Source organism: Schistocerca cancellata, chromosome 2 (assembly GCF_023864275.1).
Source record: "Schistocerca cancellata isolate TAMUIC-IGC-003103 chromosome 2, iqSchCanc2.1, whole genome shotgun sequence".
NCBI classification, from domain to species: domain Eukaryota; kingdom Metazoa; phylum Arthropoda; class Insecta; order Orthoptera; family Acrididae; genus Schistocerca; species Schistocerca cancellata.
Window position 1 is genome coordinate 862,913,274 of NC_064627.1, and position 243,793 is coordinate 863,157,066.

At 43.0% G+C, this 243,793-nt stretch overlaps 1 protein-coding gene across 1 annotated transcript; it reads left to right on the plus strand.

The window, feature by feature from the left end:
* The first annotated feature begins 47,332 nt into the window (after positions 1–47,332).
* On the plus strand, positions 47,333–243,558 carry LOC126159423 (uncharacterized). Its single transcript, XM_049916524.1, has 5 exons — positions 47,333–47,397; positions 161,660–161,789; positions 197,214–197,371; positions 242,587–242,741; positions 243,530–243,558. Exons 2-5 carry the CDS (start codon positions 161,661–161,663, stop codon positions 243,556–243,558), a joined length of 471 nt encoding a protein of 156 aa, XP_049772481.1. The 5' UTR covers positions 47,333–47,397; position 161,660.
* Positions 243,559–243,793: the final 235 nt, after the last annotated feature.

The following is a 243,793-nucleotide window of genomic DNA, read 5'->3' on the forward strand; positions in this document are numbered from 1 at the left end:
TTGCGAGTTGGGGGCGGCGGCGGCGCCTGCAGAGAGCCGGCGCAGGCGGTCCCTGACCCCCGGCAGCCCACATTCCTGGCCGTGGTGCGCGCTGAGGCGGCAGCAGCCGCGGCGTCTGTGATCAGCTGCCGTTAGCCGCTGTCAGTATGCACCGAAGGGTCGCAGCAGTGGAAGCACCTGTCGCTTCCGCGTGACCGGGTCGCACAGTAGCACGGTCAGCTGATGTCCGACACATTCCTGTTCCTGCCCGCCTCGACCGCTGCCCGACGCGTTCTACGTTAAGTGAGTACACGAGCTCCACCGTTGCATAAAGGCTCCTTCTACTTTATTATTTTACAGCAGTATATCGACGTGCTTTTTTGGGGATGTTTCCTCGAGATGTAAAGCATATTACAGAGTCTCTCATTTGTTTAGACCATCCGCAATAACTTTTTATCCGCAAACAAAATAAAAAAATGTATCATGCAAATACATGACGGGACATCAACCGGTATGACTGCCTTTCTTGTGTCTTTACTCGTTACGAAGATGTGAACAGCAGTACGTTTTCTTTTTTTAAATAACGTCCTGTTTTTTATATGGTAATGTGCCTCTTATTCTCCTGTTCGAAAATATATAATTGCTCCATTCACCTAAACAAGACATCGTTGTTGTTATTGTGGTCTGAAGACCGGTTTGATGCAACTCTCCACGCTACTCCATCTTGTGCAAGCCTCTTCATCTCCGAGTAACTACTGCAACCAACATCCTCCTGAATCTATTTACTATACTCGTCTCTTGGTCTCCCTCTACAATTTTTACGTCATGCATTTTCCTCCAGTACTAAATTAGTGATCTGTGACGGTACGTCACATAAATGGACATTTGGAGAAAGGGAAAGGAAGTTTTTGTTCTGAGACGTGTGAATTATAAATTATTTCAAGACTGTGTACGTGTGCGCGATGTATAACAAATAGTAAAGAACGTAAGTTATTATTATCAAAACACAAATGTCGATGTAATTAACAAAACACAGTTGTTTTGGTAGCATCTCTGTGTAACATAGGCCATGAGGATCACAGACAGTGCTTTGATTGAACTAGCTCTCCTGTTTTGTTTCGTCTAGCGGTATGCCGCCATTGTAGTGCTGTCTGATAATTAACGTAAGTTTTATCTGTATTTTGAAAAATATAATAGAAATTGTTATTAGAAAGTGTGTATTATTGACTTAGTTGTCACCTCTCATGATCGCAACCAGTAATTACAATTAACAAAGTTTTTACAGAAATTCGTAGTGCAGGGAGCTCATCTCCCCTAGCACGATTTAGTAGGCCATTACGCTGACTGTATTATTTAATTAAAATATCATGTTATAATATTAAATGTAAATGCGAGAGACTTCTCAGTTTTGATCTTTCATTTACTTCAAAGTTAAAAAGAGTCAAAATAGATTTCGTTCATTAATATTTAGAATACTGAGTGAGTTCAGAATGTTTCATTTTGGCCGCCTAACGGCAGACGAGATTATCTCCAGTTTTGCCTTGCAAATAAATGAACAAAAATATTGAAAAGCATTGCATTCCGCAATATCTCAGTCAATCTTTATGTAATTGGGTACATGAATAACCAGTAGCCCCTGAGACCCATATTAATAATTACAGTTTGCGTAAGAATATGCATATTTTCTTTTCTAAATAGCAGCGCTCACGCAAACTATTTATTAGAAGGCGGTGAGTCGCGCGCTGTGTTTAAAAAATATTATATCGTGCGTACTTCGGGGCAACCGATGTCCGTACGAGTGTTATCACGGTATAAGTTAATTAAAGGTCTCATGCTAGCCCACAATATGTAAATCCACCCTAACCAAAATCATAAAATATATAATAATAAAAATAAAAAATATTCACTTATAATGTGATAGATCCCTTAATGTCTCCCATTCATGTCCCCCATCAACCGATTCCTTCCTTCACTCGAGACATGTCACAAATTTCTTTTCTCTCCAATCCTATTCAGTACCTCCTCATTCGTCATGCAGTCTACCCAACCTAATGTTCAGCATGCTTCTGGAGCACCATATTTCAAAAGTTCCTGTTCTCTTCTTATGTGAATTGCTTATCGTCCATGTTTCACTTCCATATAAGGCAACACTCCATACAAATACCTTCAGAAGAGACTTCCTAACCCTTGAATCTATATTCGATGTTAACTTCTCTTCTTCAGAAACGCTTGTCTTGCCATTGCCAGTCTACGTTTCATATCTTAAAATTAAAATTTTAAACAGCCTTGATCGCAATTTTTTTTTATTTATTGAAGTGAGTGACCGGTTTCGACTCTTTCAGAGACTCTGTAAAGATATATTGCCAAAGTAGTGTAGACGTTATAACAAGCATATAAAAGGTATATAAAAATAAGATAAATAGCATCCCAGAGCGGTGGATGGACACTGCCAGACGAGTTTCGTCGACTCTCGACGCTCGTGTAACTGCCGACTGCATAGAGAGAACATGTATTAATTTCAAAAATTATACGTTTCATATCCTCTCTGCTTCGGCCATCATCAGGTATTTTACATCCCAAATAGCAAAACTCATTTACTACTTTTAGTGTCTCGTTTCTTAATCTAATTCCCTTAGCATCACCTGATTCAGTTCTACTACATTCCATTACCTCTGTTTTGCTTTTATTGATGTACATCTTATATCCTTCTTTCAAGACACTGTCCATTCCGTTCAACTGCTCTTCCAGTTCCTTTGCTATTTCTTATTGAATTGCAGTGTCATCGCCAAACCTCAAATTTTTCTTTCTTATTCCTGAACTTTAATTCCTTCTCCAAATGGTTCTTTGGTTTTCTTTACTGCCTGCAGTGGTATTCTACAACCTAGTCTCACTCCCTTCTTAGTCACTACTTCCGTTTCACATCCTTCGACCCTTATAACTGTCGTCTCGTTTCTGTACAAGTTGTATATCACCTTTCTCTCCTTGTATTTTACCCTCTTCGCCTTCAGGATTCTAAAGAGTGTATTTTAGTCAACATTGTCAAAAGCTTCCTCGAGATCTACAAATGCTACAAACGCTGGACTGACTTTCCTTAATCTATCCTCCATAGCAAGTCGTAGAGTCAGTATTGCGTTTCTCCTAAGCTCAGATTGATCTTCCCTGAGGTTGGCGTCTACGACTGTTACAGATATTCTGTAAATAATTGCAGCCATGACTTATAAACTGATAGGGCTGTAATATTCAGACTTGTTAGTACCGGATTTTTTTGGAACTGAAATTATTACATTCTTCTTGAAGTCTCTCGATATTTCCCCTTATGTTGCACGGTAAGTGGAACAGTTTTTTCATGGGCGGGTCTCCCAAGGATATCAGCAGTTCTGAGTTAAACTCGCTTACTCCAGGGGACTTTTTCGACTTAGGCAGATTCTTCTTGCAGTATCGTGTCTCCAGTTTCATCTTCATCTGCTTCCTCTTCCGTTTCTATAATACTGCCTTCAAATTCATATCCGTTGAACAGTTTCTCTATATATTCCTTCCACTTTTCAGCTTTCCCTGCTTTTCTTAGTACTGGTCTTCCATCCGAGCTATTAATATTATTACAGCTACTTCTCTTTTCTCCAAAGACCTCCATAATTTTCGTACAGGCAGTACTTGTCTTTCCTATAGTTATAAGTGCTTCTGTAAATCTACATTTGTCCTCTAGCCAATCCTGCTTAGCAACTTTGCACTTTCGGTCAGTCTAAAATTTTAGGTAATTTTAATAGCGAAATATAAAATTAATTTTGACTCTTGTTGTCTTTCCTATAGTTATAAGTGCTTCTATAAATCTACATTTGTCCTCTAGCCAATCCTGCTTAGCAACTTTGCACTTTCTGTCAGTCTAAAATTTTAGGTAATTTTAATAGCGAAATATAAAATTAATTTTGACTCTTATATTAGCACACAGTGTAGGTAACTCGTCCACATTCTGGAGTAGACAAACAATGGAGACACAAGGAAAATGCACGCACGCCGTTCTGTCAGCCACAATTATAGAAAAGTAGCGATGATGCAGTTTTTAATCAAGGTGTTCCTTTATTGTACACAACATATGGTTTAAAAGCGCTATAGTACTGTATTAAATGTAGCCGTATTTTAAACAGGAAACATTATTGTAATTACTGTTATGCTAACTTACATTTTACCAGTGATCTTGCGCAGTGGTAACACAAATTTCCGATAGATCATCGAAGTTAAGCGCTCTGTATGGTCATCTTTTCAGAAATGGTTGCAGGACTTAGCTGTCCGCTACAGGATGTCAAATCAAACACCTTTCAGCCGTATAATTTCCAAACCGTTATTTTATTTGGCTACCAGTTTCGGCGATTTACTACGCCACCTTCAGGCCCTGACCGACGTGTAGGAAGATTCCAACCTCGATTCCGGTCTAGTAGACAGATGGTGGTTGAAGTGATCGCTGTATCAAGCAGAAATCTACAGGTACCAATATTTGAATGCTATCACGTATTTTGACCGGAGCCAACGTTGGAATCTTTCTACACGTCGTTCAGGGGCCTGAAGATGGCGTAGTAAATCGCCGAAACTGATAACCAAATAAAATAATAGTTTGGAAATTAGACAAATGAAAGGTGCTTGATTTGACATCCTTAAGTTAAGCGCTGTCGAGCTTGGCTGGCACTTGGATGGGTGACCGTTCGGGCTGCTGAGCGCTGTTGGCAAACGGGGTGCACTCAGCCCTTGTGAGATCAATTGAGGAATTGCTTGACTAGAAGTAGAACTCTGGTTCTGAAACCTGACAACGGCCGGCAAAGCGGTGTGCTAACCATTTGCCTCCCCCGCCGCCATTTCCGCATCCACTGACGCCTGTCGCCTGAGGATAACACGGCGGTCGGTTGGTACTGTTGAGTTCCAAGGCCTTTTCGTATGGAGTTTTTAGTTCTTCCTTTTATGCATTTTATGAAAGTATTAGTAAATACAAGATATTGAACATAATTTTGGTTTATTTTGCAGTATAAGTAACGTACAAACTGAAGACAAAAAAGTTCCCCTAAGTGGACTAGGCCCGGCAAACCTCGGATTGCCGTTCTGTACTCCCTCCGGTGCGCTGACCGCTGTCTGGAAGCTACTGCAACATGAATGACTCATATTGATGCTCTTCACGGGGTTGCAGCCGTACTTCATCGTCCTGAAGACACGATATTTCAACGGTCCAACTGGCCTGGCTTCAGGTGAGATTGCAGGTACATGAGGAAAATACACGCCGGCAGTCCTGTCAACCACAATTAGAAAAAAGCCGTTCCATCCCCACAGCTGAGTGCTCAGCCTGTCTGCCATCTAGAGGGCCCGGGTTCGTTTCGCGGCCGGGTCGGAAATTTCCTCCACTCATGGACTGGGTATTCTGTTATCATCATCATCATCAACAACAACACGCAAGTCGTCCAGTGTTGTGTTAACTGAAAAGACTTGCACATCGGCGGAAGACTTGCACAGGTGGGGACTACCGGCCGTAAATGACATACGATCATTTCATTTCACTTTCAGAGAAAAGTAATGACGATGCAGTTTTTAATCAAGGACTGCCTTTATTGTACACAACATACAGTTTAAAAGCAGTACAGTACTGTGCTAAATGTAGCCGTAATTTAAATAGGAAAAATTATTGTAATTACTGTTCTGCTAAACTGCATTCTCCATAGAAGAGTATCATATCTACCTTGTCTCCGTATGTACATTGTACTCACACAAACCTGCAACTGAAGACCGTTGACTGTGTGCATTTTCCTTGCGTTTCCATCTTCTTTGCTAACAACTCCAACACGTGGACGAGTTGCGGTAACCAAGCTACCTGCAGTGTGTACTAGTAATAGAGAGTCAAAGTCAACTTTGTGTTACGTTTTAATTACATGTTTACATGAATGGTACAATGTGATACGTTTTTAAACAGGCCTTGAAGAGAGGCACTGGATTACGAAATGAAAAAAATATAGCGTCCTACTTAAAAATGACTTACAGCTGTTCACATCTTCGTAAAGAACAAAGTTACAGGAAAGGCACTCAAGGTGATTAATGTCCCACTGGTAGCGAATGAACATTTGCTAAATACATTTGTTTATTTTACTTGAAGACAGAAGATTATTTGGCGTGGTTGAGGTAAATTGGATATCCTGTTTATTATCAACATCCGAAACACAAACAGCGGTCAAGGAGACTACTCTAATACCGAGATTTCAGGTGGTTATCTCCTTGTACATCTACATCTGTAGACATACTCAACAAGTCACCTTATGGTGTGTGGGTCATTTCCTTTCGTGTTCCACTCGAAAACAGAGCGAGGGAAAAACGACTATCTATATGCCCCTGTACGAACCCTAATTGCTCTAATTGTCATGGCCATTACAGTATATGTACGTTGGCGGCGGTAGAATCGTTCTGCAGTCACCTCAGTGCTCCTTGAAAAAAACGTCGTCTTCCGTTCAGTGATCCCCATTTGAGTTTCCGAAGCATTTACTTAATACTAGCGTGTTGTTCGAACCTACTAGTAACAAAACAAGCAGTCCGCCTCTAAACTGCATCGGTGTCTTTCTTTAACCCAACCTAGTGTGGATTCCAAACAGTCGAAAACTAATCACCAGTGAATCGCACAAGTGTCCTGTGTTCTGTTTCCTTTACAGATGAACCACACTTTCGTAAAACTCTCCCAATAAACCGAAGTCGACCATTCGCCTTCGCTACTTATATGCTCATTGTACCTATCTACAATCAGCTAAATCTAATTCAGTACTGTCACCTGAAACAGTGCTCTTACACCTACGTAGGCCCTTCAGCATTTAAGTACCACGTCTCGTCCCTCGCTAAGATAATTGTGAAACAAAAGTGACGCGTTACCAGAAGAGAGTACTCCCAGTTTCGTACAGGCAGTTCTGCTGCGGTATGAATAGCAGTTGCGTCACAGTGTGGGAGTGAAATGGCACAGCAACTGGAAACGTAGTCCGAAGTCGCAGTATGCAGGACAGTACGTGTCTTGTGGACAAAACGTCTAACAAGGGAAGGAATCACCGATTTACGTCAAAGTTTGTACACCTTTACTAGGCCATTAAAAGAGCATAATATGCAGGCAGTAAGGCGCATTACTCTGGCAGTTCCGTGAAAATCGCAATAAAGTTTTACGGTTCTATTATGCAGCGGATGTATCTGTGCATAGGTGCTAGATGTTAGAGTTCATGGTCGTCAAGAGACGCCGGCACGGTAGCTCGGCGTGTTCGGTCGGTGGTTTAGCTGCCCTCTGCAATAAAAATAAAACTGAATGAATGGACGAACGATACATATGAACGTATGTCATGGGACTTCCGCCCCGAACAAATGCAGCGAACAATAACGAACAAAATGAGATTTTAAAAAAATAAAAAATAAGTGGTTAGTATTGGAGCTTCGTAAGACGAACACGTACGAGGTGACGGTTCAACTGCCGCTCAAACTTAATTTTTTAATCTATATTTTTTTCATCACTGTTCATATTGTTTAATTTATACGACACTTGAAGGGTAATACAATTTTAAAAAACATATGTATTTGCATGAGTTTTAGTTAACTTCACGTTATTTGACTACTTAATATTTTAACTAAATTTGATTATTAGAACAAACATGTTTATAACTATCGACAGGTAAATGACGAAACGCATAAAGTTTTCCTGAAAATGTATGCGTGCCGTGATTTGCGAAATCCCTGTTGCCGTGTGGTTAGGGCCTCCTGTCAGGTAGACCGATCGCCTAGTGCAAGTTTTTCGATTTGACACCACTTCGGCGACTTACTTGTCGATGGGGATGAAATGATGGTGATATGGACAACACAAGACCCAGTCCCTGAGCGGAAAAAATCTCCGACACAGCCGGGAATCGAACCCGGGCCGTTAGGTATGACATTCCATCGCGCTGAGCACATTTTTTTTAAAATCTCATTTAGTTCGTCTTCGTTCTTTGTATCTGCTCGGGCCGGACGTCGCAAGACACCCGCTTCAGTTCGTCGTTGATCCATTAACTCAGTTTTTTTTATTTTTTATTTTTTTATTTTTATTACAAAGGGCAGCTAACCCTCTGACCGAACACGATGAGTTACCGTGCGGGCTACCACTCAACTACCAGGGGTGGACGTGAAATGCCTTCTACATGCAGTCTGGTAAGGCAACCGGAATTACTTTGCACCTCGACGCTTCGAGCTGCAGACACAGAGGCAGGTCCCATTTGGTAATTCACCTGTGAATGATAGTGTATGTGCAATTTTTTTTTAATACCACAAAATTTACACTTGTACTACAAAAATGACGGGAGCCGAACCGTCGCTTCATATACGTTCGTCTTACGAAGCTCGAACGCAAACGGGTGGCGGCAAAGTTAGCAGGGGTCGCAACCCGAGGCCTGGCCACCATGTCCCGTTCCCACCCTCCAGGAACCAAGGAATGCGAAGAGAACGTGGAGTAGAGGTACAATGAACATCATTTATTTATTTATTTATTTTTCTTTTTGTTCTTTTTTATTTTTATTTATTTATTTTGTCATTAATACCACCTAGAATATCAGAAAACTGCCGTCAGTCGAGGAGGAGGGCGCAGCAATACGTCAGACTAATTGAGGCTATCAGCGTAAAGTTTTTCCGAGAAGAACATTCCGATTACCAGTGAATATATCGGTTCTAAGTGGGGACGAGGCGGGGATCAGCTCTTCATGACAGGAATATCCTAGCTCTGGGGTGGGTTAAGGAAGACACTGCAGAGGAAATTGGAGAAAAATTGAATTTTGGACTGCGGACAACTGCACAATGGCATTCATCAAGGAACTGCCAAAAGTCAAGGATACTTTTCTCGCCATCAGCAAACAAGTACTGTGCTGCGTGTCTACAAATCCACCTCACAGAGTTCGTTTTCACTTGTGGGAAGTATCCCAGGAGCAGTTGGGTAGATATCTGATGGGGAGTCGTACGGGTAATTAGGGAGAACATCTGTCGCACCAAGAAACAGACACCTCTCGCCGATCTGCATACCACGCGGTACTCGTGTGAGTCCATAACACCACAGTCGACACACAACAGGGTGTCTGCGCGGTGAATCGTGTGAAGGCGTGACCGGCATACTTACTTCCCATACCACTTGACAGCCATGAACCTCAACATCCAGCACCTACGCACAGATACATCGGTTACATAACAGACTCGTAAAACCCCTCTTGCGATTTTCTCGTAATTGCCAGACTAGTGCACCTTACTACTTGCATAGTTTATCGTTTTAACGTCCTATTAAAGGCGTACAAAGTTTAAAATAAATCCGTGATCCCAACATCGTGGCCTCCTCTTGTAAGGTGCACACATTCACCGTGAAATTCTTGTGGAATAAATGCAATGTCATGTCCAATCGTAGTGAAATGGTGCAAACAATCTGGACAAGGCCACACAGACGTGAGTGGTGTTGATGGAGAAGTCTAGATATTGCACCATGAGATTTCCATTCTTTCGACAAGCTGCAAAATATCTGTGAGGAAAGGGATTTTCAAACGATGTGGACGTTCACATTGACTGGATTTCTATAATCGAGGAACTGAACGACTGATAGAACGTCTCAGCCATTCCTTACAGAGATTTGGTGATTATGCTGACGAATGGTGTCAAGTATGTGCGTCATTTTGATGTGTAATGCAGCATTCAAGAAAAGTTACTTGGCAAGCCCTAGTAATGTGTAGCTTAATCCTACAAATATACCAGGAAAGCCACTGTATCTGAGATGTACAGAGATATCCTTCAGTATTCTTACTAGAAAGCAACACTCATCCAACGAAAAGCTAATATTGTGACCTAGAAGAAGGTGTAATTAGATGAATGACGAACACTAACTTCACTTGATGAAGGTCTATTCAGCACTTGCATATACAAGAGGGCGGAGCAAACTGCCTCCTGCCAGAGCACATACGGTATACATACAGTTACAGAACATTCCAGCACAATGATTCTTGATATTTGTGGATACTTCTAGAATGTCATGGAACCAAATATAGAAATTAAAATTTTAGAGTTCAGATGAGTTTTGAACTCACGACCCTCCATGCACCAGGCTACTATCAGAACCGCTGCACCACAGTGACGGTGCTACTCAGCTGCTTCTGCAACACTGCTCCCTCCTTAAGAGAACAGCGTCTCGGTGTGACGTCCTCCTAGTCCGGGAACGAGTCATCGGTCCTGAATACTACGATTGCCGATGACTGATGTTCGCCCTGGCGGTAATCTTCTTAGAACTTCCTTTTCCGCTACGCTCTTCTTCACCTTTCCGCTTGTTTCCTGTCGCTGGAGCTTCGAATTTACCCTGGGTTGCAGGATATTTATAGGGCTTCATTCGAAGGACGTGGACCGTATCTCTGATCTTTCGTCGTCTTGTGTCGGGGTCGAAATCTTCATCTTCGTAAGTAACATCGGACAATTGTCTTACAAACTTATAAGGACCAATGTAGCGCCTGAGGAGCTAATCAGAGAGACCAACCTTCCGAACAGGAGTGAAGATCCAGACGAGGTCACCAGAATAGTAGACAACAGGGCGGTGGCTCGCGTCATACCTTCGGCGATCGTTTTCATGAGCCTGCAGCGTGCGGAGTCGAGCTAACTGCCCGGCTTCCTCAACTTTGGTTAACACCTGGACGATGCAGTCGTCCTTCACGTCATCAGGATGTAACGGAAACACAGTGTCCATCGTCGCAGTCGCCTCACGCCCATGCACCAGGAAAAATGGCGTAAATCCTGTGGAGTTTTGTTTCGCGGTGTTGTAGGCAAACGTCACGAAAGGTAGCACCTCATCCCAGTTGCTGTGCTCAACATTGACGAACATTGATAGCATGTCGGCCAAGGTCTTATTAAGGCGTTCAGTAAGCCCGTTAGTTTGTGAATGGTAGGCAGTCGTCATGTGATATGTAATGTTCCACAGATGGTTTATGTTTGTCACAAGATTCGATTGAAAAACTTTCCCTCGATCCGAAATTAATGACCTTGGGGCACCGATGATGTACTTTATACAATATTTTTATTTATTCAGATACTATTTATGTCTGGTGCTTGTTCTTTCGGATATGTGCGCATGAACAGGCACTATTTTGATCCAGCAGCCACAATGAATTAAGACGCAAAGGAAATACAGATACTGGTTGCTAGAGACCATTGATTTCAATCAACGGGAAAAGCTGAAAATTTTTGCCAGGCCAGGACTCTAACACGGGTCGCAGGCTTATCAGACAGATGCACTGACTACTGCGTCATCCGGTCACACAACAACAACAACAACAACAACAACAACAACATCCGGTCATCACAACTGCACGGACTACCCAACACCCCTCCCAACAGACCCAAATTCTCAACCTATCCTGACACTGCTGATATATTGCCCCTTCCCCATTATCCTCATTAATCACGACATTTTCGCCGATTCCTGTAAGAGTTCGAGCTTGTTGTGCATTTGCACTGGAAAGATAATTGGCCGTCTCGCCTTAATTGTATATACAGGGTGTTTCAAAAATGACCGGTATATTTGAAACGGCAATAAAAACTAAACGAGCAGCGATAGAAATACACCGTTTGTTGCAATATGCTTGGGACAACAGTACATTTTCAGGCAGACAAACTTTCGAAATTACAGTAGTTACAATTTTCAACAACAGATGGCGCTGCGGTCTGGGAAACTGTATAGTACGATATTTTCCACATATCCACCATGCGTAGCAATAATATGGCGTAGTCTCTGAATGAAATTACCCGAAACCTTTGACAACGTGTCTGGCGGAATGGCTTCACATGCAGATGAGATGTACTGCTTCAGCTGTTCAATTGTTTCTGGATTCTGGCGGTACACCTGGTCTTTCAAATGTCCCCACAGAAAGAAGTCACAGGGGTTCATGTCTGGCGAATAGGGAGGCCAATCCACGCCGCCTCCTGTATGTTTCGGATAGCCCAAAGCAATCACACGATCATCGAAATATTCATTCAGGAAATTAAAGACGTCGGCCGTGCGATGTGGCCGGGCACCATCTTGCATAAACCACGAGGTGTTCGCAGTGTCGTCTAAGGCAGTTTGTACCGCCACAAATTCACGAAGAATGTCCAGATAGCGTGATGCAGTAATCGTTTCGGATCTGAAAAATGGGCCAATGATTCCTTTGGAAGAAATGGCGGCCCAGACCAGTACTTTTTGAGGATGCAGGGACGATGGGACTGCAACATGGAGCTTTTCGGTTCCCCATATGCGCCAGTTCTGTTTATTGACGAAGCCGTCCAGGTAAAAATAAGCTTCGTCAGTAAACCAAATGCTGCCCACATGCATATCGCCGTCATCAATCCTGTGCACTATATCGTTAGCGAATGTCTCTCGTGCAGCAGTGGTAGCGGCGCTGAGGGGTTGCCGCGTTTGAATTTTGTATGGATAGAGGTGTAAACTCTGGCGCATGAGACGATACGTGGACGTTGGCGTCATTTGGACCGCAGCTGCAACACGGCAACGGAAACCCGAGGCCGCTGTTGGATCACCTGCTGTACTAGCTGCGCGTTGCGCTCTGTGGTTGCCGTACGCGGTCGCCCTACCTTTCCAGCACGTTCATCCGTCACGTTCCCAGTCCGTTGAAATTTTTCAAACAGATCCTTTATTGTATCGCTTTTCGGTCCTTTGGTTACATTAGACCTCCGTTGAAAACTTCGTCTTGTTGCAACAACACCGTGTTCTAGGCGGTGGAATTCCAACACCAGAAAAATCCTCTGTTCTAAGGAATAAACCATGTTGTCTACAGCACACTTGCACGTTGTGAACAGCACACGCTTACAGCAGAAAGACGACGTACAGAATGGCGCACCCACAGACTGTGTTGTCTTCTATATCTTTCACATCACTTGCAGCGCCATCTGTTGTTGAAAATTGTAACTACTGTAATTTCGAAAGTTTGTCCGCCTGAAAATGTACTGTTGTCCCAAGCATATTGCAACAAACGGTGTATTTCTATTGCTGCTCGTTTAGTTTTTATTGCCGTTTCAAATATACCGGTCATTTTTGAAACACGCTGTATACGTATACACATGGTGAATCACTAAAAAATTTCCCCGCAGATACTGTGGAAATGGAAAGTGTTATTAATGTGTGGTTTTCACAGTATGGATTGGTAGTTCAAAATGGTTCAAATGGCTCCGGGCACTTTAGGACTTAACATCTGAGGCCATCAGTCCCCTAGAACATAGAACTACTTAAACCTAACTAACCTAAGGATTTCACACACATCCATGCCCGAGGCAGAATTCGAACCTGCGACCGTAGAGGTCGCGCGGTTCCAGACTGAAGTGCCTAGTATCGTTCGGCCACACCGGCCGGCGATTGGTAGTCAGGGGTTCATATAGTTAGCCAGTCAGCAGATTATAATAATAGGAAGTGTATGTTTTGTGCAAACATACACTTTTTTGAATGGAACAACGCCTATTGACATTAACAAACTAAAAGTAAGGTAAATTAGGGTGGTGTTTGTTGCCGGATTGTAGTGCGAATCGTTTACGAGATATCGTATTTTGAAAAGTTCCTACACCGACATGTGTACAATACCTGTGATAGTACACGGTAAAGAACAAAGCAAGTGAATACACTAGTTGTGTGGATTCTGACCAGTAACGAGCAACTGACCATCATAGATTCTCTTTACAATGACCACCGTCAGCGCCAATACACTCTTCTATTCTGGTATGGAACGAATGCTGTACACGTGCTAGCATTTCAGCGGAGATGTCCAAGCAGGCTGCATTGATACGTCGTTGTATATCATCGAGTGTAGTCGGTATGTCATCATAGACAGCGTCTTTCAGCTTTCCCCACAGAAAAACTCTACAGGCGTCAAATCTGGGAAATGGAACGCCTAAGGTACAGGCTGTCTCTGTCCAGACCAGCGATTTGGAAACATTTCATAGCTGTAGTACTTAGTGCACTATGGACTGCAGATCCATCCTGTTGGTACCACGCTTTCCTCCTAGTGTGCAAAGGAACGTCTTCTAACATCCGTGGAAGATGGTCTGTCAGCGGACTGCGATACCTGTGCGCGTTCAGCGATTCGTCCATGGAAAACGGGTCTATGAGCTAATGAATCACTATCCCTAACCACACGTTTACACTCCATGGACGCTGACATTCCATCTGAGAAGCAAGTGGGGATTGCTAGCGGAAGATTAGTCACGTTCCGGCGATTTATCTGACCATGGTTGATAAATGTAGCTTTATCACTAAAAAAGATACATGATACATCTAGAGTACCTGCCCTAACGCCCATATAAGGAACTTAACAAGATTCTCACAATGGTTTTCATGCAGCTTTTGGTAGGGAGATATGTTATAGGGAAGGAACTTATATGAATGGAAAATGTGTAGGACACTTGACTGACTCATGCTATTTCCCCCTGCGATTGCGCGGTAGCTAACGCAAGAATCAACGGCAACAGCAGCAAGATCATTAATTTACTCCCTCCTCTGTCGTCACTTGTTTACTTCTGTTACGTTGTTTCGGTGTTGTACTATAACTTTCAATTAACCGGTTGAAGAGATTGATAAGTACACTACTGGCCATTAAAATTGCTACACCAACAAGAAATACAGACGATAAACAGTTATTCATTGGACAAACATATTATACCAGAACTGACGTGTGATTACATTTTCAAGCAATTTGGGTGCATAGATCCTGAGAAATCAGTACCCGGAACAACCATCTCTGGCCGTAACAACGGCCTTGATACGCCTGGGCATTGAGTTAAACACAGCTCGGATGGCGTCTACAGGTACAGCTGACCATGCAGCTTCAACACGATACCACAGTTCATCAAGAGTAGTGACTGGCGTATTGTGACGAGCCAGTTGCTCGGCCACCATTGACCAGACGTTTTCAATTGGTGTGAGATCTGGAGAATGTGATGGCCAGGGCAGCAGTCGAACATTATCTGTATCCAGAAAGGCCCCTACAGGACCTGCAACATGCGGTCGTGCATTATCCCGCTGAAATGTATGGTTTCGCGGGGATCGAATGAAGGGTAGAGCCACGGGTCGTAACACATTTGAAATGGAAGTCCACTGTTCAAAGTGCCGTCAAGGTGACCGAGGCGTGTAACCAATGGCACCCCATACCATCACGCCAGGTGATACGCCAGTATGGCGAAGACGTATACACGCTTCCAATGTGCGTTCACCGCGATGTCGCCAAACACGGATGCGATCATCATGATGTTGTAAACAGAACCTGATTCATCCGAAAAAATGACGTTTTGCCATTTGTGCACCCAGGTTCATCGTTGAGTACACCATCATAGGCACTCCTTCTGTGATGCAGCGTCAAGGGTAACCGCAGCCATGGTCTCCGAGCTGATAGTCCATGCTGCTGCAAACGTCAAATGGTTCAAATGGCTCTGAGCACTATGCGACTTAATTTCTGAGGTCATCAGTCGCCTAGAACTTAGAACTAATTAAACCTAACTAACCTAATGACATCACACACATCCATGCCCGAGGCAGGATTCGAACCTGCGACCGTAGCGGTCGTTCGGCTCCAGACTGTAGCGCCTAGAACCGCACGGCCACTCCTGCTGGCGCCGTAAACGTCGTCCAACTGTTCGTGCTGATGGTTGTTGTCTTGCAAACGTCCCCATCTGTCGACTCAGGGATCGAGACGTGGCTGCACGATCCGTTAAGGCCGGCTCCCACTAGGGCTGCCGCGCGTCAAAACCGCGCGTCAGCGGCGTGGTTGCCATGGAAACGGCGTCAGCGGCAAGGCGCGGCGGGCTCTGCGTCGCGGTTTGACATGTCGAACCGCTTCCGCTGCTGCGTGACGCGCCCCAGGTGCGCGCCGCCAATCACAGACCGCGCTGAGCGTGACATCAGGTACGCAACCCCGGGCCACAAGAACTTTCGCCGAACCGCTGGCGCGGACGCGGCGGCAGCTATGAAATACTTATCATCCGATTCCAAGGAAACTATTCGGTAGAAAAATTTGATTCTTGGGCATGTTACAGCCTGATATCTTCTCTCGATAAAGGGCCGAATTTCTTTCCGATATTCGTCGTGGTTACTTGCTGTATCGCATTTACGTAAACCTTTACACGAAATTTTAATGAGTGTGCAGAGGTAAAAACGCATTGCGTGGACTTTGCGTACAGTTCATTTTAGGTAATACATTATTGCGTATGAAATTTAGTCAACATATCGAAATTGTTTTTAAAGCTGAGAGCAGATCGATAGCTATCACCGTTCTCGAGATATTGAATGGTATGTCGGCGGACGGGCCGTGCGGTGACCGCGCGTGGGTCTCTCGCGACGCGACCGATACTTCGTCCTGCTCGTTGTAAACCATGTGGTTGTATCAACTGCAAATTTCGTAAACGGTTCAAGAAATCTAAAAGCGTTTTTTGCAAACGATAACTTGTAAAAAGTCATATATTTCGTCGTATGATAAATATCCAAAATCTGTTTATCTACCGAGATATGAAAGAAACTACAGTTTTTCAGAAGGGATAGATGATTTATTTTAAACAGCATTTAATAGCGTGTGGAATGAGAAGTTAAACAGAAACTAATTTGCTGGTATGTCATAAGATGTAATTTGCTAAGTATCTACAGCTATTGATTATTTCCTTTGGTAAGTAACAAACGTTTTTTTTCTTTATCGAGTGTACTTTATTGGTTCAAGACGCGTTTCGCCTTTTACTTTAAGGCATTTTCGGTGGAATCTAGAATGATTCAGTTTTGTTTTAAATGCATAACTGATTACTTACAGTGAATCGAGTTTTTGGCGGACATATACGTTTCCCCTCACCTCGTCACATGCTGGAGGTTGAACTAAAACTTATATTATGGAACATAAGCACATTTTCATGTTCGCTCTTTTTTCTTCTGTCACTAGCTGTAGACATTTTACCGAAAACACTGATTTGAAGTCGTAACTACAGTGTGTTCACCTCATGCCCCTTCCTGTTTGGTTTGTTTATGTACATGTTGCCAACCTAAAGAATTATATGCTGAAATTGTTTGTTTATTTCTGTTCTCCTTATATCTGTATATGTGTGGGGCTAGCCTGTGATAGTTATAGAAAGTTGAAAGTGAATGCAGTAGTTGTCAGACAGTGGTTAAAAGGTTTGGTGTTCAGCTGATTTCAGTTTTGGTTTAAATGTTTTGTGGAGGAGTGTATGGAAGACTAAATTCACTGCTTACATTAACAGATAAAATAGTAGAATAGCGTTTGAACAAATGATTATTTTCAGAATACTATCACCCAATCCCTTTGTCCTCACTTTGACGCCTCATAATATGACCTGTCAACTTACCCCTCTTGTAGTCAAAGTTGTGCCGTAATTTCCTCTTCCTACTCTATTTAATTCCGTGCTTCTTCTTTAGTTACACGATCCTCATATCTAATCCTCAGCATTCTTATTGATCACCACGTTTCGAAAGCGTCCATTGTCTTCTCGACAGAACTGTTCATCGCCCACGTTTCACTTACAAGGCTGCACTCCACACAAATACCTTTGGAAAATAGTACCCAACCATTAGAATTTATATTCGATGTCAACAAATTTTCTTTTTCAGAACGCTTTTCTTGTTATTCACAGTCTTCATTTTATATCCTCTCTACTTCTGCCTTCTCAATTACTGCTTCCCTTTCAAGTCATTGAAGTCTTAGAAATGCAGTTTGGTTTCTGTACAAGTTGTAGATAATCTTGTGTCCCTGTGTTTTATCGATGACATCTCCAGAGCTTCAAAGAATGTTTTAATTAAGATTGTCAAAACCTTTCTCTAAACATGCAAATGCTATAAACACAGTTTCGCTGTTCTTCAGTGTGTCTACTTAGTTAAGTGGTAGGATCAGAATTGCCTTGCGTGTTCAGACATCTCACAGGAATCTAACATTGTACTTATGTTAGTTTGTACAACCCCTCCCCCTCTCCTGTCTACATATTACTTCCACTATGTAGCCTTCTCTTATTTGCTTAGTTCTGGCTTGCCAAATGAGTTCTTGACAGTTGCTTCTCCTTTGAGCAAAGTTTTCTTTGTTCTTTCTCATTTTCATTCCCTTATGTTTTCCAAGTGCAAAATCACGTTGCAATTTTGGACTTTCTGTCAACGTCATGTTTAGACATTTCTATTTCCAATGGCCTACTTTATTTGCTGCATTTTTATATTTTTCCCTCTTGTCAGATTTAATATTCCACGTTTTATCTAACGATTTCTACTGTACCTTCTTCCCGTTCTCATACTCTGCTGCATTCACCACTTCTTCTCTCAAAGATATCCATTCGTATTCTAGCGGATTCCTTCCTCTGTTTCAGTCAGTCGTTGCATTACGCTAACTTTAAGATTATCGAAAAACTGTGGGTATTGACTTATTCAAGTTCCATTTCCTTAATTTGCTACCGTTTACTGTCTCTTTAGTTGTAAACTGCAGCTCGTAACTAATAAAGTACTGTAGGTTTGCGTCTGCACCGGGAAATGTCTTATAATTTCAAATCTGGTTTCGAAAACTTTGTTTCAAATATGTATTATTCTTTCATGATTCTTAAGCAATATGCTAGATAGGAACAATGATGAACGGTAGTCATGAAATCTGTTTATGGTGAAATGAGAAAACATGCATAATGGAATATGTGAAAGAGTACATTGTACAGAAAATGAAAAATTGGTATGTCTTCACCCAACTAGATATAGTTTTTCAAACGCACCGCGCGTTTCAGTGGGTCCTGCCCCGTACCTCAGTGGCTGTCCGTCATTGGCTACCGCTAACGTCTGCCGCTTCCAGATGGGAACGCCAATTCCGCGAGCCGCCGCGTCAACGCGGAATACGCTTGCCGCTGCCGTTTCCGCACGCCGCGCTGCCGCGCTCTAGTGGGAACCGGCCTTTACAGCCATGCGGATAAGATGCCGGTCATCTCGACTGCTACTGATACGAGAGCGTCGGGATCCAGCACCGCGTTCCGTATTACCCTCCTGAAGCCACCGATTCCATATTGGTCTCGACCAACGTGAGCAGCAATGTCGCCGTACGATAAACCACAATCGCGATAGGCTACAATCCGACCTTTATCAAAGTCGGAAACGTGATGGTACGCATTTCTCCTCCTTACACGAGGCATCACAACAACGTTTCACCAGGCAACGCCGGTCAACTGCTGTTTGTGTATGAGAAATCGGTTGGAAACTTTCCTCATGTCAGCACGTTGTGGGTGTCGCCACCGGCGCCAACCTCGTGTGAATGCTCTGAAAAGCTAATCATTTGCATATCACAGCATCTTCTTGCGTCTGTAGCACGTCATCTTCGTGGTGTAGCAATTTTAATGGCCAGTAGTGTAATTACGTAGGTGGCTGACGTCTATTCGGATATATTGCCGCACACACCGTGCAAAAACGAACTGCATTTTCTGACACTCTTTATATATCATGAGCATGTCGGCTTTTTCTGCATTGGAAAAGCCCTTCGTTCAGTCACGACCTACCGCTTGCACTGACACATACCAACTGAGTAGCAAGGCGCAATGCACTCAAGGAACACACAAGCACAATGCAAGCAAACGTAACAACATCGTTCTTAGACCACCCAGGTTGAATGGCGTAAACAGGTGTCGATGCGGAAACTTTTCAAAATACGTTATCCCGTAGACTACTCGCATTAGAATCGTGCAATAAACACCACTGACATTCAAATCTATCCTACTTTTAGTTTGTTAACGTCAATAGGCATTGTTCCATTTAAAAAAGTGTATGTTGGAACAAAAAATACACTTTCTAAGTATTATTACAATCTGTTGACGGACTAAAAATTCGTGCCCCTGACTACCAATGCTTTCTGTGAAAACCGCACATAAACCTGACTTTCCACTAAATATTCTGGTGCGACTTTTAGGTAATCCACCCTGTAATGTGGTGTCTGTTCTTTCTGACATGTCCGAAAGAACAGATACCATATTGATCCAACAGCCACTATAAATTCAGAGAAAAGGGAGCTATAGACATTGGCAGAGAGCAGCCATTGATTTGAATGAAAGGGGAGAGTTGAGAATTTGTGCCACACTGGGATTCGAATTCGGGTCTCCCGTTTGCTAAACACATGCGTCGACCACTGTGCCATCCGGACACAGTGGTCTGTGCAACTGTACGGACTACCCCAGCGTGCCTCCCACCAGACCCGAGTTCTGAACTTACCCACACATTACTAACGCAGTGCCCTTTGCCCATTATTCTCATTATTCGTGGCATTTTCGCCGAGTCCCTTAAGGGGAGGTATACTATCTTTAGTCCGAAAAAAGCATGTTCTTTGAGAATGTTTTTCTCGCGATGTGTTATAGATATCAATGTCAAATTTGGTCAAAATGTTTATTGATATTTCCTCTACAAACTGGAATTTTTTTGGTTGGAAATGTCGAAGAGCAAGGCGGAAGTGCCTTCGGAACGAAACAAAATTTCGATGTAGACCTCCACGCGCGGTATGTCACAGGTCAGCCGGATCGTCTGAAATTAAAATTGAGTTGACGTTAGCGAAGTATATAAGATTCTTTAGGAGTTGTACCACGCTTTAGTTATTTGGACCATAGGAAACAAAATGGCTGCTATTTGAATAAAATAGGGGTTTTTTCATCGATTTTTCGACTTCGTCGGCCAAGTAAAAATATTTATAGTTGATGGATCGGAATAAAAGTGGTACAACTCCTAAACTATTTAGTTAGCTTCGTCGGAAACAAAGAATCGTGCCAATCGGTTCAATAGATTTGAAGTTACCAAACCGCGCGATAAAAAAAAGTCATTGTGAGAAAAACGTGTTCGATGTTTTGACTACATATAAATGCAATATTATGCAACGTACGTTCAATCTGGTATCCTGGCTCCATAAACTAATCCTTCCTCTTCCTCATGGAGGGCGTTCTGCTCGATCTGGGCCATCCTGCGCTGCTCCAGAGCCGCTCGTACGGCCGGTGAGAAGCGATTTTCGGCCGCTTGAGTCAGGTGGTCATCCGAATGCTTGGCGAACTGCGTCGAATAGAGTCCCAGGGTGACGTCCATCGTTGTCATGGTCTTCAGAATTGCTGAATACCCTTCGTTGAAGCTGCTCACTGCCAGGAAAGTCGCAATCTCCAAAGTCTTAGCACCAGAATGCAAATGCTTGGGGGCTAACTTCCAAACACACGTGTTTAAACTTTCATTTGAATTTTGTGTGTTTCCTCCCAAGCACCGGTACAATAACTCGTCCTCCGAAAGAAAAAACTGGTGCGTGAAAAAGACCGATTTCAGGCAGGTGCATTTTTTTGTTCAACCGCGAATAACAAACATTTCCGTTCCGTATTCGGGAAAACCGTTTCAGGGGTGGATTCTAAACACTTTTATGGATCCAAAAATGCAATTTAAAAAAATCGATTTTTGAACAAAAGATAGTAAACCTCCTCTTAAGAGTTGGAGCCTGCACTGAAGAGATCAGTGGCCGTCTCATCTCAGTTACGTGTCTGTTCTTTCGGAAATGTCCGAATGCGAAACGGTCAACGATCTCTTCAGTGCAGATGCATCCAAGGCTCGAACTCTTACGGGACTCGGCGAGAATACCTCGAGTAATGAGGATAATGGGCAAGGGGCACTACATCAGTAGTGTGTGGATAAGTTGAGAATTTGGGTCTGAGGGAAGGCGTGCTCTGATAGTCTCTGCAGTTGCGCTAACCACTGTGTCCGGATGGCGCTGAGGTCAGCGAATTTGCCTCGTAAACAGGAGACCTAGATTCGAATCCCGTTCAGGCACAAATTTTCAACTTTCCCCACTGATTTAAATGAATTCTTTCTCGCAGCTGATGTCTGTAATGCCTTTGTGTCTCAACAGTACATTCGTCTTGCAGAGCGTGACTATCCTATTACTGTCGCGAGGAAGTTTTACATCTTTTTAAATACTGTCCATCAGAAATTTGTGCATGTTCGGAGGTATCTGTACATAAGAGATGTTACATGGGGGCTTAAATAAAAAGAAAGGACTAATATTAATGAATAAATGCAAAACTCTTACTAGCTGTGTGACCGGTTACGAAGTCTCGTAACCGGTTGGCCGTGACTATTATTAGCACGCAATCTGACTGCATAAAATAAAAATAAAGAATGACAAGGAATTTCCATTAACACAATTGATTAATTAAGTCCCCTGCAACTCTAAAAGTTAGGAAATAACAAAGCACAAGTGTAACTGTTGTGTGTGTGGTAGTGTGACTCAACGTACATGTATCTGGCTCGGTTCTTTCTCAATACGACAAAATATTTTAAACACCATTTACAATGAACTAACTGAAAAACCAGAAATACTATAATTGCACGTAGAAACCAGAATTACAAGTCTAATAAATGGACACGAGCCAGATGCTTTGTTGACTGTAACTGTGAGCAAGAGGGATTGTTATTAAAGAAAACTGTAATACCTTTTTACCTCATTATATATTGACGAAAATATTCCATTACACCAGCATCATAAATCAAAAGCCCATCACCTTTCTCAAATATATTCCGACAATTGCATCTTCTTCCATCTATACATTACACCAACCGAACAGTACAACATTTCAGTCAACACTCAGATCGTCTTCTCTCTCGCCCAACAGAAAAACGACTGCTCTCGACATCCTCTGAACTACTACTGCCCCAGTGGAGGCGGCGGAATAATACTATTTGGCGCAATCTCTGGCGCTGTGACTCAGTGTAGCCATTTTTCAATGTTTAAGTTAAAGTACAAAATAATAAGCGAAAGGAATAGTTACTCAGACAGCTAAACGAAAGAAACGTTACTCTGTCGAGTTATGAACGTAGTTTACTTACTTACTAGCAGAGAAACCCGACGTTGCCCAGGTATTTATTTATAGCTGTGCGTCCACGCCGTTAACAAGCAGCATCTGGTCTTGCGCTTTATGTTTATGACGTCATATCTCCTGAACTAGGCGTCGTGCAGTGATATAATTTTGCAGTTACATTCAGCGCTACATGTGCGTACTGTCTGCAAAATGTATCACGAATGCAGTTAGTAGTAAATAAGTAATAAATTATAACGTCATGCCTCACGCGATACCTCTACTGCAAGAATAGCAAGTAGTAAGCGATAAACATTTTTCCTTCCATAATTTTGTTGGGATTGTGGGCGAGAAAAAATTCGTAAAGTTGTGGAAAAGTACGTAATGTTTGTTACAAGTTGCTAAGTGTTCAAATACTTGGTGACTTAAGTCTGGGAATTAGCGCGCCCCGGGCTACGCTTCATTCTCACCCCCACCCCTTTGATAGGTAGATGGTTCTCACCCCACAGCGGGTGTTACCTGACAGGAAGGTATGTGTGTACCAAGATTGGTTGAAAACAGTCCATTGATTTAGGAGGAGATGCGGCATATACATACAGGCATCAGTTTTTATAATACGTATGAGTTCTCCACGGCAACAAATTATCTTTTTTAAATCCAACAATGTCGATCGTATAACCGATATATGTAAACCAACATATCAATTCAAACAAAATTTCTGTCAATTTTATTTAGTGAACTAGAAACGTTCAAAGTTTAGGGGTGGATGCAACATGCCTGATTATATTCAGATGAATGTTTTGATGGCGGAAATTTCGTTTAAGTGAGATATACAAACGAGTGTCCATTACCCTGAATGTACAGTTCACTGTGCCTTCTAAACAGATTGCGGACAGGATATAAAGATGCTGGATTACGGAGCGGCCAGCTATTTCGTTACTAGGTTTGAGTCTTCTGGGGTTGTTGGTTCGGTGACAAACACAAACAACATTAGTTTGTGCCTTCCGACCTGCCTTGTATACGTAGGTGTAAGGGTACACTCATCACTGTAACCGAACATGACTTCAGAAAGCGCATCGAGGAAGCTTGTCGCCCCGTACTGCAGCAACTTTACATCTCGTTCGCGGGTCGTTTGGAGGACGCGTGCATTCAGGAAAATGTTGGGTTTTAACGTCTCGTTGACATAGAGGTCGTTAGAGACGGGGCAAGGGCTCGGATTATGTTAAGGATGGGGAAGAAAATCGGCCGTGCCCTATCGAAGGGCCGACATTTGCCTAGAGTGACGTACAGAAACCACAGAAAACGTAAATCTGGATGCCTGGACGCGGGTTTGAACCGCTGACCTCCCGAATGCGAGTTCATTGCTAATCACTGCGCGATCTCGCTCGGTATGAACAATCCATCACCGAACATCCGTGTGAATACAGACAGTTAGATTCAGCGTCTTGCATCCTCCACTACAACTTTGAACATTTCTAGCTGCCTAACTAAAATTTACAGGAAGACGATTAAAATTGATTTGTGCAAAGTTGGTTTAAATACTTCACCTACATGGTAGAAAAAAATTGTAAATGCCAGAAATACAGAGTTCCATTTAAGAAATTATTACTGTTTGCTGTAACTCTCTGGAAAACAATTAAATAAACTACAAATAAAAAGCACAGTATTATGTGTGTTCTACAGGATTAATTTATTTAGTTAACCGATTTTCACCTTGCAAGTCCACTATCAGGCTTTAAGTCACTACTAAGAGTTTCTTTCAAGACTGATTTAAGTTAAGAGGCCCTTACCTTGTTGGATTAACACATAACAAACAACAACTGAAAGAAGAGCTTTGCGATTCGTCACGATTTTGTTACTTTTAACGAGCTCCAATCGGTGGCGTTGTACATTGCAGGAACAACTGCTCGTAAATATTCTGAGAGCCAACATTCCAAAAGAGCCGAGAAATATACCACTTCCTGCGACATACATTTCGCGTAATGACCACAACTCTAAAATCAGAGACATTAGTTTGCTCTGAGCATTATGGGACTTAACATCTGAGGTCATCAGTCCCCTAGAACACAGAACTACTTAAATCTAACTAACCTACGGACATCACACGCATCAATGCCCGAGGCAGGATTCGAACCTGCGACCGCAGCGCGAAACATTACTTATATGGCAGAGTAATATCATCCGTCTTTTTTTCCTGCATACAGTCTGCCACTGAAACAGGAAGGGAGAGAGGGAATAATACAGGTAGAACCCAGAAGTGGCTGTGTCGCTCAGGAGGGGCTCAATCACACATCAGGCCAAGTATTTTGGCTGATATTTACCACCTCTTGCTCCTCAAGAAGTGATTTACACGTGTATAAACTGTAATGCTGCATCGCAGGTCGGAGTCCACGTTAAAAACGGTAAGATTATTCCAGTTTTTGGGTTCACATATTGACAAAAATTTTAACTGGAAGAAATCTGTTATTGAACTGCTCAGTCGATTGATTTCAGCTACTCTCGTACTTCGTGTAAGTGTTAGTCATCGAAATAAATGATTTAACCTCCTAGCATATTTTGCATACTTCCACACAATAATACCTCATGAAATAATGTTCTGGGGTGACTTACCACATTCACTGAGTGGACAGACCCGAGAAATAAGAATGACGTGTAGTGTTCACTCGCAGTCATCTTATAGATACCTCTTCAATTAGGCATTTTAACGGCAACGCCATTGATGAAATTCGTCGTAAATAATCCATCACGATTTGGGAAGAATGGCAATGTCGATACCCACCATATTAGAATATAGAATTATTCTATTTCTGTTCTACAGAGGAATTTTTACTTAAAAAGCGGTAAACTCCAAAACAATTTTTAAAGGTTAACTACACTCATGCTCACAAATTAAGGATAATGCTGATACATGGTGAAACAACGCTCTGATGGGCGGTTTGTGGGTTTAAATCACCTCGGGTTATGACCATGCGGTGCATTTGACCTGCGGTCGTCGTACGGGGACGCTGGCAGTAGTCCACATACGCAGAGGTGTGTTGGTGCATGTCAGAGTACGGTGCAGCGAATAAGTGTGCAGACGTTTTCAGACGTGCTAATGGTGACTGTGTGTTGAAAATGGCTCAAAGAACACATATTGATGACGTTATGAGGGGTAGAATACTAGGGCAACTGGAGGCTGATCAAACACAGCAGGTCGTAGCACGGGCCCTCCGTGTGCCACAAAGTGTGATCTCAAGATCATGGCAACGATTCCAGCAGACATGAAACGTGTCCAGACGCTACAGTACGGGACGTCCACAGTGAACAACACCACAAGAAGACCGATATCTCACCATCAGTGCCCACAGACGGCCACGGAGTACTGCAGGTAGCCTTGCTCGGGACCTTACTGCAGCCACTGGAACAGTTGTCTCCAGACACATAGTCTACAGACGACTGAACAGACATGGTGTATTCACCCGGAGACCTGCAAGGTGCATTCCACTGACCCCTGAGCACAGGAGAGCCCGTAAAGCTAGGTGTCAAGAACGCAGTACATGGTCATTGGAACAGTGGTCCCAGGTTATGTTCACGGACGAGTCCAGGTATAGTCTGAACAATGATTCCCGCCGGGTTTTCATCTGGCGTGAACCAGGAACCAGATATCAACCCATTAATGTCCTTGAAAGGGACCTGTGTGGAGGTCGTGGTTTGATGGTGTGGGGTGGGATTCTGATTGGTGCTCATACACCCCTGCGTGTCTTTGACACAGGAACTGCAACAGGGCAGGTGTATCGGGATGCCATTTTGCACCAGTATGTCCGCCTTTTCCGGGGTGCATTGGGTCCCAACTTCCTCCTGATGGATGATAACGCACGGCCCCACCGAGCTGCCATCGTGGAGGAGTGCCTTGAAGCAGAAGATATCAGGCGAATGGAGTGGCCTGCCTGTTCTCCAGACCTAACCCCATCGAGCACGTCTGCGATGCTTTCGCTCGACGTATCGCTGCACGTTTTCAAACCCCTAAGACACTTCCGGAGCTCCAACAGACTTTGGTGCAAGAATGGGAGGCTATACCCAAGCAGCTGCTCGACCACCTGATCCAGAGTATGCCAACCCGTTGTGCGGCCTGTGTACGTGTGTATGGTGATCATATACCATAGTGATGTCGGGGTACATGCGCAGGAAACAGTGGCATTTTGTAGCACATGTGTTTCGGGACTGTTTTCTCAAATTATCACTGATACCGTGGACTTACAGGTCTGTGTCGTGTGTGTTCCTTAAGTGCCTATGCTATTAGCGCCAGGTTTGTGTAGTGCCACGTTGTGTGACACCACGTTCTGCAATTATCCTTAATGTATGAGTATGAGTGTATTTTTAGGTATATGAATAGCGCAGAGAAAATATGTTCATTATTCTTAAAATTTAGGGCAGTGGGCCTTTTAGAAACTTACAAACGGCGAGAATGTACCCATCGACTGAAACAGCTCTGAGGTGACAGAAGTCATGGGATACTGCTTAACATCGTGTCGAACCTCCTTTGGCCCGGCGTAGTGCAGTCACTCTACGTGGAATGAACTTAGCAAGTCGTTGGAAGTCCCTTGCAGAAAAACTAGGCCTTGTTGTCAAAGTGTTGCCGATGTAGAATGTTGAGCACGAATTGACTTCTCGATTATGTCCCATAAACGTTCGATGGAAACCATGTCGGACGATTTGGGTGGCCATTTCATTCGCTCTAATTTTACATAGTCTTCTTCAAACCAGACGCGAACAATTGTGGCCCGTTTATGTGACATCATTGTTTGGGAGTATGAAGTCAATGAATAGCTGCAAATGATTTCCAAGTAGATGAACATGCAAGAATGGGAGGCTATACCCAAGCAGCTGCTCGACCACCTGATCCAGAGTATGCCAACCCGTTGTGCGGCCTATGTACGCGTGTATGGTGATCATATACCATATTGATGTCGGGGTACATGCGCAGGAAACAGTGGCATTTTGTAGCACATGTGTTTCGGGACATCATTGTTTGGAGTATGAAGTCAATGAATAGCTGCAAATGGTTTCCAAGTAGACGAACATAACCAATTCCATTCAATGAACGTTCAGTTGGACCAGAGGACCCAGTCCATTCCACGTAAACACAGCCCGCATCATTATTGAGCCTCCACCGGCTTACATTGTACCTTGTTCACAACTTGGGCCCATGGCTTAGAGGGGTCTGCGCCACACTCGATCCTACATCAGCTCTTACCAACAGATATCTGGACTCGTCTGACCAGCCCACGGTTTTCCAATTGTGTAGGGTCCAACCGATACGGTGGCGAGCCGAGGAAAGTCGCAACAGGCGATGTCGTGCTGACAGGAAACGCTCTCGCGTCGGTCGTCTGCTGCCGTAGCCCATTAATGCCATATTTCGCTGCACTGCCCAAACGGATACGTTCCTCCTACGTTCCAATTGATTTCAGCGGTTTTTCAGGCAGTGTTGCTTGTCTGTTACTACTGACAACTCTGCGCAAACGCCGCTGCTCTCGGTCAAGTGGTGAGAGGTAACGCCTGAAACGGGGTATTCCCTTCTTCAAATTGTTACGTTGTATGGTTTATTGAAATAACTGGAAATTATTGGATGCCCAGCCGGCATTTCCCCAACCATTGCTATGTTTACCACACTCCCTATATTGCTGTGAGATTCTGGATATCTTAAAGTAATCCAATTATTTCCAATTTTTAACCTTTACGCTCCAGCCGCTGTCTTCATTGTAACCCAAAGGTGTCATGGGGACGTCTACAGCACCGTCCCTGCCCCTGTGGTGTCTGTGTTGCTAACCGCTCCTGTTATGGCTAAGCAGGCCAATCTCTGCACGTTGTCATATTCCTCAGCCATCACCCCCTGTTCTACTTTATATCACCATAATGTATCCCCATAAATTATCATAGGTCTTATTGCAGTGGTTCAGATTCTTGACACTGTGGAGCTCGGAATACTGAATTCCCTAACGATTTCCGTAATGGAATGTCCCATGCGTCTAGCTCTAACTACCATTCCTGGTTTAAAGTCTGTTAACTCCCGTCGTGAGACCATAATCAAGTTGGAAACCTTCCCAAGTGAATCACATGAGTACAAGTGACAACTCCGCCAACGCACTGCCGTATTATACCTTGCGTACGTGATACTACAGCCATCTATATACAGGGTGTTTCAAAAATGACCGGTATATTTGAAACGGCAATAAAAACTAAACGAGCAGCGATAGAAATACACCGTTTGTTGAAATATGCTTGGGACAACAGTACATTTTCAGGCGGACAAACTTTCGAAATTACAGTAGTTACAATTTTCAACAACAGATGGCGCTGCAAGTGATGTGAAAGATATAGAAGACAACACAGTCTGTGGGTGCGCCATTCTGTACGTCGTCTTTCTGCTGTAAGCGTGTGCTGTTCACAACGTGCAAGTGTGCTGTAGACAACATGGTTTATTCCTTAGAACAGAGGATTTTTCTGGTGTTGGAATTCCACCGCCTAGAACACGGTGTTGTTGCAACAAGACGAAGTTTTCAACGGAGGTCTAATGTAACCAAAGGACCGAAAAGCGATACAATAAAGGATCTGTTTGAAAAATTTCAACGGACTGGGAACGTGACGGATGAACGTGCTGGAAAGGTAGGGCGACCGCGTACGGCAACCACAGAGGGCAACGCGCAGCTAGTGCAGCAGGTGATCCAACAGCGGCCTCGGGTTTCCGTTCGCCGTGTTGCAGCTGCGGTCCAAATGACGCCAACGTCCACGTATCGTCTCATGCGCCAGAGTTTACACCTCTATCCATACAAAATTCAAACGCGGCAACCCCTCAGCGCCGCTACCATTGCTGCACGAGAGACATTCGCTAACGATATAGTGCACAGGATTGATGACGGCGATATGCATGTGGGCAGCATTTGGTTTACTGACGAAGCTTATTTTTACCTGGACGGCTTCGTCAATAAACAGAACTGGCGCATATGGGGAACCGAAAAGCCCCATGTTGCAGTCACATCGTCCCTGCATCCTCAAAAAGTACTGGTCTGGGCCGCCATTTCTTCCAAAGGAATCATTGGCCCATTTTTCAGATCCGAAACGATTACTGCATCACGCTATCTGGACATTCTTCGTGAATTTGTGGCGGTACAAACTGCCTTAGACGACACTGCGAACACCTCGTGGTTTATGCAAGATGGTGCCCGGCCACATCGCACGGCCGACGTCTTTAATTTCCTGAGTGAATATTTCGATGATCGTGTGATTGCTTTGGGCTATCCGAAACATACAGGAGGCGGCGTGGATTGGCCTCCCTATTCGCCGGACATGAACCCCTGTGACTTCTTTCTGTGGGGACACTTGAAAGACCAGGTGTACCGCCAGAATCCAGAAACAATTGAACAGCTGAAGCAGTACATCTCATCTGCATGTGAAGCCATTCCGCCAGACACGTTATCAAAGGTTTCGGGTAATTTCATTCAGAGACTACGCCATATTATTGCTACGCATGGTGGATATGTGGAAAATATCGTACTATAGAGTTTCCCAGACCGCAGCGCCATCTGTTGTTGACAATTGTAACTACTGTAATTTCGAAAGTTTGTCTGCCTGAAAATGTACTGTTGTCCCAAGCATATTGCAACAAACGGTGTATTTCTATCGCTGCTCGTTTAGTTTTTATTGCCGTTTCAAATATACCGGTCATTTTTGAAACACCCTGTATGTGCGTATCGCTAACCCACGACATTTGTCGCCTCAGCATAATCCTATACACATACCCTGTAAAATGAGTCACTCCGCATCATTTTGAAAAAAAAAGTCGTTCAAATGATCTATGTAACATGTAAATAACTGTATGTGACTCTATAACTGGTTGGCGGTCATTTCAAAGGTCGTAAAAGGCAAAGCACCACGTCCAGTAAATTGCTAAGTGTTCAAATTAAAGTTTAGATTGAGGACGGCTTTAGTTTACGTAGATACGACTTAATGAAACTGCTGGAAATTTAAATCTAGATGATCGAACTGGAATTTGAGCGTTGGTCCTCTAGTACAAGAGACCTGTTTTTCAAGCTTCGCCACCTTGCTTGATTCTCTTGAAGTTCCTTACTGACGTCTCTGTCGCTTACTGTTGCCTCGCGACAACGGAGATGTCCTAAGCGGTCGTGAAGGACAACTAAGGAAGCAGGTAGGAGAAGCATACGATGGTAATTGTCCTATTATTCCCCGCACGCAACAGGAAGCCTGAACGGTAATTGCCTCGATAAAAAACGGAAAGGCGGTACTAAAACTGCCGAAATACCACAGGAGGCTGCATTAGAAGCCGTACTATTTTTTTCGTAGTCTTTAATGAGCTACAACTGACACGAAGGATCGTCTCCCTCTTAAAAATAGAGATACTGACGCGACACAGCTACTCAAGTATCGCGAGTAGAATGCAGCATCTTCATCTAAATCTGCAGTCTGAAAGCCACTTAAAAGCGACTATAGCTCAATCACCGCGTGAGCGCGAATCCTTCTGATTTTAGCTTTATGGTTCTTGTGAGACATACCTGAGGGTAGGCAATATATTGATCGACTCTTCTAGAAACATACGCCCGGGCAATTTTAACTTTAAAGCACACCGTGACTCACAATGCCTCTCTTGTAACGTCTGTCACTGCACCTCTGCGACGATCCCGCACTTTTTTAAGCGAGCCCGTGACGCAAGACGCATCTTCTCTATTTCCTCTATCGATCCTACCTAATCATAATCCCAAACTCAGAAGTAAAAGTGTCAGTCGAACGAGGGTTTTATAACCTACCTCCTTAATGGGTCGATTACACTTCCTGGAGATTATTCCATTGAATTTCAGTCTGCAATCTGCCATTCCAGCGATTAGAATTACCTAGTCGTTCCACTTTAAATAACAACGTACGCAAACTCTAAGATCTTTAATGAATGTGGAGCAATCAGTTGTCTGTACGAGGTAGTTAGTGACTGGCGTATTGTGACGTGCCAGTTGCTCGGCCACCATGGACCAGACGTTTTCAATTGGTGAGAGATCTGGAGAATGTGATGGCCAGGGCAGCAGTCGAACATTTTCTGTATCCAGAAAGGTCCGCACAGGAGCTGCAACATGAGGTCGTGAATTACCCTGCTGAAATGTAGGGTTTCGCAGGGATCGAATTAAGGGTAGAGCCACGGGTCGTAACACATCTGAAATGTAACGTCCACTATTTTAAAGTGCCGTCAATGCGAACAAATGGTGACCGACACGTGTAACCAATGGCACCCCATGTCGCGATGTCGCCAAACACGGATGCGACCATCATGTTACTGTAAACAGAACCTGGATTCATCCGAAAAAACGACGTTTTGCATTCGTGCACCCAGGTTCGTCGTTGAGTACACCATCGCAAGTGTACATCTGTGATGCAGCGTCAAGGGTAACCGCATCCATGTTCTCCGAGCTGATAGTCCATGCTGCTGCAAACGTCGTCGAAATATTCGTGCAGATGGTTGTTGTCTTGCAAACGTCCCCCTCTGTTGACTCAGGGATCGAGACGTGGCTGCACGATCCGTTACAGCCATGCGTATAAGATGCCTGCCATCTCGACTGCTAGTGATACGAGGCCGTTGGGATCCAGCACGGCGTTCCATATTACCCTCCCGAACCCACCGATTCCATATTCTGATAACAGTCATTGAATCTCGACCAACGCGAGCAGCAAAGGCGCGATACGATAAACCGCAATCGCGATAGGCTACAATTCGACCTTTATCAAAGTCAGAAACGAGGCATCACAATAACGTTTCACAAGGCAACGCCGGTCAACTGTTGTTTGTGTATGAGAAATCGGTTGGAAACTCTTCTCATGTCATGTCAGCCGGCCGAAGTGGCCGTGCGGTTAAAGGCGCTGCAGTCTGGAACCGCTAGACCGCTACGTTCGCAGGTTCGAATCCTGCCTCGGGCATGGATGTTTGTGATGTCCTTAGGTTAGTTAGGTTTAACTAGTTCTAAGTTCTAGGGGACTAATGACCTCAGAAGTTGAGTCCCATAGTGCTCAGAGCCATTTGAACCATTTTTTCTCCTGTCAGCACGTTGTAGGTGCCTCGACCGGCACCAACCTTGTGTGAATGCTATGAAAAGCTAATTATTTCCATATCACAGCATCTTGTTCCTGTCGGTTAAATTTCGCGTCTGTTACACGTCATCTTCGTGGTGTAGCAATTTTAATGGCCAGTAGTGTACATTTACAAATCAATAGTGCAAGCGATCTGAAGCACCAGGTATCGACCCACGCTAAAACGCCAGTATTAGTACGTGGTGTACCCCCCATCGGCGGCAGTGCGGGCTCTGAATCTGTCATCCAGTCGATCGTACAGATGGCGCATACTGTCCTGGGATACGTTATGCCACGCCTGCTCGAGCTGTTCAAGAGTTGTTGGTTGACGAGTCCCACGAGTCACTTCTCGTCCCATCATATCCCACACGTACTCGAATGGAGACAAGTCCGGGGATCGTCCTGGCCAGCGAAGTTGCCGCACGTCTTGCAGATCACGTTCTTTCACGGGTAGTGAGTGGGCGAGCGTTATCCTGTTGGAACATCACATCACTTTCTGTTGCGAGAACGCAAAAGAAAGAGGTTAACAACAGTACAACAAAACACTACACAAACAGGCACAAACATTGACAGAACAATAACGACACAAAGAATACAGGAAAACAAGAAAGAAGATTCAAGATGGTACACAATGACATACAAGCACAAACTCACACATAAAATAACAAACATTTTCAAAAGACAAGGGATAAACATAGCGCCGGCCGCGGTGGCCGTACGGTTCTAGGCGCTGCAGTCCGGAACCGCGGGACTGCTACGGTCGCAGGTTCGAATCCTGCTTCGGGCATGGATGTGTGTTGTTCTTAGGTTAGTTAGGTTTAAGTAGTTCTAAGTTCTAAGGGACTGATGACCTAAGATGTTAAGTCCCATAGTGCTCAGAGCCATTTGAACCAATTTTTTTTTATAAACATACCATTCAAAACAGACAATTCAATTCAAAGGCACATTCCAAAAAAACAAAAAACACAGATATCTGCCAAAACGCAGAAATATACCAACTACAGTGCAACACATGTGATGGAAGGTATATAGGACAAACCAGCAAAACATTTGACTCCCGGTACAAAGAACATGTTACAGCATGGAAATATAGAACGAGCCACTCAACTTTTGCAGAATATTTGAGAGAAAATATCCACAAACCTACTACAAGAGAAAATGATATGAAAATAATTAGAATAAATAATGAAAGACATCTCGTAACATTACAGGAAAATTATCATATATACAAAACAAAGACTGAAAAGAAACAACTACTAAATGTCCAAGTAAATATAACCAACAACTCACTGTTTACCCTGACTGATTATGTAATAGACAGAAATCCCAACAAATGGTTTTACATCTGATTCCTCTCATAAGTATAGACAGAAAAATATAATAATAATAATAATAATAATTATTATTATTATTGTCATAATTTATAAGAATAAAAAATAGTACACACACATAGTATGTATGTATGTATGTATGTATGTATGTGTGGATTTATGTGTGTGTACTATTTTTTTATTCTTATATATTCACAAAACAGTTGAATGCAGAAACCTGAGAATGTTGGTAACACTTAGAAAATCAATCAAATGAAACTCTGTATTAAAAAGATGGCAGTTACAGCGATGTGTAACGTAAACAGTGAACTGAAAGTTAACTGTAGGATGTCCATCTGGTTGCCAGATGAGAAAAATCTGTTTGCTTAGATGCAATGAATTAGAAGTTACCTGTAATTACCTTTCCATTTCATAAAAAAAGCTAAGGAACTATTTTTAAATCTATAACCTCCTGGCGGGGACTACTCAAGAGGACGTCGTTATCAGGAGAAAGAAAACTGGCGTTCTACGGATCGGACCGTGGAATGTCAGATCCCTTAATCAGGCAGGTAGATTAGAAAATTTAAAAAGGGAAATGGATAGGTTAAAGTTAGATATAGTGGGAATTAGTGAAGTTCGGTGGCAGGAGGAAAAAGACTTTTGGTCAGGTGATTACAGGGTTATAAATACAAAATCAAATAGGGGTAATGCAGGAGTAGGTTTAATAACGAATAAAAAAATAGGAATGCGGGTAAGCTACTACAAACAGCATAGTGAACGCATTATTGTGACCGAGATAGACACGAAGCCCACGCCTACTACAGTAGTACAAGTTTATATGCCAACTAACTCTGCAGATGATGAAGAAATTGATGAAATGTATGATGAGATAAAAGAAATTATTCAGGTAGTGAAGGGAGACGAAAATTTAATAGTCATGGGTGACTGGAATTCGGTAGTAGGAAAATGGAGAGAAGGAAACGTAGTAGGTGAATATGGATTGGGGCTAAGAAATGAAAGAGGAAGCCGCCTGGTAGAATTTTGCACAGATCACAACTTAATCATAGCTAACACTTGGTTTAAGAATCATAAAAGAAGGTTGTATACATGGAAGAATCCTGGAGATACTGACAGATTTCAGATAGATTATATAATAGTGAGACAGAGATTTAGGAACCAGGTTTTAAACTGTAAGACATTTCCAAGGGCAGATGTGGACTCTGACAACAATCTATTGGTTATGAACTGAAGATTAAAATTGAAGAAACTGCAAAAAGGTGGGAATTTAAGGAGATGGGACCTGGATAAACTGACTAAACCAGAGGTTGTGCAGAGCTTCAGGGAGAGCATAAGGGAACACTCGACAGGAATTGGGGAAATAAATACAGTAGAAGAAAAATGGGTAGCTTTGAGGGATGAAGTAGTGAAGGCAGCAGATGATCAAGTAGGTAAAAAGACGAGGGCTAGTAGAAATCCTTGAGTAACAGAAGAAATATTGAATTTATTTGATGAAAGGAGAAAATATAAAAATGCAGTAAATGAAGCAGGCAAAAAGGAATACAAACGTCTCAAAAATGAGATCAACAGGAAGTGCAAAATGGCTAAGCAGGGATGGCTAGAGGACAAATGTAAGGATGTAGAGGCTTATCTCACTAGGGGTAAGATAGATACTGCCTACAGGAAAATTAAAGAGACCTTTTGGAGAAAAGAGAACTACTTGTATGAACATCAAGAGCTCAGATGGAAACCCAGTTCTAAGCAAAGAAGGGAAAGCAGAAAGGTTGAAAGGAGTATATAGAGGGTCTATACAAGGGCGATGTACTTGAGGACAATATTATAGAAATGGAAGAGGATGTAGATGAAATGAAATGGGAGTTATGATACTGCGTGAAGAGTTTGACAGAGCACTGAAAGACCTGAGTCGAAACAAGGCCCCGGGAGTAGACAACATTCCATTAGAACTACTGACGGCGTTGGGAGAGCCAGTCCTGACAAAACTCTACCATCTGGTGAGCAAGATGTATGATACAGGCGAAATACCCTCAGACTTCTAGAAGAATATAATAATTCCAGTCCCAAAGAAAGCAGGTGTTGACAGATGTGAAAATTACCGAACTATCAGTTTAATAAGTCACGATTGCAAAATACTAAGGCTAATTCTTTACAGACGAATGGAAAAACTAGTAGAAACCGATCTCAGGGAAGATCAGTTTGGATTCCGTAGAAATATTGGAACACGTGAGGCAATACTGTCCCTACGACTTATCTTAGAAGCTAGGTTAAGAAAAGGTAAACCTACGTTTCTAGCATTTGTAGACTTAGAGAAAGCTTTTGACAACGCTGACTGGAATACTCTCTTTCAAATTCTGAAGGTGGCAGGGGTAAAATACAGGGAGCGGAAGGCTATTTACAATTTGTACAGAAACCAGATGGCAGTTATAAGAGTCGAGGGGCATGAAAGGGAAGCAGTGGTTGGGAAGGGAGTGAGACAGGGTTGTAGCCTCTCACTGATGTTATTCAATCTGTATATTGAGCAAGAAGTAAGGGAAACAAAAGAAAAATTGGGAATAGGTCTTAAAATCCATGGAGAAGAAATAAAAACTTTGAGGTTCGCCGATGACATCGTAATTCTGTCAGAGACAGCAAAGGACTTGGAAGAGCAGTTGAATGGAATGGATAGAGTCTTGAAAGAAGGATATAAGATGAACATCAACAAAAGCAAAACGAGGATAATGGAATGTAGTCGAATTAAGTCGGGTGATGCTGAGGGTATTGGATTAGAAAATGAGACACTTAAAGTAGTAAAGGAGTTTTGCTATTTGGGGAGCAAAATAACTGATGATGGTCGAAGTAGAGAGGATATATAATGCAGATTGGCAATGGGAAGGAAAGCGTTTCTGAAGAAGAGAAATTTGTTAACATCGAGTATAGATTTAAGTGCCAGGAAGTCGTTTCTGAAAGTATTTGTATGGAGTGTAGCCATGTATGGAAGTGAAACATGGACGATAAATAGTTTAGACAAGAAGAGAATAGAAGCTTTCGAAATGTGGTGCTATAGAAGAATGCTCAAGATTAGATGGGTAGATCACATAACTAATGAGGTGTTGAAAAGGATTGGGGAGAAGAGAAGTTTGTGGCACAACTTGACTAGAAGAAGGGATCGGTTGGTAGGACATGTTCTGAGGCATCAAGGGATCACCAATTTAGTATTGGAGGGCAGCGTGGATGGTAAAAGTCGTAGAGGGAGACCAAGAGATGAATACACCAAGCAGATTCGGAAGGATGTAGGTTGCAGTAGGTACTGGGAGATGAAGAAGCTTGCACAGGATAGAGTAGCATGGAGAGCTGCATCAAACCAGTCTCAGGACTGAAGACCACAACAACAACAAGATGTGAAACCATGACCTATGGGTAAAACTGGACAAATCATGTAATATTTCAGGAGACCCACTGAATATGCCCTGTAAAATAGGCGAAACGCGTCTGGGTGCATAAATAAAAATAAAAATTTCGATGTGCAGCATGTAAAAAAGGCATTTTCTTTGTAACAACTGCAATTTATATACAGCTGCTGCGAAAATGGCCACTACAACAAACGAGTCTAACAACATTCTGCACCTACCGCGTGCTGGTCAGCATCCCCTTCAGAAACACCAGAGGTGAACGAGAGTTATAGCTTATCACACCCCACACGATGTGTCTTGGATGAATGCACTCTACGAGACAGCACTCACCAGGTCTATGTAGTACGGGCAAACGACGATCGCTTGCGAGCAGGCAAAATCTGCTTTCATCACTGAAGACCACGGCGAACCATTCCGTCTTTCAAGTAATCCTCTGACGACTCCAGTGGCGCTACATCGATGCCTTGGCTTCAGTGGAAGACGGCATAGAGATGTGAGTGCCCGCAGTCCCACTCCTAATAAACGGTTCGTGTTGACACATCTGGCTTCACAAACCCTCTCATCTGTCCTGTGGTAGCTGTGCCACCTGGCACTGCTGCCCTTACAATACGACTATCCTTGCAGACATCCGCGCTGCGTAGACGTCCAGAACCTCGTCTTTTGGTGTGAGAACGTTCACCTAACCGTTGATACTATCACTGCTGCACAACTGACGCAGCACGTCCAACTTGTTTGGCAGTTCTCCGCAAGGACCATGTCACCACTCGGAAGGCCACAATATGACTACTTTCGTTCAGTAGCTGTAGGAAGGACGAGTGCGTCTCCGTGGCAGGATTGCCCACTTGTTTTACACGTTTACATCACACTGAGTCTTCTGGCTGTGTGCATTCCCTATTAAAGGGTAGACGCAGAAGGCTCTCTAATAGCTGTACCACTACGGTATCTGTTGGTGGACTACGTTGAAACCATTATCAGTACATCTACTATCCCACAGGTGGTATATGCAGTCACTGGATCAAAATCGATGTCCTCTTTCCGGGTGTACTAATTTTTTTCCGGAAGTGTATATGTAAATGATCTTCCACCTATCATTCAACTAGCAAAATTGGAGTTTTTGCAGGCAATACTAATGTTCTAATAAATCCCATAAGACAGAAAGCAAACAGAAGAGTTGGTAAATGATGTTTCCCGAAGAATTATTAAGTGGTTCTCTCAAAATAGACTCTCCCTAAATTTTGAAAAAACACACTATATTCATTTCTTTACAACAAATATTGTCATGCCAACAATTGATGTAGCACATGGGCATGGGTCACCAAAAGGGGTAGAACGGTCTAAATTTTTTAGGTGTGCATATTATTGAAAACATGAATTGGAAGAAGCCTATTACTGAGCTTTACAAAACTATTACGTTCAGCTACTGTTTCTCTTCGTATAATTGCTAATCTTTGCAACGAACGTATCAATCTCCTGACGTATTTTGCATACTTTCACCTCAATAATGTATTACCGAGTAATTTTCTGGGGAATGCCATCACTTAGAAACAGATAAGTGATTGCACAAAAGAGAGCAGTAAGAGTAATGTGGTGTTCACCCACTGACGTCGTGTAGGTACCTCTTCAAGGAGCTAGGCATTTTAACTGCACCGTGGCAATACATATATCCGCTGGTGAAATTCGTCATAAATAATCCATCACATTTTGAGAAGAGCAGTGATGTCCATGCTTACAACACTAGAGGGAAAAATGACCCTTGTTACCCATTGTTAAAGCTGTCAGTGTCACAGAACGGAGTTCATAATGCACCAACAAAAATGTTTGGTCATTTGCCCAATAACAAGCAAGTTTTAAATCTAAGTTAGAATCATTTCTCCAGGACAATACCATCTATTCGACTGACAAATTTCTGCTTAAAAACACAATAGCAAGTAAATAAAATAAATAACTAAATAAATAAAATTAAATGTAGTTGCGTGAGTAGGATTGAAAATAATAATGTGTTCATTAACGTTAACGCCAATCGTGGATACATATCCTGTAAACTGACTCGTTCCACATCATTTCTAAAAAGAGTCTTTTAAATCATCTATGAAACATCAAAATAACTAAAGTAACGAACTAACTAACTCTCAAGAACTTCTTTCTGCTTTTGTCTTCATGCTAACTGCATGAACCCCATTTAGTCTCGATTCATTCTTAGCCCAACCTTCCGTGCATACTTGTCCATTTACTGTTACATTTCCTTCAACTCACAGTTTGATTCACTTAGTAGTTCTGTATCGTCTGCATATCGAGGCAACTGAAATTACGGTGTATCTTTACGTCAATCCAGTCCTGTTACGTACATTCTTTTATCACTTTCCGTAAGATGACATTGAACAGAACACACGAGAGAGCCTATGACGTGTCTCTATATCGAACGTTTCTGACGTGAGTCTTCAGGAATGCACTGCTGCCCTTGACCCATCCGTTCAAGATTCTCGCTAGCTTCTCAGACATAGGCCGGCCGAAGTGGCCGTGCGGTTAAAGGCGCTGCAGTCTGGAACCGCAAGACCGCTACGGTCGCAGGTTCGAATCCTGCCTCGGGCATGGATGTTTGTGATGTCCTTAGGTTAGTTAGGTTTAACTAGTTCTAAGTTCTAGGGGACTAATGACCTCAGCAGTTGAATCCCATAGTGCTCAGAGCCATTTTTTTTCTCAGACATTCTGAAGTGACGCATTACGTGTTATAGGTTATTTTTGTGGATGTTGTCGTATGCACGATGGCCGGCCAGGGTGGCCGAGCGGTTCTAGGCGCTACAGTGTGGGACCGCGCGACCGCTACGGTCGCAGGTTCGAATCCTGCCTCGGGCATGGGTGTGTGTGATGTCCTTAGGTTAGTTGGGTTTAAGTAGTTCTACGTTCTAGGGGACTGATGACCTCAGAAGTTAAGTCCCATAGTGCTCAGAGCCATTTGAACCATTTTATGCACGATGAAAACAGTGAAAGTGTGAACTACAGCCATCGTAAACGTAGGCTTCCGCGGCCATTGTCACAGTCAATAAAATTTTTCTGGGTTTGTGATCGCATTATCAATATTTAAAACTACCGACGTTTCGGTCACTGTTGCAAGTGATCGTGTTCAGGGTGTTTCTGTTTACAATGCGGTCACAAACCTATAAAAAAATTATTGACTATTGTCCATCGGTTTGGTCAAAAGCCAGTTTGGTCTTTCTGTATTTTATTCTCTACGAAGGGTTGTTATTTTTGGAGGATAATGATAAACAGTGCCCAGTAGGTCAAATTCACCATAATGATACTTCTGTAGTTACCACATTCCAATTTGGGTTCCTTCTCTTTCAAATTCTAAAGGTGGCAGGGGTAAAATACAGGGAGCGAAGGGCTGTTTACAGTTTGTATAGAAACCAGATGGCGGTTATAAGAGTCGAGGGACATGAAAGAGAAGCAGTGGTTGGGAAGGGAGTAAGACAGGGTTGTAGCCTCTCCCCGATGCTATTCAATCTGTATATTGAGCAAGCAGTAAAGGAAACAAAAGAAAAATTCGGAGTAGGTATTAAAATCCATGGAGAAGAAATAAAAACGTTGAGGTTCGCCGATGACATTGTAATTCTGTCAGAGACAGCAAAGGACTTGGAAGAGCAGTTGAACGGAATGGATAGTGTCTTGAAGGGAGGATATAAGATGAACATCAACAAAAGCAAAACGAGGATAATGGAATGTAGTCGAATTAAGTCGGGTGATGTTGAGGGTATTAGATTAGGAAATGAGACACTTAAAGTAGTAAAGGAGTTTTGCTATTTGGGGAGCAAAATAACTGATGATGGTCGAAGTAGAGAGGATATAAAATGTAGACTGGCAATGGCAAGGAAAGCGTTTCTGAAGAAGAGAAATTTGTTAACATCGAGTATAGATTTAAGTGTCAGGAAGTCATTTCTGAAAGTATTTGTATGGAGTGTAGCCATGTATGGAAGCGAAACATGGACGGTAAATAGTTTGGACAAGAAGAGAATAGAAGCTTTCGAAATGTGGTGCTACAGAAGAATGCTGAAGATTAGATGGGTAGATCACATAACTAATGAGGAAGTATTGAATAGGATTGGGGAGAAGAGAAGTTTGTGGCACAACTTGACCAGAAGAAGGGATCGGTTGGTAGGACATGTTCTGAGGCATGAAGGGATCACCAATTTAGTATTGGAGGGCAGCGTGGAGGGTAAAAATCGTAGGGGGAGACCAAGAGATGAATACACTAAGCAGATTCAGAAAGATGTAGGTTGCAGTACGTACTGGGAGATGAAGAAGCTTTCACAGGATAGAGTAGCATGGAGAGCTGCATCAAACCAGTCTCAGGACTGAAGACCACAACAACAACAACAACTTGCATATTGGGCTTATTATGGTCAATTTCCATTATTCAGGCAAAGTCTGATTTGTTCTCTATGAATGGTTGTGATTCTGTGAGGATAATGATAGACAGTATGTTGCAGGTTAAACTGAGTGAACTCCAGTGATCACATTCTATTTTGCTTCCCTTCTTGTATATCGGGAATATTGTGGCCAATTTCCATTCTTCTGGTAATGTCTCATTCTTCCATATCAACTGGATCAGTTTGTACATCACTCACCTCCCTGTTTGATTGATTCTCCTGTTATTCTGTCCTCCCAGGGCTTTCTTTTTCTGATTCTTTTCATCACAATCTTCACATCTTATTCAGCCACTTCCCATTCTTATTAATCTTTCTGTTCCTGCGTGGGTCCTGCAGCTAATGTCTCATCTGGATCTAGGCGATTCAAGAGTTGTCAAACGTATTCTTTTCATGTTAGTACGATTCTCTCCTTGTCATTTATCAACTGGCCTTTCTTATCTCTAATGATAAAACCTGGGCTCTGAAATCCATGTTTCTGATTATAAGATGAATATCGTTGAAGCATGAAGAAGAGAAAAAGGACTTCAAAAAAAATGGTTGATATGGCTCTGAGCACTATGGGACTTAACATCTATGGTCATCAGTCCCCTAGAACTTAGAACTACTTAAACCTAACTAACCTAAGGACATCACACAACACCCACTCATCACGAGGCAGAGAAAATCCATGACCCCGCCGGCAATCGAACCCGGGAACCCGTGAGCGGGAAGCGAGAACGCTACCGCACGACCACGAGCCGCGGACAGAAAAAGGATTTAACGTTATTCATATACACTACTGGCCATTAAAATTGCTACACCAAGAAGAAATGCAGATGATAAACGGATATTAATTGGACACACATATTATACTAGAACTGACAGGTGATTACATTTTCACGCAATTTGGGTGCATAGATCCTGAGAAATAAGTACCCAGAACAACCACCTCTGGCCGTAATAATGGCCTTGATACGCCTGGGCATTGAGTCAAACAGAGCTAGGATGACGTGTACAGGTAGAGCTGCCCATGCAGCTTCAACACGATACCACAGTTCAACAAGACTGGTGAATTGTGACGAACCAGTTGCTCGGTCACCATTGACCAGACGTTTTCAGTTGGTGTGAGATCTGGAGAGTGTGCTGGCCAGGGCAGCAGTCGAACATTTTCTGTATCCAGAAAGGCCCGTACAGGACCTAAAACATGCGGCCGTGCATTATCCTGCTGAAATGTAGGGTTTCGCAGGGATCGAATTAAGGGTAGAGCCATGGGTAGTAACACATCTGAAAAGTAACGTCCACTGTTCAAAGTGCCGTCAATGCGAACAAGAGGTGACCGAGACGTGTAACCAATGGCACTCCATACCATCACGCCGGGTGATACGCCAGTATGGCGATGACGAATACACGCTTCCAATGTGCGTTCACCGCGATGTCGCCAAACACGGATGCGACCATCATGATGCTGTAAACAGAACCTGGATTCACCCGAAAGAATGACGTTTTGTCATTCGTGCACCCAGGTTCGTCGTTGAGTACACCATCGCAGGCGCTCCTGTCTGTGATGCAGCGGCAAGGGTAACCGCAGCCATAGTCTCCGAGCTGATAGTCCATGCTGCTGCAAACGTCGTCGAACTGTTCGTGCAGATGGTTGTCTTGCAAACGTCTCCATCTGTTCACTCAGGGATCGAAACGTGGCTGCACGATCCGTTACAGCCATGCGGATAAGATGCCTGTCATCTCGGCTGCTAGTGATACGAGGCCGTTGGGATCCAGCACGGCGTTCCGTGTTACCCTCCTGAACTCACCGATTCCGTATTCTGCTAACAGTCATTGGATCTCGACCAACGCGAGCAGCAATGTCGCGATACGATAAACCGCAATCGCGATAGGCTACAATCCGACTTTTATCAAAGTTGGAAACGCGATGGTACGCATTTCTCCTCCTCACACGATGCATCACAACAACGTTTCACCAGGAAAGGTCGGTCAACTGCTGTTTATGTATGAGAAATCGGTTGGATACTTTCCTCATGTAAGCACGTCATAGGTGTCGCCACCCTTGCCAACCTTGTGTGAATGCTCTGATAAGCTAATCATTTGCATATCACAACATCTTCTTCCTGTCGGTTAAATGTCGCGTCTGTAGCACTTCATCTTCGTGGTGTAGCAATTTTAATGGCCAGTAGTGTACTTTTTACAAGACACTATACATTCCGTTCAGCTGCCATCTCTGACAAGTAGCAATTTCAGGGGCAACTCTTGAAGTTTTATTTCTTCACTAGGAGTTTAAATTCATTTTGAGAGCTCTTGTTAGTTTTCTTTACTGCTTACTGATTGTACGGATTGAATAACATTAGAAATCAGCTACAACAGTGTACCGCTGATACAGATTAAGGGCAACAGAGGGCCTATAACATTTCTTTCTGGAACCGTAGATATCATTTGGGTTTCGTTTGGTGGGTTACCGAAAGTTACTTCAAACTGTGAGCCTTCTGATAGGAAAAGTGTCTACGGTCTAAGTACGCAGGTGTAAGGTGTCAGGCAAATCCAACACCTTCCTTGAAAACCCTGACATGATAGCAAATCCTGCAGTATGTCACATAGCTCCGAATAAATCCTGACATTAAATTAACCAAAGTAATACTATCAACGAGTGAGCAAATGGAATACCACAGACTAACACAAGAACGCCTAAATGCATGTAATACCTTCCCACCGTGAAACAGACGCAGTTCCGAGGGGAGAAACGAGAACAGAAGCCGAGAGCAGAGTGATGTAGGTTAGGAGGCCCTATGATAAGGCACGGACACCCACGTCACCGGCCGACCGCCAAGACCACCCCCCAGCCCATGTTAAAAGATAGAGCCGTCCAGAAGAACAGTATAGATGTTACGATAACACTAAAAGGACCACAAGAGCTCCAAGTTTTAGCGTGAGACTATACCCGTCTCCGTTACGTAGCAAACATTAAAAACATTGCCCCACCACGAAAAGTATAGAGTTTCTCATTGGATAGACAGAATTTTTGTAGGCGGAGCTTAAGGTTAACATTGAGACCCTGAGTGGTCAGTTGAAAACACAGCCAGATACCTTTTTTTTAAAGCAACTTCGGTAAATTGTAGTAAGGAGAAGTTAGGAGGGAGTTGCTTCCGAGACGGCGAGCTGTATGGAGCTGCGTCGCCCGCCGCCCCCTGACGCTGCCTAACCAACGACAAGGTAATGAACGCACGCGATGCCGCATAACGGCGCATAATGCTCCACTCAGAACTGCAGAAGTCTCATCTGTTACATCCCCTTTCTACGTAATACTAGTGTCGATCGTCAATTTAAAGCTAATGGTATTCACTTTTGATACTTGAAGTTAAAATCTGAAACGCAATGATTTTTCTGTTATATAATTATTGCGAAGCCGCATCAGCCACTGTAACTTACGACAAGTTAAATAAGTAATTAAAGATAATTGAGGGTCACTGTAGACCATTTGGATAGTTTTCTCTTTTATGAAACTTAACTTAAACCTAGATTATAGATGTGATATGGCATAGGTCATCCTTTGATCCATTGTAGAGCTTGGAAACCCATTCAGGGAATATTCGTTCACATTTTTGTTGAACGCAGTTGGTTTTTATCATCCTGTATTAAAACATTTCCTTTTATCAATAGTGCAATTTATAAACAATGTTTTGTGAGTAGAATAAAATTTCCAATGGTAAACTTAACTGCTTTTTCGACGTTATTTTACCAGCTAACTAAAAATAGGAAAGCCTTGAACCCCTTGCACTAAATTTAGTTAGTATTAAGATTCTTTTACAGGGAGTGCAGTGGAGCTGACGCTGAAATCATTAAGTATTTGATTATATCATCACTAGTCTCACTGAACTCTTCTGAACTCTACATGTCATGTGTGGTCTGGCGTCTCCTTACCAGCAATAGGTCCCAGGTTCAAATTAGTCAATTCCCTAAAAAAACACGCTCAGATCGTCGCTGCGCGGAAGTGGTAGGGAGACACGACTTACAAGGGAACCTCCCCATCGCACCCCCCTCAGATTTAGTTGTAAGTGGGCACAGTGGATAGGCCTTGAAAAACTGAACACAGATCAATCAAGAAAACAGGAAGAATTTGTGTGGAACTGTGACAAAATAAGTAAAATATACAAATTGAGTAGTCCATATGAAAGATAAGCAACATCAAGGACAATGTGAACTCAGGAGCGCTGTGATCCCGTGGTTAGCGTGAGCAGCTGCGGAACGAGAGGTCCTTGGTTCAAGTCCTCCCTCCAGTGAAAAGTTTAATTTTTTATTTTCAGTTTATGTGACAAACTCTTATGCTTCCATCACTTTTTTGGGAGTAATTATCACATCCACAAGAAAACCTAAATCGGGCAAGGTAGAAGAATCTTTTTACCCATTCGCCAGGTGTACAAGTTAGGTGGGTCGACAAAATATTCCTGTCATGTGACGCACATGCCGTCACCAGTGTCGTATGGAATATATCAGACTTGCTTTCCTGTGGAGAAATCGGTTGACCTATGACCTTGCGATCAAATGTTTTCGGTTCCCATTGGAGAGGCACATCCTTTCGTCTACTAATCGCACGGTTTTGCGGTGCGGTCGCAAAACACAGACACTAAACTTATTACAGTGAACAGAGACGTCAATGAACGAACTGACAGATCATAACTTTGCGAAAATAAGAAATTAAACTTTTAACTCGAGGGCAGACTTGAACCATAGACCTCTCGTTCCACTGCTGCCAACGCTAACCACAGGACTACGGCGCTCTTGACCTGACACTCTCCTCGATGTTGCCTATGTTGCGCACGGACTACTCAGTTTGTATATTTTTCTTATTTCTTTTCATAGTTCCACACAACTTCTTCCTGTTTTCTCGATTGATCTGTGTTCAGTTTTTCAAGGCCTATCCACTGTGCCAACTTATAACTAAATCTGAGGGGGGTGCGATGGGGAGGTTCCCTTGTTAGAACAAACAGACACCACGCAGAATTTTAGACAGGTTACAAGAAAAAGACAGTTCTAGTGTACAGGAGCCACTCAGTTATCATTCTCGTGCACGCAGTCGATGTTTTACACGCGAAATGCAGCAGAGAACAGCAGTTGCGCCCCGTGTCACTGGTCAGGACTCGGCTGAGAATGCGGCGCCCGGCCGGGTCAGCCTCTTTGCCGTGGTGGCATTGCCCCTGGAGGACCTTGGAGCTGGTGTCGGGATGTTAGCAGCAGGCCGGCCCACCCAATAAACACGCGCCAGCAGGTTCGCCCGACCGGGTCCCTCAGTCAGTCCAGAGGCGCGCGGCCCGGCGTCGGGAAGGCTGCCGTAGCGCCCACCTTACACCGCCAGCGCGCCACGCTCAGGTAAGCGGCCGTACTCACTACCTCTGCGCCACAGTAACCGGCTTTGGACCCGTCTGGTCAGAATCGTGGTGGGTCCGCGTCGCATGCCTACGTAACTATGTTGTTGTTGTTGTTGTTGTGGTCTTCAGTCCTGAGACTGGTTTGATGCAGCTCTCCATGCTACTCTATCCTGTGCAAGTTTCTTCATCCCCAGTACCTATTGCAACCTACATCCTTCTGAATCTGCTTAGTGTATTCATCTCTTGGTCTCCTCCTACGACTTTTACCCTCCACGCTGCCCTCCAATACTAAATTGGTGGTCCCTTGATGCCTCAGAACATGTCCTACCAACCGATCCCTTCTTCTGGTCAAGTTGTGCCACAAACTTCTCTTCTCCCCAATCCTGTTCAATACTTCCTCATTAGTTATGTGATCTACCCATCTAATCTTCAGCATTCTTCTGTAGCACCACACTTTGAAAGCTTCTATTCTCTTCTTGTCCAAACTATTTACCGTCCATGTTTCACTTCCATACATGGCTACACTCCATACAAATACTTTCAGAAATGACTTCCTGACACTTAAATCTATACTCGATGTTAACAAATTTCTCTTCTTCAGAAACGCTTTCCTTTCCATTGCCAGTCTACATTTTATATCCTCTCTACTTCGACCATCATCAGTTATTTTGCTCTCCAAATAGCAAAACTCATTTACTACTTTAAGTGTCTCATTTCCTTATCTAATACCCTCAGCATCACCCGATTTAATTCGACTACATTCCATTATCCTCGTTTTCCTTTTGTTGATGTTCATCTTATATCCTCCCTTCAAAACACCATCCATTCCGTTCAACTGCTCTTCCAAGTCCTTTGCTGTCTCTGACAGAATTACAATGTCATCGGCGAACCTCAAAGTTTTTATTTCTTCTCCATGGATTTTAATACCTACCCCGAATTTTTCTTTTGTTTCCTTTACTGCTTGCTCAATATACAGATTGAATAACATCGGGGAGAGGCTACAACCCTGTCTTACTCCCTTCCCAACAACTGCTTCCCTTTCATGTCCCTCGACTCTTATAACTGCCATCTGATTTCTGTACAAATTGTAAAGCTACAAATGAAGATCGAAACAAACGTAGATCAGTATGAGAAGATGCTTTGCCCCATTGCAAGCTTCGGAAATTTTACAATCAAGTAGCTATATTTACTTGATCCATTTTGTTATCGAAACTTACAACTTACCCCAACCCCCTTACAATTAACTCGTTTCTTTTATTTATTTATTTTCGTTTGACACGCCGGCCGAAGTGGTCGTGCGGTTTAAGGCGCTGCAGTCTGGAACCGCAAGATCGCTACGGTCGCAGGTTCGAATCCTGCCTCGGGCATGGATGTTTGTGATGTCCTTAGGTTAGTTAGGTTTAACTAGTTCTAAGTTCTAGGGGACTAATGACCTCAGCAGTTGAGTCCCATAGTGCTCAGAGCCATTTGAACCATTTTCGTTTGACATCGTCACTGGAAATGTGAACTGATTTTACATGTGTAAATGTCCAACTGTTGCCAGTCATTAGATTACAGTCGTTTTCAACGAAAGGAATTCTAAACAGGAAACAAAATAGCTTCATACATCGAAAATACTGCTGAGCTTAAACTTTTTTAAACATGCACATTAGAAAAGATAAATATTCCCCTCTTGCAACTGCAAGAAGAAACTTTATAAGATAAAAAAATTTTATTTGATAAAACAAGTATCTCTCTTTTGCCTCTTCTTCTGTCCCCCAACCCCTCCCCCAATGTGTAGAATCGCAAGATATTTCATTAACATTCAGTGCTCCTCACCCCATAGTCAACCAAGATACCTAAAGAAGAACACCAATATGTTCACAGTTTCTTGTAAAAGCAACCCAGTACAAACGTAACTTCCTCAGATTTACAAATAAGGTAAAGAAGCACAAATTCTGTTGCTGCTGGATCATGAAGTTGTTTTTGTATGTCAATCCTTAAAACAGGTGGAAATTTAAGTTCAGGAGTACACTATTTGTTAAGAAGTGTAATGAATTGCACAATTAATTTATTGCAGAAATCTCTCAGAACAATGTGTGTTGGTCAACTACCGCCAATAGTTTCACATTTTCCTGTGTCAGAGAGGGAGACACCACCATTATGAGTATGCGTGCAACAGACTTGGCGTTCGCCGTGCCTAGCTGACGTGACGTCACGAACAAGCGCCGAGGCCTTCCTTTGAGTCGGTGTTGCTAGAGCGCGCCCCACTAAGCACAACAGCGCAGGCGCAGCGCTCGTCCGTCTCCGCACTACGAGAAGGCCCTGCCTTAAGGCCTGGCCAGACAGAATCCGGCCTGGCCATCCGGCCTGTGGCCTGAACCACAGCCGGCAGGCCGCACTGTTGAATCGCTCGTTACTGTATGGCGGCGGTCACACTGAGTGCGGCTTTGACGCACTGGCATACGGCCTGCCGCACCGGCCGCCGCCAGGTTGTCACAGATTACAGATTCGCCGCAAGCAGGAGCGGCTGCTTGCCTCTGTTGGCGCACTCAACCGCTCTGCTGTCACACTGGAAGCAGCGGCGTGAGGCGGTTTTTGTCTTGCTGCTCATAGTGCATGCATCATGGACACAGAAAGGCTTCCAGAGGAGGTGAGAGAATACAACTTCTTGTCTGATACACGCGATTTGGAGGTAGAATACTTTTGCCCTCGATATACTCTTGATAGAAAGCTGAATTCTCAGAAATAGTGTTGTCACTGTGACGTCCATAACTTCCAATATCAACTAGTGTAAACTCCGTAGTATGGATCAACGATTGCCAGGAGAACTAGCTAAAAGAACTGTTCGTAACAGAAGAACTGGGATCCACTATCCTGCGTGCATTTTAACCTGATAGGCTTTCCGTCTATGCTTCCAAGGCAGTTCGGAAAACCCCGAAGTTCTACAAATCCTCCTTCAGATTTCTTCCACATCTCTGTTGTAGGAGTATGTAAATACTTGGGCTGTGGAACAGTCCATATTGCCTGGCACACTTATTTCACAATATCTGAGACTGTTGAACGTCCTAACCGAAAAGAAAAAGCTATGGTCTGGTGACTTGTCGCCTGTAGTCAAGTATATGGAAAAGATTAAAATCTGTTACGCCGATAGAACGAATGGATAAGTTAACGACCAAAGATATGTTTAAATTCAATGACAGTAGTATGAATACAATGAAAGAAAACAATCTATTATGTAGATAGTTCTCTCTAGCGGGACATACGGAACTAGATGTTACTATCGTTTGCTGTATTCGTAAACACTGCAAATAAATTTATCACTCCACTCGTAACTACGTTGTGGGATAGCACTTTCTTCCGCTGAACCTTTCATATGATATAGAAAAACTGAAATGGAATAATTTATATGACTTCTGTTTGAAGCACAAAGAGGCCACAAACGGTAAAACTTACCGCAAACAAATGGTTAGCCTGTGCCTTGTATCAATTGGCTTTCTCCAGTTCGTTGTGCACTTCTCGGTGCTACCTTTTTATCAGGCGATGCATTTCCTCGAAACATTCTCGCTACATACGAAAATATTTGAAGAACCTATCTTCGTCAGACTTTTAGATCAATACACAGACGATGGTATTCTCCTAAGCTTTCTCTCTTGCTATTAATGTCGTGCACCCAACATCTCCTCTTCGTGGTGACATTTCGTATCGCTAGTGCGAGCTACTCATTTCTGCAATAAATAATAATAATAATAAACTCGCACAAAGATAACGCGTCCCGTGTGAGGATTCCAAATCGTCTAACGCCAAGACAATCGCGCTACGCATGCAAGCTTAATAATGGGGTTCGGCCCCTTCCACAGTGTAACACAGCTGAAGAATCAAGAGTCGCTGCGGCCGGCCGGCCGGCCGTTGCCTGTGTGGCTTCCCTGGCCGCTGACAGGTCCGGCCCACCGCTGCGCCGTCCGTTGCAGCGGCAGGCCAGCCTTAAAGGCCTGGCCAGACAGAATGCGGCCTAGCCGTCCGGCCTGTGGCCTTGAACCGCAGCCGGCAGGCCGCACTGTTGAATCGCTCGTTACTGTATGGCGGCGGTCACACTCAGTGCGGCTTTGACGCACCGGCATGCGGCCTGCCGCACCGGCCGCCGCCAGGTTGTCACAGATTACAGATTCGCCGCAAGCCGGAGCGGCTGCTTGCCACTGTTGGCACACTCAACTGCTCTGTAGTCACACTGGAAGCAGCGGCGTGAGGCGGTTTTTGTCTTGCAGCTCGTAGTGCAAGCATCATGGACACAGAAAGACTTATAGAGGAGGTGAGACAATACAACTTTTTGTACGATACACGCGATCCTGATTTGGAGGTAGAATACTTTTGCCCTCGATATACTCTTGATAGAAAGCTGAATTCTCAGAAATAGTGTTGTCACTGTGACGTCCATAACTTCCAACGTCCATAATTTCCAATATCAACTATTGTAAACTCATAGTATGGATCAACGGTCGCCAGGAGAAGCAGCGAAAAGAATTGTTTGTAACAGAAGAACTGGGATCCACTATCCTTCGGCCATTTTAACCATCTTTTCCATCTATGCTTCCAAGGCAGTTTGGAAATCCCCAAAGTTCTACAAATCCTCCTTCAGATTTCTTCCACATATCCATTGTAGGAGTAGCTAAATACTTGGGCTGTAGAACAGTCCATATTGCCTGGCACACTTGTTCACAATATCTGAGACTGTTGAACGTTCTAACCGAAAAGAAAAAGCAGTGGTCTGGTGACTGTCGCCTGTAGTCAAGTATCTGGAAAAGATTAAAATCAATTATGCCGATAGAACGAATAGATAAGTTAACGACCAAAGATATGTTTGTTTAAATTCAATGACAATGTTATGAATACAATGAAACAAAACAATCTATTAAGTAGAAAGTGCTTTCTAGCGGGACATACAGAACTAGATGTTACTATCGTTTGCTGTATTCGTAAACACTGCAGATAAATTTATCACTCCAATCGTAACTACGTTGTGGGATAGCACTTTCTTCCGCCGAACCTTTCATATGATACAACAAAACTGAAATGGAATAATTTATATGACTTCTATTTCAAGCACAAAGAGGCCACAAACGGTAAAACTTACCTCAAACAAACGGCTTGTCTGTGCCTTTATCAATTGGCTTTCTCCAGTTCGTTGTGCACTTCTCGGTGCTACCTTTCTATCAGGCGATGCATTTCCTCGAAACATTCTCGCTACATACGAAAATATTTGAAGAACCTATCTTTGTCAGACTCTAGATCAATACACAGACGATAGTATTCTCCTAAGCTTTCTCTCTTGCTATCAATGTCGTGCACCCAACATCTCCTCTTCTTGGTGCCATTTCGTATCGCTAGAGCAAGCTACTCATTTCTGCAATAAAAAAAAAAGAAAGAAAAAAAAACTCGCACAAAGATAACGTGTCCCGCGTGAAGATTCCAAATCGTCTAACGCAAGACTATCGCACTACGCATGCAAGCTCAATAATGGATTTCGGCCCCTTCCACAGTGTAACAGCTGACGCATCAAGAGTCGCTGCGGCCGGCCGTTGCCTGTGTGGCGTCCCTGGCCCCTGACAGGTCCGGCCCACCGCTGCGCCGTATGTCGCAGCGGCAGGCCGGATTCTGTCTGGCCAGGCCTTTAGAGACGGACCAAATTCTGCTTCCGCCGATCCGCGTATTAATATGTAACGCAGCCAATGAGATCGCTGCTAACGTAGAACCTTTTCTCCTCGCGGATCACACTCGCGCAGTGATACCTGAACGCGCGAGGTATTATAATGAGTGTACAGACCTCCGATTAGTCAGTCTGCATTTGTCTGCACCAGTCTGTACCAGTCTGCATTAGTCTCCACCAGTCTATAGTCAAGTTTCAGTCTGCGCCTAATAATATTACCATATTCCTGTACATAGCCATGAAGATAAATGAACAGACACTTTGTCAAGTATTAGAGATATGTGAGAATAAGATTAACGTACCAAGACCAAAGGAATTTCAGATTTTCAATTGTAAACAGCATCCAGAACCAAGTTACGTAATGTCTACGCTTTTTATTATTTTAATAAATGTGTGTGAAAATTAATCAAATTCTGTTTAAAGTTGGTCACCGTCAATCTGCTACTCTAAGCGTGCAAGTGGCATTTCTATCGTCTGACCTAAGGGAAGAAGATAAACACGGCACGATAAGACCACGACACATACTGCTGACACTCGCCTACTTCGTTAGAGCGACAAGTCAAATAATCTGATGGTGTGTGTACCGAAGGTCTTACAGTACGCACACCACAGCCTGACAGAGGGTTCATCGAACCACCTTCACAATAATTCTCAATTATTCCAGTCCCGAACACCCCACGGCAAAAACGAACACTTATACCTTTCCGTGCGAGTTTTGATTTCCCTTATTTTCTTACGATGATCGTTTCTCCCTATGTAGGTCGGCGTCAACTACGTATTTTCGCATTCGGGGGAGAAAGCTGGTGATTGAAATTCCGTGAGAAGATTCCACCGCTACGAAAAACGCCTTTGTTTTAATTGTGTCCATACCAGATCCTGTATCATGCCAGTGACTCTCTCTTCTCCATTTCAGGATAATACTAAACGTGCTCCTCTTCTTTGAAGTTTCTCGATGTACTCTGCTGATCCTATCTGGTAAGGATCCCAGACCGCGTAGCAGTACTGTAAAAGAGGAAGAACAAACGTAGAGTAGGCAGCCTCTTCAGTAGATCTATTACATTTTCTAAGTGTACTGCCAGTACATCGCAGTCTTTCGTTTGCCTTCCCCACAACATTCTCTATGTGTTCTTTCCAATTTAAATTATTCGTAATTGTAATTCCTAGGCATGTAATGGAATTTACGGCCTTTAGATTAGACAGATACATCGTGTAATCTAAGTTTAACGGATGACTTTTAGCACTCATGTAGATGACCTCACACTTTTCATTATTTTGAGTCAATAAACAAGTTTCGAACCATTCATGTATCTTTTCTAAATCGCTTTGCAATTTGTTTTGATTTTCTGATGAGTTTACTCGACGATAAACGAGAACATCAGCTGCAAACAACCTAAGACGGCTGCTCAAATCGTCTCCTAAATCGTTTTTATAGATAACTAACGGCATAAGGCTTATAACACTACCTTTGGGAACGCCAGAAATCACTTCTGTTTACTCGATGACTTTCCGTCAGTTACTACGAACTGTGACCACTCTGACAGCAAGCCACGAATCCAATCACATAACTGAGACGATATTCCACAAGGAAGCAATTTCACTAGAAGCCGCTTGTGTGGTTCAGTGTCAAAAGCCTTCTGGAAATATAGAAATACGGAATCAATTTGAAATCCCTTGTTAATAGCACTCAACACTTCATGCGAATAAAGAGCTAGTTGTGTTTCAGAAGAACGATGTTTTCTAAATCCGTGTTGATTGTCTGTCAGTAGACCTTTCTCTTCGAGGTAATTCATAATGTTCGAACATAATATATGTTCCAAAATCCTGCTGCATATCGATGTTCATGACATGCGTCTTTAATTTAGTGGATTACTCCCGCTACCTTTTTGAATATTGGCGCAACCTGTGAAACACAACTTGCTCTTCGTGTATACCAAACAATTAACGCTGTCCTGAAAGACTCTTAAATTTATTGCATATTTCTAGAATCCGAAAAGGCTTTTGACAGCATTACTCGCAAGTGGCTTCCATTCAAATCGCATGCCTGTGGTATATCGTCTCAGTTTTGTCGCTGGGTTCGTCAGAAAGGCAGCAGCACATCTCGCGACCTCTTCTCTGGCCAAAGATAACGATTGCGAGAGCGTGACGCGAGGAATCGAACTGAGTGCGGCTCAGAGAGCTCGGGGAGTTCGAGGTGAGCTGCATGTTAATAAAGGTGCGGATATGTTCGGATGCCAAAATTTTTGGGACGGTTGTTAAAGGTGCTGAGGGAGGTAGAACGAAGCAGCTGTACCCCACTTTTCAGTCTTTTAAATCATCAGGATCATTTCGCATTTTTTGTGTTGCGATAGGAGCATTTTTCGGCTGATATATAATTGTTTTATAAATATTCATTTTATTTGACGAATATAATTACTGCTATGTATTTTATCGCAGATTACTGTACAATTAAATTTGAACATGACGCACCAGTGACTTTCTACCATTATTATTAAACGTTAAACGTGAAGTAATTAACAGATGTAAGCGAAGAATTTGTCGTTTCCCTTTGTCGCAGAAAGCTGTAAGCGCTACTGAATAGGCTGATGGAGTGTTCACTAACAAATAATCGCGTTGCTCTGCAAACCTTAAGGACGACATAGATAAAGTAACATAACGTGTTAACTGCTCCAGCCGAAATGAATGAAACCGCCAGATGTCTCATAGTCGCACACAGAGAGTTGCACGTCACGTAGCGTGAGATGAGCGTGGCTGTTGGGCCGAATGGGACTGACTTCGAAATACAAGACAATTGAAGCGACGGGAAAAAACATTGCCCCTCAGTCAGTGAGCAGTTAGATGCATTGTGGTGCTGGTCTTCATTATAGCAAGTCCTTGAGATAACAAAAGAAAACAAATTTAAAAAATAAATAATAAATATGGTTCAAATGGCTCTGAGCACTATGGAACTTAACATCTGAGGTCGTCAGTCCCCTAAAACTTAGAACTACTTAAACCTAACTAACCTAAGGACATCACACACATCAAAGCCCGAGGCAGGATTCGAACCTGCGACCGTTGCGTCGCGCGGTTCCAGACTGAAGCGCCTAGAACCGCTCGGCCACTTCGGCCGGCCCTTGAGATAACATCTGGATGCCTTCACAAGGGACAGAAGCAGCAGGAAACTGGAAGAAGAACAACGTGTGACGACTGTATCTGAGGTCCTGGTATTGCTCACAACGTTGTTTTACATGCATGGGGAGCGTTCCGAACCACAGGTACTGCTGTCCGAAGGCGAGGAGGTGGTCGACCACGGTCAACTACAGCAGCAGATGACCGCAGCATCGTGCTAAAGGGAAGAATGGACTCATGTCAAATACTGGGTTCAGTTGCAACTACATTAAACAGAACTGCAATGAACGCAATCTCACCTTCCATAGTGGCGCTGCGACTGCATGTGGGTGGTCACTTTGCCCGACGACCAGCACTCTGCGTTCCGTTGGCGACCGCACTGTGTACGACAGTGCAAACGGCATAGGGACTGGATTAATGAGGAGTACGGCCACGCGCTCTTCTTGGACAAGTCTTCTGTTCCACACGGTATACCAATTAGGTTCCTTTCGGAGTATGCTGATGTGTTAGCTCCATACTTAATAATCATATACAACCGTCCGCTCGACAAAAGGTCCGTACCCAAAGACTGGAAAGTTGCACTTGTCACACCAATATTCAAGAAAGATAGTAGGAGTGATGCACTAAATTACAGGCCCATATCGTTAACGTCGATATGCAGCAGGATTTTAGAACATATATTGTGTTCGGACATTATGAATTACCTCGAAGTAAACGGTCTATTGCCGGCCGGAGTGGCCGAGCGGTTCTAGGCGCTACAGCCTGGAACCGCGCGACCGCTACGGTCGCAGGTTCGAATCCTGCCTCGGGAATGGGTGTGTGTGATGTCCTTAGGTTAGTTAGGTTTAAGTAGTTCTAAGTTCCAGGCGACTGATGACCTTAGAAGTTAAGTCCCATAGTGCTCAGAGCCATTTTGAAACGGTCTATTGACACACAGTCAACATCGATGTAGAAAAGATCGTTCCTGTGAAACACAACTAGCTCTTTATTCACACGAAGTGTTGAGTGCTATTGACAAGGGATTTCAGATCGATTCCGTATTTCGGGATTTCCGGAAGGCTTTAGACATTGTAGCATACAACTCGCTCGTAGTGAAATTGCGTGCTTATGGAATATCGTCTCAGTTACGTGACTGGATTTGTGATTTCCTATCAGAGCCCTTTGCTGTTCCTTATCTGTTGTTGTTCTTGTTCTTGTTGTGGTCTTCAGTCCTGAGACTGGTTTGATGCAGCTCTCCATGCTACTCTATCCTCTGCAAGCTGCTTCATCTCCCAGTACGTACTGCAACCTACATCCTTCTGAATCTGCTTAGTATATTCATCTCTTGGTCTCCCTCTACGATTTTTACCCTCCACGCTGCCCTCCAATACTAAATTGGTGATCCCTTGATGCCTCAGAACATGTCCTACCAACCGATCCCTTCTTCTAGTCAAGTTGTGCCACAAACTCCGCTTCTCCCCAATTCTATTAAATACCTCCTCATTTGTTATGTGATGTACCCATCTAATCTTCAGCATTCTCCTGTAGCACCACATTTCGAAAGCTTATATTCTCTTCTTGTCCGAACTATTTATCGTCCATGTTTCACATCCATACATGGCTACACTCCATACAAATACTCTCAGAAACGACTTCCTGACACTTAAGTCTATACTCGATGTTAACAAATTTCTCTTCTTCAGAAACGCTTTCCTTGCCATTGCCAGTCTACATTTTATATCCTCTCTACTTCGATCATCATCAGTTATTTTGCTCCTTTGTCCCTTATCTATATAAACGATTTTGGAGACAATCTGAGCAGCAGTTTTCAGTTGTTTGCAGATGACGCAGTCGTTTATCGAGTAACAAAGTCATCAGAAGATCAAAACAAACTGCTAAACGATTTAGAAAAGTTATCTGAATGGTGCGAAAAGTGGCAGTTGACCCTAAATTACGAAAAGTGTGAGGTCATCCACATTAGTGCTAAAAGGAACTCGTTAAACATCGGTTACACGATAAAACAGTCTAATCTAAAAGCCGTAAATTCAACTAAATACCAAGGTATTACAATTACGAACAACTTCAATTGGAAGGAACACACAGAAAATGTTGCGGGGAAGGATTACCAAAGACTGCGTTTTATAGGCAGGACACTACTGCGCGGTGTGGTTACCTTACCAGGTAGGACTGACGGAGTACATCGAAAAATTTCAAAGAAAGGCAGCACGTTTTGTATTATCGCGAAATTGGGAAAGAGTGTCACAGAAATGATACAGGATTTGGGCTGGTCATCATTAAAAGAAAGGCGTTTTTCGTTACGACGGAATCTTCTCACGAAATTCCAATCACCAACTTTCTCCTCCGAATGCGAAAACATTTTGTTGACTCCGACCTACAGAGGGAGGAACGATCACCACGATAAAATAAGGGAAATCAGAGCTCGTACAGAAAGATATAGATGTTCATTCTGTCCGCGCGATATACGAGATTGGAATAATGGAGAATTGTGAAGGTGGTTCCATGAACCCTCTGCCAGGCACTTACATGTGAGTTGCAGACTATCCATGTAGATGTAGATGTAGATGTAGAAGAGCAGTCTGGTTAGTGATTCCGAACGTACCCTCATACGGCGAGAGGTGGGAGCAAGTACTGCTCTCATCAACATTGTCGAACATGATCGTTTTGATGGTCCAGATGTTATTGTGCGGAGGCATAATGTTACAAGGGTGTACTTAGCACCAAATATTTCATAACCCACCAGTCAACGTCATTGTGATACTGTACTACTTCCTCATGTGCGTCTTTTCACGGATGCCTTCGACTCTGAGTTCATTTTTATGGATGCCAATGGGCGACCACATCAAACAGCGCAGGTGAAGGATCTTCTGGAACGAGAGCATAGTCTGGCCTGCCCGTTCTCCCGACTTAAATCACATCGACGACGTTTGGGATGCGTTGGGGAGACGTATTCCTGCATCCTCATGCGCAAATGACCATCCAGCAGCTGTGAACCACACTGGTGCGTTGCCGTCCGTGGTGATCACACAACCTACTAAGAACCATATCCCACCTTTTGTAGTGTCCAGGTGACAGCCACAAATCGAGGCGACTTCAGTGCAATTTTTGTCTTTGTGTAAATCATTTCTGTTCTTCTCATTCCGCATTTCTCTCAGTTACCTTCTATAGTATACTGTAGCAGTTCTCTCTATGTGTAATGCAACTTTCATCAAGCTATGTTGCCTGGCGGTGGCACGTCATGCCGAAGTTACACTACTGGCCATTAAAATTGCTACACCACGAAGATGACGTGCTACAGACACGAAATTTAACCGACAGGAAGTAGATACTGCGATATGCAAATGATTAGCTTTTCCGAGCATTCACACAAGGGTGGCGCCGGTGACGACACCTACAACGTGCTGACATGAGCAAGTTTCCAACCGATTTCTCATACACAAACAGCAGTTGACCAGCGTTGCCTGGTAAACGTTGTTGTAATGCCTCGTGTAAGGAGGAGAAATTCGTACCATCACGTCTCCGGCTTTGATAAAGGTCGGATTGTAGCCTATCGCGATTGCGGTTTATCGTATCGCGACACTGCTGCTCGCGTTGGTCGAGATCCAATGACTGTTAGCAGAATATGGAATCGGTGGGTTCAGGAGGGTAATACGGAACGCCGTGCTGGATCCCAACGGCCTCGTATCACAAACAGTCGAGATGACAGGCATCTTATCCGCATGACTGTAACGGATCGTGCAGCCAAGTCTCGATCCCTGAGTCAACAGATGGGGACGTTTTCAAGACAACAACGATCTGCAGGAACAGTTCGACGACGTTTGCGGCAGCATGGACTATCAGCTCAGAGGCCACGGCTGCGGTTACCCTTGACGCTGCATCACAGACAGGAGCGCCTGCGAAGGTGTACTCAACGACGAACCTGGGTGCACGAATGGCAAAACGTCATTTTTTCGGGTGAATCCAGGTTCTGTTTACAGCATCGCGATGGTCGCATCCGTGTTTGGCGACATCACGGTGGACGCACATTGGAAGCGCGTATTCGTCATCGCCATACTTGCGTATCACCCGACGTGATGGTATGGGGTGCCACTGGTTACAAGTTCCGGTCACCTCTTGTTCGCATTGACGGCACTTTGAACAGTGGACGTTACATTTCAGATGTGTTACGATCCGTGGCTCTACCCTTCATTCGATCCCTGCGAAACCCTACATTTCAGCAGGATAATGCACGACCGAATGTTGCAGGTCCTGTACGGGCCTCTCTGGATACAGAAAATGTTCGACTGTTGCCCTGGCCAGCACATTCTCCAGATCTCTCACCAACTGAAAACGTCTGGTCAATGGTGGCCGAGCAACTGGCTCGTCACAATACGCCAGTCACTACTCTTGATTAACTGTGGTATTGTATTGAAGCTGCATAGGCAGCTGTACCTGTACACGCCATCCCAGCTGTGTTTGACTCAATGCCCAGGCGTATGAAGGCCGTTATTACAGCAGAGGTGGTTGTTCTGGGAACTGATTTCTCAGGATCTATGCACCCAAATTGCGTGAAAATGTAATCACATGTCAGTTCTAGTATAATATATTTGTCCAATGTATACCCGTTCATCATCTGCATTTCTTCTTGGTGTAGCAATTTTAATGTCCAGTATTGTACTTTCGTCCTTAAGTTTTGCACAGCAGCGTAATCACGAGGTCTAACGTTGTAGAGGGCCGCATGTGGCTCGCGCGCTGCGGTCTGTGTAAATGGGCAGCACTGAACAAGTGCACTGATTCCATGTCACTTCGACAGGCTGTAATCATGATCCATGGAATACGCAAATATCTCAAACACAATTGTCTGGTTACTGAAGGAGCTAGTGTCCGACAATCGGTCCAATAGTGATCGATGTCATTCGATTTCATTCGATTCTGTGGTCCCCATCGATCACCTCACCGGGAGGCTTGTTACACTGTGACTATATTCAGTGGCGAAGCGTGGCCGTTTTTGTAGCGTAAGGTAAGAATTACTAATTTCGAAAAAATAAAAAGAATCGCGAAACAAATCTTGTAAAATGGAAACACCACAAAAGTAAATTAGTTACATATTTCTACTAAGATTGAAACTACTACAGAAATTGTTATAAATAAATTCATATAAATAACAAACAGCTACACCTTAATAAAAATACAACACATAATAACACACCGTTACACCTTTTTATAAATTAGTTCTATCCTCCTGTCCGTTTTCTGGGCGTGTGGGCGTGAACTTCGATAACACGAGATATGAACTCCTCCAGTTTGGTCGAAGGTTTCACAGCTCCCTTCTCTAAAGCCAAAATGGCAAAGTCTGACAGTCTGTCATTTGTCATTGTGTTGCGAAGGTAGATTTTAACGCACTTTAATGTACTCGTGCTTCTTTCGAAAGACACGGTGGTTGCCGGGATTGCAAGAACCAACGACACTAATTTCAGACATTCAAAGAACATGTTTTTTAATCCATTCTTTATAATGGACATAAGTAGGCCCTGAGGCTGAAGACATTTATCCTCACTGCTGTAAATAAACGTAAGTTCTCCTTTCAGTTTTTCACTGTCAAAGAAAGAATGTATTTTAAATAGTTTTTTAACTGCACGTAACGGGAAATTGTTTGGTCTACTACAACCTCAGAACTTTTCTCACTTACAAGTTCCGTGAAATCTGTTTCATGAAAGTCCTGTAATCTAGTTTCCATGTTCTCCACTATTTTATCAATTATTTCGAACCCTAGCCTTCTCAGTTTCTGAATACTGTCTTATGGTTCTTTAAAATTAATTTCAGATGCTTGTGTTGAATTTATAAGGCTCTTTGCTTCCACTATGAGCTTCATAATTTCCTCACATCTTAGGCTTTCAACAGGCTTGATGCATTTTCAGTTTAGAGCTTACAGCATGTTATGTCCACAGCTTTAATTTGCAAGATGTCAAACAAAATACACTACTGGCCATTAAAATTGCTACACCAAGAAGAAATGCAGATGATAAACGGGTATTCATTGGACAAATATATTATACTAGAACTGACGTGTGATTACATTTTCACGCAATTTGGGTGCATAGATCCTGAGAAATCAGTACCCAGAACAACCACCTCTGGCCGTAATAACGGCTTGGATACGCCTGGGCATTGAGTCAAACAGAGCTTGGATGGCGTGTACAGGTACAGCTGCCCATGCAGCTTCAATGCAATACCACAGTTCAACAAGAGTAGTGACTGGCGTATTGTGACGAGCCAGCTGCTCGGCCACCATTGACCAGACGTTTTCAATTGGTGAGAGATCTGGAGAATGTGCTGGCCAGGGCAGCAGCCGAACATTTTCTGTTTCCAGAAAGGCCCGTACAGGACGTCCAACATGCGGTCGAGCATTATCCTGCTGAAATGTAGGGTTGCGTAGGGATCGAATGAAGGGTAGAGCCACGGGTCGTAACACATCTGAAATGTAACGTCCGCTGTTCAAAGTGCTGTCAATGCGAAAAGGGGTGAACGAGACGTGTAACCAATGGCACCCCATACCATCAAGCCGGGCGATGACGAATACACGCTTCCGATGTGCGTCACCGCGATGTCGCCAAACACGGATGCGACCATCATGATGCTGTAAACAGAACCTGGATTCATCCGAAAAAGTGGCGTTTTGCCATTCGTGCACCCATGTCCGTCGTCGAGTACACCATCGCAGGCGCTCCTGTCTGTGATGCAGCGTCAAGGGTAACCGCAGCCGTGGTCTCCGAGCTGATAGTCCATGCTGCCGCAAACGTCGTCGAACTGTTCGTGCAGATCGTTGTTGTCTTGAAAACGTCCCCATCTGTTGACTCAGGGATTGAGACGTGGCTGCACGATCCGTTACAGCCATGCGGATAAGATGCCTGTCATCTCGACTGCTAGTGATACGAGGCCGTTGGGATCCAGCACGGCGTTCCGTGTTACCCTCCTGAACTCACCGATTCCATATTCTGCTAACAGTCATTGAATCTCGACCAACGCAAGCAGCAGTGTCGCGATACGATAAACAGCAGTCGCGATAGGCTATAATCCGACCTTTATCAAAGTCGGATAAGCGATGGTACGAATTTCTCCTCCTTACACGAGGCATCACAACAACGTTTCACCAGGCAACGCTGGTCAACTGCTGTTTGTGTATGAGAAATCGGTTGGAAACTTTCCTCATGTCGGCATGTTGTAGGTCTCGCCATCGGCGCCAACCTTGTGTGAATGCTCTGAAAAGCTAATCATTTGCATATCACAGCATCTTCTTCCTGTCGGTTAAATTTCGCGTCTGTAGCACGTCATCTTCGTGGTGTAGCAATTTTAATGGCCGGTAGTGTAGTTGCATGCTGGAAGTTAGACTTGTACAGCTTAAGTAGAGAAAGAAAACTTTTATCATCCAGTATATTGTTTAGCCCAGTTGCTTGATATAGAGAATTACAATGACTTGGTAGTGTAAAACCTCTTTCCGTCAGAAGTTCACTTCTGCTACTGGAACAGATAAAAAATGCGTCAAATCCTGGTAGAATTGCCACAAGAATTTTACTTGAGTAACATTTTTACCAGCGCAGGGAAGGACTAGGTCAAACACATGTGCGTACCGGTGGATAAAGTGTGCCCGAGGATATGCTTGTTTCACAAAAAATGGACACCTAATTTTTCCCTGCTATTGCACTGCAGCCGTCATATGTTTGCAATACTAATTTGTTTTTATCAATACTTCAACTGTTTGGCACTTGCAACAAAACAGTGTCTATGCCTTGGGCACTCTGGTCTTCGGCTACGTCATAGAAACCCACGTATCTCTCTTCCGTTTCTCCTGGTTCGTTATGTGTAATACTAAGATTTACACTCATTTGACTTCTACTTGAGACATCCGTTGTTTCGTCGGCTTGTGCTGACATAAAAGAATTATTTTTAACTTCACTTGAAATTTGTTCTTTAACAACATCCGTAATACAAGCCACTAATTAATTCTGTGTGACAGAGGAAGTGCTTTTAAATACTCCATTGGTTGCTAAATGATCTTGCATTTGTGATTCTTCTTCTGCCAAGAAATCCAAAAGTTTTAAATAATTTCCTTTATTTACTGACACCTCAGATGCGTCATGACCTCGAAGAGCTAACTTTTGCCGTGCTAAAAAACGGATAGTCGAAATTAGTTCTTCATTATACTTCTGTTTCGATCAAGCTTCTCACTATATTTCAAAGCTTCCAGGCGTGTTGCTTCTGAAAGGGTATGGTCAATTCTTACCTATCCTATCTGATTGGTTTTAGCAGCTGCTGTGATACGTGAAATGGGACGGTCACGCTTTTTAGCTTTCGAAAGGAAATCTTGTAGACTCTCTTCGCCCTCCCCACTTACGCCATTCAACACCGTCGTTATCCATTCCAAACAGTACACAGTAAAAGCAGAAAACTTTGTTCCTTGCAACGCTGCCACTTAACAACGGGTTGGAATTGTACGAAGCCGAGAGAAGAGTGCAGAGTTTTCAGTTAAAAAATTCAATGGATCTTGTGATGAAATCAACACGTGCATGGTAGTCTGAGATAGTCAACAATACCATGCGTTACAAGATAATGATATCAGACAACTTACAGTTTTCCATTCGGCAACACAATGACAAGACAAACTGACGATGACACTTCACACGTGTCAAGTTACATCGAAATATACTTCACTGATCAGTTAATCACTACCACTTCTTACTAAATTTTAGCTACAAAAGTGATGTTCGACGTTTCTCCTTAAGCACGTCTAGCACAGTTGATATCAAAATCTACACACACGCTACGAACTACCAACGTCTGAAAGAAATAAGGCAACTAAATTTTAATCTGAGGAACAAAGAAAATAAATAGGCTATTTCCTATCATCTTGCAACAACCCAATAATGCATTCCCTTTTATTTTCAATGAATTATGAATGTGTTTTTGTTCTTTATATTTTAAATAAACACTCGAATTAAGAGTTAATGGTTTCTCATTCTGTCAGGCTTGTTGCTAGCGCAGTAGACGATGTGAAGAAGCGCTCTCAGCTGCATGACTTGTCATTCCACTTAGGCGTGTATCTACTTGCAGGCGAGAAGTAGAAACAAATCAAACGCCAGCTTTTAAAAACCTTATCCACGTTATAGAAACTGTGGTGTCACCGCCAGACACCACACTTGCTAGGTGGTAGCCTTTAAATCGGCCGCGGTCCGTTAGTATACGTCGGACCCGCATGTCGCCACTATCAGTGATTGCAGACCGAGCGCCGCCACACGGCAGGTCTAGAGAGACTTCCTAGCACTCGCCCCAGTTGTTCAACCGACTTTGCTAGCGATGGTTCACTGACAAAATACGCTCTCATTTGCCGAGACGATAGTTAGCATAGCCTTCAGCTACGTCATTTGCTACGACCTAGCAAGGCGCCATTACCAGTTACTATTGATGCTGTAAAACATGTACCGTCAAGAGCGACGTTCACCATTTATGGATTAAAGTTAAGTATTCCACCAGCTACGTCAGCTTTTTCTAATTTCCTTGTCCTGTTCCAGACCTCACGCCAGCCTGCGTGAGCTAAAACGCATGCCTTTCGGCTTCCCCTCATACCGGGTTGGCTCTCTTGCCAATCCACAACAGAAACCTGTCCGCCACCTGAAAGAAACGGGCTTACTGCGCATGCTCGTACCAAGCACGGAATTCCGAGGTGCGAAGCTAGAGTGGTGCGTTATACTGGTGGGTGCATACACGAAGCTCAAACGTAAAATGTTTGAAAACATTTACGAGCGTATGTGATCAGATCGGATTAAATTCAGTTTGGACGAATTATTTTGGAATTTTTTAGGTTGGCTCAGCCTTCGATCCTTAATGGATGCTTCGCCACTGTGTATATTGGTTTTTTGAAACTCAGGTCTAGTACGAAGGGAAGGATCCACTGAAACGTTGTCGGCCTGAGTGTTCGTCAGTGGAAGGCGTGTCCCTTGGGAAGCGGCCTCACCGCATTCCAAGGTCCCGCTGCTGGACCCTGGGAACTAACTGCTCGTGCCTGCCTGCCCACAACATCAGGTGCAGCGGTAATCTGTACTCAGCGTTTGACGTGGCGTCAACTGCCAGGTTTTCGCGTTGGATTGTCTCTACACCTTCATCTATTTCCACATTCCGCAAGTCACTTTACAGTATACGTCGAATGGTACTTCGTGCACCATTAACATTACTCTAGAGATGGGCAAACTCGTTCATCCTTGGGAACTAGTTCACTGCTGATCGTTCTTTTTGGGAACCGTTCATTTTTACTCGTCCACCGTTCATTTGTGCTTGGTATATGGTTCTTATGAAAAACTGAAAACTAGTAGTGTTGGTGACTGAAGGATGGAGGGCACCAAGAGGGGGCACTTGCCTCCCCCCTGGAGTATAGAGTTTTTATTCATTACAGAATTCTTACACACTTTTAGAAGTAATTTCTGTGATTCTGCAGAACCTGTCCTTTAGCCAACCGTAGTCTTGTGTGGCTGATCGCAGGGAAATAATATAGGGTGGCGCATGGAAAACCGGCCCCGAGTACAGACTGCTCGCCAATTACGGAGGATGTGTTGCCCGTTACGAGCAGATACAACAAACAGACAAACATGTAATAATTAGGCAGTGAAGAAATAACAAGCTAATGCAAGCAACAATTGTGAAACAATCGATGTCGATGTGTAGAGAGCTGGAGAAGGGAACATGAAAATCTCACGTGACGTGCATGGGCTGTAGCACATGTAGTCTTGTAAACCTGTTGGTGGCTGTTTCCCACCTTAATAGACCACAAGTGTCTTGTATAAAATTCTTCGTTTCGACTTCCACTACATACCTATGCTACGTTGTAAACAATAATCGTTTACACCCTATATATACTTCACGTAGTCTCTTGAGTTCGTAGGCGAAGTAGAGACTTTAATGGAAGCATAAAATAAAATGTGGTTTTCTCATACTTGCGTCACTTAGTAAAAATTAGGTTTTTATGTTGCATTATTAAGGTTAATGCAATAATAATAATAATAATAATTAAGTTCGCAGCAGTAAAGTTTTTGGTTTGAAAGCTCCTTCTGAACAAATGTTTTTGAGATAATAAGTAAATATGATTTTATGGCAATCTATGTCTTTTCAAGTGGAGAGGCACCGCTTTTCCTACTGAGCCAAAATGACCCACAACCCACTTTTTCCTTTCTTTTCTTTTTTCAAAGAAACCAAACCAGCAGGTAATGCAAATTGGAAACAACCAAACTTAAAGATAATTAGAGCCTTCCTAAATGTAACGTTTTGTATATGAAAGATACACGAAAATCGTTTTATATGAATTTTCTTACACTAAAAATAAGCAAATTATTGAAAGTTAGCTGCTAAATGAAGTCGATGAAACCAAAAAATATATGAATAACAAAAAAAAACTTGCCTTGTTATAAGTATGTCTTCTGCTGTTCATCGATGTAATGAAATGAGCTGATATACCCTTTTGTTACCTAAAAAGACGTATCTATTACATACAACATAATTTTTATGTAATTTGCGTAACTATAAAATACTTTTTGATTACCGTTCGTGGACGCTGAATAGCCAGAACCAAGAGCAAGAACAGTTTGGAACACATGTGAAATAGGTGAGCGCAGTGAACGAAACGAACGACTGGATACTGAACTAACTAGCAGCAATCGGCAGTGGAACTGAGACAGGTGGTCATGCGAAGAACGACGAGTGCGGCCGAGGGAGGGGGGGAGATTAGTGTTTAACGTCCCGTCGACAGCGGACGAGGGAGATCGAGACTGAGACGAGCACGCGACCGAGGCTGGAGCGAGAACCGCCGAAGTGACCGCCGCGACCGAAGTGAACTAGTGAACTATAAACCGATCGTTCCTCGTTCCCGGGTACTATAAGTAGACCGCCGCGATCGAAGTGAACTATGAACCGATCGTTCCTTGGAATTCGTTCCTCGGTCCTTTCGTTCATCTTGGTGAACCGTGCTTTCCACCCGTTCGTTCGCGAACTACCCATCTCTACATCACTCTCCTTTATTTTCCTGTCGCGAATGGTGCTCGTCGAGATCGAGCATTTCTTTTCTTTTATCAGTCTACCGATTTGTTAGATGCGTTCGACCACCAGTTCCTATATTGTGCCTGGCACTTGCACGCTTCTCAATTATTTGTTGGATTATTCCATTCTCTGGCTCCCCTACACTTTCTACCTTCTATAACTCCCTCTAACATGGTTCAAATGGCTCTGAGCACTATGGGACTTAACATCTGAGGTCATCAGTCCCCTAGACTTAGAACTACTTAAACCTAACTAGCCTAAGGACATCACACACATCCATGCCCGAGGCAGGATTCGAACCTGCGACCGTAGCAGCAGCGCGGTTCCAGACTGTAGTGCCTAGAACCGCACGGCCACAACGGCCGGCTCCCTCTAATATCGTAGGTGTTATTTCCTGATGTCTTAACAGGTGTCCTATCAACCTGTCTATTCTTCTCGTCAGTGTTCTGCATAAATTCCTTATTTCACCGATTCTGCGAAGAAGCTACTCATTCCTTACCTCATCGATCCACCTAATTTTCAACATTCTCCTACAGCACCACATTTCAAATGCTTAGATTCTTTTCTTCTCCGGTTTTCCCACAGTCCGTGTATCGCACCATACAATACTTTGCTCCAAACTTACATTCTCAGGAATTTCTTCTTCAAACTAAGGCGGTCGTTTTATACTGTTAGACGTCTCTTGGCCAACAGTGACCTGTTTGGTGCGCTATTTCGTTTTTTATGTGCGCCTCGCTTTGTTCGTCATGTGTTATTTTGTTTCCAAGACAGCAGCATTCCTTAACTTCTCTTCTTTGCGTTCACTAATTTTAATGTTAAGTTTCTCGCTAATCTCATGTCTGCTTCTAGAAGGCAGGGAAGAACATTGGGTTTAGCGTCCCGTCGACATCGAGGAAATTAGAGAGGCAGCACAAGCTCGGATATTGTCAAGGATGGGAAAGGAAACCGGTTTTGCCTTTTCAAAGGAACCATTCCGGCCTTTTCTTGGGGTGATTTAGGGAAATCACGAAAACTTAAATCTGGATGACCGAACACGGGTATTAACAATCGTTTCCCGGATGCGAGTCCAATGTGCTAACCATGGCGCTACCTCTCATTACTGTTATCTTTCTTCGGATTACTTTCAGTTCACATTCTGGTCTCAGTTAATCGTTCATTCCAGTTGGTATTTCCCTTAATTCTTCCTTGTTTTGACTGAGGACATCTATGTCATCATCGAAATTCATTATGGGTATTTTTTCATCCTCAATTTTACTTCAAATCCTGTATCCATCTTGTATTTTTATCATTGCTTCTTCGAAGTGTACGAACAGCAAGGGCGAAATGCTGAATCCCTGACCTTCCATCCTCTTTAATTCGAATACTTAGTTCTTTGTCTTCCATTTTTATTGTTTCCTCTTGGTCCTTTACGTATTGTACATTATCTGTCTTTCCCTACAGCATATTCCTATTTTTCTCAGAACTTTGAATATCATTCATCATTTTCCATTATTGTCATTTTTCGACGTCGACAAATCCTATGAGGATGTCTCAGCTTTTCGTATGTCTTGCTTCCTATTTCAGTGGCAACGCTGTAACTGCCTCCCTGGAACTTTACCTTTCCGATACCCAAACAGACCGATCTAATATGCCATCAGCTTTCTTTTTCATTCTACTGTGTATTACTTTTGTCAGTAACAGTCATGCATGAGTTGATAAGCTGACTGCGCGATAGTTCTCGCAAGTCTCTACAGTTGCTGTCTCCAGCACTGGTTTGATGATATTCTTGCGAAAGTGTGATGGTACATCTCCAGTCCAAAGATTCCTCACACCAACTTGAGTAGTCAGGAAAAAAATGATCGCGTTTTTCATTTCAGTCAAGTTGCGGCAGGCGTCCACTTGACGTTGTTCTTGTTCGGGAGTCACGGTGTGCGGGACAATCTTCGTACACACTTTTCTCTTCTTCAAAACGTTCTGGAAATTTCTTGAAAACTTGATTTAGAGATGTTGCTCCACTGTGATTTGTGCCACAATACCGTTGATACACTACGGTAGCACGACCAGTAGTTAACACTGCCGGCTCACAGTTGACTGTTCGAATGCACGTTTGTTATTTACAGTTGTTAGTTCAAGTTGCCACCGCAGCTACTGCGCTAATGTCGCTTACACACCAGGAATAAAACCAGTCTCGGACCTCTTCGGATGGACGGTACAGATGTTTGTAAGTTAGCGGGGAAGAAACTGTCGTTATTAATCACTACTTCTGAAACTTGTTTTTTATCCTTAGTGGTATTAAATTAAAATAAAATAAGTCTGATAACATAAATAGCTATTGAATGCTGCAGTTCCTTCCTCAGTAATATACGACTCAGTCACAGTGTTCCTTTATTAACCATGGAAAGTACCACAAGTGTTGGTTTAGCTATAATTTTTCTTTGTTACTGGATTTACAATTACATTTAAACACTTTTCCTGTAGGATGATTTTCGATGTTTCGAATGCGGTGTGTGTGCGTGTGTTAAGTGAACTGCGCGTGCTACGACGTCGCCAGCAGACTGCATTCCGACAGGTAGTCAAGTTAGCTTTCATTAGCTGCGTTCCCGTTAGCTTCCGCTGTCAGACTGATGATTCCCCCGAGGTGATATTCTCGTGCTGGTAACTTTGTCACGTGTGCTGTATTTAACCACAGCTTGAATATCGTGACAGGAATGTGACTGAACGCTATTTTCGTTAGCAAAGTACGTAAATAAACCGTTTAACGAAAGACAGATTCGTCCACTGTCTCGTCGATGTCGAAGCCAGCTGGAATAGGATGATGTAACTTGCAGAGGGCAGTCAGTATAAAATGAACACCTGGAAAAACAGGTAAAGTTATTTATTAGTGAGCACACTTTGTATCCAAGCAATAGAAGACAACTACTACAGTCAGAAAGATATGTAGCCAGTGCTGAAAAATGTCTCTAATTTCGTAAGCGTCTTTGAGAGAGGAAACCAGCTATGCAAATACTTCCACAAAATCCCCCATGAAAATTCAATTATACAGCCTGAGGCAACTATGAAAGGACATAGAAGAAGTACCCATACCAAGTAAATATATTGACAGAAACGGAAAGTGTTACACTATAAACTACCACGATATTTATCCACTTTTAAGAAATGTTCATTACATAACGCATATTAAATGATCGAACTACTACAGTCGGAACTGAAGTCCGTCCATAAGGGTGAAGTGTGCCCCCCCCCCCCCCCTCTCCTCCCCGGGCACGAGTGTACTCTTGTATTTATTTATGCAATAATTTTTATTGTTTCATTTTTTTAATAATATGTATTAACTATTTCTACAGCGCGCCGCCATCATCAGATGCATTACGATCTGAAGTGATGAGGATCTTTGCTGTGTGTGCCAGTGAGGTTATTTACAGAAATTTAACCCTGTACAGAAACATTCATTTGTCTTAGTGTATAAGTTTCCATCAAAAAATGTAGGTAAATACATTAATGAAATTATTTAAACATACAGTTCACGTAAGGTATACACTGAAATAACTGAATCTTTCAGTACAGGGTTAAATTTTTGTACATAACCTCACTGGCACGCCCAGCAAATAATTCTCATCAGACTTCAGATTAATCTACATGTAACTGTAATGAACATGATGATAACAGCACCCTTACAAAATGTGTCGTGCTAATAAATGTCAGAAAAAACTGATGAAGCAGTAAAAATTGTTTCATAAATTTATAACAGAGTTGCAGACATCAATCAGTTCCCTGCAACATAGATAAATCTAAGTTTTATTCTTATATTCGTTTCAATATGAAAGCCAACAGCCTCCAAATGACATCTTGGCGAATTTCTTGCCATGCCTCAAACAAATGCTGCATCAGTTCGTGAAGGCTGGAGATTAGTGTCAAGGTATACATCTTCGCCGTCACTTCCCAGACACATTCTATGGGTGACAAATCCGGGGACGCGTAGGACAGTCTAGGATCCATACATTCGACAGCACGTGTATGGTGTGGACTGCTAGATGAGGTCTTGCACTTTCCTGCTGGAATATGCAATTTGGTACTCTCGTCATGAAAGGTAAGACAACAGAGTTTATCATTCTTGCAAGATACAGGAGAGTATTCAGCCTCTCTTCAACAATTAAATAAGCAGTTCTGTTGTCATATCCAACGGCACCCCAGATCATGAGTCCAGTAGTTGGAGAAATATGGGTCTCGAGAATCGCTGCTTCCTGCGACTCTTCACCAGGTGATCTGCAGCTACGCTGGAGTCAATCTGACCACCACAAACACAAGCGAAACTCATCGCTGAACACCACAGAATGCCACTAAATACTGATTATGCTTCTACACCAAGCAAGTCCCTGTGGCTTGGTGTCAGCGGTAAACAACTTACAGCAACTCCAGCTTAACTCAGGTTCCAATAATTTATTCCCGACATAACTATTGTTCTTTGGTTCCCGAAGTGCAAAATATGTCCTCTAATGACATGATTATATTAGCCAGCTACAGTGCTCTGTAAATGGCTTTTATTTTATAAATCACTCACGATAAGTCCATTTCGGCATAATACCATCATCAGACGCTCTGTAAATACGTAAGTAACTAATGGTCTTAATATAATGGTCTGTAACTAAGATGAGAAAAGTTATAATATAATCGTTTGGTGTTTTTGCCTTACACCTAATATCGTTGTGCCATGTACTCTTTTTTCGTTGGAGACGCGTATTTGACTTAAGTCAATTTTTGTGTATGCTATTTTTCTCTTGACAGCTTGGATGACAGTGGATCAGCGATATTACATGTTTACGTAGTTACCATTATAAATAACTGATGTGTGGAAATTCGGTTGTTTTTTGTTCAAATGGTTCAGATGGCTCTGAGCACTATGGGACTTAACATCTGAGGTCATCAGTCCCCTAGAACTACTTTAACCTAACCAACCTATAGACATCAAACACATCCATGCCCGAGGCAGGATTCGAACCTGCGACCGTAGCAGTCGCGCGGTTCCAGACTGAAGCGCCTAGAACCTCTCGGCCACCGCGGCCCGCTTACGGTTGTTTTTACCGCTGTTACTATGGATATGTATTACTTAGTATTTCTACTTTATTACTTTACCCGTTTTCTTGCTTTATACTGTCAATAAAGTATTACTTCTTGTGCTTTAGGTCACTTTTATTCATTCAGTAAATTTGTGGGGTTGCTGTATGCATGTGAATATACCACTATTTCTTCAAGGGTGTTCATGATTGCTCCCTTTTGCTTAATATGGAGGATTTCTAGTGCTTCGTTTATGGATTTTACGTCGTGTTTTTCTGTTTGTAGATGTTAAAAAAATGTAGATGGAGTGTTTTCACTTTCTCTGATGTGCTCTTTACATCTGATTTCGGTGTTTATATAATTTCCACACATCACTTACTTATAATGGTAACTACGTAAACATGTAATATCGGTGATTCAGTCATCCAAGCTGCCAAGAGAAAAATAGTATACGTAAAAACCGATTTAAGTCAAATGTACGTCGCCAGCGTACATCTAAGGAGAAACTAATAATTCCAAAAAAAGGACATGGCAGCAACGATATTAAATGTAAGGTAAAAGCACCAAACGAATGCATTATAACCTTTTTGATCATAGTTACAGACTCATATTAAGACCATCATTTTCTTATGTATTTACAGAGCACCTGATGATGGCATTATGCGGGTCATCGTGAGAGATTTATAAAATAAAAACCATTTAAAAAGCAGTGTAGCTGGCTGATGTTTATAATAATTTACTCCGGACGGTTCGTGGGATACTCTGCCTGTAACCCCTTGACCTGATCTCAGCTGTTATCACCCGTCTAATCGTCTGAGCTAATCGAACAATTGCAGCGTCTCCTTCCTGTGTAGTCCTTCTGGAAGGACTCGTGTCCCCTTTTCTTGTCCTGATTCGTCGCACTGCAACCGACGTCCAAGCGGCTGTCTGTGTATGTACTCATGTCCCTCACGCCAACGATACGACCGTTCTCAAGGTCCGATACAAGGCGTTAAACTGCACCTGCATCGACTCTGGCCGTGTTGTGATGCGGTCTCCACTTGAAAAGTTCCAATACCGTTGGACACAACCAACAGCCATTGCGTACTCGCACCGTTATGCCTCAGTAGGAATGGCATTTTTCTCCAAAAGGAATACTGCATAACTAATTAAATAAAAATCAGTTTTTAGTAGAACACATTTTTAAATCGGTCTGAAAAGTATAAAATAATTTCTTATAGCTCCATGCAGATTCCTGACAATGTAAAGAAAGTCCTAAAAATTTGTGCTTATGAATTTTTGATAGCTTTGACAATTCTCATACGATTTATAACGAAAAACGTAGGGTGTATGCAATACATAATTGATGTTGTACACTGAAGCGTCAAAGAAACTGGTGTAGACATGCGTATTCAAATTCGGAGATATGTAAACAGGCAGAATACGGCGCTGCGATCGGCAACGCCTATATAACACAATTGTAGATCGGTTACTGTTGCTACAATGGCAGGTTATCAAGATTTAAGTGAATTTGCACGTCGTGTCATAGTCGGCGAGCGAGCCATGGGACACAGCACCTCCGAGGTAGGGATGAAGTGGGGATTTTGCCGTGCGACCATTTCACGAGTGTACCTGAATATCAGGAAACTAGTAAAACATCAATTCTCCCACAACGCTGCGGCCGGAAAAAGATCCTGCAAGAAGGGGACCAACGACGACTGAAGAGAATCGTTCAACGTGACAAAAGTGCAGCCCTCCCGCAAATTGACGCAGATTTCAATGCTGGGCCAGCAACAAGTTTCATCGTGCGAACCATTCGACGAAACATCATCGATATGGGCTTTCGGAGCCCACTCGTGTAGCCTTGATGACAGCACGACACAAAGCTTTATGCATCGCTGGGCCCGTCAGCACCGACATTGGACTGTTGATGACTGGAAACACGTTGCCCGGTCGTACGAGTCTCGTTTGAAATTGTACCGAGCGAATGAACGTGTATGGAGACAACCTCTTGAATCCATGGACCCTGCATGTCAGCAGGGAACTGTTCAAGCTGGTGGAGGCTCTGTAATGATTTGGGGCGTGTGCAGTTGGAGTGATATGGGACCCCTGATAGGTCTAGATATGACTCTGACAGGTGACGCGTAAGGAAGCATCCTGTCTGATCACCTGCATCCATTCATGTCCATTGTTCATTCCGACGGATTTGGGCAATTCCAGCAGGACAATGCGACACCCCGCACATCCAGCGTTGCTACTGAGTGACTCTTCGGAGTTTAAACACTTCCGCTGGCCATCAAACTCCCCAGACATGAACATTATTGAACATATCATCGATGCCTTGCAACGTGCTGTTCAACCCCTCGTACTCTTACGGATTTATGGACCGGCCTGCAGGATTCATGGTGTCAGTCTCCTCCAGCACTACTTCGGACAGTAGTGGAGTCCTTGCCAACCGCAAGAAACTTTTTTCTTAGGTTACTGGTTTCGGTCTGTTTTAGACCATCATCAGGCATCATACGATGATGGTGGTGAACAGAGCAGGCATTGCGACTCCACATTTGTGGAGTCGTGAGTTGTAATGCCCGCTCAGTTCACTGCCACCGCCTACCACCATCGTATGGCGTCTTATGATTGTCTAAAACAAACCGAAACCAGTAACCTAAGAAAAAAGTTCCTTGCGGTTGAGACTGTTTATATTCATTTTACAGTAATAAAAAAACCGCTGTTCTCCAAGATAAATGTTCTCAAAAATTATTAGTTGTCTATTAGCTTTTTACCTACAGCTTCACCCACATATGCCTATGTCACATACATTGCGCACATCACCTCCTACCGTTCGCTGTTCATATCCTCTTCGCCCCTCTCTGCGCTCAGCCATGTCTGTTCACTTGCACATCGCCTGGAACGCCTTCAGATACTACCCACACAACACACTGATCCTGCAGGGCTGATGAGACGTTAGGCGTTAACAATCTTTTTCATCCCCGCCCTTACCCCTACCGAACAGCAAGAAAGCTCGCTTAAGGATGAAATTTTAATCAATAAAATCCATAGTCGTGGAAATACTAGAGTATCTTTGTTTAGTAGCATTCAGTCAAGCTGTTCATATTGTAACACGATTCATTTCCGTCAGTGAATACAGGGATGCCGTTTTCGTAAAGTTATGGCACATAATTTGGTGAATTTTCTGATGCATATATGTAATTTATAATATTTATAGCTGACTAATTATGACACCGATATTGTTATTTTAATGGAACTATATACTTATTCTTTGTGCCAGTAGAAATAAACTTCGAAGAGATCTTCAACGACTTAACGTGTGTGAAACTTGATCAAATAGTAACAAAATCTACTCAGCCGTAGTGAGGGATATTTCAAGTTCATCAGTCTGTGCCCTGATGTTGGGAAGATCAGACAACTTGTTCATGAAGCCACTATGTGTTCAACGGTTAAAAATATTGATATGCCTTCCAATCTCACCGAATGTCATCAGACTAGTGCGCAACACTGCGATTATATGCTGAAAGGTATCCCGATTGTGAAACGTCCCCTTTGAACAATTTATATACGACTGTGCTTAAACTGACACACAATATTTTTTTAGCGCAACGCAATCTGACTTTCAAAAATCCCTACAAAAGAATGGCCCTTACTAACATTAACCTATAACCAATATGCTGAGAGGAAGGCATGATAAAAATCTCCTTCACTGTGACAATCGTGAATGACCGATCGCATTCTTACAGCTGGTTCATTCTCCAAGTAGCCACACATAAATTCTAACCTGTGCTCCAATGACCAGTTGGGAGGAAAACAATGAGAGAATTGATGGAGCCACGCTTGTGGATGAATGTCGTTGTCAGAATTCTTAAACGTTTTGAATTTACGTGTAGTAATGAACAGCTTATAGTCAAAATCATCATGTCGGTGAGTCGCATGTCGGTCATTGTTACGTCGTGTCGGCGGTTCCATCTCAAAATTCGGTGCACATTGCCAATTTCTTTCATAACTTCCGAAGTGCCCTGAGTTATTATTTTGTGGTTGTTCCGTATTTCTATGTCCCTCTTCCCGTACTGGAGCGCGAGTGTCCTCTGAAATATGTAAGTCTTGTATTAGCTGCGTCAACTGATCTTTTACTTCCCGGATTTCTCTTTTGTACTGTGTATTGATTTGATTTTGATTTTGTTTGAATTTTCTAATTTGTTCATACTCTTCTGTGTCAGTGAAGGCTACGGGTCTTGTGTCATTCAGATCATCATTTACCTTTGTAGATAAGTTAGTGACCTGATCCGAAAGTTCGGCTACTTTCTCCGATAGTGAACACATTTCCTCAGTGTGTTTTTCTGAACCAAGTTTCAGAGTGTCCATTTGTATTGAAATCGAATCTACTGTGTCCTTTAAGTTTTCCTGAGTTTTTGCAAGTTGCGTAACCGAATCGGTAGATGCAACTGAGTCAATTTTAGCCCACAAGGTCTCATGATTTTCATGAACAATGGTTTGCAGTTCTTTTATGGCTGCTTCGTGATTCTGTAATGCATTTTCATGCCGCGAAAAAATAGTTTGAAAATGCTCACAAATTTGTGTTTTTACGTCATTACAGACTTTTTGACATTTCGATTCAATGTTATGTAACTCAGTAGTTAAATCTTCACGTGTTTGTTCAAGCGTAATGTGAAGATTTTGTTCCATTGCGTCTAACTGTTGCTGTGTTTGTCTCTGGTGTTGTTCCATTGTGTCTAACTTTTGAAGCCTTTGTCCCATTTGTCTCTGATTTTGTTCCATTTGTTGCATTAATTGCAATAATAATGTATTAGTGTCTGGAATCTGTTTCTCTATGCTTTTTGGCAGTGCATTTTCACCGGCAACATTCACATTTTGACAAGCAGAAAATGTGTCTTGACTCATTTGATAAAAAGGTGAGGACGCAAAACCTGAATCTACAGTATTTGCAAAATTGTGTCCTATCATTTCGGATTCCTGAGGCGAGCTATTGCCGAGCGATCGATCGATAATGCTTCCCTGTTCACTAATTGTTTCACTGCCTACGCCATTGTTTGCCGCCCGCTCCATTTCCCTATGCACAGTTACCAAATTACTATGTTGAACATTAGTTAATTCATTACATGGTGGCGCTAACACACTACTTTCGTCTTCACTGTCATTTCTCAGTTTACTTTGGAGCCTAGTATTACGTTTTTCACACGCCATTATTGTCACAATATTTCACACAACAACACAGAAAAACACAATTTGAAGAGCAAAAATAAGAGAACACATTAACATAGCACTGAAAATAATATCTAGTTAATTGCAAGCGCAGCTGCGAAATACTTGGTGCAAATCTAAATGCATGCCACAACTGTGTACAACAATGAAAAACTACAACTACAAAGGAAATTCTCTCTATAATTACGCGCTAGCAATAAACAAAAGCTACACTAATTACACAAACTACAAGGAAAAAATCAGAAGATTCCAGTGAGGTATCCTCGGCTAAGGGTCGACATATGAAACGTCCCCTTTGAACAATTTATATACGACTGTGCTTAAACTGACACACAATATTTTTTTAGCGCAACGCAATCTGACTTTCAAAAATCCCTACAAAAGAATGGCCCTTACTAACATTAACCTATACCTTTCACAAATCACTTACCTCACCAAAAATCTCCCACACTCGAACTACTGCAATACAGCGAGCGCCACTACTGCCAGCTAAATAAAAGATTCAAACTACGGAAGGCACTAACTACTGATAGGGATAGTTAGCAAATGAAAGATTTTAATGGAGAACAAACAATGTATTTACCTTAATATCATCACAAGTCATAATATATGTAATTTCAAAACTCCGCAATCTCTCTCCTCACATCCACCACTGCTGGCGGCTCACCTCTAACTGCCCAATGCTATGCGCTGTTAACATCCAGCTGCCGCTGCGCAACACTTCAATGGCAGACAACAATGCAAACTAGCCACAGACTGCACACAGCACAGCCAGTGATTTTCATACAGAGTGCTATGTGGCGTTACCATTAAAAAACCTATACAGTCTACTTACAATTGTGCCACGTTCCCTCTTCGCAAAAAATATTTTTTAAAAATCAGGAAACTGGAAGCATGAAAATAAAATATGTCAACTAAGGAGAAAATGAGAGAAATGCAACTAACATTTTATCAGTACTAACACACAATTCACATGTCACTAAGAGGCAGCTTGAATGTACGAATGAGACCAGCAAAACCATTGTACGGCGAATACTAGAGTCTAGAGCATTTAATCCTTTCCAAATTTCACTCCATCTTAAGAGTCATGGCAATGATTCAAAATCAGTTTCAGTTCTCTGAATGGTGTCTACCAAACTACAAAGTGATGTGGCGCTTCTACGCAATAGGATGAAGCATCGTTTACAAATCATGGACAAGTGCATCTTCACAGCAAGCCTTATTAGCCATTTTAAAACCCACGCTGTTTGAGGGAAGTCGGAAAACAACATCCATGGCCTTACAACGTGCTATGAGACATTTTCAAGAATCGCAATACGTGTTTTTGGTAAGACTATAAATAGTCACAAGAATCTATAGTTTCTAACGGATATGTTGCTGCAGTTATTGGAGGCTTCCCACTGGATGCCCCGCCCGCTTCTTTCAGATAATTGTAGACCTTCGAGAGATTTTAGAGATTGTTGGATCGTCTAGCTCCGGAAACACAAAATGGCCTCTACGCTCCTCAGACGTAACACCTACACTGGGTGGACGAAAATCTGGAAACACCAACAACACAACACCTTACCATGTCTAATAAACTGCAGGAAAATCATTTGCATTCGAAGCAGCTTCCAGTCGTCTCGGACTGGATGAATACAGATCCTGTACGGTTTTCAACGGAATCTTAGACCACTCTTGTGCAAAATAGTGGCAACGCTGATGAAGGCAGATAGTGATCACACATCCTTCTCTTCGAAGTTAATCACAAAAGCTCAATTAATATTGAGATTTTGCGAGTGTTGTGGCCAGGGAAGTTGCGATAATTCGTCCTCCTACTCGCAAAGTCAGTACTAATGATGCGAGCTATATGAAGAGCCCTGTCATTTTGGATAACAGCATCACCACTGGGGAAGACCATTGTATCATGGGCTGGACCTGATCAGCCACAATGGTCATGGAATGCCTGGTAGTAATGAGACATTACAGAGTAACCTTGGGGCCAATGCGAGGACACAATATGGCTGCCCGAATCATCAACGAAACCCCGCCAAATTTCACTTTTTGGGTCTAAAATCGACCAGAAATAGAAAACAGTGTGAAACAAGACTCATCCGACCAAACGACTTTCTTCCATTACTACACTACTGGCTATTAAAATTGCTACACCAAGAAGAAATGCAGATGATAAACGGGTATTCATTGGACAAATATATTATACTGGAACTGACATGTGATTACATTTTCACGCAATTTGGGTGCATAGATCCTGAGAAATCAGTACCCAGAACAAACCACCTCTGGCCGTAATACCGGCCTTCATACGCCTGGGCATTGAGTCAAACAGAGCTTGAATGGCGTGTACCGGTACAGCTGCCCATGCAGCTTCAACACGATACCACAGTTCTTCAAGAGCAGTGACTGGCGTATTATGACGAGCCAGTTGCTCGGCCACCATTCACCAGACCTTTTCAATTGGTGAGAGATCTGGAGAATGTGCTGGCCAGGTCAGCAGTCGAACAGGACAGGACCTGCAACATGCGGTCTGCATTATCCTGCTGAAATGTAGGGTTTCGCAGGGATCAAATGAAGGGTAGAGCCACGGGTCGTAACACTTCTGAAATGTAACGTCCACTGTTCAAAGTGCCGTCAATGCGAACAAGAGGTGACCCAGACGTGTAACCAATGGCACCCCATACCATCACGCCGGGTGATACGCCAATATGGCGATGACGAATACACGCTTCCAATGTGCGTTCACGGCGATGTCTCAAACACGGATGCGACCATCATGATGCTGTAAACAGAACCTGGATTCATCCGAAAAAATGACGTTTTGCCATTCGTGCACCCAGGTTCGTCGTTGAGTACACCATCGCAGGCACTCCTGTCCGTGATGGAATGTCAAGGGTAACCCCAGCCATGGTATCCGAGCTGATAGTCCATGCTGCTACAAACGTCGTCGAACTATTCGTGCAGATGGTTGTTGTCTTGCAAACGTCCCCATCTGTTGACTCAGGGATCGAGACTTGGCTGCACGATCCGTTACAGCCATGCGGATAAGATGCCTGTCATCTCGACTGCTAGTGATATGAGGCCGGTGGGGTCCAGCACGGCGTTCCGTATTACCCTCCTGAACCCACCGATTCCATATTCTGCTAACAGTCATTGTATCTCGACCAACGCGAGCAGCAATGTCGCGATACGATAAACCGCAATCGGGACTGGCTACAATCCGATCTTTATCAAAGTTGGAAACGTGATGGTACGCATTTCTCCTCCTTACACGAGGCATCACAACAACGTTTCACCAGGCAACGGCGGTCAACTGCTGTTTGTGTACGAGAAATCGGTTGGAAACTTTCCTCATGTCACCACGTTGTAGGTGTCGCCACCGGCGCCAACCTTGCGTGAATGCTCTGAAAAGCTAATCATTTGCATATCACAGCATCTTCTTCCTGTCGGTTAAATTTCGCGTCTGTAGCAGTTCAACTTCGTGGTGTAGCCATTTTAATGGCCAGTAGTGTATATAACCTAGATTTTGTGGCTTCGGCACTACATTTTTTTGTTATGGGCATTTCCATCACTGATGAGTGGATTTGGAATTCCCTGTCGCCCTGCAGTTCTCTGCTTATGGTGCTCTCTTCTCTTCTGACGGGATTCGCGATTGGGCATTCAGTTGTGCAGTGACTTTCGCAGCTGACATCCTCCTATTTTTCGTCCCAATATTCTTCAATTACTGTCCGTCACGATCACTCAAAGCACGCCCTCGTTCGCGTTGTGACTCAGCACGTGCTGTTTTCCCGCTTTTCCTGTAGGCGATATACATTTTTGATGCGATGCCTCTTGAAACACCAAACACCTCAACTACCACGGTTACTGAAGCACCCATCATACGAGCACAACTTGTCTACGTCCGTCTTCACTTAGCTCTGACAGCTACACAGAACATTTTTCTGATAACGACTGACGATTGCAACGTATAGAAGACATTGTACAGGTGTCGTTCGTGGTCAAATACAACAGCGCAATCTACAACCTTGGCTAGGATCTGCATTTATGTTCAAGCATGCATTCCTCACCGTATTTCCATATTTTAGTCCAACCCCTGTATGTACTTTTATCCGTGGGTAAAACTGAAGCAAGGAAACGCCAAGGACTCCCGAAGACACGAAATGCCACACAACATGGGCCTGTGTTACGGTAAGTCCAGATGAAATTCTATGTGCAGTAATGCCTGTGTGTGATTGTTTTATACCGTGTGTCAATTCTCAAGGTCGACATTTTGAGAAGCTAATATGACTGTCAAAATTCGATCAATTTGCACTCATGTTATGTGGTTGGAAACCTTTTTAAATTCTCTGATCAACTTCACATAAGGGTTTTTTTTTACTTGAGTCCGAAGACTGGTTTGATACAGCTACTCAGTGCAAAAATGTCCCCCCACGGTAGCTGAGTGGTGCCGGCACGGTAGCTCAGCGTGTTCGGCCAGAGGGTGAGCTACCCTCTGTAATAAAAAAGGGAGTGAACGGATCAACAAAGAACCTAAACGGGTGTCATCGCACGTCCGCTCCGAACAAATTCCACGAATAATATTGAACAAAATGAGATCACCAGAAAAGAAACAGAAAAGAAAAAAGCGTGGTGAGCGCGACAAGATGTCAATCCTAAGGGCCCGGGCTCGATTCCTGGCTGTGTCGGAGATTTTCTCCCCTCAGGGACTGGGTGTTGTGTTGTCCTAATCATCATCATTATTTCATCCCCATCGACGTGCAAGTCACCGCAGTGGCGTCAAATCGAAAGACTTGCATCCGGCGAACGATCTACCCGACGGGAGGCCCTAGTCACACGACATTTACATTTTATTGCAAATATCTTAATTTCTATTTTTTTTTCATCAGTGTTCTGACCAGTTTGATGCGATCAGCCATGAATTTCTCTTCTGCTCCAACTTCTTCATCTCGGAGTAGCGAGGTGGCGCAGTCCCTAACATATAGGACTCGCATTCTGAAGGACAACGGTTCAAACCCGCGTCCGGTCATCCAGATTTACATTTTCTTCATTTTGCCAAACCGTTACAGGCAAATTCTGCGACAGTTCCTTTGAAATGACTTGGCCAATTTCCTTCCTCAACCTTGAAACATTCCGAGTTTATGCTCCGTCGCTATCGAGAGACGTTAAACCTTAATATTCCAAACTTATCATTTGTTGGATATATTGCAGTCTCTGTCTTCCCCCACGGCTTTTTCCATCTACAGCTCCTTCAGTGCCATGGAAATTATTCTTTGATGTCTTAGGTCATATCCTGTGATTGTATTATGTAAGTTGAAATTGGAGGGGGCAGAAAGAAAAGGAAAGGGAAAGAACTAATCAGCTGCGTAGGGACTTTATGCAGAATCAATGGCGACGAGTAAAAATGTGTGCCGGACCCGGGGTCTCCGGTTTACTTCACTTATTTTACTTTTTATTTTTATTTTTTAGGCAGTTGCGTTAACCACTGCGCCATCCGGACGCAGTGTTTACTGCAAATGCGTGGACGACCTTGGTATGCGTATATGAAGATGGTATCTGTTCTTTCGCACATGTCCGAAAGAACAGATACCATCTTCATATAGTTAAGGCTAACCGACCATTGACCTTTTTCTGTGCGGATGCACACGCATTGCCCGAACCCTTACGGGACTCGGTAAGATTGTCTGCCGCGAGTAATGAGTGTAATGGGCAGGGGCACTACGGATGTTGGGAATGTGAGTCTCACGGGGAGCGAGCAAGGGATAAATCCCTGCAGCCGCGCTATTTTCTGTGCCATCGGTGGCTCAGATGTATGGAGCGTCTGCCATGTAAGCAGGAGTCCCGGGTTCGAGTCTCGGTCGGGGCACATCTTTTCAACTGTCCCCGTTTATGTATATCAACGCCTGTCGGCAGCTTAGCGTCTTGATTTAATTATCATTTCTCCTCGGTATGCTTCCCAGGCCACTCGCATTCCCACCGAGCGCCACCTACCCACAATCCCCGTCCATGTCATGCTCGCTCATTTTAGTCTTCCACTGGAAGTCGAATGTAAACGAGCACTGTAGGTGGTGGATTCATTGCCCATCAGACTAAACAGTTATGTGAATGGGTGGTGTCTCTCACAATTTTGTGATACGAAATCTCTCCTGTAACGGCTTACACTGCAGTTTGCTGAGCATTTGAGCTCTGACACACTCAGGTTGACAAAACAAACACAAAAAGAAAGAGTAGCTTTTGTTGGCATCTTTTCTCTCTCCTATGTTAACTGAACTTGGTATGAGCTAACAAATTTGTTTGTGTGGCCATCCTCCGCAGCAAGTATATAAATACTTGTTTTGTAAATAAAACTGCCTTTTCCTGCTGCTAGTTACTTTATTTATCCCATACGCGTTTCGCCTTCTCTTGTTCTAAGGCATCATCAGTGGGATCTATAACGATACAGTTTTGTTAATTATAGATTATCAAACAGTTCATTTCGCGATTTTTTGTAAAAAAGAAATTGCTTACGATTTTTTGATCTGCGTTTCCTCACATCTGGTCTTGATGTCGCACCACCAGACCAGATGTGAGGAAACGCAGATCAGCAAATCGTAAGTAATTACTTTTTTACAAAAAATCGCGAAGTGAACTGTTTGATAATCTATAACTAACAAAACTGTATCGTTATAGATCCCATTGATGATGCCTTAGAACAAGAGAAGGCGAAAGGCGTATGGGATAAATAAAGTAACTAGCAGCAGGAAAAGGCAGTTTTATTTACAAAACAGGTATTGGTGTGAGCTCTATGTCCTCGAAAGGTACTCATGAAATGGCCGAAGTACAAATTACATTTTATTAGAAGTCATCCAATAAATCTGGGTCTTGCAGAGACTTTCCGCACGACTACATTTATGTGGTCGATTCGTCAGCGGACAGAAACCTTTAGATACTTAACAAACTTAACGATTGTGACTGATCCCAGTGACTGACCGCTGTTCGTTTGCACCGAAGAGCCAAAGAAAATTGTATACCTGCCTAATGTCATTTAGGGTCTCCGCGAGCATGCAGAAGTTCTGCAACACGATGTGGCATGGACTCGACAAATGTCTGAAGTAGTGCTGGAAGGAATTGACATCATAAATCCTGCAGGACTGTCTATAAATCGGTAAGAGATCGGTTGGAGATCTCTTCTGAACAGCACGTTGCAAGGCATCCCAGATATGCTCAGTAATGTTCATGTCTGGGGAATTTGGTGGCCATTGGAAGTGTTTAAACACAGAATAGTGTTCCTGGAGCCACTCTGTAGCAATTCTGGACGTGTGGGGTGTCGCATAGTCCTGCTGGAATTGCCCAAGGCCGTGGGAATGCACAATGGACATAAATGGATGCAGGTGATAAGACAGGTCGCTCATGCATGTGTCACCTGCCACAGCAGTATCTAGACGTATCAGGGGTCCCATATTACAACTGCAGACACCCCTCACCATTACAGAGCCTCCACCAGCTTGAACAATCCCTGCTGACATGCAGGGTCCATGGATTCATGAGGTTGTCTCCATACCTGTACACGTCCATCCGCTTGATACAATTTGAAACGAGACTCGTCCGATCGGGCAACATGTTTCCAGTCAGCAACAGTCCAATGTCGGTGTTGACGGACCCAGGCGAGGTATAAAGCTTTTTGTCGTACAGTCATCAAGGCTACACGAGTGGGCCTTCGGCTCCGAAAGCCCATATCGATGATGTTTCTTTGAATGGTTCGCACGCTGACACTTGTTGCTGGCCCAGCATTCGAATCTGCAGCAATTTGAGGAAGGGTCGCACTTCTGTCACATTGAACGATTCTCTTCAGTCGTCGTTGGTCTCGTTCTTACAGGATCTTTTTGCGGCCGCAGCGATGTCGGAGATTTGATGTTTTACCAGATGACTGATATTCACGGTACACTCGTGAAATGGTCGCACGTGAAAATCCCCACTTCATCGCTACCTGGAAGATGCTGTGTCCCATCACTCGTGCGCCTAATATAACACTACGTTCAAACTCACTTAAATCTTGATAAAGTGCCATTGTCGTAGCAGTAACCGATCTAACAACTAAACCAGACCGGAGCGCCGTATTCTGCCTGTTTATATGTATCTGTATTTGAATACGTATGCCTACAGCAGTTTCTTTGGTGTTTCAGTGTATTTAGGCGCATTACATTTTATTTCGTCAGTTTTCAGTGATTGTTCTGCAATCGCATAATCACACAATATACATCTACGTGATAACTCTGCAAGGGATCGTCGAATCAACTATTTCTCTAACGTTTCACTCTTGAAACATCGCCCGGGAAATATGAACACTTAAATCTGTCGGAGCTAGCTCTTATTTCTATTTCATTATAGTGAACATTTCTGCCTATATTTTCGTATTCGGAGGCGAAAGTTAGTGATTGAAATTTCGTGAAAAAATCTCATCGCTACGAAAAATGCCCTTTTTTTAATGACCGCTTCTCCAACTCACAAGTTATGTCCATCAGACTCTTTCCCCTATTTCTCCACAATACAAAACGAGCTGGGTGAGCTTTTCCGATGTGCTCCATCAATTCCCTCTGCTAATGATCCCATACCGCACAGCAATACTCTATCAGAGGACGGACAAGCCTTGTGTAAGTAATCTCTTTAGTAGGCCAGTTGCATCTTCAAAGAGTTCTGCCAATAAAATGCAGTCTTTGGCTCGCCTTCCCCACAGCACTTTCTATGCGATCGTCTCAATTTAAGTTGTTTGTAATTGTAATCGCTAGGTATTTAGTTGAATTGCCAGTCTTTAGGTTTGTACGATTTATCGTGTAACCGAATTTCTACGGATTTCTTTTTGTACTCTCGTGGATGACCTCATAGTTTTCATTATTTAGGATCAAGTGACACTTTTGGCGCCATACAGTTAAATCATTTTTTTTTTATAAATCATTTTGCAACTGATTTTGGTTTTCTGATCACTGTACTAGATGGTAAACGACGCATCATGTGCAAACAATCCAAGATGAAACTTCCTGGCAGATTAAAACTGTGTGAGCTACCCAAGCACGACTTACGCCAAGTCCTCACAGCGCTACTTCTGCCAGTATCTCGCCTCCTACCTACCAAACTTCACAGAAGCTCTCCTGAGAACCTTGCAGAACTAGCACTCCTGGAAGAAAGGATATTGCGGCGACATGGCTTAGCCACAACCTGGGGGATGTTTCCAGAATGAGATTTTCACTCTGCAGCGTAGTGAGCGCTGATATGAAACTTCCTGGCAGATTAAAACTGTGTGCTGGACCGAGACTCGAACTCGAGACATTTGCCTTTCGCGGGCAAGTGCTCTACCAACTGAGCTACCCAAGCACGACTTACGACCCGTCCTCACAGCTTTAATTCCACCAGTACCTGTGAGGACGGGTCGTAAGTCGTGCTTGGGTAGCTCAGGTGGTAGAGCTCTTGCCCGCGAAAGGCAAAGGTCTCGAGTTCGAGTCTCGGTCCGACACACAGTTTTAATCTGCCAGGAAGTTTCATGCTGCAATCTGTCTGTTCGCAAGTGCCCACTGGAGTCACACAGCTACTCATGTTCCGTGAATTCGTATTTTCTTCATTAGGTGGCAGTTTTGAACTGTATCGGACGCCTTCTGGAAGTCGAGGAGTCGTCACTGAATGGATCGTGAAAGGCTAGTATTCATTGTAGTACCAGAAGTATCCTCCTCCACACACGGTCAGGTACGCAACTTCTACGCAGATTTATGAAGCAGTGAGTAAGAAGAAGAGACGTAACGGGACCAGCTGGCATTCGCGGTGAAATGACAGGTAGCGGGCGGCATCGCTCAACTCGGGCGCAGTGTGTCATCCTAGGGCGCAGATAAGGGCTCTCGCGTCCTTGCCGCAGGTCCTAAAGGCAGCGATAACAGTCGAGGCAGCGGCCGCACGGGCAGCCAGTGTAGCAACCGGTCGCCCACTGGAAGGGTCTCCACACCTCTGCTGGCCATGCGAGATACGGCTGACGGCTGCTCCCAGCGCACTGCAAAGTGAGTTTCCAGCGAGACCAACCTACCTACATTTTCGTCTATACACTGCCTGCCATCTTTCAGTGTGTGCCGAAGGGTACTTCTCGAACAGCTGTAGTTATCCCCCTGCCCGTTCGCGAATGTTTCGTGAGGAGAGTGACTTTGGAAAATCTTTAGTGTTCTCGATATAGGGTACCCCAGGAGGAATGGTTAATATTCAGAAACATGACAAGAACACTCATCTGGAGGAAAAAACTTCATATGAACATACGTTCTATTTCGAATGATTTCCGAGACAGAAAACATTTGGAGTGCTTAGAAATATAAGGGCCTAAAAGACATAGCCAGCGATGTTGAGATTGTAGCATGTATGCATGCTCCCGACGTCTACTGATCTTACGCTGAACCAGTTTCACCTATATCTGTAACCCCATCTTCATATGTGAACAGTCACGAGAAGTTGTATCACCAGTTGCCGGCCGTTGTGACCGAGCGGCTCTAGGTGCTTCAGTCCGGAGCCGCGCTGCTGCTACGGTCGCGGGTTCGAATCCTGCCTCGGGCATGGATGTGTGTGATGTCCTTAGGTTAGTTAGGTTTAAGTAGTTCTAAGTCTAGGGGACTAATGACATCAGATGTTAAGTCCCATAGTGCTTAGAGCCAATTGAACCATTTTTTGTATCATCAGTTCCTCAGAGCACTAATTTTTGAGACCATTTCTCGAAGAGAAATGGCATTCTGGCTAAAACTACCTTATAAACGGATTAAAAACAGTCTCGACAGCAATAAAACCTTTACTTTCAATGGTTACCGGTTTTCGGTCAAAATGAGACCATCTTCAGAACAAAATGATAGGCGGTGGCGGTGAACGGAGCTAGTGTTACGGTTGCAAATAAATATTTTATTGCGGTCGAGACTGTTATTAATCGATTTTTAAATTTGGCTCTGAGCACTATGGGACTCGACTGCTGTGGTCATAAGTCCCCTAGAACTTAGAACTACTTAAACCTAACTAACCTAAGGACATCACACACATCCATGCCCGAGGTAGGATTCGAACCTGCGACCGTAGCGGTCGTGCGGTTCCAGACTGTAGCGCCTTTAACCGCTCGGCCACTCCGACCGGCCGATTTTTAAATTTCTCGGATATTCATTTCCTTCAGGGCCCAAAGTACAAAGCATAATTTTGTTGCTCAGGGCTGTTTCATTGTTATAATTTAGTGTCATGTACTTAGTAGTAATACTTTATAATCGGACGTGTATCGACAGTTTTAACTGAACTTCAAGCTTACAGATGTGCTTAATGAAAATGATGGTAACGAGGAGTTGGAATAGGCCATAATTGTGTGTGTGATGAATTTAGTACCTGTCCTTTATGTTGCTAATTTACTTTCACATTAATTCCACACTTTAAATCTGTCAGAAGACATTATTGTCGTTAGCCTACATATGGAAATTTTGTGAATTAAAATAAACAACAAATGTAATCTGATATATTAATTAATATTTCATAACATAAAGTGGGTACATTATTTTTTTGTGAGAAGTATAGGAAGTTGAGACTTCGTTAAAGAAGCAGTTCAGACCTAAGTGACTGGTGGTTTGTCTACAAATTTGATTTTCAGAAACGTCTGTTTTTCTCATAACCCTGTTTTCGTGCTTTGGACCCTTATGGTTCTCAGTGTCTCTTTGAATGTACTTTTTTCCTTGGCTAGTGCCGCGCACGTACGTGTCTGATCCGCCCAACCTGTTTGACGTTTTACTCTAGCCCGTCCTATTTCGTTGCTTCCAATGTCTTTGCTCGGGATGTCTCTCTGCGATTAAACTAGCCCGTTGAACGCGCAAACATCCGTGGTGATTTGTGAGTGAGATATGTGCGAGGTACTGAGGGTGCCTCACTGAAATCATTGGTTAACTGTGTTTGTACACTCTCTGGCTAAAATGACACACATCTACACTAACGAAGAATATGCACATATGGTGTAAGCCTACGTCTTCTACGATAGTAGTGCTCCTGTCGCTGTTGGCAAACCGACGCGTCCCGACACGTCGAATTCCTGATCGTAGAGTGTTTAGCAGAGTTTTCAGCACACTGTATTAAAAAGGTATTCTTCCAAGTTCCCATTTTTCTTCTGAACGTGTAGTTCAAAAATCTGTGCAGGAACAGCAGCACGTTGTTGAAATGAAATGATATTTAAATCAAGACCCTACGCTGTCGACAGGCGTTGATATACAGCAACGCGGAGAGTTGAAAATGTGTGCCCCGACCAAGACTCGAACTCGGGATCTCCTGATTACATAGCAGACGCTCTATCCATCTGAGCCACCGAGGGCACAGAGGAAAATGCGATTGCAGGGAATTATCCCTTTCACGCTCCCCGTAAGACCCACATTCCCAACTTAATGTCCACACGCTACATTCGTAGTGTCCCTGCCCACTATACTCATTACTCGCGGTAGACAATCTGACCGAGTCCCATAAGAGTTCAGGCAATGCGCACAGAAGAAAAAGGTCATGGCCGGTTAGCCTGATCTATATGTGGGGATGGTATTTGTTCTTTCGGACATGTCCGAAAGAACAAATACCATCTCCATATATTGTTGAAATGATGTAGTGTAGCCCTGCTAACAGGCCTCGGCGACGTTCTGTTCGTATCACTGTCCCACGAACACCTGTATGACGAACATCACTTGCGATAAACTTGTGTCCGTTTCACATACAACGTGTCCACAATCTTCACACTGGCGGCAATGCCACACTCCATGAAATTTCTCACTGGTTGAATGAAAGTCGTCATTTGCTTCCATGAATACTGTTCACTGGTGATGTCATGTTTACACGGAATGGAATCAACAACACATGTAATAATCATTGATGGTCGCAGGAAAATCCACACGATACAATGGAACCGAATTTACAACTTCGATCTCCGATCAGTGTTTGCTGCTTTGCTGCGGCATGATTTGTAACGTGCTAATAGGTCCAGTAATTTGAGAAGAGCAAATGATGAAACAGAATTACAGCTTTTTTCTTTTTTTGTGGAAAATTCATTTGTTGACGTTCCTTTGGCCACGTGGACTGCATTGTACTTCCAGCACTATGGGACCTCTCCATGTTTTACCAGACGCATGTGGGGCATCCCTGTCGCGCTTACCCTAAGGCCAGTATTACATTATCAAATTTCTTACCCTAAGGCCAGTATTACATTATCAAATTTCTTTGTCCAATATCTCTGTCAAATATCTTTGTCAAAGAAATTTGATGGTGTAATAGGGAACTTTGTCAAATATCGTCAAATATTTGATCAAATGTAGGTCATCGCTGTAGATTTGAACAAAGAAGTCACTTATCTTCTATTCGTTGCAATGTGACATGTTACCACATATAGCGCTAGCATCGCTGCAGCGTTCTGTCATCTGTAGTGTTTTTATAAACATTGCCGGTAAATACAATTGGTGTGTACCAACAACTACAAAATTAATAGAGATGTATGTAACTGATGAGGCGCTTTACAACGTGACGCACCGTGAATACAAAAATAGATTAAGAAGATTGGAGACCTAACCTAACCTAACCTATCCCTCTTCTGTAGCAAGGAATCGGAGTGTTACAGTGAGCCTGTCTTCTGCAGATATAGCAGTTCTTAAGTGAGTATTGTGCTTTGTGATATGAGGATACACTTCACTGAGCACATACAGGAATGTATGGTCATCCATTCTTAAGTAATTGATGTACGACCTGACGCGCTCCTCTACAAGCTCACCCAACAAGTTTTGGTGATTGCTTTTATCGTGTCGTCGTAAAACCCACGGCTTCACCCAGGTACGTTTCCTTTTTTTCTCCCGCTTCTCTTCCGCATGTGCACACAGAACAATTGTGGTACATGCAACTGCTGTTGACAACAAGTTGTTGTCAGTCACCTTGAATTTTGACGAAAAATTTGATGGCAGTGTAATACCCTTTTTAGCGCCACGTCAAAGAGTTTTGTCAAATATATTTGACAAAAATTTGATCACATCTTTGATCAAATCTCTGACAAAGAAATTTGATGTGTAATACCGGCCTGATCGCTGGCTTGGTCACTGTAGTACAACTAACTGGCCACCAAGATCTCCAGACCTTATGCCATTAGATTTTTGTTTATTGGATTAGATGAAGTCAGAGGTGTACAAACCAAAAGTGAATACGTGAAATGAAGTCCCTGATCGCGTCACGGACGCTGTCTCCTTCGTTACGCAACTTGCAGAGGCAAGACAACACAACAAGTCCTCTCACGAGTGCAGAAACGCACGGAAGTTGACGGTGGGAAATTAAAACGTTCATTGCGAACTGTGCAATAGCTGTAGTGGAACCTGTATGATAATCCTCAGAGATGAACGTGTTAAAAATACGTATTTTTCACTTGATACTTGCGTAAAACTCATGTTGTAATGTAATTCTCAGGCCTTCCCGGCAAGGCGTTGTGATATTGAACTATCGGGTTTCTGCCGGTTATTTGCGTCTTTGCCGGCCGTTGTGGCCGAGCGGTTCTAGGCACTTCAGTCTGGAACCGCGCGACCACTACGGTCGCAGGTTCGAATCCTGCCTCGGGCATTTACGTGTGTGATGTCCTTAGGTTAGTTAGGTTTAAGTAGTTCTAAGTTCTAGGGGACTGATGACCTCAGATGTTAAGTCCCATAGTGCTGAGAGCCATTTTTCGTGTCTTTCTTGCACGATATTTTAACTGCGTGACTGGCAATCTTCTCCAGGTGTCGTCTGATACTGATTACAGTGCGGAGCGAGTCCAATATTTATGCCTATGTTGTGCTAGGCGCTCCGTCTGAGGTCGACGCCGCGTCCAGGCGTATCAAGGCCGTTATTACGGCCAGAGGTCGTTGTTCTGGGTACTGATTTCTCAGGATCTATGCACCCAAATTGCGTTTAAATGTAATTACATGTCAGTTCTAGTATAATATATTTGTCCAATGAATACCCGTTTATCATCTGAATTTCTTCTTGGTGCAGCAATTTTAATGGCCAGTAGTGTATGCAACCTTCTTCGTTTCTTCTTACACCTCTTCAGGAACCTCTGGGGGGGAAACAGGGTGCAGTGCCTTCTGAACATCTCGAGAAGAGTATCCAGTTTTGTAAAACACAAATTATAGGTTTTCTATATCCGTCACCAAATTGTCGGGATCTAACACAGTTTCTACCTGATACACCATTTTTCTGTGCCGGATGGTGACAACTGCTGTCTTGCAGGTACAAGCCTTTGTGAGTTGGTTTGCGGCACAGACTTTCACTCAAGGTACCATGTGCTTTCCTCTTGACTAGTACATCCAGGAATGGGATTATTCCATCCTTCTACAGTTCCATTGTGAATTTAACGTGAGGGTGGTGTGACTTTAAGTGATCCAAGAAAACATCGAGCTTTTCCCTTCCCTGAGGCCATATAACAAAGGTGTCTTCCACGTATGTGAAAAAGCATTTAGAAATGTGTTTTGCATGTTGTAATGTTTACTAACTGTTGTACAAGTGTACATGCGTAAATTTGTCTGTGTAATGAGTAATATAAAACATAAATGACAATGTAAATTAATTGTGTTCTATCTCGGAAACCATTCGGAACAGCGCATATCTTCATGTAAAGTCTTTTGCTTCAAATGATCGTTCCTATCATACCCCGGATATTGAATGTTCCTTCTGGGACGCGCTGAGTACATAATCAGTTTTTCAGACACCATCGCAACAGTATAAGGCTTCTCGTTGAAGATGCTGTTGTGTATAGTAATGTATCGTAGTTGGACGATCGCAAGCAATTGCAGACAGACTTGGGCCAAATATCCATTTAGTACAATGAGCAGCAGCTCTCTTTAAACGTGAGTAAATCTTCTCTATATATAAAAGGAAATGTCCTGACTGACTGTCTCGCTATCGCCTAGCCCAAACCGCCAAGGATAGAAAATTGAAATTTCGAGAGGATGTTGATTGTTGGCATCGTAAAGAAGGGATTTATCGAAATTCTACTCCTAGCGTGGTGAAATAGGGAATGAAAGGTTTTTTGAAAACATGTCGCTATTAAGGCAATTTTGAAGCGCAACTGCAAAAATTGGTATTTGGTTTTTCCGTCAGAAATAACGAACTACGTGCTCAAGCATTTTTGGAAATTCAACCACTAAAGAGGTAAAATTGTAGATGAAAGCTTTAAAAAAATCATCCTTAAAGTATAAAGGGACATTTTTAAAGCTGCATCTATGAAAACTGGTATTTTACTTCTCGCTTAAATTAGAAATAAAAAGATATGTGTTTGTTTTTTGGAAATCAACCGCTATGGTAATGAAATTAGGGATGAACATGATTATGTAAAATGTTTCGTATACTACAACGTCTTTAAAGCTAAATCTACAAAAAATTGTATTTGACTTCTAAAGAAATATGTTTTAGGGGAAGACAGTTTCTATGGAATTACAATTACAAGTACTCAAAAGGCAGGATTAACAAAAGCGTTCCACTCCAACTACCTGAATCGTTCTTTGATCAGAAGTACATTCGGAAAAGACAAGCTTTTACGGCCTTAATTAGCGCGAAGAGTTTAAATGTTGCTATTTGTGAACAACACAAAAATTCGAGTAAAGAAAAACCAAAGAATTCTGTGCAGACCATACATTCAACGCGAGCGAAGCAACAGGCGCCAAGCTACGTAGTCGGTGTCTGATTACATCAGCACGTCAATCGTATTAGTATTTAGGGGTGATACTAATAATCGGTATGAAATGGGATGATGGTGATGTTGGTTTATGGGATGAAATAGGATGATTACGTAAAAACAGTAGTATAGAAAACGGGTAGAAGCGGAAAGGTTCGGGAGAAGTGAAAGGCATCAAAATAGACGCTAGTGTGGCCAGTTGTAGATTATTGTTCGATTTTTTGGGAGTCTTTATCAAGTAGATGTGACAAAAGGAATCAAAAAACTCGAAGACGCGGTTTTAGCATCGTAACAGATCGCTAGTCTAGACGAAAGTGTTCCAAAAATACTCGGAAAATTAAATGGGAATTCTTAAAAGAACGTCGACGTACTTCCCGCAAAAGTACGTTCGGTATATTTCAAGAAACTGTATTCGAAGAAGACTGAGCAGCCACAGTCGAACACAGACAGTCGCGTCACTCACTGCTGTAAAAGTTGTTATCCTCTGACACTCGCGCCCCTACTAGCGAGAAAGTCAGTCATAAGATCAATGTTTGTTTTTAATACTACTTCTACTTAACTGAAGAAATAGTTCTTATATTCTTGCATTTGGAGCATCAATAGACGTTACTGAACGTAAAATAAATGGAAAAAATAGCTCACTCTCGCTGATACTCCACTAAAAGCAAGATAAACACAGCTTTTCATGCGTGGGAAGCATACGAGTATATCTCTGTTGCTCTTTTCTTATTACGATAGACACTGTTCTTGACACGTAAAAATTTTGTTTGGAGTCTAATGATACGTGCAATCCTCCGCTTCACTCGATCAATACACGAATATTTTTTAAATGTACTTACTTTTTCTTCAAACGACGGCCGTGTTGAAGGTTCTTGAGCGTCGTGCCTCAGAGGTAGCAATAATTGCAGAATTTGTTTCTTTTGTGTTGGAAAAGAGTTTTATTGCTTTTGACTTATCATTGTCACGTCTGTGTGGTTTTCTCTTCAGCTACAGATGTGGTGGCCTATTTGGTATGTTGAATAATGTAAGTATTGCATTTCGTACATGATTCTTATGTTCCACATCACCTGATCTGGGTGGAAGCATACCGAAAAAATTTCGTTTTGTTGGACATATATAAACGACTTTCTGCAAAAGGTTATGTCTTCTGCTGTTTACTAGCGTCTTTTATTTTCTTAGAGGAAAGCTACATTCTTCATTAAATATTTGTGGGTTACAAGAGAAACGTAAATAAACTGTCCTGTAATGTACCGTTACATACCTACCATGGTTCTTAGGTAACTAAAGAAGGACATATGCGATGTAATTTTTTTATTATTGTCGATTTTTGTACCAATACATACGCTCCCTTTTGTAAAGAAAAAAATTTAAAGAAAAGACACAAACCAATATAGGCTACTCGTAAACGATACTGTTCGCACCCCTCTGATATCATGTTAAACAGTGTAGCTTACTGGCCGCTTGTAGCGCAGCTATTGTAGTGTATAAGAAAAATGAGTTGGAGTGTCGTAGCTGCATGTGTTAGACTGTCCTGCAATCATTGTATTGTCTCCACCATATATCTCGCATAAAGATTAGATTAGATTAGATGTACTTTCCGTTCCAATTGATACATGCTGAAGGAGTCTTCCAAGATGTAGAACATATCAGAAAAACAAGAATACGTAATAAATATTCACAGTGAAAAACAAATATGCCAATATACCTTCCACAATCCCAGGTGAAATGATCATCATGGATGTGAAAATGAGTCAAAAATATTTTAAACATACAGGGTGTTCATAAATGAATATTTATATTTAACGCTTTATAATATTTATTATATTATATATTATATAAAGTTGTAAATTATATGCCAAATCAAGGAGCAACTCAAACAGTTTTACCAAGAACCTTATAAATGTTCAATGTGAGCACCATTTGTCATACGGCACACATCAAGTCTATAGCCGAGTTCTTCCCAAACGTTGATAAGTGTGTCTTCAGTGATTGTAGCAACAGCTGCTTCAATCCGGTTTCTTAATTCAGGGAGGTCTGCTGGTAGCGGAGGCACGTAAACACGATCCTTGATGAAGCCCCAAAGGAAAAAAACCGCATGGCGTTAGGTCGGGTGAACGTGGAGACCATTCAAAGCAAGCCCTGTCATTGGGCCCCTTGAGCCCTATCCAGCGCTTGGGTACAGTCAAGTTCAAGACTTGTATGCCGTGTGACAAATGGTGCTGACACTGAACATTTATAAGGTTCGAGTTGCTCTTTGATGTGACATATCATTTATAACTGTTAGTTTAATGTAATAAATATTATAAAGCGTTAAAAACCCGATATTCATTTATAAACACCCTGTATTTTCATTTAAAACGTACTAAATACTAAATAGAAAAATCATTTTACAGAACTTTTTTCATAATGATCGCGTTACTGCAGTGAATTTGGGCAGAGGTCAATTGATGTTTTGGTTTTTGTTGGGCGTTCAACTACGCGGTCATCAGCGCCCATACAAAGTCCCAATTTTTCACACAGCTCAGTTTCTTTACTCAGTCCAATTCAGCCACTGTCACTGATGACGATGCTGATGATGATGAAATGATGAGGACAACACAAACACCCAGTCCCCGGGCAGAGAAAATCCCCAACCCAGCCGGGAATCGAACCCTGGACTCCGTGATCCAGAGGCAGCAACGCTAGCCACTAGACCACGAGCTACGGACAAGGGCAGAGGTCAACTGTACTAATACTCGCATTATTTGATAATAGTAGTAACATACACGCATCAGTTGGTTCTACTAGTAAATTCATCAGAAGTTCAAATGGTTCAGATGGCTCGTAGCACTAAGGGACTTAACATCAGAGGTCATCAGTCCCCCCAGACTTAGAACTACTTAAACCGAACTAACCTGAAGACATCACACACATCCATATCCGCGGCAGGATTCGAACCTGCGACGGTGCAGCAGTGCGGTTCCGGACTGAAGCGCCTAGAACCGCTCGGCCACAGCATCCGGCGTTCAATCAGAAGTGTAGAAGGAATTGGCCAACAATAAGTTCTCTAGGTTCCTCTTTAACTGAACTTTATTGGTAGTTAAAATTTCTGTGGTTGCTGGTAAGTTGTTGAAAAAGTGTGTACCTTAATAGTGGAGACCTTTGTGGACAAAGCTAAGAGACTTTAAATCCTTGTGAAGATCATTCCTATTTCTACACTGTGCAACGCAATTAAAGGATCACTCTTTCGAAACCGTGTAATCGTCTCTCATTGCGACGCGTAAGTTTGAAATTTGCCTCAAAGGTGCCTAATATCTTCCTTGCAATGGTGTAAAACTGTGGCACCCTGCGACGTCACATTCGAGCTCGGCGGCACTTCAAACAGAAAGGTGTCGAAACTTGTAGAATAAGGCCAGAGCTCGGAAGTTCATGTGAGATGTAAGGTGGGTTACTGTTGTCACATTGCCACCTAATTTCATCAAAATTCTGCCCAACGCCACCGTGCACGCGTCACACGATGGAAAGGTCGTCACACCACCTCTTACCCACATTTCATCCTGTCTTTTGACGCCTCTGCGATGGAGGTCAGAACCTCGACGTCCATCTAAGTCACGAAGTTTTCTTATGGGTGGCCGAGGAAAACATTCCAGACACACTGCCTCTCAGTATCACATCGAAAATGCCTCAGAAAGTGGCATAAAGGGCACCAATGAAATCACCCATTCCCTTGGAGCGTAGATTCCTGTACATTTCGCCGTTGAAAATGACTGTTCGCTATGTTATGTGCAACAGGACGACGTTCTTGACAGCGTTAGAAACTGCTGACACCCTCCCCCCTCCTCCCCCTTCCACCACCTCCCTGAACGATTGATCACTTTTCTAAGGACATCGTGGGGCTGCATCTATACTGTAAGTGATCTGACCCTTTTATAGTGTAGCGCATTCGCAGTTTTTGCTCTGGTGTGCAGTGTGGAATCGACAGGGGGCGTTCAAAACCATTCGACGAAGATCGAACGTAATCCTAAGTAGCAAGGGATGTTATGCTTTTCCAGAACTCCATTTTTGTGCCATTCAGTTGCGTGATCATGGGAGGGTGCAACATTGACAAGTGCGTGAACAAAACAGCAAAATGTCCATCTTAGTACCTCTCAGTTCGGTAACGCCATCGTTGCAACCCACATACATTTGCTGAGCACTTTAAAAATATATCTGTACAGAGACTTCGACAGCCATACACCCTAAGTGGCGCTCCACTGCGACTCCAGCGCCTGAGGCCAATCAATTTCTTCGACATTCCTTCTACTGCGTATGCCAGCAACCAGGCGCTAGAGTGGCAGCGGAGCGTCACTTAGCTGAATGGCTGTAGAACTCTAAAATGGTTCAAATGGCACTAAGCACTAGGGGACTTAACACCCGAGGTCATCAGTCCCCGAGACTTAGAACTACTTAAACCTAACTAACCTGCCGAGGCAGGATTCGAACCTGCGACCGTAACAGCATTGCGGATCCGGACTGAAGCACCTACAACCGGTCGGCCACAGCAGCCGGCTTGTCGAACACTCTGCACACATGCCGGCCGTGGTGGCCGAGTGGTTCTAGGCGCTTCAGTCTGGAACAGAGCGACCGCTACGGTCGCAGGTTCGAATCCTGCCTCGGGCATGGATGTGTGTGATGTCCTTAGGTTAGTTAGGTTTAAGTAGCTTTACGTTCTAGGGGACTGATGACCTCAGAAGTTAAGTCCCATAGTGCTCAGAGCCATTTGAACCATTTTTTTCTGCACACGTAATGTGGCACAGGTTGCGAGGAGAGGGTTGCTGAACTAGGGCTTAAGAAACATAAACACCCTTGCTGTTTCAGATTACGTTCGAATTTGGTCGAATGATTTTTAACAGTCCCTAGTGATTCCCTCATGTACACCAGTGCAGTGCTGAGTGCTTTACTCCAAAGGGGTCAGATTACGTTCGGCAGGGTTTCAGCCACACGAGGTCCATAGAGAAGGCTTCAACCGTCCGAGTGGTGTCAGCAGTATTGAGCGTCGCACGAACGTCGTACAGTTGTTCATCACACCGTGAAATGGTGGGAATCAACGCCCCAAAGGAAAGGGTGGTTTCATTGACGCCCGTTGTGGCACCTCCGGAAAGCACTTCGCGTGGCTTCTGAGCGGCAGTGTGTCTGCAGTATTTTCCTCTGCCACCCGTAAGAAAGCCGCGTGATTTTAAACGATGGGTATGACTGTTCTGACCTCCATCACAGAGGTGTCAAAAGATGGGGTGAAATGTGGGTAAGAGGGGGTGCGACGACCTATCCATCGTGTGACACATCCGCAATGGCAGTGGGCAGAATTTTGGTGAAATTAGGTGCCAATGTGACAAAATTAACTAACCTTACATCTCACAGCAACTTCCGAGCTCTGACCATTTTTTCGCATGTATCGACACCTTGCTGTTTGGAGCGTCACCAAGCTCGGGGGATGACTGGGCAAGGTCATGCTTTTGCACCATTACAGAGGAAAATTTTAGGCACATTCGAGCTAAAATTCAAACTTATGCGTCGCAATGGGAGACAATTAGCGGTTTCAAAATAGTTCAAATGGCTCTGAGCACTATGGGACTAAACATCAGAGGTCATCAGTCCCCTAGAACTTAGAACTACTTAAACCTAACTAACCTAAGGACATCACGCACATCCATGACCGAGGCAGGATTCAAAAAAAATGGTTCAAATGGCTCTGAGCACTATGGGACTTAACTTCTGTGGTCATCAGTCCCCTAGAACTTAGAACTACTTAAACCTAACTAACCTAAGGACATCACACACATCCATGCCCGAGGCAGGATTCCAACCTGCTACCGTAGCAGCAGTTCGGTTCCGGACTGAAGCGCCTAGAACAGCTCGGCCACAGAGGCTTGCAATTAGCGGTTTCGAAAAAGTGATCCGTCAGTTGTTTTCTGGAATGTAGGATTGATTTCACGAACTGAGCAGCTAGTTTTAATCATGAGAATGGTATGGATCATGAGAGTAACTTAGGAGAGATTAGGGCACGTGCAGTAGCAAAAAAAAACGTAAGAAGTCCTTTTTCTCTGGCTTGACACACAAATTACGTAGGAAAAAAAAACTGGTAATATTGATATGGTGTACCGTCCGCCATACGCAGTACAATAGCTTGTGCAGTACACATGTTATTATAGACATGGCCTATAACTTTTCTGATTTACTCGTCTTGGTCATTTAGCGAGATGTATCAGGAAGTAATGTGTTGCCCAAGTATACTTGGAACGTACAATCTAGGGGTTTCAACAGTAAACCTGTGCGTGACAGGAAACGTCTCTTTTGTAACGCCTGTCACTGGAGTTTGTTAGACGTCTCTTGTTAAACGATTCCGTGAAGAAACGTGCAGCTCTTCGTTTGATCTTCGCCAACTCTGCTACACTATTGGCCATTAAAATTGCTACACCACGAAGATGATGTGCTACAGACGAGAAATTTAACCGACAGGAAGAAGATGCTGCGATATGCAAATGATTAGCTTTTCAGACCATTCACACAAGGTTGGCGCCGGTGGCGACACCTACAACGTGCTGACATGAGGAAAGTTTCCAGCCGATTTCTCATACACAAACAGCAGTTGACCGGCGTTGCCTGGTGAAACGTTGTTGTGATGCCTCGTGTAAGGAGGACAAATGCGTACCATCACGTTTCCGACTTTGATAAAGTTCGGATTGTAGCCTATCGCGATTGCGGTTTATCGTATCGCGACATTGCTGCTCGCGTTGGTCGAGATCCAGTGACTGTTAGCAGAATATGGAATCGGTGGGTTCAGGAGGGTAATACGGAACGCCGTGCTGGATCCAAACTGCTTCGTATCACTAGCAGTCGAGACGACAGGCATCTTATCCGCATGGCTGTAACGGATCGTGCAGCCACTTCTCGATCCCTGAGTCAACAGATGTGGACGTTTGCAAGACAACAACCATCTGCACGAGCAGTTCGAAGACGTTTGCAGCAGCACGGACTATCAGCTCGGAGCCCATGGCTGCGGTTACCCTTGACGCTGCATCACAGACAGGAGCGCCTGCGATGATGTACTCAACAACTAACCTGGGTGCACGAATGGCAAAACGTCATTTTTTCGCATGAATCCAGGTTCTGTTTACAGCATCATGATGGTCGCATCCGTGTTTCGCGACATCGCGGTGAACGCACATTGGAAGCGTGTATTCGTCATAGCCATACTGGCGTATCATCCGGCTTGATGGTATGGGGTGCCATTGGTTACACGTCTCGGTCACCTCTTGTTCGCATTGACGGCACTTTGAACAGTGGACGTTACATTTCAGATGTGTTACGACCCGTGGCTCTACCCTTCATTCGATCACTGCGAAACCCTATATTTCAGTAGGATACTGCACGACCGCATGTTGCCGATCCTGTACGGGCCTTTCTGGATACAGAAAATGTTCGACTTCTGCCCTGGCCAGCACATTCTCCAGATCTCACACCAATTGAAAACGTTTGGTCAATGGTGGCCGAGTAACTGGCTCGTCTCAATACGCCAGTCACTACTCTTGATGAACTGTGGTATCGTGTTGAAGCTTCATGGGCAGCTGTACCTGTACACGCCATCCAAGCTATGTTTGACTCAATTCCCAGGCGTATCAAGGCTGTTATTACGGCCAGAGGTGGTTGTTCTGGGTGCTGATTTCTCAGGATCTATGCACCCAAATTGCGTGAAAATGTAATCACATGTCAGTTCTAGTATAATATATTTGTCCAGTGAATACCCGTTTATCATCTGCATTTCTTCTTGGTGTAGCAATTTTAAAGGCCAGTAGTGCATTAATCCAACCTGATATGGGATCCAGAATGATTATCAAAATTCACGAATAAAACCTTACAAGAGTTCTGTGAAAAATGCATTTCTGCGATGACTGTACTGCATAGGATTCAGAAGCGAACTACCGCCTCGTATCACAGTTCCATGATTACGCTAGCCCTCCCCCCTCAAACTCTGTTTAAAAAAGCTGTGTATGCTGTAATATACGCAGAATGATAAAAAATGGAAAAATATATTCGTTTATCTCATAAGTATTAGTTTCACACTCCCTTAAAGTAAAATGCCTTCGGTTAAATATGGACTTAATGAGCAAAAGTCATGGTAAGGCAACATGGCAGCGAGTCGATCACCGGCTAATGAAGCCTATGCTGTTCATTTGTCTCCTTTTTGGAAAGAACTACGTTTCAGCAGTTCTGGAGACGTAAGCGATTATTGCAATGTTTCCTAAATGTAGTTTAATTTCCTGGACAATTACACATAATTTTCTCCATTACTAGTTGTCTTCTTATGACAATTATATCCACTGGCAACATGGTTTTCTCAGTGGCTGAGGGTGAACTATTGCTTTCTTATAAAGGCTATCCCATAGTGAACGCAACTTTCGGATGTCCACCATTTCTGATCTAGCAAGATGGCAACTCTGAGCGTTAGCCGTTTTCTTCTGGTTTCTTTGTGGTTAGCGTTTCACGTCGGAACAGCGTGTGGTCGTAATGGAAACTTACTACGAGAATATTTTATTCAAATGAATAGTTGTAGCTTGCACATAAGTTGCTTTGAGACGTATCTGTTATTGTTTCTTAATGGTGACTAGTTTCGGACACCTGTGTCGATTTGCAAACCATCCGTACTGTGAGTGTGACAAATACAGGCGATAGCCCATGTACAAAATCTGCCCACAGCAGTGATCACTGCAGGGACAGATGTTGTACATGTACTAACGACTGTATATGTCACACTTCCAATACTGATGGTTTGCAAATGGACATAGGTGTCCGAAACTAGTTAACATCAAGCAATAAAAGAAAAGATACTTCTCAGTTCAACTTACGACTGAGCTAGAACCATTGAATTCAGTTATAAGACAAGTTGTAGAAAAAGTTTTCTCCTGCAGCTTGCAACAAGTTCGTAAATATGTTTTATGTTGTACAGAGACTGTTCGTAAATTATGTGGGGTGTTTGGTCGACGTAATGCACTGAATAAGTCAACCACGATGAGATTAATTACTAAATTCGAGAAAACTGATTCGGTTGTGGACATTGAGCCCTAGAGGCGTCCTCGTGCTAATCATTCTGTGGAAAAAAAGCATTTATTTGTTTAACCTGATGGCCCTCTCTTACATCAGACCAGTATCTATTACATCATAGTGACCTACGAAAAATAAGGTTTTAATATGACAACTAGTATAAAAATGGTTTGAGTATCTTAAGTGGTAGTATGAGTAAATTATGATGACCATTAACTAATGAAGTTAAATCTGGCAGTATTTGGACTATTGCAGCCACTAATAATGATGATGATTATAATAATAACAACGATAAAAATAATTATTGTTATTACTCATAACAATAATGATAGGTGTAGAAAATAGATTTTTTCTGGTATTGCGAGTTTTGAGGAAAGAACACTGGGAAATGAGTAAGAGCAAGCTGGAAAGAGGGTTGAAGAGGTGTAACGAGCGCGTGTAGGGCAATGGAAATCCTTATAGCTGTTGTAGTCGACAAGTCAACTAGGGAGTTTGTTCCAGAGTCGGATTTCTGCCACGGAGATGGAGAAGGTGGCTGAACGATGGAGTAGGACAGATAGGATCTTACTCTGACGAGAACGGCTATTAATACCGAATTGTTCAGACAAGAGCGTTAAGGTCGAGGAGAGAGAGATATGAGGGAGATATGAGGGAGAGTGTTCATTGATAAGGTAGTAGAGAAGACCGAGGGTATGAAAATCTCTGCGCTTGTAGGCATGCGGCCAGGATAGCTGTGCATATCACGATGAAATGTGATCAAATAGTCTGACATCACAGACATAAAGAAAACATGCGTTAGGTGATAACGAGTTCCAGGATTCGTGCGCTTTCTTCAGAAACTCCATGGAGGATAACATCGCTGTAATCAATAACTGGAGGTATAAATGCTTGTACAAGTTTCTTTTTCAGGTCAAAAGGGAAAAACCTTTTATATTTTTGTAGGGCACGGAGAGATGCTGATGCCTCCTTGCAAATTACTGTTGCGTGCTCAGTCCAATGTAGATTTTCATTTTTCATATGTTATTACTCCTAGACTCTTTGCTGAAGGAGAGAAGTTGATATTTGTTCCATTTCGAGTTAAACATGGTAGCGATTCCCGATATTTCGGGAAAAGGAGTCTAGAATGATCAGCCAGTACCGCCTGGGTTTTGGATGGATTGAGCTTTAACCCTGTATCTTGCACCCATTTTGATAATGCACACACGTCGGTATTGAGGCGCTCGTTAGCTGTCTTCACGCTTATTGGTTTTGCACAACTGGAGGCCATCAGCGTACATGTGGTATTTGCAGCTGTACAGAACTGTTGACAATCATTTACGTACAATGAAAAGAGTACAGGACCCAGTACTGAACCCTGGGGACGCCTCATGCTACTTACCGCCATTGTGGCAGTATGGTGCTGGACGTGACACACCGCTGGCGAGATGTCAGGCATGAGCGCAGCCATTGTACTGCACTTAGCGAGAAATTTAGGCTGCTACGTTTGGCAAGTCAAAAGTTATAATAAACAGTGTCAAAGGCTTTGCTGAAGTCCAAGAAGCATATGATAGTCGCTTCTTGTGCATCCATGGCAAGCTTCAGCTCATATATTATCTTTATTAAGGCAGAAGTTGTGCTGTGGTATATACGGAACGCTGCTTCGTACTACTCTAGCAGGTTTTTTGTAGATAAGTGCGTTGTTAACTTGTCGTAGACTATCCAGGGTGTTTCAGAAGTGATGGTCAATTTTCATTAGGAGAGTTGTGTTTCAAAGTAACAAAGATGAACAAGTACTCATAGCTCTTAAGGTATGCATTTTAGAGCACATGTTTACTCGGCCTTTTTTTCTTGTTTTGGTCCATACTAACACCTCCCAAAATATGGAAAGCATAGAGCTTTTAGTAGAAACAATTTGTTTCACAATATCGAAGATCAAGAATTGCTCATAGCTTTTAAGGTATGCATTTTAGTGCCCACGTTTACTTAACTTTTTTGTTTCGAATGATAATTTCTGTCATATCCGTGAATATTGACCATCACTTCTGAAACACCATGTATATTCTAAGGCGGACAGTGCAGTAAGAGGGCAATTAGGTCGGTAATCAGAGGATGCTGTGGCAAGGTCCTTTTTAGATAATAGGTTAATTAGTCACTGTTTCCACGCCTCAGGGAAAACCTTCATGATAATTTGGAAATTTGTGGAAGTGCTATGGGACCAAACTGCTGGGGTCATTGGTCCCTAGGCTTACACACTGAAACGTCCCCTTAGAAAAATTATACATGACTGTGCTTAAACTGACACACAGTACTTTTAGTGCAACGCAATCTGACTTTCAATAATCCCTACAAAAGAATGGCCCTGACTAACAATAACCTATACCTTTCATGAATCACTTACCTCAGAAAAATCTTCGTTACTCAAAGTACTGCAATACAGCGAGCGCCACTACTGCCAGCTAAATAAAGGATTCTCTACTGAAGTCACTAACTACTGATAGGCATAGTTAGCAAATGAAACATTTTGATAAAGAACAAACAATGTATTTACCTTAATAGTGTTCAAAAGTCATAATATATATATATATATATATATCAGTTCATGACATCCAGTCTTACAAATTTACTGTCTCTGATGGACACACGTCCAGATCGTCCGCTCTCAAAATTCCGCCATCTCTCTCCCCACAGGGGGTCAGGGATTTTCTCTGCCTCGTGATGACTGGGTGTTGTGTGCTGTCCTTAGGTTAGTTAGGTTTAAGTAGTTCTAAGTTCTAGGGGACTGATGATCATAGATGTTAAGTCCCATAGTGCTCAGAGCCATTTGAACCATTTTTTTCTCTCCCCACATCCACCACTGCTGGCGGCTCACCTCCAACTGCGCAATGCTACGCGCTGTTAACATCCAGCTGCCCAACACTACAATAGCAAACAACAATGCAAACCAGCCACAAACTGAACACAGTACAGCCAGTGATTTTCATACAGAGCGCTACGTGGCGTTACCAATATAAAAGCCTAAACAGCCTACTTACAACACTACTTAATCTAACTTAAATTAACTTACGCTAAGGACAAAATACACACCCATGCCTAAGGGAGGACTCGAACCTCAACAGTGAATGAGGGAGGGGGGACGGCCATGAGCTGTGATATGGCGCCTCAGACCACACGGAGAATATCTGTTATACTGGGCAGCAGTGGGTCAGTAATAAACTTTATCGTTTGGACTGTGATGCCATCGAGTCCAGTAGATGCTGATCTGATACGCATCATGGAATTTTTGACGGTGTTGGAAGTAACGTACTTTACACGGGATTAAGTAATGCACGACTCTCTGTTTCGTTTGTTTCTCGGTTGTCCTTGAGGGGAATGTGAAGTAATGGTTCACCGGCTGGCAGAATAGGATCAGTTGCAGGTTTTACTTTGCCTGTACCAAGACCACGCAGGTTTTTGTCTGTTGTCAGTTAACGTATGGGCATGCGTAAGTTTTGCATTTCTCACTGCTTGACTGATTCTTTTCCGAATCGGCTTCTAAACAACATGATTTTCAGGCGTGAGGCGCTGTATGTATGCCCGCCCTGCAACGTCGCTGAGATTCAAGAGACAAAGTAAGTGATAATGTTGCTGTAAGTACGGTAAATCTATTCGCCGACGTTCACAAGAATTGAATATCCCCAGAACCATCATGCAACGAATTGTGACATACGATCAGCATCTTTGGGCTTGTAAAATTCAACCGGGGTAAGAAGTCAAGCCAAACCAGCAGAAAAAGCGCCCATTGAGTACTTGCGAAACAAAGAGCGGAAAACAGTTTCATCAAGCAAATAATGCTCACCGATGAGACGCGCTTTCAATATCTACATCTACATTTACACCTCCATAGATACTCCACAAGCTACCGAATGGTTCATGGCGGAGCACACCCTGTACCACTACTTGTAATTTCCTTTCCCGTTCCACTCGCAAATAGAGCCAGGGAAAAACGACTGTCTGAATGCCTCAGTATGAGCCCTGATTTCTCGTATCGTATCTTCATGTTCCTTACGCGCAATGTATGTTGACGGCAGTAGAATCGTTCGGCAGCCACCTTCAAATGGAGGTTCTCTAAATTTTCTCAATAGTGTTTCTTGAAAAGAACGTCGTCTTCCCTCCAGGGATTCTCATTTGAATTCCTGAAGCATCTCCGTAACACTTACGTGTTGTTCGAACCTACAGGTAACAAGTGTAGCAGCCCGCCTCTTCCTGCAATCTGACCTGGTACGGCTCCCAAACACTCGAGCAGTACTGAAGAACAGGTCACACCTGCGTCCTTTACAAGCGAACCACTCTTTCCTAAAGTTCTCCCAACAAATCGAAGTCGACCATTTGTCTTCCCTAACACAGTTCTCATATGCTCGTTCCACCTCATATCGCTTTGCAACGCTATGCCCAGATATGTAAACGACTTGACTGTGTTAAGCAAGACACTAGCAATACTGTATCCGAACATAACAGGTTTGATCCTCCTACCCACACGCATTACCTTACATTTTTACACATTTTGGGCTAGCTACCATTCATCACACCAACTGAAAATTTTGTCTAAGTCGTCTTATATCTTTCTACAGTCACTCAACTTCGACACCTTACCGCACACCACGGCATTATCTGCAAACAACCGCAGATTGCTGACCACCGTGTCCGCCAAATCATTTATGTACTCAGGGTGTTACAAAAAGGTACGGCCAAACTTCCAGGAAACATTCCTCACACACAAATAAAGAAAAGATGTTATGTGGACATGTGTCCGGAAACGCTTAATCTCCATGTTAGAGCTCATTTTAGTTTCGTCAGTATGTACTGTACTTCCTCGATTCACCATCAGTTGGCCTAATTGAAGGAAGGTAATGTTGACTTCGGTGCTTTGTTGACGTGCGACTCATTGCTCTACAGTACTAGCATCAAGCACATCAGTTCGTACCATCAACAGGTTAGTGTTCATCACGAACGTGGATTTGCAGTCAGTGCAATGTTTACAAATGCGGAGTTGGCAGATGCACATTTGATGTATGGATTAGCACGGGGCAATAGCCGTGGCGCGGTACGTTTGTATCAAGACAGATTTCCAGAACGAAAGTGTCCCGACAGGAAGACGTTCACGCAATTGATCGGCGTCTCAAGGAGCACGGAACATTCCAGCCTATGACTCGCGACTGGGGAAGACCTAGAACGACGAGGACACCTGCAATGGACGAGGCAATTCTTCGTGCAGTTGACGATAACCCTAATGTCAGCGTCAGAGAAGTTGCTGCTGTACAAGGTAACGTTGACCACGTCACTGTATGGAGAGTGCTACGGCAGAACCAGTTGTTTCCGTACCATGTACAGCGTGTGCAGGCACTATCAGCATCTGATTGGCCTCCACGGGTACACTTCTGCGAATGGTTCATCCAACAATGTGTCAATCCTCATTTCAGTGCAAATGTTCTCTTTACGGATGAGGCTTCATTCCAACGTGATCGAATTGTAAACTTTCACAGTCAATATGTGTGGGCTGACGAGAATCCGCACGCAATTGTGCAATCACGTCATCAACACAGATTTTCTGTCAACGTTTGGGCAGGCATTGTTGGTGATGTCTTGATTGGGCCCCATGTTCTTCCACCTACGCTCAATGGAGCACGTTATCATGATTTCATACGGGATACTCTACCTATGCTGCTAGAACATGTGCCTTTACAAGTACGACACAACATGTGGTTCATGCACGATGGAGCTCCTGCACATTTCAGTCGAAATGTTCGTACGCTTCTCAACAACAAATTCGGTGACCGATGGATTGGTAGAGGCGGACCAATTCCATGGCCTCCACGCTCTCCTGACCTCAACCCTCTTGACTTTCATTTATGGGGGCATTTGAAATCTCTTGTCTACGCAACCCCGGTACCAAATGTAGAGACTCTTCGTGCTCGTATTGTGGACGGCTGTGATACAATACGCCATTCTCCAGAGCTGCATCAGCGTATCAGGGATTCCATGCAACGGAGGGTGGATGCATGTATCCTCGCTAACTGAGGACATTTTGAACATTTCCTGTAACAAAGTGTTTGAAGTCACGCTGGTACGTTCTGTTGCTAAGTGTTTCCATTCCATGATTAATGTGATTTGAGGAGAAGTAATAAAATGAGCTCTAACATGGAAAGTAAGCGTTTCCAGATACATGTCCACATAACATATTTTCTTTCTTTGTGTGTGAGGAATGTTTCCTGAAAGTTTGGCCGCACCTTTTTGTAACACCCTGTATAGAGAACAACAGTGGTCCCACCACACTTCTCTGGGGCACTCCTGACGGTTCCCTGTCCATGATGAACACTCGCCGTCGAGGACGACATACTAAGTTCTGTTATATAAGAAGTCTTAGAGCCACTCACATATTTGTGAATTTATTCCATACACTCACTGCTTTCTGTCGAATGTCTCTGTAAACAAACAAAACTGCAAAATTTTGTCTCAGGAAACTTTCGAGTAATTATGGAGAAGTTATTACATCCACAACGAGTAACTGTTGTGTGGCATTTGGGCTGAGGGCGTAATAACATTAGACCTTACTCCTTCGAAGATGACGCTCGAAGCGCATTAACAGTGAAGGCGAAAGCTACACCAGTATGTTAAGAGAGTTTTCTGATCTGAACTGCATCTTGCGAATGCTGGTTTCAGCAAGATGGCGCAACCTGTCAGACATCGACTGCAGCAATGGATTTGTTACTAGAGTATTTCTCTGGTCGGATGATGTCTTGGCATGTCTTGATCACAAATCTTTTTCATTTCACAAAGAATACATCATTCAACACTGGAATGTCATTCAGTAACGGAAAGTCGGGGTTATCAACAATCTTCCGATATTCACGAAGTAGTGCACTGTATCAGGAGGCCGAAAGTGGATCAAAGTGTGTATGTGGAGTAGATCGTTTTGACTCAATGACGACGCACATGGATTCGATAAGTAGTACATCTATATTTTTCGCATATGGTCTGTTAATGCAAACAGATGCACAGTGCTACAGAGCTTATGAAGAACGTTATTTGTGCTTTTAAGCTTAGCAGGTGCTCGCCTCAAGTGCTCCAATCATGATGTTAAAAAACACTCACTTCGAGTCAAATATCTCCAGCCGTGCTCCAGACACAAAACTTGCTGTTGATGGAGCCATCACTAATTCGAAGCTCTGTGGACGTGCCAATCGCCATCTCGTGTGCCAATGTGTTAACATGATTCCACAGCACAAAATCGAACGGTCAAGTGGCATAATTTATAGAGAAACAGATGACCGTCTCACTGGTCAGTCTCAGGTTGTCCAACCGTTCCCATATCTGTCGCTAAGGAGCTGGAGAACTATCAGACTCGTTTGCGCAGCGAGTCTGTCATGTTAGTACTCCATAAGTTGCCGTGTGTCAACATCGGTATCATCAAATAGGACGGACAGCACATATTGATAAAGACGGACATTCAAGCGGAGCGGCAAATTGTACAGTCCAGATGCTCGCCGCCATTGCCGGTCTATACGATAACAGTAAGCGTCACTCGTTCAGCTATTCATGCTTGTTTAGGTCGTTCCGAACGTGAATGTTCTGTCAGCTGATAACAGCAGGGGGCGCAAAAACAGCTTCGTCTGTAATCAGAATGCAGCGAGCCACGCGAGATTCGTGTACGGCCCGACGCATAAGGCAGTGGGCGAAATTTACTCTTTGTTGGAAGCCAGCCGATTGTAAACTTGGCACCGTTTCTTGCAGAACACTTGACACACTTCGACGCCTTGCGGAAATTGTACGAACGCTTTCACGTGTACTACTTTACAGCGTATCGACGGCGTATTCCAACACTTCTACCTCAAGCCACTCTGTTCGCGGTTTACGTTGCACGCTGCTGCCTTTTTTTTCCCTCGCGGTGGTTTTTACGGTCCCCGGATAACATCTATTCAGGTATGTGTGCATCTTACGACCAGCTTGGCATGTTTGGAAATGTCTGTTTATACAGGGTGGTCCATTGATAGTGACTGGGCCAAATATCTCACAAAATAAGCATCAAACGAAAAAACTACAAAGAACGAAACTCGGTCTAGCTTGAAGGGGGAAACCAGATGGCGCTATGGTTGGCCCGCTAGATGGCGCTGCCATAGATCAAACTGATATCAACTGCGTTTTTTTGTTCTGTTTTTTTAAACAGGAACCCCCATTTTTATTTCATATTCGTGTAGTACGTAAAGAAATATGAATGTTTTAGTTGGACCACTTTTTTCTCTTTGTGATAGATGGCGCTGTAATAGTCACAAACGTATAAGTACGTGGTATCACGTAATATTCCGCCAGTGCGGACGGTATTTGTTTCATGTTAAAATGGACCGTTTACCAATTGCGGAAAAAATCGATATCGTGTTGATGTGTGGCTATTGTGATCAAAATGTCCATCGGTATCCTGGACAACATCCAAGTGTCCGGACCTTTCGCCTGATAGTTACGTTATTTAAGGAAACAGGAAGTGTTCAGCGACATGTGAAACGTCAACCACAACCTGCAACAAATGGTAATGCCAAAGTAGGTGTCTTAGCTGCTGTCGCGGCTAATCCACACATCAGTAGCAGACAAATTGCGCGAGAATCGGGAATCTCAAAAACGTCGCTGTTGAGAATGCTACATCAACATCGATTGCACCCGTACCATATTTCTAGGCACCAGGAATTGCATGGCGACGACTTTAAACATCGTGTACAGTTCTGCCACTGGGCAGAAGAGAAATTACGGGACGATGACATATTTTTTGCACGCGTTCTATTTAGCGACGAAGTGTCATTCACCAACAGCGGTGACGTAAACCGGCATAATATGCACTATTGGGCAACGGAAAATCCACGATGGCTGCGACAAGTGGAACACCAGCGACCTTGGCGGGTTAATATATGGCGCGGCATTATGGAAGGAAGGATAATTGGCCCCCATTTTATCATGGCAATCTAAATGGTGCAATGTATGCTGATTTTCTACGTAATGTTCTACCGATGTTACTGTAAGATGTTCCGCTGCATGACAGAATGGCGATGTACTGCAACATGATGGATGCTCCCGTGCGGTTGAAGCGGTATTGAATAGCATATTTCATGACAAGTGGATTGGTCGTCGGCGCACCATACCATGACCCGCACGTTCACCGGATCTGACGTCCCCGGATTTCTTTCTGTGAGAAAAGTTGAAGGATATTTGCTATCGTGATCCACCGACAACGCCTGACAACATGCGTCAGCGCATTGTCAATACATGTGCGAACATTACTGAAGGCGAACTACTCGCTGCTGAGAGGAATGTCGTTACACGTATTGCCAAATGCATTGATGTTGACGGACATCATACTGAGCATTTATTGCATTAATGTGGTATTTACAGGTAATCACGCTGTAACAGCACAATATATTCACAAAGGTACATATTATCACACTGAAACAACAGAAATAAAATGTTCGAACGTACCTACGTTCTGTATTTTAATTTAAAAACCTACCTGTTACCAACTGCTCGTATAAAATTGTGAGCCATATGTTTGTGACTAATTCAGCGCCATCTATAACAAAGTGAAAAAAGTGGTCCAACTAAAACATTCATATTTCTTTGCGTACTACACGAATATGTAAAAAAAAATGGGGGTTCTTATTTAAAAAAAACGCAGTTGCTATCCGTTTGACCTTTGGCAGCCCCATGTAGCGGTCCTACCATAGCGCCATCTGGTTTCCCCCTCCAAGCTAGACAAGTTTCGCTCTTTGTAGTATTTTCGTTTGACGCTTGTTTCGTGAGATATGTAGCCCGGTCACCATCAAAATGGTTCAAATGGCTCTGAGCACTATGGGACCCAACTGCTGAGGTCATCAGTCCCCTAGAACTTAGAACTACTTAAAACCTAACTAACCTAAGGACATCACAAACAGCCATGCCCGAGGCAGGATTCGAACCTGCGACCGTAGCGGTCTTGCGGTTCCAGACTGCAGCGTCTTTAACCGCACGGCCACTTCGGCCGGCCCGGTCACCATCAATGGACCACTCTGTATAGGTGTTGTGTTGCTGTTTAATCATTTCCCGCACACTCACACGATTTTTCGGCGTAAATGTGTCCCCTTACGTTGTGAATCAACGTGCCACGCTCGAAGGCGATACGAGGAGATAGATACGCATAGAGGTAATGAAATAAATACTTAATGATACGGGAGGAAATAACAAAAATGTGTGTGAATTCCTAAGGGACTGAACTGCTGTCATCGGTCCCTAGACTTACACACTACTTAAACTAACTTATGCTAATAAGAACACACACACCCATGCCCGAGGGAGGACACGAACCTCCGGCGGGAGGGGCCGCTCAATTCGTGGCATGGCACCTTAAACCGCCGGGCCACTCAGCGCGGCAGGGAAATAACATTTTTATTCAAAGACAGTCCGCCCCGATAGCTGAGTGGTCGTCGTGACGGATTGCCATCCTATGGGCCCGGGTTCGATTCCCGGCTGGGTCGGGGATTTTCTCCGCTCAGGGACTGGGGGTTGTGTTGTCTTCATCATAATTTCACCCCCAGCCGGAGCGCAGGTCGTCCAATATGGCGTCGAATGTAATAAGGCCTGCACCAAGGAACCCGGGCCTTCCCCGTTCAAAAAAATGGTTCAAATGGCTCTGTGCACTATGGGACTTAACATCTGAGGTCATCAGTCCCCTAAAACTTAGAACTACTTAAACCTAACTAACCTAAGGACATCACACACATCCATGCCCGAGGCAGGATTCGAACCTGCGACCGTAGCGGTCGCGCGGTTCCAGACTGTAGTGCCTAGAACCAGTCGGCCACTTCGGCCGGCCGATCCTGCTCCATAAGGAACCTCCCGGTCATGACGCCATTTTTTATTCAAGACAGTAACTACACTGAAGTTATCGCGATTTATGACGGTCCCCTGGCCATTACAGGCGGGACTTGGTTCGTAGTAATGTGTGTGACCACCATAGACAGCACTGCTCGCCGTGCAAAGTGCTCCCACGTTGGCCATAAGGTAGGTAAGGAGTTCGAGTGGCAGAGCATTCTATTCCTCCACCAGCAGGTTGGCAGCTGCTGGATGGTCGTCGGTGCATGTCAACGTGCTGCAATCCTTGCAGATTCCTGCTTCAAACTGAGCTCCGATGACCATCGAAGACGTCTGGAGACACCTCGGACAGTGGTGGGGTACCAACCTGCCTGTCGCCCGCCAAACCACCCGATATCCAGGAGTGATGGTCTGGGGTGACATTTCATTTCATAGCAGGACCCCTTGGGTTGTCATCCACGGTAGTCTTACAGCGCAGCGGTACGTCGGCTATATTCTACGCCCCGTTTTGTTGTCCTTCATGGCAAACCATCCTGGCCTTACATTTCAGCAAGATAATGTCCACCCCCACACGGCGAGAGTTTCTATTGTTTGTCTTCGTGCTTGTCAAGCAAGAACTCCGGATCTTTCCCCGACTGAAAACGTTTAGAACATTATGGACGGGGCCCTCCAACCAACTCGATATTTTAACGATCTGTCACACCAACCGGACAGATTCCAGAATCTGACACGATATCCCTCACGAGGACATCAAGATCCGTCAATCGATGGCAAGCCGAATAGCTACTTGCATAAGGGCCAGAGATGGACCAACGAGTTATTGACTTGCTCAATTGCCGGCCGCTGTTGCCGAGCGATTCTAGGCACTTCAGTCCGGAACCGCGCTGCTGCTACGGTCGCAGGTCCATGCCTCGGGCATGGATGTGTGTGATGTCCTTAGGTTTAAGTAGTCCTAAGTCTAGGGGACTGATGACCTCCGATGTTAAGTTCCCTAGTGCTCAGAGCCATTTGAACCTTTTGAACTTGCTCAATTTGTGAAGCTCGTACTTTAGATAAATCATCCACTTTTTCTGAAACTGTAATCATTGTTTGCCTGTACAAGTACGTCTACCGATTTCCGTCCCATTCTTATAATTCCTTCGTGCTACTTTTTTCTTCTTAGAGTATATTCCGTTCTTCGGCGAGTCCGCGGAGAGCATCTTCTTTTCTAAACTTATCACTCCATTTAATTTCAAAATTCAACACTACATCTTGCAACGCCATTGGCGGTTCAGTACGAAATAATAATTTTAGATCATAAATTAATCGCCAGAGGGGATCAATTAGCCGGCTGGTATGGCCGAGCGGTTCTAGGCGCTTCAGTCTGGAACCGCGCGACCGCTACGGTCGCAGGTTCGAATCCTGCCCCGGACATGGATGTGTGTGATGTCGTTAGGTTAGTTAGGTTTAAGTAGTTCTAAGTTCTAGGGGACTGATGACCTCAGATGTTAAGTCCCGTAGTGCTCAGAGCCATTTGAACCAGTCGGGATCAATTCGTTGCTGCCTAACCAGCAGAGGAGAAGTACATGGCCTTTATTTGAATATGGCTCATCTGAACAAGAGGAATCTGATCAGACACCATCGCTTTAAGCCCTTCTAGAAGCACTGAGTAATCATGACACACCATAATTTAGCATAGACATACCAGCGAAAAATAGTGAATCAGTAATAGGAAAGTGAATGTATAAGATATCACTAAGAACATAATTCCTGTAGGATATTAATGTGCACTGCAACCAAAGGATTAACCTGCACTGTTCGTTTATTCAGATCATATATAAACAGGAGGAACCTTAATGTATGGTGCGTACATTAGAGAGTAACGTATTCCGCTACCTTACAGTGATACAGAGAGCCTATGTATAAGCAAAACGTTTACGCTGCTATATTTGATATCAGCATAAAATAGACTGTATTTTCATATTGAGTGTAATTTCTCGTCTGTGTCAGTAACTATCCGGATCAGGTTTTTTTTCTTTTCCTTTTCGTTCCTTATTCTAAGGTAGAGAGAACTATTTTGAAATACAGCACACCTTAGTCCTGTTTTTTGCCGCCAAATCCCAACAGGAACTGACCAGATAAGAAACGAGGATATTCTCTGCAGACTTGGCGAAGCGGCATATACACTGAAAAGGAAAAAATAAATAAATGGGAAAGCGATACGCACGTACAGAGGTGGCGGTAGTATTGCGTACAGAAGTTATTATAGGGCAGTGTATTGGCAGAGTTGTCATTTGTACTCAGGTGATTCATGTGAAGAGCTTTCTGGCATGACTATGACCGCATGATGGGAGCACAGTTGGAGCTAGACGCATAGCATATTCCATTTTGGAAATCGTTAGGGAATTCAATACTTTGAGATCCTCAGTGTCAAGAGTGTGCCGAGAATACCAACTTTTAGGCATTACCTCTACCACAGACAACGCAGTGGCCGACGGCTTTCACTTAACGACCGAGAGCAGCACCGTTTGCATAGAGTTGTCAGTGCTAACAGACAAGCAACACTGCGTGTAACAACCGCAGAAATCAATGTGGGACGTACAACAAACGTACCCGTTATTAAAGTGCGGCTAAATTTGTCGGTAATGCCCGTGGCAACAGGCAATCGATACGAGTGCCTTTGTTAAGAGCGCGACGTCGCCTGCAGCGCCTCTCGTGGACTCGTGATCATATCAGTTGGACCTCTAGACGACTGGAAAACCGTAGCCTAGTCAGAGGAGTCTTGATTTCAATTTTAAGAGCTGATGGTAGGGTTCGAGTGTCGGGGAGATACCGCGAAGCCATGGAACCAAGTTGTCAACAAGACTCTGTGCAATCTGGTGGTGGCTCCATAATGGTGTGGACTGTGTTTACGTGGAATGGACTGTATCCTCTGGTCGAACTGAATTGACCACTGACTGGAAATGGGAATGTTCGGTTACTTTAAGGCCATTTGCAGCCATTCACGGACTTCATGTTCCCAAACAACGATGGAATTTTTATGAATGACAATGCGCCGCCATGTCACGGGGCCACAATTACTCGCGATTGGTTTGAAGAACCATCTGGAGAATTCGAGCGAATGATTTGGCCCCCCATCGAAAAGTTATAAGACGTAATCCTGCTCCGGCAACACTTCTGCAGTTATCGACGGCTATAGAGGCAGTAAGGCTCATTATTTTTTGAGTCCATATACGTCGAGCTGCTGCACAACGCCTCGCAAGAGGGGGAGGTATCCGATGACTTTTGTAACCTCATTGTGTCTAATACACTAATTGGAAGAAGGGTGAGGATTATAGGACATGTGTTAACACTTTGCCGTCAGCACGTCTCGTACAAATTGATTCGCTTCGCGCCGGCAGCGCTAATTCGGATTAGTTGGCTTGTCGCCGGCCGTTCTTGACGTTATCGGGAGATTATGAATTGTTAAGTGTTAGTAATCTCATCGTTAGTTCTCTTAAGTTCTCAACCCTGTTCCCCTACTTTCATGAAATTTCTAAGATATATACTACTGGCCATTAAAATTGCTCCCCCAAAAAGAAATGCAGATGATAAACGGGTGTTTATTCCACAAATATATTATACTAGAACAGACATGTGATTACACTTTCACGCAATTTGGGTGCATAGATCCTGAGAAATCAGTACCCAGAACAACCACCTCTGGCCGTAATAACGACCTTGATACGTCTGGGCATTGAGTCAAACAGAGCTTGGATGGCGTGTACAGGTAAAGCTGCCCATGCAACTTCAACACGATATCACAGTTCATCGAGAGTAGTGACTGGCGTATTGTGGCGAGCCAGTTGCCCACCATTGACCATAAGTTTTCAATTTGTACTGGCCAGGGCACCAGTCGAACATTTTCTGTATCCAGAAAGGCCCGCACAGGACCTCCAACATGCGGTCGTGCATTGTCCTGCTGAAGTGTAGGATTTCGCAGGAATCGAACGAAGGGTATAGCCACGGGTCGTAACACATCTGAAATGTAACGTCCACTGTTCAAAGTGCGGTCAATGCGAACAGGAGTTGACCGAGACGTGTAACCAATGGCACCCCATACCATCACGCCGGGTGATACACCAGTATGGCGATGACGAATACACGCTTCCAATGTGCGTTCACCGCGATGTCGCCAAGCAAGGATGCGACCATCATGATGCTGTAAACAGAACCTGGATTCATCCGAAAAAAAGACGTTTTACCATTCGTGCATCCAGATTCGTCGTTGAGTACGCCATCACAGGTGCTCCTGTCTGTGATGCAGCGTCAAGGGTAACCCCAGCCGTGGTCTCAGAGCTGATAGTCCATGTTGCTGCAAACGTCGTCGAACTGTTGGTGCAGATGGTTGTTCTCTTGCAAACGTCCCCATCTGTTTACTCAGGGTTCGAGACGTGGCTGCACGTTCCGTTACAGCCGTGCGGATAAGATGCCACTCATCTCGACTGCTAGTGATACGAGGCCGTTGGGATCCAGCACGGCGTTCCGTATTACCCTCCTGAACCCACCGATTCCATATTCTGCTAACAATCGTTGGATCTCGACCAACACGAGCAGCAATGTCGCGGTACGATGAACCGCAATCGCGATAGGCTACAATCCGAGCTTTATCAAAGTCGGAAACGTGATGGTATGCATTTGTCCTCCTTACACGAGGCTTCACAACAACGTTTCACCAGGCAACGCCGGTCAACTGCTGTTTGTGTATGAGAAATCGGTTGGAAACATTTTCTCATGTCAGCACTTTGTAGGTGTCGCCACCGGCGCCAACCTTGTGTGAATGCTCTGAAAAGCTAATCATTTGCATATCACACCATCTTCTTCTTGTCGGCTAAATTTCGCGTCTGTAGCACGTCATCTTCGTGGTGTAGCTATTTTAATGGCCAGTAGTATATATATAAAATAAATACAAAATTTGTTTGCTTCAAATATTCATTTATTTAACCTTGTTTGGAAAAATAATCAACTGCGAATTGCACTTTGAAAAGCCGGCCGGCATTGGTTTGGTTTATTGTTGTTATCGGAAAAATGTAAAAATGATAATATTTGTCTGAATCGGTTGCAGGACATTGTTTCACGTAATATCGGTGTATCTATCAACTGATTCATTGACCAGTAATCGTCAATCCTTGTTTTTTTTTACATTTCCCATAAGGATGGTAAGCCCATACCATTTTCTAAGTTCGGTGCCCGTAACGTCGACAAATTTGGCATTTTTTAAATTCTAGTATTCTTCTATTGCGATTTTGACTATAGTACTTGTTGGTTTCGCTGGTAATACATTCAAATAGATCGTTCCCAGTATATAATTCGATGATATCCTCGACGCTCTGTGTATTTTTGGGAAATATGTTTGCACCCGGAGATCCTTCAAATTTGTTATTGGTCCTTGGAAAATCAAAGTCTGCCCACTATGTACTGTCTTTTTCGTCTGATTCATCCGAATCAGTTGTCAACCATAGCGTTCGCCGAATTCTTCTTCGCCGTATTTCACTATCTTCCGACGATTCTGCTTCACTTTCATTTTTTTTATATCCAGCGTCTTCTTCCCAATCGGCCAAGTCGTCCGGAACGTGAGACAAGACGTCCGCGCATTCATCGTAAATAATCGTATCTCCTCTTTCTTCTGCCCTGATGAAAGGGCACAAATACTTATAAATATAAAAAACTTGTTGACGTGTGTAACTTATTGTTACCTAAACAAAACACCAACAGAATGCAAAAGATACTAAAGTGCTGTCGCCGGCCACTGAGCGATACCGTGCACACGACACCACTGTGATGTCACCGGCCGTTGACCGCTATTTCGCGCACGACTTCGCTGTGGTGTCGCCGGACGGCGTAGTGTTAAGACATATAACATGCAATCTCTCCTCCTGCGTGTTCTGAAAGCAACTCCTACATGATGGTGGTTTTAGATCCCGAGGCACTGCCCCTCCTGTAGTTAGCTCCACATACCATATTTCAGGAAGACAAAGCCCAGCAACCTGTGGCGAGGAATGTGCAAGCCTTCTTCGAAGAACGACGGGCACCACTGCTTCTCTGGCCTGCACGTTCGCCTGACATTTCACCCACCGAACATTTCTGGGGTACGGTCGGTCGGCAACTAGTTTCTTCTGGTCCTCCTACAAACGCTGTCGAAGCTATGTGGACGCGTCTATAAATAGCATGGCCGTGTGTTTCCCAGTAGAATATCCGTGCCCTCTTTGATTCCATGCCACGAGGTCTAGAGGCTCTGATTGTAGCACGTAATGGCATCACACCTTACTGAATTCTGTCAGAGTGCGTGTGCTGTGCAGAACTTCATTTGTGTATTGTCATTTCCTTAGTCTGTGGAATAAATTTCATTGCAATCACGCGTCTCCTTTTTGGTGCTGTAATTTTGTGTTCCAGTGCAATGTATGAGTCTGGGGACATACCATCAGGTTTTCGGAAAAATGTGATCCACACAATAGCAAAGGCAGCTACGTGCGCCAGCTGTCCGACAGTCAGCTTAATATCTGATGCAGCCAAGCTGCTGACAATAATAGTACACAGAAGACTGGAAAAGAAAATTGCCGATTTGCCAGATGACGACCACTTTTGCTTGACGAAAGGTAATGACACCAGATAGGCAGTTCTGACATTGCACTAGATAATGAATAGGATTTGCCGAACTACGATAATATAAAATGATTTAAGATTTTCGAATCTTGCAGGAAATAGGTGTGCGCTTTCGGGAAATATGGGATATATACAATATATATAAGAACCGAGAGGGGAAAAAACACCCACCATAAAGTCTTCGGCGTGTTATAAGTAGTACAGAAAGAATGAGATATATGGCTACATATGTATTCAGAAACTTACCAGATCACATTAAGTGACATGGCGACAATGTAATGGAGTATTGGTCAACTTTTTCCATTCCACTATAGAGTATCATCACAGAAACTCTCGAATTTAACATTGAAATTAATTAATAAGTAGAATTATCACCGTAATACACTTATTTCATTGTCATTTCACTAAATTACACTTCAATTAAATGCACATCCTTAACTGCCTTCCACATCCCAGAGATCACTCTCCTTGAGATGCATAGCGTATGTCTGACGCAATGTATTTACGACATGAGACTTGCGAAGGGTTGTTGATTATTATCCTTCTTCATAGAGAAAGACAGGTCGTACTATTTGATGAGCCGCTCGAAGTGACCGCGCGGTTTGAGGCGCCATGTAACGGACTGCGCGGCCCCTCCCGCCGGAGGTTCGAGTCCTCCCTCGGGCATGGGTGTGTGTGTTGTTCTTGGCATAAGTTAGTTTAAGTAGTGTGTAAGACTAGTGACCGATGAGCTCAGCAGTTTGATCCATTACGAATCCACACACATTTGAACATTTGAACTATTTGATGGGAGAGTTGTGCGCACGTGTCTGTCTTTTCGTAACGCCTTCATGCGTGGCAGTACACTCTTGATTCGCAACGTAAGGAGACACACTTCGACGAAAAATCGTGTCTTGTGCCGGAGCAACACAACATCCAGACAAACATAAATTTGCGGACACGCCTTGCTAGTTACCTGATTCACGAGTTTTGCTCCGGTATTTGAATATAGTAGCAAAATTTGTAAAAACTCAATTTGACAAATGAATTTAATTTCTCATTGAGAAAATGAGTAACGATCATTGTTGATGATGGCACGTATTCTTCCTACTATATATCATACGTATCGAAAGAAAATTATTTCATAATAAAATTGGCTCCTTAGGTTTTTACCATTTACGTGCCGTAGTAATGTAACACAACCATCACTTTGGTGGGGCATGTATCTGAAAGAAGCGACAACAGCCGATTCACAGTTCGGGGACAATGACCAGATCAGACTTAATTTTCGCTTCCTCAGAATGATCGCAAGTGACTGATATATTATCGGCAAATAATCTCAGGGGTGCGCGCTGCTTAGAGGAGAATAAAATCAACGGTTGAACGGGAACTGCATCCTGCACGTTGTGACTCTTCGCCACGGTCTGCTGAGATCCCGGTTCCAGTTAGTTTTTCTGAAACAAATATTACAAAAATCATAATTCATGTACAACTTAATAATTGCGGCGAGAACTATTACTTATAAATGATAACAAGAATATAACCCATTTTAACATGATTAATTACAATTTTTAACAAACTTGATTACAAAACAGATCTGTATCTACTACAGAGACGCACAAAATACGTCTGCTCAGTTCGAAGGAGACAAGAAAAGTGGGGAAAATTTAGTGTGCTGAGAGAAGAATCGCTCCTCGTTTTTTATTTTTATTTATTTATTTACTTCTTTTTCATATTAAAACACAGTTCCTTCAATTTCTGTGATATCACTGATCTGAAATTACAGTTCACACACACTTTATTACATTTTATTACTATTTCGTTGTCAGCTTGAAATATTTCTTTAATAAACGAGCGCACATTCACGCAAGAAAATTACTTTGAAATAGTTTCTACATAAAAAGAGATACCATTCTTCAAGTGATGCTTCAGGATGCACACATATTTGAATAGACGATTGCGGGAGACCACAAAACCCACCGCGAGGAAAAAATGACATAAGTGTGCAACGCAAACCGACAACAGACAGGTTTCAGCTAGAAATGTCGGAACACGTCGTCGATACGCTATCAATTACCACACGTGCAAGCGTTTGCTCGTTTTCTGCAAGGCGTCGAAGTGTGCTGAGGGTTCTGCAAGAATTTTGCCTGTTTCGGTACCAAATAACGCCAAGCTTCCAATCGGATGGTTTCCAGTCAATAGTCAATTTCTCTTGCTGCATTGTGCATCGAAGCGTAAACGAGACTCGCTTTGCTCGCTACATTCTGGGTACACAGGAAGCTGTATTGGCGCGCGGATGGTATTATCAGCTGACCGAATAACAACATTCGGAGCGACCTAAACAAATATGAATACTTCAACATGTGACGCTTTATCTTATCCGGTAGGTCGGCACTGTTGGCGAGAATCCCTTTGGACTATACAATTTGCCGCTCAGTCTGAATGTCCATCTTTGTCATTAGTTCAAAGGAGCTGTTGACCGTTCCGTTGGACGGCGCCGATGTTGACTCAAGGCGAGCTTATGTGGTACCAACATGACGAAATCACTATGAACCTCACCGACATATTTGGTGGCGTTTCGATAGACGGAGGCGTACCAGTGAGCTGGTAATCATTTTATTTACAAATTATGCCATGTGAAAGTTCATTTTCGTGCTGCGGCATCATCTTAACACATTGGCACACGAGTCATCGGCCGGTATGGACACTAACCATATGAGTCTATATCTTATAACAAACTCATTTCAGCCAGGAGATCTTCGAGATTATCTGGCTAAGTCTGTTTCTTGACTGTAGACATTCGGCTCGATGTGACAGTTCTCTTCAGCACCGCCCAGAGGAACACTTGACGTGAACATCTACTAAGCTCAAAACTAGAAATAACATTCATCATAAGCTCTGTGGTACTAGTTGTGCTCGTTAGCAGACACTCCTCCAATATCGGCACTCATACTGGCTGTAGTCAGGGGCAGTGTACTGTGGGTCTGTCTAGCTTAATAGTCCTTACGTGAAAAAGACAGATGTGCTACTTAGCGAAGCTATGCATATTGTTACTGGGTCGATATGACGTAGTGCTACATAACAGGGATGAGAAAAATTGGTCTGGTAAGACCGATACCGGTATTTTAGTTATGAATATCCTGCATTTTTCGATACTTATCTGGTTTCGGTTGTTGCTGTTGTGGTCTTCAGTCCGAAGACTGGTTTGATGCAGCTCTCTAAGCTACTCTTCACTGTGTAAGCCTCTTCATCTTCAAATAACTACTGCAAATTACACCCTTCCGAATCTGTTTCCTGCATTCATTTCTTGGTCTCTCTCTGCTATTTTTACTGCCCACACTGCTCTCCGATAGTAAATTCGTGATTCCTTGATCTATGAAAACGTGTCCTACCAACCGATCCCTTCTTCTAGTCAAGTTGTGCCACAAATTCCTTGTCTCGACAATTCTACTCAGTACCTCCTCCTTAATTACGTGATCGACCCACCTGATCTTCAACATTCCTCTGTAGCGTCAAATTTCGAAAGCTTCTATTCTCCTCCTATCTAAACTGTTTATCGCCCATGTTTCACTTCCATACAAATACTTTCAGAAAAGACTTCCTAACACTTAAATCAATATTCGATATCAAGAAGTTTTTCTTCGTCAGAAACGCTTTTCTTGCCATTACCAGTCTACATTTCACATCCTCCCTACTTCCACCATCATCAGTTAATTTGCTGCCCAAGTCGCAAAACTCATCTACTACTTTAAGTGTCTCATTTCCTAATCTAATTCACTCAGCATCATTTGATTTAAATTGACTGCATTCCATTATCCTTACCTTGCTTTTTTTGATGTTACTCTCATAGCCTTCTTTCAAGACATTTCCCATTCCGTTGAACAGCTCTTGCAAGTCTCTGAAAGAATTACAGCGTCCTCGTCAAGCTTCAAAGTTTTTGAAACTTCCTGGCAGATTAAAACTGTGTGCCGGACCGAGACTCGAACTCGGAACCTTTGCCTTTCACGGGCAAGTGCTCTACCAACTGAGCTACCCAAGCACGACTCACGTCCCGTCCTCACAGCTTTAATTCCGCCAGTACGTCGTCTCCTACCTTCCAAACTTCACAGAAGCTCTCCTGCAAACCTGCGACCAATACATGACATGCCACAGCTGCAAAGAACATGGCAGACACCCGGCTTCCACAAACCAAGGTCATCCTTCATGCAACCTAAAAAGACCTTGATCCTAAATGGTGGTCGAAAAACACACTTCACATGATATTTCCACAAAATACGACTTCGGAATGCTCCTAGCGTAACGCAAAAAGGCCGTAGACTTTGGTGTCACTTCGGTATTATCATCACTCAGCCAGTGCACAGTTGATCGTACAGCGGAACGCACGTCTGATCTGTTTTTCACTACAACCATTTTTACGAAAGATGACTTTGAGATGGGCTTACTCAGCTGACAAACTCTCAGGGTCCGAGATGACATAGGCCCAATGAACAAGGTACGAAGTACCTTTTCTCGTTAAGCCGGATGGTGACAACCATCAGCCTACAGATACAAGTAAGAGTGAGTAGACTTGCTATAAATGGCATGTTCCACCGTACCGTCCACATTCCTTCTGACCAACACATCAAGGAAGGGAAAACAGCCATAACTTTATACCTCCATCGTGAAACTAATATTTGAGGGTGAAATTCAGGTGTTCTAAAAAGTCGTGCAAATTCTTATTGCCATGAGGCCAAACAACAAAAATGTATCGTCTACATATCTGAATAAAAACCACGCAAGTTTCAAAGCCGTTGACTCCAAGGCACGTTCTTCGAAATCTCCCATAAGCAAACTAGGAATAATAGCTGAGAACTAGCTTCCCATTTTAACACCATCTGTCTGCACGTAGTAACACTCATTGAATGAAAAGTAAGTAGAAATCAACACATGTCGGAATAGGTTCGTTAATTCAGCACCAAACCTAACAATAATCAACCATTAACAACTCAGACAAAGGAACATGAGTGAAGAGAAAGACACTTTAAAACTCACTAGAATATCAGAGTCATTCAGCCGCATTCCTTCTAATCAACGTAAGAAATCCACGGAGTTCTTAATGTGGAGCTCACATAAAACTACTACAGGTCTCAACAGAGTAGCAAGTTGTTTGGTACGGTATGACGGAGCATCAATGTTTCTCACAATCGGACGAAGAGGAACTCCTTCCTTGCGGATCTTATAGACGCTGTATAATCTAGGTGGAACAGCTCCGACGTTGTATAAAAGACCTTGATATTCGCCCATAACTACTATCATTTGTTTTATATTGTGCTGGAGAACTACGTTGTGTTGATATGCAGTAGTTTAGTGACCTTTGGATATTTATAGCTGTTCTTGGGATACAAAAACTCCTAATGTATGTCTTTCCATAAATAAATATCCATTACGTCGTGCACACATGTTCCACCGCGCTCAAACAATCGATGATGCGTTACTGTCATAGGAGTATCGGAGGCTGGCAGTCACGACTCCCTACTTTTGCATCTACGTCTGAATCCATGACAACCAGCGTGATGAGTATGGCAGAGGGTAGGTGCCATTGGACCACGCGCCGGAGTGCTTTGCCATTTCATTGGAATATCGAATGCGGGAAGAATGGCAGCTTAAATACCCGTCTACGGCCCTTAATCACTCTACTCTTGTCTCCGCTGTCCCTACGGAAGCGATAGGTAGGGTGCTGCAGTATGTTCCTAGAATCTTCTTTTAACGCTTGTTCTGCATACGCTGTAAACAAGCTTTCGCGTGATAACTGATGTCTACCTTCTAGCGTCATTTTTGTGACGCTCTTTCACGAATCAAACAAACCTGTGACCTTTGGTTGGGTTGGGTTCTTTGGGGAAGAAGACCAGACAGCGAGGTCATCGGTCTCATCGGATTAGGGAAGGACGGGGAAGGAAGTCGGCCGTGCCCTTTCAAAGGAACCATCCCGGAATTTGCCTGGAGTGATTTAGGGAAATCACGGAAAACCTAAATCAGGATGGCCGGACGTGGGATTGAACCGTCGTCCTCCCGAATGCGAGTCCAGTGTCTAACCACTGCGCCACCTCGCTCGGTGACCTTTGGTGTTGTCCTTATTTGTACGCATTCGAAATCTCCTGTTAGTCCTATTTGATATGGGTCCCGTAAACTTGAGTAATATTCTAGGAATATGTTTTGTAAGCAATCACCTCTGTAAACTTATTGCATTTTCCTAGTGTCCTACCTATGAAACAAAATCCGCTATCTGTTTTAGTACCATTGAACCTGTGTGCTCACTAGATTTCATATCCCCATAAACTGTTACATTCTGATATTTGTATGAGATGACTGATTCCGGTTGTGCCTCGTGGATTTTTTAGGCATAATATTTACGTTTTCTTTGTTTACATTTCTGAAAATTCAAAGCAAGTCTTCCCATCATTTTGAAATCTTACCAGGAGGTTTCCAATTGGGAATATACCAGCGGGGGTTACCAGCTTTCGCATTTGGCTTACAAGGAAGGAATACATCCCGAAGACGTTAGTTGTAATGGGACGACTGGAGCTATTTTAATTTACTTCCTCTACAGTGTGTCCCAGACGAAAATATGGCGACCTAATGAGAACATAATACGGTACGTACCTGTTGTGTGTAACAGAGAAAAAGTGACGACTTGTACAACAAGTAGTACGTGTGTCCGAGTCCGTTGGTGATGAGTCGCCTTTCCTCGAAATTCATTGGATAAACGCCTTCTATACTTGTAAGTTAGGCCTTGATGGTACACCGAGATTACTAGTGTATTTGGCTCCGCTCTTTGTTTGACATTAGTTACTGTTGTGACAGTGATAAATGTGTTATGGTGATGCGAGTTAAGGAAACATGTTACAGGAAATCACAGCAGTGCTGCGTTTCTAAAGCACGACGACTTCCCTGTGGAGTCGAGTGAGCGCTTCCGGATACACGTAGCGTACTTAACGTTTTGCCGGAAATATCTGCATGAAATTTACCTCATAGACACAGAGATGGATTTCCCATCACTCTTTCTGCAATCGCCATCGACTGCTCGATCTCGTCTTCCATCTCCACCTTGGACATTACCACTGCTTATAAGCAATACCCAGTTTTTTCAACAACACTGCTTTTTAATACCTTGCATTCTTCCTTGGAAAAAAAAACACAATTTTCTTCCTTTTTCACCCCGGCATGTTCCAGAAGGAACACGCAAGATCATGCTGAGCTCACGACTTATCTTAGAAGATAGGCAAACCTACGGTTGTAGCATTTGTTAATTCAGAGAAATCTTTTTGACGGTGTTGACTGGATTACCCTCTTTGAAATTCTGAAAGTAACAAGAATAAAATACAGGGAGCAAAAGTTTATCTATAATTTGTGCAATTACCAGACTGCGCTTATAACAATCGACATACATAAAAAGGGAAGCAGTAGTTTAGGGAGTGAGACAGGATTATAGTCTACTTCCGATGTTATTCAATCTGCACTAAGGATATGTATATAAAGGCAATTTAAGTTAACAAAGAACAAATGTGCACTTTGAGGTTCACAGATGATATCGTAATTCTGTCAGAGACGGAAGAGGACGTTGAAGAGCAGTTGAACGGTAAGTATAGTGTCTAAAAAACGATAATAATGTATATACCTGTAGCAAAAAAAGTAAAACAAAGGTAGCGGAGTTTAGTCGAACTAAATCAGGTGATGCTGAGTAAAATGTATCAGGAGACGAAACTTTAGAATTATTATAACATGTAAGTCTATGACGTGCAGAAAATAAATTGTTGTTAAATCACAGCAAGCACAGCAAGACTGTTTTTACAGTTTCTGGCAGACAGTTAAACTGAAACTGACTTTTTGATTACTCAGAATGGGCGTATGACTAGTGAGTCCGAAAAATTCAAATGTCTAGGTGTTCAAATGGTTTAAATGGCTCTAAGCACTATGGGACTTAACATTTGAGGTCATCAGTCCCCTAGACTTAGAGCTACTTAAACCTAAGGACATCACACACATCCATGCCCAAGGCAGGATTCGAACATGCGACCATAGCAGTGTATGCGAGCCCTATCTGTCCTCCATTACAATACACTTCATTACATTTCTCACGTAATAGCCTTGACCGTACCTAGAAAAGTTATTCAAGTTGTGGCTCACAGCCATTTTGCTGAGTAAATAACATTCTTAAAGAAAAGGGAGAAAAGAATTTGTAAAATAATAGCATTCCTATCCATAAGAGGCAATCTACTGTTCCGAAAAGAACCCGGAAATTTATTAATTTATAAGAAAAGTTTCACTCGATTTTTCAGAATTTTTTTGCAATAAATAATATTTTTCGTTCGTTTAATGTTTTTCTTAAACTAACTAGCAATACTCCTGTACCCAAGTATTCCACTAGTTACGTAAGAATATAGAATAATTTTGTGTCTTTTTCTTACAGCGGACGACTCCAGAAGACATTTGTTGCTGAATGTTTTTCAAGCAGTTCTTGTCGGTACATTAGGAGTGTGTCTGAATCTGTAGTAGTGTGAGGTGGAAATCATTTCTTCCAGGAGCCAAAGGGTACTTGTTGGATCAATCCATTGTGCAACTTGACAGAATAAAACCCACACACTCACGTGGTGTTATGGTGTAGAGAGGCATAGTGCTGCGTGGGTGTGCTGATTTCCAAATCTTTACAGTCAGTGGTCAACATTATTGTGACACTGCACTCCTTCCACATGTGCATCATTTCAGTCATTTCAGGGGTGCATTCGGCCTTGACTTCATTTTTGTGGATGACAATGCGCGACTTTCGAACAGCACGGGTGGAGGAGCTCATGGAAAAAGAGGATATTCGGCGAATGAATTGGCCTGCCCGCCCCCGACATAAATCCCGTCGAGCACGTGGGGTATGCGCTGGGAGACAGCATGGAAGCACGCTATAGAGCTCGCATTGCTGTCGTGGTGATCAGACACCCTGTTAAGAACCATGTCCTGCCTTTCATTCTGTGACTTAAGCGTAATTATTGTCTTTAGACAAAACTACCATTTTTGTTCGTCTCACTGCGTATTTTTTTCAGTTACCCTCTGTACTACACTGTAGCAGTTCTTTCTGTGTATGGTCCAAATTTTATTGAGCTATGTTAAGTGTCACTGACACACCATGCGAAAGTTACTTTCGACTTTAACTTTTGTACACCAGTGCATATGCCTTAATAGCACATGTTGTCGTTTATGTTGCTTCCATCTGTGGTACAGTTTGTTTTCTGCAATTAATGAGGATCTCTAAACCATATTGCTTTAAATAAACCAAGAGTTTTAGTTGTAAAACGAAGTTGTCAGTCTTAGGGTTATTTTGTGATTTTTCAACGTTTGTGGTTAGTATTTGTTTGTTGATATATGTTGTCAACACACGTATGTTAATTATGTTCACTATTTGTTAAGAAGGTTATCGTAATTGATTTCTAAAAGTGTGCCTGCTTGTCTGTTGTGCGGAAATGTTAATCATGACGAGCCTTGTAAACTCGCGAGTGTAGACTGTGTATGAAATTGTGTTTATTTGCTTTTATCAATTTTACGCTGTCAAAACTGCGAAACAGCACTCGTTAGCATTCACTGTATCTCTGTTCCACTATCTTTTATGTGTCATGAACGTGTATTTCGCACTTTGTTTTCACAGCAGTCTTTCTGGGGTGTCTGTGTGCGAGAACATGTTGCACATGTGCAGCGCGCGTGAGTGTTTGTGTGTGTGTGTGTGTGAGTGTGTGAGAGAGAGAGAGAGGGAGATAATGAATTTTAATTTTTTTTTACAGATTTATCAGTTGTCCACCTTTCCAGATTTCCTTTTCTAATCTCTCTTAAAATATCAAAGTAACCAAATTGCTTTCCTTGATACCTTACCAAAACCCCTCTCCACGCTCCTCCTCTCTTCGTTATTCTGGGAAACATTTTCTACTTAATTGCTTCCTCATCTAATATTTTTAGTTGTTCTTCATTTTCTAAATCTTCTTTTTCTTCTTCATCTTCTTCTGCTTCTCCCTTGCCTACCCTGTGTCTCTATGGAGTCGGCGTTGTTCTATGATACTTGGCAAGTTAGTGATAGTTGATGGCTGGATGCTCTTCCTGACAACGCTACTGGTGACTAGTGGATTCAGCGTTTACGAGACCAGTCCGCATAGGTGCCTATTTCCGATAATGTCACCATACAGCATTGCTAAGTTTATCCTTCCACTTTTTCCCCCAATTCCTTAGACATCACAGTTGACAAAGGCCAATTGCCCTGCATATAAAATAGCGGGGCTTTTAAAAAATGGTGGAAAATTCAAAATAGCGCAATTCTGTTACAAGAGAACTGGCCATAAATTCAAAATCTAAGATGGCGGACCCGAGGCCAGCCTCCATAACATTAGGATCCGAGATGCCTATCCAAGATGGCTGACCTGGGCATACAAGGCAAGCCTGAGTGGTTGCCAAGTCGCTTGTTGTAAGTAGAGGAACCAAGATGGGGGACCTAAGCATTTGGCGTCAGGCGTGCTTAGTTGCCAGATCCCTTGTGCTAAATTTAGAATCAAAGATGACCAGTTGGAAAAATCCAAGATGGCTACCGGATTTTCACTTGACATCAAAGTGGAACTAGGCCACTTGTAAGTACAAAATCCAAGAGCTAAGTTTAAGACGGTGATAGCCCAGCGATCCCAAACTTTAAATAACATCCAGTTAATATTTACTCGCCGGTCGGTGTGGCCGAGCGGTTCTAGACGCTTCAGTCTGGAACCGCGCGACCGCTACGGTCGCAGGTTCGAATCCTGCCTCGGGCATGGATGTGTGTGATAGGTTAGTTAGGTTTAAGTAGTTCTAAGTTCTAGGGGACTGATGACCTCAGATGTTAAGTCCCATAGTGATCAGAGCCATTTTTGAATATTTACTCCAACCCCTTGGACATCAGATTTTACTGACACAGCTTCCATAATTAAACAGTTCCCTCCCCAACTCACATGCCAATGGCAAGAGCCAAGTTGACCCAAGTTTAAAAGGGTTTCCCATTAAGCGTTTACAGAGTGTTTAGTAGATTGGGATAGGAGCAACTTCAACCGTAGCAGTCACGCGGTTCCGGACTGAAGCGCCTAGAACCGTTCGACCATTCCGGCCGGCCAACTTCATCTTTATTTAAACGAATGCCATGCCTAAAGAGCCTCTTCAATGCCCCCACTGCCCAAGCACCAAGAAATCCTCTGCCCTTTCACAAAGACTCTTCAGCCATCCTGCACTGCTGCTCATGGCAAGGTCCTAATGGAGGCAGTAAGTCGTTGTCTTCCTCCCACCTGATATGAAGTGTGTACCTGTGTCGTGCGCATCACTGTGATGAGTCTTTTGGACAATGTAGTATTGGGTTTGGGGAGAGGGTGAAACGTGGTGCTAGCACATAGCCTACTCCTTGCGAATAGCATCAAGGGATGGATCAACATCAACAGTGTCACATGCCCACACTTCGTGGGACACTGTGGAGAAGTTTGGAACTGAAAAGAGGACATTGGTGCAAATTTCATTAACACCAACTTCTAAAGCTACGCAAAATGCGAAGTCGCATGCTCAGAATGTGAATGTAGTGAAGTATAACTGTAGACCACAGGAATCAAGTCCCAAGTATAGAAACGAAGTGGCTAGTTGTGCTAAGTATAAAATATTGGGAAATTCAAAAAGTCTACTGGCTTAGATGTCCTAAGTTTAAAATGACACAGTTATAATGGTCCCCATTTGATGGATGGATCACCATCAGCAGTGTCACATGCTCTCACTTCATGGGACACTGTGGAGAGGTTTGGAACTGAATCGAGGACATTGGCGCAAAGACTGGCGATCAGAAACTATACGCCAGCACCTCTCCTCCCCTTGCAGTGAAAATTTCATCCACCATCAGGATTTGAACCGGCTTACTTCCATGTGGATCACCGTCACACTGGCACACTTTAGCGCCTTCTGCTACAGAGGCGATTTCTACGCCTATACCCGATAGAAATATAGCGGGCCACATGCATCCGATGAACGAAACATTGTGACCATCAGCTTAACATCACTAGGTTCACCTTTATTACGAAACAAATCAGCGATTTTGCGTCACATGACGAAAAGTCCATGGTAGTTTTCCGTAGGTTTTTAGCATCAGATATCTTCGCACAGGTCATGAAATTGCGATACATTACGGGGTAGTGGATTTTGGGACCGAGGTGTCGCCCAGTGACATTCCAGATGTGTTCCGTCAGGTTCAGATCAGTTGAATTTGACCAAGACATCAACGTGTGTTCACTACCACCCTCCTCAATCCACTGTAGCACGTTTACTATCCTGTGACACGTACAATTATCCAGGTGCAAAATTCTATCATCTTCAGGGAAGATATCCAGCATGAACAGATGCTCCACAATATAGTTTGGGTAGTCCACAACAGTCATGGCGCTTCAGGTCACAAGGGAGCCCAGGTGAATCTCCCACGCAGCGCAATACTACCTCCAACAGCTGCATCATGTGCGATGCACCGTGAGTTTCGAGAAGATGTTCGCCTGGATGATGGCGTATCAGAATACGACTATCAACCTGACGTAACGAGAAACATGAACCCTTCGATCAAGTGAGTCATTTCCTCTGATCCACAGTCCAATCTTGATTGTCCCATGCCCACTGCAATTGTAACTGACGATGTAATTGGGTCAACAGGAGAACATGTTGGAGTCATCTGCTGGAAAGCCTCATCCTCAACAATGTGTGTGGAATGGTGGATGAAATACTCGTTCTCATGCTCTGGGCCGTAAGAATCCACTCTTCGTCGAAGTCTGTTAGATCAGTAGATTCGCCCATTTACAGCCTGAATCTCGCTAGAATTATTTCCCATTCGTCTCTACCTTACTTACATACTTTCCTTATCGCATGATGTGCCCACACGCTATCAGGTGGCATTTCGTCTTATAGAAGGCTGTGATTAATGTTATTCAGTTGTTCAATAAGACTGGCTCTGCAACTAAGGTAACGTGCTGCTTTCTCTCTATGAAAAAATCCTCATATCAGTCAAAAATTTCATTTCTTAGTTTTGTTAATAAGCTTTGATGTAAAAAGTAAGTAAAGTTCCGCATTCTGGCCCTAGACAAGCCAATCGGACCCAATCAATCGCTGTGTCATCCTCTGCCAAAGGCGTCATTGGACGTGGCGTGGAAGGGCATGTGGTCAGTATATTACTTTCCCGGCCGTAGTCGGGTTTTGTGAGCTTAGAACCACGACTGAGCCGTCGCGAAAGTTCTCATTTGGTCTCACGAAACTGAGTGCACCCTCTACCAGTTCTCCCACCAAGGGAAAATCCCTGGCAGTGGAGGAAATTAAGCCAGGCTACGCCCATGGTAGTCAGCCAAACTGACCACTCAGCAATTGAAGCAGACAAGCTCTGGTGTGGGATCAGGCCAAGTAGTTTTTGGAAGTCAAGAAGTATCACATCTACCTGACCGCCTTGATGCAAGACCTTCAGAATGACATATGAGAAAAGTGCAAGATGCGTTTCTCATGACTAATGTTCCTGGCATCTAGGTGTGGGAATCGTTTCTCGATTTTCTTCATGAAATATCATTTGAACTCTTAGACGTCATTTATTTCTGTTTCAGTCTACCTATAGGCAGCAAGTACTTTTACAAGTAACATTTCTTTGTACTTCGATGTACATACATGGAACAAGTATAAACATATCAGAGTCAATAAACTAAAAAAATTTCACTAGAGTCTCTGACACTACTGTCACATAGTGCTATGCGATATTGTTTCATTTTTGCCACCAATGGGTAATTAATTTCGTCTTGAGTAACAGGATCATTTGCTAGGAGAAAATATTTTACGATCTGAAGTTTTCCCGGCGTATTTCCAATTTTAACAGTTCTCGGGTATCCAACCGGGTAGCGTCGTAATTTCTCCACAATATTTCGGCAGACGTACACGCTGCCATCTTAAGGTGGTTCCTGACGAATGCTGTGCTGCTCCTCTCGGCGCCCTATATATACTAGCCGTTACCCCTTCCACCGTTCCTCTCCTGGTGTCTTTGGTGCGGCCGGCGCGGCGGCTACTGGACGTGGAGGGGGAAGCGGCGCCTGGGTCTGAACTGGGGTCTGCAGTCTCCCTGCTGCCGCCGTCGGGGGCGGTCCTCGATCGCTGGGACCGTATCTTTCTCTCCAGGCTGAGTGCAGGGTTCCAAGCCTGACTAAGTTGAAGACCGCTGTCTTTATTAATTATATCGTCCTGTAGTCGGATTTCGATGGCCTCTTTAGTAACGCAGTCCCAGAAGTAGGAGGACTGACAGAGTATTTTTGTTTTTTCATAGTCCATAGTGTGGCCAGCCTTTTACAATGGTCAGCTACGGCTGATTTAGTGACCTGGCGTAATTCGGTATGGCGCTTGTGTTCGCGGCACCTCTCTTCTACAGTGCGGACTGTCTCCCCAATGTATGATTTTCCGCACTGACGGGAATTTGATAAACGCCTGGTTTTCGAAGGCCTAGGTCATCTTTCACTGAACCCAGTAGGTCAAGGTTTTTGCAGGGGGTCGGAATACACATTTCACATTGTTTTTCCCCAGAATACTACCGATTTTTCTTGATGTGTTTCCGACAAACGGAATGCACGCCAGTGACTTGTGTTCTTCTGTTTCTTCTTCTTGTTCTCTTGGCTCTGTTTGTCTGAGTGCGTGTCTTATTTGCTTCTGGTTGTACCCATTTTTCCGAAATGTTGACACGAGGTGCTGCAGTTCTGCTGGAAGGTTCTCCTGATCGCAGATCGATCGTGCCCTGTGAACAAGTGTGCGCTGGACGCCTTCACGTTGGGAGTTGTGGTGGCAACTGAAGGCATTTAGGTACAAATCGGTGTGTGTAGTTTTCTGCATACACTGTGTCCCAGCTTGCCGTCAGGTTTCCGCTTCACCAGGACGTCAAGAAAAGGTAGGGCACCATCCTGCTCCACCTCCATCGTGAACTGTATGTTGAGGTGTTCGAGAAATTCATTTAAGCTGTCCCGTCCTTGTGGCCAAACAACGAACGTGTCATCCAAAATACACTCCTGGAAATGGAAAAAAGAACACATTGACACCGGTGTGTCAGACCCACCATACTTGCTCCGGACACTGCGAGAGGGCTGTACAAGCAATGATCACACGCACGGCACAGCGGACACACCAGGAACCGCGGTGTTGGCCGTCGAATGGCGCTAGCTGCGCAGCATTTGTGCACCGCCGCCGTCAGTGTCAGCCAGTTTGCCGTGGCATACGGAGCTCCATCGCAGTCTTTAACACTGGTAGCATGCCGCGACAGCGTGGACGTGAACCGTATGTGCAGTTGACGGACTTTGAGCGAGGGCGTATAGTGGGCATGCGGGAGGCCGGGTGGACGTACCGCCGAATTGCTCAACACGTGGGGCGTGAGGTCTCCACAGTACATCGATGTTGTCGCCAGTGGTCGGCGGAAGGTGCACGTGCCCGTCGACCTGGGACCGGACCGCAGCGACGCACGGATGCACGCCAAGACCGTAGGATCCTACGCAGTGCCGTAGGGGACCGCACCGCCACTTCCCAGCAAATTAGGGACACTGTTGCTCCTGGGGTATCGGCGAGGACCATTCGCAACCGTCTCCATGAAGCTGGGCTACGGTCCCGCACACCGTTAGGCCGTCTTCCGCTCACGCCCCAACATCGTGCAGCCCGCCTCCAGTGGTGGCGCGACAGGCGTGAATGGAGGGACGAATGGAGACGTGTCGTCTTCAGCGATGAGAGTCGCTTCTGCCTTGGTGCCAATGATGGTCGTATGCGTGTTTGGCGCCGTGCAGGTGAGCGCCACAATCAGGACTGCATACGACCGAGGCACACAGGGCCAACACCCGGCATCATGGTGTGGGGAGCGATCTCCTACACTGGCCGTACACCACTGGTGATCGTCGAGGGGACACTGAATAGTGCACGGTACATCCAAACCGTCATCGAACCCATCGTTCTACCATTCCTAGACCGGCAAGGGAACTTGCTGTTCCAACAGGACAATGCACGTCCGCATGTATCAAGTGCCACCCAACGTGCTCTAGAAGGTGTAAGTCAACTACCCTGGCCAGCAAGATCTCCGGATCTGTCCCCCATTGAGCATGTTTGGGACTGGATGAAGCGTCGTCTCACGCGGTTTGCACGTCCAGCACGAACGCTGGTCCAACTGAGGCGCCAGGTGGAAATGGCATGGCAAGCCGTTCCACAGGACTACATCCAGCATCCCTACGATCGTCTCCATGGGAGAATAGCAGCCTGCATTGCTGCGAAAGGTGGATATACACTGTACTAGTGCCGACATTGTGCATGCTCTGTTGCCTGTGTCTATGTGCCTGTGGTTCTGTCAGTGTGATCATGTGATGTATTGACCCCAGGAATGTGTCAATAAAGTTTCCCCTTCCTGGGACAATGAATTCACGGTGTTCTTATTTCAATTTCCAGGAGTGTATTTTGCATTATTTGACTGAGGAGGCGCTCTCCCAATGTGGCCCCTGGGTCCTCGTTGTTGGCAGGAGGCGGGCAGCGAATTTCATTAGGAAGGGCGAAGGTCTCCTGGGAGCTGAGCAATTTCCACAGAAATAGTGCTGCGGCCTTCTTCGTGCTTTTGTAGACAGACCCGGCGCCTCTCCTAGCCTAGAGCAGAGTGCGCTGTGACTGCACTGCCATCCCCAGAGAATAACTGACGGCGACATTTTGTTCTGTTCAGATATCAGTGGAAAGTTCTGTTGCTCTCGCTCCAATATTTCTTTTACCCAATCGAACTGAGTCGCTCCACCACCGTGCTTGGCGCGAAGAAGCCTATCAATCGATGAGACATAACTCAGAGCCAGTACTAACCTCTCATTTGTTAAGGTGCGTTTTGTATGCCAAGAGAGGAAAGTTTCTGCAGCGTTACCCTACTTTTTCCCCAAATAAGTGATATTCTCATGTGACACATTGGTAACATCATTGATTTGTCCTTTTAATGTAGAGTTTTTCTGAAAGTAAAGAGCTGTGGGGGGAGATATACGTTTCTTCGTTATGCGATCGCCACCAGATATCAGACTCACTCATCTCCTGATCCCCGTTTGGTGCTGATGGCCGCACGGTCTGCTGTTTTTGGGGAAATGTGTCACAATTGCAATTGCATCAACCATACTGTAGCAGCTGACTTTGGCATACAACTTGAGTAACTTAATTTTGTTATAACTTGTGGCATCTTGGTTTATCATTATTAACATTGTTTTCGAGAGCTGCCCAGGTGAGAAGATGTTGTTGTGCTTTCCCCATACAGTATTCCACTTTGTTTGTTGGCTTCAGCCAATGTCAGCTTAGTTTTATAATTTGAGTAGAGCTTTAGACAATTTAGTTCTTCTACAATTTTATTGTGTTTTGTCAGTCATCACAGTAAATAAATATCTGTTAATCTCAGTCTTGACGTAGATTCCAAGATCCTTCACAGCAGGGGTGGCCAAGCTATTCGGCAGGTGAGCCAAGTTTTTGAGAGGGGATTTCCCCGCCGGCCGCGTTACCAGTTTTTCCTTTGTGAACCAAAACAAGAAAGAAATGTTTAATTTATTTTTTTAAAGAAAATAAAACAAATCTGAGAAAAGGACATTTATTATACATTTTAATGAAATACAATGTTAGTGGGATGTCTGACTTTGTTTCACTGAAGTGAGTCAATGTTGATTTCAACTGAAGTTATTGCTACAAGCAAAGAGTTTTCCAGGTGAACATCAGTAGTTCGTGTTCTCATTTGTGATTTCATGTAATTCATCCGACTAAAAAGCTGTTCATACACGTGTTTCCAAGTAATGAAATCATTTTTAAAGCATGTTTGTACAAATCTGGATATTTCTTCTTGTCTCAATATGTTTTAAAGAACTCTTCCAAACCAACCTGATTAAATTTCTCTTTTAACTGTGGGGCACATTGCATTTCACAGCATTCCATTTGTAAATGTCCCTGTAGCGAACTCATGTCTACGGAGAAATAAAAAGAAACAGACGATGTTTCTTAAAATACTGAAATCGGTTTTCAAATTCGTATTTCAAGTCACATAGCAAAGAAGCGTATTTAATAACTACCTTCTGAGTGACCTCCGATTGCTTTGACAGTGAAGGAAATTCTGTGCAGTTTTTTGTTTGTAACTGTTGTTTCCAAAGCCCAAGTTTCATTTGGAATGCGGAAATAAGATCATGCATGACATTAATCAGCTGATCTTTTCCTTAGAGTCAAGTATTAAACAAATTTAAGTGACTAGATATATCGGGCAAAACCGCAAAGTCGGAAAGCCGTTCCTTATCTTTGAACTCCGGGGGGTCTCTTTGACTAGCTTTCAAAGAATGATTGTATTTCTTACTTCAAATCAGACACTCTTTTCGACATTTTCGCACGGGTTAGCCACCTTAATTCTGTGTATACGAAATTTTATCATACTCTGTATCCAAAAACTTCAGAAATTCTTGGAACTGAACGTGATTCAATCCTTTCGATCACATAAAGTTCACCGTCTGGACAACTACCTTCAGGACATGGTCCATTTTCAAGGACTTGGCCCATAAATTCTCTTTATGGATAATGCAAAGAAAGTTTAGCATTGACGTATTGCCAACTTTGCGGGTCTGCTTTTCAATCAACTGAACTACACCTCCGCGTTTCCCAGCCACAGCTGGATCACCATCCGTTGTTAGCCCCGATAGGTTTGTTAAGTTTCAACGAAAAGCGACTTACGTCGATATAACTGCTTCCGACTAATCTTGTGACTTCGCCGTATCCTTAAGTGGATACAATGGCGCTATATCTTCTCTTTTATTAAAACTGGCGACAACACCTCTGACATAAATCGCCACTTGGGTGGTATGCACCATATCTGTGCATTCATTGAAAGCTAGAGAATAAAGTGTAAACTCAGATGCACGATTTTCCAAATTATCTTCAACTTCTGTTCCAATGTCGACGATACGTTTAGTAATAATTTGATGGACGGGCTTATTTTTGAGAAATCCTTTCCTTTCTCGACACACAATTTCAACTATGCTCTCAAAGTATTCCTTAACCATTTCGCCATCTGAATATGGCTTTGACTTTTTTGACAGTATCAGAGCTACTGCATAATTCGCTTTCACACAGCATGTTGACCCTGAATTCGCCCTTGTAAATAACTATTGTTGACAGAAAGTTTCCTTTTTAAGTCGTTTACCTGATATTGTCGAAATGGTCTTTTGTACTTATCAAACATAGCCGCATGTTTAGTCTCGTAATGCCACTTGATTTTATATTCTTTTGTAACCGAGACAGATTCATTGGATATCAGACATATAGGTTATGTTTTATACTCAAAAAAAATAGTTTTGAGTCCACATGTCTTTAAAAGTCCTCAAATTCTCTGTAACTTTCCTTTTCTTAGGTTTATTTGTTTATTAGCTGACGCCGCACCAAGTTCACGTCTTGAACTGAAACAGACTTTTTTACCATAAGTCTAAAACTGACAGAGACCACACGGCAATTGGAGATATGTAATTTTTTACGTATACGGTACGTGAAGTTCAGAAACAAATATCAGTTACCTAAAGTAGTTCGATACAACTTTCAAAAATTCCCTACAAAATCTACATTAAAGTTCCCTGAAATTGTTTAATGCCGTAAAGTAAGTTGACTGCTTTGGTGGGCTGTGTAGGTCTGTGGTAGGACGCCAACTGCCACATGGCTGGCCTTCGATTGCCAGGCCGGCCGGGATGGCCGAGCGGTTCTAGGCGCTACAGTCTGGAACCGCGCGACCGCTACGGTCGCAGGTTCGAATCCTGCCTCGGGCATGGATGTGTGTGATGTCCTTAGGTTAGTTAGGTTTAAGTAGTTCTAAGTTCTAGGGGACTGATGACCTCAGATGTTAAGTCCCATAGTGCTCAGAGCCATTTGAACCATGCGATTTCCAATTGTGGTAAATTTTTAATCAAAGGTTCATGTCCCACGTGAAGCCTAGTGCCGAGGAAAAAAATTAATCTGAAATGTTTTTCTTAAAAAAAAAAACATATATATAAAGGATCGGTGATTGGCGATTTATACGTGTAACGAAAACGGGATTTTTGTGTTTGATATGTGGTTATAAATAAGAAGACATGCATTTTTCACAAAAATTACAATTAAATATGTGCTAATTAGCATATATTTATATGATTTCAGCATTCCAGCAATTATCAGTCTAGAGCGGTGTTCTTTTTCCAATCTTTATGTATTTCACGCTTCCCGGAAATATTTGTAGAGTATGCGACTATGTTTAAAAATACATATCAAGTATGCACCTATGTTTAAAAATACAACCCAAGTGGGATTCGAACGCTGGCCCTGCCGCTGAACGACTAGCATCGTACCACAGAGCTACACTGTCAGTCGGGGTAGCGATCTTTCATTTGCGTATTACTCGCACTTGGGAAACTTCGTAGTCTGTTCAGTCGAGAATGTTTTAGAATAGTATTCAACTGCTTTATGAAATTGATATTTTAGTTATGAACGTCATTTATCATAAATAAAAAAATTACAACTGAATACATAAAATAATTTCAAACCTACTAAAATTAAAGACAGGCATCAAGAATAATTGTAAAAAGATAAAAGCTGACTTTACTTACCTAAAGTGATGATGGATCCATTGCGATCGAATGTACACCACGTATACAGGTGAAGGTCCCTAACTTTACGGCTGATAGTGTTGTAAGTTTGCAGTAAAATTAAATACGGAATGTATTGGCTACATCTCGCACTCGTCTCACTCCAGCAACGCCAACAAACGTATCCAGCTGCGCAATCCATACTGCAGTACTGCTGATTGTTGGTTGCATACCGCCAAGGCGAACTATATTTTCTTCAAGATGGCCCGCGGGCTTTTCAAAATAAATTCAACATAGTGATTTTTTTTTTCAAACAGGAATATAGACGAAAATCTAACGATAGTTGAATCATTGAACTGTGATATTTCTTTTGTAATTGGACATGATACGAAAGATGCTTGATGGAATGCTCTTTTGAAGGTTTTATGTGAAATAAAAGTTAAATTTTTCTTTTATGTGAGACAGCTCCGCAGGCCAAAAATTAGCGCTCCGCTGGCCACACGCGGCCCGCGCGCCGCGGGTTGGCCACCCCTGCTTTACAGTTGTAACATTACGAGTCAAGATAGCTGTAACGGAACTTGAATAGCGTAAAGTTATCGTTAAAAACGCACGCCGCGCGATTTGTTACGATTTGGTCGGTCATAATAATAGTAACATGCTTTTGAATACAATTAAAATATAACGGGGATACCTGTTCAGTGTCATTGGAAATAATATGTAGTAAATTAATGAGTAAGGTAGCCGATCCTATAAGAAGAGGTAAAATTGGGCATATTAAGGTGTTTTGCTTTATATCGACTAAGCCGATGATACGGCGTCTTTTTTTTCGTTTACTCTTAGAAATAACCAAGTAAAGAAGTGCTAATTGTGCGTTGTGAAAAATATAGGGGCGAATTTTAAATAGCTACGGTGTATAACCAGACTAACAAATGGACATTTAGTTACGCGAAATCGCGGATAGCGAAGTGTGGTCCTTAGCCGGCTGCGGTGGCCATGCGGTTCTAGGCGCTGTAGTCCGGAACCGCGCGACTGCTACGGTCGCAGGTTCGAATCCTGCCTCGGGCATGGATGTGTGTGATTTCCTTAGGTTAGTTAGGTTTAAGTAGTTCTAAGTTCTAGGGGACTGATGACCTCAGAAGTTAAGTCCCATAATGCTCAGAGCCATTTTTTTTGAAGTGTGGTCATTAAATTGAGTACGCCTACAGGGCGGTCAATTCCGGGATAAGTCTATTCGCATCTCACGAGGGACGCGGTATTGAGACCGGTTTTCTTTTTTTTTTTTTTTTAGTTATATCGCGGAGAGCGAGCTTCAATTTATAAAAAGGAGAAAAGCTGTATCATTATCATTAACTGTTGGTGCCAAGCAACCAAAACTCTTCATCAAAGGGTTTCGGTGAATGATTGGTGAATGCGAAATGAAACTGTGAACGAAGTTATGTTAAATAAAACAGAAGAGACAAGACAGTTTGGTCGTATCTGTTACTATTCCATAAACTGTAACATTTCTTCTCATTGTACGAAGCCTTTATAGACGATCGTTATGACAATTTGCTTTGAAGGGATCTCGTTACGAGTTAAGTTTTGGGGACCTGGTCAAGAGGGGGTAGTTCGTAGATCCTAACTACTGCAGCTATTCTGGAATCAGGTGCTACCGTGACCGTTATGTGTTGTCAATGGCTTAAGGACATCATATCTCATGCTCTAAGATCGACGCGCCTTTCCTCTTGGTATAACGGTGACTCAGGTAACAACGACAACGCCGACGACGAAGGAAGATACGGTAGACAGTGTCTTGCTTTTCCGTGTTTAGGCGACCCACTAATAATAAATGTGACACCTACACTTGGTGCTCTCACACTGATTTCTTTAGTCCACATTGGCTCAATTAAACGATAAGTTACATTCAGAGCCAGCTACCAGGAATTGCAGCAGTTGTCGATCCTTGCAAGTACATTTTCAATTTTCTTTTGAACAGATAGTGATTTCCATTTTCTTGCTTTTTTTTTAGGTGGGAGCTTGTTTAATACCTTTGTATCAGAGTACAAAGGATGATTCAGCTACCCCTATCTACAGATGTTATGCAAGTCGCAATGGTTTTACAAATCACAAGCGAGATTTTCATATTGTCTCTCTCACTACGTGCTAAGTATTAGTCCTACAGTCTTCTTGTAGAAAATTTAATGTAGTTACATTTTATACTGGGATAATTGTTCGCTAGAGACTGTACCTTTCGAATTGTTCCAGAAAACGCACAAAAGTGACCTTCAGACAAGTTTTTCTTGAATAACTCGAAAACTGTGGCCTGCAGCGAGAACGTACACCAGTACAAAATTTAGCTACATTACATTTCCTAAAAAAATGTCTTGTTCATTTTTACTGTAGGATTAGTAGTTTGAAAGAGAATACGAAAAAGTCGCATTTGGTTTCTGAAGGTGTTGAAGGTTGCATAAAACCCACGTAAGTGCAACTGAATCACACTGGATAACTCCCTTTTGGATCGTGGACAAGGAGGCACATCTAAACGAAAATCTTATCTGTCTCTTTTGTTATAATAGTGCAAGTCACCAGTCAGCTGAAACTGGTTTTTATCATCAACAACAAAAAGTGTTTAGCAGTAAATGTTCCTTGAAGTGAGCATAATAATTCCAAGGCCTTTGTAGTTATCTGCATTGTGCAGTATTCTTATCACTCGCTTGGGCTGCAGTAAACTGCTCGTTCACTGCGTGTGGTCTGATATTGGAATTTGTAGCCAACTGACGTGACATGATGCATATCAGTGCTCTCTTTCTGAAATATTGGATGAATATACACTAAACTAAACTCTGTGTGAACAGGCTTGGCAAGGCCCCACTGCACCGACTCCACCTCCTCGTCCACGATCCAAAAGGGAGTTATCCAGTGTGATTCAATTGCACTTACGTGGGTTTTATGCAACCTTCAACACCTTCAGAAACCACCTTCAGACCGATAGGAATCGATGGATGTGGATACAGAGAGACATGTCGTCAGCACACTGCTCTCCTGGCTGTCGTCAGTTTTCGTGACCAGAGTCGCTACTTCCTCAGTTGGCCTCACCAGGGGCTGACCCGGACGGTCACCGGTCCAACTGATAGCCAAGCCCGACGGCGCTGATCTGATGGGAACCGGTGTTACTACTGCGCCATAGCCATTAGCACTGGATGAGCCATCACACAGTTTTTATTTGTCTTACTACATTGACGGAAAAAAATCACACCAAGGAGTAGTGTGACATAAACGTAAGTTGGTAGGCCTGTTTCTACATCTGAAAGATGATTTCTATTAAAATTTTGTACCAGCCTCATAAAGAGTGGCGCCAGTACCACCACTATAAGGATGCAAATCAGGTTTGCTTTAAATACACGCTGCAACGATCGTGAGCATTAGTTGCCTTTGAGATTTGACATGGTGATTTGATGTTAGTCAAGTACGCGTTTAAGGCGACAAGGACGCCTTCATCAACACTTCACTAAGTTTGCACAAGGTCGTGTAATAGGGCCGTGAGAAGCTGGATGTTCCTTCTGCAACACTGCAGAAAGACTTGGCAGGAATGTAACCACTTTCGGTCGCGAGAATGTACGCTCCCAAGAGGACCGGGCTCCAGACGGTCCCGTGGTAATATCGAGAGGGGAGACCATCCGCTTTCGCCTATTGCGTTGGCGCATCATACTGCACCTGCAGCTAAAATTTGAGCAGCAATTGGCACCACAATGAGATAGCAAACTGTTACAAATCTGTTTCTTCAAGAATAGCTCTGAACCAGACTGCCTTTCACTTACCCCAACGCCATTTGTGACTTCAGTGGTGTCCAGCGAGAGCTAACTTCAAAAGCAGTTCGAAGGATTGTTGCGTTTTCTGACGGAAGCTGGTTTCACCTCGGTGCCAGTGATGGTTAGAGGGAGGGCAGTTGAGAGCCTTCAGCCAACCTGTCTCGGCTAGACACGCTGAACCTACACCTGGAGTCATGGTCTGCAGTGAGATATCGTATGACAGCGGGAACGCTGCCGTGGTTATCCCACGTACACTGACTCCAAATTTACACGTCAGTCTGGTGATTCGACGTGTTGTGCTGCCATTTATGGACACCATTCCAGGGGGTGTTTTCCAACAGGATAACGGTCGCCCACATACCACTGTTGTAATCCAACATGCTCTACAGAGTGTCGACATGTTGCCTTGGCCTGCTCGATCACCAGATCTGTCTCTGATCGAGCACATATGAGACATCATCAGTCGACAACTCCAGCGGCATCCACAAAAAGCATTAACCGTCCCTGTATTGACGACCAAGTGCAACAGGCATGCATCTCCATCATACAAACTGACATCCGGCACCTGTAGCATACAATGCATGTATGTTTGCATGGTTGCATTCTGGCGGTTACACCGATTATTAATGTACCAGCGTTTCTCATTTGCAATGGCTTATCTTGCGCTTACATTAACCTGTGATCTTGCAATATTAATCACTTACATATGTTACCTAGACAAATGTAATCCCGAGAATTCATTGCTCTACATTAATTTGTTTTTGCTGTTGCGATTTTTGCCCGTCAGTGTATTCATCGCAAGATGTATTCCACAAAAGAATAGAAGAATACCATCTCAAGAGTCGTGCAGGCGATGTCCTGATACACCATGAAAGCGGTATTTTGCAAATATTTTTTTAATTTTTATGCAGTGATAACAATGGGAACGATTCCTGTTTCTTCACAACCGCAGATAATGTCTAGTTGTGTAATATGAACTCAAAACAGAAGCATTTTAGGGCAGAAGGTTATATGTGATTTTTCTTGATGTGGTGTCCGTAGTACAGGCTCAAAATCTATGCAAATACGAGGGCAGTTCAATAAGTAATGCAACATATTTTTTTTCTGAAACAGGGGTTGTTTTATTCAGCATTGAAATACACCAGGTTATTCCCCAATCTTTTAGCTACACAACACTATTTTTCAACGTAATCTCCATTCAATGCTACGGCCTTACGCCACCTTGAAATGAGGGCCTGTATGCCTGCACGGTACCATTCCACTGGTCGATGTCGGAGCCAACGTCGTACTGCATCAATAACTTCTTCATCATCTGCGTAGTGCCTCCCACGGATTGCGTCCTTCATTGGGCCAAACATATGGAAATCCGACGGTGCGAGATCGGGGCTGTAGGGTGCATGAGGAAGAACAGTCCACTGAAGTTTTGTGAGCTCCTCTCGGGTGCGAAGACTTGTGTGAGGTCTTGCGTTGTCATGAAGAAGGAGAAGTTCGTTCAGATTTTTGTGCCTACGAACACGCTGAAGTCGTTTCTTCAATTTCTGAAGAGTAGCACAATACACTTCAGAGTTGATCGTTTGACCATGGGGAAGGACATCGAACAGAATAACCCCTTCAGCTTCCCAGAAGACTGTAACCATGACTTTACCGGCTGAGGGTATGGCTTTAAACTTTTTCTTGGTAGGGGAGTGGGTGTGGCGCCACTCCATTGATTGCCGTTTTGTTTCAGGTTCGAAGTGATGAAGCCATGTTTCATCGCCTGTAACAATCTTTGACAAGAAATTGTCACCCTCAGCCACATGACGAACAAGCAATTCCGCACAGATGGTTCTTCTTTGCTCTTTATGGTGTTCGGTTAGACAACGAGGGACCCAGCGGGAACAAATCTTTGAATATCCCAACTGGTGAACAATTGTGACAGCACTACCAACAGAGATGTCAAGTTGAGCACTGAGTTGTTTGATGGTGATCCGTCGATCATCTCGAACGAGTGTGTTCGAACGTCCGCCATTGCAGGAGTCACAGCTGTGCACGGCCGGCCCGCACGCGGGAGATCAAACAGTCTTGCTTGACCTTGCGGCGATGATGACACACGCTTTGCCCAACGACTCACTGTGCTTTTGTCCACTGCCAGATCACCGTAGACATTCTGCAAGCGCCTATGAATATCTGAGATTCCCTGGTTTTCCGCCAAAAGAAACTCGATCACTGCCCGTTGTTTGCAACGCACATCCGTTACAGATGCCATTTTAACAGCTCCGTACAGCGCTGCCACCTGTCGGAAGTCAATGAAACTATACGAGACGAAGCGGGAATGTTTGAAAATATTCCACAAGAAATTTCCGGTTTTTTCAACCAAAATTGGCCGAGAAAAAAAAATATGTTGCATTACTTATTGAACTGCCCTCGTATTTTTGATACACCTTACACTACCACGGCAACGGCCTTACCGCAGTTGATACACCGGTTCCCGTGAGATCACCGAAGTTAAGCGCTGTCGGGCGTGGCCGACACTTCGATGGGTGACCATCCAGCCGCCATGCGCTGTTGCCATTTTTCGGGGTGCACTCAACCTCGTGATGCCAATTGAGGAGTTAGTCGACCGAAAAGTAGCGGCTCCGGTCAAAGAAAACCATTATAACGACTGGGAGAGCGGTGTTCTGACCACACGCCCCTCCTATCCGCATCCTCAACTGAGGATGACACGGCGGTCGGATGGTCCCGATGGGCGACTTGTGGCTTGAAGACGGAGTGCGTATATTACCACAAACTGAATCGAAGACGTCAGTTTTCAAAAATATCATTTACAAGCTTTAAGATAATGCCATCTATACAAGCAACTTTAATTACAGTTGAACAGTTTTAACATAGACATTAAATTGAAATACGTATCATGTATGGCTATAGTGTTATGCAGGATGAAATGTAATAGCACAGCACAACATATCAGAGCTGTTCTGTACATAGTGTCATATTCGACATTGAGTCCTCGTATGGAGACAAAAGTGGTTATTTTATAAACCTCGCTAAATTCTCGATGGATTTTAAAATATACAAAATAAAATACGATAAACTCAACTACAGAATTGACGCCATAACAATACTTAAATGCGCCCGGGTTCCCGGGTTCGATTCCCGGCGGGGTCAGGGATTTTCTCTGCCTCGTGATGACTGGGTGTTGTGTGATGTCCTTAGGTTAGTTAGGTTTAAGTAGTTCTAAGTTCTAGGGGACTGATGACCATAGATGTTAAGTCCCATAGTGCTCAGAGCCAATACTTAAATGGACTCTACAATTTTAAGTCTGTGTCTCGGACTCCGTAAAATATTTCGCATTTATATTATACTTATTTATGACGAACTTATAGAATTAGGAAGTAATATGTGGAGGAAGGGCAATAATCCTTGTATTTAGTTAGTTAGTTTCTTGTAAACTTTTTTTTTTTTCCCATACAGTTTCCAGAATCTCGAATTTCAATGTGCCGTAAATACGATAGTTAGTATAAGTGTTTAGTGAAAACGAATTGACTTCTGTGTTGTTTTTATTTACTTTTGTGATTACCTTCGGTAGTTCTAAAATATACTTGATAATTTACTTTTACCATCCAGAATTTTATACTTTCTTATTACATCTAGCATTTTGTAATTTCTGCAGAACACTTTTGGCGTATCATTGTAATCTTGAATGGCTGTATTCCATAACAAAAAGGCATCAGTTCATACACTCTCGTGACAGATATTATGGAGGTGCAAAGTATTCGGCGTTCCTCATATCCTCGGCCTGAGCCCCTGTTGTTTTCGGTGCGCATTGTGTACTTCTCGCTGTGCGTTCTTGTAGACACCAGGCAACACGTGCCGCAGCCGTTATCTCATTCCCTGCACGGCTTTAACTCGGCAGGTGAACACGTTTGCGACATTGTTATCAAATTGGTGCAACTTAGTGGTTACGTTCGTCGAGGCCGTGTGCGCGCCGATTCATTCCTTGCTCGTTTTGCCGCGTTCTCGAGTTCAGTCTGCAAGTGGTTGGAAGGTGACAGACCAATGCAATAACAGCAGTGTGCCCAACTTTGGAGTTCACAGTTCCTTCAGTCCTCGCAACAATCAACGTAAATAAACTCTTATGTTGGTAAAATAGTTTGAAGATTGTTACATTGCTACTAAACGGTAGAGCAGTCTACTACTTCACATTTTATTCGAAGTAAGTCATAATTTACAGGTTATACGTTAGTTAATTATCACTATTAGATGTCCAATGGTGTGTTACATAGCAAATTAAGTACAAAATTATCTGTTTCAACTCTTTTCCTATCATGAATTTTGCAAAGTGGTTCAAATGGCTCTGAGCACTATGGGACTTAACTTCTAAGGTCATCAGTCCCCTAGAACTTACAACTACTTAAACCTAACTAACCTAAGGACATCACACAGAGTTGCAGGATAGGATGTGCTGAGAACAACTGTTACGAAAAAAATTGTGTACATTGCGTTTTTCCGAGTTAACAAGCATTGAAATTACGCAACAAGGCCGTTGCGCACGCAAATTCAAACGGTCCGCCAGAGACGATGTCGCCAAACGTGTTCGCTTGGTTTCCTAAAAACGAACAACAAAGCAATACAAAAACTGGACGTGGGTCGGTAGTAATGATCGAACTCGGACCGTTGGATGAGCAGTCTCGTGTGCTCTCATTTACGCTACGAGAACAACTACCACTAATTGTACCTGGTGGGTCGCTTGAATTTGTGCGCGCAGCGGCCTATTTGGTTAACTTCAACGCCAATTAACTCCGAAACGGCGCAAGGCAATAAATTTTTGCATTGAGATTTATTTCTCAGCGCATTCTACCCTGCAATACAGTTACAAATACTTCAGACTGTTTCTGAGCATTCTGTGTAGAATGTATATGGCATTAACACTATGTGCTTTGCACAGTACGCTACGATCGCAGATTCGAATCCTGCCTCGGGCATGGACGTGTGATGTCCTTAGGTTAGTTAGGTTTAAGTAGTTCTAAGGTCTAGGGGACTGATGACCTCAGACGTTAAGTCACATAGTACTCAGAGACATTTGAACCATTTTTTTTTTTTTTTTTTTTTTTGGTGTACAGTAGCACTGAAATGCTAACGGTACACATATCCAGGTATGTAGTACATTTCGTGCCACTTTCATATGTGTTGCAAGCCGAATTCATGGTGTTGGAATGCAATTTTAATGGCCAACAGTGTACTTGAAGTGATCCTAAAATGTAACTGGGCTTTGTATCATACATGGAGGCATCAAACATCATGAGATAGCCATATGCACATAAACAGATGGTGGTAGTATGACGTACTCGAGGTATAAAAGGACAGCGCATTGGCGGAGCTGTTATTTGTACTCAGGTGGCTCTGGCTCTGAGCACTATGGGACTCAACTGCTGTGGTCATCAGTCCCCTAGAACTTAGAACTACTTAAACCTAACTAACCTAAGGACATCACACACACCAATGCCCGAGGCAGGATTCGAACCTGCGACCGTAGCAGCAGCGCGGCTCGGGACTGGAGCGCCTAGAACCGCACGGCCACACCCGCCGGCTGTACTCAGGTGATTCATGTGAAAATGTTTCTGACTTTGGTACGGTCGCACAATGGGAATTAACAGACTCTGAACGATGCTTGTTAACTGGAGCTAGACAGATGGACATTCCTTTTCGGAAATCGTTAGGAAATTCACTATACCGAGATCCACAGTGTCTAGAGTGTGCTGAGAACACCAAATTTCAGGCTGTAGCTCTCACCACTGATAAAGCATTGACCTATGGCCTTCACGTAACGACCGAGAGCAGCAGTGTCCGCATAAATCTGTCAGTGCTAACAGACAAGCAAGACTGCGTGAAATAATCGCAGAAATTAATGTGGGCTGTACGACGAACGTATCCTTTAGGACAGTGCAGCGAAATTTGGCATTAATGGGCTACAGCAGCAGATGAAAAAAATGGCTCTGAGCACTATGGGACTTAACTTCCGAGGTCATCAGTCCCCTAGAACTCAGAACTACTTAAACCTAACCAACCTAAGGACATCACACACATCCATGCCCGAGGCAGGATTTGAACCTGCGACCGTAGCGCTCGCTCTGCTCCAGACTGTAGCGCCTAGAACCGCACGGTCACTCTGGCCGGCGAGCAGATGACGTGAGTGCCTTTGCTAACAGCACGACATCACCTGCAGCGTCTCTCCCGGGCTCCTGTCCACATTATTGGACACTGGACGACTGGAAAACCGTGGCCTGGCGGATGAGTCCCGATTTCAATTGGTAATAGCTGATCGTGAGGTTCGAGTGTGGAGCAGATCCTGCGAGCTATGGACCCAAGTTGTCAACAAGGTACTGGTAGTGGTTCCATAAAGGTGTTTGCTGTGTTGATGTGGCACTGATCCGGTCATTGACTTGAAATGGTTATGTTCGGATACTTGGAAACCATTTGCAGCCGTTCATGGACTTCATGTTCCCAAACAAAGATGGATTTTTTATGGATGACGATGCGCCATGTTGCTGTGCCACAGTTGAAGAACATTCTGGGCTATCCGAACAAATGATTTAGCCACCTAGATCGCCCAACATGAATCTCATCGAACATTTATGAGATATAATCGAGAGGTCAGTTCAAGCACAAACTCGTGCACCGGCAACATTTTCTCGATTACGGACGACGGCTTAGAGGAAGCATGGCTCAATATTTCTGCAGGTGCCTTCCAGCGATTTGTGGAATCCATGCCACGTCAAGTTGCCGTGCAAAAGGAGGTCCGACACGATCTTAGGAGAAATCCCATGACTTTTGTCACCTCACTGAATTTTCACAGTCGTTTTCTCCTCAAACTGACGGGATTTTAACCACGCTCGTTTCATACGTTAGTCCAGTGACTTTCCACTGCGCCACAAAACCATTTTTAACAAGACCTATCGTAGCTTTACATAATACATTGTATTCTTAAAGACTAACGTAACATTAAATAGTAACACGTTTTTGTGCGGTTTTCTTGTGATTTGAGTCTGTGCATAACTTTTGCAACCTACATATCCAACTGATCTGGCTTACTGTAGTCATACCTTGGTCAGCCTCTACAGTTTTTAACCCCCACGCTTCCCTCCATTAACAAATTAACAATTACTTGATACCTCAGGATGTGTCTTATCAACCGATTCCTTGTTTTAGTGGAATTTTGCCATAATTTCTTTTTCCCCAGTTCTGTTCAGTAGCTCCTCATTACTTACATGTCCTATCCATCTAACCTCCAGCAGTCTTTCACAGCATCACATTTCAAATACTTCTGTTCGAACTGCTTATCGTCCACATTTCAGAACCGTAAAAGGCTACAACCCAGAGAAATATCTTCAGAAAAGACTCCCTAACACTTAAATTTATATTAAATGTTAATAAATGTCTGATTTTCAGAAACTTCCTTCCTAATGCAGTCTGCATTTCATATCCTGTCTACTTCAGATACCATCAGTTATTTTGTTGGCCAAAAAGAAAAACTCACCTACTACTTTTAGTGTCTCATTTCCTAATGCAAGTCTCTCAACATCGTCTGATTTCCATTACACTAGTTTTACTTTTGTTGATAATCTTCTTATAACATCTTTTCAACACAATATCGTCCGCCCCCGGTAGCTGAGTGGTCAGCGCGACAGAATGTCAATCCCAAGGGCCCGGGTTCGTTTCCCGGCAGTGTCGGAGATTTTCTCCGCTCAGGGGCTGGGTGTTGTGTTGTCCTAATCATCATCATTTCATCCCCATCGACGCGCAAGTCGCCGAAGTGGCGTCAAATCGAAAGACTTGCACCCGGCGAACGGTCTACTCGACGGGAGGCCCTCGTCACACGGCATTTGCATTTGGAAGACAATATCCATTACCTTCAACTGCTCTTACAAATCCAGTGCCATTTCTGACACAATTACAATGACATCGGCAAATCTCAGAGTTTTTGTTTCTTCTCCCTGAACTTTAATTTTTTTTTCCGGATTTCTCTTGAGTTCCTTTACTGCTTGCTCAATGTACAAATTGAATAACTTTGAAGAGAGACCACAATCCTGTCGTATTCCGTTCTCAACTATGGCTTCCTTTCCCTGCCCTTCGAATCTTATAACTGCGATATGGTTTTTGTCAAGTTATATATAATTTTTCGCTCTTGTGTTTTATTCATGTTATCTTTAGAATTTAAAAAAAATGTATTCCAGTTAACATACACAGTCCAGTGCTCCACTCACAGTAATGTGACCGCCTGCCAAAAGCCTAAATAACCACTTTTTGCAGCAGGGACCGTAGCCAGACGTGCAGGGAGACAGTTAGTGCTATGACCAGCTGCGCTACAGTTCCATGGCGCGAGCAGCCCGATCGAAGATGTCTCGCGCGTTCTAGATGGGGTTATAAAGTCGGACAGTCTGGTGAACAGGGGAGTACGGTAAAACTCATCCTGGTGCTCTTCGAACCACGCCCGTACACTGTAGGCTGTGTGACACGTTGCGTTGCCCTGCTGGTAGATGCCATGGTGCCGAGGAGAACAAACAAAATGCATGTGAGGGCAGACATGATCCCCAAAGATAGATGCATACATGAGCTGTCCTGCTGGTAGATGCCATCGTGCAGGGGAAAAATCAAAATGCATATATGGGCAGACATGATCCCCAAAGATACACTCCTGGAAACTGAAATAAGAACACCGTGAATTCATTGTCCCAGGAAGGGGAAACATTATTGACACATTCCTGGGGTCAGATACATCACATGATCACACTGACAGAACCACAGGCACATAGACACAGGCAACAGAGCATGCACAATGTCGGCACTAGTACTAGTACACTAGTATCCACCTTTCGCAGCAATGCAGGCTGCTATTCTCCCATGGAGACGATCGTAGAGATGCTGGATGTAGTCCTGTGGAACGGCTTGCCATGCCATTTCCACCTGGCGCCTCAGTTGGACCAGCGTTCGTGCTGGACGTGCAGACCGCGTGAGACGACGCTTCATCCAGTCCCAAACATGCTCAATGGGGGACAGATCCGGAGATCTTGCTGGCCAGGGTAGTTGACTTACACCTTCTAGAGCACGTTGGGTGGCACGGGATACATGCGGACGTGCATTGTCCTGTTGGAACAGCAAGTTCCCTTGCCGGTCTAGGAATGGTAGAACGATGGGTTCGATGACGGTTTGGATGTACCGTGCACTATTCAGTGTCCCCTCGACGATCACCAGTCGTGTACGGCCAGTGTAGGAGATCGCTCCCCACACCATGATGCCGGGTGTTGGCCCTGTGTGTCTCGGTCGTATGCAGTCCTGATTGTGGCGCTCACCTGCACGGCGCCAAACACGCATACGACCATCATTGGCACCAAGGCAGAAGCGACTCTCATCGCTGAAGACGACACGTCTCCATTCGTCCCTCCATTCACGCCTGTCGCGACACCACTGGAGGCGGGCTGCACGATGTTGGGGCGTGAGCGGAAGACGGCCTAACGGTGTGCGGGACCGTAGCCCAGCTTCATGGAGACGGTTGCGAATGGTCCTCGCCGATACCCCAGGAGCAACAGCGTCCCTAATTTGCTGGGAAGTGGCGGTGCGGTCCCCTACGGCACTGCGTAGGATCCTACGGTCTTGGCGTACATCCGTGCGTCGCTGCGGTCCGGTCCCAGGTCGATGGGCACGTGCACCTTCCGCTGACCACTGGCGACAACATCGATGTACTGTGGAGACCTCACGCCCCACGTGTTGAGCAATTCGGCGGTACGTCCACCCGGCCTCCCGAATGCCCACAATACGCCCTCGCTCAAAGTCCGTCAACTGCACATACGGTTCACGTCCACGCTGTCGCGGCATGCTACCAGTGTTAAAGACTGCGATGGAGCTCCGTATGCCACGGCAAACTGGCTGACACTGACGGCGGCGGTGCACAAATGCTGCGCAGCTAGCGCCATTCGACGGCCAACACCGCGGTTCCTGGTGTGTCCGCTGTGCCGTGCGTGTGATCATTGCTTGTACAGCCCTCTCGCAGTGTCCGGAGCAAGTATGGTGGGTCTGACACACCGGTGTCAATGTGTTCTTTTTTCCATTTCCAGGAGTGTAGATGCATACATGAGTTGTCCTGCTGGTAGATGCCATCATGCAGAGGAGAGAACAAAATACATGTATGGGCAGACATGATACCCAAGATAGATGAATACGTGAGTTGTCCTGCTGGTAGATACCATCGTGCAGAGGAAAAAACAAAATGCATGTAGGGGCAGACATGATCCCCAAAGATAGATGCATACATGAGCTGTCCTGCTGGTAGATGCCATCGTGCTGAGGAAAAAACAAACTGCTTGTAGGGGCAGACATGATCGGCAAAGTTAGAAGCATACAGGGTGTTACAAAAAGGTACGGCCAAAATTTCAGGAAACATTCCTCACACACAAATACAGAAAAGATGTTATGTGGACATGTGTCCGGAACGCTTAATTTCCATGTTAGAGCTCATTTTAGTTTCGTCAGTATGTACTGTACTTCCTCGATTCAACGACAGTTGGCCCAATTGAAGTAAGGTAATCTTGACTTCGTTGCTTGTGTTGACATGCGACTCATTGCTCTACAGTACTAGCATCAAGCACATCAGTACGTAGCATCAACAGGTTAGTGTTCATCACGAACGTGGTTTTGCAGTCAGTCCAATGTTTACAAATGCGGAGTTGGCCGATGCACATTTGATGTATGGATTAGCACGGGGCAATAGCCATGGCGCGGTACGTTTGTATCGAGACAGATTTCCAGAACGAAGGTGTCCCGACAGGAAGACGTTCGAAGCAATTGATCGGCGTCTTAGGGAGCACGGAACATTCCAGCCTATGACTCGCGACTGGGGAAGACCTGGAACGACGAGGACACCTACAATGGACGAGGCAATTGTTCTTGCAGTTGACGATAACCCTAATGTCAGCGTCAGAAAAGTTGCTGCTGTACAAGGTAACGTTGACCACGTCACTGTATGGAGAGTGCCACGGGAGAACCAGTTGTTTCCGTACCGTGTACAGCGTGTGCAGGCACTATCAGCAGCTGATTGGCCTCCACGGGTACACTTCTGCGAATGGTTCATCCAATAATATGTCAATCCTCATTTCAGTGCAAATGTTCTCTTTACGGATGAGGCTTCATTCCAACGTGATCAAATTGTAAATTTTCATAATCGACATGTGTGGGCTGACGAGAATCCGCACGCAATTGTGCAATCACGTCATCAACACAGATTTTCTGTGAACGTTTGGGCAGGCATTGTTGGTGATGTCTTGATTGGGCCCCATGTTCTTCCACCTACGCTCAATGGAGCACGTTATCATGATTTCATACGGGATACTCTACCTGTGCTGCTAGAACATGTGCCTTTACAAGTACGACACAACATGTGGTTCATGCACGATGGAGCTCCTGCACATTTCAGCCGAAATGTTCGTACGCTTCTCAACAACAGATTCGGTGACCGATGGATTGGTAGAGGCGGACCAAATCCATGGCCTCCACGCTCTCCTGACCTCAACCCTCTTGACTTTCATTTATGGGGGCATTTGAAAGCTCTTGTCTACGCAACCCCGGTACCAAATGTAGAGACTCTTCGTGCTCGTATTGTGGACAGCTGTGATACAATACGCCATTCTCCAGAGCTGCATCAGCGTATCAGGGATTCCATGCGACGGAGGGTGGATGCATGTATCCTCGCTAACGGAGGACATTTTGAACATTTCCTGTAACAAAGTGTTTGGAGTCACGCTGGTACGTTCTGTTGCTGTGTGTTTCCATTCCATGATTAATGTGATTTGAAGAGAAGTAATAAAATGAGGTCTACCATGGAAAGTAAGCGTTTCCGGACACATGTCCACATAACATATTTTCTTTCTTTGTGTGTGAGGAATGTTTCCTGTTTTGTAACACCCTGTATATGAGTTGATCCACTGTGCCTTACAGAATTACGAGATCATTCAGGGAATGCCACTAAAACATTCTCCAGACCATAACGCTCCCTTCTCTGGCCTGAACTCTTCCGACGATTGTTGCAGCGCCGTACAAACCAATGGCTCTCTGTCTCGTGGAGCATAAAACATGATTCATTTAAAAAGGTCACCTGTGGCCACTCAGTGGACGTCCAGTTGTGGCACTGCCATGCGAATTCCAGCTTTCATCTCTCATGAATAGCAGTCAGCGTAGGTGCATGAGCGAGGCACCTGCTGCAGAGGCCCATACACAGTAATATTCGGCGAACTGTCATCGAGGAGGCACTGTTGGCAGCCCTTTGGTTCATTTGGGCTGTCACTTGCTCAACAGTTCCACGACTATTCGCCTGTACACATATGATGCACCAGAGCTACCTCGGTTTTGGGTAACGTCATTTTGCTGTGCACTGTATGCAGTAACTGTTATGGCTCAAGTCAAGCGCCGGCAAGTCAGTCGGAACGAGATAGCGGGGAGGGCTGTCAAGAAGATGTCAGCCAATTACATGCTGACAGACTTCTCTCCAGGATGACAACGCAACGGCAGTGGCCTCTACGTGCCGCGCCCGACTGGTCGTGACCCAGTTCAAGAGGGAGGAACGGAGCGATTTTCTGACTTCCAAAAGGACACGATCATTTTCTTTCGGACGGTTGTGGAAGAATTTCTGAAACTGGAAAGTTCACTGTGATTAAAGTATACCGTGGATTGCAAAATTGCACTATCCAAAATTGTAGCCAATGCAGCTGTGATGCACCACGGGCCATAGATGACACGGGTGAATGACGGCTGCGAAGATGTGTACGAGCGACCAGATGTGCAACTGTCGAGCAATTGGCCGCCCAGACGAAACAAGGGGCTACCAACTGTGTCTCCTCAGCGGCCATTCAGCAAACGTTGCTGCATATGGGCCTCTGCAGCAGACACCAAGTTCATGTACGCTGTTCATTGGAGACAAAGGCTGGAATTTGCTTGTCAGTACCATACTGAACGTCGACTGAGTGGCGACAGGTGGCCTTGAAAGGTGGCTACACTGAGCCACAGCGCCAAAGATCGCGCCAGAGAGTATTGTCCCGCCGCCTCCACTGGCAGTGATTATTGAGAAGTAGCGGCAGGCAGTTCTTGTCGAGAAGCGGTGCTAGGCGGTTCTTGTTCAGATGTAGTGGAGAGTTCTTGCCGAGAAGTTGTGGTGGACACTGCTTGTCGTGAAGTCGGAGTGGATATGTGGTAGTAGGGAGTGTTTGTTCCATGTTTTATGCAGTTATTTGATGGGAGAGATAGCAGATGTTATTCTAATGGAGATATTGTAATGATCAGAGTGCATTTCGTCAATATATTAAGGTAACAAATTCCCTGTTTTTTTTCTTTTTATTATTTCTGTATCTCAAATAATGCATCATTACAGGTTCAGTCAGCAAAGCATCTGGCTTGTGTTCTTGTATTAGAGTGTAATTCTGCTTTCCTTACGCAATTATAGTATTTCTAATTTTCTTTTATCACGTCAGTATAATTGGTATTTAAAAAATTCTTGTCTTGTTGAAGAAGAACCGTGCCAGATGTGCGTTGAGTCATACTACCACACACAGAACAGCTACACTTGTGCTCTGTTGGCTTCGTAGATTTTATAGTTGCTGGGGACTTAATTAATTAACTGTGTTAACGAAAATTTCATTTCATTCTTTGTTGTTGTTCCATGCAGTCAGATTGCGTACAATTACTTGTCAGGCCAACCGTTTACGACATTGCGTAAACGGACTCACAGCTACTAAAAAATATTTGCAATCATAATTAAATTAAGCCCCCATGCAGCCTTTTCAGATGAATCAATTTTATACTCCATCGGACAGATGGCCATTGGCAGATATGCGTGAAACGTCCGAAAGCAAACATCATGCAACAATCGTCCAGCCCGGAGGAGGGAGCGCTATGGGCTGGATAATGTTTCTGTGGCATTCCCTGGGTGGTCTCATCATTTAGGAAGACACAGTGGATCAACACAAGTACGAGTCTATCCTTGGGGACCATATCCACCCTTACGTACAGTTTTTTCTCCTCTGAACAATGTCATCTACCAGCTGGCCAATGCGGCATGTCACGTAACCCACATTGTATGGTTCAAAGAGAATCAGGATGAGTGTACTGTACTCCAATGGCCCCCATAATCTCCCGATTTAAACCCAACTGAAAACCTGTGGGACGACCTCGATCAGGCTGTACACACCATGCATCCTCAGCCAAGAAAGGTAACATAGCTGACCACGTACTGAATTCGGCAGGGCTGCATATCCCTGTCGTTACCTTCCAGAACCTCGATGACTTTCTTCCTTCACTTCTCGCAACATTCCGCGCTGCAAAACGTGAGTATTGAGGCTTTTAACAGGGGATCACATTAATGTGACTGAACAGTGTAGAAGGACTATAACAGAACTTTATGCGACGATGCCATGTCTGTAGTGACACTGGGAGACACCTTTTTGAATGACTGTTGTAAATGTAGCAGTTTGTGAAACTTGTACAGATGAACTGAAGTGATTATTACTGCTTCGTGGAGTTAGGATTATCGGTCTCTCTGGCATCAAGCTACGCGCACTGTTTCTAGCCCATCAACACGGGAAATTATCTGAGGGTGTTGGGGAGTATTCAGCGGGAGTTCATGATCATGATTCAGAAGCTGGAACCCTTAGTTCGAGCCTTGCGCAAGGCTAATGCGAAACGAGGGTAGATTTCCACTTACAACTTTCGATTCGGTCGTTTCCGGACCAAACTGATACATTTACCCTTCTCCATAATCTCTGAGAGTTTGTATCATCACCACGGAATTACTATGTTTACGATAGTATCATCATCACGGAATCACTTTGTTTACGATAATGGCAGCATATTCGTCATACAGTCTTCGTTGAATACAATTACTTTAAATTTTCCCAACATGATTTCCCAAGAACAACGCCGTCTTTCTTCCAAAGATTCTCCTTTAAGCATCTGTGTTACACCTTGATATATGCTGTACCTTCCCGTTACGATACTAGCAGCACATCTCTGAAATCTAATTTACGTAATGTATTTAATACCTAAGCTTTTACCGAGCAAGGTGGCGCAGTGGTTAGATACTGAACTCGCATTCGGGAGAACGACGGTTCAATCCCGCGTCCGGCCATCCTGATTTATGTTTTCCGTGATTTCCCCAAATCGTTCCAGGCAAATGCTGGGATGGTTCCTTTCAAAGGGCACGGCCAACTTCCTTCCCCGTCCTTCCCCAATCCGATGAGACCGATGACCTCGCTGTCTGGTCTCCTTCCCCAAACAACCCCAACCTAAGCTTTCAGCACGTTCATTTGTCCCAACAACAGACAAACAATTCCTATACAATGTAAAGTGTTGATTTACTCTTGTCAGTCTCATAAATGGACGTAGAATATTTGCAAAAACCAAACAGAACAGTAAATATTTTGTAGTGCTTTACCATGTACCAATATCTTACCAATAATAAAAACTGAAACAGGGATATCGACATACAAAGTTGAAATGATGATTAAACAAGAAGCGTCATGTTTCGTGTAATGGTATGTTGTGCTGATGTTGTTGTTCTTGTCGTTGTTGCGTAGGATGCAGCCGGTGGTGGTGGGCGCCGTGAAGTGGGCGTCCCGTTACGTGACAGTGGAGCCGCTCATGTTCCTATTCTACGTGGCCACCACCATCTCCACCGTGGTCACTCAGAACCTCATGATCTACAAGGTGAGTCCACCCACAAGGACATTATCCACGCTATCATCTCCACCACGTGCATGCAAAACTTCATGAAATGCTGCGAGGTGAGCCCTCATCCGGGACAAAATACACCCTACCATCACCATTTTGGTCCCCTGGAGCCTCACAACCAGTGAATAGATTTTTATGTGCTAAAAACTTTAAAATATTTTAATTTTTTGTATAAGAAAAATATAAAAAATTGCAAAAAATAGGAAAATATTGTTTTTCACTATTACAAAATTGTAAATGCTTATGTTGAAAAATCACTCACATGTCATGCTGACGCAGTGTTGGATTGAAAAACTCACTGTTGCAGTGAACTACGAAAATTTTCTTCAAGTTTTCCTCACATACCGATGTCAGTTGTCTTGAAACAATGCACACTGGCGGAATAAGAACTTTTCAGCATCACATAATGATAGTCTTGCACGTTTCATTAAGGGAAGTTACTGGCACACATATTTTCAGGTTCACCAACATCTACTTCTCCTTTCAAAACCTTGGCAATTTTACACATAATATGAAATCCATCATTCTTTTCGAGCACATTTTTAAATTTCTGTTTAATAGCTTTCGCTTTTAGGTGTTTGTGTGAATTAATTTTTTTCTGAATGTCATGCACTTCATTGACTGTCTAAGTTAATAAGCTGGTTGACGTTTCTAATTCTTCGATAGATTAAAACAAAAAAAAATCAAATTTGCACATACATAAGACAATTCATTTTTAGTGCACTGTTTCTGACTAAGTTCTGAAGAATTTCAACTGAAGAGGCGTCATCCTTGTTTAGTTCCTCAATCAACTATCTAAAGTTTTCAAAACTGTTTGCATAATGCACTGCTGCATTTAACCATGTCCCCCAACGAGTAACTGTGGGTCTACATGGAAGAGAGTAAAATGTGGGGTTTTGCCTCTGAACAAATCAATTCTTGTTAACACTTTCACAAACACCTTCTTGCCACTTGAGATCAATTTGTCCACTTTAGGATACAGTGTATGTATCTACTCACATAATTTGTCTAAGTCATATACTACACAAGTTTGGTATGTCATGTGTGGGAAGCTTCATAAAGGCCTTTGGCTGCCTTCTTCATTTATGGAGTAGCAGCCCCAAGTGAGAGTAAAACACTATCAAATTTCAGTTACAATGTATCTGTCTGCTCACATAATTTGTCTACATCATATACTGCACAAATTAGGTATATCATGTGTGGGAAGCTTCAGAAAGGCCTTCGGCTGCCTTCTTCATTTATGGAGTAGCAGCCGTAAGTGAGGGTAAAACACTATCAAATTTCAGTTACAATGTATGTATCTGCTCACATAATTTGTCTAAATCATATACTGCACAAGTTAGGTATATCATGTGTTGGAAGCTTCAGAAAGGCCTTCGGCTGCCGTCTTCATTTATGGAGCAGCAGCCATAAGTGATGGTAAAACACTATGAAATTTCACCCTATTAGGCCATAACATCTCCGTAAATTCGTTGAATAAACGAGCCATTGTTGCGTTATTCAATGATAATATTTCTTTATATGCTAATAGAAAACGCCGCTTGGAAACTATATCACCATTTTATAGCACACCAACCACAACATTTCCCCTTTCCTACCGCTAGAGTCTTTGTCAATGCGTACTCAGTTTTTTTTATGTTGACACTGTGGTCTGACCTTTCTGAGCATTTCTTCGTAACAGGCAGGCACATGCAATTCTATTAATGTTGATTCTTCTGGTGTTTCAAAATTTGTATATTTTGTAAGAAAATATCTAAGCTCTGGACCTCTCAGTTTATATAAAGAAACATCACACGAAAAAAAGTGTTGCATAAAACTACAAAATATTCGGAACTTATTGAAACTAATGTTTGTGAAGAGGAAGCTGCTTCTGAACTTGTCTAGCGGTCATTCCTTATTTACTATCTGCCAAATACCGCAAAGACTAGAGATCACTGGTCTGCATTTATTGATTTCCCACATTTTAACAAAACAGAATTCTTCCATCACTTGTAAAGATGCCAGTAAATTCAGCAACATATTGTTCCGAACGAGAACAAACACTTCACTTTACTTTCCGCGTTATATCGCCAGTCACTTCTCCTAAGATACCGTATAAGCGGCCTGGTTGAAACAAGACAAGGACAATGACTGAAGACTGCTGTGTGCGTTGCGTCAGCCTCCACGTCATAAATAAGGGATTCTCTTTTCATATTTATTTACAGAAAGTATTACACAAACACGTTTTTTTATATGTAATAGACGTGCAAGGAGAGTACACCAACCAAGACAGCATACATTTCAGCATCTTTGTCGTGGTTATCCTGAAAACTATTGTTTAGAAGGTGAATCAACCATCCATGAAAACCCTACGACAGCCAGATATTCAAGAACCACAAGGCAAGGCTGTCCTTTCATCAGCATAAAGAGCACTACCTCCATGATCATCATCAAGAACCTCATGATGTATAAGGTGGACCTCTCATTGATCTATAACTAGAGTTCGGCCTCAACATCTGTACTGAGAACACTGACTTTCTCTATGCTCAACTGAAAACTAATGAACTACAAGGTGAATCCATCAGCTAACTCAGCATACGTACCAGCATCTCTTCTAAGATAACCCGAATGCCATGCCTACAAGGTGAGTTCCATATTCAGGCTACCACACCGTTTCACCATGTTCATCCAAAACCTCATCTATTATAAGAGATAGCTCCATCTTTTATATTAGCATATAGTTCTTGTATTCAAGGAATAACTGGATGATCTGTGTCAGTGGTTATGTTGCCATGATTCTTGCAAGAAGGAGAAGTTGTTCAAGGCACAAGAAAATGCTGTAGCTGCTCTTTTCTGGGCAAAGATTGTTGGATTTCAATCTTGTATTGTGTATATTCATTCTATTTAACTATCCGAAATTGTAAATTTATAGAATCCTACCTACACTGCCGGAAAAAAATTAGTACACCATTTGATAGATTTCCAGTTCACTCAAGATTCATTGTTGCAACAGTGCATATACATGAAGTGATTACATTTACGGATCAATAGCACTAGCGGTTCTGAGATACTGAAACACCCATATTACACTACTGGCCATTAAAGTTGCTACACCAAGAAGAAATGCAGATGATAAGCGGTTATTCATCGGACAAATATATTATACTAGAACTGATATGTGATCACATTTTCACGCAATTTGGGTGCATATATCCTGAGAAATCAGTACCCAGAACAACCACCTCTGCCCGTAATAACGGTCATGATACGCCTGGGCATTGAGTCAAACAGAGCTGGCGTGTACAGGTACAGCTGCCCATGCAGCTTCAACACGATACCACAGTTCGTCCGTCAAGAGTAATGACTGGCGTATTGTGACGAGCCAGTTGCTCGGCCACCATTGACCAGACGTTTTCAATTGGTGAGAGATCTGGAGAATGTGCTATCCAGGGCAGCAGTCGAACATTTTGTGTATCCAGAAAGGCCCGTACAGGACCTGCAACATGCGGTCGTGCATTACCCTGCTGAAATGTAGGGTTTCGCAGGAATCGAATGAAGGGTAAAGCCACGGGTCGTAACACTTCTGAAATGTAACGTCCACTGTTCAAAGTGCCGTCAATGCAAAAAAGAGGTGACCGAGACGTGTAACCAATGGCACCCCATACCAACACGCCGGGTCATACGCCAGTATGGCGATGACGAATACACGCTTCCAATGTGCGTTCACCACAATGTCGCCAAACACGGATGCGACCATCACGATGCTGTAAACAGAACCTGGATTCACCCGAAAAAATGACGTTTTGCCATTAGTGCACCCAGGTTCGTCGTTGAGTACACCATCGCAGGCGCTCCTGTCAGTGATGCAGCGTCAAGGGTAACCGCAGCCACGGTCTCTGAGCTGATAGTCCATGCTGCTGCGAACGTCATCGAACTGTTCGTGCAGATGGTTGTTGTCTTCCAAACGCCCCCATCTGTTGACTCAGGTATCGGGACGTGGCTGCACGGTCCGTTACAGCCATGCGGATAAGATGCCTGTCATCTCGACTGCTAGTGATACGAGGCCGTTGGGATCCAGCACAGCGTTCCGTATTACCCTCCTGAACCCACCGATTCAATATTCTGCTAAGAGTCATTGGATCTCGACGAACGCGAGCAGCATTGTCGCGATACGATAAACCGCAATCGCGATAGGCTACCATCCGACCTTTATCAAAGTCGGAAACGTGATGTTACGCATTTATCCTCCTTACACAAGACACCACAACAACGTTTCACCAGGCAAGGCCGGTGAACTGCTGTTTGTGTATGAGAAATCGGTTGGAAACTTTCCTCATGTCAGCACGTTGTAGGTGTCGCCACCGGCGCCAACCTTGTGTGAATGCTTTGAAAAGCTAATCATTTACATATCACTGCATCTCTTTCCTGTCGTTTAAATTTCGCGTCTGTAGCACGTCATCTTCGTGGTGTAGCAATTTTAATGCCCGGTAGTGTAGTACGTGGCGTAGCCTCCACAGGTAGCAATGTTGGCGCTGACTCTGGCATCCAGTCGATCGTACAGATGGCAAATACTGTCCTGGGATACGTTATGTCACGCTCGCTCGATCTGTTCACGTAGTTCTGTGTGAGTCGTTGGCTGACGAGTCGCACGAGCCACCTCTCGTCCCATCATATCCCAAACATGCTCGATTGGAGAAAATTGCTTGCTAGGGAAGTTGCCGCACATCTTACAGAGCAGGTTTAGTTTCACGGAAGTGTGTTGGCTAGCATTATCCTGATGTAACAACACATCACCTTCCTGCTGCAAAAACGGCAAAAGAACAGGTCTAACAATGATCTGCACATACCAAGCACTGGTTAGCACCCCCTCTAGAAACATCAAAGGTCAACAAGAGTTGTAACTTATCGCAACCCAGACGATATGGCCTGAGATGGGACCAATGTGTTTTGTATGAATGCACTCTACGAGACGGTCCTTACCAGGTCCAGGTCGCACGTGCAAACGACCATCATTTTCGAGCAGGCAGAATCAGCTTTCATCGCTGACGACCACGTCGCGTCATCCCATCTTCCACGAGGTTCTCTAACTGCACCAGTAGAGCCATGCACGTCGGCGCAGTGGCGTGAATGGAAGACGGACTAGAGGTGTGACTGCCTGCAGTCACACTGCTAATAACTAGTTCGCAATAGTTGGTGTTGACACGTCTGGCTTCACAAGCCCTCTTATTTGAGCTGTGATAGCTGCACGGTCTGCCACTGATGCCCATACAATACGACGATCCTGGTCAGCGTCTGTGCTGCGTGGATGTCCAGAACCTCGTCTACGGGTGTGAGAATGATCACGTGACCACTGACACCAGCATTGTTGCACAACAGGTGCAGCTTGTCCAATTTGTGTGGCAAGGACTATCTCGCCCATCGGAAGGTCGCAATTTGACCCCTTTCAAATTCGCTCAGTTGACTGTAGGAAGCACGAGTGCATCTCTGTGGGATGTTTTCCTGCTTGCTTTACACGTCTGCACCACACTGAGCCTTCTGGCTGTGAGCATTCCCTACTAAAGTGTGGACACAGATGGTGCTCTGGTAGCTACGACACTACGCTATCTGTTGGCGAACGACCTTGAAACCATTATCAGTACATCTGCTACCCCCCAGGTGGCATAGGCCGCCAGCGGATCAAAAACGACGTCATTTTCCAGGTGTACTATTTTTCCGGCAGTATCCATGCTTCTGACTCGAATAAATAAATAAAGTCGTATCCAGTATTGTCATCCACAATTTTGTCGAATCTACAAAATAATCATTCCATTTTGACAAATTTAGTTCGTGTTATCTCCCTTGTTGTCTGCTTGTGATCTATGACGCACTTACATACAATATTGTCCCCTCCCTTCTGTAGTGTTACCTTTTTATTTTATTATCTTCTCATTAACTATTGAAACAACATCACTTTGAAATGTAATTTTAATTTTCACCAAAAGCACATTCAACGTCGCCGAAAAATACACGTCTTTCGTATCAAGACAAGAGAGAGAGAGAGTCCTCCTTTAGTTCTTAAAAACAAAAAACTACGCAAAAGTAAAAAAAAGAACAAAATTATTTATAAAATCGGTCGCTGGCGCAGCGCTCTTCTGCGTGCGCGGTCGTAAATTATAACTTTGCGGAAGTCAAAGTACCATTACAATGCCTCCTCTACTGAGACGCTCCGCAAGCGAGCGTGGCAGTATAGAAAATTTACATAGATACATACATATATGAGAAAATAAGAAATTTACATATTACAAAAAATATTTCTGAGCACAATGCGCTTTGCATATCAGTCTTTGTATACAGTCTTTTTGGTGTGTATCTTCTTTAGGAGTCGTAACATTAATGTCTTTGAATTGCAGCGTAGTATCGTTGCTTAGCACAGCGTTTGAAATTTGAATTCAGTCCACATGATTCATGTTTACAATGGAATTAATTCGAACAGTAAATGTTTCTATTATATTGCTCCAATGTCTTTAAACGTAGTATCGGATTCTGAGTGTGTGTGTACTGCCTGGATCTCTTACGTGTGACTTGAAGAAAATCCAAAGTTTGTTCAATCTGTCAACACGAAATTGTGATCTCCAGCAGTCGAATTTTGGTGGCGTCTACCGGGGTATAAATGGTCAATGAGGGCACAGGAAACACCTCACTGCCTACGACAGGTGATGAGCTTGTCTTTTACACCAACCTGAAGACCTGCCGGCTTCCACAACACCATACACTTCAAAGCATATTGACACTACGTAAATATTTCTTGACCAGTGTTCCATCACGTTGGTTTCTTCTTTGCATTTTCAGTTCCATTTATATGAATCATGTGCTACATGCACAAGTCCTTTGCAGTTCATTAACATCTCCTTAAAATACATTTCTCGATACAATAAGTACATGAACATACAAATATTTACAATTAATCATTACATGAGATACATTGTTGTCATATAGTACATATACAGAATTAAATGAAAAATATAGTCTTTTTTTTTGCGTTACATTCAAGATCATTGTGCTGACATGTGAATTACATTACATTTAGATTGAAATATACATTTTATTTGTTAGCTCATTTTTTTTTTCTTCCGTTACACTTGCAACATTTGAAGATAATTGTGGCAACTCGCTAGAATATTCAACTTAAAATTCATCTTGCCTCCTGGAATAAAATTTACACATATTTCAAGCTTCAAGACAGCCCTCTGTAGGAGGATAGGTTCATGGGATGGTTGCTGACTACTTCACAAATACCAGTAAAGTGATCCCCTACAATGGACCACACAAAATAAAATATGATAAAGAAAATTACATGTTAACTTAATATAGCGTAACAGTTCCTATACCTAATACCGCTTCCAAGTGTGGTGTCCCCATCATTGCCGTTTCTGAGAGTGGCACCCCTCCATCACCGCTTCTAAGAGTGGTGCCCCTCTAAATATCTTAGGATCCTACAAGTATGTACATCAGTGTGGTAAGTGTACACACACACACACACACACACACACACACATATATATATATATATATATATATATATATATATATATATATATATATATAATATATATATAGTTCAAGTCAATCATGTTCCTATAAAGTTTGTGTAGTTCATCTCCTTCCTTTCATGAGTGTCAAGCAATATAACTAAATGTTTTACTTAATAAATAAATAAATCTTCTTAGATAATTGCTGCTGCGTTCCATGCTGTATATCCATTCTGTAGTTACCTTGTGGTGCCTGTAAAATTCTATTCATAAATAAATATTTGTGTATGTCTCTCCATACTGTCAGATAATCACGAATTATATAATGTCCAATATTTCATCAACATGTATAAATTTTTCTAAGGAAGGGATGAGAGTATGAGCCGCAACAGAGGACTGACGTTTTGTTTTCTCCTTATTCTTTTTTCTATTTAATGGTGCATCAGTTCAGTTCAGTAGATGAGCTTTAATTATGTCATTAGATGACTCCTAAATATGTTCTCTTAAATAATTCTTCCAATCTGAAGTGTCAAGCCTACATAACTCCAAAAATTTTATTACAAGTTCCCATTAGATTAGTGTTAAAGTGTTATAGATTTAAATCTTCTGGTATATTTCCAACAGTGGCTGCTGTAAATAATTCTTTCCACATAAATCTATACTTTCACCTTTAGTTATAAGAATATATAAGACACCACATAAGTTATTATCTCAGGCATACCAATCTTTCAATAAATAATATTCTTTCCATTACTTTCATTCTGTATTCCATGAGTACATGTGATATAGCGTTCAAATCTAGTTTCTCTCCTCTCAACATATTCTCAATTACTCATAACATTCTCACCTATCCATTATTCATTCTTCACAAAATAACATATACTTATTCCTCAGCATTATATATATATATATTTTTTCCTCTTATTCATCACCACTTACTTTTTACTTCAACAACAACAATAATAATAATACCCTTTTTTCATCTTATATTCCATTTACCTCTCTCCATATTACTATTTATCCTCTTATTAAACTAAAATTACATTCACTCATCTCATTCAGTCACTCACATCACTCATATCAACATTACTACTATCACATGCCTCCTAAAGAAAATAATTCTGTTCAGTTCTCTGCCTCCTCTAATGTGTATATGCCTAAATAGCAACTCCTCTTGTAACCAAATATCTTATTAGCTATTGGATGGTTCACATTGCTTTCTAGACTTACCTGCATTCATTAGATTGTAAGTATCTGTATAACTTAAATGTAGCCTCATCATAACTGTATATCATATTAATTATCTTCTCCTCAGAAGCTAACATTTTACTGTATGTATTTTTTCAAATGTCTGTGTGGATGTAGACCTCTAGGTTTATGTGTTAATGGATATTCTAATGAATAACAGCCAGGGTGTGGAATATTTGCAATTCGGTATGGTCCAGAGTATAAGATCTGCCATTTCCTGTTTAAATGTTTCAGTTTTGTGGGTTTAGGATGTGTTCTTAGTAAAACTAACTCATCAACTTGAAATGTTTGTGCTTTCCTGACACCTCTGTCATATTTCTGCTTTCTTTCCTTAGCTTTGTCACATAATGTTGTGTAAGCTTGTCTTACCTTTTCTTCTAAACTAACATGATTTGTTGTTGCTGTAAATTTAGGTAGAGGGTCTGTCCATTCATTTATTTCTGTTTTATTCTTAATTAATTCAGTTGGTGTGTATCCAGTAGAAATGTGAGTTAAATTGTTCACTATTTGTTCAAATGGTGCTAGGTATTCTACCCATTTTGTGTGCTTCTCTGGTGTGTGTGTTCTCATAAACTGTCCAAATTCTCGAAATGTTCTTTCTACTGGGTTACCTGCTGCGTGAAATCTTGAAATTAAAATATGTTTAACATTCTGTTCTTCAATAAATGTCTTCCATTTTAAACTGGTAAAATATGCTGCACTATCCGTGATCATAACTTCAGGTTTTCCTATTCTTACAAAATAATCTGTTAATAGACGTCTGGTAATAGCAGTGGTAGAAACTGAACGTAAAGCATATAATTTTAAATACTTTGTGAAAACATCTAACACAGCAAGGATGTATTTCATTCCTCCACATGCTTGTGGATAGGGTCCTGCAATATCTAAAGAAATTAGCTGTAATGGCCTCTTAGGTATGATTGGGTGCAATTCATTCATGCTTGTGCGATTAGAATATTTGGCTTTCTGACATATGATGCATTTCCTAATATTACTCAATACTCTTCGCCTTAAATTTGGAAAGTAGCAATATTGTATAATCTTATCTGTACATTTGGTTACACCATAGTGTCCCCAAGTTCTGTGTGTAAATAAAATAAAATCATCAACATGAGCTTCAGGTAAGCAAACACACCAATGCTGTGATTCAGGGTTTCGTCGGTGAAATAATACTTCTTTGTGTAACGTGTAATATTTTTCAAGATGTGGGTCTGTTCCTGCACGTAATTTATTCTTTATCTGGATCCACCTGGGATCATTGTCCTGCAATATGGCTAACTTCCTGCACATGTTTTTGTAGTAAGCTGCAAATGTACCGTCACACATGAGTAAAATTTTAAAATCTGATGTTTGTTCTGTCACATCTGAAAATTCTTGTAGGCCTTGTGGCAAACGAGATAGAGCATCGGCTATAATGTTGGATTCTCCTTTTATATATATAATATCAAAATCATATTCTTGTAGTGATGCACACCAGCGTGCAAGACGTGGATGTAATAACTTGCATGATAGCAGGAAAGAAAGAGCTTGATGATCAGTATAAAGCTTAGTACGTTTTCCCCATAGAAAGTAGCGAAACTTGCGAAACGCCCATACTATGGCAAGTGTTTCGCGCTCGGTCACTGAATATGACTTTTCGCATTCAGTGAGAGTGCGGCTAGCAAAACTTATAGGTTTGATGACTGTTTGTTCATCTTCTACATGAATTTGGAATAAAAATGCTCCGAGCCCATAGGAACTTGCATCTGTTACTAGGCAAAAGTCTGACGTCATGTCAGGATGACATAACAACGGTGCATTAACTAAAGCATCCTTAATCGCTTCAAAATCTGTCTGACAGAACTCTGTCCATTTCCAAATATTATTTCTTTTGAGTAAAGATAGAAGATGTGGACTGTTAAGAAGGTGGTTGGGTACAAATTTCCTGAAGAATGAAGATAGACCAAGAAAGGCTTTGAGTTGTTTACGATTCTGTGGGGATGGAAAATTCTTTATTGCATCAATTTTTCTTGAGTCTGGATAAATGCCTTCAGTTGATATGATGTGACCAAGGAATTTGATTTCTCTCCTCCCTAATTTCGTCTTTGATAAATTGATAGTGACACCTGCATCAGAAAATTTAGTCAGAAGTTGCTTCAAAAGATTTACATGTTCTTCCCAAGTAGTGGTGGCAATGACAATGTCGTCAACATAAACTGTGATTTGCGATAACAATTGTGGTCCAAGAACAGCATCTAAGGCTTCAATAAATACTCCAGCACTCACTCGTAGACCAAAGGGTAGAACACAAAATTGATAACTACGTCCCTCACATAGAAATGCAGTGTATTTACGACTGTTTTTATGGAGGTTCACCTGCCAAAATGATGAGCGGAGGTCGATATTGGTTAAATACTGTACATTATGAAATTTTAAAAGTTGTTCTTCCAAATTAATAGGTCGTGTGTTGATTGGGATTATAACTTCGTTAATTTCTCGTGCATCCAGCACTAATCTTACACTACCATCCTCTTTATTAACTGCTAGGATCGGACTGCAATATGGTGAATGTGACCTTTCAATGATACCCCAAGCTTGCATTTTTTCAATCTCTTTCAAAACTGCGGGTTTCTTTGACCAAGGAATATTATAATATGTTCTACAGTATGTTTTGTGTGGTTTAACATCCATCTCATAAGTATAGCCTCTAATAATTCCAGGTTTCTCCACAAATACCTCAGCAAATTGCTGCAAAACTTCAAGTAATTCAAGTTGTTGTTCCTTCGTCAGATATTCAGATTCTGTGCATTTCTCATATAAATCATTAGGTTTAATTCCCTGAGATACAGCTTCATTAAAAGTTAAATCACATATGTTTATTGCTGGTGGATACACAAAATGTAACTGTTCAAATTTACCTTGTTTACTGTTTAAGTTTTTACCCTGTGTTAACTCTATTGTCAGTTGTTGTTGGTTTACGGTTAAATGACATTTCCCTTTTTCTAAATCTATGATTGCTTGATATTCATTCAAAAAGTCAATTCCTAATATGCAATGCATAACTAATTTGTCTACTACCAGAAATCCGTAATTGAGTGGTATATTTGAAAATGTGAAGTTAATTAGCACTTGAAATTTCACATTCTTTGATTTGTTACCGGTGGCACTTATAATGTGACAATTCTGTACTGGCAATGTTTGTATGTTCATTATTTGTTTGAGTTCATTATATAAGGACATTGAAATGACACTTGCTGCTGCTCCTGTATCTAACATTACTTCCACTTCATAACTACCAATCATAACTCGTGTTATAGCCTGAATAATCTTCTTTGTTTTACTAGTACTATTAAAATCTACATCCTTATATAATTCCTTTTCTATTTTCTTACTGTCATCATATCGGAGAAAACAAATCGTCGGTTCCGTTGCGCTCTGCTCCCTACTGACCGTAACTCGAGCGCTTAGCTCGGTCGTCGTTCGTTTTCCGGCAAATTCGGTTGTTGCTGCGGGTTTGGGTTCATTGCCCAACTCAATAATATTTACATTTCTGTCGCGCGTCACCCAAGTATCAGCTGTTTGGTTGTTGACATTACCCCGCGTCGCATTGGGAGTTCCATTAGGTACAAATTGAGGGTTGCTGTATTGCATGTGTCGTGGCGGTTGTCCATTGTGATTTCCCCATACATTATTTCGCCCATGACTGTAACTGGTGTTGTCATTACTGTTATTCCTGCAATACATGTTTGGATGTTGTTGGATGTTGTTTCTCTGAAAATATCCTGGATGGTACCTGTTATCCTCTCTTTGATCTCTATAATTTCGGTTCCTTCTTCTGTTGTTGTTATTTTGAATATAACTGTTATTGTTCTGATTGTAATTATTGTTCGGATAACCATTATAGTAATAATTACTGTTTCCTTGCCAATACTGCGAGTTGTTTCTCCTAATATTGAATGGATTTGTCCCAGTGTAGTGTGAATTGTTTCTTTGAGTGTTTTGTTGTGGTGTCGGAGGCGGATTCCAATAGCCTCTGTCATTTCTGTTGTGCGTACGCGAATTGCTTGGATGGATCGGATACAATTGATTGAAATTCCTGATCTCATCTCTGTAAACAACATCTATCTCATCAACATAACTGAAAAAATTCTTTATGTTGTCCTCGGACACTCCTATTAATTTATCACGGTAAGGAAATGGTAAGTGGCTTTTAAGTGTTCTAATTACATCTGGTAAATCTGCTGGTTTTGTCCAATATAATGTTTTGTCTAGATAGCGTTCAAAGTATTGACGTAAAGTCTCTTTCTTCGGGTTGTAAATTTCTGGATTGTATACTTCTCGTTTTAAACTTTGCTGTTCTGTGATCGACCAGAATTCCTCAAGAAATGCTTGTTCAAACTGTTCAAATGTTAAACATCGCCTTTTAATTGCTGCTCCCCACTTAGCTGCTCTTCCACGTAACAAATTTGTAACATATCGAATTTTGTCGGCTTCTAACCAATGTCTCGGGAAAATACCATCAAAAGAGCGGATAAAAACAATCGGATGCACTTTGTCTTTCTCATCACATGAAAATGTCTGAAAGTATCCATGTCGTACTAATGTTTCATCAGCTACTCCCGATGGTATTATGGGTCCAGCATTCTGTGTCAAACTGTGCATAGTATGTGGTGATGTCTGATAGTAATTTTGATCTTGTGGTAGCATTGAAAATGGTTCATTGAGATTTGTATCACTCATTGGTAATTCTATTTTCGGCTGTGTGCTGGGTCTAGCATTATTATGAGTCTCATTTATGTTTTGGTTGTCTGTTATGGGTTTTGGTATCACTGACGAACTTGGTATTACATTCTCTTTAAGTTTACGTACCTCTTTCAGAATATTATCTGTTTCTCCCTTTACTTGTTCCTTTGTCTTATCTAAAATGATCTGTGTCATTGTCTCAAACTTCTCATCTAAATAATCATCACATAATTTGCATTCATGTACAAGTTTTTCTGCTAGAGTTGTGTCATTCTTTAAAGATGCTACATCTGCTCTGTCTTCAAGCTTTTCTAACTTTTCCTGTAAGGATTTCTGCTCCAATGTTACATCATTTAATCGGTCTGAAAGGTCTGTAATCGTCAGGTCTAAGTGTTCTTGGTTTGTTTTTACGGAATTGTGTGACTGTCGTAATTCGTCAACTTGGGTACTGGTTTTCTGTTGTTCAAAAACTACTGTTAACAATTTCTCATTACATCGTTGTAAGTCAGTTTTTGTCTCGTCACTGAATTCCACAAATACCTTTTCTTGTCTCGTAACCTTGTCTGATAAGTCAGTAAATTTCCTTCCAAGACTACTGGTGGTTTCTGTCAAGTCGGCAATTTGTCTCGACTGTTTTTCAAAATTTTGTTTCATGTCCCGTGTCAGTTCATCGAATTTAGTGTCAAATTTCCCAATGTCACGTTTTAAATTGTCGTCTAAAGCGTCAAATCTTTTGTCTAAAGTGTCAAATTTTCTGTTTTGGTCACCAAGTAACTTCAGAATCTGGTTGAGCATGTCAGAGTCCTGTGTTTTAGTTTCGTCATTTTTTCGTGTCTGATTGATGTCTGGTTCTGACGTTGACGTTGTCAATGTCACGTTTTGTCGCGTAGTACTCACTCTCCATTCGCCTGTATATCTGTTTAAATATAGGGGTTGTTGTCTTAATCGATCCGGTAAAATTATGTCTTGAACATCCTCCCTATTAAGTTCAATATTCATTTGACTGTCGGACATGTTTTGCAATGAGTCACTTTCACTAAGCTCGTCTGCGGAAACAATTTCTACGCGTTTAGCGTCCATCTTGCGATTTTCATAATTAATTGCAAATAAAATTTTCCAATGGTAAAAAAATTTTTTTTAAATACGATATGTTGAAATCTGAAATTTCTCTTATGGAAATGGATATTTCTATATGATTTCTAATTAGAAATTGAATTATAAAATTGGCACTGAAATTTCCCTCTCACAAATAAATGACTGTGAATATGCTCTTCACTTATCATTTGCAATAATAGTAGTAAATCAATTTTAACTACAAATTGAAAAAATTATTTCGAAATAAATGGATCGGAATAAAGGAAGTACAGATGGCTGCTTGAAACTGGAAAAAATGTAAATTGCTGTACTCACCATTTTTTTTCAGTCTTATGTTGCAAATGTAGCGTCAAATATATAGTTTTCAATCCCAAATTTTTCTTTCGCGTCCGTGCAAATTATTTTATGGAACGTTATCCTTTTCCCTTTTTTTTACCAAATTAATTTCCTCAACATGAAAATGAAAATTAACACAAATTAATAACAGGGAAAACAATATTGTTGTAAATTTCATGCACGTAACATTACAATTGAAATGAATGAGACTTAGTCCAAATTCATTTTCTGATGGCCAAAATTTATAATAACTGCACTTGTATCAAATCCAAACTGCACTTGTATCAAATCCTAACTGCACTTGTATCAAATCCGAAGATTGCACGTCCTGTCACCAGGACGCCAATTGTAGTGTTACCTTTTTATTTTATTATCTTCTCATTAACTATTGAAACAACATCACTTTGAAATTTAATTTTAATTTTCACCAAAAGCACATTCAACGTCGCCGAAAAATACACGTCTTTCGTATCAAGACAAGAGAGAGAGAGAGTCCTCCTTTAGTTCTTAAAAACAAAAAACTACGCAAAAGTAAAAAAAAAAGAACAAAATTATTTATAAAATCGGTCGCTGGCGCAGCGCTCTTCTGCGTGCGCGGTCGTAAATTATAACTTTGCGGAAGTCAAAGTACCATTACACTTCCATTGTCCTTTCCCCGGGCTCCCTCTTCCCCCCTCCCCCTCTTCCATCCTGTTTTTTCCCCTCTACCTTCTCTCTGTCTCCCTTCTTTCCCACGAGCCCTTTTTCTCTCCCCTCCCCTGCCTTTCCCACTCCTTCTCGTGTCCACCCAACCCCCATTTTATATGTCCCCCCTCCATCGGCTCCCCCTTTTTTTCTTTTCTCTCCTACCCCCCTTTTCCCCCTCATAGGTCTGCCCCCCCCCCCTTTTGCCGCAGTGTCACCTGTATAGTGCTGTTATAAGAGAGTGTTCAGTGTTGTGCGTCCCCTGTCAGTGTTGCAAACAGCCACCATACTGTCGCCAGTTGTGTTTTTTATCTCGTGCAAACAGAAACCAGACTGTCACGGTGTTTTTTAATTGTGCCTGTTTCCTTCTTGTGTATCTTCATCCGCATCGTCAACGCAGTGTTTTTATATTTTAAATTCCACAACTTTCCGCCATTTTACAGCTTTTTACAATGTCAGCGTTTTATCGCCTGTTTTTCTTGTTTGTTTATATTCTCATTATGTTTTTTTAACTTTTCTGTAGACCTGTATAGCATCATATTAACGGCCGCTCACCCCCCCCCCCCCCTCGGGGGCGTTGGGGGGGGGGGGGTAATTGTAATCCAATAAAGAAAAAAAAACAATATTATACAGACAACAGTTTCATATTTCAGTCTGTTTCTGACTTTCTTTTTATCGTATACGGGCTTTATTTGTTGTTCCGCATACTTTTTATTTTCATTTCACGTCTTGTCTATAACCTTAACAAATGTCTTTTCCTAGATAGTTAAAGTGTTTAATTTATTTACGTTGCACCAGGCTACTATTTTGTCTAGATCTAACTGGACAATGCTGCAATTTTCACCAGATGGTATTTCTTCATAGATAACTGAATAATCTGCGACAACCCAGAGACTGATGTATAACATCAACAGCGACTCTCCTATTACACTATCATGTGGCTGTAGCTGTCTCTCCATCCAGAAAAACATGCTATGTCCTGGTTGTCAGGAAATTTTTTGACCACTGTCAGACCTGGTCATATAGTGTGGCAACACGGGGGCTGGACGTAACGTGGCGGTGAAACCAGGCGCAGCAATAGTCCACCGAGAGATTTCACAGTGCTGTGTTATGCAGTTATTTCGCAATCAAGGGGAATAAATACACTTCCTGACAAGAAAAATGAAGCATCCAGGAGACAAGGTCGGATGTCAATGTATCTTCGTACACGTACAAATCATCGGCGGATATGTAAGTGATTGGAGCTGCAATTCTCTGTGACAGGTAGAACGACCACCGAAGTGTATAGTGTTGTTCGTGTTTAGTGTTGTTAACAGGAATGGTAGGGTATATAAGGGGCGTGAACAGCTGCAGATTTTGAGTAATCACCGTGAGGGAGACGCCGAGTACTTGGGTGTTGCAGCGTCACCAACAGCTGACACTTTCAAAAGGGGTCATTGTGGGTCTGCATCTGCCCCATTTGTCGAATCGTGTAATATCCATATTTCTGGGGCTTTCAGATATTACTTTGTCCCGATGTTGGACTGCAAAGGAGCATGAGGGCACACGTGCTCGTCGTTGCTGGAGGCTGAAGCTTCGACAACGCCAGCCACTCCTGCTAGCGAAGTGTCAGAAAAATCATCAAACGACGGACGAAGAACTGGAGACAGAAGCCTCCAGGCACCTTTCCAACAAGTGGCCACAACATCTTTAACAATTTTGTAAAATTTGAATTTTCGCGGAATTTCTGTGAATTCTGTAAAATAGGATACCCTCCGCCACGCACCGTACGTGGGCTTGCGGAGTATCTGTGTAGATGTAGATGCAGATGCAGATCAGGAAGATCGTGAATGAACTTCCTATGATGCAATACTCGTACAATTCATTAGATTTCGGACGAGCGTTCACTGAAACTCTATTTCTTCACCTGACATTTCGAGCATATCTGTTCCTACCATTGTCTGTTGGCTCGCTCGGAAGACAGTTGGAAAATACGCTGCTGAAATATCAGCTAAAGAACTAGGGCTGCAGTGAATGCACACCCGAAATTTTGTGGATTATTCAATGCGCCGCGAAAACTTAAAGGCGCACAGTACCCCATATGCTTTCCACCTTTCATCGTGGCTAACAATTACGTAGTAATTTTTTAATAAAATATTAAGTATCTCGAAAGATATTAAATATCTCGATGTGAGATAAGTAAGCTCACAAATCTCCTTCTTCTACATTTCATGTATCAGGAAAACTGCCTTTTACAGCACTCCATCTCTGGTATGGTCTTCCTACATTTCTTCTTCCATTGCATTTATAATTGAAAGCCTTTACCGGGAATATTTCTCCACCTCTGCGGTCTGCATGTTCCTTCCATTTTCTCATATTTTTCTTTATCATTCCTTTTAGGTTATATATTCATAAATCTTTCCTTATATGCTCATTTCTGTTTTGATCTTCCGTTGTTACATTCTTCCACTCTTCTTAGATATCTCATTTCTTCAGCTTGTATTCTGCTTTCTTTACTTGCTTTACTTCTATAAGTAAGAGTTGGTACTGCTATTTTTTATAAAACTGCGGCTGGGTTTCTTTGATGCACTTATTCGGCCCACTTTTTGCGATGGTTCCATTTATCGAAGTAAATTTATGTAATTTTTGGTCTGCGTGATGGTTATAATCGCAAGTGATGTCGCATTCTAGATATCTCAAATGTGTTACTTGTTCCAAGATTTTATTATTCAAGACTATTTTAGATCTTGTGGCTGTCTGCCCTGAAGTGTCATCGCTTTCGTTTTATCTACCGACAACGTTAAGTTGTAATCTGAGGCTATCTGCTGTAACTTATAGACTTCCATCTTAAGGTCATATTCATTCTCCGCAATAGAAGTTACGTCATCTACATACAAAATTACATTTGGTCTAGTGTCACTGTCTAAAAGAGTTCCATTTGTTCAAAATTTTCCATTTGCTTGCAGGTAAGGATCAAATGTACATCTCTGCCTACCTTCGTATGTTTCCCCTTCCGTAGAGGAAGACTATGTGTATCCATTTTTTAGAGAGTTCAATACTATTATTACAAATTTTACAAATTTCGTTTAAAGTTGTATTACCAGAGATTGTCTCTACTCCATGGTCAAAATAATTTTTATAGAGTGTGCTCTAAATATAATTGCGTTTCGTAGAGTGCATGGATCATAAACCATAATATTTCATGCTGGCAGTGTGGATCTTACTGTAAGCACTGTCTCAGTATTTTAATTTACACGAGCGGCTTCGAGGTTTCGTATATTTATACTCTCGCACGAAATGTACAGTTTGATTCAGCCTGTCAGATAGAGCTAATGGATCTGTCGCAAATTAAAGTTTCTCCCCCTTCTACTGATACCATATCACTTAGAATATCTGCTTGTAGCCATACAATCAAATAATGTACGAGATAATAAAATGTCGAAACTGGTTATGTGAATAAAAATATCTAACAGAGATTGCGGAACAATCTTTCAGCTCGCTCCCTCTACATTTTTTCCGTACTTTTTTCCTCTTCAAACCATGGTCAAGCCCACATCCGTGTCCACTGCTCCATTCCTTATTCATATTACCCACCCAGCACTTACCCCAGTCTAGTGTCTACATTACAACCCATCTGAACCTTTTGTTTACCCCACACACCACAAGCTTAACCCTCCTTCTCCTAACTATGCCAATGCAATTCCTTCCGATTGCACGTCTGTCCATGTTGTTCCCGATTTTTTATTTCTTCTGCTTTGAAAGCCTTCCAAATTTAGTATTTTGTTTTTAAAACGGTTTCTTTCTGCTATTTCTGATTCTTTGATGTTGTTTCTTTCAAGGTCTTTTCTTACATCTTTAATCCATGCTATTGTCGATTTCTTCTTCCAGAAATATAGGAGTATTTGTTTTGTTAGTCTATTTCCACCCATTCGATAGAGATGTCCAAAAAAGGTTAATCTTCGTTTGGCCATTACTTCAGATATTTTCTCTATTTTTTTTTTTTTTTTTTTTTTGTAGATCTCCTCATTACTTCTTATTTTCCAACCATCTGCAGTTTTCATTGTACCCATTATTTTTCTAATAATCCTTCTTTCCAGTACCTCTAGTTTGTCCATCTTATAGTTCATCGTTAGGCATTCAGATCCATATAAACATTCTGGTCGTGCCAGTGTGGTGTAGTGTTTTAGTTTTGTTTTTCTAGATATACATTTCTTGTTGTAAATATTTTTGGTCAAACCATATGCTCTTTCCATTTTGTTAATTCTTACATCTATTGCAGATTTTTCTAGTCCATACTGTTGTGTAGTTTCTACAAGATATTTAAATGTATTTACTCGCTCTATTTTACCTATGTGTGTTTCTATGTATTTTGGTGCATTTTTTATATTTGTCATGAATTTTGGTTTTTAAGTTGAAATTTTGAGACCAGTTCTGTTTGCTAATTTTTCCAGAATGTTTATTTGAGTAACTGTTTCTGTCAGGTTTTCTGAAAGTATTGCTAAATGATCCGGAAAAGCCAAGCAGTTTACCTTAATTCCATTAGTTTTCCTTCCCAGAGTTATTGGTCCAATTTTGTGATTTTTTAGCTCCGAATTCCAGATCCTTACAATTTTTTCTAGAACACAGTTAAACAGTGTTGGTTGGTTGGTTGGTTTGGGGAAGGAGACCAGACAGCGAGGTCATCGGTCTCATCGCATTAGGGAAGGACGGGGAAGGAAGTCGGCCGTGCCCTTTCAAAGGAACCATCCCGGCATTTGCCTGGAGCGATATAGGGAAATCACGGAAAACCTAAATCAGGATGGCCGGACGCGGGATTGAACCGTCGTCCTCCCGAATGCGAGTCCAGTGTCTAACCACTGCGCCACCCCGCTCGGTAAAACAGTGTTACTACTATTTTTATTTGTGTACTAACGCTGCTGGAGCACACAGTCCTTTTAGATTCGTGTGCCTGATCTTCCACATGGCTCTTATTTTCTGTACGTGGGCTATTTTTCTTTCTTCAGTGCACTTGGTTCTTGGTCTTTTTAGATCTTCAACTTTTGGCTTAACAGATGTTTGTCGACTACTTCCACTGCTTCTGTCTAGCATTTCATGGGGTCTTTTTTAACTTGTTGGATCTATGATACATTTTTTACTTTTCCTATTTACACTGGAGTGCAAAACTTAAGAATGAAAGTAACTTTCTCATGATGTGTCACAGCCAAATAACATAGTTCGATTAAACTCAGACCATCCATAGAAAAAACTGAGGTTGTATAGTATAGCAGGTAACTGAAAGAAATACGTAAAGAGATGACAAGAAATGAAACTTCTGTTCAAAGACAATAATTACGCTGAAGTCATCGCTATCTTGGTGGTCCTCTGGAAATTTGCAAAAGACAGGACCAGGTCCTTAATAAGGTGTATGATCATCCACGGAAGGAAATGCATGCTCTGCAATGTGCTCCTATGCTGGCCATAAGGTTGGTAAGATTTTCTTGTGACAGCGCTTTCCATTCCTTCACCAGCGCGGTTGACAACTGCGACGGGATCTTCTCGTGAAATTTCAATCGCCAGTTTTCTCCTCCGATTGTGAAAACATTCTGTTGGCACCCACCTGGGAGAAATGATCATCACGATAAAATAAGAGAAATCAGGGCTCGCACAGAAAAATTTAAGTGCTCGTTTTTCCCGAGTGCCGTTCGAGAGTGGAACGGTAGAGAGACAGCTTGAGGATGGTACATTGAACCCTCTGCCAGGCACTTTATTGTCAGTAGCAGAGTAATCACGTAGATATTGATGAACATGGTGGACGGACGTTGGTGCATGTGGACGTTTGCAATAAGTCTCCCTAAGGAATCCCACCTGTACTCGTTGGGCCTTACGTCGGGGGAGTGGGAAGGCTAGTCCATCTACTGAATGTCCTCTCGTTCCAAGAGCTCCTCCACCTGGGCTGCTCATTGCGATCGCGCATTGTCATCCATAGAAATAAAATCAGGGCAGAATACAGGCCTCAAAGACGCATATGGAGAAGGAGTATAGTGTGAAAATAACGTTGAGCTGTGAGTGTACCGTGCTCACAGATTCGAAGAACAGTACGGCCATGCAACATTATGACTCCCCACACTGTAACACGTGGACCAATAAAACGATCATGTTCGATAGTTTTATTGTGCTTCCACCTCTCGCCATATGAGGGAATGACCAACATTATCGCACACGAATGTTTTCGTGGTCCAGGTGTTGTGGTGTGGGGAGTCATGATATTGCGTGGGAACCATGTCCCGCCGTATTTTTATGTCCGCGGGAGCAACGTGAAACGCTGTACCTACGGTGTAATTATTACCTTTGAATAAAAGTCTCCTTTCTCTTCCTCTCATGTGTATTTCTTTAAGTTACCTTCTGTACTGTAATGTAGCAGTTCTTCCTTTGTATGGTCCAAGATGTATGAAACTATGTTGCTTGCCAATGAAACATAACGCGGAAGCTACTTTAGTCCTTAAGTTCTGCAAACGACTGAGTGTCATAATCCTGTGTGTAAACGTCATTGTTGAAAATCTTTGAACATATCCATAAAATTTTGTATTTCTTTTCTAACGTTTTATTTTTATATTTTATTTGATGCATCTTTTTTAATTCAAGAACAGAAAACTCGATAGTTATATTTTAATACCATCAATGTAAATCATTCCAAAAGTTCCAAAACCACATGTAAATGCTTGATGTTTTAATTGTATTTTACGTATTTTAAAACCATATGGCTCAAGAGCGGGATGTTTGTACGGTTGAAAGTACGCACACCACCCGTATCGGTCGAGGGGGATGAAACAACAAGAAAGAATTAACAGTCATTCATTATCTTGCTGAAATAGTTCACCTGAAAACCCACACAATTACGGTTAAGAGGAAAGAAACTTAGCAACTCAAAAGGCCACTCGAGGCGTTAGGCGTTCGCCTGTTTGCAATATCTCTCTTTTCATCGGTCTTTCTTGACTTCTTGTTCCTTTAGGTTTGTGTCTTATGATTCTGAGAGATAATCATTAGCTACTCATCCTGTTAATGTATTCATTCCATTCCGTTCTTTCATGTTTTTTTATTTCCTGATTTATAAATGCCCACATTGTTTTTAATTTCATCATTCATAATTATGTCTACTCTACTACATCATATTTATGCCCAGAGAAATCTCACTAATGTTACCTGTATTGTACTCTCTTGTTTATATGTAATCCATAACTCACATACAATAAAGCGGGAACAGCCATGATGTTACAAAATTTCATGTTTCTATGTTTTCTTTTTCAGGGGTATATTTATTGTTCCACATGAATTAAAAAATTTTGCTACTTTCTTCTCTGTTTCTCTGTCATACTCGTATTCAGATGTCATCTCACATCCCAGACAGTTTATCTTGTTCTAATATTTCATTATCAAGAACAGTGTTTGACCTTTTCTTTGCTTTTCCTGTTGAGATCTTAAGGTTATATTCTTTACATATTTTGTCCAACAAATACGTTCTTATTATGCATCATCTTCTTTTTCGGTCAGAAGTGTGACATCATCTGCATAGATTAGACAGCATCAAATAGTGTCTCTATCGAAATATCTGCATCAAACTGGACTTTCCACACTCATATTGCATCGTCCAGATATGCTAGAAAGTGGTCAGTTCCAACAATAAGAAAAATCATATAATTTAATTTTTTTCACAAAATTAACCTCTATTATCATAGTAAGCAACGAATACAATAATAAATTGGTAAAAAGTAATCAATCAATTGTTATAAGGAGATGGTTTCACTTTGGAACCACCGGAACATACAGAGATGGTTTCGCTTTGGAACCACCGGAATATACAGTTACCAACCACCCAAATATTTGAAAGTAAATTCGAATTTTTCCTAGGCACAATCCCACATCTCGAAATATCCATGCCTAAAACAAATTATAGTCCTAAATAACATGCAAAAATTGGTCTAAAATATAATAAATATTGTATCTAAACTAAATACTGCCCCAGTGGTTTCATTTCTAAACTACTCATAAAAGCAGTAGTATGAACTCTGATTTACGTTACAATAACTTTAGATATACTTATTTCACTGTCCATGATTTCCTCAATATAGCCACAAAAAAACTGCATTTCACAATATCTTACAATCACGTAGCATAATCTCCGCGCAGAACGTTGCTTTGAATGCATAAGCGACTGGTACATTGCACAAAATTCGAAGAAGTACCTCATAGTACCACTAGATGTCTCTGACTTTCGGCAGCATCGGTGGTTTCAGTTAAAGGGACTAGTACCTCAAAATAAAAATAAGAAAATGGTGGTTTCAGGTACTAAAAGGGTTAAGATGGCGGCTCGCCGAGGGCAAAGCAGGGATTATCTCGTGTCTACACAGTGCTTGGAGGTCAGCATTCCATTCCAGGTAATAAACGATTTACCCTTGGACTTCAGACCTCGGTCAGACTGATCACAGATTGAAAATGTTATCACCTGGACGACCTCGCATTCGCGCAGGAGCGGCTGCCGTTGAGAACATCAGCTGAGCAAGTCCTAAGCCGCCTCTCTCGGAAACAGTCTGCTACCCTTCAGTTACCAGAAAATTCTTTACTAAGATCAGAAAATGCACAGCAACGAAGCTTTGTTCCACAAAAATTTAGTGCCAGTTGTTTCAAAACCCCATATTTAATTGTTTTAGCTTGTATTTTCGTTAGCTACAATGTCACGTTCTTTAAATAGATCGTATCTTTCCATGTGGGTTTTTTTTTTTTGGGGGGGGGGGGGGATTCGCCATCATCCACTACCCAAAACTTGACGTAGCTTTTTACTTCTTTCCATTGTACTGAGGATGTCTTCAGTTTCTTTGTCTGTCTAGGTTTCAAGTGGATGCACATGTGGCTAAAAGAAACTAAAAGAAAAACATATTGGATATCCTGGAGATATTTCTGGTCTTGAAGATACTTGATACGGCATAACATGTGTTATTTGTATTTTGATATCTAACTTTAATTTCGTATTTTACATCGTTTGCTGTATTGAAGAATATTCTCAGATATTTATGTTCATTTACGTGTCCAAATATCTCAGTTTGTAGTTTCAAGCTAGGATTATTTTTCAGAGCGCAGGTGAGCACAAAATACATTGTTTTGTTACCTTATGGTTGTAGACGTTACCTGTGAGGTCATTTAATGCAGGAAAATGTAACACTCTTTTATTCTGTTCAAGATCTCGAGATGAGGTTTTCGCAAATGATAGTACGCAAAGTAGCCAGCCGGGTCATCAAGTCAAGGTGGGATCCTGCCTTTGCAACTAACGAATATTATGCACCCTGCCGACAGGTGAAAACGTCTATTCGCTTGTGACAGAATACCGTCAGATCTGAATCGCTAATAATGACGATAATAGAATGTGTAAACAACAGTTGAGGCCACAACGGGTAGATCTTGCATAAACGTGTTTGTCGCGTGGTATTTGTTTTACCTGTAACGTCATTGCACCAATGTAGACGCATGCACCTGTCTGTTACGAATTAGCTTTGTGTGAAATTAAATTTGCTGCCGCGTAAAACGCTTTTAGCTAGGACATTGTTTCGGGTGTCTGTGAAAAACTTGCGAATCAATTCTAGCACACAGCACTTCTAGCACAATATAAATATTAGGCAGAATGTAAGTGAAAATCGGCATTCAATTTAAAATTAGAAAACATTGAAACATGTGGTCTCATATGACTCGTAAATATCCTTGGGACTGTAGAAAACGTAAGTCACAGGAACGATCGCGTCGAAAAGAATCCAGACAGCCTAAAATGACCAGTGCCGAGACAATGCGAGAGCTACGGCAGCGTCGGAAAAGAAACGAAAAAAAAAAAGAAAAAAATGGCGCGAAGTGATTACGTAGTTGGCCCGCAGGGAATAACGACAAGCGAAGGCCCATCTAGCTATTTATCTATTATGCAACCATTACACAGAGTGCTTCAAAAAGAAAGATTTCAAATGTGACAGACGAACTGTGAAAAACAAAAACACATCGTGAATGTCACTGCACGTAGGAAGGGTCAAAGTTCTATGTTCGCATACGCGCGCGCACACACACATACACACACACACACACACACACACACACACACAACATGATCACCATGCGTTGCTCAAGAAGCACTGAAACGGTAGTCCATTTCATTGATTTCATTCCGTCTGTTCTTGGTAGAGTATTTCATACATTGTGAATGAAACACACACACTGGTGTAATATTCTACAGTATTTATTATTTGTTACACGAAATGGTTTCCGACTATTACACCATCGTCAGGTACAAAATAAGTATGTGGTGCTGAGAAATTTTGCTTGGTCAAAGATTTTAAACTAGTGCATGTTGTAATGGTCGCCTAGTCGTAGATATTGCTAATTACTATAATCGCACTATTTCACTCTAATTTACGGAGCTTGTTAGCACTTGATGTTAGGTTGGCGCCATTAAAATGCATTGTAGTAATCTCTGCTGCTTTCTGGATCGCTGCTGTGTCTCGATGCTGGTGCTGGCTCTAAATCTGGTGTCTAGGGTTAAAAACATGAGGTCCCGTGTTTTTTATGTGCTTTTGATGATAAAGAACGAGCGAAACCAACAAATATGTAAACTTCAAATATTTATTACTCTGGTGGCCATCTTAATTCCACTGTCCACCAAAGACCATGACACAACACAAAGTAGTACTTCCTTTACATGTTCTTTGCATTGTTTATCCACCTCAAACAATAACACACAAACACACTTTGCCAAAGTGACATTCCGACTGCCTCCCCGACCCTTCTTGCTGTTTGTATTTATAACATTGTCAAAGAACTACTAAAAAGAGATATAGTTTATAAGTCACATGTACATCTGTTATCATAATTTGTGCAGAAAAGTTATTAATTTGCATCGAGTGACCTAATTTTTAACATGTTATTAAAATGACAAACAGATTTGTTGACTTGACAGAAGAATTCTTTGTTACAAAAAGGCCGTTTTTTAGAAGTTTGTCAATTGACTTCTCTAATTTGCATAAATAAGTAAATAACATGAATTATTAAGAATTACATTGTTTTTCGTCTAAAATAGGATTGATTATGTGAATACTGAGTGAAAACGCTCCTAGTGAACAAATAGGTTTCACTGGGTGATTTTTATTTAAGGAGATCCAAAATACCTAAGTTGGCCACTATTTTTCGTACTTCATATTAATTATTTAAGATGAACTTAGTGTTTTTACATGATGACATTGGCTGTATCAGTGATCAAGTGATATTAACTTTTGTGTGGGCCAGTTATACAGTATAATTTAATGGGTTGACTGTTTATGAAGACATGTTATGCAATCATTGTTAACATACACAATAACTTTTCTATAATCATAAATACTCATTAAATTGGTTGAATTTGGAGGGTATCGCATACTTCGGTAAAGTAAAGCTTTTAATATGCTCCATTACAATGTACAGAGCATCTTTCCAGGAAAGACAAACGTTAATGTTAGAATTAGGAATAAGACACGTGAGATTATTTCAGTGTAAATGCGATGTAGGATTATTCAACTAAGATAAAATATATAACACATTAACTAATGAACTATAGACATATTACAACAGTTCTACATAGAAGTAAATAACTGAACAGTGAACTTTGGTGACATATTCCAAAGATGTGGCTGAACAAAATAATCTTGTCTTTAATAAATTTTAAATTACAAACAGATAAGATATAGCAGTGGTATTAAGCAGGTGAGCGAAGCAGCTGTGATTGCACAAACTAAAAATTTTTTTACACAAAGAGAGAAATTATAGTAACTGAAATAAAGGAAATGAGAGATGTGAGTAAGAGAAGTAATTTACAACATGCTGTGGACGGGATTATGATTAGTATCTGTAGTTAGAAGTAGCGAATAAGGGAACTGTGTCTGGTCATTCAGTACTAAGCTTGGGTTGATGGAAAAGTGTTTATTAATTTCCATTATTTCAAGATAGTTCATCTTCCTTCTTTTATGGATGTGATATAATACTTCATGTTTCACCTTGTAACTATGGCCTTCTTTAAGCAGATGGTCTGCAAAAGTAGAAGCTCCTTTTCTAAGTTACCTGCTTCTGTAGTGGTCCTTCAGGCGAGTATATATTGCCCTGTCAGACTATGCTATAGGTTTTCACAGTTACCAAACATAGTTTTTGAAAAATAATCCACTTTCTTCCGGGGGTGGGGGGGGGGGGGGTTGAGGGGGGTGGGGGTTGTGGACCACTGCGGCTGCAGCGGGGACGGAGCGTCTCCGTCGCTTCTAGGCCCCTCGTTAACGTACAATACAAAACAATATCCATCTCCATGAATGAAGACGAGTTCCAAATGGAATTAAATGCAATCAAACAAATAGCGTCTGACAATGACTATCCACCTGTATTAGTGGACTCCAGAATGCCCAAAAAGCAGGAACAAAAGGTGTACTGTCTTCCTGCGTTGTCTTTATCTTACGACCTCAAGAATTCAATAAATGGTGCACAACTCCATGCTTAGGAAAAGTCTCACAGGTTGTAGCCAGGAATTTAATAACACATTTTACGTACACAACACTGTTCGATACTTTCTGCCCAATTGGAAAAGGGTGGAATATATAAAATTGCATGTAACTGTGGCAAATTCTAGATTGGTCAGTCTGGCAGGGCAGTATATACCCACTTGAAGGAAAACCATAGAAGTTGGAAACTTAGAAAAGGAGCTTCTACTTTTGCAGACCACCTGCTTAAAGAAGCCCATAGTTACAAGGTGAAACATGAAGTATTCCATCACATCCATAAAAGAAGGAAGATTAAATACCTTGAAATATCGGAAATTAACAAACACATGTCCATCAACCCAAGTTTAGTACTGAATGACCAGACACACTTCGACACACTACCCTTATTCGCCACATTTAACTGAAGATACTACTCACAGTCCCATTCAGGCCACGAAACATATGAAATGGGGCATGTGGGTAACAGAGTGTGCGGTGTTTCGTATGTGTATCTAACCTATTTGCGAATTAAAAAAAAAATCACAATAGAAAGGAAGGTTCCTATAGTTAAGTTAATATTACTATATTACAAGAGCATTTTAATCGTATGTAATCTACATCTACATCTACGTGATTACTCTGCTATTCACAATAAAGTGCCTGCCAGAGGGTTCAATGAACCACCTTCAAGCTGTCTCTCTACCGTTCCACTCTCGAAGGGCACGCAGGAAAAACGAGTACTTCAATTTTTCTGTGCGAGCCCTGATTTGTCTTATTTTATCGTGATGATCATTTCTCCCCATGTAGGTGGGTGCCAACAGAATGTTTTCGCAATCGGAGGAGAAAACTGGTGATTGAAATTTCATGAGAAGATCCCGTCGCAACGAAAAACGCCTTTGTTTTAATGATTGCCACTCCAATTCACGTATCATTTATGTGACACTATCTCCCCTATTTCGCGATAATACAAAACGAGCTACCCTTCTTTGTACTTTTTCGATATCATCCGTCAGTCCCACCTGATGCGGATCCCACATCACACAGCAATACTCCATAATAGGGCGGACAAGCGTGGTGTAAGCAGTCTCTTTAGTAGACCTGTTGCACCTTCTAAGTGTTCTGCCAATGAATCGCAGTCTTTGGTTTGCTCAACCCACAATATTATCTATGTAATCGTTCCAGTTTAGGTTATTTGTAATTGTAATCCCTAAGTATTTAGTTGAATTTATAGCCTTCAGATTTGTGTGACTTATCGCGTAATCGAAATTTAGCTGATTTCTTTTAGTACTCATGTGAATAACTTCACACTTTTCCTTATTCAGGGTCAATTGCCACTTTTCGCACCACACAGATATCTTATCAAAATCATTTTGCAAGTCGTTTTGATCATCTGATGACGGTAAATGACAGCATCATCTGCAAACAATCTAAGACGGCTTCTCAAATTGTCTCCTACGTCGTTAATATAGATGAGGAACAATAGAGGGCCTATAACACTTCCTTGGGGAACGCCGGATACTTCTGTTTTACTCGATGACTTTCCGTCTATTACTACGAATTGTGACCTTTCTGACAGGAAATCACGAAGCAGTCGCACAACTGAGGCGATACTCCGTAGCCATGCAGTTTATTTAGAAGACGCTTGTGAGGAACGGTGTCGAAATCTCCAATCTAAAAATATGGAATCAATTTGACATACCCTGTCGATAGCATTTATTACTTCATGAGTACAAAGAGCTAGTCGTGTTTCAAAAGAACGATATTTTCTGAAACCGTGCTAACTATGTGTCAATAAATCGTTTTCTTCGAGGTACTTCATAACGTTCGAATACAGTATATGTTCCGAAACCCTACTGCAAATCGACGTTAGTGATATATGCCTGTAATTCAGCGGATTACTCCTACTTCCCTCTTTGGGTATTGGTGTGACTTGAGCAATTTTTCAGTCTCTAGGTACGTATCTTTCTGTGAGCGAGTGGTTGTATATAATTGCTAAAAATGGAGCTATTTTATCAGCATACTCTCAGAGGAACCTGACTGGTATACAATCTGGACCGGAAGCCTTGCCTTTATTAAGTGATTTAATCTGCTTCGTTACTCCGAGGATATCTACTTCTATGTTTCTCATCTTGGCAGTTGTTCTTAATTGGAATTCAGGAATATTCACTTCATCTTCTTTGTTGAAGGGGTTTCGGAAAACCATGTTTAATAACTCTGCTTTAGTGGCACTGTCATCAGTGACTTCACCGTTGTTATCGCGCAGAGAAGGTATTGATTGCGTCTTGCCACTGGTGTGCTTTATGTATGACCAGAATCTCTTTGGGTTTTCTGCCAGATCTCGAGACAGAATTTCGTTGTGGAAATTATTAAAAGCATCTCGCATTGAAGTACGCGCCATATTTCGAACTTCTGTAAAACTTTGCCAATCTTGGAGATTTTGCGTTCTTTTAAATTTGGCATGCTTTTTTCGTTGCTTCTGCAACAACGACCTGACCCGTTTTGTGTATCATGGGAGATCAGTACCATCACTTGCTTTATGGCCAACAATTTCCCTAGGTATACCTATCTCCTTTAAAACGAACTGTTGTAGTAGGTTGCGTATTATTATTTTGATTGCTTCAGAAATATTGGAAAGCATATTACACTGTCCAGTCACATGTGACTACCACGTACGTTCGACATCAACGTGCAATAACCACCCACAGACGACAGGTGGCAGCACTAGCAGTGGAGGGTGTACAAAGCGTGTCGGGAGGACGCGGGAAACAGGGCAGTGGTTGTCGTAATTTGGAAACGGAGCGATTTATTTGACGTCCGAAAGGGCGTCATCATTGGATTTCGGACCAAGGGTGGAAGCATTTCCTAAACCGCTGAGTCTTTAAACTACTCGCATGCCACCTTGGTTAAAGTATGCCGCGCATGGTAAAATGGCGCTATGCAAAACCGGCGCCGAGACAACCGTGGTGCACCGCGAGCCACAGAGGACAGGGCTGAACGACGGCTGTGGAGATGTGTACGATCGAATTGACGTGCAGCTGTTTAGCTACTCACCGCCCGAATGAACCAACGGGCTAGCAACAGTTTCTCCTCGACGACCGATCAGCAAATGTTGCTGCGTATGGGCCTCCACAGCGGGCGTTTGGTTCACGCACTCATGTTGACTTTTGTTCATCCGCGACGAAGGCTGAAATATGCCCGCCGATACCGAAACTGGACGTCCACTGAATGGAGAATTACGCTTTATGTGCCATCGGACAGATGGCCGTTGGCGTGTACGGCCCCGCAACTTCGTCAGAAGGGTCCAAGTCAGAGGAGAGAACGTTGTGGTCTGGGGAATCTTTTCGTGGTGTTCCCTGGGTGATCTCTTCGTTCTGGGAGGCACAATGGATCAACACAAATATGCTTCCTTCCTTCGGTAGTAAGTGCACCCCCACACGCAGTTTCTTTTTCCTCGGTGCCATAACATCTATCAGCAGGATAATGAAACGCGTCACACAGCTCGCAGTGCACGAGGGGCGTTTGAAAAGTCCGTGCAAAGTCCGAGAGATGGCACCACCAGCGCGTATCGAGGTCATTTTTAGTTAGTAGCATCTTTGGAAAGAACGCACACCAAGTTTCAGCCATATTGGCCGATTTCTTTGTGTTTGGCATTCGTGTGAATCAAGGAAGTCGAGTCATTGTCAAAAAATGGACAAAAAAGAATTTCGTGTGGTGATTAAACATTACTATATGAAATGCAAAACAGCTCAGGAGACTAAAGAGAAGCTTGATAAACATTACGGTGACTCTGCACCTTCAATTAGAACAGTTTATGAGTGGTTTCATAATTTTCGGCGTGGCCATATGGGCACAAGTGATGCAGAACGTTCTGGAAGCCCTGTGGATGATACGATTCCAGAAATCATTGATAAAATCCGTGATATGGTGATGAATGACAGAAGAGTTAAGGTGCGTGAGATTGCTAGTGCTGTGGGCATCTCGACTGAATGGGTACATAATATTTTGCATAAAGATTTGGACATGAGAAAGCTATCCGCAAGATGGGTTCCGCGATTGCTCACGCTTGACCAAAAACGGAATCGTGTGAAGTGTTGCAATGATGGGTTGCAGCAGTTCAGGAAGAACCCGCAGGACTTTAAGCGTCGTTTTGTCATTGTGAATGAAACATGGATACATTACTATACTCCTGAGACCAAACAACAATCTAAACAATGGGTTAGCAAAAAAGGCGAAGACTATTCCTTCGGTCAGAAAGGTTATGGCGACTATCTTTTGGGATTCGCAAGGGATAATCCTGATCAACTATCTGGAAAAGGGGAAAACTATTACAGATGAATAGTATTCATCATTACTGAACCGTTTGAAAACCGAGCTGCAAGAAAAACGCCGGTGATTGGACCGCAAAAAGGTCCTTTTCCATCACGACAATGCACCAGCACAAACCTCAGCAGTTGTGGTAGCAAAATTAATGGAAATAGGATTCCCACTCGTTTCACATCCCCTCTATTCTCCAGACTTGGCTCCTTCGGACTACTATTTGTTCCCCAATTTAAAGAAATGGCTGTCGGGACAAAGATTTTATTCAAACGAAGAGGTGATTCCAGCAACTAGTAGCTATTTTGCAGACTTGGACAATTCCTATTATTCGGAAGGGATCAACAAATTAGAACAGCGTTGGGCGAAGTGTATAAGTCTAAAAGGAGACTATGTTGAAAAATAAAAAAAAATTACCCTAAACACGTAAGGAGTTTCTATTTTCGCACGGGCTTTTCAAACGCCCCTCGTACTGCCGTTGTTCGAAGCGCACAAGGATGAGTTCACCGTACTCCCCTGGCCACCAAACTCCCCGTATTGAAACCCAATCGATAATCTGTGGGAACACCTCGATCGGGCTGTTCGCGCTATGGATCCTCTGTCGAGAAACTTGGCGCAGCTGGCCACGGCTCTCGAGTCGGCATGGTTCCATATCCCTGTCAGTATCTTCCAAAATCTCGTACGCTCTCCTCCTGCAGGTCCGTGCTGCAAAAGGAGGTTATTCAGGCTTTTGTCAGGTGGTAACTTTAACGAAACTGGACCGTGTATGAACTTACCGTAAAATATGGATTCTCCGCCCAGAGAAACAAAACGTCTTCACGGTTCTTGTGGTTTAAAAAAAAAGTGTCTACAAGATTAAACATTCCCCAGTTGGCGTTGTGAGGGAGACGACAAACGCCGGGCCAGATGTACAGTTGGTTAATCTTCTTTTAATGTAAGGAACGATGGAGTGAAGGCTCTTATTCACTATAGTGTTAGCAAGAAGCACGTTTTATAGGAGCGATCAAAAAACTAACATTACTAAATTTCTTGTCCCACTTTCGGAAGATTTAAAACAGCTGCAGTTGAACTCACTAAAACCTCACGAGGTAAAACATGGACATAGTTACAATTCGTCTGTGGCAATAAATTAGATTCTGTACCCTACAATGAGCTGGTTTCAAAGATGCATTTATGTAGAACAAAAATGGAGGGTTTCGTGAGTAACGTTTTGGCGCCATATTCTGTAAAATCTCTCGTAAAACATAAAAGATCAAAACAGTCCATTATCAGTATCCACTGATGCGTCCAATAAAGTCAATAGAAAATTTTTCCCATTTGTAGTAACTTTCTTGGATGACGAAGATGTAATAGTAAATTACCTATTAGAATTTTATCAAGAATAGTATTGACAATGCTTCGGTCAGTTATGGTAGCGCCGGCCGTTGTGACCGAGCGGTTCTAGGCGCTTCAGTCTGGAACCGTGCGACCGCTACGGTCGCAGGTTCGAATCCTGCCTCGGGCGTGGATGTGTGTGATGTCCTTAGGTTAGTTAGGTTTAAGTAGTTCTAAGTTCTAGGGGACTGATGACCTCAGATGTTAAGTCGCATAGTGCTCAGAGCCATTTGCACCAATTACCTGCACCTGCTCGGCCTTTCAGAAATTACAAAATTTAAACCGAAATATTCGGAAAGCTAACTGCAACTGCTATGTCTTGCGTAATGCACCAAAACAGTAGATGAAATTATTATATTTTGATATTGGAAGTCTTTCGTGGAAGGTTTTTCGTGAATTTTTAACGGTGTCTACTACGTAGATTGGAACTTAAATAGTGGCAACTACTTATTCACATCCGATAAAATAGAGTTACGTGTTTGCAAAAAAATGGTTCAAATGGCTCTGAGCACTATGGGACTTAACAGCTATAGTCATCAGTCCCCTAGAACTTAGAACTACTTAAACCTAACTAACCTAAGGACAGCACACAACACCCAGTCTTCACGAGGCAGAGAAAATTCCTGACTCCGCCGGGAATCGAACCCGGGAACCCAGGCGTGGGAAGCGAGAACTACGTGTTTGCACCTGTTACTGTTGTTCAAAGTAGTCACCAGTGTTGTGTAGAATCCGTTGCCAGCGATGTGGAAGGCGTAGTATACCGTTAGCAGAACCATTTCTGTTGATGGTGTGGATGGAGCGGTCTCTTGCCTGTCGAATCTCTGGAACAGTTCTGAAGCGAATGCCACGAAGTGGTTCCTTCATGTTCAGACTCAAATCCAAGTCACAAGGACTTAAGTCTGGGGAGTACGGTGGATGGTAAAGTATTCCTAGTCCCATCGACCGAAAACAGCAGCCACAGCTTGCGCTGTATGCGCCCGCGCATTGTCGTGCAAAATGATAGGTGGGTTGCGCAGAAAGTGTCGCAGGTGGTGCTCCATAAACGACGTGTTATTGACTTGCTCAATTGGCGAAGCTCTTTTAAATCATCAAATTTTTCTGAAATCGTAATAATTTGTTTGTCTTTACATGTACATCTCATCTACCGATTTCCATCCTATTCGGATAATTCCTTCATGGTGCGTCTTTTTTTTTTTTTTTGTCTTGGAGTGTAGATGAATAAATATAATTTACACTACTTGTTAAGCTAATGTCATTCAGTGTTGGCATAAAATATTGTTAAGTGTTATAGGTGAAAAGTAGTGGCCTCTAAAGTACTAGATGAAAATGCTACCTATTTGTGAGAAGATCCCCTTCTCTTTCTCTCTTCTCCTCACTCATCTAATTCCCTTCCAAATGCTTCCCCTTCTCTCTCTCTCTCTCTCTCTCCTCTCTCTCTCTCTCTCTCTCTCTCTCTCTCTTTCCCCTCTCCCTCACTTCAGCTCTTTCACTTTCTCCCCTCACTCTCTCTCTCTCTCTCTCTCTCTCCTCTCCCTCTCTTCAACTTCTTTTTCTCCCTCTCACTCATGCACATCCCATCTAACTTTTTCTCTTTTTCTTTCTGTTTTCCATCTGTTTCTCCACTCTGCCTCTGCCTCACCCAGACGTATTGCTGTCCCCAGGCGTGCTGGCCAGACGCACAGCCAGAGGAGATGGGCCAGCAGTGCCCAGACGAGCAGGCGGCGCAGGCCCACGTCTCCGGCATCGCCACCTGGAAGCCCTTCCTGCAGTTCCTGCTGCCCGCAGTCGCTGTCGCTTTCGCAGGACCCTGGAGCGATAGGTCTGTTGATCAATACAATACATGCAGATCTTTCTTGCAAATCTTTGGAAGACAGAAGACTTCAGAGCGCTGTTGTTTTGTGTCTTGACACTGCCAACTGCAGTGACGTGAACACCCTGTCTAGCATGGTATGTGAATGACGCTCTGTACTATTGGGTTGTGTGTAACGACAGTAACTACCATTCTTGAACATGAACATGTCAAAGGAGCACTTTCAAGCATGCACTAAACAACCGTTGCTTCAGTGCATACGATTTTTGTTTAATGTACCTCAGCCTCGGATCAAATAAATGGGGTCATTACTGTTATCGACGCCTTAGCAAGACATTATATCGATCGCTAACCCTTGGGTTAGTCAGTTCAAGACACAATAATGCTCCAAGTGCTGCGACTCACAAAAACTGTCTTTCTATTCCGATCGAATTACTTTTACAGCTATCACACACACACACACACACACACATATATATATATATATATATATATATATATATATATATATATATATATAAGGGTGTTACGAGAAGGCACGGCCAAACTTTCAGGAAACATTCCTCACACACAAATTGAGAGAAGATGTTATGTGCACATGTGTCCGGAAACGCTTAATTTCTATGTTAGAGCTCATTTTAGCTTCGTCAGTATGTACTGTACTTCCTCGATTCACCGCCAGTTGACCCAATTGAAGGAAGGTAATGTTGACTTCGGTGCTTGTGTTGACATGCGACTCATTGCTCTACAGTACTAGCATCAAGCACATCAGTACGTAGCATCAACAGGTTAGTGTTCATCACGAACGTGGTTTTGCAGTCAGTGCAATGTTTACAAATGCGGAGTTGGCAGATGCACATTTGATGTATGGATTAGCACGGGGCAATAGCCGTGGCGCGGTACGTTTGTATCGAGACAGATTTCCAGAACGAAGGTGTTCCGACAGGAAGACTTTCGAAGCAATTGATCGGCGTCTTAGGGAACACGGAACATTCCAGCCTAGGACTCGCGACTGGGGAAGACCTAGAACGACGAGGATACCTGCAATGGACGAGGCAATTCTTCGTGCAGTTGACGATAACCCTAATGTCAGCGTCAGAGAAGTTGCTGCTGTACAAGGTAACGTTGATCACGTCACTGTATGGAGAGTGCTAAGGGAGAACCAGTTGTTTCCGTACCGTGTACAGCGTGTGCAGGCACTATCAGCGGCTGATTGGCCTCTACGAGTACACTTCTGCGAATGGTTCATCCAACAATGTGTCAATCCTCATTTCAGTGCAAATGTTCTCTTTACGGATGAGGCTTCATTCCAACGTGATCAAATTGTAAATTTCCGCAATCAACATGTGTGGGCTGACGAGAATCCGCACGCAATTGTGCAGTCACGTCATCAACACAGATTTTCTGTGAACTTTTGGGCAGGCATTGTTGGTGATATCTTGATTGGGCCCCATGTTCTTCCACCTACGCTCAATGGAGCACGTTATCATGATTTCATACTGGATACTCTACCTGTGCTGCTAGAACATGTGCCTTTACAAGTACGACACAACATGTGGTTCATGCACGATGGAGCTCCTGCACATTTCAGTCGAAGTGTTCGTACGCTTCTCAACAACAGATTCGGTGACCGATGGATTGGTAGAGGCGGACCAATTCCATGGCCTCCACGCTCTCCTGACCTCAACCCTCTTGACTTCCATTTATGGGGGCATTTGAAAGCTCTTGTCTACGCAACCCCGGTACCAAATGTAGAGACTCTTCGTGCTCGTATTGTGGACGGCTGTGATACAATACGCCATTCTCCAGAGCTGCATCAGCGTATCAGGGATTCCATGCGACGGAGGGTGGATGCATGTATCCTCGCTAACGGAGGACATTTTGAACATTTCCTGTAACAAAGTGTTTGAAGTCACGCTGGTACGTTCTGTTGCTGTGTGTTTCCATTCCATGATTAATGTGATTTGAAGAGAAGTAATAAAATGAGGTCTAACATGGAAAGTAAGCGTTTCCGGACACATGTGACTTAACTTCTGCGGTCATCAGTCCCCTAGACTCAGAACTACGTAAGCCTAACTAACCCTAGGACATCATACACATCCATGCGCGAGGCAGGATTCGAACCTGCGACCGTAGCAGCAGCGCGGTTCCAGACTGTAGCGCCTAGAACAGCTCGGCCACAGAGGCCGGCCTATGATTTAACAGTCGTAAAATTGAAGTTATTGACAAGAGGAATGTTCTCCTTCCACTTTCCATCAGCAGTTCCCATCCGAAATACTGGTCGCCTTCTTGTATTGTTAGGTTATCTGGAGAAATGGGAAACCCTGTTACCAACTGCATGTTGGTAACTGTCGCTCACCTAACACTTCCAGTACCCCACAAAATGGCTCTGAGCACTATGGGACTTAACATCTTAGGTCATCAGTCCCCTAGAACTTAGAACTACTTAAACCTAACTAACCTAAGGACATCACACACATCCATGCCCGAGGCAGGATTCGAACCTGCGACCGTAGCAGTCCCGCGGTCCAGTACCCCACATTTCACGTACACGCTTGGAGCAGTGACGCAAAGCACTGATACGAGGTGTGGCTAGAAAAAAACCGGACTAGTACTGGTGAAACAACAAAACGAATGCAATAAGGCTGATAGTCGCGTGGCCTGTCACGTGACTCTCGCTCCGCCTACTGCTCGAGTTACATCTGCCTCCTGCACTCAGTCTGCCCGTGGCGTCTGTTTTAAATAGTTGACGTTTTGTCTGTGCGTCGGAAAATGTTGAGTGTACAGAAAGAACAGCGTGTTAACATCAAATTTTGTTTCAAACTAGGATAATCTGCAAGTGAAACGTTTGTAATGTTACAACAAGTGTACGGCGATGATTATTTATCGCGAACACAAGTGTTTGAGTGGTTTAAACGATTTAAAGATGACCACGAAGACACCAGTGATGACACTCGCACTGGCAGACCATTGTCAGCAAAAACTGATGCAAACATTGAAAAAATCGGTGAACTTGTTCGACAAGATCGCTGCTCTGCTCTGATTGTTAAACGGCGATCTTGTCGAACAAGTTTACCGATTTTTTCAATGTTTGCATCAGTTTTTGCTGACAATGGTCTGCCAGTGCGAGTGTCATCACTGGTGTCTTCGTGGCCATCTTTAAATCGTTTAAACCACTCAAACACTTGTGTTCGCGATAAACAATCATCGCCGTACACTTGTTGTAACATTACAAACGTTTCACTTGCAGATTTTCCTAGTTTGAAACAAAATTTGATATTAACACGCTGTTCTTTCTGAACACTCAACATTTTCCGACGCACAGACAAAACGTCAACTACTTAAAACAGACGCCACGGGCAGACTGAGTGCAGGAGGCAGATGAAACTCGAGCAGTAGGTGGAGCGAGAGTCACGTGACAGGCCACGCGACTTTCAGCCTTATTGCATTCGTTTTATTGTTTCACCAGTACTAGTCCGGTTTTTTCCTAGCCACACCTCGTACATCGCGAAGTGAAATATGAATTAGTCCACCCACTGCTCTTCATTGATGTGAGCTCTGAACATAATGCTTTGGCCAACAAGGCTGAAAGGCGGCTCTTGACTTCACGGACGAAGAATTTTAGGAAAGAGTGCTTCGCCTGTATAGGAGACCGCATATAAACTACCTGGTCAAATGTATCCGGACACCCCTTTGCAATGCGGAATTGACCACTAGAGGTCACAAGAAGCGGACTCACCAGAACAAAAGGAGGCGGAAACTCTTGTGTTGTCAGTAGAGAACGAGTAATGGCAGGATGTATCGGTCATGAGAGCTCAGTGACTTCGAACGTGAACTAATCGTGGGATGTCATCAGAGTAACATGCCATATTTCAGTCTTTCTAAAGCTGCCCATGTCGGCGGTGATGTGGTTGTGAAGTGGAGACGCGAAAGAAAAACAGCAATTAAGTCAAGACTAACCGCCCGTTTTTACAAGTACTAACGGACAGGGGCCTTCGAGCATTGAAGAGGGTGGTCATAAAAAATCGCATGAAATCAGCAGAAGGAGTAGCTCGTGAGTCCCAAAGTGCTACCAGCGGTGACTGCGCGTAGGGAGTTAAAAAGAATGGGGCACAAAAATCGAGCAGCTTCTCATAAACCACATATTTCTATAGTCGTTGTTAACCGATGCTTGAGGTGGTATAAACAGTGGCGACACTGGGCAGTTGATGAAGGGAAACGATTGGTTTGGAGTGACGAATCAACATCTGCATCTATATAGACACGCCGCAAGCCACCGTAAGGTGCGTGGCGGAGGGTACCCTGTACCTCTATTTGTCATTTCCTATCCTTTCCCTCTGGTAAACAGAGCGAGGGAAAAACGACGGTCTGTATGCCTCCGTATGAACCCTAATTTCTCGTATCTTATGTTCGGTGTCCTTACGCGCAATGCATGTTGGCGGCAGTAGAATCGTTCGGCAATCAGCTTCAAATGCCGGTTCTCTAAGTTTTCTCAATAGTGTTTCTGGGAAAGAACGTCGCCTTCCCTCCAGGGCTTCCCATTTGAGTTCCCGAAGCATCTTCGTCATACTCGCGTGTTGTTCGAACCTACCGGTAACAAACCTAGCAGCCCGCCTCTGAAATGCTTTGATGTCTTCCTTCAATCCGACCCGGTGCGGATCCCAAACACTCGAGCAGTACTCAAGAGTAGGTGGCACCAGCTTCCTACGTGCTGTCTCCTTTACAAAAAAAATGGTTCAAATGGCTCTGAGCACTATGGGACTCAACTGCTGAGGTCATTAGTCCCCTAGAACTTAGAACTAGTTAAACCTAACTAACCTAAGGACATCACAAACATCCATGCCCGAGGCAGGATTCGAACCTGCGACCGTAGCGGTCTTGCGGTTCCAGACTGCAGCGCCTTTAACCGCACGGCCACTTCGGCCGGCTGTCTCCTTTACAGATGAACCACTCTGTCCAAAAATTCTCCTAATAAACCGAAGTCGACCATTCACCTTCCCTACCACAGATCTCACATGTTATGCCCAGGTATTTAAACGACCTGACTGTGTCAAGCAAGACACTAGGAATACTATGTCCGAACATTACAGGTTTGATCTGTACCCTGTGTCAATGCGATGAAAGAGTTTGGGTTTGGCAAGTGCCTGTGCAATGTTACCTGCTACTGTGTGTAGTAGAGATGGGTAGTACGCGAACGAACGGGTGCAGAGGAATGGTTCACCAAAATGAATGAAAGAACCGAGGGACGAATTCCAAGGAACGATCGGTTCATAGTTCACTTCGGTCGCGGCGGTCTACTTATAGTTCCCGGGAACGAGGAACGATCGGTTCATTAGTTCACTTCGGTCGCGGCGGTCACTTCGGCAGTTCTCGTTGCAGCCTCGGTCACGTGCTCGTCTCAGTCTCGGTCTCCCTCGGCCGCACTCGTCGTTCTTCGCATGACCACCTGTCTCAGTTCCACTGCCGACTGCTCCTAGTTAGTTCAGTATGCAGTTGTTCGTTTCGTTTACAGCGTTCGCCTATTTCACATGTGTTCCAAACTGTTCTTGCACTTGTTTCTGGCTACTCAGCGACCACGACCGGTAATCAATAAGTATTTTATAGTTACGTAAATTACATAAAAATTACGTTGTATGTAATAGGTACGTCTTTTCAGGTAACAAAAGGGTATATCAGCTCACTTCATTATATCGATGAACAGCAGAAGACATACTTATAACAAGGCAAGTTTTTGTTATTCATATATTTTTTTGGTTTCATCGACTTGATTTAGCAGCTAACTTTCAATAATTTGCTTAATTTTTAGTGTAAGAAAAATCATATAAAACGATTTTCGTGTATCTTTCATATACAAAACATTAAATTTTGGAAGGCTCTAATTATTTTTAAGTTTGGTTGTTTCCAATTTGCATTACCTGCTAGTTTGATTTCTTTGAAAAAAAAAAGTGCGTTGACGGTCATTTTGGCTCAGTAGGAAAAGCAGTGCCTCTCCATTTGAAAAGACATAGATTGTCATAAAATCGTATTTACTTATTATCTCAAAAACATTTGTTCAGAAGGAGCTTGCAAACCAAAAACATTAATACTGCGAACTTAATTACCGTTATTGCTGCATTAGCTTTAATAATGCAACATAAAAATCTAATTTTTACGAAGCATGTGACGCATGTATGAGAAAATCACATTTTATTTTATGCTTCCATAAAGTCTCTACTTCGCCTACGAACTTAGAGACAATGTGAAGTATACATAGTGTGTAAACGATTATTGTTTACAACGTAGCTTAGCTATGTAGTGAAAGTCGAAACGAAGAATTTTATACAAGACACTTGTGGTCTGTAAGTTGAGAAACAGCCACCAACAGGTTTACAAGACTACATGAGCTATAGCCCATGTGCGTCGCGTGAGATTTTCATGTTCTCTTCTCCAGCTCTCTACACATCGTCATCGATTGTTTCGCAATTGTTGCTTGCATTAGCTTGTTATTTCTTCACTGCCTAGTTATTACATGTTTGTCTGTTTGTTGTATCTGCTCGTAACGGGCATCACATCGTCCGTAATTGGCTAGCAGTCTGTACTCGGGGCCGATTTTCCGTGCGCCACCCTATACTATTTCCCTGCGATCAGCCACACAAGGCTACAGTTGGCTAAACGAGGGGTTCTGCAGAATCACAGAAATTACTTCTAAAAATGTGTAAGAAATCTGTAATGAATAAAAGCTGTATACTCCACGGGGGAGGCAAGTGCCCCCTCTTGGTGCCCTCCATCCTTCAGTCACCTACGCTACTAGTTCTCAGTTTTTCATAAGAACCATATACCAAGAACAAATGAACGGTGAAGGAGTAAAAATGAACGGTTCCCAAAAAAGAACGATCAGCAGTGAACTAGTTCCCAAGGATGAACGAGTTTGCCCATCTTTAGTGTGTAGTGCCCCCAGTGAGGTACAGAGGAGGTAACGTTGCAGTATGCGGGCTTTCAAACACAAAATGAAATGTGATGTGTGGCCCTCAGCTACGTATCCTCTGACTCAGAGTTGAAATAGAAGTTTTGGCTGGTTTCGTTGTCTAGGAGGTGGGATACCTAGTTCCGCATTACAAGCCAAATACTGCTGAGCCTACAGTATACAATATGGATATATACATGAATCGAATGGTCACTCGACAATGGCGAATTTTGAATGTAACATAGAAATTTATAAATGAAATATTGCAATTAAATAAAATCTGCAGATACTATTTTAACGACTTTAAATGATGAGTACGATAGCGGAAGTACCTTCAAGAAAGCCGTTTATTACTGCAAATCACTTCTTGGTGTCGATGGTCCTGCAATCAAATACTATAAGTTGAATAACAGGGAAACAATAGATTCCTACTTCACGTAATTAGTTATGAACAACAACATAGTTCATGAGATATTCACTTCTAAAGGCATACTATGTCTTCAATGCAGAAGCCAAGGAAATCTCACAAGTGCACAAGTCGGAGCTACGAAATAATTCTTATCTGCCGCGACCACGTGCAAACTGCTCCACTCTCCAAGTCTTTCTTGTGACCGACTGTCACTGCTTCCCGTCCAGCACTTCCTCTGTCCTGTCTGCGACCCGATGCTCCTCCCCCACTTCCATACAGTCGCCCCACTAACGAGTGCTGTGATTGGCTAGAGCGCTCCAGCCATATCTCCAAGACAACGCACACTCACAAACATATGAAACACATATGATATACTGGATTTACATTTAAATAACTTGAAACTAAATAAATATTCCCATGGCTGGACCATAAACACGCTCTAACACACATTATTAAATAGATAAACAAATCAAATAAACACATATCAAAGGAATAGAAACAAAAGGTAGGCCAGCAGCCCAATGTCTCTCTGCTTTCTAAAACACAGTAAATATTTAACCAATTTCTTCATGAATAGTATATATCGGATATAAACAAAGACATAGACGAATAAATATATTTGTAAGCATGCTGCTACCGTTTTTTTCATGTAACTGTGGGGTACTTATGGCCTGACATGATCAATGGTAATCGGCCACTTTGACCTCCACCTAACTCATGTACTATTCAAGTTACATGCCTGTAATTCATACCAATTTAGGTTTACACTAACAGTTTTCTAAAGACATGTCGATTGACAAAATCGGATGAACCTCTTAGATTTTGGAAATTCGTTAAGGAGTGTTACTTTTAAAATTTACAGTCAGATACTAAACTTTAAACTAATAAAGATATTGTATATCTGATTACACCATCAGAATCGTCATGCAGATAATGGTAATGTACACTCAACAGCAAAAAAAGTGGGTCACCCCTGAATTCTAACGTGTAGGCTGCACCTCAATTTATGCAACCAACATAGCATATCTGTGTTGCACATAGTCGCAACCCTCCACAGTACAGTCGTTGTAAGATACACAATGGGTACCGCTAGATACTATTAGAGAACACTAGTCTTTATGACAGTCCATCCAGATGTAAAGTAACACCACGATAGTACAGAAGAGATCAGACAGTCCTTAACGTTTGTAAACTAAACTTAATTACAATAAGTGACATTTCAAATGTTATGGGACAACTAGTTTTGTCACAAAAATGGTTCAGCAATCCTTGTTGTTGTTGTTGTGGTCTTCAGTCCTGAGACTGGTTTGATGCAGCTCTCCATGCTACTCTATCCTGTGCAAGCTTCTTCATCTCCCAGTATTTACTGCAACCTACATCCTTCTGAATCTGCTTAGTGTATTGATCTCTACGATTTTTGCCCTCCACGCTGCCTCCAATGCTAAATTTGTGATCCCTTGATGCCTCAAAACATGTCCTACCAACCGATCCCTTCTTCTAGTCAAGTTGTGCCACAAACTTCTCTTCTCCCCAATCCTATTCAATACCTCCTCATTAGTTACGTGATCTACCCACCTTATCTTCAGCATTCTTCTGTAGCATCACATTTCGAAAGCTTCTATTCTCTTTTTGTCCAAACTATTTATCGTCCATGTTTCACTTCCATACATGGCTACGCTCCATACAAATACTTTCAGAAACGACTTCCTGACACTTATATCTATAATCGATGTTAACAAATTTCTCTTCTTCAGAAACGATTTCCTTGCCATTGCCAGTCTACATTTTATATCCTCTCTACTTCGACCATCATCAGTTATTTTACTCCCTAAATAGCAAAACTCCTTTACTACTTTAAGTGTCTCATTTCCTAATCTAATCCCCTCAGCATCACCCGATTTAATTTGACTACATTCCATTATCCTCGTTTTGCTTTTGTTGATGATCATATTATATCCTCCTTTCAAGACACTGTCCATTCCGTTCAACTGCTCTTCCAAGTCCTTTGCTGTCTCTGACAGAATTACAATGTCATCGGCGATCCTCAGAGTTTTTACTTCTTCTCCACGAATTTTAATACCTACTCCGAATTTTTCTTTTGTTTCCTTTACTGCTTGCTCAATATACAGATTGAATAACATCGGGGAGAGGCTACAACCCTGTCTCACTCCTTTCCCAACCACTGCTTCCCTTTCATGCCCCTCGACTCTTATAACTGCCATCTGGTTTCTGTACAAATTGTAAATAGCCTTTCGCTACTTGTATTTTATCCCTGCCACCTTCAGAATTTAAAAGAGAGTAGTCCAGTTAACGTTGTCAAAAGCTTTCTCTAAGTCTACAAATGCTAGAGACGTAGGTTTGCCTTTTCTTAATCTTTCTTCTAAGATAAGTCGTAAGGTTAGTATTGCCTCACGTGTTCCAACATTTCTACGGAATCCAAACTGATCTTCCCCTAGGTCCGCTTCTACCAGTTTTTCCATTCGTCTGTAAAGAATTCGCGTTAGTATTTTGCAGCTGTGACTTATTAAACTGATAGTTCGGTAATTTTCACATCTGTCAACACCTGCTTTCTTTGGGATTGGAATTATTATATTCTTCTTGAAGTCTGTGGGTATTTCGCCTGTCTCATACATCTTGCTCACCAGATGGTAGAGTTTTGTCATGACTGGCTCTCCCAAGGCCATCAGTAGTTCTAGTGGAATGTTGTCTACTCCCGGGGCCTTGTTTCGACTCAGGTCTTTCAGTGCTCTGTCAAACTCTTCACGCAGTATCTTATCTCCCATTTCATCTTCATCTACATCCTCTTCCATTTCCATAATATTGTCCTCAAGTACATCGCCCTTGTATAAACCCTCTATATACTCCTTCCACCTTTCTGCCTTCCCTTCTTTGCTTAGAACTGGGTTGCCATCTGACCTCTTGATATTCATACAAGTGGTTCTCTTCTCTCCAAAGGTCTCTTTAATATTCCTGTAGGCAGTATCTATCTTACCACTAGTGAGACAAGCCTCTACATCCTTACATTTGTCCTCTAGCCATCCCTGCTTAGCCATTTTGCACTTCCTGTCGATCTCATTTTTGAGACGTTTGTATTCCCTTTTGCCTGCTTCATTTACTGCATTTTTATATTTTCTCCTTTCATCAATTAAATTCAATATTTCTTCTTTTACCCAAGGATTTCTATTAGCCCTCGTCTTTTGACCTACTTGATCCTCTGCTGCCTTCACTACTTCATCCCTCAGAGATACCCATTCTTCTTCTATTGTATTTCTTTCCCCCATTCCTGTCAATTGTTCCCTTATGCTCTCCCTGAAACTCTCTACAACCTCTGGTTCTTTCAGTTTATCCAGGTCCCATCTCCTTAAATTCCCACCTTTTTGCAGTTTCTTCAGTTTTAATCTGCAGTTCATAACCAATAGATTGTGGTCAGAATCCACATCTGCCCCTGGAAATGTCTTACAATTTAAAACCTGGTTCCTAAATCTCTGTCGTACCATTATATAATCTATCTGATACCTTTTAGTATCTCCAGGATTCTTCCAGGTATACAACCTTCTATTATGATTCTTGAACCAAGTGTTAGCTATAATTAAGTTATGCTCTGTGCAAAATTCTACAAGGCGGCTTCCTCTTTCATTTCTTCCCCCCAATCCATATTCACCTACTATGTTTCCGTCTCTCCCTTTTCCTACACTCGAATTCCAGTCACCCATGACTATTAAATTTTCGTCTCCCTTCACTACCTGAATAATTTCTTTTATCTCGTCATACATTTCATCAATTTCTTCATCATCTGCAGAGCTAGTTGGCATATAAACTTGTACTACTGTAGTAGGCATGGGCTTTGTGTCTATCTTGGCCACAATAATGCGTTCACTATGCTGTTTGTAGTAGCTAAACCGCACTCCTATTTTTTATTCATTATTAAACCTACTCCTGCATTACCCCTATTTGATTTTGTATTTATAACCTTGTAATCACCTGACCAAAAGTCTTGTTACTCCTGCCACCGAACTTCACTAATTCCCACTATATCTAACTTTAACCTATCCATTTCCCTTTTTAAATTTTCTAACCTTCCTGCCCGATTAAGGGATCTGACATTCCACGCTCCGATCCGTAGAATGCCAGTTTTCTTTCTCCTGATAACGACGTCCTCTTGAGTAGTCCCCGCCCGGAGATCCGAATGGGGGACTATTTTACCTCCGGAATATTTTAGCCAAGAGGACGCCATCATCATTTAATCATACAGTAAAGCTGCATGTCCTCGGGAAAAATTACGGCCGTAGTTTCCCCTTGCTTTCAGCCGTTCGCAGTACAAGCACAGCAAGGCCGTTTTGGTTAATGTTACAAGGCCAGATCAGTCAATCATCCAGACTGTTCCCCCTGCAACTACTGAAAAGGCTGCTGCCCCTCTTCAGGAACCACATGTTTGTCTGGCCTCTCAACAGATACCCCTCCGTTGTGGTTGCACCTACGGTACGGCCATCTGTATCGCTGAGGCACGCAAGCCTCCCCACCAACGGCAAGGTCCATGGTTCATGGGGGAAGCAGCAATCCTTAGGAACAATTAAATATTTGAGACAGTATATGGATTTATAAAATTGTTTGGCAATTGGAAACAAGTTCTTTGCTGTCTAAAAGGCTTACCCACCACATGCTGAACGTCGTTCAACGTTCAACGGGGAGTGGTTTCGCATCAACTTTATGTAATACTAAGCAGTTAAAAGAAAACGTGATTAACGGCGGCAACCACTCTACGGAAATCCCAACATTAACAGCGAATCACAAGTAATATCATTGTTCACATTACTCATCAACAGTTACTTGTACACGAAATTGTACTTTAAATGCAGTGACCAACGCCTTCGTTCTGGATCCGGATGCAAACCCAGAATGTAAAGCCATTGTTAATCAAGCAAAGCTTTGTGCCTTATCGAGACTCGATCACTAGGCAGAAAGAGACGTCAAATACTGACGTTTGCACCAGTATCCGTTATCAATTCTCAACTTGAACGTAAATGACGATAATGTTTGTACGAAAACAGGAACCCTAACATGACAATTGCCTTCTCGGTAATTAACGTCGAAAGACGTTGTATAGTGTTACATTGTCAAGGAATAAAGTATGCACACGTTAAAAATTGAAATGCTATCATGTAATGCTGGGGACAAGAATGCGAACACAGCACCTAATCGGAATGTTGAATAAGTACGTAAAATCAGAATGTAGATATCACAGTTTGTCACCAGTAGTGGGGTTGGAAACTTAAATGACGACTGAAGTTGTATTGCCTGACCGGGACTCGAACCCTGCGCCTACCGCCGTCGTTGTCTAACCAGGAACAGACGAGAAATGTACAATTTTGGTCCACCATCAGCGAGATGTGCACACGTTTAACTAGAAATAAGGTGACGAAAACGTCTATGCTGACTGAGAGTCGAGCGCTGCACACATGGTTATGAAGACACGTTAATAAACAACTTCATATTCAGTAGTAGCTAGGAGTAGCATGTTTAGTTGCAAACCTTAAGGCCTTACTCATCCCTAGTAACGTGTTGCCTAATATCTGCGATATCATGATGTTAATTTACAAGTGGATTGACTGCCGGAAAGAGCAATGTTCTCTAGTAGTCGTATATCATTGAGATGTAAATGAAGTGCCTCAGCAGAAAGTAATATCCGTCGTGCAGCCCGTATTGTTTCAGAGACACTGAGTACATGTTATAAGTGCACGAAACGTGTATTATATACTAAGTATATACTATTATTTGGAGAAGCTGCCGCCAAACCTGTTTACTTTTACATTTCGCTTAGTTGTCGTGGTTGAATACGGGTTTCCTTAAGGCTACATCTAATGCGCAACACTTACAAGAAAGTATAGTTTCCTGCGTCATGCTATTGCTAGCTAGGTGAAATACACTCCTGGAAATGGAAAAAAGAAAACATTGACACCGGTGTGTCAGACCCACCATACTTGCTCCGGACACTGCGAGAGGGCTGTACAAGCAATGATCACACGCACGGCACAGCGGACACACCAGGAACCGCGGTGTTGGCCGTCGAATGGCGCTAGCTGAGCAGCATTTGTGCACCGCCGCCGTCAGTGTCAGCCAGTTTGCCGTGGCATACGGAGCTCCATCGCAGTCTTTAACACTGGTAGCAAGCCGCGACAGCGTGGACGTGAACCGTATGTGCAGCTGACGGACTTTGAGCGAGGGCGTATAGTGGGCATGCGGGAGGCCGGGTGGACGTACCGCCGAATTGCTCAACACGTGGGGCGTGAGGTCTCCACAGTACATCGATGTTGTCGCCAGTGGTCGGCGGAAGGTGCACGTGCCCGTCGACCTGGGACCGGACCGCAGCGACGCACGGATGCACGCCAACACCGTAGGATCCTACGCAGTGCCGTAGGGGACCGCACCGCCACTTCCCAGCAAATTAGGGACACTGTTGCTCCTGGGGTATCGGCGAGGACCATTCGCAACCGTCTCCATGAAGCTGGGCTACGGTCCCGCACACCGTTAGGCCGTCTTCCGCTCACGCCCCAACATCGTGCAGCCCGCCTCCAGTGGTGTCGCGACAGGCGTGAATGGAGGGACGAATGGAGACGTGTCGTCTTCAGCGATGAGAGTCGCTTCTGCCTTGGTGCCAATGATGGTCGTATGTGTGTTTGGCGCCCTGCAGGTGAGCGCCACAATCAGGACTGCATACGACCGAGGCACACAGGGCCAACACCCGGCATCATGGTGTGGGGAGCGATCTCCTACTCTGGCCGTACACCACTGGTGATCGTCGAGGGGACACTGAATAGTGCACGGTACATCCAAACCGTCATCGAACCCATCGTTCTACCATTCCTAGACCGGCAAGGGAACTTGCTGTTCCAACAGGACAATGCACGTCCGCATGTATCCCGTGCCACCCAACGTGCTCTAGAAGGTGTAAGTCAACTACCCTGGCCAGCAAGATCTCCGGATCTGTCCCCCATTGAGCATGTTTGGGACTGGATGAAGCGTCGTCTCACGCGGTCTGCACGTCCAGCACGAACGCTGGTCCAACTGAGGCGCCAGGTGGAAATGGCATGGCAAGCCGTTCCACAGGACTACATCCAGCATCTCTACGATCGTCTCCATGGGCGAATAGCAGCCTGCATTGCTGCGAAAGGTGGATATACACTGTACTAGTGCCGACATTGTGCATGCTCTGTTGCCTGTGTCTATGTGCCTGTGGTTCTGTCAGTGTGATCATGTGATGTATCTGACCCCAGGAATGTGTCAATAAAGTTTCCCCTTCCTGGGACAATGAATTCACGGTGTTCTTATTTCAATTTCCAGGAGTGTATTTTGTGGTAGCTATGTTTAAAATGAATGTATTTTTGAAAGTATTGTTCGTCAAATATTTGAATAAATTGTAGGGTTGCCTGCACATGTTATAGCATAATAGCTGTAGCTGCGTTAGTTTAGCGAGTCAGTTCACTACCATACGCGGAAGTGATTGCACTGTCACAGTGTTGCCAAATGTTTGTGACGATGTTGCCAATTCTCAGCTGTACTAGGAACAGCTCTGTAGCGTTATAGGAGAAGAAACCTGTGCTCGTGTCATAAGAGGATACGGAGAGGAGGCGCGGGGTTTGGTTAATATGCAGCGTTTTCTCCTACCAGCTGTGTCAAACATTCAGGTGTGTAATCTTCCATCACGATTACAGTTTCCCACAAAATATATACGAATAAAACACTTACCTTGTTATTTTGTTGTTGTTGTTGTGGTCTTCAGTCCTGAGACTGGTTTGATGCAGCTCTCCATGCTACTCTATCCTGTGCAAGCTTCTTCATCTCCCAGTACCTGCTGCAACCTACATCCTTCTGAATCTGTTTAGTGTATTCATCTCTTGGTCTCCCTCTACGATTTTTACCCTCCACGCTGCCCTCCAATACTAAATTGGTGATCCGTCGATGTCTCAGAACATGTCCTACCAACCGATCCCTTCTTCTAGTCAAGTTGTGCCACAAGCTCTTCTTCTCCTCAATTCTATTCAATACCTCCTCATTAGTTATGTGATCAACCCATCTAATCTTCAGCATTCTTCTGTAGCACCACATTTCGAAAGCTTCTATTCTCTTCTTGTCAAGCTATTTATCGTCCACATTTCACTTACATTTTGTTAGAAAAGATTATTTCAGTACAATAAAAAGTCTTTGGAAATCAACTTTGCCAACCTGTCACGAAAAGTAAGATAACAAACACTTTGCACCTCGAAATCGATTGCATCTATGTGCAGTCTTGTGATCATACAAGTAGAATTTCATGAATTGCACGAGAATGTAGAAAAATGTTGGTGCGAATGGAAGCTGTAAGAAACACAGTTACCTAATTATTCTGTACCACGTAATAATCAATTCATTTGATAATTCAGAAGAGAAGAAACTAAAAATTATGCCCATTAAGACATAAACTAAAGTGCAGATGCGGGCACTGTGCAGATCTGCGCTTTTTCATCCTCAGATCTATACAAATAATGTGTACTAACCAGCGTATTCATTGCTTTCGTAATGTTTCCCTCTTGTTTAGTCTTCTTATGATGAACTGGACCCACATCCATGAGTCTGATTTTTTCTTTGTATCCTTCCATCTACTATCTTTGTGTGTTATTGTTCGCTGTTCAAAAAGCAAAATATTATGACTGTTCCCACGAGGTATTAAAATGAGGTCGCAAAAAGGCTAACGAATTATAATCAAAATACAGTGAGACGCCAATTTGTCTGTCGTCATGGTGTTAAGTGGACAGAAATAGTTGGGAGTAATTGTCGTCTTTTCTTATTGAGATTTTCATATTACCCTGACACAAGATGCCGAGATAAATGTGTATATTCTCCGTGACGAAACATCCCACATTCCATTCATCCTGATCCATTCGTTACGTGCATCGGCGGCAATGAGTGATAGGAAAGCTGTTGTTGGGTGACGAATAACAATAACAATGGTAGTAATTACAAATCAATAATCAAGGATGTTTACTGCATTACAGACGATTAACAAAATAACCAAGAATGGCTGAGTGTTTAATTGGCGCACTGAGTAAGTGTTCTTACCACTTTGTTACTGAATTCTCTTCTAGTTGTTTGCAGAGAGAAAACAAAGAACCCCTTAGCCATACATATCGCTAGTACAACGAGATATTACCTATCAACTATCCTTGCTTTACATCACGAGACGAACATGGCGTCACTGAGCTGATATTTGAAATACATTTCTGTTTTCTCTCTCTGTCTCTCTCTCTCTCTCTTTTTATTTTAATTTTAATTTTTTGAGGAAAGCATCGAGAAGCGCGATAATAAGCAAGTAGGCATATAAGCTGTTTACAGTTATTTTCATCGGGATACATAATGCAAAAATACAACTTTTAAGTGTGTTATTGCGTAATTCCAGTTATTGACAGTCTATTCGTGAGCTTGCTCGCATTCAGTGGGGTGAAACCTATCACAGAAGCAAGCAAAACACAAATATTGCTTGCACCATGCGCAACACATAAACGAAATCTCGCTACACTGACGTGTTGTCCGATATATTGCACGGAAAACATATCTGATTCATGTTGCTAAATACAGCTCTATCAGATACCAATGTTGAAGCGTACCAAGTGTATAAAAGTATATCTTGAAATACACAGAAAGGCCCATAGAGGTATTCGACTGAAACATAGCCATGACCAAAATTGTAACTGGGGTCGACAGCATCGTCGTCTGCCACCTTGACAACTCGAACGGTGACAGTGCTCGGCCGGCTACTTACGTTTACTGGTATCAAAGCTACAGCATGAAAACACAAAAATGTTAATAACCCGAAGATCATTAGTTTTGGAACCCATAGAAAGTAAAGCAGTCATCAGTCGCAAGAGTCGTTTGAACAACACAGTGTTTTAATATGCACGGCCATGTTGGAGGTGGTATGCTGTTGCTTTCATCCGACCTTTGAGTTGACTTACCTAGCCAGTTAATAGGGGAACCTACAGTTTTACGTGGCTTTCGGACCACAGTGCAACTCGGCATTTTTCACATCAACAAACACTGCCCCAGGGGAAATATGTGTAAAACGGCACATAAAAATCGCGGGACTGGTTAGGGATCGAACCTGAGTCCTTCGTATCCATAGTCTTGCTCTTTATCACCTTGCAAAAATACAACTTTTAAGTGTGTTATTGCGTAATTCCAGTTATTGACAGCCTATTCGTGAGCTTGCTCGCATTCAGTGGGGTGAAACCTATCACAGAAGCAAGCAAAACACAAATATTGCTTGCACCATGCGCAACACATAAACGAAATCTCGCTACACTGACGTGTTGTCCGATATATTGCACGGAAAACATAACTGATTCATGTTGCTAAATACAGCTCTATCAGATACCAATTACTTTAGTTTTAATTTGATCTACGAGTAATTGCTGATGTTTGATATTAACATGAAAAGGATTCCGTAGACAGGGAAAGAACTTGTTCTTGGGCAACTACTTCTGTAATGACCAAAAGGACTTAAATGATCTACAAGCACATGTGGTCCAGAAGCGGTATGAAGAAAATGATAGTAATAATGACGGTGATAATCGAATTATCTGGTAACTTCACACTTCACAGTGGATAAAGAGCTTTTCCTATTTGAGATATCTGTGAACGTTGCTGCATAAGACGATTTAAGAAGAAACTAAATTCCTTCAGCTACGCCAATGTTTAAAGAAATCGTGTTAACGGCACTAAATCGTGGTTTGTAAATCGTTTACCAGCCGTACTCTGCCACACTGTGGTTTCTGCTTGCCATTAAAATTAAGGATCTCTCGTTTGTGCCTGAGTTGGCACTTGCGTGTCCCTTAGGACACCTTACCTTTGGGATTACCCTCGTATACGTGTGTGTAAACGCCTTCAAATGCCCACTCAAGGAAGACAAGGGTACATAGTCTAGCTTCAATATTACAAATACGCCTCTGTTTGTGGATGAACGCAGACTTAGGTTGATAATCATTTTGAATATTTATCAGTACTGTACCCATTGGTGTGAAACTCGTTTTCTACCAATGATTACCACAGCTACAGGAACACTACTTTAATACCCCTTAGACAAAATACTTACGCAGTGCTATCAGACGAAAAGATCAACCTGACACAAACTGTGGGAAGTTTGTTTTACAACCTCGTACCTGGATAAAGAGCTTTTCCTATTTGAGATATCTGTGAACGTTGCTGCATAAGACGATTTAAGAAGAAACTAAATTCCTTCAGCTACGCCAATGTTTAAAGAAATCGTGTTAACGGCACTAAATCGTGGTTTGTAAATCGTTTACCAGCCGTACTCTGCCGCACTTCGCTGGTTCGAAGGCAACAAGCTTACTGACAAAATTCACAGAAGGAAAAGAGGGAGGAAATGTCTCCCACTCGAAGGTCATGTTGTTTTACTTAAATGATTACAAAATCGGGTAAAACTAACAATGAGGTTGTCAGTTTAAGCACATTACTGTTGTCAATATGATGTAGCACCGCCCAGGGCTTGTAATGATAAAGGGCCCGTTTAGGTCAGACATATTGTACACAGAAGTGGAAGAGAGAGCTCCACTAAATTCTACAATCCGTATGCATTGCATACACACAGAAATTACTGTTACAGTGTACTTATGGAGCCCAATGAGTGTACTGCATATTTTCCGGTGAGAAAGAGCACTGGCAAACAGTCTTCGCTACATTAGGTTACTTAAACTGGCGTCACTTTGAGCTAGAATTTATGGCCAGTGACTAAGTGTAAGGACAGTGAGTCGGATGCGGGTTTTGCAACTGTGAAATACTTTCCATACATTATGGAAGCGAATAATAAATTTGAACTAATATTGCGAAAATTTTCGACTTGGATAGCTTAGAATGAAAATCTTTCTGTTTATTGCAAAGGAAAACAATTGATTTTCTAAAACATTCTGTGTCATCCACAAATTGGAACAGGTCACGTCGACCAGATCATATGGAAGAACCGACAGCGACGTATATTGGAAGGCAGTAAGATCCCTTGGCTTTTGATTTGGCAGTTTTTGACAGCCATTTCTAGGCGCAAGTAAATGAAGAAAGGTAGCGCGTTTTCGTTATCAAGTAACGTTTTCATCAATTACTTTAGTTTTAATTTGATCTACGAGTAATTGCTGATGTTTGATATTAACATGAAAAGGATTCCGTAGACAGGGAAAGAACTTGTTCTTGGGCAACTACTTCTGTAATGACCAAAAGGACTTAAATGATCTACAAGCACATGTGGTCCAGAAGCGGTATGAAGAAAATGATAGTAATAATGACGGTGATAATCGAATTATCTGGTAACTTCACACTTCACAGTGGATTTTCTCGAACTAAGAAATTTCCTGAATTAGTGAAAATTTCAAAATGGCTTCAAATCGAGGCTATGACGTCTAGAAGTGTCCTTACATCCTGCTGACATGAGAATAGCATAATCTCCACGTCAGAAGCTTGCTTCTACTTAACCATTTAATAGACTCCCGTTTTTTTCCAACGTGACTAGTTTAGTAAGCTAAGCACATCATCCATTACAGCACACTCCTGGGGCTGGGAAATGTGGCCATAATGGCCTGGTGGAACGAACTATCACAAGTGCAATGCGTGGGTTCAGGCATTTACTTTTAAGAGGCACAAATATATTTACTTTACCTCTGGTAACCTCAAGAGAAGGCTGTTATAATCCAGAATCCGCATTAAACATCACGTTCCTTCATTCCAAACTGGGCAGAGCCGGTTTACGTTGGAAAATGACATAGGTGGAGGTCAGGGTAAACAGAAATACTGTCACCAGTAAACTTACTTACATTAGAAAATTTTATTTTATTTGATGAACTGATAGCCGTCTAAAGGAACAGGGCTCTTATTTTACTTGTACTTGATTGAATTAGAGACGTTGAAAAATTTTGTGCTGGACTGTGATTCGAATTCGTATCTCCTCTTTCGAGGATCTGAATCTCTCGGAACAGTATAGTTCAATCATTTCATTCCTTTTCCCAAGAGTGCAGTCTTCTCTAGGTCTCCTCCAAAGGTAAATATGTGGGTCCGAATCCTGATCCAGTACAAAAATATTCATAATTTTATTTCAAGCCCTATCACGTGCACACCGGCCTGCTAGTGAAAATTAACGTGCATTTTTAATGTCTGTTCATGTTGCCAACAATTTCTGGACAAACACGCACACATCTTACTGTTGGTGAGTAAGCAATTGATACTTAAGCAATATTCGTGGACAATAAAGAAGAACGATAGGACTGCGGTTCGATTGTCGCTCAGGCACAAAAATTTGTGTCCTTATTTTAGATTAAACACCTAGCAGCTGGCAAGAAAAACCGATGCGTAACATTTGATTTCACTTAGTTAACAATCCGATTACGCCTTGGGTTCGTATCTCCGTCGCAGAACTTCACATCATGCGCTTCATCTTTAAATTCATACACACTTCGTTACTTCTGAATTGAGGTATATCAGACATCTTTCATGGTTAGTTAACAGGGATGAAAGGGTCTTGATAGAAGTCCCGGTTTATTACAAAAACTGTCGTCTTTTATTTTCAAGTTTAGATTTTGTTACTGATATAGGCGCAAAATTTCGGTACTTTATGACTCTTCATGGATAGTCAGCAATATGATACGATTAGATTAGATTAGATTAATACTTGTTACGTAGATCATGAATACGACATTTCGTAATGATGTGTAACGAGTCATTTTAATGAAAGATTTCTTTACATACCAGTATTCAATTTCTTTACAACAATTTTTTACCCTCTCTCTCTCTCTCTCTCTCTCTCTCTCTCTCTCTCACACACACACACACACACACACACATATTCTCTTTTTATTTTTATTTGTCTGTTGTGCTCGACTATCGGCGAGGCACGAAACCGTCCGTGAATGAGTTTCTTAGTTTTGAGTACAGTTACGAAAGAAATATAAAAACAGCTATGAGAGTTACTGATTTATGATGCTTAGTAGCAGTCAATTCTGAGTATTATTAGTAACTAAGCTCCAGTCCCTAAACCTAGTTACAGAAATGCGAATCAGACGCATTACGTATTATAGGCCGTAGCAGCCGCGTCTTTGAGGCGCCAGCTATGGTCACTTCCAAGCCCGCTGTAGGATCACATCGGTTCGTCTTCTTCCTCCTGGTAATGTAACTGAGATTTGGCAACAACGCAAGGTATGTTTGGCAACTCTGTGATCAACGAGTTACTTCCTGGTGTGCCCGGAATTAAGCCTCAAAGTTCACTTGATTTGTCGTGTCATTTCCATTGAATAACATGAGTTGTTATCGCTTGAGGTGTAACAGAAGACTGTAAATTTACGGTTTTCAGCCCAGCAAAGTCATTGAACGTGGCAATCGCAACTAATCTCGTCCTGTAAGTAGCAGTTTACGAGTTCTAGCCACTATTGGCCTCGTAAGAAGAAGGCGTAAACCATATCTATCCCCTAGCTCTGTGTTGCCGTGCTGACCGGTGGAAAAGCGACTGTTACGGTTCGCGGTTCCAGCCTCGCTGAATGTAACGTTTTTATCCCTGCTGCAAGCAGTCAGATCAAACATCGATAAGCAAATCGTAAGAAAATACTTTCAGCTCATAGAGCAATGGTGAAAAACTTACAATGCTGCACAACAGGTAACGCATCTTTCCCCTGCTGACAAGTAAATTTTGGGTTTCTAGGAATACGTAACGTAATTTATGAAATGCCACGTTTGCATACCAGTTGGGTATGACACAGTATACCATTTAAACACACACCCAATCGAAATCTAAGTGAGTAGTGTTTTACTAATTCGTGCAGATAGAGGCACGCTTGTGTACAGATACTCAGTTTTGTTAAAACAGACTTACTTTCGTCGTAAGGTTATCGTGGGTAGTTTTATTTCATTTCTTACAATACAGTGCACAGTTTTCGTAAGGTTTCTTTTAGTGTTGTTAGAACAATACTAAATATGAGAGAGAAATTAATCATCGACGATACATGCGAATTCTCCGATGTTATCTATAACAGTCCAACAATGCACATGCAGTTTATTGATTACATGCATGTAGAAAACTTGTTCTGAGTTAACGCTGTCAAACAAGGTTTGAAGAAGAATAAAATGCCACTACCAGACGACAGCTAATGTAGAAAATACACTCCTGGAAATGGAAAAAAGAACACATTGACACCGGTGTGTCAGACCCACCATACTTGCTTCGGACACTGCGAGAGGGCTGTACAAGCAATGATCACACGCACGGCACAGCGGACACACCAGGAACCGCGGTGTTGGCCGTCGAATGGCGCTAGCTGCGCAGCATTTGTGCACCGCCGCCGTCAGTGTCAGCCAGTTTGCCGTGGTATACGGAGCTCCATCGCAGTCTTTAACACTGGTAGCATGCCGCGACAGCGTGGACGTGAACCGTATGTGCAGTTGACGGACTTTGAGCGAGGGCGTATAGTGGGCATGCGGGAGGCCGGGTGGACGTACCGCCGAATTGCTCAACACGTGAGGCGTGAGGTCTCCACAGTACATCGATGTTGTCGCCAGTGGTCGGCGGAAGGTGCACGTGCCCGTCGACCTGGGACCGGACCGCAGCGACGCACGGATGCACGCCAAGACCGTAGGATCCTACGCAGTGCCGTAGGGGACCGCACCGCCACTTCCCAGCAAATTAGGGACACTGTTGCTCCTGGGGTATCGGCGAGGACCATTCGCAACCGTCTCCATGAAGCTGGGCTACGGTTCCGCACACCGTTAGGCCGTCTTCCGCTCACGCCCCAACATCGTGCAGCCCGCCTCCAGTGGTGTCGCGAAAGGCGTGAATGGAGGGACGAATGGAGACGTGTCGTCTTCAGCGATGAGAGTCGCTTCTGCCTTGGTGCCAATGATGGTCGTATGCGTGTTTGGCGCCGTGCAGGTGAGCGCCACAATCAGGACTGCATACGACCGAGGCACACAGGGCCAACACCCGGCATCATGGTGTGGGGAGCGATCTCCTACACTGGCCGTACACCACTGGTGATCGTCGAGGGGCACTGAATAGTGCACGGTACATCCAAACCGTCATCGAACCCATCGTTCTACCATTCCTAGACCGGCAAGGGAACTTGCTGTTCCAACAGGACAATGCACGTCCGCATGTATCCCGTGCCACCCAACGTGCTCTAGAAGGTGTAAGTCAACTACCCTGGCCAGCAAGATCTCCGGATCTGTCCCCCATTGAGCATGTTTGGGACTGGATGAAGCGTCGTCTCACGCGGTCTGCACGTCCAGCACGAACGCTGGTCCAACTGAGGCGCCAGGTGGAAATGGCATGGCAATCCGTTCCACAGGACTATATCCAGCATCTCTACGATCGTCTCCATGGGAGAATAGCAGCGTGCATTGCTGCGAAAGGTGGATATACACTGTACTAGTGCCGACATTGTGCATGCTCTGTTGCCTGTGTCTATGTGCCTGTGGTTCTGTCAGTGTGATCATGTGATGTATCTGACCCCAGGAATGTGTCAATAAAGTTTCCCCTTCCTGGGACAATGAATTCACGGTGTTCTTATTTCAATTTCCAGGAGTGTACTTTTCTGACTATTTTGGCACGATGCGCTCTACCCATACATAATACAAAAGCTTCGAGCACATCTGCTGCCTGGCCGTCTATTAAACCTGAAAAGAACAAAATGACGCATAAGTTAGCCTTTTTTCCAAATGCGACTATTTTGGATTGAGAAGTGAAGAGAATTATGTTCAAAGTTCCATTAAATTGTTAACTTCAGCAGACAGCAGAATTGCGTTTAAAAAAAATGTAGTAACGAATGTAATAGAAAACGCGACGTCTTATCAACAGTGCGCGACGCTTACCGTTACGCTACTAGCTGTTCCGTAGCTATACAGCACCTCTGGAAGCGAACAACCGTTCCTCCAGAAATTCAGCATTCCACAGTGCTGTGAGATAATGCATATGGCCAGATATAGACTTCTGAGAGACAGGCAGTTACAGCATTTCTTTTGCACTGCACGATGGTTTCAACGAACAATAGCGCAATAGAGTAGCTCAAATGGAAAGGAACACTTCCTATTTAAATTTCTGCTTCCTACACTGTTGGCAGTTCTGTGTAGGTGGCAGTTACGTTGTTTTATTTCGGTGATTTCAAGTGCACTAGGTAGCCAAGGCAGCTAGTTCATGGCGATTCGGTCAACCAAGTAAATGAATGTACTGAATATCCTGCAAACCACTACAGGTAGCCTATGTGGCGCAACGGTGTTATGATAGAGAAATGAGTCGTAGAGAAGAGGGTTTGGTAGTCTGTTGGACTGATGATAGTTTCATCTGATGATGGTCTCGGTTCGATTCCAACTTCTACCGATGTTTTTTGATAGGGAGAGCCAGATTCTATTCTCTTCTGGCTACGCCAAGTGAAGAAGGTATAATGTCATTGTGGTCTGAAAATCACATTAAACATGATATTGCTTCTCTACCAAGTAGACGTTAGGTGGAACCACAATAAAGTAAGGAGTGGCGACATGTAGAAACTCTATCACCAGTAAGCTTTCTTATACTAGTTATTTATTTCTAGTGACGAAACAAACCCTGTGTATGGTCACAGGACACTTATTCCGTCTTTTATTTGAGCTTCTGTATGCCGATAAAATTGGTTCTGAACTGGGAATGCAACTCAGACCGCTCTTAACGCGGAATTAGATCCCTTAGGGACAATACAGCTCGACTACAACTTGTTGTTTGTTGAAAAGTGCAGATTCCTCAACATCTCCACATATTGCGCATGAATGGGTTGGAATCCTGGCCCAGCACTAAACTTTTCACTATGTATTATCAAGCTCTAGCATGAGAACACCTATCTGCTGGAGGATAATAATTTTTATTTTTAATGCATTTTCATTCTTTGTCAACACTAACAATATCTGACGCTTTTTACTCCCAGTGAGACACAGGACTATTTGTGAGATCACTGTAAGTTCAAGGATGTTATTCTGAGCTGCTGGTGGAGAAAAATTCGGTAGCTGACGTCTCTTTGTGTGTAGTCAACTACGATATGTGTGGGGTTCGATTCCTAGTCAGCACTGAACACTTCGTCATTTTATTTCTAGTTCAAACATATTCACATGTCGCTGCTGGTGTAACAAACCCATACTTAACGTTCCTTTTCTCTAGAATATAACAGCGATATGTTCCTGGTTGGAGTCCTGGGAAGGAAAAAATTTGTATTTCGTCTCGTCATTTCAGTTAATACATCTAGCTACTGCCGAGAAAATCCGATATTTCAAAGTTGATTGTGCTTCGATAACAATCCGATTAGGTTCTGGGTTCGAATTCCTGTCCAACACAAAGCTTTACCTCACTGCATTTCAAGTAAGTTACTTGTGAAGAAGCAATATTTAACATCTCTCGTAGTCCGTTAACAGGGACGAGAGATGCTGGGTAGGAGTTCGCGTCCGTTAAAAATGTTTGCGTTATGTAATTTAAAGTTGATATTTGCTAACTGATAATGTCTAAAATCGAGGTATATCACTCTCTTTATGCCTAGTCAGGAATGACAATCCATATGCAGAACGAGTCGGTTCGTCGTGTCATTTGAAGTTCATACTATTCTCAACTAGCTGCTCGTGAATAACGTAAACTTTTAATGACATTTTGTGTTAAATAACAAGTATGGTATGTTACTTTGAAGAGGGTATCATGAATACGACGAACTTACTACGTGCATTACCTATCTGACGTAATAATGAGAGTGCTAACATTTCAGGTATGTCAGTTATTGCAATAAATGCGAGTTTACAAGCCTTAAGGACAGTCTTATCTGTGATGAGGTGTTCCCTGATATTTTTAGTATCGTGGTATTACTTTACATCCTGAGTTATTGCGATACAGAGCAGTGTTTTCTAGTGGTGACTTGTTGGAACCATTTTCAATAGTCATACGACTGTATCAAGGAGCGATTAGAGGACCTGCTAGACAGCTGTGTTATGTGGGTTGCATGGTAATCCGGCGAAATGCAATCCAGGTCGTTCGGATACTTTTGAGCATGACTTTACTTCATTAACAATCCGATTATGTGCTGGGTTCGCATCCCTGTCACAAGCTTTATATGATGGCATTTCAATTTTAAACATGAGCATACCTTGTTCCTTGTGAATGATACCATATTAAACGTCGTTGGGGGTAGTTCCCAGGACGGTAACTGTTATGACAGGATTCCCAGTTCAGTACAAACATTTTCGTCATTTATTTTCAGGATTTGAATTGATAACTGATACTGGTGCAAACGTGTATACTTCACGTCTTTTTATGCCTAGTGATCCGGTCTCAATAATGCACAAACAAAGCTTATCTTAGTTAGCAATGGCTATAGGTGATGGGTTTGAATCCAGGTCCAGAACGACGACGTTGGTCATGTCATTTAAAGTTCAAATTTGTGTACACGTAGCTGTTGATGTGTTACGAGAACAATGATATTACTGGTGATTCGCTGTTAATGTTGAGATTTCCTTAGAGTGCTTGTTGCCGTTAATCGCGTTTTTCTACTGGTTCGTCCAATATCCAGTTTCCAGAGCCACTTGCCGTTCAGCGACCTTTAGCACGTGGATGAAAAACCTTTTAGACAGCGAAAAACTTTTTTCCAATTGCCGTACAGTTTTGTAACTCCATATATTGTCTCAAGTATTTAATTTTGACTAAGGATCACTGTAGGATATATGTAAAATAATCCGTTTTCTCAGAACTTTTGGAATATCACTTGTTGTAATTAAGGTTAGTTTATGAGTGTTATGGGGTGTCTCATCGCTGAGAACATGTTTTCTAATATGTTTTGTATGACGATATTAGTTGACACTTAGACTGACGCCATAAAGACCTTTGGTCTCTTAGTAGTCTCTTGCGGTACCCATTGTGTGTAGTCAAACGACTGTACCCCAAAGGGTTTTGGTGTTTAGAGGACCTGCAACACAGCTACGTTATGTTGGTTGTATTTGGCAGTGACCCACTTTTTTTGCTGTCAAGTGTACATGTTTCTTTTTGAGGTATCATGATTCCTCTGGCTATTATTAATTTCTACATGAACTGTGAAATGTCTGTCATTATGGTTTCACAAAGTCCACCATCTTTGGCACTCCGGCTTACAAATTTCCTTCATCGACACAGCGATAACATGGAATTCCCATCCACGCGGTCGGCCTGGACTACGCTCTTGCTCCGGCTAACGTACGCCACCACACAGTCGCTGATGAGCCCCGGCTTGCCGAACGGCCCAGGCGGCCACGCCAACTCCGAACTTGGAATATTTTCAGGGCGCCACAGTTCGCTCGTTACCTCACAAGTAGGTGTACTTTTCATGGTCAGAGTCTGGCGTCCTTATTGCGTTCAATAAAACGCTAAATTCGAAAGGATAGCAACACACTTTACAGCATTGTGTACTGTGTACAGTAGATGAACAGTGTGAGACGTAGATTGTATCAGTATGACAATGCAGACAGTCATAAAGTAGTAGCTGTGGGGCAATGGATTGTGGGAAACAACACTTCTGAAGTGGTCTGGCTTGCCCAGAATCTCGACCTGAACCTAGTGGAACACCTTTGGGATGAGTTACAACATCGACGTCGCTCCAGGTTCCAGCGTTCATCACTACCTCATTTGGGCTCAGTACCTGAGGGAGAATGGGCTGCCATTCCACCACAGACATTCAGACACCTCACTGGATGTGTTGTCATCCGAGTTCAAGCCGTCATAAAGGCGAAAGGTGGACAACACCCGCATTAATGCCCACTAACAGGTGTCCACATACTTTTGATCAGATTTCCTACAAAAAGCTACAGTAGTGATGAATTAAGCAAAGGGTAACTGATTCACTTAAGTCTATTGTTTGAGCTTATGCCAGTCATAGTTCTATATAATCAGCAAGTTAGCTTGCTTGTCTTCATAACACTGGGTCCAGCGACATGATCACAGGCAGTTAACTGCTCTAATATCTTTCCCAGCTAAATTTTCTGGGAGAAAGTTTGCAATGTGGTTAGAATCAGTAATTTACAATAACGTACGGATATTATAACTCAGAAGCTTAACTCCCTATTATAAACGATTTTTTCTCATCAAACACGGTATCTTATGCAAATGAAATTCTGAACTAAAGCATTAAGATCATGGAATAGAAACGTATTTCCAGCATGCCTATGAAGCTACAATGATCATTTTACAAAATGGTGGCTGTCTCTTCCTTGATGAGGCGCAGCCATTTCTACCTCCAAGGCTACAACCCTTCTAATCTTTGCAGCCTAGATGTCACGAGCTGAATTAGCCCATAATTCCGGATGAAGTTGCAGAGGCAACGGAAAAAGCATGCGAAGTTCAGAAGAACGCGAAATCCCGAAGATCGGCTAAAATTTACAGACGTGCGAAATTTGACACGGACTTCAATGCGAGATGCCTTTAATAGGTTCCACAACGAAACATTGTCTCGAAATTTGGTAGAAAATCCGAAGAAATTCTGGTCGTATGTAAAGTACACAAGCGGCAAGACGCAGTCAATACCTTCGCTGCGCAGTGCCGATGGTACTGTTACCGACGACTGTGTCGCTAAAGCGGAGTTATTGAACGCAGTTTTCCGAAATTCCTTCACCAGGAAAGACGAATGGAATATTGCAGAATTTGAAACACGAACAGCTGCTAGCATGAGTTTCTTAGAAGTAGATACCTTACGGGTTGCGAAGCAACTCAAATCGCTTGATACGGGCAAGTCTTCAGCTCCATATTGTATACCAATTAGGTTCCTTTCAGATTACGCTTATACAATAGCTCCCTACTTAGCAATCATAGACAACCGCTCGCTCACCGATAGATCTCTACCTACAGATTGGAAAATTGCGCAGGTCGCACCAGTGTTTAAGAAGGGTAGTAGGCGTAATCCATCGAACTACAGACCTATATCACTGATGTCGGTTTGCAGTAGGGTTTTGGAGCAAACACTGTATTCAAACATTATGAATCACCTCGAAGGGAACGATCTATTGACACGCAATCAGCATGGTTTCAGAAAACATCGTTCTTGTGCAACGCAGCTAGCTCTTTATTCGCACAAAGTAGTGGCCACTATTGACACGGGATCTCAAGTTGATTCCATATTTCTAGATTTCCGGAAAGCTTTTGACACCGTTCCTCACAAGCGACTTCTAATCAAGCTGCGGGTCTATGGGGTATCGTCTCAGTTGTGCGACTGGATTCGTGATTTCCTGTCAGGAAGGTCGCAGTTCGTAGTAATAGACGGCAAATCATCGAGTAAAACTGAAGTGATATCAGGTGTTCCCCAGGGAAGCGTTCTGGGACATCTGCTGTTCCTGATCTATATAAATGACCTGGGTGACAATCTGAGCAGTTCTCTTAGGTTGTTCGCAGATGGTGCTGTAATTTACGGTCTAGTAAGGTCATCCGAAGACCAGTATTAGTTGCAAAGCGATTTAGAAAAGATTGCTGTATGGTGTGGCAGGTGGCAGTTGACGCTAAATAACGAAAAGTGTGAGGTGATCCACATGAGTTCCAAAAGAAATCCGTTGGAATTCGATTACTCGATAAATAGTACAATTCTCAAGGCTGTCAATTCATCTAAGTACCGCGGTGTTAAAATTACGAACAAGTTCAGTTGGAAAGACCACATAGATAATATTGTAGGGAAGGTGAGCCTAAGGTTGCGTTTCATTGGCAGGACACTTAGAAGATGCAACAAGTCCACTAAAGAGACAGCTTACACTACACTCGTTCGTCCTCTGTTAGAATATTGCTGCGCGGTGTGGGATCCTTACCAGGTGGGATTGACGGAGGACATCGAAAGGGTGATAAAAAGGGCAGCTCGTTTTGTATTATCACGTAATAGGGGAGAGAGTGTGGCAGATATGATACGCGAGTTGGGATGGAAGTCAATAAAGCAAAGACGTTTTACGTCGCGGCGAGATCTATTTACGAAATTTCAGTCAGCAACTTTCTCTTCCGAATGCGAAAATATTTTGTTGAGCCCAACCTACATAGGTAGGAATGATCATCAAAATAAAATAAGAGAAATCAGAGCTCGAACAGAAAGGTTTAGGTGTTCGTTTTTCCCGCGCGCTGTTCGGGAGTGGAATGGTAGAGAGATAGTATGATTGTGGTTCGATGAACCCTCTGCCAAGCACTTAATTGTGAATTGCTGAGTAATCATGTAGATCTAGATCTAGATGAAGTCTCCCTGACAGCCACTGGCTGCGCCGCCTGAAATCGTAGCATCAGTTGGGACCGGGCGCCACGTACCTCCTTCGCTGGACAGCGGCAATGAATCGCGTTGGCTGCTACCGTCCATCCGCACCTCGCCCAAACATATTGGCGGCTTTGCGTCTCTGGCAGCCTTCTGTCGGCTTCTCTCACGAAGGACTCACTTTTGTGCCTCTTCCATTACTACGTTCCACTATCAAGAAACGTTCCCATTAGTGGTTCTTCTCCGTGCTTTATTACATTAATACGAGGCGTGTTTTTGAAGCAAGTGCCGTATTTAAATAAAAATAAAACAATTAGACTTCCTTTAGCTGGATGGGTGATCGTCCAGGTCTGTGCACATGGCAAGTGGGGTCCACTCAGCCCTTGTGAGGCCAACTGCGGAGCTACTGGATTGAAAAGTAGCGGCTTCGGTCACGAAAGCGGACAACGGCTGAGAGAGTGATGTGCTGACTACATGCCCCTCGATATCCGCAACCAGTGGCGCCTATGGCCTGAGGATGGCACGGCGGTCAGTCGGTACCGTTGGACCTTCCGAGGCTTGTTCAGGCGGAGAAGACTTCCCTTAGCAACTTTATTCTGTCATTAAAACCTGTACTTTAATCTGCTTCTCTACATAATTACCACCAATATTCGGCGTGGCCGCATTTGTTTGTACACTCCTGGAAATGGAAAAAACAACACATTGACACCGGTGTGTCAGACCCACCATACTTGCTCCGGACACTGCGAGAGGGCTGTACAAGCAACGATCACACGCACGGCACAGCGGACACACCAGGAACCGCGGTGTTGGCCGTCGAATGGCGCTAGCTGCGCAGCATTTGTGCACCGCCGCCGTCAGTGTCAGCCAGTTTGCCGTGGCATACGGAGCTCCATCGCAGTCTTTAACACTGGTAGCATGCCGCGACAGCGTGGACGTGAACCGTATGTGCAGTTGACGGACTTTGAGCGAGGGCGTATAGTGGGCATGCGGGAGGCCGGGTGGACGTACCGCCGAATTGCTCAACACGTGGGGCGTGAGGTCTCCACAGTACATCGATGTTGTCGCCAGTGGTCGGCGGAAGGTGCACGTGCCCGTCGACCTGGGACCGGACCGCAGCGACGCACGGATGCACGCCAAGACCGTAGGATCCTACGCAGTGCCGTAGGGGACCGCACCGCCACTTCCCAGCAAATTAGGGACACTGTTGCTCCTGGGGTATCGGCGAGGACCATTCGCAACCGTCTCCATGAAGCTGGGCTACGGTCCCGCACACCGTTAGGCCGTCTTCCGCTCCCGCCCCAACATCGTGCAGCCCGCCTCCAGTGGTGTCGCGACAGGCGTGAATGGAGGGACGAATGGAGACGTGTCGTCTTCAGCGATGAGAGTCGCTTCTGCCTTGGTGCCAATGATGGTCGTATGCGTGTTTGGCGCCGTGCAGGTGAGCGCCATAATCAGGACTGCATACGACCGAGGCACACAGGGCCAACACCCGGCACCATGGTGTGGGGAGCGATCTCCAACACTGGCCGTACACCACTGGTGATCGTCGAGGGGACACTGAATAGTGCACGGTACATCCAAACCGTCATCGAACCCATCGTTCTACCATTCCTAGACCGGCAAGGGAACTTGCTGTTCCAACAGGAGAATGCATGTCCGCATGTATCCCGTGCCACCCAACGTGCTCTAGAAGGTGTAAGTCAACTACCCTGGCCAGCAAGATCTCCGGATCTGTCCCCCATTGAGCATGTTTGGGACTGAATGAAGCGTCGTCTCACGCGGTCTGCACGTCCAGCACGAACGCTGGTCCAACTGAGGCGCCAGGTGGAAATGGCATGGCAAGCCGTTCCACAGGACTACGTCCAGCATCTCTACGATCGTCTCCATGGGAGAATAGCAGCGTGCATTGCTGCGAAAGGTGGATATACACTGTACTAGTGCCGACATTGTGCATGCTCTGTTGCCTGTGTCTATGTGCCTGTGGTTCTGTCAGTGTGATCATGTGATGTATCTGACCCCAGGAATGTGTCAATAAAGTTTCCCCTTCCTGGGACAATGAATTCACGGTGTTCTTATTTCAATTTCCAGGAGTGTATTTTAAATGCCTTCTCCGACTGAGAATACCACCGACTGTGAAATACGCGCTGTGATTCGTTATATTAGTGCTAATGGCGTGAAAGCGACTGAAATTCATCGTCAGATCAGCGAATTGTGTGGAGAAAACATTATGAGCGATGGGATGATACGGAATTGGGGGAGGGAGGGGAGTTAATGATGGCCATACGAATGTTCAAATGGTTCAAATGGTTCAAATGGCTCTGAGCACTATGGGACTTAACTTCTAAGGTCATCAGTCCCCTAGAACTTAGAACTACTTAAACCTAACTAAGGACATCACACACATCCATGCCCGAGGCAGGATTCGAACCTGCGACCGTAGCGGTCGCGCGGTTCCAGACTGAAGCGCCTAGAACCGCCCGGCCACAGCGGCCGGCCATATGAATGTGTATGATGAGGAACGAAGTGGACAACCGTCAGTCATTACTGACGAACTGGTGAAGAAAGTTGGCGAAAAAGTGAGACAGAACAGACGCTTCACGATTTCGACGTTATGTGATGAGTTTCATCAAGTGTCAAGAAGCGTGTTTTATGCAATTTTTGCCTAATGGGGCGGCAGATTTCCACGACGATGGTATTCAAAATCTCGTTGTACGATACGATAAGTGCCTAAGTATTGGTGGGAGTTATGTACAAAATTAGCTTTAAGTACAGTCTTCCACGTAAAAATAAAATTTCTAATAAAAGTCTACTTCTTTTTTTATTTCGAAACGACGCTTGCTTAAAAAACAAGCCTCGTATTTTAAATCATTGCGTGCTTCAGAAGAGTACAAAAATTTATTAGTTATTATTAGTATTTAAAATAAATCGTTACTCTATTATTTGATTGTAAATGTAATGGTACAAGAGTTTACATAATCTAAAAACGATCTCTTAATCTGAATGTGCCCCAGGGGCTTTACAACAGTGACAAACTGCTTGTCTGACTTTACGAGGGTCTGTCAGAAAGTAATACCGGCATTTTTTTTTTATTTTACAAAAGAAAGCCATACACATGACAGCTACAGCATTCACGATTAATTTGTAACTTTTCAATGTAATCAACATCTTTGTCCACATTGATTTGTAACCCTTGAAGCAAGAAAGTGTGTACCTGTGCGGTAAAAATCCTGCTACTACTTCCTCAGCCACTGACGCGCAAAATTTTTCGAAGTCTGTACATTTCGAAAACGATGCTCCCGATAAGCTTCTTTGAGTGGACTGAACATTTGGCAGTCTGATGGAACAACGCCAGGGCTGTGTGGTGGATGGGGCAAGACGCGCCACCCCAGTATTTGCAATTTCGCCAGTGGTGGAGTGACTGGTGTGTAGTTTGGCATTGTCATGTAAACAAAGAACATGCGCCGTAACTTTCGATGGGCGAACTCTTTGAAGACGTGCTGTTAACTTCTTGAGAGTTTTCACGTGTTGGGCAGAGTATACTGCGCACCTTGTCCCCAAAAATTCAACCAGGATAACACCCTCTGCCTTCTAAATCTCTGTCATCATAACCTTCCCTGCAGAATGCACTGTTTTGCATTAATTCCTTGTCGGCTATGCTGAGTAAAGCCACAACATCGACTACCTTGTAGACTCAGGTTAAAAAAAAAAACCAAATCTCCAGTCACAATTTTTGTCAGAACTCCTCCCCCTCCACAGCGAAGCGCAGGAATAGATTGGATGCAATTATTTTCTTTGCCTCTTTATTCTGGTCGGCCAAGAATTTTGATACCCAGAGTGGTATATGTAACACTGTGGCACTGCGTATTCGACCACCACACTTAATGGAGATGTTTCGTGGGCCACGTACGGCCGCTGCTTTGCCTTGGAGGTTGCTTGTCAATATAAGAGCCACTGAGTTGCTCACAGGCAAGCCTCCTGCAGGTGCCAAAGCTTCCGGGGACGTTAGCCCCACCGCTACGTGGAGCGCAGGTCGCGATACAACCTGAATGTAGAAGCCTGGTCTCTGAGTATAGAACTACAGCGTGTCTGCAGATTCATGCGCTTGCATCGTCCGCCAGGTTGCGGTTTGTCAAAGAAATTTCCATCGGCCTGTACGAGACAAAGTACTGCAGACTGATTTCTTGTTTTGACCTTTATGTTAAATTGTTCTGTACAAGGCTGATGTGGAAGCGGAATCGAAGAGTATTTTCTTTTCGTGTTCTAGTGACATTTCCTAGCAGCCATGTTGTAGCTTGGCAAGAAACGAAATATGAGCATCCATGTCTGGCACGATCAGGCAGCTGAACATACAGGTTATATAGAGATCACTGCAACACCGTAATGGTAGGCACCTGTTTTCGTTTGGCCGCGCGGGATTAGCCAGCGGTCTGGGGCGCTGCAGTCATGGACTGTGCGGCTGGCCCCGGCGGAGGTTCGAGTCCTCCCTCGGGCATGGGTGTGTGTGTTTGTTCTTAGGATAATTTAGGTTAAGTAGTGTGTAAGCTTAGGGACTGATGACCTTAGCAGTTAAGTCCCATAAGATTCCACACACATCTGAACATTTTTGAACATTTGTTTGCGCTTGTAGTCTTCCCCGGATGCGAATTTAAAACCACTGTCACACGGACCGTACTTTCGAAAGTCAGAGTTGAGCGTGCCAAGTTGAACGTGTTGCTGAACGCTGAGATACGATTAGACTTGTGCATATGGTACGTGTGCCTCAACGTTCTTTACGCGATCGCAGCGCGCTCCAGCGGCAGATATTGGCTGTATCTGGCTCGCAAGTCACACTGTTTACGAGATGGCTGGACGCAAAATTCCGACGATAGCTCTATTAAAAAGCACATTTACTATTCATCGCCTACACAAACCGAAATATACTTCGTGGGCTCTTCATTCAAACCATCTCAACAGCATTACCAGCTATTACTCTAATTTTTATTGCATTACCCGATTCCTTCCTCCTCCATTTGCTAGTTATGTCATTCTGCCTGTAGTATACATCAATAAAAAGTTCAATATTCATGAGCATAGTATAAGGCAACAAGGAAAGTACCATGTCCAGTTAGTAAGGACATCGGCTTGTATAAGTAACATCAGCTTAAATAATTTCCATTATAAATAGTGCTATACAGATTTACAATAGTTCTCCAGGGAAGATAAAAAATATTTCATCATTCTCACTTTTTAGTAAAACCCTAAGTTCGTTCTTACTTCTTAAAAATGTTCTTTAAAAATTTTTGCCAAAATATTTAAAAAAACGTATGGAAACCGCATTAGTTGTTGATAATTCTTGGCCAGTTTCGCGATATTGTAATCATACGTTGGAATACCAGAACGTGAAGACTCAGAACGATAATTTCTCTGACAGCGCATACGCAGACACGATTTCTATGAGTTCTGAGATGGCTGTATGGTTTTCAGATCAATGACAAAGAAAGTAAACGTAAAAAATATAGCTAATTTAACAGTAGGCCCTTGAAACAGTACGGTCTCCCAGCGTTCGGGTGGCACGTGACGTCAGCATTGTCAGTTCAAATAGATGGTAAGTAACCCAGAAAATTTAAACCATCTTAACGTTGGCAGACCGTATTGTTCCAATGGCCTATTGTTAAATTAGGTATATTTTTCATATGAAGATGAGACCACAATATCGCAGAACTGGTCAAGGATTATCCACAACTAATGCGGTTTCCAAAAGTTTTTCTTTTTTTAAGATCTTAACAAAATGTGTAAAGAACATTCTTAATATATATCAACTAAGCTGTTGATTCTTACACCACTAAACTATACATTTTTACATGATTACTTTTCCTGTTCAGTAGCAGACACATCACAACATGTGAAATACAAAACTTGAAAGAAGAAAATGCAATATATGTTACTGCAAGTAGTGCAAGCTGTGTTATAGACATAGCCAATCTAGCAAACTGACTCGTCAGAAAGAATGCACTTTTATTTAAATAACATCGAATATTATAGAATATACTTCTATTTCACTAATGAGAAACTATCAGAACCTATTAGAAACTTCGAAGGTTAGTAAAAATGTTTTGATTCAGTCAGACGCATACCAGAATACCTCACCTATTAGCATACAATTCTGCATCTCATTACGCTACGCCGATCATCGACGATTTATGACCATACTTTTCTTCTTACCATCTCCTCATACGGTATTAACTGACATTTAACTAAAAAAATTGTACCAAGAACAATAGGTTTTTGAAGTATATTCAATGTGACGTTGCCTTCAGACAGCATACTTTCATAATATGCAAGCTACAATAATTCTTTAACCCGTCACTCTATTACAACAAATAATACAAATAACAACGGGTTTTCGAGACATCCTAAATTTGCCGGTTCTTAGAAACAGCATATACGTATGGGCTTCAACTGAAAACAATACAGCGTCTCGCGACTCTATTCTGAAAAGAGATGACGACACGTAGGGTAGGTGTCGTTCTTCTGTCCCACTGGTCTACGTTCAAACGCACATTCAGGATACCTGAGGGGCCAGATGTTGCTCTGCACGTTCGGAAATACTCCCCAGCGTGCTTTTTCCACTCTATGAAGTCAGAAACTTGGCACCCGTCTGCCGCTTCAGAGGGCACAGCTTCGGGGGACCTGCACATATACAGCCCACCAGCTCACTGCCTCGTGGGACCGTGTTGTTGCTTATCCTCCCTGCTCCTCGCCACTTCCATGTTCATGGACTTCGTCCTACTGAACAACTGCGAAGGACCATCAAGGATCGGCATTTCGGTTGTTACCATGTCATGCGGAATTCGTCCTCAGAAGCTGTACTTAGTTTCGTTCAAGTTAATAAACAAACAGTCGTGAATTTTCAACTTCTCGCGGCGTAATGAATAGTCCATTAAATTTCGAGCATGCAGCCACGCAAATAAAATTTCCTCCAATGATATTTCGGGCGCATATCGTCCGACCATCCTGAGAGTGAGTCACAAGACTGACGACAAGGTGCCAGGAGCGGCCTTAAGGCCGGTTCCCACTAGGCCTGCCGCGCGTCAAAACCGCGCGTCAGCGGCGTGGTAGCTATGGAAACGGCGTCAGCGGCACGGCGCGGCGGGCTCTGCGTCGCGGTTTGACCATGTCGAACCGCTTCCGCTGCCGCGTGACGCGCCGCAGGTGCGCGCCGCCAATCACAGACCGCGCTGAGCGTGACGTCAGGTACGCAACCCCGGGCCACAAGAACTTTCGCCGAACCGCTGGCGCGGACGCGGTGGCAGCTATGAAATACTTATCATCCGATTCCAAGGAAACTATTCGGAAGAAAAATTTGATTCTTGGGCATGTTACAGCCTGATATCTTCTCTCGATAAAGGGCCGAATTTCTTTTCGATATTCGTCGTGGTTACTTGCTGTATCGCATTTACGTAAACTTTTACACGAAATTTTAATGAGTGTGCAGAGGTAAAAACGCATTGCGTGGACTTTGCGTACAGTTCATTTTAGGTAATACATTATTGCGTATGAAATTTCGTCAACATATCGAAATTGCCCAATAGCTGAGAGCAGAACGATAGCTATCACCGTTCTCGAGATATTGAATGATATGCCGGCGGACGGGCTGTGCGGTGACCGCGCGCGGGTCGCTCGCGACGCGACCGATACTTCGTCCTGCTCGTTGTAAACCATGTGGTTGTATCAACTGCAAATTTCGTAAACGGTTCAAGAAATCTAAAAGCGTTTTTTTGCAAACGATAACTTGTAAAAAGTCATGTATTTCGTCGCATGATAAATATCCTAAATCTGTTTATCTACCGAGATATGAAAGTAACTACAGTTTTTCAGACGGGATAGATGAATTTTTTTAAACGGCATTTAATAGCATGTCGAATGAGAAGTTAAACGGAAACTAATTTGCTGGTATGTCATAAGATGTAATTTACTAAATATGTAGAGCTATTGATAATTTCCTTTCTTTTTTCTTTATCCAGTGTACTTTACTGATTCAAGATGCGTTTCGCCTTTTACTTTAAGGCATCTTCGGTGGAATCTAGAATGATTCAGTTTTGTTTTGATCTGTGATACTTGCAGATTATAAAACAGTTCACATCTTTTTTTACGTGAATGACTGATTACTTACAGGGAATTGAGTATTTGGCGGACATATACGTTTCCCCTCACCTGGTCACATGCTGGAGGTTGAACTAAAACTTAGATTATGGAACATAAGCACATTTTCATGTTCGCTCTTTTTTCTTCTGTCACTAGCAGTAGACGTTTTACCGAAAACTCTGATTTGAAGTCGTAACTACAGTGTGTTCACCAGATGTCCCTTCCTGTCTAGTTTGTTTATGTACATGTTGCCAAACTGCAGAATTATATGCTGAAAACTAATGTTTGTTTATTTTTGTTCTCCTTATATCTGTATGTGTGTGTGGCTAGCCAGTGATAGTTATAGAAAGTTGAAAGTGAATCCAGTAGTTGTCAGACAGTGGTTGAAAGATTTGGTGTTCAGCTGATTTCAGTTTTGGTTTAAATGTTTTGTGGAGGAGTGCATGGAAGAGTAAATTCACTGCTTACATTAATAGATAAAATAGGAGAATAGTATTTCAACAGATGATTATTATCAGAATAGTATCACCCAACCCCTTTGTCCTCACTCTTTGACGCCCCATAATACGTCCTGTCAACTAACCCCTATTGTTGTCAAAGTTGTGCCGTAATTTCCTCTCCCTCCTCTATTTAATTCTGTACCTCTTCTTTAGTCACACTATCCTCGTATCTAATGTTCAGCATTCTTATGAATCACCACGTTTTGAAAGCGTCTATTGTCTTCTTGACAGAACTGTTCATTGTCCACGTTTCACTTATATACAAGGCTGCACTCCACACAAATACCTTTGTAAAATAGTATCCAACCATTAGAATTTATATTCGGCATAAACAAATTTTCTTTTTCAGAACGCTTTTGTTGCTATTGACAATCTTCAGTCAGGTTTGCGTCTGCACCAGGAAATGCCTCACAATTTAAAATCTGGTTTCGAAAACTGTTCCAAATATATATCATTCTTTCGTGATTCTTAAGCAAGATGCTGGCGATGATTACATTATGCTCTGTGGGAAATTCTATCAGGTGGCTTCCACTTTCATCCCTTCCACCTAGCCTTTGTGTTCTTACTGTTTTCGTGTACCTGCTACCGTATCACATTTTAATTTTTTGTCTCGCTTAACTATCTGAATAATTTCTTTTGTCGTACATTGTTTCAATGTGTTAGGAGATAGTGAACAATCGTGAACGGTAGTCATGAAATTAGTTTACGGTGAAATGAGAAAACATGAATAATGAAATATGTGAAAGAGTACATTGTACAGAAAATGAAAAATTGCTATGTCTTCAACCAACTTCGTCTTTCCTTCATGTAGGTGTAAGATATAGTTAATCAAACGCACCGCGCGTTTCAGTGGGTCCTGCCCCGTACCTCAGTGGCTGTTCGTCATTGGCTACCGCTAACGTCTGCCGCTTCCAGATGGGAACGCCAATTCCGCGAGCCGCCGCGTCAACGCGGAAAACGCTTAGACCGGGGCCACACGAGCAGATTGTTTCTGCAACGGTCTATGGCCTGCGGCTAGACGCAGAGTCCTGTACCCATGCGGCTAGCTGCGGAATGTTCGTGCGGAGAGCCAAATATCTAGTCATCTATTTTGTCTCGAAAAAAATTGTTTCATGTAAACGAAGGAAAGCTACATCCGTCCATGTAGTTAGTTTCTCATTACAACTTATACTTTTCGTGTAAAAAATTAAAAACCACTGTTTTGGATTTCGTCTGTGTTCTGCGCTACGCAATCTCTCTCATTCGATTGTGAGGAAACTATTCGACGAAAAAAATTTATTTTTACGCGTGTTATAGCCTGATATCACAGCTTGATAACGAACTGGTTTTCTTTTCGCTGCTGCCCATGGTTATCGTGATACATCATAATTAAGTAAAATACAGCGCGTATTTTGGAAAGTTTGAAGTAAAAAATGTCGTCGCTGGCTACTTTGCGTTTGGTGGATTTGAGGTCGTATAATGCTGCGTACGAATTGTAGCTAAGATATCGAAATTGTATTTAACATTGGAAGGAGAGCCATATCTCTTTCCAGTCTCGAGTAATCGAGTGATATACTCGTATATTGGCGCTTGGCCGCAGCTGCCTACGGCGCGCCACGCTCGAGGGTATTCTCGCTCACAATGCAGAGTTGTGCCGCGTTTATTTTCCGCATGTCGTCTATGATTTGCTTTATGTGTCATTTTTTCTTGTCTACACTGTTTCATTCACGAAACATTAAATAACTATTATCAACATAATTTTTAAGAAAGTAAGTAAAGTCGACCTGGTAACTGTTTACCTTGCGATTAAATGACAATAGAGACGAGAGAAAAAATACACTTTTCATTCTAATACAGCGCGAAATGTTCTTAGAATGAAGATAGTTCGCTTCGTAGCCGCGAGGAGGCCAAGCAAATAGACTGAATTGTTCTCTCCTTCTTTTTTTTGTTTAATCTGGTAGTCGCGATGAATGCTCGACACTGTGCAGTAGTGGCATACGTAGGGTTAAAAATACTGAAAAAGAGAAAAATACACCGAAAGTACTGGGTGCATCCAGTGGTGAGTAGTCGGTTGTTGCAAGGAGCGTTTCACGTTATATTTAACGATCTACGAGAGGATGAAATGAAATTTTGTAACTATTTCCGAATGTCTTTCTCAAGCTTCGATGAATTACATCACACGCTTAGAAACGCTTTACAGAAGCAAGACACGAACATGAGACTCGCTATACCTTCAATGGAAATGCTTGCTATAACTTTAAGGTAAGTGAATTCTACTGTGTAAGTATCCTGTCTCAGCCAAAAATTATCTCAGCTAAAATTAAAGAAACCCAGTAATGTCTATCACTATTTTTAACAATACTTTCACACTTTCATTTCAATTTAAAAAAAAAGATAATTATTAGGTCAATAAACGAACAAGTTTAATTCTCTTTTCTTTATTAATGAAATGTTAGATGTAAATCTGTCTTTTGAGGATAAGAAACATCAATTAACTTTAAATGAAGGTGACAAGAACCCCAGCTGGTCAGCGTACACGTATTTTAATATTCTTACTGCTTCTGAACCAGATTTCTTCACTTTCCTTACATATTTCCGATAATAGTCCCTAATGTTACGCCACTTTTGTTGTGCCTTCTGGCCTACAAAGGAGAAAAAAGGAAACGGAAATTTAACGTAACTTTAAAATCTTTAACATCATTAAATAATGACTAAATATTGAACGTAATTTTTATACATATATATCTTTGGTTTTAGGTATTTGGCTACTGGTTGTCACTTAGTTGATCTGCACTATACATACAGAATAGGCAAGTCAACAGCCAGTGACATAGTGAGGAAAGTGTGCTGTGCGATTTGGGGCTGCCTGTGTGACTAGTGTCTGCCTCGGCCGACAGAGGAGGAGTGGAAGAATATTCCCAATGGATTCCAAACCCATTATTCTAAAAGTGGACGAAAAACTTACCAACGGATTTTTTCTCTGTGCTTGAAAGATCTGCGAAATCATCGAATAATGCACAGCAGATTTCGTGTCATGCTGCATCCTTCTTATGTCTGTCTTTGTATTCCTCGGTCCTTACATCCCAAATACAAGGCCTTTTTTCCATTTCCATTATCAGAATCTCAATATCTATTTTCTCAATGTCTAGTGGGCACATCGTGGGAGTCACTTTCTAGTCACACGGAACGGAGCACGCAACTGCCTGCTGCAAATGGCCACTCTACTCCGCTCTCAGCACTGACTGCTGTCAGCTGGCCCTTCTCCGCACACCTGTCGGACCGCCCGTGAGAAATGCCCAATTGATTCTCATGGCCCATAGCGCTGCGTGTGCCGCAGCGGGTTTTCCGCCTCGCTATGGGCGATGCGGCTGGCAAGCGGCAAAATTCCGCAGCCGCAGACGTTCCGCCCCGTGTGGACTGCTGCATCTGCCCCATGCGCCATAGCGGTGCGGTCATTTACCGCGCGTCTGACGTTCCGCAGCTATTCCGCTCGTGTGGCCCCGGCCCAGCGACAAAGAAATGCGCTTACACATGCGTCACCTGTGGCGAAGGCGTACAGACAGCCGATTCGCATATCGGTGTATGATCGGCCTGCGGTGACACCATGACGACTTCTCTACAGTTTAATTACTCCAAGACTGGATTCCATGCTTTGTCCAAATTAAAACCATTATCTCTATTTATTAAATTATTCGCTAATCTAATCTCTATAGCTTCCTTGAAGACAGATTCCCAAAAGGAAGAGGTCGATGTTAAAATATTCACATCACTGTAAGTCAGGGAATGACCTGTATCAGTACAATGTTCGGCCACAGATTACTTGTCTGGCTGTAATAAGCGTGTGTATCTTCGATGCTGCACACATCTCTCATGAACGGTGCGTGTTGTTTGACCTGTGTACGACTTCTCACAATTTCCGCAAGGAATCTGATACGCACCCGCTTTACGAAACCGTAAATCGTCCTTCACAGAGCCGAGTAAAGCTGCAATCTTCGTGGGGGGCCGGAAGATCACCTTAACACCGTGTTTCTCAAGAATACGGCCTATCTTCGAGGAAAGGGCACCCACATAGGGCAAAAACGCACTAGATCTGAAGGAACTACTATCTTCTTCCCCATCACATACCTGCATTCTAGGTTTTGCCTTGAATGCTCTACGAATTTGTTGCGGAAAAAATCCGTTCGATTTAAAAATGCTCTTGAGGGATATGAGCTCTTCTTGCAAATTGTCTTTATCGGATATACTGTGCGCCCTATGCACTAAGGTCTTAAGGACACCTTATGGTCTGTGAAGGGTGATGGCAGCTACTGGCATGTAGGTACAGATTTGTGTGTGTTGGTTTCCGATATACGGCATGTCCTAATGTGCCATCAACTTTAGGGCGAACGACAACATCCAAAAAGGGGAAACAGCCGTCTTTTTCTATTTCCGTAGTATATTTGATGCTAGCATCGACGGAATTCAAATGCTCAAGAATTCCACAAAAATCACAATTTCGTTCTCATATCAACTCTTACATTAATTCTTATATTTCATTCATATATTTATTCTTCAGGAAGATTTGGTGCAGTACTTCGGATGATAGCGATCGTAGGAAAAAATGGTTCAAATGGCTCTGAGCACTATGGGACTTAACTTCTGAGGTCATCAGTCCCTTAGAACATAGAACTACTTAAACCTAACTAACCTAAGGACATCACACACATTCATGACCGAGGCAGGATTCGAACCTGCGACCGTAGCGGTCGCGCGGTTCCAGACTGTAGCGCCTAGAACCGCTCGGCCACTCGGATCGGATTCAAACACAGATACTCCGAACACCACGAGGATGGTGCGAAGGCGGGTTTGCCACTGTGTATTTCTTCGTGTGAATCTCATTCGGGAAGGAAACGTCGTTAACACTGACGAAGACTTCACGCATTGGCAATAATTTCAAGGCAAACGACGCATAACGCACCACTTTTCCGAAAATCGGTGCTTGCAGTTGATTAGGTATTAAGATAAACTACAGGAATTTCACCGAAAACAACATCAAATAATTTTTTCGTTCCTTTTTTTAAACTCATTCATCTGAGATACAGTTAGTAGATGAATACGAATAGCATTGTATAAATACACACTGGAAAACATTCGTGTAGTTACCTTCTACAGAGATGGATATATAAATGAAAAACAAAAATAAACGTAAAAATCGGGTTTCGAACACGGGGTGCAAAATTAGGGAGGCGCGACGTTAACCACTGTGCAACCATTCTGTCTGAGTATATCGAGCGATAAAAGCCACATAAAGTGCGTGGAAAATACCTAGGAAACTTTGTCCCTCGTTTTTTTCAGAAATGGACGAATATCTACAGATAAGCTGAGACACGTGTTCACTTATTTTGACCCCTCTACCACTGGCTGATCCTTGTAGGAAGTCAGGTTAGGCACTTGTAATGTCCTCTACAGCACAGACTGACGTCTCGAACATGGCAGTGTGTTGTGCGGGGGATGCGCAGTCGCCTACTGCGCATTTCACATACCTGCCACTTGGCTGGCATTTATGCTGTGCGATCGAAGGTAGAAAGAAAAACGACGCTCATACGCGTCAGCATAGACTGACGTCTCGAACTCGGCAGTGTATTGTGTGGGGGATGCGCAGTCGCCTACTGCGCATTTCACACACCTGTCACTTGCCTGGCATTTATACTGTGCGATCGGAGGTAGAAAGAAAAACGACCCTCATACGACTCCTTTAGCGTGATTTCAGTACTAACAAGCGCGACCACTGTTATGATCTAAAAGAGTAAGCTGAGAGAGGTGTCGATACGCTTAAGAGAGAACTATCCATCACTTCTGCTTTTTAATGATACAGCATCAGGCTTACATGTACCAGAGGTTTGTCATAAAATACGTAGCAAGCATTTACGAACAGCGATCACAGAGGAACTGAGGCTCTTTTGGCTACATTCCTCGCTGTGAGCAGTGGCCTTCCGCGACGTGACGCGATGCGCTTGTTGTGCTGTCGCCAGACGCGGCCGGCGGCGGCCGCTGCTGCTCATCCCGATGGTGGGGCAGGTGCTGGCGGACGTAGCGCTTGGCGCCAGCGTGCTGCTCTGGCGCCAGTGGACGCCAACGCTCGTCGCCATCGCCGAGACGCTGCCCACCGCGGTCGCCGGCGGCAGGGGTGAGTTCCAGAGATTTTTTTTTTCTTTATTGAATTTCGATTCCCCCCGAAGGGGGCGGGCTGACAACAACTTAGTATGCCGCTCTTCAGCCTACAGACTTTGTGTTAAAAAAGAAGAAGATAATATATAATTAAAAAAACAGGCGACAAAGTCGGAGACAAAGGGTAACGTGGCGAAAAAATCGTGGAACTGAAAACAGAGAGCAAAGGGATGATGATAATAATAAAATACACATGAAGCAGACAGGTAAAAATAATAGACAGATAATTAAAAAAACACGGCGACAGTCTGGTTTCAGTTCGCAAAAGACATAAAATTCGCACCCAGTGATATCATGGTTTCTGTTCGCAACACGGTGAAAAGACGTAACAACACTGAACAGTCACTGGACCACTGCACTAAAGTATGACATACCACAGCCAAGAGCAGGTGGGGGGAAACTGGTCAGATGATGGGAAAATAAAAAAGGGGGGAAGGTGAGGAAAAGCGAAGGGGGGGAGGGGGAAAGAAGCCAATGGAGGATGAGGACCCATAAGAGGGGTGGGGGGTGCTGGGCAGACGCGACAGGGAGTGGCGAAGGCAGAGGACGGGAAGACAAAAGGACTCGGGGTGGGGGGGGGGGGCGGGGGAGAAGAGAGGTAGGGAGAGGTTAGGCAGAGAGAAACACAGGATGGAAGGGGGGAAGAGGGAGCCCAGGGAAAGGATGGAGGAAAGGAAGGGGGCGAGAGGATCCCAGAGATGGACTTCATTTACCAATAATTCATCATTCGGCTATTTGTGCTCCAAGAGCAGACCTGGTTACAGATCAAATTATAATGAAAATCGCGGTGACTTCCTTGTAATCATTGTCTTTGAGTAAAATACGAGGGTGAGTCAAATGAAAACCTTGAATTTGTAATAACAAATCGAAATTTCGCGCAATTATCCTGTAAGTTGGTAAGCGTGCAGAATGGCCTGTAGGTGGCAGCATAGTGCACATGCACACATACCGTTGCAGTATGCTGACCGCCCCACTTGCGACTTGCACCAGGGAAGAACAGCGTTCTGTTAC

Coding starts and splice junctions, on each gene's coding strand:
- LOC126159423 (XM_049916524.1), top strand. CDS start 161,661: ATGCAGCCGGTGGTGGTGGGCGCCGTGAAGTGGGCGTCCCGTTACGTG. Junction 161,790..197,213: donor AGAACCTCATGATCTACAAG/GTGAGTCCACCC, acceptor TGCTGTCCCCAG/GCGTGCTGGCCAGACGCACA. Junction 242,742..243,529: donor CGCGGTCGCCGGCGGCAGGG/GTGAGTTCCAGA, acceptor TTGTGCTCCAAG/AGCAGACCTGGTTACAGATC.